The 288358-nt window shown below is 42.0% G+C and overlaps 8 protein-coding genes and 1 pseudogene across 26 annotated transcripts in view; 3 read left to right on the forward strand and 6 right to left on the reverse strand.

The window, feature by feature from the left end:
- Positions 1-3120: 3120 nt before the first annotated feature.
- LGI1 (leucine rich glioma inactivated 1) lies at positions 3121-32017 on the reverse strand. 8 transcript variants are annotated; one of them, XM_083740911.1, is made up of 9 exons: positions 31875-32017; positions 28768-28871; positions 17190-17261; positions 10293-10364; positions 10123-10194; positions 7594-7665; positions 5970-6139; positions 4714-4878; positions 3121-4613 (listed from the first exon to the last, which is right to left on the reverse strand). In XM_083740911.1, exons 2-9 carry the CDS (start codon positions 28773-28775, stop codon positions 3796-3798), a joined length of 1449 nt encoding a protein of 482 aa, XP_083597037.1. In that variant the 5' UTR covers positions 28776-28871; positions 31875-32017; the 3' UTR covers positions 3121-3795. The 8 variants fall into 8 exon arrangements, with proteins under 8 accessions (XP_083597037.1, XP_083597036.1, XP_083597033.1 ...); XM_083740910.1 differs by lacking the exon at positions 31875-32017 and adding an exon at positions 31688-31826; XM_083740907.1 differs by lacking the exon at positions 31875-32017 and adding an exon at positions 31671-31795.
- LOC310845634 (protein FRA10AC1 homolog) lies at positions 31951-56480 on the forward strand. The gene is made up of 14 exons (XM_083740944.1): positions 31951-32100; positions 38033-38109; positions 39664-39753; positions 39842-39887; positions 41747-41823; positions 42561-42644; positions 43300-43384; positions 45270-45315; positions 50974-51087; positions 52070-52112; positions 52882-53003; positions 53724-53762; positions 54778-54862; positions 55605-56480. The coding sequence occupies exons 1-14, from the start codon at positions 32083-32085 to the stop codon at positions 55645-55647; spliced, it is 969 nt and encodes a 322-aa protein (XP_083597070.1). The 5' UTR covers positions 31951-32082; the 3' UTR covers positions 55648-56480.
- A 2872-nt stretch (positions 56481-59352) lies between these two features.
- On the reverse strand, positions 59353-100780 carry PDE6C (phosphodiesterase 6C). Of its 4 annotated transcripts, XM_083740869.1 has the most exons (23): positions 100139-100780; positions 78751-78903; positions 77198-77287; positions 76824-76964; positions 76227-76301; positions 76075-76139; positions 75079-75145; positions 74628-74675; positions 73973-74122; positions 73386-73529; positions 73200-73271; positions 68235-68381; positions 66818-66925; positions 66592-66701; positions 65664-65751; positions 65325-65425; positions 64661-64768; positions 64513-64576; positions 63696-63770; positions 63508-63591; positions 62727-62880; positions 60246-60297; positions 59611-59629 (listed from the first exon to the last, which is right to left on the reverse strand). In XM_083740869.1, exons 1-22 carry the CDS (start codon positions 100616-100618, stop codon positions 60278-60280), a joined length of 2544 nt encoding a protein of 847 aa, XP_083596995.1. In that variant the 5' UTR covers positions 100619-100780; the 3' UTR covers positions 59611-59629; positions 60246-60277. The 4 variants fall into 4 exon arrangements, with proteins under 4 accessions (XP_083596993.1, XP_083596992.1, XP_083596995.1 ...); XM_083740867.1 differs by lacking the exon at positions 60246-60297 and having other exon boundaries at positions 59353-59623; XM_083740866.1 differs by lacking the exon at positions 60246-60297 and having other exon boundaries at positions 59353-59629.
- Positions 100781-108444: 7664 nt separating this feature from the next.
- Positions 108445-114857, forward strand: RBP4 (retinol binding protein 4). Its single transcript, XM_083740956.1, has 6 exons — positions 108445-108582; positions 108854-108992; positions 110866-111002; positions 111133-111239; positions 113496-113708; positions 114689-114857. The coding sequence occupies exons 2-6, from the start codon at positions 108861-108863 to the stop codon at positions 114715-114717; spliced, it is 618 nt and encodes a 205-aa protein (XP_083597082.1). The 5' UTR covers positions 108445-108582; positions 108854-108860; the 3' UTR covers positions 114718-114857.
- A 1748-nt stretch (positions 114858-116605) lies between these two features.
- Positions 116606-126400, reverse strand: FFAR4 (free fatty acid receptor 4). The gene is made up of 3 exons (XM_083740941.1): positions 125705-126400; positions 120509-120637; positions 116606-118136 (listed from the first exon to the last, which is right to left on the reverse strand). The coding sequence occupies exons 1-3, from the start codon at positions 126236-126238 to the stop codon at positions 117729-117731; spliced, it is 1071 nt and encodes a 356-aa protein (XP_083597067.1). The 5' UTR covers positions 126239-126400; the 3' UTR covers positions 116606-117728.
- Positions 126401-136204: 9804 nt separating this feature from the next.
- CEP55 (centrosomal protein 55) lies at positions 136205-149898 on the reverse strand. 4 transcript variants are annotated; one of them, XM_083740919.1, is made up of 10 exons: positions 149643-149898; positions 146984-147175; positions 146386-146670; positions 143500-143559; positions 140551-140692; positions 139082-139383; positions 137934-138005; positions 137316-137441; positions 136949-137178; positions 136205-136562 (listed from the first exon to the last, which is right to left on the reverse strand). In XM_083740919.1, the coding sequence occupies exons 2-9, from the start codon at positions 147140-147142 to the stop codon at positions 136969-136971; spliced, it is 1356 nt and encodes a 451-aa protein (XP_083597045.1). In that variant the 5' UTR covers positions 147143-147175; positions 149643-149898; the 3' UTR covers positions 136205-136562; positions 136949-136968. The 4 variants fall into 4 exon arrangements, with proteins under 4 accessions (XP_083597045.1, XP_083597046.1, XP_083597044.1 ...); XM_083740920.1 differs by having other exon boundaries at positions 136205-137175; XM_083740918.1 differs by having other exon boundaries at positions 136205-137178.
- A 4247-nt stretch (positions 149899-154145) lies between these two features.
- Positions 154146-229081, forward strand: MYOF (myoferlin). Of its 5 annotated transcripts, none has more exons than XM_083740830.1 (55): positions 154273-154459; positions 161252-161307; positions 162869-162960; positions 171107-171215; positions 171642-171732; positions 175567-175727; positions 176386-176514; positions 177002-177064; positions 177154-177204; positions 177401-177431; positions 177991-178117; positions 178248-178326; positions 179567-179693; positions 181210-181313; positions 182281-182349; positions 182444-182487; positions 183668-183750; positions 185443-185481; positions 187681-187805; positions 188731-188847; positions 189397-189574; positions 189905-190029; positions 191373-191479; positions 191756-191948; positions 193110-193262; positions 195623-195754; positions 196309-196472; positions 199639-199753; positions 200467-200572; positions 201215-201354; positions 201529-201702; positions 203243-203354; positions 204108-204185; positions 204937-205118; positions 205212-205370; positions 205488-205586; positions 206920-207081; positions 208502-208667; positions 210038-210114; positions 213983-213994; positions 215393-215491; positions 215963-216088; positions 216257-216412; positions 218265-218356; positions 219046-219216; positions 220213-220361; positions 220737-220876; positions 221776-221864; positions 222586-222681; positions 223266-223407; positions 224779-224878; positions 225020-225213; positions 225839-225948; positions 227509-227656; positions 228421-229081. In XM_083740830.1, the coding sequence occupies exons 1-55, from the start codon at positions 154372-154374 to the stop codon at positions 228463-228465; spliced, it is 6276 nt and encodes a 2091-aa protein (XP_083596956.1). In that variant the 5' UTR covers positions 154273-154371; the 3' UTR covers positions 228466-229081. The 5 variants fall into 5 exon arrangements, with proteins under 5 accessions (XP_083596952.1, XP_083596953.1, XP_083596956.1 ...); XM_083740828.1 differs by having other exon boundaries at positions 154400-154459; positions 177991-178106; XM_083740826.1 differs by lacking the exon at positions 178248-178326 and having other exon boundaries at positions 154146-154459; positions 177991-178106.
- Positions 229082-264316: 35235 nt separating this feature from the next.
- LOC310844470 (large ribosomal subunit protein eL31 pseudogene) lies at positions 264317-264742 on the reverse strand (annotated as a pseudogene). The gene has a single exon. The product of its transcript is annotated as a large ribosomal subunit protein eL31 pseudogene (transcript).
- A 23165-nt stretch (positions 264743-287907) lies between these two features.
- The window catches only part of CYP26A1 (cytochrome P450 family 26 subfamily A member 1), a 12075-nt gene continuing 11624 nt past the window's right edge, over positions 287908-288358 (reverse strand). Inside the window, exon 7 of the mRNA XM_083740914.1 lies at positions 287908-288358. This exon is cut by the window's right edge and continues 310 nt beyond it. Within this exon, the coding sequence (XP_083597040.1) occupies positions 288327-288358 (32 nt within the window). The 3' untranslated portion in view covers positions 287908-288326.

Here is a 288358-nt window from a genome sequence, read left to right on the forward strand (position 1 = left end):
GGTGGCAAAATCATTCTGTTGCATTGTATTTCCCCCAACAGATACACTTAAACAGTGAGAAAGTGTGTGATTCTGTACCCACTTACCAAGAAGTAAGCCCCACTGAACTTAGTGGGACTTGCTTCCTAATAGATGTGCATAGTATTATACTGAATCCATCGGTGGCTGTGTGCAACACAATACCCTTGCTGGTTCTTAACTCCTTTTTTTGAAGCTGCAGCCATTGAGCAAGTGTATACTTGTAAATTGACATCCAAGAGTCTCCATTTTAAAACCAGGATTTGGTGTTGTGTGTCCGGTGTCTGCTTTCTAATTTTCTCATGTCTTAAACACAGCAGAGAGAGAGAGAGAGAGAGAGAGAGAGCTCTAGGAGACCCTGTAATGTCTGCCATGTTATTCCAGGAACTATTCGCTTGAGAATATGTTTGCATCAATACCGTGCCAGGAATTTGGAGGGCTGTCTTTGAAGCACAGTTCTGTGAAAAGAACTGTTGCAGTGACAGCACTGTGGGACAAAACATCTGATAACTGTTTAGTGAGTGGCTTATGCTGCATTCCTGCTAATTAGCAAGGTGACAGGTTTTCTTCTCTAGAACTGTCGCTCTGCTTTAATTCAGGGTGCATCAGACACTCCCAACTGTAGCTGGCATATTGTCAAGTTCAGTCCTTCTCGGTACATGACTGGGGACATTTCATTTCATGTTAGATTCATGATTTTTCTTTCTCTCTGTTGAAAGAAGAGTTGCATCCCCAGCATTTTGATTAAAGACTGTGTTAACTAGCCACATAAACAGGGCAAACAGGAACGGGATCTCAGGATATCCCAAAATAACATCCCAGTATATTCTGAAATAGTATCACTGAGTGCTGCTGTTTGGAAGGAAACAGTTTATATTGGCAGTTTATATTGGGTTGCCAGACCTTCGGGGCTGACCCAAACTCTCCAGGTTTGCCTGGCTCCCTCCAGGTAGCAGAGGGAAGTCTTGAATGTCCAGGTGTGTGAGAATGCCTTTATTTATTTATTTTTAATTAAGACATTTCTGCACGCAGCTTGCACATTTCAGCCTGGCAGGAGCTGGCTGCAAATTATTGCATATACTTTTTTTTTGCTGGTGGTGGGAACTGCCCTTCTCTGCTGTCTCCCAGTTAACCTCCATCTCCAGGGTTCAATAGAGGGAGGGAGCACAGAGGAAGAAAGATCAGGGCCCACTCCTATGACATCACCAGGGGCTGTCCCTAAGTCTCAGGTTTAGGCCCAGAAATTTCAGGGTCTGCGATGCCCCTGACCTGGCAACCCTATGATTATGACAGTGGGACTTGCTTCTGAATAAACACTGCATATTTTTCATTAAAATGAAAAGCCTTAGAAATACTGATTAATGATAAATATTTAACTAGTAATTTACTAAGAAGTTCTGTGCAAAAGTAATATTTGCTTGAGCTTCACCCGCAGTATGTTGAGCTCCTCCCACAGTATGGATATGTAAGGAATTATTGGAAGCAAAAAGAGCAGAATTCAACAGGATTTTCCCCCCTCCTATGTAAGTCATGGAAAGTGGGGGTGCCACACACTCATTTCCTCCATTTCTATGGAGCTGCGTTGTACCCAAAGATATCCATATTTAGAGTTTGGGAGCTATGCACTTAAAGTGGCTAGAAAAGTCCAACAGTGTCATAACATAGGTCCAGGTTCATTTCCAGCTACTTCACGAGTCAATGGCAGTTGTTCTTCGCAGCCCTCCACAAGCTGCAAGGAAATTCAGACAGGGGAAAGAGAGGACTTATGAGGCATAAATCCTCGCAGTGCTCCATAGCAGGGTCTGGGGAGTTCACTGCATCCCACAGTACCATGAAATTCTGTGTCTGCCAACTTGAAAGGCAGAGTGGGAACAACCTGGAAGTGTGTCCCTGCCTTGGATGAACCTCTGTTACCAGTGTGATTTGTGGTTGGCTCCTCCTTAATCTGGACAATTGGCTTTAATCAAGACACGCTCCTGGACTGACATATGCTAATAGGCTGCAATCAATCAGCTGCCAAAAGGACTGGGCTTGGCTCTCTGAATGTATTTGAATGTTTTTCTGAAGCTTGAGAAACCCCTACAACAGCCGGGAAAGGAAGGGGGATGACAAGGTGCTTTGTGCTTTCTTACGGTTTTCAAATGGCCTTTCCTTTTCTTGACCTCCCCTGCATAATGAAAGAGACGTGTGTAGCCACTGCTTTGTTATTCTGTCTGATACTTGGAAAAAGAGGGGGGGGAGGCTTTCGATTTATGCTAAGGAATTTAATAAGGTTTTGGTATGCCCTCCCCCTCAGTCGAGGCTGAATGGACTTTATCTGCAACTATTTCTGGACTGGAGTGTTGCCGGAGGAATGCGGGGGGTGGGGGATGAACTGCAGCCGAACAGATGTGGTAAAGAGACTGAATTTGAGGAAAGATCTTGCTCTTAACTGTGTGCCGAGAAAGAACTCCAGAGCAGAATTTAATGGCAGAGCCTGGATGTACACCCTGTGAGTTATTAATGGCTGCGGCCCATACGCTAGTCTGTAAACAGCGGAAGGAATGGAATGTGACTTTGTACCATCCAGATAAACACTGCAAAGAACTGAACAATGGAAGATAGTAATGTACTCTCCCAGCATACCAGGTCTGGAACAAAAATGTATACGAAGGACTACACACGTGAACTGGATTTTATATTTGTAAGATGTAGCAGAGATGCTGTTTGTAAGGGGGGAAGCAGTCAGCTGGAAGAATGGTTTAACGGCAAGCGAAGGATGACAACTGGACACTAAATAAGAAATGATGCATCTACGGGAAGAAATGATTGCCATATGTTTGAAACAGGGGCGGGAAACCCGATTTTAAGAAATTGTATTAAAATAATGTAATTAGACTTGATTTGCATAATTTTGAAAAATAATAAAAAGAATGATAAAAAAAGAAAACAGCTCTTCAAACTTAATAATAATAATAAAAAACCACATAGGTCCAGGTCTAGTGTTACATTTGCGGCATCCTCACAGTGGACCTCAATGTCCCTAGGAAACTGCTGAATTGGCGCAAAAGTACATAAAAAAATGACATAATTCTGAAACAAAAAACCATTTGGAATATGAAAGAAAATGTAAACGTTTTATTTGGCAGTTTTCAAATAGGTGAAGAATGGAAAATTACATCTTCTTGGATCCCCCGCCCCCCCCAAGATAGATGGAGTTTCACTACATATTTACAGAGCACTGGATCCAGACTACCTGCATACACACAATATATTTTAAGGACCCCCACCCCCGGGCAAAGAATCCTGTGAGCTGTAGTTTGTTAAGGATGCTGGGAATTGTAGCTCTATGAAAGATAAACTGCAGTTCCCAGGATTCTTGGGTGAGGGGAATGTGCTTTAAATGTGCTCTAAATGTATGGTGTGTATGCAACCTTAGTCATGTTTAGACTAGACCCACTGGAATCAGTGGGACTTGAGTTACTCATCACTGTACTATGTGCCATTGATATCAATGGGTCTACTTTAAGCATGACTAAATTTGGATCCAAGCCATTGTGACCGCAAAGAATAATTAATGATTTAATTTGTCTTTTCTTTAAAAAAAAGCAATTCCCAACAGCACTAGACATGACATTTACGGATGAAGATACTTGTAGTATTTGATTCTAGCAATCTGATCCGTTAAAGGCATTCCGCAGACTGGAAGTAAAGAGAATCATCATCATGCATTTAGTTCATTAGGTCCTTGTTATCATTGGAGGAAGCCTCACAACAGATTCCAAAAATCTCTGTGTGTCACGCACTTAGGTCCACTATGATATGTTTATAAATCACTGTATTCCCTTTAAAGCTTGAGGCAAAGAGAAAATCTTGCTTGTCGACAAAAACATGTGTGAAAGATCTTGGAGCTTGTATATTTAATTCCTGAAACTTCACAAATTTGGCCTTTCCTGACTCCCAGAAATAGACTTGAGTAAATGAATAATCACTTCCAAGAATAGCATATTGATAATTCTTTATCTGAAGTGGCTGGAATACCATTGACCCTCTCGACGGCATCCTTTGTAAATCCAGAAATTTCGAACCTCCCCATTTCATTACTTTGGAATCACCAATGAATCTTGTTAGACAAACGTAAATGTCATCTTTCACAGTGAAGTGCTTTACGGCATAAACATCCTCCATATCTGGAATGTCAACAGGGTCAACAAATTTGTTTGTTCCTTTGTTCCACTGATAGATGACAGGGTGCTGAGAACTACTGGACAGGATCAAGTGAGGTTTGCCAGCTATTTCAAGGTACTCCACATCAGTATCTCTATACCACTCATGCAAAGACTGGTCAGAATAAAATCCGATTCCATTCCATTTGTAAACAGTGGTGATTCCAGCTTTTGAACTGTCTGCAATTGCAAAATACCATTCTTTCGCCATCGTGAATATTTCAATGTCATTAGGCTTTCTGATTTTGAGAATCTCAATATCCTGAATTTTAGTGAATTTATTTGCATTAACGTCTCTTTTGTATATATGGGAGCCGCCAAAGAGTTGGGCAACTATGATGTACAGGTTTCTCTCGACAATGACAGGCTTGCATACAACCACTGACGTCCCTGGATAAAAAAGTATAAAAGAGATAAAAGATTGCTTCATCGTCAACTGGCATTTAGATCAGGTAGCAACACAATGCCTATGGAGACGAATCATTCATACCTGTAATGTTGTCAAAATTTCTAAAAGTCCCTTCCACGTGGTCCCATTGAAGGAAGATACACTTTCCAGTAAAAGGCTGGGCAATGACAACAAATTCATCATTCTCAAACGAGAATGTGTCCACCGATAGCGACTGATAAGGCAGCTTCCGAAAAACAACAAATTCTGCAAAAAAGGGACACCAAAAGGAGACATGCTCAATTATTATTATTATTATTATTATTATTATTATTATTATTATTATTATTATTATTAAAAAAGGTTTCCAGACATAGGTGCTGGCTCCCTGGGGCCCTGGGTGCTCAACCACCCCCAAAATTCTCCATAAAGGGGCTGGGCACCAACAAATTTTCACTCCAGGGCCATGCACACTGCTTGGCACCCACAGCCCCAAGCACCCACAGTCACGGGGCCAAGCTGGCACTCCTGTTCCCAGACAGTGGTTACTTTCTAAAGTCCCTTATTTCTGTTAACCTGGGCAAAGTACCTAATGCAGGAAGTTTCAATGCTGTTACTCAGTTCTTTACTGGAATGAATGGTTGATGAGTGGAAGCAAAGCTTCATGGGTGTTTGGTTGTTGTTGTTGTTTTAAAAAAGCTCAAGAACTGAAGAATTACCAGAGCAATCCAAAGTATCACCTGGGAGGAGCTGGGAGGGGGCAGCTAACACAGAGTCTGGTGGACAAGGTGTCACGCTGGCAGGAAACCTGCATACTAGCAGAACCATGTCCACATGCCAGTGGGCAGCTTAGCAGGCATGTGATATGTCCACCAACATATGGCCCAAAATGAGGTGTTCTAAAGGCAAGGAATGGGCATGGGGAGGGAAGGAATCATTCCAATTACAGTGGTACCTTAGTTCCCGAATAGCATAGTTGTCGAATAAATCGGCTCCCAAACACCGCAAACCTGGAAGTAGGTGTTTGCAAACATTTTTCAGAAGCCAAAGGTCTGACATGGCTTCTGCAACTTCTGCAGCCAATTGGAAGTCGCGCCTTGGTTTTCGAATGGTTTCTGGAGTCGAATGGACTCCCAGAGCGGATTAAGTTTGAGAACTGAGGTACTACTGTACATTCAGTCCCCTATTAGGTGCTAGGCATGCCCCAGAATCTAAAGGCGAGGCTTGAAGAGGGTTAGTAGAGCTCGGACGCATCTCCCATGGGGTGTGCCATACATCCCCATTCTATAGCATATGGCAAGAGTTACTTGTAAAATATGCCATCAATGCAGTAAACGGAAGGCAGTTAGAACACTCACCTGTAATAATGCAATCAAATTCATTGGGAGAGAGGCTGTTGATTTTTCGCTTCTTATATTCCGGAGGACTTTCACAATAAATGTCCTCTACTGTTGCATTTGTTCTGCTCACCCACGCAACCAACCACTTTAATTTGCAGTCACATTTGAATGCATTACCTCTAAGGTCCCTGTCAGGAGAAGAAAGGAGGGGCGGGGGTTGTAGATGCAGTACAAGTGCTTTTGAAACATTAGTTTTCCATTTCTTACTTATCAATCAATCAACACTTTATTATGGTTGTAGAGCAGCATAAGGAGGGAGCATTTCTTACTTATTTGCAGATATGGTTGTAAGTGTGTTCAAATATTTCAGCCCCCTTTTCATCCAGTTAAGTCTCACTGCTCTCAGTATGGGCTCTTGATGCTTTACTTTCCCATTTTATTCCACTCATAACTCTTATTTTATTTAATCCATAAAATTTATATACAGCTTGATTGCAAAAAAAATCTTCAAAGTGGAATAAAAGAATTAGTTAAAAGAGTTAAAACATTCTCTGTTCTTGAAACCTGGGCGGGCTTATCTAAACAAAAATGCTTTTAGCAGGTGCCAGAAATAGTATAGTGAAGGCATCTGCTTGATATCAACAGGCAAGGAGTTCCAAAGTGTAGGTGCCACCACATTATAGATCCTAGTAAACGTAGCTTATACTCTGCAAGCACAGGGATGCTCCTGGCTGCCACTGAAAATGTCCTCCCCTCTCCAAGCCTCATCTCTACTGCAGGTATGCTCTCCACTAAAACACGGGTGACTAGCAATAAAACTGCCAGCACATTTGCAAAGCTAAGCAGGGTCTGGTCTGGTTTCAAATTGGATGGGGTACAGTGTAAGCCAACCTCACAATGCCTAGGACAGAAATGTCTCGTACTGGATGTAACTGATGTGCAGAAAGGACTTTATTAACTGAAAACAGATGTTAATATGCATCTTTGTTATACATGAAAATCTTTTAATAAAAATAAACTTTTAAAAAAATGGATGGAGGACTGCATGTTGGGATTCCGGCATTGCAGGGGTTTGGACTAGATGACCCTCAGGGTCCCTTCCAACTCTATATGATTTTATTATTCTCTGACAAGGGAGGTTTGATGGCACACAGTCTACCCCGTTTTTCTTGTATATAATCAGGGTGTTTTCGACTGTGTCTCAAATCTCAACTTTCGGCTGTGGAATTGCACAAACAATGTTAATACCCTTGACAGTGTTCCAATCACTGTCTTCATCAATTGGAAAGGTTTGGTTCAAAACAAAGTAATTTGCTTGCTATGCAGCCAATTGAACAATTAGGCAGCAGCCTCGTCCTTGCTAGTGCTTGCTGCGTTTCTATCTTGTTATACATTTTTGAAGCTTTAAAAAATTGGTAGGTTGGAGAGATGTTTGGTAACAGGCAAAATATATCTCCTAATGGAACCAGTTGGTGCCTGAATGTAAATTGACAATGCAACTGGCAGCAATGGTTTTAATGCATCTGTCACACCACGCCCACCTAATGAGTGGCCAGACCTGTACTTATTCTGTAATAATTACTAGTGAGCATTGATCTCTTGTCTTTCAAATCATAGTGTTAAAATGAAGAAGCTTTCTTACACATTTGTTAAAGAATCCAAGCCTTTGAATATGTCTTTTGGGAGGGTTTGGAGATTATTGTTTGCAAGACTCCTGCAAAAGAAAATGTTTTATTCTTAGCACAAGATCATCCTTTCATTCATTTCTAATCTGTTTCATCAAATACTTCTACAGCAAACAATCAAGGAGTGCTATGCAAATGCCAAGAAGTGTTTTTCTTTAAAGGATTATTTGTCAGAGCAACTTATTTAACAGTTCTTTGTTAAAATATCATGTCTGCACTTCCGATTGCTCTCCAAAACAATTGTTGAATGTGAAGATTTCCCATGCCTTGTCAATATTTTGACAAACTCTGTGACTTTTTGCTTTCTTTTAATTGTTCTGAAGATGCAAAGGTATTTTATTTATCTTATTTAATATATCCCACCCCTCAACTGAGAAACAACAACAACCCAAAACAAGCCAGGGTGACTTGCACAATATTAAGCAAAAACCATCAACAACCAATGTCAAGAAAGAGTTTTCATCACATGCATAAATACAAATTTCTGCCCCCTTTCTGCACGCCAAGTGATATTCAACAAATCAAAGCTGTGACTTTTTAAAAAATCCTTTTCTGTTGAAAACAAATTGTCTGAAGCATATTTAGTATTAAATGACTCTCTGCTGTCAAGAAGCCAATTTATAATTATATTTTTAATAGCTGCTTGAATCATTATACTTCTATGTAAAAGTTCATTTGAATGAAACTAGTGTGTCAGGAACTAAATTAATCAGCTGGTGTAATTTCACAGAACAGTTTAATAGGCATCATTATCACAAATTTATTTGCTGTGCTGTACAGGAATATAATGGCCCAGTTCAGACCTAATGCTAAACTATGGATTAGTGTTACATGCACAAACTGTATTGAGCCTTAGACTCATGTGCTTCTCCCTCCTCTCACAGGGCATGATGGAGAATATGTGGCCTTCCAGATGTTTTTCAACTACAATGTCCATTGTCCCAGCTGATTGGCTATGCTGGCTGGGGCTGATGAGAACTGGAGGCCAAAAACATCTGGAGGACCACAGGATTACTGATTACATCTATATACATTGTACTTGAACATGATATATCTGATAATATATTTATGGGATGAAGCAGTGATTGAACTGACCACAAGTCCTGTTCCATAATCAAATGTCATCCCACTGGAAATGTGATTCCCCCTTCTCAATACTGTCTTTTTTAGATCTTTAAAAAAAAATAAATCACTTGAACGTTTGAAAGAAGATGAGGCATCAGGATATGCCTATTTTTTTAGCTTCTTGGACTGTGCCAATTAGTTTCATTGACCAATATGAGCCTAATTTTATGATGTTTACACACACACAGTATTATTATTGCTGGTTTTAAATCATACACTACCCTGTGATCATTGAATGTATGTACGTGATGTACTTATAAATTTAACAACTACAATAAAAATTTCATTTTATGATGGTATATATTGTTTTACTGTCCCATTTTCTGTGGATTGATTTTATGTACACCACTTAGAAATGTGAATAACTAAGCGGTATATAAATGTCTTAAATAAATAATATTGTTTTCATATCAAAATTTTCCATTATTTTATATTATTTATGCATGATTCAAATAAATTTAAAAAAAAGACTTTGAACTACATATGCCAGGGGTGGGGTTGGGGGTGGTAGTTCTAGTGCATTCCCATATTCTGAAAGTAACCTTATTTGGAGAAAGCATTTTTCACGTATAATTTACAGTATAGATAAATTTGGTTTCTGCTAATGGTGGTAATTTGACTGTGAAATATTGTTTTGTACTAGCACTTCTCCCTTTAGATTCAACCCAAAAGATATGAACCCCATGCACAACACTGACACCCCACGCTTGTTGATTTGCACAATTTTCATTTTAGGGTGAAGTTTTAAAAGTATTTCTGTGGCTAAGTTGCTGGTGGATGGAGAAGAAGAAAATGTGCTATTTTATTGTGTGTTATTCACTTTTCTCCGAATTGCAAACCATGAAGCAAGCCAAGAGATTGATAGTTTCATTCATGTATGCAAAAGACCTTATGCATAAACTTTAATGCCTGGATCACACTGGCTGAGATCCAAAGAGTTACTTTAGGATTACCCAAGGATTTGGGCATACCCAGTGGAACTGTTTAATTTCCCCCACTGCATGGCACACCTCCACAATATCACAAATTGCTTTTGAACCTTCTTTAAATTTAAAATCTTGCCATGAAGGGCAATTCAGGGGGTGAAACAAAAGTCAAGCTCAAAGCTTCCTTGAATATGCAAAGCAGTTTCTTGATTCCTTGGATCCAAGCTGCAGATACTAACACTACTCACAGAACAGGATTTGAATTATTAAATGATACATTAGGCAATTGCCTGTTTAATTGTATAATCAATTGATTAATGGCAAAACAGGTAATCAACCCCCGAAACCTTTAGCTGGTTAACATCTTCAAAAGAAATATGTCATTGACATAGTTCTGTAAAGATGGCAAGGAATAAAACAAACACTTTTACTTACAGGTGAATTAAAGATTTCAGTCCTCGGAAGGAAGTGTTTGAAAGAGACTTGATGTTGTTGTTCTCTATAAACCTGCAATGGGTCATAAAGGCAGCTTGGTCAAAGGAATCTCTCTATCTCAAGCACACAACCACTCTCAAGAAATCTTTCACATTATTTTTTCAACTCACAAATATTCTAGATGAGGAAGGCCCATGAAGGCATCACCGCTAATGACATCAAATGTATTTGCTGTAAATAACCTGTATAAAGAAATATAAAGCAAAAAATAACTAAACAGTGACATGCTGTTGGAACAGATGTTTAAAAGCCACCTTGCTGGTTCTTGGTTAAAGTTAAAAATGAAGAACCACAGATCTCAGGAGGCATATTCTATCTCCTGCATAAGGACAACCCAAGGGAAATATTGTAATACAAAAGCTGACAACGCCCAGATCCTAAGCAGGAAAACTGACATAAGTTCATTAGAACCTTTGGGAAATAGGCTAGTAGTAATCTAGAAATGTGTGGCTATTTGAAATGATGGCGTTTCCCAATGGTTTCTCACTATTGCTCATTGTGCATTTGATATCATTACCTGTGCATTCAAAAATATACTGTGGCCTTGCCTGGATGTTCAAAGTTTTGATTCTGGCACGTGAAGTCTGCATAAGTGGCCCCAATTCCAGAGCTTCATCTGGGCTCTCAGATGCACATGGGAGCTTTTGAATGGACAGACTTTCCGATTTACTTGCCATATTCCTCAAAGAACAACATCTCCCCCGGAAAAATTATCACCCTGCTTGTCATATGTCCACTTTGACAAAAGTCCACAGACTTATGGCAGCCCTAAGTAAGCTGCTATCCTATGCTTACTTTCCATAAAGGATGCCCTATTCAATGCTTTTTTCAATGAGGCCTACTTCTGAGCATTGCACTATAAAATGAATGGAGAAACTCTTTCAGATCCAAATATGTTTCTGAACCCACAAGGAATCAAGAGATCAGTGTGTAATTTAACTGTTTCTCAATGGTAAATATGGCTACTATGGTAAATATTTTTCGTGTTATCTGCAGCAGTGGTCCATGTGGCTGTGCAGGTGAGGCTTAATGAAATATCTCTGTTCATGCAAGCTTCCAGGTGGTTTCCCTCTTGCATGACAGTTCCATGTGGCTGTTCAGGGATGCCCTCCAACTCTCTTGAAAGGGTTTTTAGGGGGCAGGACAGAATGGGAAAAGTTTCTTGTATAAGCTGCCTTCCACATGGGTAACCGTTAGAAGCAACTCAGTGTACGGTTCAGTCTTTAAAACTGCAGCTTAAACATTGTTTTTATGCTTAACATACATTTAGCAATGTATTAAAATGCAAACATTAAATGACAGTATAATGTAATTTATGTAATTTAATGCAATGGAGCTTCAACATGCATAAAAGAATTTCTGAACTTAAAATTGATCTATATGACAAGGGTTTGGAATAATTAATTTATTTTACCTTTAAAAATTTCTTGGACCACAAGTATTTACTAATTGCTCTTATTTGGAGAACACCTTGTCTGATATGATTGACATAGCATCTTCTACAGGACTTGGAGGAAGTGAAACTTGGCCCCATATGCCAGTTGGGTGACCGACAGCACCTGAAAGCTTATACTACTTAGGACTGCCATATTTCAAGTAGTAGAATTCCTGACACCCCCAAAGTCGTTGAGCTTTTTTTAGGAAACCCCTAAAAAAACCAACAAAAAACCACCCTCCACAGCATCTCCAAGAGGAAGATTATTAGATACTGCACCCCCCCCCCAAATGAAAACAGCCAGGCCCTAATGCACCCCTTTCTCCACCATGCCCCCAACCTAACCTTCCTCTAAACCACACCTCCACCAACCTGCCCAGGCTCCCAACAGCCCTCAGAAACATGTAGTGAGGCACTGCCACCTTTCTCCCCTCCGCAACCTCAAACGTACCCCAGCTGGTTTTGTCCCCCTTCCTCACAGTTTGTTGCCATTGCTATCCAGGCCTATCCAGGTCTCGTTTAAACACTTTCCTGTGGTACTGTGCTCCCCCCCCCCGTTACCTGCCTGGCCCCCATCTCTGCCTCTATAGTGCTGCAGCTGGAATGGGATGGTGGCCCAGAGCAGCTCCAGGCTGCCCCGGCAGCACAAGGAGGTGCTGCCACCATGTACCCCTTGGGCAAGGTGGCCGTGCTAGCAGCTCCCAAGTGCCCAGCTACAGACCCTCTCTCACTGCCTCCACCACTGCGACTGAGCCGCCCATGGGACGCCCCTGGTACGGGGTCCCTTTTGCAACAAACTACGAGCAGCTAGGCGGCTGAGTCACCTTCCTCCCTCCCTTCCCCTCCCTCTGTCCCCCCTCTCCAGCCAAGGGAAGTGACCTCTTGTCACTTCCACTGCTGCTGGGGCGCAGCCTCCCCTGGAATATTTTAAAAGGGGGGAGCACAGAAAACTGAAAAAAACCTCAGGTTGCCATACATTCTGGAAATTCCGGAGTTCTCTTAACATTCAAAAAATTCCCTCCGGACGCCATTTTAGACATCTGATTTCTGTACGCGTCCAGAATTTTCCAGATGTATGGCAAGTCTAATACTACCCCCCACCCTCTTCAGCAAAAATTATTCCAGGAAGAGGAAGGTGTCATAGCCAAAGGGTCCTCTGTTCCCAAGACTAGCAATGAATGAGTGTTTACTTTCAAGTAAATTCCCTCCCAGATAGGGATGAGAGAGAAATTTGATTCTGTTTGCATTTAAAGCTGAATCTATCAAAATACTCACTTTCTGAGGCAATATAAGAACTGAAACATAACCATCCATCAAAACCCACACTCACTTGAATTTTGCAACGCAGTTCTCCAACCAATGTTTGCAAAAATGCATATGGTATATTAGGGCACAGTGCACATAAAAAATGACTATATTAGTGGGAAAAAATGCAAAAGCATATTAAATTGTAATAAAATTTTCACAAAAATGTGAACATTAATTAAAAATGTGTTTAGTAAGAGAAATTCATGCCAAAATGCTGAAGAATTTTCATGAGGATTTTTTAATTAAAAAAAATGCAAGCTGTTTCAGCACTGTAGAGAACTGAATTTAAGACTAGAAAAATGAGAAACTAAGCAAACCAAAATGGACAGGTTCTTCTATCCCTACTCTCAGGTAGGATTTTGCCCTGTTAATCATCTATGACTGCAGTAGCAAATCAACTACTAGTAGTCAACCGACAGCTACTAGCAACAATTCTTGCTGTCAAACAACCATGAATATTTTAGAGACATTTACAGAATATTTGGGGGGGCATGTTTTGTTTATTTGCTCTTTTACCTATTTCTTTCCCTTTAAAACACATTCTTTCCCTCAAAGAATTCTGGGCACTGTAGTTAGTTAAGGGATGCTGGGAATTGTAACTTTGATGAGTAAACTACAGTACCCAGAAGTCTTTGAAGAAAAGAATATGCACAGCCTATGATTCTGTAGCCCTATTCAGGCACTGCCACACATGCAATCTGAATTGTGAAGCAGAGGCATGCTCCCTGGCCCCATGCCTTCTGCCTCATTGCTATGGCTAACTTTGTCAGCCACCATGGGTTGGGGTCAGAACTTCTGCAGTGGGGGGCCTTCTCTTCTCAGGTAAGGTCATCACACTGACCTTCCGGGGTTCTCAATCACAAAGTGAGCCCCTACACAAGTTGAAAAGGGACCTCACTGCAGACATTCAGCCCTCTGTGTGTGAGAGGCAAAGAAGCCAGTGACAGGAGGGGCTATGGAGCACAGCCCCCCCCCCCACAACTGGATTTGCATGTGAGGAACACAGAAATAGGGCTCATGATTCAATAGATTAGCTAGTAGGGGACATTCTGTATGGGCATTTGTATATATTCTAGGCTCACAATGGGTCAAACGTGTATGACTAATTTCTATAATTCATTCTGACTGAGGAGTCCCACAGAAATAATTATTATGATGTCTCTACAGATGCTGGAGCAGAAAGAGCAAGTTGAATAGACCTCTTGAGGGCAGTAGAACCAGAGGGGCAAGGAAACAAGTAAAAACAGAGGGAAATGTCCATTTTTCCAGCTGGAATGATTTGTATGCCTATATCCTGAGAGTAATGAATGCCTGACTCAGTGCTTTTTTCCATTTGGAAAGCCTTGCTGGGACTGAAAGACCACTATTCATGTGCCCAAACCCTTCTGTGGGTGCACTGGCTGGGCCTTCCCTTGTTTCCTGTTTGCTTCCAGATTATTGGTATATTGGGGTGGGATTCAATCACATTCCAGCAAGTTCAGCTTGCGCAGTTAAAACTGTTTTGGACCTCTTGTGTGACAAGCCTGCCTCCCCCGCAAAACTGGACTTTGCACAATAAGGAAAGTGATAAGGGAAAGCACCAGAAAGTGTGAGATAACACTAGCTTGATGCAACGTCATCTAGCCTCCCAGCAAACCGACCAGGATCAATCAATAAACAGGTCAACTGGAAGTGACCACAGGTCCTTGCTCTGCATTGGAGACCACACCGAAAGGTCTCCTACATTTCATGAGCAGCTAACTGAGTGATGCAGAGCAGTGCAAGTGGAAGAGGAATGGGCTCAGTGAAGCTCCACTGTGCTCTAAGAAACTCCCTGAATCCTTGTCACCATTTCTGTTCTGAACATGTTGCAGGCGAAGCTGTGTTCTGCCTACCAGTTTAGCTTGATTGTAGTCAGGGCTCACTGTTTGGATCACATTCTGGAGCGACCTGTTCTGTGGGGACCCTTCTGTGTTCACCCGTGGGTTGCGTGGGGTGATCTGTGCAGGGTTGGTATGCAGATGGTCTAACCTTACAATGGGAGGTTACTTCTGACAATCTTTTGGAATCCTTCCAGCTCTATGTGTCCTTTGGGTTCTTTCAAGAGATCACAGAGCAAATGCTTCTAAGCATGCAGATTGGCTGCCTATGTATGTTGCATTACGTACTTCCAGCGCAGCCCTTGGCAGTGTGCTTCCTACCCTCCTGGCTATATCTTCTACCTATTACTCGGGAAATGCATCCCACTTGGCAGACTTCAAGCTACAATCTCTGTAAGGTATCATCACATTTCTCTATACTGTATTTGAAAGCCACAATGTTTATGTTACCTGTAAAGGACCTAAACCTATTCTCTTTTGACCAGTGACCTGGCCTTCCAAAATAACTCCAACAGGTAACGGTCTAACTGAACAGAAATAATTTTAGTCAAGAAGACCTGTATGGCATAAGCTCTAGAAGAAGAAAAAATAGTTAAGATGAGAATTGATGTGTAACTGGGGGTCATATGTTTGGCCTTCTCTGGTACACAGCTGGTTCCCTCCCCAGCTGAAATTAAACGTGAAGTAAACATTCTAAACTAGGTTGCGGGGTGATGCCCTGAACAATTTCTCCAGTATGCAAATATGCTCACTAGCCCAGAAAGGTTGGTGACTCCTAGAATCCTAGAAGTGTAGAGTTGGAAGGGCCCACGAGGGTAATCTCATCCAATCCCCTGCAATGCAGGAATCTTTTGCCCAACACAGGGCTTGAACCCATGGCCCTGAGATTAAGATTGTTACAGTTATCTTGCATTGCTCCAACACCACTGTTATTACAATGCACATACCCCTGGAGCTGAAATCTGTACTTCTAGGTTTGTAAGGGAGCTTCTGGGTTCTCAGTGTTTCAAAAGCACGGAGTAGGTTTGTTTATACTGAAATGTATATGCTGCTTTTCCACCTGCAAAAGGGCCTTCAGAGCAAGTACACTGTGAGCCAAGGAAACGTGCCGCCTCGCTGAAAAGCCTGCTGAGATGGGCGACCTCGCATGTTCTTTGCACCACATAGCCGGATGGCAGTGCAGGTGGTGTCTCACAGCTAAATGGCAAACTCATGATGTGCCTTTCCCTTTATGGGCACACAAACGACCAAATACAAAAACCGTAACCGTCTCTTTTCCCCAGCACAGATGATGTGTGAATTTTGCCCCCCCCCCTCTTTTGTAATATGCTCTTACTCCAAAAAAGCTTGTGTGGGATAATGTGTACAGGGGCAACATAAAGGTTTCCATGGTAACTATATTTACTCATTTGTCCTGGATTCAAAACCTTACTCGCTGTGCGCATGCCTTCTTATCAGCTCCCTTGACAGTAGACAAGAACAGGAAGGGTCATAGCGTCAACTATCAGGGCATCAGCATTTGAACTGAATAGATGTAATGTTCCAACAGAAGGTAATGCTTAGTAGCCAAACAAAATTATGCCCTGGGCTGACTCATCTCGTTTATGCTACCATCATGTACACACACATAATTTTCTTTTTAAAAAAATGAGTGAAAAGATTTCTCGACAGGTTTCTGAACCAAATCAGTCATATGTATGGGCCATCCTTTATAGGTGTCTCTATTTCACACAAAGTATACACTCAAAACAGACATATTTCTGAGCTATCCCTACTGCACAAAACATCAACTGACTTCAGTTTTTCTCCAGATCTCTGTTGTGATGGAGAACAGGGGACAAATCCAGTCCCTACCTAAAGAAATATCTGTGGGAAATGCTAAACCTCTACCGAAGCAAACATTACGGGTTTTGCTTGCAGAATTGTCCCATTGAAATTCAGGTCTCGATTCTGAAAACAGCCAGTCTATTTAGTCAGCAACAACTCTTAGACTTTAACATCCACCAGTACCAAATTTTAAAAGTGTGGGGAATTAATAATTATGACCCATTAGTACAGTCAGGCCTTTGAAGTACTATACATGTGATTTAGGAACGCAATGTGGGAACATAATTATAATCAGGCATCTAAATTTAGCCTAGCCAAATAATATTGCCAAGTAAGCACAATGAAGATAATAATGATAAAGATAACAGCAATTAACAAATATTAAAGAGGAAGATAAAGTTATATATATATATATCCAACTAGGCATGACACACCTTTAATTACCTTTACTGGAATCGCTAGGGTGCATTTTGTTACATAACTGATCTGCACTATTTCTTATAGAACAAGTACTAAAGCCCCGTTACTTTAGATACACATGTTTCATAACAAGTAACAATGATATAAATCTTTCTCACAGAAGTTGCAGAGATGGTGAGAAGACAAAACTCCTTTCTGGGATTTTAGTAAAAGCCGATCTCACAAAGGAACTAGAAGGAAAAGAAAACAGACCTTATGTTAACGTGAGCTCCCTGAATAGTTATTTACCACTTCAAAGGACCATTTCTTGTCATCATCACTAGGATTTACATTATTTCCACAAAAAAGGGGAAATGGATGCTACAAGTTTCAGAAAAAGAAATAAATTAGATGTTCTAGCTGCATTCAGAGAGAACAACATTAAGCACATCCCCCCTCAACGCCCGGCTCCCAGGTTTTGAATGCTGTAGGTATTCACGACTGCAGACACCCCTCAGTCTGCACTGAAAACACCACACATGCTGGCTCAATTTTTAAACAGAAATTAAAAGAACCAAATGCTTACAGCCCTTACAGTGAGGTAACGTCAGGTGGAACGCTGCGCGGAATAGCTCTGGCATTTTCACATAAAGCATTATCTTTGGTACAAATACACCAAGCTGGACATGTTGTCTTCCCTGTCTTGCTCCCTTCAGTCAGCAACAGTACAGAGAAAAAGCATAGGAAAGAAGCAGTTCTTCTAAAGGGTTTGCTGGCATTTCCCATTCTTTTGATCCACTCTGGTTCCAGCCAGTTGAAAGAATGATATCCCAAAACATGAACAGGGTTTTCCCCCCACACCTTTTTATTCAGCCGTTGAATGTCTTTCTTGTTAAGACACAGCAATATATTTCTCTCTCTCTCTTTCTCCAGCTCTTTTCTGTCTCTTTCCCCTGAATGTTTCCTCTCTCTCTCTCTCTCTTTCTCTTTTTGTAGCTGGAAAACCTGCAGCTGAGCTGTATGTTTCTTTCTATTCACTCAAGCAGCGTAGTGCTCTCAGAGAGGGAACCTGCGAGGTGCTGTGAAGGCAGGGAGGAGGAAAATCCAACCAGCTGTAGAAGCAGAAGAGGGCTTGCATCACCGCAAAGAAACACTGAGCACAACACAGCTTTAGGTTGCAAAGTGACGCAACTGAGAAAATACACGGCGCTCTCCCTTTCTCTCTCGTCTGAGGGGAGGCCCTCTTCTTGTTACCAAAAATAGCACAACATTATGCTTTGCTGGTGGGTGGGTGCGTGGGCGTGAGGTGGATTGTGTGTGTGTGTGTGTGTGTGTGTGTTGGGGAGATCGGTCATCATCTTTGACTGGATCCCTCCACCTGTGTAAAAATGTCCTTTGGGAATTGGGGCTCCCTCCCCTTGTTGCTTCTTTGCATATGCCAAGTGACAGCAAAAAGAGGAAATTGAGTGACACGGTCCAAAGCCATCACAGCAAAAGGAACAGTTGTCTTATGGGTTTGCTTTTCTCGCACAAGCTCGGGTCACAGCTAGACAAACAGGCACACATGGAGCCTATTACCAAGAATGCCTACAACTGTCATTCGAGAAAGAAAATGCTCTTTTGCTCTCAGACAAAATCCTTTTTTAAACCTCCCTTGCATCTTTGTCTTGCTAATGTACAGCAGCCAGCCTTTGAAGCAAACCAATTTACATATTATTTTGAAAACTTGTTTATTTGCTGCGGTAGGCTGTGCCATCCTTAGAAAGAGGCAAAGGAGTGCGGCTTAATCTACGTAAAGTCACTGCCTCAGCATCTGTTTCTGAAGCCAAGGCTTCGCCCTAGCCTAGGGCATCTGAATATATGCAAGTGCCCCCTGAGCATGTTGGGTGTGTATTTTGCCTAACCACTGAAGAAGGAGCCTTCAGCTCTGGGGATTGGAGAGGTTTCTCAAGGATGTTTTATCCAAGGCTTGAGCCCTTGTCTTACTTTTACCAGGAATTAAGCACTGTGACGTTGGCTGCTTAAAACTTACATTTGCTACATCACAGTTTAAGAAAAGGCAATGTCCCCCCCCACCCCCCAATTAGGACTAAGTTCTTATCTTTGCCATTATCCTATCATTGCTCTTATAAGTAGAAGATATTTAAAGCACTATTGGACTTTAGAACATTCTATGTGCAAGGAGCTGCAGATCAATAATAAATGTACTTAAACTTAACATCCCTTAATTTAAAATTCAAAACAAAAAAAGCAGAACATCAGTCCTTTGGAGATGGTTCTTTCCCTGGGCATTGCATCATTCATTAGAAGGATTCTGATCTTTTGACACAGGGATCATTTTTACAGATTAGGCAAGTGGAGCATAGCTAACCTGCTGGCCAGGTGACAGAATCTGATGAACTGAGTACTGCATAAAATGAAGCTGTCACTGGGACTGGTAGAGTCTTCTCTGTCAGAGAAAGGGATATGTGTTGGGCAGTTCCATGATTCTTCCTACTGATAGTGGGTTTTTAAAAATAAAAATAAAATTACAAGCAGCCATGAAAGGCTAAAAATCAAAGAGTGGAGCATCAGAGAGAGTAAGGTAGGGTGCTTAACCCTTTCCTTTCCCTGTATCCCCCCCCCCCCCGCAAAGTGAAAAGACCATGATTTTGAGCAGACAATTGCTGCTGCTCCTCTGCTCCTGATTTCAGCCACCTACAGATGCACTTCGTTAAGAAAAACAGGCTGGGAGAAACAATTACGAAATTGCCCACCATTTGCCATTTGGTCCAGTGGAACAGCTGCTGCTGTAACTAAGCCTGTAACCAAGCCAAAGCACATGCAACTCAAATAATTGCACAGTATTTGCCCCAGCTTATCCTTTTGCTCTGTTGTTTCGCCTGTGCCAATTTTTAGACTGTAAGCTCTTTGGGGCAGGGACCTGTCCCCTTACATACTCCAAAGCATTGTGCACACTTATGGGTAATAGTGATGATGATGATGATATTGAAAGCACTTAAATAATCCTCTTGTCAGTTCGAACTTCAGGTGCATAATAACGACAAGAGAAAACGAATGGATCAATTTTGCCTTTAGTATACCGTAACTCCATTATTTCAGGTGCTAAGGGAAAATATTGGTTGATAGAATACCATAGCTGGTAAGCAGGCATCAATATAATTATTTTCCTTTATAAGAATAAAGTATATGGTTATGATTAGAAGTGTTGTAGGGGCACAGAAGAGTTGGGTATTTGTCACCCATGCCCTCATCTGGGCAGGTGGAGCGATGGGAAGCCCTAGGCCATGTTACGCATGCTGCTTAGTGGATGAAGAACATACGCACTTGTGCTTGAGTACGGACGAGCCATGTCCTAGCTATGGTGTCCATCCTGGGTTCAGTGAGGAGAGCTGTCAGGCTGTAAGTCTACACGTTTTTTAATAAGGCACTAGAACTGATTACTCTGGTGTTTTTGGCCTCCTCCTTTGGGATCCCTGCACCCAACTACTCCCATGAGCCCTCTGCTAGGGCTGTGGTTCAGAACACATAGGCATCCCATGTATTACTACGGGGCTGTTAAGCAGTGGTTGCACAGTCCATTGACTTGAGTACAACAACACATGATGGAAGCAAGTCCAACACTATGGCACGTAGGTAGTCGAGCTCTTGCCATCTTTTTTGGAGGTTGGTACTTGTATAGAATTGAGGTGGTGAAAGTGAACCTGTCAGTCATTCATGGCCAAGGGCAGGCAAGTTCCTTTAGGAAGACAGTGAGGTAGCAAGCAACTAGTAGTTGAGCAGAGAGAAATGACCAGGACATAAATAATCTCCCACTGTAGAATGTTGCCCAAACAGAGAAAGCGTGCAACCATTCTGGAAACTCAGTAACAGGAAGTGGCCCAGGAATGGCCTTCTGCTGTCACTGGATCTGCCAAACTACCTGAAGTCCACTAAACTGACCAGCAGTCATTTCTGATGCAAGGAACAAAGTAATAAGTGCAGTGCTCAAATTATTGGTGAGGGGCTTTAATGAAACACCACCCCCTGACAATGGTGAGTTCCCCTTTACTGCAAACACTGATCCATGGGACTCCCTGCTTGATTACTTCAGTGCCTGACATGTAAATACATCAGCCAATGTCTGTTTTCAAACTGAAAATGTGCCTCTAATGAAAATAAGAGCCAGGACAATAGATTTGTTGTGGTACTAATGGCCTATTTTTAAAAATTGCAAACTCTGCTCAGCTCCCAATGGCTCTGGATTCCCTTTAAGCCTGTTCTCTGAGTCTTAGGACAATGAGATGTTGCAACTTTTCCTCATTTAACCCCTGCCCCACATGTGTCCAGCTTCTGCACAAATCTCCCTATACCCATGCATTATGCAGTAGAACGCAATGCCTTTGTTCATATTTTCCAGCCCAGCACCACAAAGCCCAAAAGATTACTTCTCACAATCTGGTTTAACCACAAGTCTAAACATTACAATGGTTTATTTCTATTACAGGGCAATAAAAAATGAACTTATATTCCCATTCCTGCCAAGCCGGGTATCTGCTTTGTATTGTCATCAATCTGTTTATAAGATTATGTGGGTTGTATGGATTTTTTTTTAATGGCTCACTCAAGCTTTAGCTGTGGAAATCTGGTTTCCCAATTGTTAGTTCAATCACTGTGACCTCTCCAAATCTTTGGGGGAAGACAACCTTTCTGTTGAGGCCCGTGTCAAGATGCCTGGTTGATTTCCTCCTAGATTTCCTCTCCTTTCCTCTTTCTGCTGGAGAAACAGGTATGGATTGAATGTGCCTAGGCACAGGTCACACTGGCAGCAGTTTCCACAGGAATCCCTTGTGAGTGCTAAGGATCTACTGCCAGGCTCACTGTCAAAGAAGGTCACCACCTGCTCAGCTGGACAGTTCAGGAATTACAGCTTTGTATCCATTTTGGTCTAACGTACATATTTTTTGCAAAGAACATTTCACCTAATATAACACAGTGGTGTGTGTTATTTTCACCAATATATGCTTTTTTATGCACCCTTTACCTGGTTTATGCGGGGGTTTTTGCACACATTGCTTGCCTGGAGAATCGCATTGCAAAATTTGGACAATTGCGAATTTCAAAGGATGGCTGTTTTGCAGCTCCCACAATGTTTCAGAAACTTGCATTAGGTGCACTTGTCTTTGAATGCGAAGTGAATCAAATTTCCCCTGAACATCTCTACCAGTGGTGAGTCAAGTGTGGTAGAGGAGGGTAGCTTCACCTGGATGGAAGGTGATGGACAAGAGGGGCCAGGTGAACATATGGAGCTCCAGGCAACTGTTGCCAGGGAGACTGGAATCTCGAGGACAGGAGAGTAGCAGATAAACAGTAGTGGAGGTACAAAGCTGAAAAGGGAATGTTGCTTTACTCCTTTAGAGTGGATTTATTTGGGGATGGGCAGAATGTGGTCAGAGGCTCGCAGCAGAGCTTGGCCTAGAGACAGGGATGGGGAATCTGACGCCCTTTAGAGCAGCCCTAGAGCAACATGGCCAATAGTGAAGTTGTTGGCTTCTATGACATCTAAAGGCCACAACACTGGCTAGGCGTGGACTGAGAGGTACAGCTTCACCTACAAAGGACCAGAATGGCTACGAGGAGAAAAGGGAACCAGCAGTTGGGCATGCATCATTGCAGGACCGTTGCATCATTGTGGAACCCAGCCAGAGCCAAGCATCACTCCATTAATACAGAAACCCAAAGTTCCAGCATATGGAAGAGTATAATGCATGCAGGATTCTGAAAATTGTCCTGTGTTTATGATGAATGGAACTTCAGACCTTGGCTGCAAAGGATGGAGGAAGAGGAACAGAAAGGAAAGCAGCACTCAGATCTATCCAGTCCCAGCCCCAGTGGTGTCTGTTTCTCCTCTAGGAGTGGCTGCAGAAATATAACATGAGCCGCTGGATCAGACAAAGGGGCTCTTTGACAGGCCCGCATTTGGCTTGCAACACTAGCTGTCAAGATGACTATGGGAAGCCCACAAGCAGGTAGGCATTCAGCTGCCTTTCCGTGTTTTTTGTCCTCTCCTGAATCTGGTAGCCAGGGGTCAGACTCACCCAGCTTCCCTTTGCTGTTGATTTCCATGTCTGATGACAAGTCAGGAAAAGAAGGATGCTTCCTGCATGGACCATTCCTTGCACACATTTTCAGTAAACCAGTATGATCCCATTCCAAAGCTTGTGTAAGTACCTGTTCCCTTTAATACTTTTTCGTGGGAGGTGTGTGTGTCAGATATAACAGCAACAGCTCAAAAAAGGTGCTTGCACAGAGGTTCCTCATAGCCTGGACTTTATCTTGCTCCATCATCATTTCAAGCTGATAGCAATCCATGGAGCAGGGCCAGGTTCTGGCAAATTCTAGGGTTGATTAGGGATGATCTCTTCAGCACTTTGGAAAGCAGTGTTTTTTTCTTTTGTGGAACGGCATACCGACAGCCAGGATTTTCACCGAACTGAAATAAGCCCTGCTTATTCTCCAGGCCAGTCTGATATTTTCAACCTCCAGTCCATTCTGATATTGTAGGTGGAGTTCAGCCAATGCATTAAATCAAGACCCCTTAAACCCAGGCTAAGAATAATGGTAGTGCACCTGAGCTTCTGGAGTACAATCCCCTTGAAAAAGCCACTCACCACTGTATTTCCTCAATTTGAATTTTACTGTATTCATTTTGCATTCTGCTGCTCTTATTGTAATAGCTAGGTGGCTACTGTAGCCTGGCAACAAGAAGAATGCCGTCATGTACATTCTGCAAAACCTATTAAGACTTAAGCTTCCACCTCTCATCATGAATTTGAGCGTTTGCCATACAGCCTCTTTGATGTACAAATCCTGACGAGGCATACCTTGGTTACTTCTTGCAGCAGGGTGGTCTGAAACAGCCATTAGAAACAAAAGAAGGTGGAGCGATGCCAGGCGACTCCTTGGAGACGTTAGCTCGCTCCTTTCAGTATTCCAATTCACCTCTTTGCCCGGAAGAAAGGAAAGATTTCCTCCCGCCCACCCAAAAGCAATCCTGTAAACTAGTAATTTCCGGGCCCAAGGCAAGTTCCCAAATAGATAAGTTTCCAAATGTATAAAATAGCAATTATCCCAGAACAGTTCCACTTGCGAAATGATTGGTAAAATCTGGGCTAAGCCAAAAACGAATGTATTCCTTTATGGGCAGTAAGTACTGCTGCTGAAATTCTAAACTGACACAGCACAGATAGACTGCTCCTGATATGTGGTGCTCTACAGTGAGTCAGCTCAGAAGCCGTGTTGCTGCTACCTAATCAGCAGTAGCTAGACAGAGTCACATGCCTTCAATTCATTCCTCCTGGCCAGAAGAACTCAAGGGAAGAATATGCTTTTAGGCAGAAAGCAAAGAGCCTGTTGCCTTCACTATGCTTCCCAGCAAGCTGACATACGGCTTTTCATTTACCATCTTGAGTACATACAATTATTCAAAACTGAAAAGACCCTATATGAGACCCATTTCATGCCCCAGTATAGCTTGCTTCAAGTTATGTGCCCTCATCACTATTCCTTCTTTATACTACTGTGTAAGAGATGGACTGTTACATTTACATTATTTTAAATGGTTTTACTTTATTCCTACTTGTCTGGCATGTATTAAATTAAAATAATGATGAATAGTACCTAGAAGACATTAGAAGATTCTGATTGGCCAAACCTGTCACACAGTATTATTGGCTATCCTAGTGCTGTTTGGAATTAGGTGTTACGTGCATCTGAGAGTTAATATAATTACTTTTGGCAACTGCTCTGCCAAGTGAACTATTTACAACACTAATGGAGGAATAAACACATCAAAGCAAGAAACACAGCCAAACCTCCCTCTTTGTATATGTTTCAATTCACTTTGTTAGGGGTATTTTCTAGGGTTTCCAACTTATTTTAAAAGTGCTGTTGCGGATTCATCTGTCTTTTAACCAATTACAGTAACTGATTGGCTAACACTATATATATAAATTTGCATAATATCAAAAATTTGACGGAAAGGCATTGGGTTATTTTTGAGATAGGAAAAAAGTGTGAGATAACTTAGAATTAGAAATAAAAGCTACCACCCATTAGTAGGAGGAAAGGTGATATTTAATATCTTGCTTTTTCCATGTTCCATCACAGTATAATAACAGAACAAAATAGCCTTGGAAAATAAATTGGCATGTCCTTAAATTGCACTTAAATTGTATCCTCAGAGATTAAAATTGCCCACCATTGATTAATCTGCTGATTAAACTGGTACTAATGAAGCCAATGCCTATTTTCTCAGATGAAATGAGTGTCATTCAGCAAAAGTGCCTGTGGCTGTAAATGTGACAGTCCAAGCGTAGGCAACATGGTGCTCTCTAGATATTGTGGACTAGGACTTCCATCAAGGCAGCCATCATGGCTGGTGGTGTGCAATTAAGGGAGTTGTGGTCCAAAACACCTGGAGGGTGCCATATTGGCTACCTCATGATAGTCTTTAAGGTGCCACAGAGTTGCTTTTGCGAAAATCAAGGCACATGCCTATTGTTTCAATCCACCATCCTGAGTGCACAGAGAGCAGAATGGCTCCTAGAGTCCTTCAGTATGATGGCGAGCTCCCAACCTGAAACCTGTATCACAGCCCTTTGGTGGTCTACCTCCACCAACAATGCTCCTCTTTGTCATGGACTGGCCAGATGCCAAGGAGTGGGAGGAGGCACCAGCTGGGAACCCAAGGGAACCCCCAGAGGAAGAAGGCTCAGAGCCTGGCAATAGGTGGTGTGACGACGATGAATGCTCAGAAGGTAGAAGAGGGGGACAATGGGAGGAGGAGGTGTTGGAAGCTGAAGAGGAAACAGGGTTTAGCGAGCAAGAAGAGACTATGGCAGACAGCAGTTCAGAATCAGAGGCAGGAGAGGAGTGGGGCCAGGAGACAGAGGAAGGCGGCTGAAAAATCTAGGGAGTCTCCCCCTGCTGTTGTGACAAGCTCCTCTCCACCCTGGTTTCCCAGAACATGTAGAGAAATGAAGAGGGCAGGGCAACGAGGCTGCCTTAGGCTGCTGGGGAAGGAACCAGGGATGGAGACTTAGAGTGGTGGGAAAATGGGGACCTTCAGTCCTCACAACTGCTTCACTGGGGCAAGACCTACTGGGAAGGGTTGCTGCAACCACTAGGATTGCACTGTTTTGTTTCTTTGAATAAAGAGTTAATGTCACTGACATTGGGTGCTTTAATGTTTTATCGCTGACCTACACCTGGCTCCAGCTCCTGACACCCTCCATCAGCAAGCCCCTATGAGTTTTTCTGGAGGTGGCAGAACTCCAACGTAGGGCCAGGCTGCAGAGTTAGGCTTCCTTTAAATGCCATGCAATGGCCCAGCTGTACTGTTGCCCCAGGGCACTGGGGGAAATTCATAGGATGGCTAGAAGGCCTGGCATTCCAGGTCTGAAAACAACAGCTAAAGAGTGGCCAAAGATAAGCATCAGCAGTGGACTTTGTTGGGGCGCTCACAACTGTCTGAGGGTGCTATGTGCTGGTGCCAACCCTCACCAGTGCAACTTTCTCCCCAGCTTCTGCAAGCCAAAAACCCAGGTAAAACCAGCTGCTGGAACATTTGAAGGAAAAGCATGGAGAGCTTCTGCTGAACCTGAACGTTCTACCTGAGCCTCGGGGTGCACATGGAATAACAATGCTGCACCATGCGTCAAGGCTACTGGTGAGGGAAGGGGTGCGTTAAACTGGGCCCTGTGGGAACTGCTTCACAGTGTTCAGCACTGAAGCCTTAGACGTTTCTACTCAGAAGCTGATTGCCATTGCTATGCTGCAAAAACAGTTACACAGCAAAGATTTTTGAGATCAGAAATTCTCCCTGTGAACCTCTTCTGGGATTCTGAGTTTACATTCCTAGTGATGCTCTTGTGAAGTGTTCTGTTGCAAATGCCAAATTCAGACCAACTGAGGCTCTGTTTTACCTCAGCCACAATAAACAAAATAAACCCTTTTGAAAGGGATTACCCTTCCTACTGGCGCAACCACTAAGATCCACTGCCAGAAGAACATTTCGACTTCTTGCCAGATTAATTGGGGAGGCGAGGGGAACATAGCCTAGAGCTCTCCGGAGGCTTAACATCCATTAGGGTGGTGCAGGTCACATCTAATGTTTAAATTAGACATTTGTACTATGGATGATCCTCACTGGCTCTTTGATGTGGATTGTTCAAATTCCCGGGTACTAGGAATCTATCTTTGCTGTGACACATACTTAATACTGACTGTGGAACAACTAAATCTTCTGTAATTTTTTTGTATCTTTCTCACTTGCAGGAAAACAGGCTGTGGCAAGCTGACTTGACATGATCTTTGGATGGAAGATACGACATATTGGAGCACGGAATATATATCCAAACAGTGGCCTATCCTTTGATATTCCCAAGCAGTGTTTTTTTCCTTAGAGAAAAGGGTGCTGGAATGCAAAAGACCCACCACAGAGCCCAACGAGGATCTCTTTGAGCTGAGGGGGGTAGTTCCCTTGCCAGCCAGAGGCTTTTTGAGGCTGCACGGCAGCTGATCAGCCTAGCAACCTCTCCCCACCCCTCTGCCTTGTGTGAGCCAGAGCATGGGGCATGGAGAGGCTTCTGTGCTCAGCACAGCAGCTTAAGGAGCCCCCACCCCAGGCCTCTCTGGCTCCAGAGCAGCTGGGGGCTTGCTCAGCTGAGGCACAGCTTTCTCATGTGTCAGCTATTAGCCGGGAGGCTGAAAAGCCTCAGCAAAGCCCCACTGTGCCTCTGGCTAACAAAAAGCTCACAGAGGATGTCCCCTTCAGGCTCTGGGGAGGGTCTTCTCATGAGGTGGAAGCACAGCTAGGCTTTACTGAGGCTGGTCAATCTCTCTCCAAACTTCCAAGGTCAGCTCAGAGGTGCTGGAATGCCGTTCTGGAGAGTTCCAGCTGAAAAAAAAGCCCTGGACCCAAGGAAGGATAAAACCCATGAAGACTTATTTTTGGAACAGATTGGTCTAGAGATGGGCAAACACAACACTGTCAATCTGGGGCCACAGACCATCTTTAATACAAAACAAAACAACAGAAAATTCTTTTGCACATTCTTAAGTCACAGGTTCATGAATGACTTTTTTTTTAGGAAACAGAAGACAATATTTCAGCATTTTGTTTACACTGGTTGTTTTCAAATTAACTTATTGAAAAAGCACAAAACTGTAACATAGTCCCTCTGTAACTGACTAACCTAAGAAATCTAGGACCTATTCAACAATTTGTCCCACCTATTATGAGTGCATTGAGTATTTGCAGGACATGTGCATCACCTTACTGATGAAAGTGTAAAAAATGGAGCCACTGAAAACACAATACAAAGCTCAAATATGATTTCCCATATGATTTCCCATGTCAGAACATTCCAGAGGAACAACACAAAAACAATGTCATAAGTAATGTAACATTGCAGTTAGTATAATTAAAGTGTCCAATATGATACTGGGCTTTTTGGGTGGTGGCCCCACGATTGTGGAGTATTGACCCATACAATATTAGGCAGGCTCCATTCCTGGATATTTCCAAACAGAACCTTTAAAAGATCCTTGCTAGTTATCTGAAATCTTTTCTTTCAAAGTGGCATGGGGTCTCTGGTATATCCTTTAGTACTTTTATTTCACCTAGAAATGAGGTAGATCATCAGCTGCCATTTGAAGTGTCTGGGGTGTGTGATGTGATTTTTAAATCCTGGGGAACCAACAGTTGGAACTTACAGGGCCATGATATCTGGCTGTTGATCACCTGTGCCATCACTATCTTATTTCACCAGAATCCAGCAGCTTTGTTTGCAGATTCTTTGCTCAAGGTCGTACCTGTACTGGAAAAAGTTCAAGAAAGAGACAACTTAGGAACAAAAATCAATAGCAGAATATAGTGTTCTCTATTTTGGTTCTATGGAAATATTTTGCTGAAGTCATTCTAAGACACATTTAGATTAGAATAAGAAGAACCATCCAGACCCATGACTTTTGGACACAGGATTTGGATGTAAGATTCATGGCCATTGAGGCTGTCCTACATGCAGATTTAAGACCAATTGATGGGGATGTTAGTTATTAAAGCTCACCTTAGTGAAAGATAGAGTAAAGGAACAACTTTTGAGACAGAGATGAACATTCACTATCTCCACTCAGCTATTTCCAGAAGGGTAGCTATGTTAGTCTCTTGCAGCAGAAAACAGGGAGTCTTGCGGCACCTTAAAGACTAACAAGTTTATTAAATGTGTTATCTTTTAAGTAGCCACAAAACTCTTTGGGGTTTCCAACTACCTGTTTTATCAGCAGTATGTGGGAAATGCACTGCCTTTAAAGGGAATAGATATGAGACAGCACCCTGGGGCATGCTTGCATTTTCCTGAAAAGTGACTCATCAACCTCTTCTTCATGGAAATCTTGGGACCAGTTTTAATTTATAGATATCTGAGATTACAAACAAGAAAATAAAAAGGAAACCCTAAAAGGTTCTCCGTTACCAGTCTGATAGATAGCATACCTTATTATTTATCCAGCACTATTAGCTTTTTAAACCTGGTTTTCACAACCACACACACAAAAATCTTATTTCTCAGCAGCTGAAATTGTCACTGTCTAGAATTTTACTATCTTGGAAGCTGCCTCTTGCCTACATATGTCTTGTATAACAAGTATAATGAAGAATTATAAATCTTCTCTCCTTCTACGTGCACAAAATCACAAAATGTGATTATGTTGGCCCAGTTGCTAGACTTATATCAAGATTCATTCATACAAAAATAGACTTTTAGTTCCTTGGGAGTGGGATGACAAAAGAGGGGAGGGAGGGACTGGCTTTTATCGCCTGGTATGTATAAATTATTTATTTTGAGTTATTTGAATAATTCACGTGATGCCACTTTTGCAAGCACTAAGTTGAGTTCCTTTAAAGGAAAATCACATCTATTATATAGTGGAATATATTTTAGGGGTGTGCATTAGCTGTGCGTAAAACCAAATAACAAGGCACATCAGGGTGATTCAGGATAGTCTTTCATGTTACTGAGTTGGGTTACACCAAAGCAAGAGATCTCAAGGTGGATTAGGGAATTCCCAACCTTCCAAGTAGCTTTTCAACAAACACACAGCCTTTTCCTCCTCTGCTGAGAAATGAAATCAAGATGTCTGGGGAAACACCCTGAGCTTGAGAGGAGAGAGAAGAAGTGGAATTGTGCCCCCTTCCCTGTCCCCATTTTGACAGAGGGGGGAGGAATGTGGATTGTCATTCCCCTTTGAGTTTTGGCTGTGACAGCAGGGCATGAGACAGAGGTAAGAGACTGAGGTAGCCTGCTTCTTTCTCACATAGCTGTTTCCATAAGAACCATAGCTCTCTCCTTTTTTCATGGAGGATGCTTCCAGGAAGGAGGGGGGAGGGCAGTGAGAAAAATCATTCTTCCAGTTGTTGCTTTTTAAGATATAATGAAGGTAACATCACCCAGTCTGGACCTATTTTCTGAAATTTGGCAGGTTTTCTACCTAGGGGTACCTCCCTCATGTCCATAGTTTCCAATGGGGAATTCACACCCCAAAATAGTAAAGCTTTTCATTTCAGAACAACCAATGCACCTTTATTTCTGAAATTCGACTGATTTCATCCCTTTAGTATGGTGGACCATGCCTAGAATGTGCATCCAATTCTGGCAGATAACATTTTTTAAAAAAAATTGTAAAAGTTCCCTGCATGAAAACCATGAATAGGTATGCATGGAATATTGCAAGCTCCATCCAAGTCAGAGGGGCTCGTCTGCATGCAAATTCCACCCACTTATGTTAAAAAGAAAAAAATATGGCCACCATCTTTAGGTTCCCCATTATAGTCAAAGGGAGCAAAACAGAGATTTGGATGAGCAGATATGAACCTGAATTGAACTGGAATGACAGAGCAGATCCAAAACAGATCAGGATGCTTCCAAAAGCTACAGATACAGACACAAGGCAAATATTGTGGTTGCAGCACACCCTTAATATATATAAACATACAGAATTATTTCATTAAGAGACATCTGTGATCCATCCTTGAAAACATTCCATTTACTTGAGAATATACTTCGACAAGACTATGGCTGAATAAAATGTGGGTTCTGTGTGTCTGGCCTTTTTTGGATCGCAAGTTTTTGAAACATTTAAAATTGTTTACTGCTGAATGGGAACAAACATCGATCGGGTTTTTTGCAGGATGATGCCTGTTCCAATTCAGCAGTAAACAGCCGGTTTTCCAGGGTAAGTGGTGGGGCGAGGAGAGAAAAACCTGTTCGCAACAGGAGTGGGAAACCTGCTTGTTTGCTTGTTTACTTGTATTGAATTAAAGTGCTTTGGTTTGATTTGGAATAATTTGGAAAACTAATAAAAATAATTTGAAAGAAAAACCTCTCAGGCCTAGAAATCACGGGACAAACAGAAGTGATGGGCGAGCCATTAAAACTTGCATCAAATTCAGTGAAATTTCCCCTTACTCCTCAAGGTGTTCAGGGGTTCATCACTACCTTAACTGCAAATATGAGGGAATGCATAATGAGCAGAAATTCATTATTATTTTTGCTGCCTAATATTAGAAGGGGCATGCTTATGATGATGAAGTGTCTGCCCTTCGCTACCGACCACCACACCTGGGGGCGCCTCATACCACACATGGCGCCTTCTCGCAAGACCGAAAGGGAGGCGCTCTGCTCGGCGAGAAGGTGGCCGGCCTCCCCACTCAGCTGGGGCGGGCGGAGATTTGCAGGCCTGTCCTTCTGCTCGGAGAGGGAGCGAAGAAAGCCGCCCGCCGACGACTCCCAAGTCAGGGAGGAGAGCGAGCGAGCGAGAGTTACCTCATGCGGACAAGGATCCGGCCCCGGAGAGTCGCCGCCTAGCGCGGCTAAAGCTTTCTCCACCCGGCCCCCCTGGGGCTGCGGACGCGGTTTCCGACGGGGCCTTTCTCTCTGAGGGACTCCTGCGCGGGAGGAGGAGAGGCCTAAGCGCCTCGCTTCTTCCTCCCAGGCAAAGCGAACGGGCTGGAAGTCGGGGCGGCAGCCGGAGATGAAGCTCTCGAATGCGGTGAGTCGGAGCCCCTCGCCCCGGGGGAGGGAGAAGGAAACGGAGGCCCGTCGCCTCAGTGACCGGCTGGGAAGGCGCTCGCTGCGGGTCGGGCAGCAAAAATGAAAATAAGAATAATGGTCCCGAAGACTCTCCTGTGGGTTTGGGGAGAGGATGCAGGAGGGGAATCGCATCTCTTAAGGCAGTTCCGACCCCGAAACTTGCATGCGTTCGTCCACGCATTTAAGGTTTATATGTCGGAGGCTTACCACTTAAAACGTTTTTTGTTTTTGTTTTTAAAAAACGCGGTTTATATATAGGGGTAAATTCTGCACTGGCTAGCAACGGATATGGTGTGGGTTGATGGGCACAGGGTCACATTTGGACCGAAGAGGCCTGAAGTTTAATTCCGTGGAAAAGCAACTTATTTCTCATCAGTCTTATCTCACGAAGTTTAATTGGGAATAAAGTCGTGGGTGCCTCCCAGCCAGCTTCTTGAAAGAAGGGCAAAAAGCAAATGCAAAAAAAAAAAGAATCTGGCTTTATTTTAAAATTGCTCTAATCTTGTTTTCTGTACTGATTTCGGCAACATTTGCAGTGTAATGTTTTGCTGCTGCTCACAGATGAGGTCACGCACAAGGAAATGGTACAGCAGCGAGGAAGAACCGAACGGACCCTCCAGATGTTGTAAACTGTGGCTTCCCCCCATCCCTGGCTTTTGGGCATCCTGGCTCTGGCTGATGGGAGTCCAAGAGCAGCTGGGATGCCACTGGCTTTCCACCCCTAATGTCTAGGATTGCAACCTCAGCCTTGTGTTTATCAGCCTCACTAATTACCATAAGTGTTATGTAAACATGCTTGCTTTTTGGTTGTTTTTTTAAAGATTATTTACATACTGCTTTTTATCTAGTGATCCCAGGCCAGTTAAAAAACACACACGTATGATGAAACGTTTGTACTCCATTTTAATCCTAAATAACTATTTTCCTCTCAGTATTCACAACTGCTACTGCAGATTAGAAGAACTGTTTCATCCATATACATATTTTGAAAGGATGGAAAAACATTCTTTTTTCACCACTTTGAAACACTATGCTAAACACATTGTCACTGAAAAATGTTAAAGGGTGCCTTATCACAGACCTACTCTAGTCTTTTTACAACAAACTCCACAAACTAGAGAAACGCCAGAAGCCCGGCCACCCTCCACAGCAACCCATGAAACAAACAGTACATAACATATCAGACAGGATCCTCACCACAACTGAAACCAAAGTACTCTCCAAAGGTTTCAACTTTGCAGTCGCCCCGAGACGCATCCCCACGGAAAACATCATATGCGGAGTCGAAGCTAGCCTAACCAAATTCAACCCAGATGAAGCCAATAAAATCAGACTTGAAGTCACCAACATCCTCTGCTCCAGCAAACCACCCAGAAGCAATTTACACAAAGAAGAACAGAAAGCACTCACCAACCTGAGGAAAGACAACAACATAATCATTCTCCCAGCAGACAAAGGTAATGCCACAGTGGTGATGAACACATCGGACTACCAAGCAAAACTATCAAAGCTACTCCAAGATCCTGCCTACAAACCTATAAAAACAGATCCCACCACCTATCTGGAAAAAACCACCAAATCCAAAATAAAAGCCTCTCCTATCAGTGAAGAAATCCAGCTAAGAATCATCCCCAGAGAAAAATCATCCAGATGCCCCAAACTCTACGGCCTCCCCAAGATACACAAAGAAGGAACACCACTCAGACCAATAGTCAGCTCCATAGGCTCACCTCTACAAAATCTCGCTAAATTTCTCGCCAAGCAACTTCAGCCCTATGCAGAATCCATCTCTTCACACGTACCAAACTCCTTCCAGTTCATAGAAACAATAAAGAAGCAAAACCTACATCCTAATGACCTACTTGTGAGCTTCGATGTTGTATCTCTCTTCACACAAGTGCCCATTAATGAAGCCTTGACAGCTATTCAAAACAAATACAATCCCCCCGAATACATCTTGGACCTGACCAACCACTGCCTAACCAACACGTACTTCATCCACAATGGACAAAGATACAAACAGATAGAAGGAGCACCTATGGGATCACCCCTCTCACTGGTCATCGCAAACCTGTACATGGAACACTTTGAAACCAATGCTTTAGACAAGTCAGAACACAAACCCAAACTTTGGCTCAGATATGTTGACGACACCTTTGTAATTTGGCCACACGGGAAGGAAAAACTGGATAGCTTCCTCACACATCTCAACAACTTACACCCCAAAATACAATTCACTATGGAAATAGAAGCCAACAACCAACTTCCCTTCCTTGACGTCCTAATCTACAAAAAACCTGATGGCTCCCTAGGACACACTATCTACCAGAAAAAAACACACACCAACCGCTACTTACATGCACAATCACACCACCACCCTGCACAAATAAACTCCGTAGCCAAGACTCTCATCTCCAGAACCAAACGCCTGGCTGACAAAGACCACTTGACAACTGAGTTACAGAATCTCTCAAATGTGTTAATTGCCAATGGATACCAGCAAAACAGGATTACGAAGCTAATCCAAAAGGAAACACCCCCCAAAAACCAAGACACAGAAGAAAACAATGGCATGGCCCTCCTTCCTTATATCAAGGGCACTACAGATAAAATTAGCAAAATCCTCCATAAACACAATATCAAAACAGCCTTTTGCACCAACCAAAAAATAGCCAATATCCTCAGAAACCCCAAGGATAAAATCCAGTTGGAAAACCAAGGGATCTATGAAATACCCTGCAAAGTCTGCCCAGCCACGTACATTGGACAAACAAACAGACGAATAAATGCACGTATCGCAGAACACAAGAATGCCGTCAAAAAAGAAGAAAAAACTTCCTCTCTTTTCCAACACATGAAAGAAACAGGACACGAAATTAATTTTGCAGATTCCAAATTGCTCTTTAACACGGAACATCACCACAAGAGAATAATCATGGAAGCCATCGAGATAGAGAAACACCCTCACAACATGAACAAGCGTGACGACACATCCCGCTTGCCAGACATCTGGAAATTAGCCCTCCCCACAAAAACTGACACCAGATCCAGAGGCACACAGAACGCCAACACCAATCAACCACACCAGACCCAAACCCAGACCCTCTCCACAGATGAATTACTGACACCATCCAGTAGCCAATCCATGGTGGCACCTCCGGATGCTGCACCCCCCTGCAATCCCTACACAGATCTGGCTGACACAAGCCACAAAACCACAGCTCGCCCCTATACACGAAGCCAAGCCAAAGCACAACTAAGTGCAATACAGCCATCTTCTCAGGAAAACTCTTCACAAAGTTCAAGAGGTCAAGACACAAAGACTTTAGCAACTAATCCACACCTAATGACCCACCTAAGTGGTACTCAGGATATCACTCAAGAAATCACTCAAGGTATCTCTCAAGTAATTAAGGAACAAAAGAAGAAAAGGCACACTAGCCTGGGAACTTCCTCTCTGCCCAGAACATTGGAGGCTAGACACCACACCCCCTCTACAGTATTTATAGGAACTCAAACATTGAGATCCCGCTTTGTTCCAGTAACAAGAAGCCGAAAGCACCAGCCTGAAGATGACGAGTGAGACCTCGTCGAAACGTCGCCTAGACACCCCAACTTTTACACGGGAAGACACCCGAGGACACCAAAACCTGCATTCCTGTACCCGTGAAAATCTACGAAAGAAAATAGAATATTTGTATATTGTATATACAGTCATACCTCGGGTTGAATGTGCTTCAGGTTGAGCACTTTCAGGTTGCGCTCTGCGGCAACCCGGAAGTAGTGGAGTGCATTACCTCCGGGTTTCGCCGCTCGCGCAGATGCTCAGAATGACGTCACGCGCATGCACGGAAACGGTAAAGTGCGGCACGCGCAGACACGCCGTCGCGTCTTATGTTCCATTCAGGATGTGAATGGGGCTCCAGAACGGATCCCATTCGCATCCCGAGGTACCCCTGTATACTATAGAAAAACATGCAGTTGTTTTAAAGAATAATCTGCACTAAACTGCAAGAACATGTTAATTCCTAGAGCTGCAGATAAAGAATGACAACAGAAGTAAGCTGTCACTGCCAGAGGTTTTATTTATTTATTTATTACTGCATTTATAACCCACCTTTCCTCCAAGGAGTTCAAGGTGGAGTACAATGCCTCTCTTGCTTTCAGTTTAACATCATAACAACCCTGTGAGGTAGGTGAGGCTGAGGTCACACAGTGGGCTTCATACCAGAGTAGGGATTTGAACTCTGACCTCTCAGAGCAGAAAGGTATTGCCAGGTATTACTGCAGTTATTCTCATAACAATGTATGCTGTCGGGCTACTTCATAGTAATTGTTTGTCCCAGTTACTCTGGTGATGCCACGTACATAAGATGGCACTCTTGAATGCCATCCTTTTTCATGCAGAATAATTATCACACCTTGATTTTGCGTTGTCTCACAATTACAGATTAGAATCCCTCCTTTTTACTCACAAGCCTAAATGAAAGTTGGGGATCATTATATCCTTTTACTGCTCTTTGATCAGTGTATGACATTTTCTAAACCAGACGTGCACTTTAGATATTAGAGAGTGACTTACTGAAAGGGGAAAAGTTCACTTTCTCCTAAATTGAGACCAAATGCTGGTGTGCATTGTGTGTAAGGAAGAAGTACTATGCAACCTTTAAAAGAACATTATGGATCCATCCTAGTTAATAAATTCCATATTTTCATGCTGACATATTTTTTCCCTGTAAATTTATAATCATGGACATATGCTTCACTGGAGAGCCACTATTGCTGATTGTGTGAAGAGAAAAACTGGAAATAGGACTCTGTGAACCAGTCCTAGATGCTTCAGTACCTGGCTTATGGTGTTGCCTTGTTCCATCATCTCTGAATCATTTCCTAGATAAGACAGAAGTAGAATCTAGTTCAGGGGTCTGCAACCTTTAAGACAAAAAGAGCCACTTGGACCCGTTTCCGAAGAAAAAAAACCTGGGAGCCGTAAAACTAACGCACGCACCGCCCCCATGCGACGTCACAGCCAGTACAGCACCCGCCACAGTGCGGGTGCAAAATGTGGCCTCCTCCCCTCGCTAGTATCCGCCCCAGAGCCGCAGCAAAGGTGTAAAAGAGCCACATGCGGCTCCGGAGCCGCGGGTTGCCGACCCCTGATCTAGTTCATCGTAGAGTTTACTTGGAGGACTTGGTTGAAAAGGTGTTAGGACCTGTCAGTCAGGGCATGAGTAGCTAATGTTGTACCTTCCAGATACTTTTAGATTCCACTCTAAAGCTATAGCATAGCCAGTAGTCAGGAATTATGGGAGTTGTAGTCCAGCAGCCTCTGGAAGGCACCATGTTAGCTACTCCTGGTTTTTCCATTGTGCTGGCAGGGTGTTGTGCAAAGACCTGAGAAAGTCAAAGATGGGCTGGCCACTGAAAGATGGGCAATAACATGTAGATGATACTAGGATCTTCTGACACACTGGTGAATATATGTGTGCAGAGAGCCTCTTTACATCTGCTCCTAGGTGAGAGGGAAGTTGGCGCATTCCCACATCACCTCTTATGTGCTCCTGCAGTGAAACTTCATTGGAAGAGACATGCAAGCACGTGTGGCTGCTGCTGTTGGGACAGTCCTCTTCAGTAGTCTCTGGAGTCAGAGACAATTGATGAAGTGATGTTCTTATGGGTGTGGTTTTCTAAGCAGAGGGGACATGTAGAAATCTGTTTATTTCCTCTCATCTTCTCTCTGTTTTTGAAGCCAATATGTTGTTTGGATCTGCTATCAAAACATGCTTCTTGTTCCTTTAAACTTAGTGGGAAATGATGGCAATTCTCTTTTAAATCAGTGTCTTGTGATCCTTAAATTTACTAGATTCTGTGTCTTATAATTCCCTTCCCAGATCCTTGGCCATGGAGGATATGACTCTGATTTTAGTGATGATGAAACAGGAGAGAAATCGGACCAGCAGAAAAATAGGTAATGCCTTTTACTAGTAGTATTATAAGGTCCTTCCTAGGAGTGTAAATGGCAGACTCCTTCGTCTTCTTTCTCTCAAGCTTGACAGAGAGTGCTGTCTCCAATGAGGAGCGGGGTAGGGGAGAACTGCTGTGCTCATCTAGTGTCTCTGTGCCATCTCATTTCTTGCAGTTCTGTGCTTCATCTCTACAAGAACAGCACTGAAGCCTAGTTGGTCCTTTAGTTTGATTTTCCCTCTGCCACATCTCAGCAGGATTAATCACGCTACTGAATGAGAGATCAAAGCAGTCAAAGCCAGGTGGCAGCAGGCTATGAAAGAATAAGACACCTGCTGGAAGGGAATGGAGTGCTCTTGCTGCTTGATTATTATATTCTATTACTCATTTTTGTGGCAACTAAGGGTGCAGTCCTATGCACACTTACCTGGGAGTAAATCCCTAAACATGCCTAAATAATTTATTTATGTGGCTTATTTATTAACCTAATGGTTAGTTGCCTTTCCTGTGCCGAAGACAGCATTCAAGTGCAAAAACAACAACACCAAAACCAGCTGGAGCTGTCTGCTTAACTTCAGGAGAGTAGATCAAAGAATATAACTTCCTTGCCCCAGCCTTGGCTGAATGTCAGTTCTAGTGCAACATTTTCTGCACACTGGGCTGGCCTAACCGTAGATGACACCAGCGCATTGCATAGAGTGCCAGACTTCCTGTCTCAGCTGTATAAATGTCTTGGAGAAAGAACTAGAGCTTCACTGTTTAGAAGACATGCACAAAGGCAGCTAAGCAACTCATTGGGTTGCATTCCAGGGATAGATCTGTCATCTCTACCAGCCGCTCAGAGCATCAGAAGAGTTATAAACATGTAGATGTAAAGAAGTGACAGACATTAAACTTGAAACTAAGAAAGTAGTTTCCTAGTTAACTCTTGTAATGTTGCTCAGATGTCAAGAGAGGGATGCAATTTGATTTGCAGAAAAGAAACCTTAGTGAGCTTTCTTTGCATGGTAGTCCTTTAGGAGTGATTCCTATGGAGAACTAACACATAGTGCTAAATATCTAGAGATTTGCTGGAGTTTAAACGCATATGAAAGCTGCATGTTCCAATCTGTAAGCCCCTGCTCCTGATCCCAGATGTCCAAGTACTACTTATTGTTATTTAGGAATGTGGACTTTGGGGTTTTTCTTTTGGGCCAACACAGCTTCCTTTACCCAATAAGTTAGAGATCAGTGCCTGGAAAATCCAGGGTCAAATCTGACTCCTGAGGATGATCCATTTGCTTTCCAATTGCTAATCCAGAAGCAAGAGAGGGGTGTAGAGGAAGCTCATGCTGTAGCAGTGGGAGTTGCTGGCCCTGCTCTATGCCATGGGAGGCGGGGGGGGGGCGGCGAATGAGTGGTGGTGTAGACCAACCTCCTACCTCCCATCCCTTCTCCAAGTGGTCCAACTAATTATTGACAGGGGGTAAGCTTTTCCTTTAACACTAAGTTGCTGCTCTGTTTATATGTATTTTCTTCTAATAACCAATTCTGTGTGTTTCCCCTCCTGCATGATAAGGAATGAAGATGCATTACTCAAAAAGCCCTTCCAGAAAGAAAAACAGAGCAAGGTGGCCCACAGACAGGTGGCGACAGATGAATGGGACAGGTACTTTGCCATACTTATGGAATGTTTTCAGAACAGCATTAAGCACATGGCATGTAGACAACTAGAATAACGTTGTCGTTTTTACCAGGGAAGAAGCAAGAAATCAAAGATTTCATTTCCTAGCATTGGATGCTGTATCCTTTAAATTTGCATTGATGAAGAAACAGTTCGTCTTAATTTTGAAAAGAGGAAACTTCATGAAAGAGACCTTTGTTTGAGAGGTTACTTCCTTAGGGATATTTCATTTCTCATGATCTAAGAGAGGAATTCGCTGAACAAAGTTAAGTACCGGCCATTAAATTTGCCACATGTATAATCTTGGTTATATGTAAGTTTTTCTAGGAAGCCCTCTTGTGGCACAGATCTCATTGCTACCACCTGCCAATCAGGGCCCTTGCCCATACCACCTGCTAGAACAATTTATTCCTTCTGAACTCCCAACAGAAACACCAACTTGACTTGACACAACACAGTATGATCTGGAGCAGAACTGACAATATGATGACCTGAGAGGGAGTCATTGAGTGAGATTGAGCTCTTTAGTGATACGTGTGCTGCTTTTCTTCTCCAGGAAGGTGACTGAAGGCTGTTGGAGAGAGGCAAATGGATTGCAGCTCCTCCTAGTGAGCCTCAGCGCCCTTTTCTTGTTACAAGGAGAATAAAGCAGGTGTAGCTACTGCAGCAGGTTGCAACCAATTGCAGTCAGTAGGGCAGGTGGGGTGGCATTGCTCACCTGGCATCTAAACAGTGAGCATCTCTGCCAGTTGCCAGGAGGAGAGCTCAGTGTGGGCACAGTGGTGGAGCCACTCTGACGCCATTATGCCCACAGCCACACTTTGCATTGGGGAACCAGGTGAGCAGTGCCACTACACCACCACTCCAAATGCTATTGAGTCTGACTTGGAGCCTTCCTCATTTGATTAGAAGAACTAACTTGGACTCTCCTATTTCTGTTCTTGCTGTCTTTTAAGACAACAAACGTGTGGGTGGAAGAGAGGTATGACTCTAAAGCTGGATTCTATTCAATAATATGCAGGCAGTGACCAATTCGCTCCTGATACCTTTTCAGTGAAATGCGGTGTTAATAGTTGAATAGTTTGTGTCTTTTGCTCGGAAAGATATTCCATTGTTTTGCTTTACCTCATTTTTTGGGGGGGTAGCATTCCTTGTCTGTCATGAATCCAGCTGATGGGTGGATTGCTTTCTCTATTTACATGGAGCGGGGTGTCCTTAGATCAGCTTCATATATATTAGACTTGTGTCAGCAATAGTGTATAAAGTTCAACTGTCTATGCCTTGTCTTGTAATATTTAGTCCTATATCCTAGGGGCAGAGCTCTCTGTCTATATTTGTATATGTGCTGTGTAAGTTAGAAGCTTGATAAATGATTTATAATACCATGATAGCATGGCTGAAAGTCTGTTGCTTTATTGAAAGGAAGCAACACTTCTAGACGGCTTTTATGTAACCAGTTCTGGAACAATTCTAAAATAACTAAATATTCTGCCCCCACCCCTGCAGTTACTTGTCTGTATTTATTGAGTTGTCCTTGGTTAAAAATAACCAGCACAGAAGAAGCCGGTGTAAAAATATATATATATAAGACATTATATCGGGAATTACCATATTACGAGTATTTTCCTTGTTCAGTATTTTCATCAGAAAACTACATCATGTGGTCATAGTGCTAATTTTGCCAATTGCACTGTGGTTGGCACTTGTATGAAATGGCCCAAATTGAAACCTTCCAGTGTAGATTTTATTTTGGAATGGTAAAATTTTGTCACTAGATTTGTCAGTCTCCCCAACTTCTCTCTTGCAGAAATCTTTCTCCTGTTCCTTGAGTGGTCCTTCATATGCTGTGTGAGCCATTTCCAAATTTGCTAGGTGTAGGCAGAGTTCTTTCAGCAAAGGAACAATAGATTTCCAGTTATCTTATTTCTTTTTTGGGAAGCAGGAAAATGCTGTCAGCAAATTCCTTAATTTTTGTCAGTATGCAAGACATAAGAAAATGGTCAATGACTATATTTTGTACTATGGTGGCAAGAAAGAAGATTTCAAACGTTCAGGGTGAGTACAAAATAATTACAGAAGTCTGTCTGCTTTCAGAAGTTACTAAGTCTGTAATCTTATGCATAAATAATAGAGAGCAAGTTAAAAGTGAAATCACTGAGGGCGTGCTTTTGAGTAAATAGGAGTGGGCAGAAGTAAACTCTGGATAATTCTGGAGTGCTTCACATGTTACAATTTACTTGCATCCATCCCATGTTGTTGTTTGTGTTGGGGAAAAGCAATACAGTGCACTGATATAGTGCAGAGTGGGGGGGGGGGGCGAGAATCTCATCCCACAGCCATGTAAGATGAAGGCAGAACATCTCATTTGGTCTTGAAGAGGCCAGTGAGCCCTGCACAGAAGAGTGGCAAGATGGACAGGTGCCATGTTTTCCCCAACTCAGTTGGGAGGCAGACTTCAGGCATTTTACAGCCAGCCAAAACTACCTCCCCATTGGCTCAGGAGCAGGAGCTGTGGCTGGTTGCTTAAGTCTTTCCTGCCTCCATCTCCTCCTTGCTGAATTGCAAAATGTTCCACCCTTTCAAATGCTGCATAAGGGCAGGGACAAACATTGCTCATTTGTGTATTTTGTATGCATTATGTGCCACTTTGGACACAGATTTTTCTGGAAAAGTGAGCTATAAAATGGAACTGAATGTGTTAGAGATTCTGAAAGGAAATGCAACAAATGAAGAGAGGTGATCTTTTTTTTAAAAAAAATCATTTGATAACTGATTGATATTTTTTTTTACAGAGAAAATGACAAGACTGACCTTGACATTATAAGAGAAAACCACAGATTCTTGTGGAGAGAGGAAGATGAAGCTGACATGAACTGGTAACTTGGGCTGGGATTGATCTCATTTATTTCTCTCTTGTATAAATACGTTAATTCATACATATTCTTTTTATGTAAAATGGCTTGATAAACTTAAGGAGTCTAATTGTACACCTTTGTGGCTAATACACTCATGATGCGAGTGAGTGGGAATTATTGTTGTGAATTGCCAATTAAAAGCAATCTAGTGATTTGTTTTTAATGCTACAAAACAAGGCATCTTCAAAGCTGTTTCTCAGCTGCGTGTTAGGCTGCAATTCTATACACCAGATGTGCAGAACTTGTGGCTCTCTAAATGTTGTTGGGCTGTAGCTCCTCTCATTCTTTACCATTGGCTATCCCTTATCATGCTAGCCAGGACTGATGGGAGTTGTCCAACTGGCCCACCAATTCTCTACACCTCTACATTCAATATCCCCATTTAAACACAAGGTTGTTTCTGCATAAATGCATAGGATGTTAAAGTATTTAAAGAAAAGGTCATTGAATTGTGCTTTTTCTTTAATTTTCTGTGACAGCTGTACATTTATAAAACTACCTTGCTAGTATTCCTGCCTTTTTAATATAAGATAAAAAGATAGAAAAAAACTTCTATCTTTTGCCCACATTTGCGTTGTCTAACCAACTAACCCATAATAATGTCTCCGTCTTTCAGGGAGAAGAGGCTCAGCAAGAAATACTACGATAAATTATTCAAGGAGTACTGCATAGCAGATCTGACTAAATACAAAGAGAACAAGGTACATGCTGGACAAATTTTGTAACTCGGGGGGTGTGTGTGTCTATGTTCATCCAAGTGAATGTAATCTCTCTTAAGCCATGTATGCTATTGTAGAGACTATAGGTAGAAACATAGCCAGTATCTTAACACCTGTGGCCAATAATAGGAACTGTAGATAGAATGTCCTGGTTTGCATGTAATCAAGTATAGCCTAGTGTGAACACACAAGAATGCAGGTTCTCATGGAGGTGACTGTGGCTGTTTTATAGTATTAGAACTCATGGACATCCTATGAAGCTGAATGTTGCAAGATTCAGAGCAGACAGAAGAAATTACGTACAGTGATACCTTGGGTTAAGAACTCAATTCGTTCTGGAGGTCCGTTCTTAACCTGAAATTGTTCTTAACCTGAGGTACCACTTTAGCTAATGGGGCCTCCTGCTGCCAGAGCATGATTTCTGTTCTCATCCTCAAGCAAAGTTCTTAACCCAAAGTACTATTTCTGGGTTAGCGGAGTCTGTAACCTGAAGCATCTGTAACCTGAGGTACCACTGTACTTCTTCACACAGTGCAGAGAGACACTATGGAATTCACTCTTACAAGCTGTAGTGATAGCCACCAATTTGGATGGCTTTAAAACAGGAATAGACAAATTCATGTGGAATATTGCTATCAGTGGCTACTACCCACAATGGCTCTTGCTGTAGGTTACACTTTTTACCTGCTTGCACCTTGCTGAAAATGCAGAGGCTGAACAGGACTTTGGCACAGACAAAAGTAGACATAAGACTATTATGCATAACAGTGCTTTGTCTATTCCTTGTCATTTGATGATGAAAAGGGAGTATAGCTAGGTGGCCAGTATGTTGGATCTAGATCAGCAAATTGGAACTACCAACTTTTCTGTACAGTGTTATTTGCAGTCTGTCTTTGTTTTCAAAGCAGGGTTTTTTGGAGAGGGAATGCCCTTGAATGAAAGTACACATTGTGGTCTTATTCATTACACAGCTTTTTAAATGGAGTATGGTGAGAGGGGATGGCAGGGCGAAGACCCCAGGAATGCATATATCCTGTATTACTTCCCCAGAGTGCTCTTTTCACCTCTCTGTCCCCTACCTGCACAGACAATTCATACCATCTATATTTGTTACTGTCTGTTTTGCCAGTTCTGGAGAGGCTTGCAGGTACAGATCTGACCTGGCTAGTCATACAAAGGAGCCTGGGGTTCCTGTAGGAGTTGGAGGCTCTCAGATAGGCCTTGATCCCAGCAGTCACCTTCACAGGTTTCCCCTGCTCCCAGGTAGTGTCATGCGTCTAGCTGGGTATTTCACTGGCACCCCTGAAGCTCATGATCATCTCATTACCTGCTCTGCTCCTGGGACCATGAACAAGTTGTTGACCTCTGTGATAAGACATTTTGAAAAAGTTGGAATGGCCTTGTGTTTGGGTCAAGATTCAGGATGGACCGTGTCTTCTGAACAAATGAAAGGTTATCCTGCAACTTGCTGCAAGAGCTCCCATGTTTTTCATGTATCCTTTGAGGAGAAAATTTAAATGGTACAGAGGAAGTACGAAAAGTTGGATTAAACACTTTGAACTTATAAAGTGGAGGAAGAGCAACTTTTAGAGTGACACCAGAAGCAATTTCAGGCGAGGGTGGATCGTACCAATTCATATTTAAATCATTCCTATTTCTTGCCTACTAGCAGTTATCAGAGTCTATGAAATCCATTCTTACCATTTTCTGTGGAACACGTAGCTCAATATCATAATAATTCAGTGATAGTGAACTAGAAAAATAAAATTGCAATACCTGAGGCATAAGAGAAATATCTCAGTTGCACTGGATGCACTGAATGTGTAAGTGCAAAATACTTACTGCATGTCTTTTATTCTTCTAACAGTTTGGATTTAGATGGAGACATGAGAAAGAGGTTGTGTCAGGAAAAGGCAAGTTGTTATTTTTTTTCCTTATTATGGTTTGAATTGTAACTTCTATGAGCAGAGTTCTGTTCAGAGAATGGAGCTTCCCGCTCCAGCCCCTGCCCCCAATTGTTGTTTGCCAGCTGATAAACCTTCTGTAACATTATGAGACTTAGTGTGGAAGGGTGCAGCTAGGAGGGGATTCTCCCTTGGTCTTTATGCTCACATAGGGAACTTTGAGATCCAAGCCTTTTTGAATGAATGTTTTTTACTTGTTCTCTCTTAATTATTACATTGTCACATAATGACTATTTTTTTCAAGATATACACGATAACATGAAATTAGCTTATATCGTTCTGTCATGGCAGTTACCATCTCTAGAGTGCTTTAATGATCTGGGTGGAGAATAGCTGAGAAACCAGCTTAATTTCATTTACAGTGGTACCTCAGGTTAAGTACTTAATTCATTCTGGAGGTCTGTACTTAACCTGAAACTGTTCTTAACCTGAAGCACCACTTTAGCTAATGGGCCCTCTTGCTGCTGCCGTGCTGCTGGAGCACGATTTCTGTTCTCATCCTTAAGCAAAGTTCTTAACCTGAAGCACTATTTCTGGGTTAGCGGAGTCTGTAACTTGAAGCGTATGTAACCTGAAGCGTATGTAACCTGAGGTACCACTGTAGTATGTATTGTTTCAAGAAGCATTTGCTAATGCAATCATAGGTAGTAAAGTAGACAGGGCAAGAGGACTGTTGATACTAACATGAGTTTTTTTGTATGTCTCACTCCTTGACAGTCCATCCAATCTTTTCTCATGCCTGCTTATTGATGCAGGCTCTGGCTGGTAGAGTTTCCCTTTCCTGCTGCAGCTCCCTGTGCCCCCACAACTAAGTTGGGTCATCCTCTGGAGCTGTGTAGGTGGTGACATTGGGGCTGCAGGGGTGAGGAGAGATTGGTAGAAGCCGTGAATGCAATTTTCACCAGTGAGAGCTTCTACTGGCTTGGAACCATAGATACTTTGTAATTTATAGAAAGTTTGAAGATATAAATATATCTGATCAAGTTCCAGTAAACAATGTATAGGAAGCACAGCTGTGCTGTGGATAGCTTCTTGTGACAGTTTCTTGTTCTAGCAATGCAGTAGACCGCTAATATATATTCTGCATTTATTTATTGTTTCTCAATTATTATTTCTGAAACCATAGGCTGTCTTCACAAAGACAGCTGCAGTTACCAGCAGCTATTAGCATAGATCAATAATATAGTTCACCACTAAGGGGCGCAAGCATTCAGCAATTTAGTAAACATTTCTAGATGCAGTTGTGTAATCTGTTTTGCAGAACTTACTCTTGCAAAACGTTTTGTATATTATTTTATTAGCATTCTCAAATCAAACATTATTCTGATTTTGCATACATCTTAGCAAGGCAATAGAAGCTGTTTAAAGCTTCTCCCAGCCCAGTATGTAAGAAAAACAAGCAGCAGTGACATTAACTTTAAAATGACATTTTCTTTTGAATTCTGGTTTGGCTTCTTAGCTATCATTTAATGAAACACGTTGTGTTTTCCTTCCATAACCAGGAGGTTCATATCAAACATTTTCATTGTAGTTATTTTGATGCCAGATGTTCTTGGAGGAAACTGATTTTGTAGATCTATTTCAGTCAGGGTTGAGGTATGCTTTTGGCACAGAAAGCTTTGGTCACCCTGTATGATGAACTCTCTTGGGAGAAAGACAGTTTTCCTTGACCTCAGTGGCTTTCAATACCATTGACCATGGTGTCCTTCTAGCGTGGCTGTCGAAGTTAGGGTGGGGGGCACTCCTTTATGGTGATTCCCGTCCTACTTGGATGGTCATTTCCAGAGGGTGATGCTTGGGAAGTACCAAGACCCATCTTCAGACCCGGGGAGCCTTCAATGTGGGGTTACTTCAGGGTTCATTTTTATCCTCCATGCTGTTTAATATTTACATAAAGCTGCTGAGTGGGGCTATCTGGAGGTTTGGAGTATGTTGTGAGCAAAGAGCTGATGACACACAGCTCTCCCCCTCCTCCTTTCTATCTGCAGGTGTGGCAGTGGATGTGCTGGACCACTGCCTTACATCAGTAATGGACTGGATGAGAGCCAACAAACTGAAGCTCAATCCAGATAAGACTGAGGCACTGTTAGTGGGAGGTTCCTAGGTGGATGGGAGGATGCCTGCTCTTGATGGGGTTACACTCCCTCTGAAGGAACAGGTACACAGCATGGGGCTACTTCTGGATCCTTTGAGGCTCAGGTGGCCTTGGTGGTGCAGAGTGCCTTCTGTCAGCTACAGCTGGTGGTTCAGCTATGCCCCAGATAACTACTGTTGCCTATGCTCTGGTATCCTCTAGGTTAGATTACTGCAGCACGTTATACGTAGGGCTGCCTCTGAAGATGGTTTGGAAACTCTGGCTGGTGCAGAATTCAGCACCCAGGTTGCTCACCAGGGCAAGGCAGTTTGAGCATATTACATCGATCTTGGCCCAACTGCACTGGCTGCCAATTAGTTTCTGGGCCCAATTCAAAGTGATGTAAACAGCTCAGGACTGCAATGCTTCAAGGACCACCTCTCCCCATATGAACTGACCCAGACCCTGCAATCGTCATCCAAGGCCCTTATTCATGTGCCTCCTCCATGAGAGGTCTGGAGGGCAGCAACACAAGAAAGGGCCTTTTCTGTGGTGGCTGCCTGTTTGTGCAATGCTCACCCTAGGGAGGCTCGCCTGGCGCCTTCATTACTTATCTTTAGGCACCAGGTGAAAACATTTCTCTATAACCAGGCCTTTGGCTGAGTAAACATTATATGGCCTTTTAAATGTGTTTGTGGGAGGGGAGTTATTGTTTCGTTTTTGTTTTATTATGTAATTTGTTTTTGCATTTTGCATTTTTATGTTGTGAAACACCCTATGATCTTCAGATGAAGGGTGGCATACAGATTTAATAAATAAATAGTTATACCAACCACAAACAGGAAATATTGCGCCAAACCACTAGGATGTAGATGGAGCCCAATGACTCCAGCAAATGAGTTAAGAGATACAGTACGGCTGAGGGTGAAGCATCCAGAGATACGTGCCAATCAGCTGTCAGAGAAGATTCCTCCATACCACTAAACAAAGTGAGCAGCCTAACCCTTAAGTGACTTAAATCCCCTCTTCCAAGGTTCCCCGACAGCTGTTTTGTGCCACAGCAGCTCAAGCCTTTGAGGGTCCATAAATATATTTTCATTCCTCCCCTCTTAGATTAAGAACTCTGTTGTGTCTAAAAACCAGCCTATTAATCAGGCACATCCTTTGTCTCCCTTGTGCATATGACTTGAAGCACGGGCTACAATCCCAACCCATCACCATCAGCCAGAGTTTTAATGCTGGCATCAGATTGCTGTAGGTGTAAATTAAAACAAAATACACCGTATTGATTAAACAAACAAACAAACCCTGATGCTTCCCGTTTGTGTGTTTTGTATAAATATTCAAATGTTCTTTTATCCAGGGTTGACTGTGTGTCTCTTAATTCATTTGGAGAAGTAAATGAGCAGCAGCATTCTGTGCTCTTTGGTTCCTGCTTTAGCAATACGGTTGGTTTTGCACAGCAGAAGTGAAGTATCTGAGGACACTGTCAATCCATTGGTTAGCAGCTTAGGCAGAACATTCTGAGGTTAATCTTTCAAAAACAGTTCTGGAGGTGAGCCTATTAATACAGATAGTTAGCACTCGCTAGGCATGGGGATGTCTCATTTTCTGAGAGGCTGTATGTCTCTGGTACTACACACGGGGTTAGAAACGCAACAGAGCCAGTGAAATCAAATGAGATGTTGGGCTTTCATTCGTGGGACATGCTGAAACAAGACTGCCACATGCTGTGCCCGTTTCGTTGCTGAAGTACAGCATCCTAAGAAAGACGTGCACAGTACAGAGTCCAGCTATGCATCCCTATCAGGGGTTTTAAATGGTTTGTTCTGAATTGCAGCACATCCTTTACTCCAACACAACACTCCCCTCCATTGGAGGTTTTTAATCAGAGGTTGTCTTAATGACCAGCTGTCATGGATGCCTTAGCTGAGATTCTGCTAGGTGACCCTTGGCGTGTGCCTTTCAACTCTGCAATTCTATGATTCTGTGGCGACCTGCTTTTGGAAAACTCAGGGAAGTTTCAACAGGTTAAAACGTGGCATAAAGTGGGGTTGGGGAGGGGGGGAGAATTAACAAAAATAATTTAAAATGCACAAAGGAGTCACCCGGATCAGGGACATCAGTGCCAGTACCCAGGGGAGGCCTGGGATGAGTTGGCACACTGCTGTTACTCCTGTGGTGCCGAGAAGAGCATGTGGGTCTGCGAGGGGCTTACCCTCAAGGAAAAGCCCTTGCAAAACCTCCCCACCCTGCGGGGTGAGAGGCAAAGCATTCTGCACAGCTGGGCCACCCACCCTTCTCCACTCCTAGGGGCGGGGGAGACCAGCGGCAAAGCTGGACAGCAGAACGTGGTTCCACCATGGCCCCAACAAAGCCTCCCTTGCCTGGGGTGCTTCTCTGGTGGCAATGGGGTGGGCTGGGTGACTGTGGGAACACCTCTTTTGTTTCCACCCCCTGGGGTGGCTGCTTCAGCCCGCCTCATCAGTGGGCTGGCTCTTCCAGTATCCATCCCAGTAATAAGCGGCAGGGAGAAGCAAGAGTGGAAGCTCTCCCAGAAGGGGGTTTAGGGCAACACAATTGGTTCAGTTGCACTGGGCGTGGAACCTCGGGGCCACTGCAACCATGGTTTAGAATGCAGGGTTAAAAACAGGGGGTGTTGCACAGGGCGCCACTGAAATTTGAGACCCCACGGTCCACCACTGCTCCACCTACCACCACATCTGAAGCCACACTGGCCTGAGCAGAAGGTGGGAGGGCAGGTTCCTTTTATTTTTGTTATTCTTCCCCTGGGGTTAGGCCCCCTGGGGATCCAACTCCCCATGCTCTATAATGTTCCAGTTTGGGATTTGCCACTGGTGGGAACTTGACTCCTTTCTAGGCATGGCAAGGGCTTCTGTCATGGGGCAACCCCCTCCCCCCACATGGCAGAGTTCCTTTCTGACCCCCTCCAGCCATTGAAATAGGCATGCTGGTTTAGGATTGTGCACTAATGGAATGATTTCAATATATTACTCATATTTCTCAATCTTAGATTTTGGACCATAGAAATGTATGGGTATGGCATCCCAGGACCATCAAATGATCATGAAGAACCAAGGAAACAGTGTTATTGCAATTGCTTGATCTTGCAATATATTATTTTTCTTCCCTTGCCTATGCAAAGTGCTGGAGACTGCAGCTGATTTAGACTAACCTTATCTTCATTGTAAATACCGCATGATTTTATAAAAATAATAACATTTCCCCAGCCACTCTGGGCGGCTCACAGCATATATCAAAACATATTGAAACCTTAAACATTAGAAACTTCCCGATACAGGACTGCCTTCAGATGTCTTCTAAAAGTCAGATAGTTGTTTATTTCCTTGACATCTGAAGGGAGAGTGTTCCACAGGGAGGGTGCCACTACTGAGAAGGCCCTCTTGTTAAACAAACCTAGTAGTAGTATCCTTAACAGTTAACTTAATTGTTAGGAACTTACCTGGGGAGAGATAAATTTAGTGCTCTTTTCTGTTTTGCCTGCTTTCTAGGTCAGTTTTCCTGTGGAAGTAAGCACTGTGATGAGAAAGAAGGCTTGAAGAGTTGGGAGGTGAATTTTGGTTACGTTGAGCATGGCGAAAAGAAAAACGCACTTGTTAAATTAAGTGAGTTCTAACAGTGAGCTTTGATTTTTATTTTTATTTAATAATACACTGCTTAATTTTAAGAAAACCTCAAAGTGGTTTAGACGGCTAATTATAAATGGATCTGGCCAGCTGAATTATTACTGTTGATGTTCACTCGGGGTAGAAAATTACATTAGGACTTTTATAAACCCACATTACAGGATTTTTTTAAAGTACAGAGTTCACAAAAGGGGAGTGCAGTCTGGATCCATTCCAAACCAGCTGATTTCTGTAGAATGTGGATTGTTTGGCTTTGCTGAAAACCACCTTCTGCGGCAAAAGAGGAGGTGAGCAGGGAGCAAATGAGCCCATCCCTTTGCTCAGGCTCACCCCTCTAGTGGTTAAATTATATCTTAGTGTTGTGTTCAAAGGCCACCAAAGATTTCTTTGGTTGAACAACAGGGTAGTCCAACACATATCTACTCAAAAGTAAGTCCCATTGAGTTCAGTTATGCTTACCCCCAAGAAACTGGGTATAGGATTGCAGCCCCCCAAGGGCAGAATTCAGCGTAGCACTAAGTGGGGCATGCACACAAGGAACAAGGTCTGCTCTTTCTATGAGACTTTCCCACTCTCTCCTCCCCCTGTGTGACTCCCTTGTGTGCCCTAAACCTGACCAGGGGGTCCCAGCAATGCTCCAGAGGACATTTGGGCAGTGCGGATGGGAGGAGAGTGAGGAAATTCCTTCTGTGTGAGCAGACCTCATTCCACACACACACAACAACTTAGTTGAAAACCACCCCGAGTGTTTTTTAATAATGCTTTTCCGATTTATTTATTAAAAGGCAGAATTAGTGCTGACGGTTTTGATTAGCGTGCAGCACGTGTGACATGATAGACATGGCAATCTTACAAAAAGTGAAAGCAGACTTTATGGGGATAATTGATGTTAGATGTAAAATTTATGGGGATATTTTAATTCCTCTACATTTAATTCTTCCTTTTTTCCCTCTTTTTAAAGGGCTTTGTCCCGAATGCTCTTACAAATTAAATTTTCACCACAGGTAACGAAAGTACAGTCTTTGTATATATGTTTGGGTATATTGAGTTGTATGCACAATGCTATGTCGGCGGGGTTGTGTTTCCTCTCCTCCCCTTGGTGTATTTGAACATTGCAGGGGATCGGACTTGATGACCTTTGGGGTCACGCCCAATTTTACAATTCTATGATTCCATGATCTGCTCCAGTGAGTTCCTCAACATATGTTTGTCACAACCTGAAATTATCTTCCTCTCCCAAGCAATTGTTTCCAGCTTTTCCAAAACTGAAATCCCAGCTGTTGAATTGGGGAGCAGAGCCATGAAACACCTCTTTGCTTGTCCAGTTAGCAATATACACATACGGAAGTCTGCTTGTGTATGCATAAAGTCCCCTCAAGGGATTGGGGAAACGTGTATGCATGTTTATTGACACCACTTCTACTTTCCTGGTTCAAGAACTGATTGATAGCATCACACAGTTCTGGGGTTAAGCTTTGATTCAGGTTATACTCTGCACCTTTATGTTCAACTAAGATGTGGTCCTTTTTTGGAAGCAGCTGAGTTGGCTCAAACCTTTTCTCTTTTATTAGGGCATATAGGAAACATCTTTTCTTAAACAAAAAGCATCCATACTAGGTTCAAATTGATCAGTTTAAAAACATCAAATTTACTGATTTTTTCAGGGCTGGCTGTTCAGGAATTATATCCCCACCCACTATATATTTCTGTAATATTTTTGTTGCTGGATAAACACATTGATAGAACTTTTAACATCCACTCCCTTTTATAAAGGAGGAAGGAAGTCAAACCAACGAAAAAGCGAGCAAGCACAGAACAAAGCTCCAAAGCTTCAAAGAAAACAAGATTATCTTCACCTCACAGACACAAGCCAGAGAAAAGAAAGAGCCATAAAGGTAAAAAAAACCTTTATGCTTAAAGCGAGGTTGTTTTAAAATGTTAACATTCATAGTTGAATGTTTGACTCTACATGTACATTTTGTGTTTTGGGAAACCGCTAGCCGATTCGACTCAGGAGGATTTGTGTGCCTGTGGGATTGCAGATCACATCCGGTTGTGAGAGGGAAGGACAAACGTGGGAGGAAGAGGGGAGATGGGGAAAACGCCTGGTCTATTTCCTACAGGTGGGAAGGTTTCCCAAGTACGTTTAAAAGCAAATCTCTCTTGTCCTGGGGTGCTTCTACTCTGACATTTCAAGCCAAACCTTGGTTTCAGGTGCTAAATTAAGATTATCCGTGTTTCATGCGGTTTGCAAATTATGGTTGAGGGTAGAAGGAGAATTTGTGCACAGGAGGCCTGGTGGAGGAAGCAGCCTGTTGTCCGATGAACTAGCCTTTATGTCGTCCTGGGTCACTATGTTTATGTTGGACATTTAGCAACCTTTCATGGTAAACTCATTTACTGAAAACTGACATTTAGGTATTAACCAAAGTATTTGTTATATATTTGAGGCTTACTAGTTAAAAACCCTAATTATTATTTTTTAGCATTTCTCTCTGGCCTTATCAAATGCCAGGAATTGCTAAGTAGATGTTGAGTTTCTAACATTATATTTGTACATGTATTTGAATAACTAGACATGTAACTAACATAATTCTAAAAATGTCTGTTTTCAGATCAGTCATTCTTAGAAGAATCAGACGATTCTGACAAAGGTAACTAAATTGCAGGTGAAATCTTGATTTTTGGCTTAAAGGAGTGGTGGGCCCATCACCGCAGCCACATTCCTGCTGAGCGTGTCAGTCAAAGTGGAGGAGAGGCAGGCAGGTCCCTGGGCCAGCCTGGAACCCGGCCTCCTAAATGCATGTGACCCAGATAGACACATGTTGCCCTTTCTGTAAAATGCCAGGAAGAAGCTCATGTTACCAGGAGATTTTCTACCCCAAGTAAGCATTAAGTTCTGTGCTCCAACTTTTTTTTTTTTTTAAGAAGTACTTAGGTGCTGCCAGATGCACAAAGATGTGGATTGGGGGCTGCATTTTGAATACACATTCAAATGTCCATTCCACTGAACGCAATGCAGAGTTGATAGGCGGCAAGAAAGTACATTCTGATGCTCATGTGGAAGTGCAGAAAATTACAGTTTGTAAACAGTCGATAGGCAGTTGGGACCCAAACCACATTGGCTATTTAGTTGCATTGCTTCTTTTGCCTTGTTTAAAAAAGATACTTTGTTTGGGATTAGGAAAAGAGGTGATAAACACAAGTCATTTAAACCTGCAACAATATTTGCTTCTCTTATGTCTTCATGCAGTTGGGCTGTAGCCCACAAAATCCCATGCCAAAATTACCTGTTTAGGAAGAAAAGCACACCATGATTACAAAGGGATGGATTTTAAAGAGGAAAGGCTTGGTCAGTCTTATTCACAATGTTGATATTGGAATATAAGCTAGCTAAATATAGTTGCAGCGTATCCATAAGCCTGTTGTTCCCAATTCTTCTCCTGTTTTAATATTTACAAAAAATAGATTGAGAATGTTACCTTCATTGGATTGTGAATGAGACTTGTTAATAAAGAAAATGCTTTCAGATTGTTGTTGTTGCTATATTCACACCCCACCCATCTGGCTGGGTTTCCCCAGCCACTTTGGGCAGCTTACAAACATAGTTTAAAATGTGACATTCCTAAAATCATTTTAAGTACTACTAAATCACTCTTTCATTCACAGATTCTGTCAATAACGATGAGCAAGATGGTCCCTCAGATGCTGATTTTTGGAAGGGTCCGCCACAAGAAACTGAAGAGAAAACCCGGTCAGTTTTTTGACGAGTAGCTGTTTGTTTTAAAACGATGGTCATTTTTCCTCAAATTGGTAACAATTACAGTTAACCTTTATGGGCAGATATCCTCCTTCAGTAAACGAAACAGAGAAGAGAACTCCTCTCTGTAAATTGCAGACTTATTTGGAAACTTAGTAAAATAAAATTCGCTCTGCCCCTAAAAGAGGGAAAGTGGTGGGCATATAGCGTAGTCAAAAATCTGTCAGCCAGGGCCAATCATACAACAGGGTGAAGACAGACAGCACCAGCCTTAGAAGGAAGGTAACAATTGGTGTCTGGGAGGTTCAGGAAGACATTTTAAATGTGGGCGAGGATGCAGTTTGGGCCTCACTGCAGGCAGCACCATCCTTTGGAAGCATTCCCCTTAGATTTCAATCTTCCCGTAGGTTTCTCAGTTTTGTTTCAGCCATTTCACACATTTGAATGATCTAACAACCCTGGCATTACTGTTTGCGCACGTGTTATCTATTTGCAAGATTGGTACAGCACCTCTGCCATGCCACCATAAGTTGTAAGCATTATTGTAAGCATATGTTTCCTTAACAATATGCCCCAATAGTGCAACATTTTTGTCAGCGCAGACCCTGCCAGCACACCTAAAAAGGTGTACCACACCTTGGACTGAAAAATGTCTTTGTGAGTAAATGAAAATGACTGCATGCATGTCCCCCCCCCCCCCCAGTGCTTCTTAATACCATTTGCTATTGTTTTACAGGGAAGAAGAATTTGATGAGTATTTTCAAGACTTATTTCTCTGAAATGTAATGTGGAAATCTGGAACTTCGTGGATCATCAAAATCCGTAAATAAACATCAACTTCCAATTTCATACCTGACTTTTCTTTAAATATGGTTTTAATTGCATAAGAATTATCCAGCACAACTTTTTTTCACAGGCTCACTCAGATACCTGGCATAAGATGTGTGTTTTTTTGCAGTAGTTTAACCTAAGAGATTATTTCCATGTGATATACTACATTCAAAAACTATGATAAGATTCAGCATTCTCTGATGAACAGGTTAGACTCACAGCAGCTGATTAATGTTCACTTCAAAAAAACCAACAACACCAAATGAATTTGCAGAAGCAATTTTGGGGCCTTTTATTGCTTTGTAGTTCTGCATTCCTCAGAACTTACCCAGCGTCACTGATACCTTCCTCTTCTTCCTCAGCGCTTCTGTTTTGACTCCAAACATGTTAGCAGTCAGTTTGCTATTAAAGTTTGCTGTTAGAGGGAATGATTAGGTTTGATGATCAAATGTGAGACTAGCATGAGCACTTGTATGGCTAGCTAGCTCTGAAGGATAGATACGTAAGACTGGGAACTAAGTTAACTGTCACATTTTGTTTTAATGAACGAGGGAGATGGCTTGCCTTGGGCAAAGGTACATGCGGCTTAAGCATTATCCATGATTTCTGATCCCCTTAGCAGTGAGCGAACAGTAATCTTCCTTTAGAATGTAATCCTGAGCATACAGCAAGACGAGAACACATGACCTTTCAGCCTGGTTCTTTCTCCCCTGCTCAAAGTACAACATATCTTAAATCCATTTTACCATATGCTTCTAATAAATAATATGCTCGAAAATAACTATCTTGTTTGGTTCCTGAGCAATGTGAAATAAGGTTTAAAAAGAAATTAGCATATTTTTGCATGACATTTACGTTTAATTTTTTTGGGGGGGCGTGGAACAATTATATTTAAAGTAGTGTGCTTATCATTTTGAAAGTAGACAATTAAATATGCCAGGTAATAAAAGACCAGAAGTTTTTAAAAAAATAACGCTAATTGAACATATTCACAATATATTCATGAACATGTTTTTACCCTGGTGTACAGCTTGAGTGAATATTGGAACATCTCTACACACATTTCATTATATTTTTCAGCATTCATGCACACAGAAGGAAGATAAATCATTAAGGGTGTCCTTGAATAGCAAAGAAAGGTAGCTGTCTGTGTGTGAAGGCTTCTTTAGGTAAGAAGGTGGATTTAAAGGTTAAATCTTTGCCTTCTTGTAAGTTTGGTTGGAAGCCAAATCCAATAAGCAACAATCAGCTTGCATCTGTGTAACATGTTTCTCAGGGCTTTGGAAGAGTCCACTATATCTGCTGCTTCAAACACTATAAAGTGTCCATTGTCGAGGTCTAGTTTTTCTTGTAGGTCTTTCCAGTTCAGTTATAAAAAATGGTCAGTACATATTTAATATGCTGTTTTTTGTTTTAATACAAAGTATATGATCAACAGCAACCTTAGTATCTCTTGCTTGTATCTATATTTAATACAGAAAAATAATATAGTTATATATTTTTATGGCATTGTAAAAGTCTGCATAAAATATTTGGCCCAGTAATCAATAATTGAACAAATGATAATTTTTAATGAAGCACTGTATCATTGGGTTACTCTTGTATTTTGTATAGCTTTGACCCTTTTCGGAAACATTTTTGTAGCATGTTTAGAAGTTTATAGAAAGCAGGTGCTGTACAGCTGTATTTGAGTTTCTGCCCCTAAGGTATTTGCCACTATTTGGACGTATAAAAACAAAATGGCTGGCTTAGTGAAACATCTGATACCAAAATGATTTGAGGATCATAGTCATAGCACATTTGAAAAAATTGTTGCAGTTCGTTTTAATTTCAGTAACCTAGTGCACAGCAGATAAAGATTTATCAATGAAATATGTTTCCTTTGCCCATAGTGATAAAGCGTACTCTAAAAAGATAAATAGATATGGATTGGATGCTCAATGCTATGTAATGGCCAGAGTTTTCCATATACAACATCTGTATATGCAGATGGAGTTAAAACTGTTAGCTTAACTTGCATGGTGGTTGAAGCTTTTTCGGAAACAAATGCCTGTGAGCTGCATTCAGGCTTTTAGATTTTGGCCAACTGGATTGAGAAGGGTTTTACATTGTTTACTGAGTGAGAATTAGTGCTTATTCAAGGACTGAGCTTGGGTTTTGGTGGGGGGTTGCTTTCAAGACAGATGTCCATTTATAAACTACTCTTGCTGATTTGAACAAAAGAGGCTTGGCAAATCAGGCGAAGGCCCATCTAGTCTAACGGCCTGTTCTCACAGTAGCCAACCAAATGCCTATAATAAGCCCACAAGCAGGTCCAGCCACTGGTATACAGAGGCATAATGGCTCCAATAGGGGAGGCAGAACATAGACATCTTGGCTAATAGCCATTGATAGCCTTATCCTCCAGCTAAGTGGATGGTCATCGTATATTGTGGGGAAATGAATTCCATATGCGCTGAGTGAAAAAGTACTTTCTCTTGCCTATCTTGAATCTCCCAACATTCAGCATCATTGGATGACCCCAAGATCTAGTGTTATGACCGATAAAATTGCTGTGTTTGTGTGATTTGTTAACAGATAAGCCTGCCTTCTCACATACTTTTTACTACACGATTCATTTTGTACCACAAAGCTATCATGGGAAGTGCCAGGTTATGTGAGAAGGGTATGGAAATGGGAATACTGGTGTGAAAATGAACGATATACAGCACGGGTTCCACCAACGTGGTCTCAGGTTTCAGATTGTATCTTTCCAGTGTGGGAAAGAGTCACACTACAGTAGCTCCCACACTGCAGAGGCGATTAGCAGAACACAAGAGTTTGTGTGTACATGAACCTTCCATTCATTTCAGTGGATCCAACAGATCCACATATGCAAAATAATGGGCAAAGATTTACTACCTCCATTTAAGAATAGAGCAGCTCTTGTGGATGGGATTTCTCCCTGTCTGCTCTGGAGTGGGCTGAAGGCTGGTTGTGATCTCTGGGAAATTGGCAAGGTTGTCTGATTCTCAGATAACTGATAGCAGTAACTAACAGGCTCCCCCCTCTGCAACACCTAAGTTAAGCTTCTGAAGCAAAGCAAAGAGTGGACAGAGGTGCCTTGTCATTATTTCTGAGTACTCATCCTCCCTATTGAACCATCTGGCTCTGGTTGGTGAACCTCGGTATGCTAGTAAAAAAAGCAAAGTCGATCCTGCGGGCCTTAAGACTGCTCATCCCTGCACTACATCTCCTGCACCCATTGAAACTCTGGATCAAGGTGTGTATATATGCATGTGCAATAGGTCTGTTTATAGGCACAAATCTGATGCTGGAATTACAGCTACTAACATGACATCTGCTGCAACTTTATTTGTAACAGTACAGGGAAAAGAAGATAAATAATTCCAGATGAAAGGGCTAAACATAATATAAAACCTATTGTTCTCCATTACTAATTATGGGATTACAAGGTGTGCAATGTAGAGATGCTTATATGAAATTGACAGAAAATAGTGTAAAAATCCTGACAGTTCGCAGCTTTAATTCGTTTAATAAAAAACATTCTGTATAAATTGAGGGTGACAGCAACCCAAGAAATGAACCCATAATCCACTTGTACAAATTAATCTCTGATTATATTTCATCCATTCGTCGTGATTTTTTTTCAGTTTCCTCCCAATGCTGTCACTGTTGATTCCACTGGAAATGGCAGACAAGTAAGGACTGGACTGTATGCTACTTTATGTTTCAGAGAAATCCCCAGGCTCACTGAAGATCTTCCTAGATTTCTTCCACTGTAGCAGAAATATTGTCCTTGATGTTTTTTTAGTGCCATTGAAGTCAGTTATAAAATTGTACATGTTTTTGATTTGCCCTCTTCTCCTCCACCTCCTCCTCCTCCACCACCACCGCCGCCGCCTCCTGCTGCTGCTGCTGCTGCTTCAGCTAATAAAAAGCAGAAAGCAAAGGGTTATTGAGGTGATGTGTGTGTGTTTTAATAGTATACATTAGGTATTTTACAGGTGTTTACTTTGTGGCATGAAAGCACGTGTGTTTGGCCATTTTAAAGCTCAACACATTATCAGCAATTGTGCCATTTGATGAATAACCATTTAGCAACTTGATGACTAATAACCAAATATTATTCACCTAAGGTATGGCACAAAATATGAAAACTTTTCAAAGGACAAACACACACTGAACCACTCTTCCTGGAAAGTTTCAGCAACTAGGTATACTTAACTGCATTGACAAAACTGTAGCTAATGAAAGGTCTTCGGACAGAAATTAAATCATAGGTTGATATAATCCTCCAAACTCTTTGGGAGGAAAAAATGTGGACTTTTTTATCCTGAATACAGATGACATGGGGGGGACGGGACCCAAGAACGTTTATTGAATCTCAAAATCAAACCCTAAAACTACTTTTTCTATTGCTTCCAACGTCTTTCAAATGATTCCACAGGTTTTAATTTTTCATAGTTTTTCTCTTTGTGGTAAAGCAAATTGTTGCTTTCTGGTTCATGTAAATTAACATAGCAACATTAGAATGAAAACTTACATTTGAAAGCTGTGGATCACCATGCTACTAGGTTATTTTCGACCCTTTCCACCTGCATTGAAACACGTCACATGATCAGTGGCCTAGCCTCTAGAATGTTTACCTATAATTAACAGCATGATATTCAAAATATTGATCTTAATTTTTGTAATATCTCATATCATCCTGTTTATTTTCTGTTCTGAACTTTCCACTGTAGTGGTTCAGCAAATAAAATTTGTTTTTATTTTGAAAGGCAAGCATTCAATGCAGCATCACAACCAGGTGGTCCAAAGATATGAGTGTAATCCAAATCATATATTGAACTACCTACTATATAGCCTACCTAATGTTTCAGGATTGCACTGTTGTATCAGTGAAGTATCTGAATGGTCCTTACATGCCTATATACAAAACTGAAGTGTTTCTACAATTTTTAGACCATTGATCTCTTTCTATAAAGACCCTGATTTTGTGAGCTTACTGTTTCACTGTAACACTGTAATGACTAATAATAATCCTTGAATATTGTACAGACTATTTTAAATACATCCTGCCAAAAATAATATTTTCATAGCTTTTAGAGGAGCAATCTTTCAATGTTATCTTGTCTTCACCTACTTTTAAAAGATGCTTTTTAAAGGCGGCTTTTCTTTTTGAAATTAAAATTAGCAGATCAGAGGACCAAAGACCCAAAGCACTTTCCCAAACACATCCACATTTTTCACAGGAAGAGAAAAGGCAAAAGCATCTCATCATTTAAAAGAAAAAATGAATTGTGTAGGGTGCCAATTTCTATGTTACAAACCAGCTTAGCTGTTGGCCCTGATGTAGCCCTAGCTATGTATCCACAAGGTATTACCACATACCTTGTTGCATGGGAAAATGTACAGGCACAATGGAATGCACTTTGGAATATGCATCTTATTCAAGGCAGTCAAGTACAGATGAATAGACTTTTTCACTTGCACCCGATCCTATACTCTTAGTTCCAAATCTAAGTGGTAAGCCTGTTTATTTATGCAGATCTCCTTAGCAGGATTGGGCTGACTGCATTTTTCTGAGTCTTGCTAATAACTTGGGAAATATCAAGTCCAGAAGGCAAACATGAATGTGAATTTGTCGTTGCAGCTGGAATAACAGATACAACAACATTTTCTATTGTTTTTGGCAAGGATACTATTTGTTTTGGACTCAGGTTTGTGCAAGGAACAGCATGAAAATAAAGTATTGTATCCTCATAGGGAACAATGCATTTTTAAAAAGTTATGAAAGCATCACAAGATGAAGTCGATTCAATTGCTCATGCCATTTTCCTTTTCCTTCTGCCAAGACTCACTTCTTAAATTTAGGCTAGAAATAGATGTCTAGTTCAACATATAACAACACCAGTTGATTTCTCTAGTGTGTTAAAGGGAGATTTTGCTAAGGATTTTCGAACTGGCAAGTAATGCTACTGTGACTCTTCCACTTTCCCCACTAACAGCTCAATCATGTACATATCCACTTGGAGAAGTAAGTTCCACTGAGTTCAATGGGGCTTCCTCTGAGGTAAGTGGATATCAGATTGCAGCCTATACAGCAGCTAATGACATGGTAGGGCAGAGGCACTTAGGCAACCTCTGAGCAGGTAAAATAGATTGAAGACACACACACACACCGTACCTTGGACAATTCTCTTCCTTCTCCTTCTCCACGCAGGTGCTTTTTTCTCTGCTGAAATGCTTGGGGGAACTCATGGTGGGAGGGAGAGTGTACTACCTTTGCCCCTGCACTGCGGGCTTTCTCTGCTGGCTTCCTGCTGCACACTACATTTGGCAGGACTGGTCCGGTATACTCTCTCTACAACGGAATGCTCATCTAGCATTTGCAGTGGCACCACAGTTTCCAGTGACCTTCATTCTCAGGAAATCAAACCTGAGGTTTGCCTGGTACTCCTGAAATCTCTTACCACTCAGAGACTGGGGCACATGTAACACAGGTGTTTGACTTGCGATTGTGCTTCCTGGAAGACAAACTCTGAGCAAAAGGTGTACTGAGCTAAGATGGTGAGAGGAAGCACCAGATGACTTGGTGTTCCAGCAGCAAAACCAGAGGTTTCTTCTATTCACAGAAGGGTTAGGGTCCCACTAATGGCTGCTGCTCATGAAAGCTGCAGAGGGGATGACTTTCAACCAAGTCTACCTTCCTTCTGCCACCTTCCATGGTGTTCCAGAGCCCCTAATGCACTCTGGAACACATTTTATGGGGTGGAAGGAGGGGTAGCAAGCAGAAAGGGGAACCGTTGAAAATCGCCTCTCTCCCCTTCTGTGAGTCAAAGGTTTCATTTGCAGAGCTCAGCTCACGGAATCTCTTAATCCAGCCCATTCCATCCCTACTTACCACTAAGTGCTGATCAACAGACTTTGGCCTTGAATGCCAAATCCAGCCAAAGTTACCCAAATTGCACAAGCATGTGCATGCATGTGCATGCATGTAGGAACACATTTTTATATGCCTAACCTTTCTTGGCAGCTTCTTCCTCCTGCCTTTTCTTTTCTTCCTCAATCTTCTTCATCTTTTCTTCATACACGTCAGCTCGTGACTTCCATTCCACCCGGTTGTTTTGAAGACCATCAAACATAGGCGTAATTTCCTTGTGGAACCTCGAGAATTCCTAAGTAAACAGTGCAGATCAGTAAACTGACCTTTCATGGTGAAATGGTGTATCTACAGTAGTAACAGACATTTCTGACATGTGCAGACTAAAGATGGCCATTAGCTGGCAAGCTGCGGTGACAAACATATTTATCTCAGGGCAGAACTAAGTTGGCTAGCAGGAAGGTTTCTGATGCGCAATGGCAGGATAAGGTAGCATTTGTCAAAAATAAGTGGTTGATGGGCAGAAGGGGTTTAATTCCCCCAGCCTGGCTTAGAAACTTGATTTCCCAGTCAAATGAGGGAAAGTGTTGGGTTCTCCCCTGTAAATGCCCCAAGAGGCAAATTTGTGATTAGAAACCATGTATTTGCTGATGAAAATCTAATTCTGTCCTTAGTGTATGTATAGGATAAGAATGGTGGTATTTACATTGAAAGGAAACTTAAAAGTAGGGAGGATCAGACATCCTGATATGAAAAGCTCTGAGTAATACCAGTAGGAGATGTTTTAGGAGACTCAACAGTTCAAAACATGCACAGTTGTAACCATTTAACATACATATTTGACTCATAATTCTTTATGTCTAAAAATTTAGGTATACATTGTAAAAATGGAATAATATGACACTCAAATTATTTGTCTTACCTTGTATACAAAAGTACACACAAAATCAATGAAACCAACTTGAAGCTTGGGCAGTTCTTCACCTTTGTTCCTGTCCATCATAGGCTAAAAAATGAATGAAGCAGATATAGTCAGTTGAAATACTTGGAAGTCTTTGTTTTGAAAACAAAACAATATAATAGATAATATAATTACAATGAAACACTTACAATTGGCTGTTGCTGTAGGACAGTTCGTTCAAGATCACCTTGCTCCCAGAATTCATTTGCAACCATGATGGCAACCTAAGAATGAATAATGGCTTCTATTGAAAGATTCAAGATTAAACAGCAATTGTAACCTAAAACCGTATTCAACCTGTTCCACAGAAAACGTAGCAGAAGAATGTGTTTTTGCCATCATAGTAATAACTCTTTAAAAATGACCAATAAGATATATTTGCCACACATTCTGATCGTTTTGAAATACCACAAACATGTACTGAATCCAACTCTGAATTGAAATGTATCACAGCGAAGAATGTGGGAATGCATTCTACAAGTATTTAATATGTTACTCCAGTATCTATAGCTGGAAATGAATAGTATGCTGTCTACTCGCTACCCTCTGGAACTCACTAACTGATGGCATTCACTGCTGCAAGAGATGGTTATGGCCAATGGTTTAGATGGCTTTAAAATATTACCAAACCTGAATGATTGGCCTTAGCTTTTAGCTCAGAGCCAGAGCCTACATCTGTCTGAACACCAGTTGCTTGGGATGGCAAAGACCATCTGCTTGAGGGCTTTGCAGAGTGCTTGGGCCAGACAGACCCTTGGTCTGATCAGCAGGATCTGCTCTTCTGAATTTCTTTATTATTGTTATGGTAAGCTCGTTTTGGAAAAAGAATAGGGAACAAATCTGGAAATCAACAAACATCTTCACATGCTTCAGCATCAAACATATATCTAGATATTACTGAAATAAAAGCCTCATGTATTTTCTCTCAATAAAAATTACATCAAACTTGATTCTGAAGATGCTCACCTTACTTTGTACCTCCCAAGGTTTAGTGATAGCAGACAAGTCACAGCCAGTCATCATCATTGCCCTTTAAATAAAGATAATAGATTTATAGCAGGAGGAAAAACAGTACTAGCCTTAGTGGAGGAAGGGTAAAATGAAATTGACCTACATTATTACTTCCTTTTTGGTTGGGTCCATAGATATATATTTAATTGCTTCCTCTTCTTTTTCCATCTTTTCAATTGCATCCACAATCTTTTGAAACATAGTCCTTTTCCTGTGGAAATATGGTGACTTTTACAATGCACGCATGGTCCCTTTTACAGCCTACTTGGGAATTTTACTGTCCTGGAGCCCAACATGGGCCTCTGAAATGGAATTCTGAGGCCCAACAGCAAGAAACCCTGATGGATATTAGGCACTAAAGTTAATTACGTTGCGTTTCTAATTGCAGTAATGACCTAATGGACTAACCCTGTCAGGTAAACCTTTGCTAAGATTAACAATGGAATCACATTATCATCACTTTTCAGGTATCCTTTAGTTTAAATATGCACCAATATGTACACAGTGTACAGGGTATCTGACTAGTTGTTGTTTTTCACATGATGAGACAGACAAAAAATCATTCCATACATAAATGCATTTATTTTTTACATTGTTTATGTTTTTGCTTTGTTAAAGTAATACTTAAAAACATTTTTAATCTAGTAGGCTCAAAACATGAAAAACTGCACAGAAAAAAAGTTTTTAAAAATTGTAAAATGGCCACAGTAGCTGCATTTTATATTTTCATAAGAAAGCATTATAGTAGAAAAGAATTTAGCACTTACTTGAAATATAAAGCCAAGTCAGTTGCTATGATTGCAACTTCAAATAAATGTAGAACAGTTTCATACTGGCGCTTATTTAGGTTCTGGAAGATGTTTAAACTCTGCAAGATGGAGATTTTTGCAAATCAATACAGTTTACAAAATTATTCCATGTGTATATGCTACTGTATAATAATGCATCTACTTAAAGTAAACTGTCTTAGTATTTCCTAGTCATCCAAAATAAAAACAAAAACTAGGGATAGCAGTACTGTTGTGTATAAGTTGTATATAAGTAGCTAATAACAGACATTCTGGACAAAATAAGTACAAATAAATAACCTGAACACAGACACAGACCTCATCTTGTAGCAAGGTTTTACTGTACTCTAGATGGTGTCTTTCTAAAATGGAAGAGCCATGAAGTCTTGCCAGTGGAGATGCTGACCTGATGAAACACAATTATATAGTTTAAAATAATCCACAGGGTGTATTTCTGAACCATGAACTTACATACTGTAGAGCTTATCCACACTAATTTGCTTTTAATTAATAGGAAACTATTCTCCTTCATAGAGTACCAACAACATGTCTTCCTGCTGGTCCATCCTGTTGTAATATAGTTATTGACTTCAACTTTCACGCATGAAAGAGATAAGCTGAGTCCAGAGTTCAGCTGTCCCTCCTTGACTGATCTAGCTGACCACCATGAAGTAGCAGGCAACCGACTATGTAGATCAGGGGTCAGCAAACCTTTTCAGCAGAGGGCCGGTCCACTGTCCCTCAGACCTTATGGGGGGCCAGACTACATTTTGGGGGGGAAATTAAAAATGAACCAATTCCTATGCCCCACAAATAACCCAGAGATGCATTTTAAATAAATGCACACATTCTACTCATGTAAAAACATGCTGATTCCCGGACCATCCGTGGGCTGGATTTTTAAGGTGATTGCCTACCCATGGTGTAGATATAAAGGAGGAATGGAAGTGTGGGTGGTGGGTTCTTGGGGTTGTGTTTTGTTTTTGCAATAAGTGGCTATCTGAACAAGAGGACCAATAAATGATGCATGTTGCTCCCACCACAGCAAATTTATCTACTACGTATGCCTGGTTGGCCACTGCAGAAAAGAGCATTTTAACCTAGATGCATATGTGGTCTGATCCATTAGGCACTAAGTTGAACTGGCTGCTTTAGATAATGACAATTTCTTTTCACCACCATCCAATCATGTTCCCTACTTTTAAGACAGTTGTTCCAGATGTATATGTCAACAGATACCACTTACTTCATTTGATACAAGTTGTTGGTCCCTCTGTGATCAATGTCATGGCAAAAAGCTGCAGATACCATAGCAAAGGCTTCTAGGTCCGTATAATATTTCTTTATTCTACCTGTCTATAGAAAGAGAAGGGTTTTTAAAAACAAACAAACCAATAACAACGTTGCATCTCTGCAGGTGTGTTACAAATGAAAAACAAATTTAGGCATAGATTCAGAGAAACAAAAGATACCATCAAAAGGGTGAACATGGTCTGCCCAACGTTGAATCCATGCCGCCAGTTGTGGTAAGTGATATCACGATAGCCTTTTCTCACAGTATACATCCACCTTGTAAGCACCTGTGGCAAATGAAAAGCACTTGATTCTCTGTACTTTTAAGTCTTGTAAACAAAATATGAAGCTATTTCACCACAGCTATAAAATTGGTTGTACTATAATAAAGTTGAGATTAATCCTGATTTTGTGTCAGCGTAGCGTTAACAGAATATTAGACTACATACCCTCCAACATTTCTCCAATGAAAATAGGGAATTCCCATGCCATAGTGATTTTAAACACCCACACATGGTTGCCCCAGCCATTCTGGGCAGCTTCCAACATATATAATAACATAATAAAACATTTTTAATTTTTTTAAAAAAACTTCCCTATACAGGATTGCCTTCAGATGGCTTGGAGGTCAGATAATTCCATACCCTCCAATATTTCTCCAATGAAAACAGGGACATCCTAAGGAAAAGTGGGACATTCTAGGATCAAATCAGAAACTGGTAGGGCATCTCTAAATCAGGGACATCCCTGGAAAATAGGGGCACTTGGAGGGTCTGGGACTGTGACCTAGGAGACCAGGGGTCAAGTCCCCTCTCAGCTCATCTTGGCCTGCAAGACCATTTTGGGTAATCCGCCTCCACCCACCCTACGTCTGACATGATATAGGTAAAGGTTGGGCCTAAACAACCTCAGCCCAGTATACCTGAAGGAGTGTCTCCACCCCCATCATTCAGCCAGGACACTGAGGTCCTCCTCTGAGGGCCTTCTGATGGTTCCCTCACTGTGAGAAGTAAAGTTACAGGGAACCAGGCAGAGGGCCTTCTTGGTAGTGGCACCCTGCTTGTGGAACGCCCTCCCATCAGATGTCAAGGAAATAAAGAATTACACAACTTTTAGAAGACAGGGCTTTATAGGGAAGCTTTTAATGTTTGGTGTTTTATTGTGCTTTACATTTGCTAATATACAAATCATCATCATCATCAGAAAGAGTAGGGATTTGTCAAAGCCCACTTAAGTAGTTTCCAAAGCACCAGATACCCAGCTGATGCAAAGGGAGGGCAATCCTGTTTGGTGACTGACTGGTGCCAGTTATGAGGAGCAGCTGCATAAGATGGAGGGTGCCTGTGGGCCTGCCTATGACATAGAGTCAGGCCTACACTCCATATTGCCTCTTCTGTGTTGTGTCACCGCCTATTCCCTGGCTTAGTTTGCATGATGAAATGGTGCATCCTGGCGCACCACAGCTGAATATATATACAAGAGCAGATCTGCCTCATATTTAGGACTATTAATGGCACACTAGGTCTGCAAAGGTAATGCTATGTTCTTTGTTTCATATGGCACAGGCTTAGGGAAACAAGGCAAAATATATCTGACCTCTGCTGGTACTTTGAACTTTTCCACAACATTTATCTCAAAGAACATCCGTATCCCACACTTGATCAACTCATGTTCTGTAACGGGGAAGTCACTGAAGCGAAATTCATAAAGTTCTACATCCTTTGGTTCAGGCAATTCCTCTTTCTGTTGGGAAAACCAAACAAAACTCCATCAGTTTGACATGTCACAAGGGATTAGGCGGAGATAATTTTTCTGTCTTCAGCTTCCGTGGGAGGGTTGCCATGCCAACACTTTGGAATCAAAACCACCATGAATATACAGATCTCTCATGTTTCAAGCAACAGTTCTAGAAAAATTAGCATTGCATACTAAGTTGCTTAATATCTCCAAATTATTTTTAAGGTGGGGAGGCATATGTTTATGCATTGGTTAGATCCAGTTAGATGCACTTAGATCATAGGGTATACCGGTATATTGTTTAGATCAGACTGGCCCAAATTGTGACCCATCAGACTGAACACAGCTCACACAAAAAAATGCATTGTGGCTGCCAGGTGCTTGACTTTTACCCACCCCAGCCATCCTGTTTTCTCTTTCTTTTTTTCTGTGCCAGGCAAAGGAGCAAATCTTGAAGGTTGAATGGGCTACTAATGGCCACTGGTGGGCTATGTGCAGCTTGGTGGGTCACAGGTTGGGCAGGCCTGGTTCTAGAGAATATTATTATTTTTTCCCTAAAGAGTTGAAGGTGACATGATTATAGACAGATTGCGGCTTCTGGTGTGTATAATGATCCCACTTCCCCCTCTGGCTCAACAGGTTTTGCAGGTTTTCAAAACAGAATTGTTTCAAAAACCTACAAAACCTTTCTGAGGATGAAAGGCAACAGTAGGCCAAAATACATGTGCATGAGTGTATGTTATAGAATTTTTTAAAAACTTTTGCACCACTTTGAATGTTCTTTCAAACTATTGTATCCCCAACCTGTGGCCCTCCAGATGTTTTGGCCTACAACTCCCATGATCCCTAGCTAACAGGACCAGTGGCCAGGGATGATGGGAATTGTAATCCAAAACATCAGGAGGGCCGAAGGTTGGGGATGCCTGCCTTAGACTGTCAGGCATTATTTGGAGAGCTGTGCATAGCCTAAAAGATATAGAGGACATTGCTTTGTAAAAGCATTGCTACATTAAAATACCGTATTTTTCGCTCTATAACACGCACCAGACCATAACACGCACGTAGTTTTTAGAGGAGGAAAACCAAAAAAATATATATTCTAAATGAAATAGTGGATATATGATTTTTGTGGTTCATGCTGTGGCCACAGACATGTGATCTGACAGTGAGTTTGGAATAGCCCAATGCAAAAATCCTAAGGATCCATGTGGATCCATGCTTTGTAACCACGGAGGAGGGAAGGAAGGGGAACCATGGATCCTCTGCTCACGACTGCAGCAGATCCCCCCGTCACCCGCAGGCATTCGCTCCATAACACGCACAGACATTTCCCCTTACTTTCTAGGAGGAAAAAAGTGAGTGTTATGGTGCAAAAAATACGGTAATCTAAAAGCGGCAACTCTATAAAAACAATATTCAAATAAAGCAATTTAACAAAAAAAATTTAAATTAGAAATCTTCATGTGGTGCCAGAAAACCGTCAGAGCATATTTCTGGGGAGAACATTCTAAGCTGAGTCACCACCTCTGAAAATGCTTTGTCCCCCAAGAGTTACACACCACATGTCGGATGTTGGAAGAACCTAAACAAGGGGCCTCAGATGAGGACAATCTCAAAGTGTGGGCAGGGAATAAACAATATTTCAGGCAGCCTGGGCTCAATCCATTAAGGGTTTTAAAGATCAAGACTCTGCACTTGGAACTGCACCCCAAAACAGACTAGGAGCCAGCACAGTTATCAAAACACCAGCACAACATGATCATGATGTCCAGTCTCACTTAGCAGTCTAACAGCCATATTATCAACTAAAGTCAACCATTGTTTTGCGTGGGGGTTATGTACCTGGCTGCCATGCATGTCAGCGGAGTGGGCATAAGCCCACTCAGTACTGCTATGCCCCCTTTTCTGGACACTTCCTGAGTTGCGGTGATGTGTGCAGTTGCAGCTGCACACATACAGTAATCTAAAGGTTACCAGAGCAACAGCTGGAAAATCAGGCTAAGCTGGTAAAAGGGGATTCATGCCACAGTGGAAACTTGCACCTCTAGTGACAGAGACTGTGGAAGGAGCATCCTCATACTGCAAACCTGTTCCTTCAGAGGGACTACAACCCCATCCAGAATGGGGGGGGGGACATTTGAATACACAAACATGCTACAGAAAGCCCCTCTGTCTTATATGAATGGAGACTTGGTTTGTTGGCCCTCATACAGTCCGTTACTGTACTCAAGCACCAATGTAGCACTTATACTGATGGCATCTCAGCCCAAATCTCTGGGTGACCTAACTCAGTGGTTTCATGGTAGGTAATAAAAAAGCAAGGAACAAGACTTAGTCCCATGGAACACCACAGTATAAATGTTGTTGAGCTGATCAGTGGTCCCCCAGCGTCATCATCTGAAATTGCCTATTCAGGTGGGAACTGTAAAATTATACCTCCAGTTCTCAATCCAGATAGCCTAGCCAGAAGGATATCATGGTCCACTCCATAGCACTGGTGGAGGAAGAGGAGTGCGGGGGGAGCGCACTGCCCCCAGCAGCACAATCCCGGTGGGGTGCCATCATGGCTGCCCCCCCGCCTGCACTGGGCGCCACACCTCCGGGATGCGCGCCAGCCCCGCCCCCGTTTGCTCTTCGCCCCACCCCCACCCCGGTGCCAAAGCATGAAGCTCCGCCACTGCTCCATAGTATGAAAAGTCATTGAGAAGTCCAGGGGAATCCCTCTCCTGGCACTGGTCATGGGTCAGGGTGACCAAAGTTGTTTCTGTACCAAATACAGAATCTACTTATATTCCACAGTGCCCAATGGAACTGCTGTTTAGCACTGGGGATATTGAGTGCAAAACTCAACATGCCTCCCTTTTTATTATCATTCTTTTCAAAGTAAGTAGGTTCCCTCTTCTATTTATTCTGATCCCAGGTCAAGGGCAAGAGCCAGTCACTTCTGGAGCAATGACAGTTTTAAGATGCAACACCTGCTTTATCCCATTAGCAAGCTGGGATTCCAAGCTTTCTAATAGGATAAAGCCGTTGTATTTGGCAGTGCACGGGAGATCAGACCTTACATTTAGGTGCCCTTCTCTATCAGGAATTTGGCTGCATTATTTTCTAGAGTTTTTCAGCCCAATGTTTTCTCACATACAAGCTCAGTGGGGGAAAACATGGGACCTTGATTTTTATTTTCAACACACACACCTCACTATCCAGGCAAACTAGAGGCATTACCACAATTCAAGAGCTCAGGCAAAATAACGCAAGGAGAACACAGATCAATGCCAGGGAGGGGTGTGATCTGGGGAGAATCCTGAAGGCCAGATAAAAAGGTCTGTAATGCAACTGGCCCCTGAGCCTAAGAATTCCCTCCAATGGTTTAATGAATCTCAGGGCACAACTCTTTGTTATAGAAGACTCCTAGTGAAAATGGCATTCTGTGTCAAGTCTATTTCCCATTAATTTTTCTTCTCCCTATGCCATGATAGGATGCTGTACATATTTGGTTGGCAGTGGTGCAGAAGCACATGATGCCATGAAAATCTGACATATATACATAACAAAGACATGATACAAAATGAGAGAACGCTTAACATGTGGATTTCATTTTCAATAACAACCCTGTGTCTCCCTGCAATACAGTCCTACCCAAGCATATACTATATGAAGTCATAGAGAGGCACACAGCTGTAGTAGCAATGAATTCATCAAACTCCCCTACAAATGCTTTCTTGGGCATGGTTCCTTCCCTCTACACCAGAGCTCACAAAACTGCAGCAAAAGCCCAGTGTGAGCAAGAGCTATTCTTTGCTTGTTTATTCGTTAAGACTTCATATCCCATGCTTCACCCTAAGGTCACAGGCTTGTTGCAACATTAAATCACATAAATCTAAACAAATAACATAAACAAAATTAAATCACTAAAACGTCTAGAACCAGTACCCAATGCTCATAATATTTATCATCTCTGAATAACAATATAAATTAACACATACAACTAATGCATAAAGACTCAGTGAAATAATGGTGTTTTCTGCCTGCCTGATCTCAGCAGAAAGCTCATTGGAAAGCTGTAGCCCAGTTCCACTTAATTGGATCTCCCTTGATGATAGTACAGCTAATAGCACTTCCGCAGCCGAGCTGGGATCATGGGCAGGATAGTATTGGGAGAGGCGTGCTTTCATATAATCAGATGTCTGTTCCCCCGCACCAAGCCTTTTAGGGTTTTATATATCAGAGTCAACATCTTGAATGGGACTCGGTGACAGTGTTCCATGCTCCCATTTGTTGGTACCCATGCTGCATCATCTTTGAACCATCTTCAGGATGCACACAGAGTGCAATACAGTAATATAATAATAATAATAATAATAATAATAATAATAATAATAATAATAATAATAATTTATTATTTATACCCCGCCCATCTGGCTGGGTTTCCCCAGCCATTCTGAGCGGCCTCCAGAAGAGTATTAAAATACTGTGATACATCAAACATTAAAAGCTTCCCTAAACAGGGCTGCCTTCAGATGTCTTCTAAAAGTCTGGTAGTTGTTGTTCTCTTTGACATCTGGTGGGAGGGGTTGTAGTCAATACAGTAGTCAATGTAGGTGTGGGTTACTGTGGCCAGGCTTCACCTGTACATGGTGAAGCAGGTGCAACTGGCAACAGGCATTTCATGCCCCTGCAACTACCTCAGCCTTCAGAGGAAAGACAGAATAGGAGTATCCTCAGACTCTGTATCTGATCCTCTGGGGACAGTCTAACACCATCCCAAACAAACAACGAGTGCCCTGTCCCGTATCAAATATAAGTATGCCTTTAGTTACTTACCAAAATTTTGATAAGTTGTTTCTCATCACAGTTCTCATCTATAACATCTAAGTTCAGTTTTTCTTTGTATTTCTAACATGGGGGGGAAAGCAAATAAAACCATTGAGTTCAGTTGATCTCACACAAATGTCCAAACTTCATTTTTGTACAAAAATGTCCAAACTACATTTTTGAACTCACACTCACCAATATGGTCTGAATTTCAGCCGCTGTTGCCTTTGTCTGATACATCAGCATTTCCTGAGCAATGTCTTTTCTGTTTTCAAGCTTATTCATTTTGTCATAGGTGTCGGTATTTAAAACAGACCATCCCAGGAACTGTGTAAGCATCTGAAACGGAGTAAATAAATATAAACATTTAGGTATTTCCATCTGCTCTGCACAGCTGGGAAGGCACACACACTGTGATAATGCAAAACACCTGTCTTTTATAGACACGTCTTCCACTAGCACTTGAGCATCACTAATTAGTGAACAAGTTATTTATCCACTACTTTGGATCAAACCCATAGGGATTATCATTTATAGAAAATTATTACTTTTTATAGGAAATTTCTGTTGATAAAAGCAACAGTGACATCCAAGTCCTCACACTTACTATGACAATATATTAGATGCTCAGGATAGGTTGTATACATACCAACTACTTTCCCAAGATACTGAAGTGTAGTGTAAGATGTTAGTATTTTGTTTTTAAATTTCCAATTATGGTAAAATACCCTCCCTCCAGTGTCTGATTTTAGCCTGACAATGTCAAGCAACTTGGAGCGTACTTCAGTAAGCTGTTCATCATGCTCGTCAAAGGGTTTGCCATCTTTCCTGTTGTAAAATGTAGCTACACCAACAATTTCTTCCTTCTTGTTGACAATAGGTAAAGATAAGACATTTTTAATAATCCACCCTGTCTCATCGAAAGCTTCTTTCTGCAGAAGAGAAAAAGAAAAGAAATTACATTACCACACACGTATTAAAGCACTATAATGCCTGTGTGAACACAATGGATGGATAGATCAGTCGACTTTCATCCCCTGTCAGTTTTGCATGTCGGGTGCCCTGTTTTTTTGCAAATTAAACACACACACAGAGAGAAAATTGACATTGAGATGTTTTTATTACTTGCAGCTCTGGACTCCTTTGGGTGAAAGATATAAATTTAATCAATCAATAAATGTACACGGCACACTTTTTACTGTGCTATTCAATGCATTTTACCTTAAAATACTATTTCTTCTGGGCAATTATAAACACATAAGATACATGTTTTAGATCTGATTGGTTGCTACATTCCAACCCACATGTAATCTAAGACTGGCAAATTAGGTAAATTCACTTTAAAAAGCAGACCAAGAATTGTCTCATCCATCTCTAGTGCTGATGTATTATCTTAGCATTATTTACTTCTTAATGCAATAAACAAAAAGACACTACCTGAAAAGTGAAGTATTCATCTGCTGGTGCATTCATCATATTACAAATCTGGAGAGAGATGGAGAGAAATACAATAAAAAGAAGTTGTGTCATTTAAATGTCAGATGTCAGCTGTTACAGGAGACAGGCCAAGTAGAGCATTTTTGCTTGTATCTTCTTGGGGGCACTTCTAGATGATGCTTCTACAGAGTGGGGGCTCCTGCTGTTATGGCTACAGACCTCTTCACATACACTGAGCCTGGGTAAAGTAAACCTAAAGTAAATACCAGCTATAATCTAAACTTTGGGTGAAATTTGTGCAAGGAAATCAGGATGAATGCCAAATAAGGAGGTCACCTGGAGGAGCCCTTACACATATATTTAGATTATTGTGAAACATACTGATATAAAGATTTAAACAAAATACACCTATACATATGGAACTGCATAAAAAAACCCCCCTGAAACTTACAAATCCATTTTCAGCAACGTAAGTTGGCAATCCGCTAGCAAGACACCAGTGATCTGGAGGAGGTGATCTTTGAAGAAGAGAATGAGATAAAATTGAGCACTTCCAAACCCAGTACCAGATCTACAAACTGAAAGGTGACCAGTGACACCCATTAAGCTCTTCAGACTGGTGTTGGTGTGGGTGGGTGGGCTTTAGAGGTTTTTTTAAAAAAATTGTTGTGGGTAATGAATCCGAGCGTTTGGGAGCAAGATTGGCATTAATAAAAATATATGGAAAGCGCCCCCTCACATATTCTTGTTCTCAGGTTTGTCTCAAATAATTACATCCTCTGTGTATTCTGGTCTGTCTATCCCACCCCTCTACCCTTATCACCAAGAGAGAAGCTGCTCTCGTGGTCAATGTCAAAGAGAGAGAAAAGGCGCCTTGTTTCATTTAAACAGAAACACCAGAAAGGTATTGCATGGTGCCCACAGCTGCCCTCACCTCAATCCCCCTCCCCAGATCTTAGGGCAAAAGCAGGCACTGAAAGGAAGAAACATCTTGGACTCTGGCTGGACCCCTAGTCTCTTCCCACTTCCCTCCCTTCCTTAAGTGGATGTTGCATAACCATCATCACCATCATCAACATCCTTACTATTTTCCCAGACCTGGGGCACAAAGAGCAGCAGCAGCAGTAGATATCTCTCCTTTTGCCTCGTCTCCATCCACCATGCAAAGCCTCACTGACAGTCTTCTTTGCTACAGAGACTACTCTGACTTGCAAATGAAGGACGGAACACCATTGCGGGCCATAGACAGCCACACCACATTGGCAACAGGACAACACAGCATGGCCCACCATAGCAGAACCAAGCTAGGGTGGGATGCTGTTTTGCCACCCCACTAGCCTGCCACCCAGAGCAAGTACCCCCACGTGCTCCCACTCCCACGCAATCTGGGCCTGTTCCAAACACACTCTACTAATTACTATCTAACAAACTGGCAGGAAACACTCACGGAATGACTTTGATTTCTTCTTTTCCATGTAAGATGTAATCAATAATCTTATAAAAGTTGACTTCCTAAATGCAAGGGGAGAAAGAAATGTAAGAATCTGTCAATAGTATCCAGAAGGCTGTGATTTGGAGAGATGAAAGAATTGTACTCACTCGGCCATCAGGTGTTTTTGGTCCTTTGTAAGGCTCTGCTTCTCCCAGTTTAATTGGCCATTCATCATAGAATTCCTGGGAATAGTAATAGATGAATTAGCAAAATGTCCCTGAAAAATGGCACCAAGGATTGGGGCGGGGCACAAGAGTTCATCTCTGATCTTGTGGCCAGTTAGGCTGCTTCAGTCCTGCTGAAGTGGATTCGATTTAAATAGACTCACCATACACAAGATCATATAGCCTTCCTGTAGTGGCAGCAGCAACAATTAGGAAGTGGGGAGGGAAACAAAAGACATTTCGAGGAGGGGCATGCTTGTTTCACATTTATGAAAGAGAAATAATGCTCCCATCCAAAACATATTTTAGCCGAAGTAGTAACTCCTCTTGATTTCTGACAGTTAACTTTCAAGTAAGCATGCTTAAGACCACAGCTATATTTTAATGATGATTCAGTTACAATTTGTCTGTGCCTTTCCTTCAAGTAAAGACAAGTGTGACAAGTGGGGGGCAAGGCAAGCTGCCTCTTCTCTGGCACCACCTCATTAGTCTTTTGTAAAAGTATAGTTAGGTTAATTAGTTATAATAAATAGTAGTGACCTTCTCTTTGGTCATGTCCAGCAGACCAACAGAATATCTTTCACAGTTTAAGTATATTCGAATGGTGTACAGTGCTTTGTGAAACTGTCGCTCAATATCTGTAAGTTCTTCAAATACTTTGTTGGCAGACCACAAAAGCATCTATTTAAGAGAGAGAGAGAGAGAGAGGGAGAAATGAGGAAACATTTAAAACTCTGACTGATGCAGGCCGAAGCATAAACGACAACACTGGCAAATCATGAGGAAATGTGTCACAATCAGTACATACTTTTGCATTTTGGGGCACATTATGAAAGCATAAGCAGCAGCAAGAAAAATAAGTAACGGGACTTTCACTGACTTCACATTTAATTAAGTAAGATGTAATACTTTACCTGACTTTTTCTGGATTCAATATTGTACAAGTATGCCGTGTGATACTGCTTTACAGCAAGTGCAAGGAAATTAATGTATTTGTTAAATAGCTGCAAAGGAAAAAGAGAGAGAATAGCAATTATCATGGGCATGGTCCAAACAAAGTTAAGTGCTTCAAGTTCCACTTATTTCAGTGAGACACTTAAGCAGAAAGATGTCTTACTGCTACTGAAGTCAATGGGCCTTCACAGCGCTTTGGTGGGATTGTGGCTCATAATGGTTGTTGTAGTTACTTGCACCGCACTCTTCCTTGGAAAGGCAAACAGCTTACACAAGACTCTAACTTTCTCCTGTCCAGATCTTTACTCACTAAGGCTGAAATCCTATATCCCCTTACCTGGAAGTAAACCTCACCGAACTCAGTGGGACTTACTTCTGAGTCGACATGCATAAGTTCCAACAATGCTATAATTTCCAGTGAGTTAGTTGTAGCAAAAAATGGAGAGGTTCTTGTGGCACTTTACAAACAATCAAATTTACTGCATAAGCTTTGATGACAATATTATCCGATGCGTTTAATCTGTGTTGACTGTTTATATATATATATATATATATATATATATATATATATATATATATATATATTCATGATTGTAGAGACAAATTACAACCAGTGAGATCAGAGAGAAATTAAACGCAACCAAGTACAAAAAGTTATAATGACATAAAGTCATAATAGTGACTATTCACAGAACAGTATTGCTGGTAATGCAAACACTTGGCATTGGAAAGTTAATTAACACCTGTAGTGGGATAAAAACCCATTATCCCAGTTCTGGCCACAAGGGATAGAACTGAATTTATGGATTTATTTTCTTTTTATTTATTTTATTACATTTCTATGCCACCTTTATCTGCCAAGGTTCTCCTCCTCCCCATTTCATCCTCACAACGAGCCTGTGAGGTAAGTTAGGCTAAGACATGATGACTGGCCCAATGGTCACCCAGTGAGCTTCATGACTGAGTCGTGTTCCAAGACTCTAACGCAGGCATAGGCAAACTCAGGCCTCCAGAGGTTTTGGGACTACAGCTCCCATCATCTCTAGCTAACAGGACCAGTAGTCAGGGATGATGGGAACTGTAGTCTCAAAAACATCTGGAGGGCTGAGTTTGCCTATGCCTGCTTTAACCATTACTTCACACTGGCTCACAAACTGTAATTCAGCTGTTTCCTGCTGTAGAAATTCCTTTGTTAAATAATTGCTACTTTAAAGTCAGCAGCAGAGTGTCCTGGAAGGCTGACATGTTTTGCTACTGATTTCTGGATATTGCCCTTTCTCATGTCAGATTAGCATCCATTTAGAAAATACAGTAGAATGCTACATTTTTCAGGTGACCTCAGGCCCATAGCTGTCAATGTTTCCCTTTTTTAAAAAGGAAATTCCCTTATTCCAAATAGGATTCCTCGCAAGAAAAGGGAAAAGTTGACAGCTATGCTCAGGCCACTCAGTGAACCCAACTTGTTACTTCTTGTTGCTCTACAGACCACAGCATTCTTCATGTCAGTACTTACATCTTCGTCTTCTTTAGAGAATTCAGGGGCATTTTGCTTGTTAAGAACCATGAACACAGCGAGAACCTCTTTCCCAGACACTATTGGAGCTGCAAGCATGTTGACGGTTGTATAGCCGGTTTGTTTATCCACAAAGTCGGAGAAATGATTATTCTGAAACAAATGGGACCAGTTCATTAGCCTTTCAAATATTATCAGCAATTCATTTGTCACTTTTGATTTGCAAAGGACTATACAATCTTTGGGACGTGGGTGGCGCTGTGGGTTAAACACAGAGCCTAGGACTTGCCGTTCAGAAGGTTAGCAGTTCAAATCCCCACGACGGGGTGAGCTCCCATTGCTCGGTCCCTGCTCCTGCCAACCTAGCAGTTCGAAAGCACATCAAAGTGCAAGTAGATAAATAGGTACCGCTCCAGTGGGAAGGTAAACGGCGTTTCTGTGTGCTGCTCTGGTTCGCCAGAAGCAGCTTAGTCATGCTGGCCACATGACCCGGAGGCTGTCTGCAGACAAACGCCGGCTCCCTCGGCCAATAAAGCGAGATGAGCACCGCAACCCCAGAGTCGGTCACTACTGGACCTAATGGTCAGGGGTCCTTTACCTTTACCTTATACAATCTTCATTGTGCTTAGTTTCACATTTATTCTTTCGGAATGGAGAACTCAGCCAGAGTAACTATCATATTGAACAGTGACACCTTTAGAAAAGTTCTAGAACTCAACTGGCTCAAGAGGAAGGTCTTCAATATGTTGTTGGACCACTTTCCCATAATTTCTGATTGTTGGCCATGCTGATAGGAGCTGTAGTCCCAACATTTGGAAATTACCATGTTGGCTATTCCTGCCATAAAATCATACTGACAAAGGACCCTCGGCATGGATGCTGAAATCGCCCAGAACAATGAGTATCTGGGAAATAACAGAAACAGCAACAGACATCAATTACACCAAAACTTGTTGAATTAATGGCTCTGGAATAAACAATCCCAGGAAGAGTCAATTAAATGAACCAGACAATCCATACAAACACAGATAGCTTCTCATTCAACATAATGGAGATATTGCAGAAATGTTCTCTTGCTGCAGAAAAATATGCTTGTTCTCATGAGAAGCAGAATGATGTGAAATGATCTACATTCCATCTCTATAGGTTTTGCAACACACATATTACACTCAAATTCTACACAGAATCATAGAATTGTAGAGCACCCTGAGGGTCATCGGGTCGAAACCCTTGCAATGCACAAATCTCAAAGTATCCATGATATGGCACATTTTAAATAGGATAGGATGCTGAAAATGATAGTATTTATCCAAAAATTCTGTGCATTAGAACACAAATGAATCCATTTCTTTTTCATACAGAGGGCATGTTCTGAGTATGACTTAGTTGGATATCACTAACTAAAATTAATTTTGATCACAATAAAGTTACTAGAAGATTTGCCATGTCAGTAACTGCTACCTGACCTAGAGGAGACTGAGTATTCATTAAAGTGGATAAAGAAACTTATTTAAATAAAATTCAAGATACAATCAATAAGCTCTTAACAGCAGAGGAAAAGGTAATGGCTACAATCTTCTAGATGGGGCTCATGAACAGCAATAGCAGGCAGGCATACAGAGAGCATGAGCCAAAAACAGCCGTGCATTTTTTTCCTGACATCCTTTAAAGCAGAGCTTTCCAAACTTTGTGTTGCAACACAATAGTGTGTCGGCTGCAGTCTGTAGGCCTGTCGTGCGAACTTTCCCTGCGCTCGGTTTGCTAGTAAAACTGAATTACTGTGTTGTGAAATGATGCATGTCTAAAAAGTGTGTCACCAATGTGAAAAGTTGGGAAAGCTCTGCTTCAAAACCTTGCCATGTTGGAACTGTGCCCTGAATTTTCACAATGCCTTCGGTCCATTGACATTATTGCCATACCCTTCCATGTGCTGTTTGTGAAGCAGAAATAGTGGCAGGCTTGAAATACCTCCTTTAAAGCCATCTGTTTAAGCAGACTTTCCCTGGCTCATAAGATTCATCACACTGTTCTGTTATTCATTTATATTTAATTGAAAGTTTTATTGATAGATTTTCTGTTTTTACAGATCTATTGCTATGTAATTTTGGTTATAGTATTGTGTTTATATTTTTTCTTTTCTTTTGAAAATGATCTTATGGTGTTTTATGTAAATCACTTACTTATATAAAGCAGTATAAATGTTAAAATAATAATAGTAATAATACACTTCTCGCTCCACAGGAGAGTGTGTGTCAGCAAAGGATGTTCATTTAGATTTCTGGTACAGTATAGTATCTTTGTGTCAGCAAGCTCCTTAGTACAAACAGTTTGTACTTACACTTCAGAGTGAAAATCTTTTCATCAGTTGTTGATCAGTTTTCTCAACAATTTGGACAGTTTAATGAAATTCTGTGAATGTTGCTTTCTAAAATAGCCAACTAAGAGTTGTTGTTTTTTAATTTCAGTTGCCCCGTTATGGAGATCTAGAGGATCTTGCATTCAAATAGCAATCAATGTTTTGCCCTCTAACAGGCTGTATATTACTGTAATTCCTACCCTGCAATGATTAGCCTGGATAAGATCTCTTCCATGGTATAGTCTGAAGGCACAGGAGGCCACCATCTTACTGAAGCTAAGCAGGTCTGGATCTTGTCCATGTCTGGATGGAAACCACATGAATGCTAACTTGGTTTCCATGATGGAAGAACAGCAGGATATAAATGTAAGAAAATCTGGCTGCCTTCTCCTTCTAAACTGGTGTCTAGGTGGAGGAGAGAGTAGGGGCAGAGGAGAAATTAAATTCCATAAGTGTTTTAAGCCAAATCTGACAAATTTGCACTCTCCAAAACAATATGCAAACTAAAACATAGCTATCCTTCCAAATTTGCATTCATCCAACTATTGTGATGGAATCCCCCAACCAAACGTTTACAGAAATGCATATGTTTTGGAAATGTGTGCATAAAAATGGACATTTATGAAAATAACATACAAAGATGCATTATACTAGGGGGAATTGCCTGCAAAAATGTGCATACTAGTCCAAACTGCCAATAAAAATGTGTTTATCAAGAGAAATTTGCACTGATATGCTGGTGAATTTTCACGAGGACTTAAAAAAATAATAATCACAAATTGCTGCAAAATGTGGAGAACTGAATTTAAGACAGGGAAAATATGAAACAGAGAGTACTGAAATGAACAGATCCTTCCATCCCAAGGAGAGAAACCTTGCAAAGATGACTTGGTAGGAAGGTGGTGAGAGATTAGCCTATTATCTAGGAGAGAACACCAAATGCCTAGGAACTGTATACAGCATTATTACTGCTTTCCCATGCATTTGGGAGCCATCAGAGTTTCTGTGACTTCGGCACCCATTAAACCAATCATCTCTTACCTCACACAGGTCACATGTTGAAACTACCAGACTTAAGCAGCCCTGGAACTTGCAATAAGTCAAGAATGACTGTGGGCGTATAAAGGTAAAGGTAAAGGGACCCCTGATCATTAGGTCCAGTAGTGACCGACTCTGGGGTTGCGGCGCTCATCTCGCATAACTGGCTGAGGGAGCCGGCGTACAGCTTCCGGGTCATGTGGCCAGCATGACTAAGCTGCTTCTGGCGAACCAGAGCAGCACACGGAAATGCCGTTTACCTTCCCGCCTGAGCGATACCTATTTATCTACTTGCACTTCGTGCTTTCGAACTGCTAGGTTGGCAGGAGCAGGGACCGAGCAACAGGAGCTCACCCCGTCACAGGGATTCGAACCGCTGACCTTCTGATCGGCAAGTCCTAGGCTCTGTGGTTTAACCCACAGCGCCACCTGCGTCCCTTAGTAGGAGTTATGTGTACCTTATTTTCAGTTTGCCATTGTTTGTATAATAAATTGCTTCATCGGCAAACAAAGGAAGTTAATAATTAATTCTGTGATATAACACATAAAATAACCATGACACGGAAGAGTGAATCAGTTCTGTTTGAACTCATGAGGCCAGATTCAACTAACAAGTCCCACTAGGTACAATGAGGCTTTCCCTGCTCTCCATCCCCCCGTCACCCAATAGACCAGGCATAGGCAAAATCGGCCATCCAGATGTTTTGGGACTACAACTCCCATCATCCCTGACAACTGGTCCTGTTAGCTAGGGATGATGGGAGTTGCAGTCCCAAAACATCTGGAGGGCTGAGTTTGCTTATGCCTGCAATAGACTCTAGGAGAGTCAGGAGAACCCCGGAACAGCTTACAGGGAGAGGAGAGGGACAAGTCGAAATGCTTGTGCTGGTGGAACAATTGCCATAAGAAAACACTTTATTCTAGAGATCAAATACATTTTAAGCCAACATGTTTGAATAATAATAATAATGATAACAGCCCCCTTAAACTAAGTTGGACTTGCTTCTGAATAGACATGTATAGGATTACACTGTATGCTTGATACACTTAATGCTGGTAGCTTCATCTGCAATTCCAAGTATATCTTATGTGAAACCTGACAGTAAGAGCAAAATGGCTTCTTCTGATGACTTTTGGCAGAAATCTGTAGAGACCTAATTACTGCTTGTGTGACATATGTAACCAGAGGGGATCTGGGAAGTTTTGTACAGCTTCAAAAGTGTAGAAAACCCTTATGAGACTAAAGATCCCTCTAATCTAGCATTCTTCCAGTGAAAAGTTAGCATAAGATATGCATTTGTTTCTGAAGTGGTTGTTTATTTCCTGACACCAAGGACAAGAGGATGAAAAGTAAATAAGGACACAGCATGTGCTGCTTGGTTCAAACCAGCATGAGTTCTCAAGAGTAAAACGGCAAAACCTCGGGAGATTTCCCCAAAACTGTTTCTGTCTTTTAGCTCTAGAAAACCATGCTATTTTCCTGTTCTCTGGCCAAACTCAACCTGAACAAACTATGCTTTTCAGCTCCCATTCTGCAATTAAGTGTTACATTATGCATCATTTATATTGTGTTTTGGATAAAGACAAGTCTACTGGTCCATTAAGAAAACATATTTTTCTTCATCATTAACTTAATCATTAACTAACATCATTAACTAACAGGCTATACAGGAACATAGAAGGAGAGGGATATCTCTTTGCTTCTTACAATACTATAAACAATATATTTGGAAGAGCACCGCCAACACAAGCGGTTTGACAAGGTGTCAGCACTAAATGCCTTGCTAATGCTCTGCATATTTTACATAGTTTATTTCTTGGCTGAAGCATGAACAGTTAGCAGGCTTCCAGAATTGCTGTTCTTGGGTGGGATTCAATCACCTACAGAAAAAATTAGGATCCACAATTAAAATTGATTTGGGGCTTTTGCACAAAACACACACATCCCCTTTTTTGCTATAAGGAAAGCAATGGGGAAAGTGTGGGATAAGATTGATTTGATGCAACGTCGTCTAGCCTCTCAGAGTGAACACTCATTAATTAACCAGTGTCATCTAATATCCCTGAAACAAATCAGGATAAATGCTCAACAAGCAGATTGTCTGGAAAAATTCCTAAAGCAAAACATTCCATGGAATCCTGCAGCTGGACTAGTCTTTGTCACCTGACTTTTGCCCATAGTGGGCACAAGTTCTTTGCATTACCTTTATGCAACATTAATGAAACATGTAAACAATGTCCCTATCACATGACATGCAATTCCAATGTATTTTCTTTAGCAATTCTGACCAACAACTGTAGCCTTCCCTGCTTTAGTAAAGCCACCATCCTATGCTTGGCAAGATGACTTTGAAGGTGGTATGTACTCTGATTCTATGTGCAACGTGATCTAGCTATTCTAGCTGAACCCCCTGCAATGCAGAAATATGCAGCTGTGCTTTACAGGGATCAAACTTGCAACCTTGCTATTATCAGCACCTCACTCTAACCAACTGAGCTATGAGGAAGCAGGTAATTCCCACACAGACTAGCAAAACCAGCATAAGCATCACAACAGCCTTAGTACAAAGTCAGAAATAAAAGCTACCACCCTCAAGATAAAAACAGCCATATCCTTTTTGACGTACTTCAGGTTTCACTTATGGGCTTGGCATTGCACAACTGTTGTTAGGAAACTTGTGTCAGGAAGGCACCCTCATTCCATGTATATAGTGTCAACATTTGGAGTAAAAAGTAAACAGGAAAAAAACCTGTAAAATATTTTAAATAAATTACAACGGTCTGCAACATAACTCCTGAACTGATATTTACCACGGTATATCAATGAACAAGCAACAAGCATTTCAGTGAGGATGCAAAACCCATGCCAACTTCACAATGCTCCAGCTATTGGGTTGTCATTGCAAGCCACCCTAAATAATTCTGTTGCTTTTCACACTGAAGCATATTAAAGCAACTTACAAGATACAAAATCACAAGAAATATTAAAATAAAATAGAAGTAAACCAAAGATTAAAAAGCAATAAAAAAACCCCACCTAAAGCGCTCATCCAAAAATATATTCAAAAGAACATACAATCAAAACAATCCCTACCGGCAGGCAGGCAATTTAAACAAAAACAAAAACACAACACACAAGGGGAAAGGAACAGGGAGGGAAGAGGATAGGAGAGTAAAAATAAAAATAAAATTCAGGCTTTATATGTAAAAAACCAACACTTTGAATTGAGCAAGTAAATTAACTGGTAGCCAGTATAGTCATGCCAAGGTTTGTGTTACATGTTCAAGCCATCTTGCCCCGCTAAGCAATCTGATTTCTAACTTCTGTACCAGTTGCTGTTTCTGAACAGTCTTCAAAGGCAGCTCCATGTATAACATACCCTCCAACATTTCTCCAATGAAAATAGGGACGTTCCATTCCATAATGATAATTTTACTATTTAAACCCCACACGTGTTACTTGGTTGCCCCAGACACTCTGGGCGGCTTCCAAAATACATAAAAAACATAATAAAACATTAAACATTATAAAAAGAACCTTTCCTATACAAGGAACTGCAGTAATCTAATTTAGAAGTTCTGTGATTTGACACTAAGAAGCTGCTGAATAGTGTTGAAGTAAATGCAATACTTGTGATAAAGCAGGGACATGTTTATAATGAAACAATCAAATGACCCAAATAGTGACGATGGAGGTCACATGGCTGACAGCTATGTAATCATGACTGATCTAGAGAGTTCTAGTCTCACTTCTGCCATTTACTCACCAGGTGGCCTTAAACAAACTACTGTACTCATTTATTGCATTCTGAGGCATTTGTTTTTAGGGCAGGAACTGCTCAAACTACGTACTTCCACACCACTTAGAATGTCTCTTTTCATCCTGATACTGAATGCAAAGTTCTTTGAATGCTCTAAATTTTTATAGACATGTTATTTCTTGGTGATGTTGATGGTGATCGCAGCCTAGCCCCCTTTAGATCAGATTCCACCAGGGAATTCTGATTGCCTTCACAACTTCTGTGACCGCTTCATTCAATCAGTCTCACAGCAGACTGAACAAAATTACTGGTACTTGCCCTGAGGCTTTGCTTTGCATTTCTGCATGTTACTGTTCTGTGCTTGTCTCCTTTCAACCAGGAAGCACACCCTGATCAGTGACTGATGCAGAAACATAGGGACAAGGATTGTCAGAGATTGTGGGTATTTTTTACTCTAAAAGTAAATCGTTTTGGCCGAATGCAAGTGGTGTGATTTAGTTTAAACCCAGAGCACATATGCACACAGAAACACTCCTCATCTCAGCTATCAGGAATTTGAGGAATACTGTACAAATAAATCAGTTTTTTTATTATTGGTCCAACATCAGAGATTTGGATCATCTCCTTGATCTCACAGCAGGTTTGCAGATCACGGGATCCTACCACTACATTATTTTCATTCATTCATTCATTCATTCATTCACTCACTTACTCACTCACTCAAGTGTATGTCACTTTGTATGTCACTTTTCCACAAAAACAAATCATGCTCAAAGCAGCTTACAATGAAGAAAACAGGAATACATTTCAAACAAACACTGCAAAAACATTTTCATAATAACATAGCAAAACCAGGGGTGGACCTTGGTCTTCCATATTTTCAGCGGCACCCTGTGCAAGGACCCACCACATCTCTTTCTGCTCAGTTCACTACTTCATAGTTGCAGCACTCTGCAGCACCCCCTAGCCTCGGCCCAGTGTGGCAGAACTGGTTGTGCTGCGCTAAATCAGTCACTGGCAAAACAATAGCAAATATAAAAACATACTCCCTCCCCCCCAAAAAAAATCACATTTCAGTACTATAAATGCAAGAAGATTACAAAACATGCAACATCCAATTGTTGTCTAGTCATTTACTTGTGTCTGACTCTTCGTGACCCCATGGACCAGAGCACGCCAGGCACTCCTGTCTTCCACTGCCTCCCGCAGTTTGGTCAAACTCATGCTGGTAGCTTCAAGAACAGTGTCCAACCATCTAGTCCTCTGTCGTCCCCTTCTCCTTGTGCCCTCCATCTTTCCCAACATCAGGGTCTTTTCCAGGGAGTCTTCTCTTCTCATGAGGTGGCCAAAGTACTGGAGCCTCAGCTTCAGGATCTGTCCTTCCAGTGAGCACTCAGGGCTGATTTCCTTAAGAATGGATCGGTTTGATCTTCTTGCAGTCCATGGGACTCTCAAGAGTCTCCTCCAGCACCATAATTCAAAAGCATCAATTCTTCTGCGATCAGCCTTCTTTATGGTCCAGCTCCCACTTCCATACATCACTACTGGGGAAACCATACCTTTAACTATACGGAGCAACATCCAATAGCAAAGCAACAAGGAAGCTTCACAGTTTCACCTAAGTCCTAGAAACACCCCTCCATTATGTTGATCACAGGCAAGGCCAGCACCAGGTTTAAGCAGGCCTGCAGCATAGTTATGGCTACCGATGGCCTCCCTGGCATAGTACCACTTTTAAGCACTCTACTGAGGCCTCATGACAGCAGCACGACAGCAGACCTTGGCAGTCATGCTGGCACACTTCCAATGGGAGCCAATCAGTTGCTTGGCACTAGTCGTCGTTGAGTGGCTACCATTTAAAATTTCCCAAAATGCAGTGTCCCATAGTGTCTTATGTAGTAAAATCCAGCCAGTGGAGGATTAGTGGTAGCATCATCAGAGGAGACCTGATAGGTGGTGCTCACCATGAGGGAAGGAGGCAGGGTGGGATCCAACAGCTGTCATATGCCAAGGGCTGACACCACATCTGCTCTTTGGTTTTCGAGATGACGCAGTTGCTCTAATATTGGAGCAGGCATAAATCCCTCCTCCTTCACTAAGCTTACCAACCCTGACCTTGTTCATTGGAAACTCCCTTCCCAACACGGTTCTCTTAATCTTAGCCTTCTAGGTGCCGAAGATCAGCTTAAGTTTCACCCTTCTGCATCAGATAGACCTCCACTGTATTACTGTGATAAATAGGGAAGCGACAACCCTTTCTCTCCCCAGCAGCCAAACGCTGGAATGGAAGTGCCGATCTCTAAGCCACATCATTGACTTAAGTATCTAAAAGAATTTATAAACCATTTAATATTTTTTAAAAATCTCCAAGTGGTTTGCAATATTTTAAATATAGATATCATTAAAAGAAAAATACAACCTAAAATCAATTAAACAGCAGTATAAAAAAGCAAATAAAACATAGGGCTTTACAAGATGTCTGAGACAAATATAAGTCTTTACAAGATGTCTGAGGCAATTGATGGTTGCTGCTTCCAAGGTATGACAGGGACATCAGCATAAAATATGTATTTAGGTCATCACCGTGTGATACTCTGAAGGGTATGGTGCCATGAGTAGAATTTCCGCAGATAATCTAAATTATCTTACAGGTTTGTTCTGAGGCAGGTGGTCCTTCAGGTACTACTATACTAATTTCACTGGATTTACCATATTTCACTGCGTAATGGTCGCATTTTTTCTGCCGATTTTACCTTTCCAAAAAGGGGTGTGTGACCATTATGCAGTGAATTACCGGATGGAGGAAGGGACCACAGGCGGTTCAGTGGAGGTGGTTGCTCACCTGCTGCTTCTCCTTCATGGCTGGGGTATCCTGCAGCACGAGCTGCAGCTTACCCCTGCAGCTATTATGCGGGGAATGCTCTGGGGCCTTTTTCGGGGTCTGAAAATGGGGGGAGGGACTACTACACAGTGGCAACCAGTATGTGGTGAAATACGGTGTATATATTGTTACACGCCACCCCCAATCTCTGCCAAGTGGTGACAAAATTCCAGGGAGTTCCCAGGGCTTACAAAGGGCTGTATTTCCTTTTGGACAATTAGGCACAGCAGAGGCTGTGGTGTCTTTATGAAATATGGTTTATAAACACATATTTACAACCTGAGTCTAGACTCTAGATGGAGAGAGTTCCCAGCATTCACCTCACAAGAAAGTCCTTTATTGCTCTCCTAAGTGCAACCAGCTTGAACCTACAAGCAGAGGTATCAGCCATGCTGCCTGGGCCTCATTGTTATGGCTTGTTCTCCTCAGCATGGCGCTCTGCCCACATTTACCCTCCCAGAACCACTTGCAGAAACAACTGCTAGCCTTTCCGCTTACAGCATCACCCACTATAACCCTGGCAACTTCTCAGGGAGACTTATGTTTTGCAGCTGGTTTCCATTATCAAACAAACCAGGCCATTATCAAGCAATAGATTCTAACAAAATTTCAGAATAAATTAATTTCTTGATTAAAAGATTAAAGATGAAAAATACTAACCCACATATTGTTAACCTCATAACAGATTATGCATTAATACAGAGAAACATTCCTGGTATGCATATATACAACTTCCTTACTTCATTTCTCCTTGACTGAAGTATAGGTCAGGATTAGCATCTCCAGAAGGAGAGAGAGAAAGAAAAGGCTCTTTAACACTTATTATATTAATTTGTTTACATATATGCAGATATAATAACTTCTCATGACTTCCTACTGAGGCTGAAACCTGAAAGGAAGACAGGATATATTGGGGCAGATTTAAAAAACAACAACAACAACAACTAGGCATTAGGGATGGGGAAGAAATTTGATTCAGTTTGCAGTTAAAGGCGAATCTGTCAAATTTGCACTTTCTGAAACAATATGAGAACCAAAGCACAGACATCTTTCAAAATTCACACTTATCCAGAATTTGCTGTGCAGTTCTCCAGCCAAAGAATATACACATTTATTAGGGGAAAGTGTGCATAAAAATGAATACATTAGTGAAAATAAGACTCAAACATGCATTATTTTAGGAGGAATTGCTTGCAAAAATGTGTTTATTAGTCAAAACTGAACAGGGAAAATAATTTTATACCCTGCCCATCTGGCTGGGCTTCCCCAGCCACTCTGGGCGGCTTCCAAAAAATATTAAAATACTGTGATACATCAAACATTAAAAGCCTCCCTAAATAGGGCTGCCTTCAGATGTCTTCTAAAAGTCTGGTAGTTGTTGTTCTCTTTGACATCTGGTGGGAGGGCATTCCACACGGAGGGCGCCACTACCGAGAAGGCCCTCTGTCTGGTTCCCTGTAACTTGGCTTCTCGCAGTGAGGGAACTGCCAGAAGGCCCTCGGTGCTGGCCCTCAGTGTCCGGGTAGAACAATGGGGGTGGAGACGCTCCTTCAGGTATACTGGACCGAGGCCGTTTAGGGCTTTAAAGGTCAGCACCAACACTTTGAATTGTGCTCAGAAACGTACTGGGAGCCAATGTAGGTCTTTCAAGACCGGTGTTATATGGTCTCGGCGGCCGCTCCCAGTCACCAGTCTGGCTGCTGCGTTCTGGATTAGTTGTAGTTTCCGGGTCCCCTTCAAAGGTAGCCCCACGTAGAGCGCATTGCAGTAGTCCAAGCGGGAGATAACCAGAGCATGCACCACTCTGGCGAGGCAGTCTGCAGGCAGATAGGGTCTCAGCCTGCGTGCCAGATGGAGCTGGTACACAGCTGCCCTGGACACGGATTTAACCTGTGCCTCCATGGACAGCTGTGAGTCCAAAATGACTCCCAGGCTGCGCACCTGGTCCTTCAGGGGCACAGTTACCCCATTCAGGACCAGGGAATCCTCCACACCTGCCCGCCTCCTGTCCCCCAGAAACAGTACTTCTGTCTTGTCAGGATTCAATCTCAATCGAAAAGTGTTTACGAGGAGAAATTTGCACTAAAATGTTGATGAATTTTCAAGAGGACTGCTGCAGAAATGTGCAGACCTGAATTTAAAATCAGAAAAATGAAAAACAGGGAAAACTGAAATCGACAGATCCTTCCATCCCTGCTAGGCATTGAAGGTATCCACATTCATGGACAAATTCATGCTTCTTTTCCTTTCTTCTTTTCTTTATTTCTAACTAGAAATTACAAAAACTGTACATATTTTGAGAAACCATACCACAATCTCTACTGAGGTCCCATTACTTGAGTGGCTGCTTGCAGGTTAATATAATGTCTGGATATTTGCATGCTATCACCAGCTAGAAGATACTTGTATTTAAATGGTACTCAACAACCTATATTCTTTCAATAGTCCTGGTGTGAAGGTACTAGGATAACATTATCTGCAGCCAAGGACTATTCCAATAGAAATGAAAAACAACTAATTGAACAACTCATTTGTCCCATTTGACTAACCATTTGTTAGGTCAGTGGGCATGGTTGCTTTATTCTTGCCTGATACTATTAAATCCAGGATTAAACACTATTAGCTCCTGTGATCAACAGCGCTCTCTCTCTCTTACTAATCCCTGTTGGGGGAAGGGAACAGATGCTGTTTCTAAGCTACCGTATTTTTTGCTCTATAAGACTCACTTTTTCCCTCCTAAAAAGTAAGGGGAAATGTGTGTGCGTCTTATGGAGCAAAAGCAGGCTGTGCAGCTATCCCAGAAGCCAGAACAGCAAAAGGGATTGCTGCTTTCGCTGCACAGCGATCCCTCTTGCTGTTCTGGCTTCTGAAATTCAGAATATTTTTTTCTTGTTTTCCTCCTCCAAAAACTAGGTGCATCTTATGGTCTGGTGCGTCTTATAGAGCGAAAAATACGGTAACTGATGAAGGTCTAGATCTTCCCCTCTCCTTTAACCCTCTGAACCATTAGTCAGGCCAAGGTGCTTCCTCACATTTACTGGTAACTGTCCAATATTTAGGGAGATAATCTCAGGATAAAGGAGTATCCCCAGTTTTTAAAAATGGATATTTCAACCCACTTGGCAAATTCTATTGATATTTTGTTTTCCGTTAGAGTTCCTGCCTTTATCTTGACATGGGTCTATCAAGCTTTCATTCTAGATGTTTGGTATAGAATCTCCACACCTTGTTCACTTGCATTTTCCTGGAGGTCCACACTCTGCTATCAGCTGTTTGTAAACCTATTTTTCCCCAGCGTTTCTTCCATATTTTTTTCTTACCAGAGGAAGTCCAATGTTTTTGATTAGATTAGCACAATCTTCACAGATACACATGCCTTTAGTGCTACCCTTCTGTCTATTTGAAGAGGTCATTAGTCATTAGTTTAAGGTAGAAAGTGGTCTTGACATATCGGGCAAGTAAACCTATTCACCTTAATCTTTGCAGTGGTCACAATTCTATAGCCCTGCTCTTTTTTATTTTAAATCCATCTTTTAATTAGTGCTAAAATGCTTTTCTTCCTATTTTTTAAAATATTTTATTTAAATATTATTTACTAATATTAAAATATTAGCAAAATACTGCTTAAATGAAAGCTATTGTTGCATAGCAATCTCCAAGCAGTGCGAGATTTCCTTCAGAATGAGCTACAACAGAGACTGTGGTGTCTTTATGATATATGGTTTATTTACAGTGCTTTTTTCTAAAAAAAATGTTTAGGGGTAATCTCATTTTGACTCAAGAAAATCACCATTTTATAGTTCAAATCGGGGAAAATAAATACAGTGGTACCTCGGGTTAAGTACTTAATTCGTTCTGGAGGTCTGTACTTAACCTGAAACTGTTCTTAACCTGAAGCACCACTTTAGCTAATGGGGCCGCCGCGCCGCCGGAGCACGATTTCTGTTTGCAACCTGAAGCAAAGTTCTTAACCTGAAGCACTATTTCTGGGTTAGCAGAGTCTGTAACCTGAAGCGTATGTAACCTGAAGCTTATGTAACCTGAAGCGTATGTAACCCGAAGTACCACTGTACAGTAAATGGCCAAAAGTACAAAGATTCACAAAATGTTTAGGGGTATGCATACCCCTGGATCCCCCCAGAAAAAGCACTGCACATGTATACAACCTGTGTCTACAATAGAGGGTGTCACAGCATTAACACCCCACGAGGGTCTCGCTTCCCCCATAACTGCAGCCTTGTATTCGAACAGAAATGGCTCTCTCTGCCTGCTTCCCAACCCAGTTTATTTTACATCTTCTAGCTCACCTCAATCCAAATTTTCAACTCTCTATCTTTCTAACTACCCACCCGTTTGCCGTATCACACAGAACCCCTTCCTTTGTTTCCTTAATGGCCCATTACCCAAGCTATCACCTCACCAGGAAACCAGTGTGGCTATTCCAAGAATTAGAAGGAGGCCCAGGCATTCAGCCCCATTGTTGTTGTTGTTTAGTCGTTTAGTCGTGTCCGACTCTTCGTGACCCCATGGACCAGAGAACGCCAGGCACCTCTGTCCTCCACTGCCTCCCGCAGTTTGGTCAAACTCATGCTGGTAACCTCGAAAACACTATCCAACCATCTCGTCCTCTGCCGCCCCCTTCTCCTTGTGCCCTCCATCTTTCCCAACATCAGGGTCTTCTCCAGGAAGTCTTCTCTTCTCATGAGGTGGCCAAAGTATTGGAGTCTCAGCTTCAGGATCTGTCCTTCCAGTGAGCACTCAGGGTTGATTTCCTTCAGTATGGAGAGGTTTGATCTTCTTGCAGTCCATGGGACTCTCAAGAGTCTCCTCCAGCACCATAATTCAAAAGCATCAATTCTTCGGCGATCAGCCTTCTATTCAGCCCCATAAAACTCACTAAAAAAACCTTTCCAGTCACCAGCATTTCAGCAGTGCCCCACGTCGAACATTTCCAATCAACCTTTATGATCCACCAGAAACATTAAACTGTTTGAAGAAGAAACCTAGGAGTAGTAATGGGAGACCAGTCTTAAATGAATAACCACTTAGAGCTAATGAAAGAATTGTGTGTGTGTTTTAAGGATCACTCAGAATGTTCCAAGTGGTCTCTCAGGTAAATAGGACCTTTGCCTAACCTACCAGAGTTAGCTATTCAAGCTAACTTGTGTGGATGGAACATAGCAGGGGGAGCATGCAGGGGAAAGTGCAATATCCCCCTATAATATAATCACTTGCAGCTTACAAAGTAAGGGCAATGATTTATTAGCCCAAGGAGCCGCCCGTCTGGAAGCAGCCCATGCCTCTTAAAAGCTGCATGATAGGTGCAAACACAGGATGTGCAGTTTTCGGTGCCAGGAAACACTGCCTAATAGTCATTAGTTTCAGGTAGAAAGTAGAAAAGGTTAGAAATCCTGTGCTTATTAAGCAAAGCCAGAATGGTTTGAGACTCATATCAAAAGTATATTACAGTATTGGATTTACATGAAATGAAAGGATAAAACTGGCAACAGCAAATCTTAAAAACAAATTCATTCTCTTGATTGTTTATCCCCAGGAAGTCAAAATAGCACTATCCATCCACAATATAGAGGAACAAGGAGGCTCTGCAGAATCCCAACGTTTTCAGAAATAGGAAAATAATTATATAACCACCTAAAAGCGGGGGGCAGGGCAGATCCCCCAAAGCAGCCTAATGGAGACTAGGCATGCTCAGTGGCCACAGACTATTTTGAAAATGGGAGAATGGGAATGGAATATGGCTAACTGATTGGCTATGACACTGAACAAGAGCTCTCCACACCTGTAAATACCATAAAACACCGCTAAACAATGTTTTACGTAACCGTTTTTCTATTTTATGGGTCTCCTTGCATTTTAATGACACTGTAAGCCGCTCTAAGCACAACAGGATGAATATGTTTCTTTTTAAAAAAACAACAACTAAATAGATGAATAATTATTTAACCCTAAAGGTGTCATTTCAAGTAGATATTTCCTTTTTATACATTCCTTTTAAAACCATCTAAGCAGTGCTATTTTTCTAGAAAAAGAGGTGCTGGAACTCACCATGAATACCTCTCTTGTTCTCTTATAATGCCAAGGCAACCACCTGAGAAGTGACAGAAGTTCTGGCTGGAAAAAAGCCCTGTATCTAAGTAATGCTGTGTATCACTTGAAATTCCTGTGGTTCAATCCTGACATAATGTCAGCTTCTTCCAGTGCCCTGTCTTCTAAGGTAACATGGGTGGCCATTGGGCAAAGGACCTTTTCAATCATGCTGCTGTCCCTTCATATTTACCTCAGGGAGGTTTGCCTGCTTTTGTGTCTTTATCTACCTTTATATTTTCTCGGGTCCTTTAAAATATTCTCAGAATGGATTTTATCTTGCTGCAGCTTGAATCAGGTTCCTTAATATATTAGTTTTAATGTTTGAAATGTTTATTAGTATTCTATAGCTGCCCTGCAGAAATAGGGAAGTGGGGCATGTGAAATTATTTAAATAGCTGAGCTTTTCATTTGCTTGTTTTCAAGGCCAGAAAAATGGCATGGAGGAAGGGAACCATACTGAAAAGAACTGTGGCCTTTAAAATGTTTACGCTATAATAAATGATGTATCTTTGCTGTTTCACATTTCATGTAACAGTCGCAATAGGAATGCATGCACTCTGTGTGTCTTTCTCTGTGTGTATAGTGAGAAATGGCAATACATTGTTTGTTTCCTTGCTTATTTTTTTTTCTGAGCAGCGCATATTCCAGAAGGTTCCATTAGGCTATCTTCCATACACAAACACCCTAAAACTCTTGCCCCAAATATTAACTTAAAATTCCTTAAAGTAATTTCTTAAAACGGGGAAATTACAAAGTGGTAGCCATGCTAGTCTGTTGCTACAAAAGCAGCAAAAAAATGCTGTGGTATCTGCCATATAATGCTGTGGTATCATGCCTCTGACGAGATTATCTTTCCCTCACAAAAGTTTAGGCCTCAATATCTATGTTAGTCTTTATCAGTCTTCCTCAACCCCATGCTCTCATTATGTTTTGGACTACAACTCCCAGCCCACTCCTGGTTGGGGATGATGGGAAATGTAGTCCAAAGCATGGCATGCACCAAATTAGAGAAGGCTAATCTTAAAGGGGGACGCAGGTGGTGCTGTGGGTTAAAGCCTCAGCGCCTAGGACTTGCCGATCGAAAGGTCGGCGGTTCGAATCCCTGCGGCGGGGTGCGCTCCCGCTGCTCGGTCCCAGCGCCTGCCAACCTAGCAGTTCGAAAGCACCTCCGGGTGCAAGTAGATAAATAGGGACCGCTTACCAGCGGGAAGGTAAACGGCGTTTCCGTGTGCGGCTCTGGCTCGCCAGATGCAGCTTTGTCACGCTGGCCACGTGACCCGGAAGTGTCTCCGGACAGCGCTGGCCCCTGGCCTCTTGAGTGAGATGGGCTCACAACCCCAGAGTCTGTCAAGACTGGCCCGTACGGGCAGGGGTACCTTTACCTTTTAATCTTAAAGGAGCCACAAGTCTCTTTGTAAACGACAACCGAATTCAAACTGATAAAATAGTTGCAAGTTCTAAAATGACTATCTTGAAAAGGACAGAACATTTCAGGAATATTTTCCCACTGTGTTTTTTTCTTCTTTTCAACAGGAGAAATCATTCTAGAAAAAATTAGCATAGTCTCTTGTTAACTCTGACAGAGAAGAAAATGATCACAAGTGTGGCAACCAATATTTAGAAACATAGGCCTAGGAATGCCTCATAAATGAACTTTTACTCTTATCCTGGTACCAGTTCACACCTCTGGTTTGCTGTTAGTTTTGTTAGATAAATGAGAAGAGGAATAGGTTGTGGGCAACAGATCCAGACCTTTCAGCTGGCCTTCTGACAAGGTCAGTTGCCCTGGCAACCTCTCACCTCTGTGGGAGCTGATGAGTAGCAAACAAAAGTGGCCCCTCAGGGAATTGCTCCTGCTTCAGAGACCACTAGTTGCAAGCTTCTCATTTGAAAGAAGAAAGAAATAAGTTGGGCAAAAGTACTGAAAGTGATTGGTGACATATAGAATTTACTGCAGTGGCAATACTGTTCTCTCCAAGGATTTCATCAATGGCATTAATTAGGGTTGCCATATTCCCAAATATAGGTTTCCCCCGACATTTTGCCAATTCAGCAAAAATCCGCCCAGACACCATTTTGCAGCCGGATATGCCCAGGAAAACCCAGACGTATGTTACTGCATGTAATCAAGACCATTTGCAGTACAATCTTCAACATATCTGCTCAGAAGTATGATTCAGTTCCTTGTAACTTGGCAGCTAGCATGGAGCTAACTCCTAGGGGCTGTGGGGGCCTTGGCCCCAACAATAAAATATTTGAGGGGGCTGGGCTCCCCCACAGTTGATGGGTATTCCCATTCAAATGGTGTATCATGTGATCAATTATTCAGGGCAGGGCTTACCTGGGCCCCCGCAATATTTTTGCACCCTTGGCAGCTAGTCAGGAAACTTTTAAAGACAGCCATTTTGGAATTTGCATCCATTTTATCTGTTTGAAATTGGTTGCAGTTCATAATCCCCTACCTGGAACCTCAAAGATTTCCAAAGACGGTAATGCTATAGGGTTTTAATAATGTTTAAAGGATTTCAAGTAGAAGCACTGAGGACTCCTAATATAATTAACCACAGCAATTGATATGTTACTGATTAAAGCCCCATATTTGAAGACTTCCCTTAGGTAACTTTCCAGGGACATCAATGGGATTTCTGAGTGAGGTGTTTGAGAAGAATCTCCCCGCCCCACTCCAGAGCAGGTTCACCATATAGGTTTCCATTTGAGTATTTGGCGCCACGTCCCATCAAGGCTGCCCTTTGACTCTTTCATTTAACCAGTCCCCTGAATCTCGGGGCTTTTTTCAGCCAGAACTCACCGGAACTCAGTTCCAGCACCTCTGAGGTGGGTGCCATTGCTATTCTAAGAGAAGGAGGGAAGTGTTCGTGTTGAGTTCCGGCACCTCTTTTTCTAGAAAAATAGCACTGAGGGGAAAAAAGCTAGCAAAATTGTAAGGATAAAGTACTAGTGAATGCAAGACTACACGCAGAGTTCCCAGACATGGAAGTCAAATGAAAACCTCAAGTAATGGATAGTGGCGTTAATATTTGGCTTTACATGTTTGAGAACCACTGTGAATGAATACGAATAATTAATACATGAAAATCTCTATTTTCATGTTTTAATTATGTATCATAAATGATACATCATAAAATGATACAGCTATCATTTTATTTTAAAATGTCAGTGACAAGCAAAACTTTCTTTTTTGCTCTTTTACGAACTTCCAGTTACTGTAAGAATATTCTAAAGAAAAAGGAAAAACTGAATGTTGCGTTAGCAAATGTAAATGACACAGAAAACACACCTAATCCCTCTCCTGCTTTATAAAGAAACTTGAGCACAATCTAGTCAAAGATAAAAATACAAAAAAACTGTTTAGCTCCATTAATTTCAATAGGAGATATCTAACTGGACCATGCCCCTAGGTTGGTTTGTTTCTTAATTATATCCAAATATCATTGGTACCAAAATGTAGAGCATACCATATTTCAAGCGGCAACAGTCACTCATTAATATTAGAATAACAGTGCTTAGTCTAATGAGATGCACATATTCTCTGGTCCTGTCGATCTTTTCTCCTGTAATCTGCTTTATGAATTTAAAAAGATTATCCACCCAGGCCTCTGTTGATGGCAACAGGCAGTAAGTACAATATTGCTTGTCATACAAAATGGTCCCAGTAATCAGAACCAAAATACCGAGACAGGTGCTATATGGCATGATTTCAAATTTCACAAGTATATTAGCTTTCCTACCTCAAATCTGGGTATATTTTGGATGGTGGAAAATAATTTCAAAACAGGTCATAATGAGCCTGTAGCCAAAGCAGTCTGATTCTATAATCGAACACAGGCCTATCTGGTATGTCCTCTCCCTACTGTTATTTAATCCAGGTTACAAGGCATCAAGAAGGACGCAGGTGGCGCTGTGGGTTAAAGCCTCAGCGCCTAGGACTTGCCGATCGAAAGGTCGGCGGTTCGAATCCCTGCGGCGGGGTGCGCTCCCGCTGCTCGGTCCCAGCGCCTGCCAACCTAGCAGTTCGAAAGCACCTCCGGGTGCAAGTAGATAAATAGGGACCGCTTACCAGCGGGAAGGTAAACGGCGTTTCCGTGTGCGGCTCTGGCTCGCCAGATGCAGCTTTGTCACGCTGGCCACGTGACCCGGAAGTGTCTCCGGACAGCGCTGGCCCCTGGCCTCTTAAGTGAGATGGGCGCACAACCCCAGAGTCTGTCAAGACTGGCCCGTACGGGCAGGGGTACCTTTACCTTTTACCTTTTTACAAGGCATCAAGACAGTTCTCTTGTGCAAGGTCCATTGAAACAAATGGCAGCTGCGTAAGGGCACAGCAGTGAATGGTTCCTTGGAGTTGCAATCAGCCTGTTTCCAACTGCATACCCACCAACATTTCTCCAGTGAAAATAGGGACATCCTATTCTTCTGTGGGATGGCTTCTGTAATTCCAGACTGTCCCTGGAAAATTGGGACACTTGAGGGGCATGGAACAGTACTGCTCTCAATGGCGCCCAATACCTGAAACTGGATGCAGAGCCTCGTGCTAGCCCCGCCTCTGGCAGGTCTGCATCCCATTTATTTCAGTCTCTACTGAAGTCTTTGGGACTGCTCCAGATTAAAGCAGTTGAGTGGAGGTGGCTACTGTAAGCTTACACAACTTGTGACCCACTAAACAGACCAATCCAAAACAGAGTTAGGCACACCTAAGTCTAACTCTGCAGAGGATCAGGCAGACAGCCCTGCATTTCTCCCTTTTAAGGTATTTTAAGGTGGTTATTCCTGAGAGATTGAAAACTCTCTATACTTTTCACACATGTGGCTCAAATCAGCTCTGAATCTCTCCCTCGCTATCTATGTGAATGCCACTGTTTGGATGTTCAGCTCCCAAGTTTGCATTTACTTTCTTAACACACAGGGTAAATACAGGACCTGGAAACTTGTTAATTGACTGAAAGCTTCCCCCCTCCGCATTTCCAACAATATGTCTAGATATGGGTTTGGCTCTTGAAGGAACGGTCCTGTAATTCCTTCATTCCATTTGCCCCGTAAACTATAAACTGGGGTGGCCAATGTGGTATCATCCATACGTTTTGGACCACAACCTCAGCCAGAGTGTCAGGGAAGATAGGAGTTGTAGTCTGACAGTGTCTGGAGGGCACAATGTTGACTAGCCTTTCACTTAAAGGGGAGCGGGGAGAGGTTACCCTACACCAAACCCAGAAAAGCTTTCTCACTTACCTTTTTTACATCTGGTATGTTAAATACCTTCTTGGTATGAGCAACCCACCCAACTATCCCAATGTCCAGAGGAAAAACGACTTCTTTCTCAGGAGGCACCAGATTGCTCTCAAATTTGGAAGTAGGAGTGACATCCATGAGCCTGCTAGCCACTTCTGGAATACCATTGCGGGAACGTTGAATAAACATACTACACCGGTCAGCTGCCAGCAACTGTGCCATCCTTTGCAGGATTTTGTGCACTATCTTTTCCACAGAGCTGGCTTCTTCCTGGATTTCCATCATCAGCTCAAAAAGCACCTGACATTCCTCCAGCTTTGTCATTTCCTTGAAGGAGATTCCATCCTTTACATCCCCAGGGTTGACTTTGAAGACGCTTCCCACTACTTCCGCACGCAGTTTTTTGTCGTAATACTCCTTGGCAAACTGTGGGTTGTTCTCCAGATATTTCTCGACATCATCTTTACTTATCTCGCCCATTTTTGCTCGGTAGCTTTTTCGCCGCTTCACACCTCCATCACCATCAAAGCAGCAGCAATCACAGCGAAAAGTCGAACTTTGCTTCTAAGGGGAAAATGGTAGATTGCACATTCTGTATAGAATATAGGCATAGGCTATAGACTTGTAGGCTTGCTCTGTAGCTTTCCAACCTTCTGAAATCCTTAAGATTTGACAGCAGTCCGCTGGCTTAGTGTCTTCTTAGCGAAGGATCCAGGAGACTGCTAATTAAAGAGATGTCAGGACACTAAACCCTTGAGCACTCTTAGCTCATAAATCCAAAGGGAGACATTTTAGAGTGATAAACTAAACCAACTGTTCCTAGATTGTGCAACGGTGTAAAAAAAAAGAGTGCATGTAAGTGGGTGCCGATATATTCTCGCTTGTATTTTATGCTCTTTATTTCTTTAATGGATTAGAAATTTCCTTTGGTGCACAATGTGGGAAATACTTAAGCCTCTTTCCCTCCCCACAGGTATGCAAATAAGTACTTCACATGCCCACACGTGCACTCCTGTGCACATGCACAGACACTCTTCAATATAAATTATACTTGTGCCTTGGATACATGAAACACACCAGGAAGCCACTCATTTCATAGGAAAGCTTTCTCTTGCTAGGAAACTGGGTAGTTCTGGAAACAATAACTGCAGTAGCACAAATGTATAGAATGGAACAAACGTTAAAGTATTTACACAAAGGTGGGATGATTTAACTCAGTGAACTTGAATGTCCAAGACAGCTAGGTAAAATGCTTTAGGCTGCAATACAAAAATTAATGGCCATGACTAATTTAGACCAGTTGATTTCAGTGGCTGTACTCTGAGTGTAACTTAGGAATGCAAGCCATTGAACTTAATAAATTTCCCTTCAGACAAGGCATGCAAAGGAGTGGGCTGCATAGTTTGTTTTAGTATAGGAAGAAGCGAGCCAAAAGAGTTTTGAATCACAATAAAGATTTTAATTGATAATTCTGTAAAAGAAATAACAAACTCTAATTCTCTTCTCTTTTTTAACGGCCAACATCTTTTAAGGAAAAAACTTCCCATTGGTTCAAACAATCATGAGACAATTTCCGACCTTAATCCTTGCCTAAGTATTATTAGTAAATCTTTATGATGCTTTAAAAAGAGTCTTCTTTTTATTAAAATGCATTGTATTATTAGGCAAGAACTGACTAAAGAAATCATAAAATGAACTCTTAATAAACTGCTTCAGATACAATATAGTCGTAACCATAACAATAACTTTTGTGTGCTAACCCTGATGATAATTTTATCACATAATTATGTATAGTGGGTGGAATTCATTGCTGCACTATGTTGAACATTCAAACTGCTCAAGCACATCAACTTGCCAGACAGAACAATCCCCCTTTCCCCTCACCCCATGTGCTGTTCTGGGGCTTCCCCTACCCACCCCCCAACCAATTTCAGGAGATTGGGGAGCCCTGTTGTGCAAGCAGACACCTTGAACAGAGCATCAGTTGAGAGGGTTTGTCAGGTGAATCCCATCCCATGAAAGTAATATAGAAATCTAAATTTATTTCAGTACATTTTTTTTAGTCTGGCAGTTTATGATATTTTTTTTTTAAATCCCCCCAAATTATTTTCCACAGAGGTAAGCAATGGTCTTAGTACATTTGATCCTTTCCCACATTAATAAAAGCTTATTAGATAAACTCTATTTATTTATCAAACTTAAGCAGGTGGGAGAGGCAAATTCCTAAGCCCTGGTGGCTTCCTCTGGCATCAAGGGTACATAGTACCAGCACCTTTAAAAAAAAAGGTCTGGTTTTGGCCCAGTTCTGTTAAGGTCATCTTGAATCCCAATTCTGTCTTTTGGAGCATTGGCTACCCCTCCCAGTTTGGTATTATCTGCAAATTTGATGAGCATCCCCCCATGCCTTAATCCAAGTCATTTATAAAGATGTTGAACATCAATGGGCCCAGGACAGAACCCTGCGGCATCCCACTTGTCATTTTTTTACAAGGTGAAGAGGAGCCATTAGTGAGCACTCTGTATTTGATCGATCAACAAGCTACAAATCCACCCAACAGTTACATTGCTCAAACTTGTTATATAAATAAAATAAGCATGAGTGGTGATCAAATATTTCAATAACACATGTTTTTAAGTGTACAAATTAATCTCACTTTGAGTATACAGGTATTTGTTTTCAGGTCAGCACAAAAGAAGAAGCTAGTTTTAAATGCTTGATTCTGTTTTCCAAATAAATGCTTTTGGGGTTTATGATTGTGGTCAACTAAGAGTATTTTTCTTTATTGTGTTGCTATTTCAAAATAATCTTGATATACACATGTCTTGTTATTTTAACATGCATGACATATTGTTGACGCTTGCAGTTACAACAGCAAACACAACTATTTATGGAATGCTTCTTAGCCATACGCCATCTTTGAGCTCCTACAGTACATGGAAACTCCTAAGAAGGATAACTGACAGACATGTGGCTATTCAAAATAGATTCAAGTAGCATGTAAATGCCAAAGGTATTTATAAGGTCCCACTTGTTCAGCCTAGTGTTTACATCTGAGTGTAGTCATGGCAACAGGAGTTCATTCCTCAAGATGTGGTTCATCTTTTGAGATTTTCAAAAGAAATTGAGAGTTTGTGGACTGTACCAAAAAGGGATGAAGCGGTCTATCATCATCATCTTCTTCTTCTTCTTCTTCTTCTTCTTCTTCTTCTTCTTCTTCTTCTTCTTCTTCTTCTTCTTCCTCTTCTTCGTTTGTTTCAGTTTCTCATTTTACCAATATTAAATTTAGTTCTCCACAATTCTGCAGCAATTTTTTTAATCCTTCAAAGAAATTCCATATGGAAAATCTGTGTTTCGCTTTCAGTTGTGTTTTGGCTGTGTTTCAGTTTGAAAAATGTGAATTATTATTATTACTAATGGATTTATTTATTAAATTTATATATTATAGGTCTATTAGGTGAGTTTGTCTTAAATGGGAATTGAATCAAATTTCTCCTCCATCCCTCGTTCTAGCCTACCACCAAATCATAAAAGCATAAACAGAAATGTCATGGGCTCCAATCCTTCATACAGGTAGGGTGTTTCAATTCCAATTCACTTCTCTCTAATGGGCATGATCTCTCTCTGTCACACACAGAACATTATTAACATCCTGCAAGTTATGACAAAGAAATCAGAAATTCATAGCTGTTAACATTCATTTCAAAAGAGCTAACCCAAGGAAGGGAGGAAGCATCCTTTCTCTCAGCTGATATATGATTACATGAAAAACATCGTTCTTGGCTCTTGAACAAATGGTTGGGTTAAACCTGAGGTAACCCTGTAACCAAAGGAGGGTGGGTCAGTCAGCTTGTGCCCTCCTTTTTGGCCCAGCTGAGGCTAGAGCACATGTACAAAGCCTTTTATATCTGGAGGATTTCCCAGTACATGGCTTAAACTACTGAAGCAGGGAGTCTAGCAATTATTTTATCCCGTCATTCCTCAGAGGAGCTCAGGGCAGCATATATCTACAGCCTCTTTTTTAATCGCATATCACGCCTGTGAAGTGGCTTAGGCTGAGAAATAGTGGCTGAGTTCAGGGGTCAGCAAACTTTTCCAGCAGGGGGCCGGTCCACTGTCCCTCAGACCTTGTGGGGGGCTGGACTATATTTATTTGGTGGGGGGTGAACGAATTCCTATGCCCCACAAATAATCCAGAGATGCATTTTAAATAAAAGGACACATTCTACTCATGTAAAAACACACTGATTCCTGGACCGTCCATGGGCCGGATTTAGAAGGCGATTGGGCCGGATTCGGCCCCCGGGCCTTAGTTTTCCTACCCATGGTTTACACACACAACAGGAGAAGCATCCAATGAAAAAGACAAAAGACGAAAACAAAACCAATCTTGAAATGCTGGAGAAAAGGTATGTTTCACGCAGTGCTTTTCTGCTTGCACTTCACAGCTATCTCTCAGCCCATCCCAACCTCGTTTCACATCAACACAGCTTAATTTGTTTGTCTTTGTGCACACTCAAAGGAGCATTATCAGAGCAGGGTATTTTTACTCTGTGCAAAGGTGTTCACACCTTGACTACAGCATACCCTCCAACATGCTGAGTTCCCCAAACCAGGAAGTGTGTCTTCCCAGCCATGCTCCCACATATGTCACGTGACCCACATGAGATTGCTACCCCCCCCCAAAAGGGCGAGATCTCGGTACGAAATCGGGTAAGATTGCAGTGCCCAAAATGGCTGCAGTGCTTTTGCAGGGGGAAATTGGATGTCCTGGTTTTTCCAGGACACATGGGGGTTATGAATTGGAATAGAAGAATTAGGAATAGCTTAAGGCAGAGGTTTTCAACCCTTTTTGGGTCCATGGCTCCCTTGTCCAATTACATTCTTTCTGTGGTACCTCTGTGGGGCTCAGGAACTCAGTTATGCCACCCTTTGCTTGCAGAGCCAGCAGCCCCTCACCCTTTGGGGAGTGTTCCCTCATCCACATCTCTTCTCCCCTCTCCTTAAGAGTCCTTTGCACAGCTGCAGCTGCTGGTCCTGGTCTCTGAGCTGCCCCAAAGAAAGGTGCCTCCTCACACTGCCCCACAGGGGCCTGGGAAGCACCCCCTGGCCAGCCCCAGAGGCACCATTCACCTGAGCAGCTTGAAGCCAGGCCTGCTGCACCAAAGTGCTGTGCAAGCCTTTGGGAGGCAGAGACAAAAGAGGGCATCAGAGGAAGGTAGGGAAGGAAAGAGGAACAGAGGCCAGTGTTGCCCACGGCACCCCTGACTATCATTCAAGGCACCCCAGGGTGCCACAGCACACTAGTCAAAAACCAGTAGCGTCAGGACTCCAATCGGTGCAAAGCTGGTTTGAGAAACAATGCACCAGACAGGAGTATTTTATAGAAAGTACAGGATCCATATGCATTTTGGATAATGTTACGTGAACGCAGATTAAAAACCCAGCATTGGAAACACAATGAGTGCACAGTAAGCAGGAGTGTGAACACTAGCCAAGTCGTATCGAACTTGTTTCAACCAATCGCCGTTAAAGCAGTTCATCCAGGTCCAGTCAAGATGGCATGCTGCCGTTATTTTTTAAAAATAAGCAAAACCTTCTGGACTCTTCTGTGTGGCTGCCCTGGAGGAGGAGACTGGGCCAAGGTCACAGTGCGTTTTGTAACCAAATGGAGTTTGAACTCATTCAAACTCCACCATCCACCATTCCACACTTGCTGCACTTCCCTCTTTTTGGATTTGGATGCTATTTGAAACTGAGTCCTTATGAAAACAGGATAAACAGGCCAAACTGGATGTGACACTTCCATGTCTATTTCCTCACTTTAACCAAGATCTCGGCAGCATATGAGTTAAGTGAAGTATTGGGGACGCAACAGCTTCGCCTTTTTTACCTCTTGGCCATTTGCTCTCCTAACAGAGATTCAGCAAACGCCTTCTGTTTTAACCTTTAAACAGCTGCTGAACACTTTTCTTTGCCACTTGGCTTATGCAGGCCATTAGGAAAATATTTTCCTGTAATAACAGATGATCTCTGCTTGTAAATTTTTGCAGGGTTCTCATTGTGTATAGATATGGTTCTTGCAAACCATCTTGATTTTTTTTTATTACCGTATATGGTGATATATAAATATTTTTATAATAAAATAAAATCACCCCTGGTTGCTTTTTTTACCTGTACAGTAGTACCTCAGGTTAAGTACTTAATTTGTTCCGGAGGTCCATTCTTAACCTGAAACTGTTCTTAACCTGAAGCACCACTTTAGCTAATGGGGCCTCCTGCTGCCACCGCGCCTCCGGAGCACGATTTCTGTTCTCATCCTGAAGCAAAGTTCTTAACCTGAAGCACTATTTCTGGGTTAGCGGAGTCTGTAACCTGAAGTGTATGTAACCTGAAGTGTATGTATCCTGAGGTACCACCGTATGTGTTAGGTATGAGGACTCATCTGGTTTGGGCCTGATTGGTTCTGTCATCCTGTCCTACTCCAGATTACATAGCTGGAAAATGTTTAACAGGATTCCTCTAATGCTTCTTGAGATGTTGAAACTACAGAACAAATATTGACCAGCGACGCAACACCATGTGCTCAAAGAGGAGGAAAATAAACATTTTATATAACAATAAAAGAAGTTCAACAACAAGGGGGGGACATGAATTCTAAGGATTCTGATACTTACATTGCAGGGAGTTGGACTAGGTGACCCTCATGGTCCCTTCCAAATTTACAATTCTATGTTTCTATGAAATGTGATTCACACAGAAAACAAGCGCAACATCGTACCCCATGGCCATAATCACTGGGTATATTTGTACCACACTTCGTTTTTGTTCTTCATGTGTCTGGAAATCAAAAGCAAAGCCAACTTGTTAAGCTCTGTATTAATGGTGCTACACATTAAAGCCTGACAACATTACTTTCTTCACACATCTAACAAATCAATTCGAAAATAAAACCCTCCTCTTCTACGGTGCCCTCACCCTGTATGAGATGTCGTCGTCATTTTACCACATCAGGGCCCTCCTATCACATTGCCACCTCATTCTTCTTCATGGGAATTCTGACCACAGTACTGGGGTTGAATGCGAAAGACTCCATTGAAAAACATTTTCAGGGTTGTCATACATTAATACTCCACAGTTCATCTCAGCCTCAGTGAAGGAGGGGAAACATTCATTGTGGACAAAGATTATAGAGCTGTTCACACAAAGGACCTCATCAACATGTTGGTGGCAGTGAGGCTGTACCTCCTAGCCATGCCCCCTGAATGTTGAAGCACCTGCTAGCCTGCAAAAATATACAGATATCCCCTTGTAGCAACTTCTCTGCCTGAATAGGAACCTACCTAATCACTTAAGTGGAGGAGCCTTCCTTCGTTCCAGACTCAGAGACAAACTTTACAAAAGATTGTCAATATCACTCTTGGCTAATGGGGAGACCAATGTGGACTAGCAAGCTAGTGGGGTCTAATGGTGAAGCTAATGAATTACAAACCATGAAACCCTGTTGTTCTAAACCATTGTTTAAGGTGATGCTCTCCAACATTACAGATGAAAATAGGGGCATTCTAAATGCTTTAGAATGAAATGTCCCTGTTTTCATGAGGTATAGCGGCAAGTACGGTAATTTTCTTAACAATATGGGCGCTATGTATGGGCGCAGTGGTACCTCAGGTTACATACGCTTCAGGTTACATATGCTTCAGGTTACAGACTCCGCTAACCCAGAAATAGTGCTTCAGGTTAAGAACTTTGCTTCAGGATGAGAACAGAAATCGTGCTCCGGCGGTGCGGCGGCAGCAGGAGGCCCCATTAGCTAAAGTGGTGCTTCAGGTTAAGAACAGTTTCAGGTTAAGAATGGACCTCCGGAAAGAATTAAGTACTTAACCTGAGGTACCACTGTATAATGGAAAGAAAAACAGACTTCTTTCCTCTCATATAGTCTTCCTTGTTAGCATTTCTTGTCTTGTTGGCATCTCCTCCTCTAGGAGCCTCAAGTTGATCTTGCTGTGTCCCTCCTGCCTCCTTGGTCCCCCCCCCCCTTTCTGGCTTCTGTTTCTACAAACTAGAGAAGCATTGTCTGGTCTGAAACCCAGGGTGGATCATGCGTTTGCAACATCCCCTGCGCAGCCAGTGACTGGGATCAAAGATCACTGCAGCTCCATCGGCCTCCCGTTGCAAAGTTAAGCAAGAGTGTTGTGAAAACAGCTTGACCAGCAGCGGGAATCGATCAAGCTCTCGTGTGGCTCATCACCTCCCCCTAACAATATTGATCTTTTGCCTGCTGGGTTTACTAAAGAACTGCTCCCCGCTCCTCCTCCCTACCCAGAGCTATAAAACATGCATCCAGCCTTGCCTCTCGTACATTGTAGGTTTGGCTCTTTGGATCTGCACTGCTCCTTGACAGACGGACATATCCTCTTCAGTGGCTTTTCAACCCCACTGTCTGGTGATTATGGCTCTGTTATTACTGAAAGAAGGAAGGCCCTGTCCTTCCCTGCACACAGAGGACTTTTTAAAAAGGGTGGGGACTTCTTAGGATCTTGGAGGTGGTATTTATGAAGCTGTCTCCAGCTTCCCCCAAAGCATCTGGCATCCATTCTACTGATGTAGAACAGAATGTCCCTATTTCCTGAGGAATGTTGGGGCTGTGTGTGTGTTGGGTGCTTTCCTTTCTTCTCTGTGATGAATTGCATGTTCTGTTTGTTGCTGGTGCGTAGGAGCAAGATGGTTCACCTGAGAGGAGTCCTTGCCTGGTTGGTGCTTGTGGCCTTGGCGCTGTTGGACACCAGATGCCAAGCACAGCGCGACTGTCGGGTGAGCAGCTTCAAAGTCCAGGAAAACTTCGACAAGTTCCGAGTAGGTCTTTTCAGCCTGTTTTTCTTCTTTTATGCTACTTGACATGTAAGATGCTGCCTGTGTTGGCTTGTAATTATTTGCACTTGAGTTCCAGTCCCTTAAATATAATCAAAACAGAGTTGCTTCACTTAGAATTATCATTTTAATTTTTTGTAATGATTAGCGCAACGCCAACATTTAGTCTGAAAACTCTCTCTCTCTCTCTCTCTCTCTCTCTCTCTCTCTCTCTCTTTCTCTGTATCATATATATGATACAGAGAAAGGAATGCCAGCTCTTCAGCAAGGGAGCAAGTTGCATATACAGACAACATACATTTAAAGCATATTTCTAACACATTCTACGCCCTGCCCCTGAGAATCCAGGGCAGTGTTTTACCTCACAGAGCAACAGTTCATAGCACCCTTAACAAACTATAGTTCCCAGGATTCTTTGGGGCATATGCTTTAAATGTATGGGGTGTACACAGCCAAGGGACAGGGTGAAATGCACCAGAGTAGGATTCTTGTATAAGCAAAGACTTGGGATTATGCTTAGATTCTTTAGTATTGGATTCCTCTCCCCAACCCCAAAAAAGAAAAGAAAAAGAAAAAGGATAATTGAGCAGATCAGTGTAGTGGATTTTCTAAAAACAGCAAAGTTCATTCTATAAAGCTAGGTGACTACATTTATTATCTCATATATTAGAGAAAGCAGAAATACTATTTTGATTCCTGTTTTCCACATTTCCTGATGGGCTGCCTGACTTGTGTTTATTTTTAAACCACAGTTGCACTATAAAGCTGGATGTTGCTGGTGTTAATTTTTAGTCTGAAATATAACTAAGCCTAAGCACATATAACAACCAGAGATACTGTTTGCCTGTTTACTTTTAGTGAATTTCAAAAAGGATAGTTTTGTGAATCTCTTGCAGAAGTCTCTTTGCTAATTTGACTGTAGCATGTTTTAATTTCTAGCACCCAATAACCTCATTTTAGCTCATTTCAATGGTGGTAGTAATAGTAGTAGTGCTTTAAAATACATTATAAAATAGGGGTGGGGAATCTTAGGTATGGGGCCCAAATGACCCGCAGGAAGAAAGACTTTTCCTATGGGAAAGTACAGAATTCAGCTCTTGGAGGGCTCTAAATGTGTGGGTCAAGTTACCCTATGGATTTCTACATAGAGATTGCATCATAGTAAATAAAAGAATTGGTTTTGGATATTTATTTTATGTGTTATGGTACAAATTACTTCCACTCCCTTTGAATTTTCCTTAAGTTTTTTATCAAAACTGTTGGCTTTCCTCAGAATTCCTTGAATGTTTCTTCCATCAAGTTGAAGCTGAGAAAAATTTGCTGAGAATTCAGACAATTTTTCTAGCTAGCCTTACTGAAATTCTTCAGGTGTTTCAGCTGAAATGTCTCAAGCTGCTCCCCTTTGCTGCTAATTTTATTTTGGCAAAAATTTTGGGCGGCAACCTTCATCTGGGAGAAGTCAGCAGCTGTGGCTACAATCGGTCAGAACCGCAGAAGCCATTTTGGCTTCCTAAGGTGGACAAAATGGTGGCCCACCATTTTATATACAGAAGCTGTGGGCTGGCAGTTGCGTTTTGCTTCCTTTAAACCTGATGGCAGCCGGCTAGCTTTGTGAGTGCATGGGAGGCTATGTGGTGCACCCAGTTCCAGTCTCCATCAGAGGAGAATGTCTAGGGGACTCGGGAGGAATGGTTAATGGTGCTGCCAGAATATCTGTGGCTTAGGCAATTTCCTCCCTCTGTCTAATGATATGGCCAGTCCTGAAGCCCGTTCAAGATGCATCTCCTTTCCTTGTACTGCATCCCCTAAGCTTATCCTCTAAGCACCTCTGACAAGACCTTTTCTGCTCCTACTGCAGTATGCTGGTTTCTGGTATGCCGTGGCCAAGAAAGACCCCGAGGGACTGTTCCTTCAGGACAATATTGTAGCCCAGTTCTTTGTTGATGAGGCTGGGCATATGACTGCTAAAGCCCAGGGCAGAGTTGTGCTCTTCAAGTAAGTCTGTTTCTTTTTCCACTGCTTCCCCACAGGCTCCAAATCCCTTTCTCCATTTTGTAAGCCCAAGCACACCCCTAAGCTCAGATTCCCAAAGCTTAACTCTATATCCATCACTCCCTCTTTTCAGTCAGTTGGAAATATGCCCTGTCATGACGGGTATCTTCACGGAGACTGAGGATCCTGCCAAGTTCAGGATGAAATATTTTGGGATGGCAAGCTATCTCCAGAAGGGAAGTGAGTATCAATTCTTTTTAGCATGTTGTATATTATTTGCATTGCTTGTTTTCTGCTGATTGGTGTGACAAGTCCAAAGCTGACTAGTAAGGCTACCAATTGCAGAATTGTGTCAATCTACAGTATATATGATGCTGAAGGAAAAAAATTGGAAAGGAAACAGAACACACAATGTTTGATGTTGTGGGACAGTGGATACATAGAGTGGCCATGTCTCCTACTTTACAGATGACAGTCCTCTGTGTTGAAGGGCTATCAGAGGATGCTGCTCTGTTTGAATGTGTCTCCCATGGGAGGACTACCAAGCCCAAGTCTAGCCTAAAGATAAGGAACTATAAAAAGTGACAGCAGGTGCCTTGAAGTTGCCCATCAACAGTTAGAAACATGGGGTGAGCAACCACACAAGTTATCTGCTTTCTTCCCCACTACAGTAGATATATTGCATTCCTGTTTAAATTCTAATAGTTAAAATTCCATCTGTACAAACAAGTTACCATATGCAAAATTGGCGTCCTTTTTTGTAGTTATGCAAATCCTCTCTTTTTTCTCTTTTTTTGGCAGTGCATAACTTGCTACCCTAAGCATGCACCAGTAACAAAAAGTACATATAACTAAGCATTATTTGCTGATAGTACATGCAGATGTAGAGCCATCTGAAGACATATTGCAGATTTTTCTGGTCTGTTGAGAAGGAGTGAAATCGACCTGTTCTTGACAGCAGTGGCAATTGTGGCCTGGCACAGCCATGGGAGAGCCAGTCGGGGGGGGGGGGATTCTTGCCTGCGCAGCCAGCTGACGTCACCATTGGTCTCAGCCAGTTGCTGAGGGGGCCGACAGGATTCCCCCCTTCTTTACTTCAACCTTCAACAAGCATTCTACCTTTGCCCTGCCACGAAATCAAAGCATGCAGCTTCCTGAGGACTCAGAGTCCAAAAGGCCATTGTCCTTATCTATGTCCTTATGTGAAATACCAACTCTCAGCATTCCCTTTATTGAATGTTTTCAAATGTTGGCTCTGCAAGATGACCCTGTGAGGGCTTCTCCAGTTGGCCTGTTTGTTAAGCATTCGCCATGACTTGCTTACACAATGGTTATTGACTGGATATAAATTATTCTGATTTGTGGGAGATTTATACAGCAGTGAGCATTCGTCCTGTTTGCTTGTGTGGGGTTTATAGGTCTTCTCATTAAATCATTCCACACTTTTTGATGCATTTTCCTGTCACTTTCCAAACTGCAAAAAGCCACTTTCAATTTTTAAAGTGGATTGGCTGTGCTAGGGCAACAGAACGCTTTGATCTGCTTAAATTACACAAACATAATTTTCCCAGCGTGCATTTGAAACCTTTTCACAAAATTCTGATAGTCTGGAGGCACCTTGACAGAAGAATCTGCTAAAATGTAGCTACCTTTTCTGACATTTTGACAGCTTTGAAGATCAAGTAAAATACATTTGTTTTCAAACCCAGATTTATCCCCATTCATTTTTCCCTTTTACTTTTCCAATCTGTTTATTATTCTATCCTGTCCTACTTCCCAAATTTGCTGAACCCAAGGGTCTGATCCGACCCCCTGCAATGCAGGAATCTCAGCAAGATCCTACACGACAGATGACCATCCAACCTCTGCTTAAGAACCTCCATGGAAGGAGAGTCCACCACCTCTCGTGGGAGTCTATTCCACCGACAAGCAGCAATACATACTTTACATATGTGCTTTATATTTGCATGTGCATTTTACATTTCTACCTTCCTTCTTGATTTTTCCTGAAAAGATTAATCTTCATATTGAAAAATGGTCACACATGTACTATACACTTAAAACACTCTTGTTCTACCTCAACAGTCATGGCTTTCCCTCAAAGAATGGCACCTGTATTTTGTTGACTACAGACTACAGTTCCCAGGATTCTTGAGAGGAAGCTATGACTCTTAACATAGTACAAGAGTGCTTTAAATGTAGGGAGCAGATGTGACTACGTGTATTAGACTTGATTCATATATTTTTATTTAGGCATGCACTTTAGATGTTTAAGTGCTATTTTGAAAACATAAAGTATATTTTTATTTATTTGTGTATTGTTCATATTTGTTGTCTAAGCGGAAGTCAGACATCTTTTCCGCCACACATGGAATTCACATTGACTGATCCGCATTCCATGTAAAACAAATCCTGGTTTAATGCAAAATGTTTGAAGTGCACAGTGGTGGCACAATGGTACTGAGCTTTCTTAATTATTTTTATGGCTTCTTCCAGATGACGATCACTGGGTAGTGGCCACCGATTATGACACGTATGCTCTACACTACTCTTGCCGTCAGCTGAATGAGGATGGCACTTGCGCCGACAGCTACTCCTTTGTGTTTTCCCGCGACGCCAATGGACTACGTCCAGAAGCACAAAGAATTGTCAGGCAAAAGCAGACAGAGCTCTGCTTAGACAGACAATACAGGGTTATTGTTCATAACGGTAAGAAACATTTCAGTAGAATTTTACCAAAGGGCGGGTGGGCAAAAGTACTGTTGGTAATTCCTGTGCTGCTAGGAAACTGTTTGAATGCCTAGGCACAGGAAGCCTGAGGTCACCGGGAAGCTGGAGGGGTGTGAGAAACAGAAATGAAGACATGGCAATTTAGGGGGATCAAAATGGCCACTACCCTTATTGTCTGCGTAGGCATTGGGTACCCATCTTGAACCAACCCGCCTGTTTGCTGATTGATTATTCCATCGGGGTCCTCCGATTTGTTTTTGAGGGGGCCAGACACCTTCAATGTTCAGAGGGCTGCACATGTGATCCCAGGAGGTCATGTTGGGCCCCCACAATTTAATGGAGAAGCTGGTGATAAGGATCTCTCTCTCTCTCTCTCTCTCTCTCTCTCTCTCTCACACACACACACACACACACACACACACACCCATGACATGGATTTATTCTAGGCAATCCCTCCAGTATGCTATTTTGGAAGTACTATGGCCTGTCACATCAATTTCCAGTTTGTACAAAAGCCTGTACACCAGAAAAAGGCTATTTATTCATTATTGCATTTACATTCCAACTTTTCATCAGCAACAGTTCCCATCACCCCTGACCTTTGGCTATGCTTGGCTCGAGCCAATCTTGACACATCAGGGGGTCCAATTTGTCCTGTGAGCTCATTTCCCCCCAAACCATGCCAAGGCATGACATGGGCTGACAAGGGGGAGGACAAGGTTTAATCTTCCATTGGCTTTAGAATACTGTCAAACTGAGACTTGCTAATTCTGATTTGAGACAAAGGAATAAGGGTCATAGGTAATATACTTCATTGTGGCAAGAGTTGAACTGATACACATGCCAGTCTAATTTCACAAATTAGCTCTAGTTGCATATTATTATGTTAACATCTTGCCTCTATTTTGTAATGTCGGCTTAGACATTTTAACAGCTTTTCTTTTTCTTTTACGTTTTAGGATACTGCTCTGAGGAAAACGCTCAGTAGTTGCACAGTTTGAAAAACTAATTGTTTTGTAGGAAAGTCCTTCAAGCAGATTCTTTTCGATTTTGAGTCTATTTATCTGAACTGTACCATTTACCCTGCCAGTATGTGGAATTTAATAAACCTGAGATTAGTGAATTACATTTTATTTGTGTTGCAAACACATGTTCATGAATTTAACATCTGTAATTAGCATGTTGCGCCAGCTAAACATTCTTTTATGCAAGTGCTTATAATTATAAATCCATATTGTAGTAACTAATTTCATATAATTTTGATGATGATTTTTGGTCACCACAGGCTTTTCCCCCCAAGTTGGCAATCCTAGTACAGTATTTCAATTTTTAAAAAAATACAAAGTATCTATTTTGTTTACTTTCTGAACAAGAATACTTTATTCGTTATTTAAAACTTTTATTCCCAGAAACAATGGCTTGACATTTTGCACCTGATCCACAAATGCTGTGTGTTGATACATTCCGAACCATCACCATTCCAGAGACAGCATACCTGGGAAGTTTGTGTAACACTCCCATGCCAATGGCTGAAGGACAATGTTCTGTGCTGACACAGCACCAAACTAGCACTGACCAAGGTTGCAAGTTGCGACATCCATGACTGCTGCAACTGCCAATAGGCTTGGAGCGCTTGTGATAGCACCAGGTCAGGAGCTATTTCTTCATTCCATTTCTTCCATGACCAGGTTGGTGACCATGGCAACCAAAGGGCCAGGATGCAAAGGCCTCATTAAATATGGTGGAACTTTCAATTAACTGTGTTGGGGTCATCACAGATTATCGCAGTCGTGCTTTCAGTAGGAAAGCACGAGTTTAAGCAGTCTGAATTTGCCCCAAAGTAAGGTGTAGCTAAGCTGAGAAACACCTCTACTCTGTAAGAGGTTTATGTCACACAAACTGACATCCTCACTACGGATTCCACGCTGAGGTTGGCGCCATCTAAAATGAAATACTTTACTATTTCAGTAATTGCATTGACATCCCTCTTTTCTTCTGAAGTTCAAGGCAGCATACAAGATGAATCCCTCCCGAATTTTATCCTCACAACAGCCCTGTGAGGAAGGTTAAGGTGAAAGAATGACCACTCAATATCACCCAGTGAGTTTCATAGCTGAGTGGGGGATTTGAACTTTGTCTGCTTTGTTCTAGTCCAACACTCTAGCCCTGACCTCCCCAACCTGGGGGATCTTCTGATCTTCTGGACTACATATCCCATCAACCCCAGCCTGCACAGCCAATGAATGAATGAAACCACATACTAGCTTTTTAAACTGCAACTTGATTAAAACTCCATAGGTTTGCCAAAAGCTGTGTAAAATAATGTTTGGCGCAGGTTGCCACCTTCAGCCATCAACTGTCCCTCCTGCCTCATGAGCTCATAGAATTGTAGAGTTGGAAGAGACTCTAAGGGTCAACTAGTCCAACCCCCTACAATGCAGGAATAGGCACTTGTCCTCTACAGGGATCAAACCTCTGACCTTGGCATTATCAGCACCACACTCCAACCAACTGAGCTAGAGAAGGGTTGGAGAGGATAAACTCACATTACCATGATTTTTTTTTTTTACTGTATTTCTTAATGGACTAACGATCTAGTTGTTTGTTTTTCCAAAGAGCATGCTGTAATGCTCAAAATTCTATCTAAAGCCTTTCATTCTACTTGCCCAACAAATGTTTGTTTAGATATTCTCCAACACATTTGTGTCTGCCTTTTCTTTCATGAAGCGTAGGGTGAAGGGGTTCTGAGGTGATCTCCCATCTAGGCACTGATTTCGCTCTAGGAAAGCTCCAACAAGATTGCTGTATCATTGTCAAGTACAGGAGTTCCCCTCTCCCTTCTGGTAGCTCACCGATAAAAATTAATGAGCATTTGGTAGATTTATAGTCCTTTAATAACAGCATTATGTTACAAGCACACCAGGCAACCCTCTGCAAGGATATCAGTTGCCTACTCTGATTCCTCCCCACTTCTGCAGCAAGAAGCACACCAATGGGAAGTGCCTCACACACACCCCTTGCGTCTCCTTTGTTCTATGACACGCTCGGACTTCTGAGTTTGGGGGGAGGGAGGGGTTCCAGCTGCTCCCTCCCTTCTGGTTGCTCAGCTACTATCTCATAGCTGGGTAGCTTCTCTCTCAACTGACCAGCTTCTGTGTCTGCCTGTCTCTCTGCTTCTGGAAACGCTGGAAGCGGGGGGGGGGGGGGGCGGACGGCAAATATTTCCCCTCCTCTTCTGTTAGGAGCTGATCTCCCTGTGATTGCATTCCCCAATCTTCCGATCCAGACTAGCCCCTGACAATCATGTGCTTTCATCTGTTCAGTGGATGGAAGGTAAGCTGTGTGCTAAGTCCCACCTGCACTTATCCCTCACTTTCTTGACTGAACAGGTGATGCCAGAGGTGACCATGTGCTAAGCACCTACATGCACCATCCTGTGCATTTCTCATACCCCAGCAACCTTTTTACACCAGCTAGGCACAAATCCAGTACAAGAAGAAAACCCATGTTCAAAACACACAGTATTGTTTGAATGGCTGAGTCTCCCTGTGATTGGCAGCTACTTGTACATTTATAAACCTAGCAGTCACATGCAAACGTTTGGTTGTGTCCCTGTCACTTACACATTTTTAAACTTGTTATTTGTTAACTCCGATCCTTTGGCTCTCACGCAAGGAAGTGTCATCGTCCCTGCCCCATGCCAAAGATCCCACAAAATACAATCACTTTCTGGAAGATAGTAAACTGCAGAGTTCAGTTGTGCTCTGCAGTCAACATTTTAACTTCTGTTTTAATGCCATCAGCACCTGTATCCCTTGCATCTTGCTATGGGGAGAGTTATAAGGTCATTTTCTGCAGCACCAAGATTTCCCAAGACCAGAATATGCTGTGCAAATCTTGATATTTTAATTCCACCCGCCTCCCTCTTTCCCAGACACTTTCTTTAGCACTCGGTTCTGAATAGCTGGTGAGATTACCGCTGTCAGAAACATCACATGGTTATGTGGAAATAGCAGACACAGTAAAATGTCTGTTGTTATTCTGTCTTAGCGTAGTGTCTGTTGCAAGTGCTTTTCTTCCAAGAGGACCTGGGCAGCAGAAAAAGATTTTCCTCCATTCATGCCTGAAGTGGGAAACATTATATAAAACTGGGTTGACAATTGAATTGGAAAATGTGAAAGCCACTATCCAAAAGAATAAAGAAGGCATCAGGTTCACGTTTGGATTGAATTTCTGCACTAAAATGAGGAGAATGGTGATGATTATCGGACTCCACATAAGAAAGAAAGAGATCATCAATACAAACAAAGTCCGCAACAGTCTGAAGTCTTTCTGGGAAATTCGAATGTGATGACCCTCTGAGTAGGCCATGCCAGCATGAAGACGTCTCCTTGATTCTTTTGCAATCTGCATTAGAACATAAAAAAACACCTTTCAGTGAATATATTTTAATTCTTTAAAAATTGTTAGGCAAACTCTGTGGTTAGATATCAATAAATTAAAAAAATAGTTTTTTAAAAAATTAAGAACAGCTCAACAATGAAAAAATGACACGGGGTGTTGTGGAATCTCCTTTGGAAGTTTGAAAGGGTAGAGTGAATGGCATGAAAATACACAGTTTTAAACATGTTTTGGTACCCCCCCTTTTTCAGTGAGCCAGATAGCTGTGCTAAATGTACTCACACCTCCACCCAACTTCCTCAGGGAATAGGAATATACAGGTAATCAAAATGTACTTTTTTAAAATGAGAGGCTGTTTTCATATCTGGGATTTTTTTAAAAAAAATTTTTTTAAGAGTACAGTATCAGCTCCAGGAAAGGCTCTCGCCGCAACCAGCAGTTTGCAGATGATGTGGACATCACTTTGTCATGCCTGCCTTCCAAATGCTGCTGCATCCAAGGAAAATATGCCGATTGTTTAGAAATGTGCAAGGTATCAAAATAATATGGGACGCTCCAGTCAGACTTACAATCAAGGAATATCAAAATTCGGAAGTTGCTCCCAGTGAGCATTGAAAGAGGGTGAATCATTATGATGAAGGGGAAATGCTCTCCTTTTCCACCATAACAAAATTAGTAGTTTTGTTTCCTCTTAGGAAAGCAGCATTTAATCCTTACACAAATACGATTTGTATAGTGTTTGAATATTATGGAAAAAATATTTCTCTTACTGCTTCTCATTTTGCTTTCCCTAATCCAATTACTGTGTTTTTTGCAATGCCAGGAAACTACTTTTGCATACACACTCATCCAATGTTCTTCCACCTGCACACTGCTTTTTCTCAGATGGGGAAACAATATCAGTTTACAGCAGCTTTTCCCCAACCTGGTGCTCTCCAAATGTGTCAGCTCCTCTCACCTGCAGCTAATGTGGAATGGACCAATATCATACTACATCTGTATACTGTTTGCTATAAAATATACTAAATCTACAGAAAGTTAATGGATTGCAAATGTTATCTAGTGCAAAGAACAATGGAGAGGTTCTTCGAAATAGTTTTATTGTCTTTTAACTTCCAAACGTATTCCTTGATGGCAAAATGGAATTCTACAAGGAAGACATAATCTTCTGACAAAGGGAGGATTAAGTCATATGTAACGCTCTAGCACCACCTTCCTGGGAAATGTGTAATATTAACAGCATCTTTCAACAGTGCTGTTTGGCCACCCACAAACAGGAGCAGGGAGAGGAAGTTTCCTGGTGAAAATTCCAGAGTGCTACTTATTTAAAACATATCTTACTCATTTTCATTGCACAGCAATTGCAGTGCAGGCTGCAACTGAAACAGTATCAAATTCGCAATGCAATGAATAGAAACAAGAAGGTAGGTCAGTCGCAGCCAGCCAACGGAAAATGTCAGTAGCAGCATCAGATTCTGCTAAATCCCTGGGTGAATAACCAAGCCCTTTGCTGACATCTAAAATGTAAAAAAGCAGGCAGCACATGTATCACAGAGGGGAGGGGTGCCACTGTCAAGAAGGCTCTCTTGCGTACTGCCATATAGCAGGCTCAGCTAAAGATAGTAAGGCCTCCTTGATAGATCTTAACAAACTGGGTAAGTCTATACGGGACAATCCATTTTTTCAGGGCAGGTAGCAACTTTGGGGTGATTTTCTGGCAGGAAAATGGCATAGAGGAAAAGAGCTGTCAACCCCCCCCCCCACACACACACATACCATGGTGCCAGTCTAGATCAGGGTGCTGAGATTGCTTTCAGTTAAGAGTGAGAAGTGGCTGTCCAAATCACATTGTTTAAATAGCATACAGTGGTACCTCAGGTTAAGAACTTAATTATTTCTGGAGATCCATTTTTAACCTGAAACTGTTCTTAACCTGAAGCACCACTTTAGATAATGGGGCCTCCCGCTGCTGCTGCGTTGCCATCAGGAGTTTTCTGTTCTCATCCTGAAGCAAAGTTCTTATCCCGAGGTAATATTTCTGGGTTAGAGGAGTCTGTAACCTGAAGCATCTGTAACCTGAAGCGTCTATAACCCGAGGTACCACTGTACCTAATATAACATGTAGTTTAGCCCTAGATTAATTAAATGTTGAGGATATGAAGTGATAAACAGCTCAGGATTTGCAACTATTGCAAGTGAACTAGAATAAAACTGTTAAGAACTAGGAAGTGTGCTACTTTTTTGGCTACTTGTGGTCTGTTATTACCATCTCTAAAACTAAAACTCCATTACTATGAGAACTCTGATTCAATTTTAATTGTGGATAACTCTATTAGTATCTTTTTAAGAATAATGATGATGATGATGATGAAAAATACCTGTAAAATCTTTGAATAACTAATTACGATGACTAATCCTGGTATTAAGAAGATCACAGTTGCAAAGGACACATCCCAAGCAATCTCTCCTGAAACGCTGGGCCAGTCCAAGGTGCAAATTAACACTTCCTGCAAGAAAAAGAACAAAATCCATATAAGTTTTTAATGTTTTCTTTCACCATAATGTTTGAGAAACACGCAGAGGCTCACCTAGAGTCCCCTGTGCCCTTGGCAAGGAGCTGTATCAGTGCCTCCCCACAGGGGAAGAAAACACTTTAGTGCAATAGACACATTAGAAATTACTACATTTTACATTTACAGATAGGTAGCCGTGTTGGTCTGCCATAGTCAAAACAAAAAAAATTCTTTCCAGTAGCACCTTAAAGACCAACTAAGTTAGTTCTTGGTATGAGCTTTCGTGTGCATGCACACTTCTTCAGATACACTGAAACAGAAGTTTTACATGACCCCAGCACTTGAAGCATCCAGAGTAAAGGTGAGGCAAGGAATAAGTGCAGAAAAAATGCATGCCTTTGTGCTACGGTGCAAGAAGGACAGGAAGGTTCTCCTGTTTTTGCTCTTGCTGCAACAACAGTGGCACATCTCCACACACATATACGTCATACACTTCGGCGTTTGATAGGTGATTTTTGAGCTTCCCCCCCTAGGTACTCCTCTGTCAACATGCACTGGCTTGGTGCCTGTTTTTAGAAGAGATAACCACTAACCAAACAGGATCTACGGAAATAGTTAATGATCAAAATACCTTTATGATTTTAACCTGGAACATATTCAGATAAAAGTGTATTCACAAGATTTGGCAACCAAACCAACCAACCAACCAAACAAACAAACAAGCAAACAAAAAAATCCTCCACCACCTACAATTTGAACCATTATGGCAACGTGATGAAATAGTTTAACAAATACTAGAAGCTCATATCTGACCTCATCTTACTAGCATTAAATGTGATTTCCTTGCAAAGACAGCTGCAAGGCAGACAAAAAATGGGAACATAATCTAATTATTTACTGATGATGACTCTCTCCTGTTATCTCCTGTGGTCTATGCAGTCATCTTACAGGTCCACATAAACGTCTGCTTTTCAAGCAATGCATAGGTACAACAGAGCTTGTGTGTTCTTGTGTGAAAGGTACAGTATGTACTGTAGAACACGGGACAAATGAAGAGTTTTGCAAAGGCTAGTCACCAATTCAATTCTAAACTTAACTTTGCACATGTTGTGCTCCTCCCATAGTCACTGAAAGTTTAAAGGTTAACAGGCAAACTGAGGAGAAACTTTCGTTGCTTTTTTGGCAAATACCATAGATTCCGGCGTATTAGGCGACTGGGCATATTGGACGACCCCCCCAAATTGGCAGCTGCAATTTGGGGATTTGTCTTATAAGCCCAGTCGCCTAATACACTGGGCAGCAACAGAGGGCGGGCTCAGTGTATAAGGCAACCCCCGGCTTTGGAGAATATTTTCTGGGTTCAAAAGCTGCCTTATACACCGGAATCTACGGTAAATCCGATACTTAAATAGCACCAAGTCAGTTGATAAAAAATAGTATTTATTATGAATTCTTAAAAATTCCTAAATTTTAATTTTTTTTTTTATCTGACAATCAAGGTGCATCAAGCCTGTGATTAATTAAAGAAAAGTCAGACATAGGTGCATGCTACCCTTTTTTCTCTGGGTCATACTTTTAGAATTTGCTCACGCCACAACATATTTCTTTATTGATAAGAAATACATTGTAAAACAAAAAGAAATAACTCCTAGCAGTGTTGATTTGTAACACAGAACACAACTACTTTATAATATGATCATGTGACATCCAGAAAGTATAAAACAATGCAGCTTCGTAAGAACACGAATCATTCCCAAAATATAACACGGATTGTCCTTGAATCTTCCTGCCACACTGGCCATCCTCTGCTGCCACACCCTTTGAGAACCACTGGCGTAATGTATAGTCTGGAACTTAAGGGAGCTGCTTATGCCAGGTCAGAGTGTTCATCTAGCTCTGCACTGTCTACACTAAGGGGTCGCAAGTGGCACTAAACCTCTTGGGTTTGCTGATCAGAAGATCGGCCATTCAAATCTGCGCGACGGGGTGAGCTCCTATTGCTCTGTCCCAGGTCCTGCTGACCTAGCAGTTCGAAAGCACGCCAGTGCAAGTAGATAGGTACTGCTGTGGCAGGAAGGTAAACGGTGTTTCCATGCGCTCTGGCACTCATCACAGTGTCCTGTTGCACCAGAAGCGGTTTAGTCATGGTGGCCACATGACCCAGAAAGCTGTCTGTGAACAAGCGCTGGCTCCCTCAGACTGAAAGCGAGATGAGCGCCACAGCCTCATAGTCGCCTTTGACTGGACTTAACCATCTGGCGTCCTTTACTTTCATCTGTCTACACTGACTGGCATTGACTCTCCAGGCTTTCAAACAGGGATCTTTCACAGTCCTACCTGGAGGTGTCAGGGATTTAATATGGGACCTTTTGCATGAGCTTCACAACTGAGGGCTTCCCCACACTTCCACTTGTGTAGAAAACACGGGTTTGTGTGGTTTCCCCCTTGCTCCACTCCTTTTCCAGGTAAAACCTGCTCTTTAGCTCTAAATCAGAGCAAAGTCTATCCTGAGAAAACCTGAATTGCTGTTTGCTCCAATTAAGCGCTAAAGAGCAGCAGGACAAGAGGAAGTGCAGATAAGTTCTCAGGCAACATGGTGCACCCCAGATGCTGATGGACTCCAACTGCCATCCTCCTCTACCATTAGCTGGTGCTGAAGGGAGCTGGGGTCTAGCAACATCTGGAAGACCCCCCCTGCTTTAATATAATGATGCCAAACCAGTGGCCTCTCAGATGGTGTAGGACTCCAACTCCCAACAGCCTCAGTAAGCATGGCTAATGGTCAGGGGCTCAGGGATGATGAGAGCTGTAGTTCAACACCATCTGGAAGACCACAGGTGTCTTACCCCTGCTTGAATAGTTGTTCAGAAGAGGGAATTTCATCAGGATTACTTTGACATCACAAACCCCCTGCTGCTGAAAGTCTCTCTTCTACACAGCTACTGAAGGTGCAAGAACCTGCCTTCTTTTCTATTGGCCAGCCTGCATCCATGGGTCAACTCGAGCTGCTGGCCTTGAAGCACCTAGAAGCGCCCTTTTGTGCCAGGCCCTTCTCGGGTTGTCATAAACTGATCTGGGAATGCGATCCAACTACCTTGATCCTGCTTTGCATCAGGAGACTTGATGACAGCACGTTTTGGGTCTCTTCCAGTTCTAACCCCAGGAATCTTGCTTCAGATTGCCATGCATCAATTACTAATCCCGAAAGGCACTCTTTAATTTCTCCGCATTTAATTACCCATTGATGTGGCGTCCCTCGAAGTGTCAGCTTGCATGATTCAAAATCACGAAAACCCATTTATTTGAGCCTACGCCAACTCCTCTGATACGCCTACTCACTATGTACTCTCAGTGAAGGACTCATAGGATTTGATAATAACCAGCCTTGCCTTAGGAGAACACCAGTGAAATCTCAGCAATACCTGTGCTTTTCCTGAAGCCCTCTATGCCAGAGACAGTTATCGGGCCATTTACCATTGGTCTCTAGAATATAGGGTTTTCTCCCACTTTCTGTTTTCATGTCTTAAATGTTTTTTGGGCTTGACAAAGCCAACCAAGCAGTGGACGCATGTTGCCATGTTCTCCAGCACGGCCCTTAAAGTTTATGGAGAAGAGATACCATGGTGGAGAATAACAGCCTCTTGATAAAAGCAAACAACAGCAGTCAGCCAGCCAGCCAGCCCTACAAATCCATCATCTTCAAATGAGTACACTCCTCTTTGTTCAGATTGGCATAGCCCCAAAAGAATACAAGAGGTGTTGCTTGTTTGAAGGGAAAAAAATAGCTTCATAGACTACAGAAGATTTTTCTGAGATTTCTGCTGTGTCTCTCATCCTTTCACATAGTTCACAACACTAGGGGTAGCCAACAGTGTACCCTCCAGATGTTATTGGACTCCAATTCCCAGTAACATGGTCAATGGCGGTGGATGATGGAAGCTGGAGTCCAACACCATCTGAAGGAACCACATTGGCTATCCCTGCAAAATCAGTCTCTAACATCTCCTGTGTTATATCTCCTTATTCTGACCAATAGAGATGTGAAATATCTAATCTGAAACTATGTAAAAGCACAGGAAGCATGAATTATCTTCAAAACCATTCTAAAGTCGAAGGCTACAATCCTATGCACACTTACCTGAGGCACTTCTTGGATGCATTTTCGAAGTGTGCATAGCTGACTCTATAACCATTTATATGCGGAGGGGCTGCACTGGATTGTTAGCAAACCCAAACAGCAGACTATATTGTGGGTTTACAGCTCAAACGATAAGCAAAGGGAGATTTTTTTTTTGGCTCCCCCTTACAATAGGAGCAATCTGAAATTATATCTCCTCTCCATCTGTTCTGAAGATTCACCATTGTCCAAGCTTGCAGAACTTTCAGAATTTCTACATGGTTTGGCTTTACAGGGACAGTTAACCTATCTGCAACGGTATTCTAACTTAACTGAATTGTATTTTTAAGCTTTTCAATTGTTATTCACTCCAAACCTTTGGGCGGGGGTGGAATAGATCATTACTTTGAAACCAATAAATCTCTTTCTTTGTGGAACTAACTTCACATGGACCAATTATCCCTTAACACCTATTTCAATACTTCATTGTGCAATCAAGTTAGATTCCCCACTTGCACTTCCAGTACATAATTGGGGGGTGAATTTGGAAGACCACCAATGAGCATTCCTTGAAGGCAGGACACCTGGGTTGTTAGTCCCTCCCCCCCAAATCAACATGTAGCATGGAATTTTGCAGGTGTGCAAATATATAATAGGAGGCTGCTTCTGTAAATGTTTCGGGTGACATAAGCCCCACTGAGTTCAATGGTGCTGTCCCCGAGTGCATAAGCCTATAGCCAGACTTTCTGAGTCAACTTCTTACTGGTGTGGGTGGGAGGAACTGTGCCTAACGGGAAAGGCTAATATCATACGCAGACTTAATCAAAAGCAAGTTGTACAAAAATCAGTGGCATGCCAGTAAATGTGTGTTGGGAACTGGGCAGTAAAAGGGTTGCCTTTTGTAAAAAAAAGACCGCCTTGTCTGTTTTATAGGGTCAGCTCACCTGGTGCTTTCCGGGCAGCGGCTGGACTGTGAAGAAAAGGCAGAGAGGCAGGGTGGCCAGCGCCGAGACGACCCAGATGAGCAGCAGGAGTCCGGCCACCAGCCTGCCTCTGTAGGCCCTCGAGGGCCGGAGCCGAACGATGCTGACCACGCGCTCCAGGCTGACGGCGGCCAGCGAGAGGATGGTGACGCTGCCGCTGAGGCCCATCATGTAGAAGAGCAGGTGGCAGACGGCGTGGCCCATGGTCCAGCTCTCGGTCCAGCGCACCACGGCGATGATGGGGATGGCGCTGATGAAGAACAGGTCGGCGCAGAAGAGGTTGAGCACCAGGCAGCTGGCCACGCTCAGCCTCCGCTTGCGGCGCGCCAGGAGCCGGATGGCGCACGCGTTGGCCGCCAGGGCCAGCGCGAAGATGCACGCCAGCACGGCCGTCTCCAGGGCGCTGAGCGCCACGCGGCTGGCGCCCCTGAACTCCGAGAAGAAGGGGAAGAAGTCCGTGCGGTTCCCTGCGGGGGTCGTCCCAGCCCCGGGCATCGGGGGGAGGGTGCCCAGGGCATGAGGCAGCCTCGCCGAGCTGAGGAGGAGCCCTATCTCTCTTGCGCGCCCCGACGGGGCGCCACAGGGCAGCTGGCCAAACACGCGGCGACGCTGCTGCTGCTGCTGCCGCCGCCTCCTCCTTCCCTCCGGGCAAGTTGGGATAGGACCTTGCTGACTCCTCTGCAACGAGGAAGTGATAGGAGGAGGCTAGGAGGTAAATAGTGGTGCTGGCCGGCGACAAAAGGAGGGATTTATGAGCAAGTAACTATATATGACAGGAAGGCACCAAGGCCTCCTTGGCTGTGAGCCACAAGTTGCTGCGTAAGCCGCTGCCCCTTCCCCAGTTGGCAATAATGGGCATGCGGGGAATGAGTGGCCATTGGAATCTAATGACAACAAACTGAACCGGGTACATTGGATGAACCATAAAAGACCGGGGGAAGGAGAGGAATGATTGGGGTTGAGGGACCATTGTGGGCATCCTGATATGGGCCTAGGAAGATGGGAACTAGGGCATCAGAGCAAAGGGTGTTAAGCAGAATAAGTTTGGTGTAAAGTTGAGTGCCAGATCAGTGGAACAATGGTGGCTTGAGGGAGACAAATAAGATCAGTAGAATGAGGGATCCTGGGTGAAAATACTGCAGTGCAGTCGGAGAGATTTACAGCCCATTCCCTAGCCATGTCTACTCAGAAGTAAACTCCATTAGTTCAATGGAGACTACTTCCAGAAATGTGTGTATCGGATTGCAGCCTTAAAATGCCACTGGGCTCTGTTTTTATGCTTCAGATGTTTCACCTGTTACTTTTCTGGAAGTGGAATGAAGTGGGGTGGAATATTCAGTTAGAAGTTATTCTTGCTAGTATTCATATTAATTTTATTGCCTACCTTTCCACTTGTCTTCCCTCCCTTCGTCAGCAGGTCCCAGCGCAGATTTCATACAATTTAAAATCCAGAGGTAAAAATGGTGCCGTTGCAGGAATAGGGATTCCTATATCAGTGGGGGGGGGGGCTGTCATTCCTCTCAGGATTCCCTATTTGGAGTCATATAACAGTTTTCTAGTCAAAACCCCATTTAGTCTGCAGATTTCCTATATCTTCCCAATCATGCTTATATTATCATTCGTGCTCACCCTGTTTGCTTACAACGGCCATTGATTTTATCAGGTCTCCTGTAGTCTGTAAGGAAGATGCTTATTAATTTGAAATTTTCAGCAAGCTAGATTTTATTTATCTGCTTAATAAAATGTAGTAGTAGAAGAAGAAATCATAAAATCATAGCATTGCAGATTTGGAAGGGTTCCTGATGGTCATCTAGTCCAATCCCCCAATGCAGGCCATCTGACCTCTGCTCAGCAACCTCCAAGGAAGGAGAGTCCACCATGTCTTCTGGAAGTCCACGGCTGAACAGTTATTACTCCTAACAGAAAGTTCTTCCTGATATTTAGTCAGGATCTCTTTTCTTGTAACTTGGTTTAGGCCTTAGAACATTCTAAGACATTTGAGAACATTTGAGAACATCCCCACCCCACCCCCCCAAAAATGTTAGTGACTTTCTCTATTCAGGCTGAAGTGCAAGTATATCTTAAGAGCATGAGGAGTGCAAATGGACTCATGTTCCGCTTGTGGCCTTCCTATAGTCATCTAGCAGGCCACTGTGGGAACAAATGCCCAACTAGATGCGCCTTTAGTCTGATTCAACAGGGCCCTTCTTATATTTACCTGGCAAATTGTTATGAATATTGCATTAAAGGTAAAGGTAAAGGTACCCCTGCCCGTACGGGCCAGTCTTGACAGACTCTGGGGTTGTGCGCCCATCTCACTTAAGAGGCCAGGGGCCAGCGCTGTCCGGAGACACTTCCGGGTCACGTGGCCAGCGTGACAAAGCTTCATCTGGCGAGCCAGAGCTGCACACGGAAACGCCGTTTACCTTCCCGCTGGTAAGCGGTCCCTATTTATCTACTTGCACCCGGAGGTGCTTTCGAACTGCTAGGTTGGCAGGCGCTGGGACCGAGCAGCGGGAGCGCACCCCGCCGCAGGGATTCGAACCGCCGACCTTTCGATCAGCAAGTCCTAGGCGCTGAGGCTTTAACCCACAGCGCCACCTGCGTCCCATTGAATATTGCATTACTATCCCCAATAGCAGTTCACTGTGCCTCTACACAGTTTATTTTACATTGCTTGTGGTAATGGACTGAATGGAAGTTCATGCTTTGTTGCAGAGTGCTCATGTGATTACTTGGCAGGACACTTCAATCCAGGCTCACACACGAGTGACCTGATGCACACTTTGAAGTTGCATATCTTGCCCTCAGTTGATCTCAGATTTCCCTCCACTAAAATTTCCACACCATCATTTAACTGTCAAGGTGGTGCAATTCAGCAATGCAGTTATCCAGTCCACACCAGTCAGGCTAAATTGATCCCCACTTCACCCATACCCTGTTCCTTAACTACATTGAACCTTGCGGTTCTCTTTTATTGATGATCTCACAAGCTCAAGAATACAGTGGGTTCCACCACCCCATATTGACACAGGCTTTGTGCTCAGGCTGCAAACTGTTCTTTGCTGGGTGCATGATTTACGTGAAACCCAATCAATACAAAAAACCAGCGACAGTTATCAGACTGTTTACCATCATCGGTCTCTACAGCCACAGCAGGCGCTGTGACTCTCCGTCGATTTGACTTCACTCCTGAAAGTACACCGTTCCATTGGATGCCAGCTAAGAGAAGCTACAACAACCCATTTCTTCATTCTCAACAGTTGCTCTGTTTAGCCATTTGGGGCCTGGAAGTGCATTTTTATGGAACCCAACCCTGGGTGATCAAGCTCACATTCTGTGTATCTGTCTTATAATGAGTTGACATAGCACTGCCACCTTAACAGGTGTATTATGCTGTTCGATGTTTACAAAGTGCTTTTACATCATTGTATTTGTGGTGTTGATTTTTAGTCATAGCAAGAGTTCATTCAAAAGGCAGTTGAGATTAGCAGTTGAGTTTCAAGAAACACAGAGGAAGTAAGGCAGTATCCTTACAGCACTAACATCGGAACGTCTGAAACTGTCTTGTAGAGTCCATCCATTGGGCCATCTAGACCACCCTCCCCCAAACTGGCATTCTCCAGCTGTGTTGGCTGGGGCTGATGGGAATCGTAGTCCAAAATATCTGGATCGCATCAGGTTGCAGAAGGTTTATTGGGGGTCGGTTGTAGCTCAGTAGTAGAGCATCTGCTTTGAATGCAGAAGGTCCAATCCTTTGCCTCTCCAGGTAGGGCTGAGAATATGCCTAGTCTAGAGTCCTGGAGAGCTGTTGCCAGCAAGTGTTGACAGTTCTGAGCTACATGGACCAATGGTTTGATTCAGCATATAGGAGCTTCCTAGACCAGTAGTGTCTATCTGATTGACAGCAGCTTGCCAAGGTATCTGCTGAGAATCTTTAACTGGATTCAGTTTGGGCCCTCATTCATTGAAAGCATGTGCCCTACCACTAAGGCACAAATCCTTCAATAACAGAAAGCTTAGGAGTTACACAGAACGCTTTTGGCAACCTGCTTTACAGACCTTTCAGAATGAACATCACATTTTATTTTATCTGTTGCTGCTCAATCAAATCAGGGCATCTTGTTAGGGTTTAAAAAAACCCCCAAAACCTTTTGATCAATGATTAATAATGTCCCACCCATGTGAATATAGTTTCTCTTGTTCCCCATGTCTGAATTACCGTATAATATACCATAACAATGCTGAAGTGCTTAGATTGTAAAGCTGTTCCGATCTATTCCATTCTACAGCTTGTCTTAAAAACCTGGGCTTATGGTTAGCAGTATTTCTTTTTCCTTTTACACAAGCATATGAGGCAAACTATTTTAAAAAGTGTGTGGAAATGAGTGAAAGGCTTGCATATGGCAGTGTTATTCACAAATACAGGGAAGTACATCTTGTTGGGCTCAATGAGAATTATTCCCAGGTAAGCGTGTATAGATTGCAGCCTCGGTCTTTGGGAAATGTATGTTTGCCTAGAGGCATAAGTCTGTGTAGGCTTTGAAGACGTTGTGTTCTTGGTGCTTTCATACTCCTTTACATGTGAGGGTTGACACATAGCATCTTTAAATATTTGTGGTGTTTGGCGTGACATATTAAACTCTACCCATAAAGAAGGCAGAGTCCTTTTCAGCTGGCCTTCAAGGGCTGTGAAAAAGAAATTGTTTATTGCATTCCATGCATGAAGGCATTCGGTCCTTTATTTGCATGTAGCAAATAAGAGCAGGCCAACTCAGTTCTTTTTCACCGTCTTAAGGCAAACAGATGGCAGAGATATACTGAATATGAAGAAGCAGATGGCGAGCAGTTGACATGGTGACGAGGGTAGGCTGGCTGAGTTTGAAAATAGTTGTGCAGGAATAGGTAGGTCACTGGCCTAGGAGAGGGGGGCGGAATAATTCTTTCCCCTCCTAAAGTTTCTCAGTAGAATCTTTCTTCAACCCACTGGTTAAAGTGCTGCATTTCTCATTAAAGTTCTAGAGAGGGCCTGGTGTGGAGGATTGCATCATACTATTAACTATATGAAACAGAGGGACATGCCTATGTTATTCTGGGCCTGGAGCAACATTATCTGCATTTCCATTTATAAACAAAGCATGTTTCAAATGAGCAGGGAAGGCTTTATGGAAGATGGATGATGTGCATCAGTGGACTTCTGTTGTGCAGGCAAGATGGACATGGATGTTGCCCACAGTTTGCATCTTAGAGGCCTAAAAATAACATTTGATGACGGCGGGTTAACACACCTGGGCAAAGACTATGAGCAATCCTAGTGCTGTTTGGCTGGTTGAAGGGAAAAGAACAACAAACACGTTCAACCTGACTTAAGCTGAGGTCAGTGATGGGTAGCACCAAACCAGCTGATGGGTGTGAGCCTTTACACATCAAATTCTTACCACTTCCCTGTTCCATGAGTTGCCTTTAAAACTACACTAAGTTCTTCAGGCAAGTTGTATCAATAATTACTAGCTGTGTGACTTTAGCTTGAAGACAAATGCATTTTGTTTTAGGGAATGTTGCCTCTTGCGTGATTCTCTCAGCTCAGTCAATGGGGACTTAGGTCTTTTTTGTTTGCTTTAGTTTTATAGATTTATATGCCACGTTTCAGTGGAAGTATTTCCAGGGCAACGACACAGTCTGCAGATAAAATAAAACAGGCAAGAATAAGAAAGCAGGTGGAACCAGCATTAAAATAATCAAAAGCAGATAAAAGGCTGAGAAAAGAAAGAGACCCTCACCCTGCACTGGAAATACATCAAAACAGGTGACAGGCAAGCTTGCGGGCAGTGGTGCGGAGCAGTGGTGTTGTGGCATCTGATGCAGTCTCTCAAATTACCAACCAGCTCTTCTCTGATAGCAGAGAAACCTGGAGGGATTCCAAAGATGGCCCAAGTTCATAGGCAGGTTGATATGGCAATAGATGCCCCTTCCGCTTTTCAAGTCTGAAGCAGCATAAGAGCTCTTGAAAGTAAGCACCAGCACATGGGACTGATCTTGGAAATGGACCAAGAAGCTAGCCGAGCTGTTTAAGCACAAGAAAAATGTTCCCAACAGCCCCTGTCAGCTGTGGCAGCTGTATTCTGAACTGCCATTTCTGAACAGTCTTTGCCACCTTCAAGGGCAGCCCTGTATTCAATGTGTTGTTGTGGTTTAATCTGGAGATTGCCAAACCACAGACACCTAATGGCCAGGCTCTCCTTATCTATGTATAGCTTCAGCTGGCAAAAGGTGCTCCATATCACTTGAGCCTGCAGGGACAACACTAGATCCGTGTGTCTCTCCAGAAGACAAATCCTTTGGGGAGGGGAGGGTTGTACATGTTGGAATAATAATAATGATAAATTTTATTTATATCCCGCCCTCCCCAGCCAAAGCCGGGCTCAGGACGGCTAACAACAATAAAATAGTACAACATTCTAAAATCATTTCATTCTAAAATTAATTCAACTCAAATTGATGGCAACAATTGGGCTAGAGTTCTGTGAAGATTGCCGAAGGAGGGAGTCAGGCTGTGCCCTGGCCAAAGGTTTGGCGGAACAACTCTGTCTTGCAGGCCCTGCGGAAAGATGTCAAGTCCCGCAGGGCCCTAGTCTCTTGTGACAGAGCATTCCACCAGATTGGAGCCACAGCCGAAAAAGCCCTGGCTCTAGTTGAGGCCAGCCTAACCACCTCCCTGAACAGTCCTGTCTGCCTGCTCAGCAATGGTACCTCCATCTTGTCAGCTTTGAACATCAGTTTATTGACTCTTATTCAGTTCATTATTGATTTGACACTTTTAGTACTTCTACCTTTAAATATTGATTCTCAGCTCTGAATTCTCAAGACAGCCTCACTATAAACAGTTTCATGCAGAGGTGGTAAGTGTTACGCGGCTGAGCAACAATGCCCCAGCATCACCTTCTAGAATTGACAATCCAGTGGTATATAAAGCCACTGAGAGGTGCAAGAGAAACAACATGTTCTCAGTCCCCATCATCCTAACATCAGTTTGATGGTTATCAGAATACAAGGAATTTTGTCAGCTCTTGACAACACATGTTTTGACAAGTCTTCCCCTGATATACTGGCTTGAACTTCCGGCTTGATTGCTGTTTTAACTGTTATGTTGTTGGGCGTGTATATTATACATTTGAACTATGGATGTTTGAGAGTTTTGGTGAAATTGTTTTACTACGGATTTTAATTATGGGTCGCATTATTTCTATTGAGTTTTACACCTGTTATTTTGTGGTTGGTTGTTTCATGTTTTGTGAACCACCTTGGTATTTCTTCTTGAAATGAAAGGCAGTAGATAAATTCATTTAATGCTACTAATAGTTTGCATAAGGCAGCAGGCAGCTTCTGTGCTGAAAACAGGTCTGAAGCTAGATTTAAATGGACCTAGGTAATAAGTCTCTTCTGGGCAATGAGTGAGCATAAGGCCTGGCAATGAAAAGATATCCAATGGCAACAGGTATAACGTATTCCTGCCCTGCCTCCAAATCCTTGTTATAAAGGTTTAAGATGTATACATACATGCTTACTAATGGGACTCCCTGATCAACACAAGCCTACACACTTATTGCTACATTTGTTAGCATTGGAAATGCTACAAATCCGTTTTGGCCACAGCGTTGTTGTTGTTGTTTAGTTGTTTAGTCGTGTCCGACTCTTCGTGACCCCATGGACCAGAGAACGCCAGGCACCTCTGTCCTCCACTGCCTCCCGCAGTTTGGTCAAACTCATGCTGGTAACCTCGAAAACACTATCCAACCATCTCGTCCCTTCATGGATCACTGCCTTGCCGTGGCGAAGGGGCTTGAAGAACTCAGAGAAGCTATGAACTATGCCGAGCAGGGCACCCAAGATGAACAGGTCATAGTGGAGAGTTTTGACCAAACGTGATCCACCTGGAGGAGGAACCGGCAAGCCACTCCAGTATCCCTGCCAAGAAAACTCCATGGACAAAGACAACAGGCCACAGTGTTACACCTCTGCAAAGCTAAACTAATGAAATGTTCTATAAAGTGACTTGAGAATTTGGACCTGGGATGGTACCTTGCATCTCGTTATGCTTGCTTAATACTTCAATACAGTAGTAGAACTAGTGTCAGTCTAGTTTCTTTGAGTAGGGTGTGTGGGCAATTCAAGGATATTAAGTTATATTAGTATTACTTATCGTTTACCTTTGGGAATCATAAATCTATATTTGAACAGATTGAGTTTATCATGAGAATTTGAAACCAAAACTTAGTTGAATAATCCATTGCATTCTGCGTAACGAAAGGTAGACAGAGGTTAACGTGCACCAACTGGGTCAGTTTGTTCCAGTCATGTAAAAATTAGCTTTTGCTCAAGCTTGGTAGATTTTTACCATGGAAAGCTACCTGGGTAAATACTATGCCAATCTTGGGCCTGCCCTCTTTTCAGAACAGTACAAAGCACATTTGTCACTGACAACCCCTAATACCTCAACGTTCCGGAAAGCAACATGGAGGGGAGAAATGTCAAAGTCAGCTGGTTTACAGAATAAATTTCCTAATCATGTGGCAATAGAAAGACACAAAACTGTACCACTGCCTTAACCAACCCTTCAGCTGTTTTGGACTATTATTTCCATCAACTCCATGTTAGCTGAAGCTAATGGGAATAATCCAAAACCTCGGGAAGGTTAAAAGCTGTCCTACATTAAGAAAGTGAATTTCTGTTGTGGGAGAATCAATACCACACACTTTTCTTTCTTTTTTGCAGAATCCAGCTCCACTCAGAAGTCTTGAGTGTACTATCTTTCTCCAGAGAAGCAGCACATTTTGGAACTAACCCAGAACAGTCCTTAAAAAATACTACATTACAATGTCTTCCAACTGGCTGATAAATAAGCCTACTAACAATGTTTTTTCCAATGAATATGGTGTTCCAAGTAGACCAACACCACATATAACACAGAAACACGGAATATACCTATTAGTTTTTTTTGTGAGAGTACCATTTACTGTTAATGGAGTAGCATACAGTACTTTCTGTTCCTCTGTATCCTATGGGCTTAGTTTCGCTAAAATTAGTCCTTCTGTCCCAATAGGGGCTCATAATCTAAGAGAAAATGGGCAATCTACAGGCTGCATGCAGCCCTCCCACCTCCTTTGTTCTCCTACACCAAAGAAGCCACTGTATTTTGCTGCTGCCCTAAAGCAGCAACAAAAAATGTCCATCTAGGAGACAGGCATTTCTGGGCACATTCTGCCCATCACAAAGCCCTGTCAGAGTGGCCCTTCCAGACATTGTTGGTTTTTCAAGATAGGTTTTTATCTGCAGCAGTTCTTCTTGTGGTTCAACTTGACAGTTTTGTGTAGGAATCACTGCTTGGTTCTGGTGAAGGCAGGCAGGTTTGCAATGTTTTGGATGGTTGGGGTGTGTGTGTGTGTGTGTGTGTGAGAGAGAGAGAGAGAGAGAGAGAGAGAGAGAGAGAGAGAAAGAAAGAAATATGGAGTGTCTTGATTGGTCTTGTCTGCCACTTGTGATATGTGGTCCTCCCCCCCAAACACAACCCCTCACCCAAGAACGTGGCACTTGATCCTGAAAACTTTATCCACTCCTGATTTAAGGCAATCATATGTTTCAGGGATATAAGAGGCTAAATGAAATAAGAACATTGTAAAGAAAACCTTATTTTAAAAATAATAACAATTTTTTTAAAAAGCTAAAACCCGTACAACACAACCAGTCTGAAAAACCTTTGCTATTTGAAGACAGCATTCTGTTCAATGCTTTGTTGTTAAAAGGGTTCTGCTGAGTGGGCTGGGCAGGAGTCGAGTGCAGTGCTAAGTGTGGTGGCCCTGGTGGCTGGAGCTCATGCTTGCTCTACCACAAACCAGTCAAGATCAAAGCACGTCTGAACATGAGCCTGGCCAAATCCAAACTTAAGGAAAGAAACTTCAGAATTGTACTAGCCAGTTTTGTCTGGCGAGATTGCAAGATAGGACGTTTTCTTGTAGCGTGGTCTCTTAGTTTGGCATCTTTTCACCTAGTGGCATACAACCAACAATATCTGTTTCCAGATTGGTGTGCGATTCCTGCAAGGTGGTTCGTTGCAAACAGTTTGCATGCCAAATTGGGTAGCGATTTTACAAACACAAGGCACGGGAATTTCCAAAATATAAGGCATTACACCCCAATGGGATTTCTGAGAACGAGCAGTGACTGTTTACAGTCAAGTTAACTTAGGCTGGGGAGGTGGCATAATGAGAAGAGTTAAGGAAGTGGCAAAACAGGGATGAGGAACTGAAGGCAAATGAAGGTGATCTCATGTATTTTAAGGGATAGGAGAGGATGATTTCATGAACTTTGAGAAACACACCACTGCATACATAGATACAATTTGCCTAGCTATTTGATTTGCCTTAACGTTCACCAGCTATTAAAAAAAGACACAGAGAGCGTTGGTGGCATAGCCAATTCTGTTTTATTCATTTAAAAACCATTTCCTCATACAGGTTCCCTGATAAATTATATCCCCAGCTTTTAGCTGTGGGATAGCAGAGTGCAAACAGGAGTGTATTTCAAGCAAACAAAATGGCTGCAACAGTCTTAAGAGGCACCCTGATGCTCTGAATTTTGGGTTCACTCTTTTTTTTCTGCAACACACACACAAAATGTTTGATGGAAGGTAGAAGAGGTACTATATAAATTTTCTGCTACACGCAATTGTCGCCACACATTCCCTCAGGTGGGCTACGTCCTCACAGAGACTCATATATTAGAAACATTTTCCTTTCTGCCCCAAGATTCTGAAAATGCTTTTCTGGAAACAGACAATATATAAAGTAGAAAATATTAATCCAGTAAAACAAACTACATATATCTTTAAGATCGAAACAGGAATGTTTGGCAGTAATTTTGTTGACTATTTGCATGGGGGTATTTGGTCATGGAAAATAAAATCAAACCATTTCTACTGGCTCCGGCTGTGCAAATACGGCACAATCAGTAGTTTAGAATTTACATTACCACCCTAAAACAAAACTGTTTCCTGTTTTTGTAGATACTAACCCTTTGTAAAACAATAATAATGAGAATAGAAGTGCATATCACGGGAATAGGAACTGTGGTCCTTTAGAATCTTGCTGCTTTTTTTTTTTAACAAGCCATTATTTTCTGTTAAAAATACATGGGAGCGACAAGACATACCTACAAGTTTGTCCTTGTATTTAATCTGCACAGAAGTCAATATGGGCTAACAGCTCCCTATGCTGGCTTGTAGGATATTGTGCTTTACATTTGGGGCACTCCAGGAAACTTTCATCAAGAAGATTTGAACGTCTGGGTGAAGGACATTTGTTCTGTATTGTCAGCTTGTCTTCAAAGGCAGCCTGGAAGTTGTGCAAGACTTCTGTACATCCTCCACACTCTGGAAGCTTCTGGAAAAAAAATAATGAATTGGTGCATCTAAATATTTCCCATTACAAATTAGTAATATTCCTTTAAAGGTCCAGCCAATCTTCTTAGCACCACACTGAATTCCACGCAATGACTCTAGAAACACAGTACTACTCACTGAGGGCTCAAGGCGAGTTATTTGGTCCCTTGCCTTGCGCAGCTCCTTAAGGACTTTGCTCAACTGATGCTGCAAGTTCTGACGGTCGAGCTTCTCATTCTCAAAATCGGATGTGCATGCCTGGATCTGGCAAGAAACATTGGGTGAAAAATCAGAGAGTCTATTACACATAGCGGATTTCATGCTAATAATTACATGAGCTCCTTAGGAAAACAAAAGGTTGGATCTAAAGCAAATAAATAAATTAAAGCCTATTTTGAAGGGTTCGTGCAATGTATTTTTAATGTTCTGCTACTGCATGTACACACACAGTTGTTAAGTCCTTTAATATTTCTAAAAACCTCACTACCATAACCGTAGAATTAAAAGAGTAGAGATTTGACAGAGGGATGCCAATTAAATGATTAGTGGATTTTTAATTCTCACTTTCCTATCAGCAGTAAATACCAAGACAAATCGCGATCATGAAAAATGCACAATATATCACAGTATCATGAAGAACAGCTTACTTGCTTGTATTGTAATAAAACTGCCTAAAATATTAACATGAATATTATGCCTATGGGTTTTAGTTCTGACTGAAAAGTGTCGATAAAATAATAATGTGTAACCTGGTACCTGCTGTTCCAAAGCTGTTATCCTTGTGTGTTCTTCCTGCTGTTTTAGCAAAGATCTCTGAAGCATCTCAACCTATACCATGTGTAAAAGACTATATTAACAAGACAATTCTATAAGGTGGTTTCAAATAATCAACCTATGTAAATCCATGAGTTTTCGTTGGTTTTATACATCCTTACTGGTAAGATGGTAGAGCTGCTGCTCCAGGTTCCTTGCTTTTTAAAGTTTTCAAGCATGCTGAACAAGTACTTTAGGAACAACCCTATTACTGGAATTGTGTTTTATATTGTTTTATTATTGTACTTTAAAGTGTTGTAACCCACCCTGGGACTGAAGTGAAAGGCGGGTAATAAATTAACAATATTATGCATCTCACCTAAGAAAAAGGTACAGGGTATAGAACAGTGATTTCCTCCTTTTCCTGCCCCCCCCATGTTTCTTTACTCAACTCACACCCAAGGAGAACCATGCATGGAAGCATGTATTGCTTGCCAATATAGGACAGGTATCTAAGCAAAGATGCCGCCTGTCCACACTTGGTTGATTTCAGTGGTAAGGGCCCTTGAAATGTACACTCCTTTGAAAGCAATGCAGTGTGGCTAATCAGCATTGGCACTTACCACATTTATATGTGCATCTGATATAATTCACAGCCCCTTGAATTATGGAGGGGGAAAGGGGTAGGGATCATGCTGGGCTTGGAGGTCATCTTCCACCCCAACTCCATAAATGTGTACCGTATTTTTCGCTCCATTGGACGCAGTTTTTCCCATCCAAAAATTGAGGGGAAATGTGTGTGCGTCCTATGGAGCGAATGCAGGCTTGTCCTCTGGCAGGGACAGGCTGCACGGGGCTATGGTTTCTTTAGCTCTACGCAGCTTCTCCCGGCAGGGAGAGATTGCGCGGGGCTAAAGAGGAAGCCAAAGCAGCCAGCGGGATCCATCCCGCTGGCTGCCTTGGCTTGTGCCATAGCCGTGTGCAACCCCTAGCCCGCGCAATCTCATCCCTGCCTGGGAGAAGCTGCCGTTGAGCTAAGAACCATAGCCCTGTGCAAGCCCCTGCTCCGGCCAGGAGATGAAAAACTGTCCATGGAGCGAAAAATACGGTAAATTGTGAAAGTGAAGTCAGCAATTCCCCTATATACCAACCTGAGATGAGAGTGCTTGCGTTCGTTTCCTTTCTTCCTCAAGCTGGTCTCTGGTCACTTCATTTTCTTGAGTAAGCCTCTGCAGCATCTGCCCTTTGAGGTTGTTTTCGTCCTGAAGAGTCTGAATGTCAGCCTGCTTGTGCGACTTTAGTAGACTATTTAAATTCATCACCTCCTGCTTGGCTTCGTCATACTTCCTTTTGAATTCAATGAGGTCAGAATGCAGCTGGGCTACGGAACGCCTTTCTGTCTCTAGATCATTTCTGGCGGCTAGCAACAACTGCTCGTAATATCGTTGCTTATCTTCCGGCAGGAACCCACAACAGAACATGGAAGAGAAGGGGGGGGGGGTGCTTCAACAAAGATCCTTAGCAAACTTGCACCCGCAGAACATATTTGTAAACAAAACTGAACAGCCTTATTCTAGACTCTGCCTTGCCCCTCGCAGTAAGCTGTATTTCCTTATTCAAACTTACTCAGAAGGAAATTTAAGACACTAATAGGTTGTTAAAGAACATATTCTATAGCAGGATAGGAGGCAGATCCAATCCATGCCACTATGTGGCAATCTTGCAATTCCTCGGGAGGGGAAAGAAGAGCCCCTTTTACGTTCAGCAGACTCTACACAGCCAAGCTGCCCAGGGCTAAGCAGCAATGGCACCATGAAGGGCCCCCAACTCTAGTCCTCAAGCAACTTGGCAAAAGTTTTGAATAGGACCAAGGAACATGCCTTTTATCAGAGGACAAGGCTAGCCCCATCACTTCCTGATGATTCCATGAAGTCCATCCCTTTGATGACTGAGGACTCACAGAACCACCACAGAGCTAATTGTGGGACAGACTTCCTCACAGCGCTACAGCCAGGTTATAGATCATCAACAGCTAAATCGGCTAAAAACTGCCAGATGCTTAATGAGCATGTTTTATAGTAACAAGAGAAAACCGATCGGTTTCCAGGAAGAAACCAGACACTATGTATTTGATGGATATGAAATCAGCACAGGCAAGCAAACTGTAAGGCAACAATGACCTGTTATCAAGAAGTTTCTCCACAAGTTTTCTGCTCTATGGAGGTAGCTAGTTCTTAAGAGATGCACACACTCCATAAGAGTCGTAATTTTTTCTAATGATCCATGCTTAAAAATCCACACCTACAAAACAACTTCATATGTCTGCTACAAAAATGAATGTCACATGCTGGTGACTTGAGCAATGCCAAGACAACTCAATATTTATTTATCCCAACACCCATGATTCGCAGCTAAGCAACGATCAGTATATATTTGTACTCCATTTTTTATTTTATTTTTACAGCAGGTGTATAAGTATCCAAAAAGAGTGATAATTTAATTTAGTTTTATGCTTGTAAGTGTTCATAGCTAAAACCAGAAAACTGATCTGGGATATCTTTCTCCACATAAACTAATTTGTCGTGCAATCTGTTGAGCCTGAAGAAAAGCCAGCTAATACCTTCTGCCCTGGTTTCATTTGGTTGGTGCTGGTTAACAGTTTCCAGCTGCTGCTCCAGTTCAAAGAGCCTTGCCACAAGGCTCTGAACGTAGGCCTCTCGCTGTTGGTCATATATTAGCCACTGCTGGTTTTTCTCCAAAGCCTTGAGAGGGAAGATAATAAGTAAGTTGGTTAAGAGTTGCTTCAAGGAAAGTATTGATAACTTACCTTTCTCTAAGTCATATGTATTATCAGTACACGAAAAGCATCCTACTTGGCACAGGCGCCTCAGCCTAAAGAAGACTGTGTTTTTCAACTTTATGCTTTCTACCAGTTTTGAAATATTTAACTGTTAAAGATCATGTGAACACAAGTTTTAATAAATAAAATTCAACTTTACTTTGACTGCAAAGTGTACCTTGGAATTTCCGTCAATCACTCACAAATGCCTGTTTTTGCTGTTATTTATGCAAGAGGTGTTTAGCTGTTTTACCAACCTGATAAAACATGCCTAGTATCACCAAGAGCACTCCCCTAAATCTGAGAAACACCCTTTGGGTATTAAGAGGTGCTGCCATCGCATGTTTTCCTCAAAGTGATTCGCAATGTCAGAAACTAAATACACATAAATGAACTTACTTTTTAATAAAACAACCAGATCAGCTTTTATTTAAGATCAGGAAAACCTTGTAAAGATAGGGCAAGTATAGGCATACCATCTGCTGATGTCATTGGTTATCTCTTGCAAACAATACAGATTGTGAAACACTCCAGGAAACAGAAGCTACCTGAGAGATTTTCCAAAGCGCTTTTAAGCAAGTATTATTAAGATTCACTTCTAACGATGACAATGCTACTGAAACCACACTTATTCACATTATGAAGCCTCAAGATATTTGCTTCAACATACGATTCCAAGAGTTAATTATACTGTTTTAATAAGATCAGCAAATTATTTTGTAATATAATTGCATATTTTGAATGTTAAAGAAAAATAGGCACCCCAAACAAGCTGTGAAGTTGGCTATGTATAGGCAAAGCAGTTACAAAAGCGTGGTAGGAGGTTGCGTTTCCTATTCCAAGACCTATAAAAATGTATGGCTCTGTGCAGCCCAAACAGTCTGTACCTGTGCTACCTGGTAAATCTCCTTTCTACGTTAACTTTGGCCAGGATCCAAAGAACTACTTGGGCCCGCAAAACAGGCTTGTGTTTGCGCAGTGAAATTTGACATTTTCTTGAACCACCACCTCCAAAGTCATATTGAACAGTCTTCAAAATGGTTTTTAATTTCTGGAGTAGTTTGTATGCATCCCAGTGGCTACAGTTAGGGGGCATTATATACTTTCTTCCAAGGCTCACAGTACTATTTCCGTGTGTGTGTGTGTGTGTGTATGTATCTGACATATGGAAAAGTTAGCTACACCAACATAAAGGGCAGCATCCAACAAAGTAGTCTGTTAGCACAAGGACTTCCACCTAAACAATGTGACTTTCCCTACCTCTCTTCTGCGCACTTCCTAGACTGCTCTGGGTGTTCCCCCTATCCTCCAGAGCAAATTTAGTTAGGGTGTGTAGGGAGGGAAAGTTCTGTTGTGCAGCCATAAATCCTTGTGATAACAAAACTACTTCATTGGACACTGCCCAAAATCATAGGCATTCAGTCCTGAGGCTCGCCTACAACTCTATACAACAGTTCAAGCTTCAAGATATGCATTTCTATACAATTAGCCACTCTAATTGCTAGTTTACTGAGAGTGTAGTAGCAGAGGCTTATACACAGTCAAAAGGTGAATGTCAGTCTTGAAACATTATTTTGTGTTATTTTACACCCATGGAGGGAAATGCAGGGCTTGTTCGCCTGTCACTGTCCCTTTTGCTTTAAAAAATAATAATTCTAAAAGATGCACAGTATTAAGCATACTTAGATGCAGGTATGTAGCAAGGAATGAAACCATGACACAGGTAGGGCAGTGGCTCCATCTGAGCAAGTGAACAATGGTAGATGTCAAAGAGACCAGAAAAAATTGGTCTGCATGTACACACCCTGGTGACTAAATACAAGGATTCATCTGTAGATCTCAGGGAAGTTACAATATTAAAAACACAAAATGCATAATAAGAACAAAAATAAACCAACAATTCTCCTTTCCACAACACATTTTTTGAAGAAATGCTGGGCTGTATAATTCTCATTTATGGTCAAGTAAAGGAGACTCATGGAAGCAGGTATAGCTCACTGAATCCTGACCCCACCCCAAGTGAGGAGACCGAGTAGAGATCTGAACATGGCCCAAACACAGCACTCTAAACATTGCCAATTCACATTTCTGCGGCACAAGTATAATTAGAACTGTCACTTACAATGCCAGCTAGAACACTGCTAACGTCTTAAAGGTTACTTGCATTTTAATGTGAAGCAGCCCGTAAAGTACCATTTCATATCTGCCTGGGAACTAATTCTTATGTGAAGTTGCGGGTGAATAATGGGCTGGAGCTGTTGCCTTCAAGTTCTGAGCAGTCTCCCAAACGCAGCCAGATGCTTGTGAATGTAAATCTGAACTAGACAACAAACCTTGGTCTAATCTAGCACGGTGGTTCCACTTCTTGCACTCTTCAGTTTACATAGCAACATAGGAAGCTGCCTTATTCACAGGGATAACATGGGTCCATCTAGCACATTACTGTCTACAATGACTAGCAGAGCTTCAAACATGGGTCTCTCCCAGCCCCGCCTTAAGATGCCAGGGATTGAATCTGCAACATTCTGCCTGCAAAGCAGATGTTCTGCCACTGAGCTCTACCATACACATCTACTTGGGAGCAAGCCATGCTTTGAGTCCCTAGAACTTGCTTCCAAGTAAACATGCAAGGGATTGGCCTGAACTATTAGGTATTTCTCATTAGTAGTACACACACACACACACACACACACACACACACACACACTGTCATTTTAAAAAGAATCTTACATCTTTCAGTTGGATTTCAACTTCATTTGTTGGTGTTCCAGTGCAGTTTACAGCAGTTTCCTGCAAAACACAAACCAGTTCAACAGTTTGATTTTGCTAAGCTGGGTGTACATGTCTCTTATTTTTAGACAGGAATAAATACAACCACATCACGGCATTTTTCTAAGACTAACTTGTTCTATGTAATAGGAAAAGCATCATTTTAAAAAGCCAATTGACTTCTTATGTGCACTACATCAAATATCTTCTGAAGAATTATTTTCTTCTGTATTGTGGGTCGATAAGGAACTACCTGCAATAGAAAAACTTCATTAAATTCACTATGGGATATGCCCCCAAACGCTCAGATTCCTTTGATTAAGCTCCAGTGCTATTGCTTTGATTGCTCTGACCAAATACATCCCCAAAGAACATAAAATATTACACATCAACATTACATAAAAACCAATTAAAATGCAATATGATTCAGCCAATACACTTGAAGCAAGCACCATGGCAGCAGTACAGGATAGGTTAATATATTCTTCATAGAAAACTAGTTCTACAAATGCTTTTGCAGCATGGCGCACCTTCAGCAACCAGAACAAGGGTATTAATGCAGTGCTAGATGCACCTCTGGGATAGATTGTTCCAGAGGTGGGGGAAGATGACGACATAAAAACCCTACACCCAGTCCCTCTACTTCACCTGGGATGGGACAACCATGAGGGAAGAGGCATTCTGTCATATATTTTGGCTCCAAACAGTTTAAGAATGTATATGTTACTAGCACCTTGAGTTGGACTCAGAAGCATACCAACTCCTTCAAAGTTGGTGTGGCCTGGGTTCATACTGGGGTGCATTTTGCACTAGTTGCAACTTTTACGTAACAGGGGCTCCTGCTAAAATGGACTTCAAAAGATTTCGTATTCTAGGTATTGGGAACTATTTTCAGCAGACACTATTAACTTACACACAGGTTATTTGCCAATCTGTGGTTTTCAAACCCAAATGGGGATTCAGAGGGCTTTTGCAATACCATGGGAATATGAATATATATATATATATGTATGTATGTGTATATATATATATATATAAAATAAAATACACATCCACACCCACCCCTTTGGAAGCCTTTTCGGTTTATTAAACTCAGTCCTACAGGAGTAAGTATATTGCCCATTAGCAGAAATTAATTCCCTTCTAGCACAAGGCTGATCCGACTTGAATGTAACCTGCATTCAAGATACATTTTCACCAATTGCACATCCTAGCCACAATCCCAAATAAACATAAGTATGCTTAAGCTATTGAAATCAATGGGCTTAAGTGCATTCAATTCTGTACTGGACTGCGGCCAAGGTGTTTTAAATACTAGGATTCCTGAATGGCATACTAAAAATTAAACAAAGTGTAAACTTGTCGCTGGCCCTAAAAGATCAGGACTAACTTATTTTCCTGTAAATGTTTGATCACCAGTTGAGAACACACAGCGCCAGCCTGTAACTTATACAGTGGTACTTCGGTTTACGAACAGTCCTGTTTACGAACTATTCAGTTTACGAACTCCACAAAACCGGAATTAGTGTTCCAGTTTGCAAACTTTACCTTAGTCTACGAACGGAATCTGAATGGTGGAAGGCATCATTAGGGAAAGTGTGATTTAATAATGGACTTCAGGAACAGATTAAGTTTGTAAACCGAGGTACCACTGTATATGTTTCACACAATGTAGCTGATGTTCTATTGCCACCTACCTTCTCTTCATGGTATTGCCACAATTGTTTTCCACAATATTCTACGTTGAATCAAAAGCCTTTGGCAAGGAATCAGACTCACCAACATTCCATTTACCAAGCTGAAGATTACTAAAGTTATCTGCTGATGTTAGCAATGCTATAAATCTGTCGGTGTTAGCAATGGGATAATTAACGGGCTAGCAAAGCTGTCAAATTGTGGAACTTGCTCCAGCAGGAGATAGCAATGGCTTTACAAGAAGATTGGACAATCTGAAGAAGAGTTTGGATTTGATATCCCACTTTATTACTACACGAAGGAGTCTCAAAGTGGCTAACATTCTCCTTTCCCTTCCTCCCCCACAACAAACACTCTGTGAGGTGAGTGGGGCTGAGAGACTTCAAAGAAGTGTGACTGGCCCAAGGTCACCCAGCAGCTGCAGGTGGAGGAGCGGGGACGCGAACCCGGTTCCCCAGATTACGAGTCTACCGCTCTTAACCACTACACCACACTGGCGGAGGATAAGCCTATCAAAGACCGTTTGCCACAATGGCTGTGTTCTACCTTCACTGTCGGAGGCAGTATGTCTCCGAATGCAAGTTTCTGGGAATAGCAGGTAGGTGCTTGCGTGTTTCCCACAGGCCACTGCGAGAACAGGATGCAGGACTAGATTGGCCTGATCCAGCAGGCTCTTTTTACACTTCTTATGTTAAAAGAATTTGGTCTAAGGTGATGCTATGCATCAATTAGAACAGGGATGTCCATACGGTTGACCACAACTATGGCCCCGTAAGCCTCCTAACCCAACCCCCTGCTCAGTGCAGGAATTCCAGAGTTAGAGCATCCCTAATAGATAGATGCCCAGCCTCTATTTGAAGGCCTGATGCAACAACAACAACAACAACAACTCACCACCACTGTAGTCAGTTGGTTCCATTGTCAAACTGCTCTTACCATCAAGAACATTAAGCTAATGCTGTTTTAATTATAAATGGTATGGCTTTCATATATTTTATGTGTGCATATAGCTTTAATTCTATCAATGTTTTATTATTTTTAAATTGTTTTCTATGCTTTATGCACTTCTCATTTTTATCTGTAAGCTGTCATTTGTCCTGTCATGGAAAATGGTGGGGTAATAAATACATAGCAACAGCCATAATAACTTACCTGGGAAATCTGCACATTATTGGCTCTATTTTCAAGGTCTGAACAATTTGTAGTAACTGCAGATAACTGGTTTTTCAACCGATCCACCTCTTCTGAGAGGGAATGAAGTAGCTGTTCTCTCTTTGCCACTTCCTGTGTTTTCTCTTCTAGTTGACTAAGCAGAGAAGTAACATCACCATTTTTACTTTTGATCTTCAGCTTGTCTTTCAGGAGCTGAATTTCTTGATTTTTTTCTCCAAGGATATTATTACATTTTGCATTTTCTGTTTCAAGGGCAAGTATTCTCTACATGAAATGTAAGCAAGCATATTATCACAGTTAACAAGCCAATTTTGAAATAAAATATTCTTGTACAGGGCAAGCAATCATACCGGTACTGTTAGCAACTATGATGGTAAAATTGGTGTTTTGTGGCAAAGTAACTATTATCTCCCAAGTTCTGACTTTGAGAGAGAAGACACTTTAAAGGTTCAAAATTAACATTCAGATTTTAAGTAATATGCAATACAAAATCACTTCATTTGTTAAATCTTCAGTGATTCCTTTATAGTTAACAGCACAAGACAGGAAGTTTTGCATGCAGAAATGTTTATATTACCTCCAGGAATCTGTTCTTTTCTTCTGGTGTCATTTTTCTTTTGCCCTTAGTGAGGTCTTCCAAAGATTTTTTAAGGGCTGCATTCTCTTTCTTATATACCTGCAACTCAGATTCAGATTTGGAATCACCAGACTTCAATCCCCACTTGCCGATATTCATCTCTTTGATGTCCTTTGATGTCCTTCAGATTTTCTGAAAATAAATAAATAACCAGGTACCATTGAAGGAACAGCCTCTTCTGTCCTTGCATTATGTATGTTTCCTTGCAGTGTCCCAAGTGGCTTGTAATAAAGCCTCAATTCAAGTCTCATTAAATAAGCTGAATAACTCGTCTTTCAGCCTGATCTTAAGCAAGCTTACTCAGAAGTCTAACCAAATTCACTGGGACTTCCTCTATAGAAATTATTTTTAAAATTTGGAGCCATAGAGCTGTAGTCAGTGTAGCACTATGGAGAACTTTCCTTCAATGCTAGGATTTCGCACTGGGCAAAGGAACATTCTCTCCTTCTCCCCTCCCTAAATCTGTTCTGGAGTTCCCCTAATCCTCTAAAGCAGATTTGGAGGCAATGAAGGGTGCACAAGGGAGGAAAGGTGGGGGGGGGGAGGAAGTACCACTGTGTGACAACTAATCCTTTTGCACAAATGTTTAACTGAATACCACACTTGGTCCCAAACATGCATAAAACACGATTATAGTAGTAAGTTTGACTCACAAACATTTTGAATAGAACAAAAATCCCTATTTAAAGAACATAATATTTCCACTGAAATAGGCAGTGCTCCTTCCAAAGTTAAGAGCAGCAAAATTAAAAATGCATAGAATTTGTGGCCTGATAGTTAGAATCAACAACATAACTGCAAAAAAAAATAATTCTGAAATATTTGTGATCCCTGTTACAATTATAATACTTAGCTAGTCTGAAACAAAACATCATAATGGAATATATAAAAAATGCAGCTGTGTCTGCCACATCATGTGATGCTTGGAAAATGTGGCACAAAGGAAATAGGAAGTACTGAAAGGTCATAGAGACTAATACATTTTATTATATACTGTAAAATTATTATTATACGAAACTACTAGTAGGCTTCTGAGAGAATGGCTGGCACAATACATTTTGCCACCAGCAAAATCCCCCTATCAAGCTGTATAGTATGCAAGGTAAGTCAAGTTATTCTGATACCTGGGGCACAAAATCCCACAAGTACTTCCTCTTCATCCCTGGCAATAACAACACAGTAGTAATTCAATTAAATAACAATTTGCTGCCTTCTGTAACACTTCAAAGCATTTGCCTTATTATTATGATTTATTATCATTAGAATGTCTTGCCTACCAGAAGCTCCAGGGTGCATTACAACGTTACAAAGTACGATAGGTACTAAAATCAGGCATCATATATTATATGCAGCTTGCTACTTCCAGCATCAGATCACCCTCCCATCTGAAGCTCAAGCACAGTATAGTCTATTTCCACCTTCCCCCTCCCTTCACTACTTGCAGGCATATTTTCTTAATGCTTCGCTTTGTTATTTTTTAAAAAAACAACAACCGGAAATGTAGTGCAGGTGCAAGAGGCTGCAAATTTCTTCAGAGCCATCATGTTAAACCCCCATGGTGTTGCCACTTCTCCAATGAAAACTGGTCCCTGACTATTGTTTGTCCCATAGAGGAAAGATTACAGTCATTTCATCTCCAAGAAAGAAATCACACCCACCCACCCCGGATTTAGCAGATCTCCCACGCAGCACAGCAGGGTCGTTTATTGTACTTGGTAGGAAACTTGGGGTGGCTAGAAAATGCCTAGTGGACAAGTAAAAAAAGAGATGGATAGGTAGGAGGTGTCGCTATGTGGGCAGGCAAAAGCTGGATAAGGCAGATCGCACACATCCTGGACCATCACTGAGAATATGAGTGCTGAAGAGGTGTTTGGTCCGTGGATGTATACTGGGCCGGATTTAGGTTTGATGAGGCCCTAATCTACTGAAGTTAATGGGGCCCTTTATATGTCCAGCTGTCCTTTGTCAACAACAAATTGTTGCTGTTTTTTGGGTTGAATATATGCTACATGGTAATTTATGGACCTAATAGGTATCTAAAGCCATCTGCACATAACAAAATAGAGTATGTATTTTAACAAAGTAATTGTTGAACTGAAATATAAGTATTAATAGTATGTTAATAGAAATATATTAATAGTATATTAATAGTGAAATACAACTGAGAACAAGTATATTAATAGCGACATAATGATTAAGCTCTAACTTAAAATGATTTTTTTATTCATAACAAAACTTGATAATGCAAACACATTTGGCATTTGGCAATAACAGAAGTTTCTTTAGAAACACATTTTTTTCCCTTTACTTTTTTTGGGGGGCCCCCAAGGGAGTGGACCCTAAGCTCTAGCTTGTTTAGTTTATACGTAAATCCGGCACTGCATGCATGCATGTACAGTATTTCTGTTTTGTCCCTGCTGCAATAACAAAAGCATAACGCCCTCTCCCCTGGAGCGCCTTAGGGAAAAGCAGAGCAGGTGCGAGGCAGCCAAGCCAACCCAATATTCTGGGGACCCGCGTTTCTCTCCCTGACCCCAACCCACCCCTTCCTTCGCCCATCCCGAGCCGAGCTCTCTTTCCCCCACTCCGCTCCGTTTACCCGCTTTCTTTCAGCCTCGGATGGTCGCGAAACTGTGGAGAGACCCGGCGAGCGAGCGACGGGAGGACAGGGCAGCGTCAAGGCTGCTGCTGCTGCTGCTGCTGCAACAACGGCGCCGCTGCCGCCCCTCCCTTCCTTCCACTCTCCGGGAGGGACGCGGAGCGGAGCCGCTTTACCGCTCCTCTTCGAACCCGGCCCCGCCCGAGCGCTTGCTTCCGGGAGTTTGAATGCCGCGGCTCCGCTCGACGCCATTTCCGTTTCAGTTGGAAAGCGACGGGGCGCGAGAAGGGTCAGAACAAGACTAAACGCCGGCGGAGCTGGAGCTAGCGCGGAGAAGGCGGCGCGAACGGTGGTGATTCCGAGAGGGGTGGGGTTGAAGGAAGTAGGCGGAGAAAGAGGAGGGGAGAGGAGGACGTTGGAAGCTTGCATTTTTTTTTGCGCGCCCGCCTCCTTTTTGGTGTATTTTAACGGAATGCGTTGCCCTGCTGTGGATTTTGCAGTTTCAGCATCCTTCGCCGCTGCAGAAGCGTTTTTAAAATTTCCATCAGCAATTCTGGAATGGGTGGTTTTCAATGTAGGAACGTCTGAGCGGATCCACCCTGATTAGCTCGTGTGTAACCTCGTGCGGAGCGAAAGAACACAGCAAAGCAAATAATAATAATAATCGGTGCTTTTTTCTAAAACAAACAAAAACGAATGTTTAGAGGTGCTTTCATTCTGACTCAAGAAAATCACTATTTTGTAGTTCAAGCTGGGGAAATAAATACAGTAAATGGACAAAAGTACAAAGATTCACAAAATGTTTAGGGGTATGCGTCCCCCCAGAAAAAAGGCACTGAATAATAATAATAATAATAATAATAATAATAATAATAATAGACGGAGCTTCTTTCGAGCAATCTTAACTAGAGACTAGGTTTGCCATATGGTGCAGATTTTGCTCACTTGGTTACACCGGCATGCGCGGGAGTAAGGGCTGCACAACGTGTGGGAAGGGATGTGCATCAATGGCAGAGCCTCCGTTTGACATGGAGCAGATTCTGACCCCGGGCATCTCCACTTAGAGCTGGTGGAGAGCCCTGTGTGAAATCCCAGACAGCTGCTGCCGGCCTGTGTAGACATTACTGAGATGACTAGACATGTTTCCTATGTGATTTGGTACCTGAGATTGGAAAATACGAATAAGCACCACATGGCACTAACAAGGTGACACATGTCTCCTCCCAAGGAAGTAACATGGAGTCCAGACTTTTTATGATGGTACAGGATTATAACCTAAATCCTGTACCGTCATAAAAAGTCTGGACTCCATGTTACTTCCTTGGGAGGAACTCGTGACTGTCAGTGAGTAACTAATCTGCTGAGAACTACATGGGCGAAAGCTTTCCCCAAGTACCCAGCAGGGGGATTCCACAGTTGTTACAATCATGGTGGTCACCTTTGGGTCACATTGATGGGGTTGCACATGTCTTATGGCACAGATCCTTTCCCCCAACACTGCAGGAGAAGGCTGTAGAGGTGCATCATGAGGGAGGACTTAAGGCTTTCAGCACTTCTGTTGGGATTCCATCCTGTCCTGGGTCTTTGCCACATGCCTGAGAGTTGATGACAAGCTTCAGCTTGTCAAGGGAGGGAGGGAAATCCAGCTCTTCCAAGACAGGCAGAATCTGGATGCTATCAGTTGCTGTGTTGGGACTCAGATAGATTGGTAAAGAAAAGGTGTTTTATATGCATTGTATATGAATAACACTGTGACACCAGATGGTGCTGTGGAGTCCCATCTTTCTCTATATGTACAGTATAAGGTTAGGTAAAGGTAAAGGACCCTTGACAGTTAAGTCCAATCATGAACAACTCTGGGGTTGCGGCACTCATCTTGCTTTACAGGCCAAGGAAGCCGGTGTTTGTTCACTCTGCAGACAAGTTTTTCCAGGTCATGTGGCCAGCATGACTAAGCCACTTCTGGAGAACCAGAGCAGCACACGGAAACACCGTTTACCTTCCTGCCTATTTATCTACTTGCACTTTTTGGGGTGCTTTCAAACTGCTAGGCTGGCAGGAGCTGGGACTGAGCAATGGGAGCTCACCCCGTCGTGGGGATTCAAACCGCCGACCTCCTGATCAGCAAGCCCAAGAGGCTCAGTGGTTTAGACCACAGGGCTACCCGCATTCCCGTCTATATAAGTTTACAATGTGTTTAACTGAATCGCTTCTTTGACGTGTCTAGATCCAGCCTTGGAGACCATTTTTTTCCAACGAGTACAGTTTTTGATAGTGCTCTGCCCATCTATTAACAGTAGAATCATAGAATTGTAGAGCTGGAAGGAACCCTGAAGGTCGTCTGGTCTAACCCCTTGGGATGCAGGAATCTCAGTTAAATCCAACCTCTGCTTAAAAACCTCCAAAGAAAGAGTTCACCACCTTCCGAGGGAGTCTGTTCCACTGTCAAACAGCTTTTACTGTCAGAAAGTTTTTCTTGATGTTTAGCCAGAGTCTCCTTTCTTATAACTTGGATGCATTGCTTCAGGTCCTAGCCTTTGGAGCAGGAGAAAACAAACTTGTTGTGTCTTCTATGTATCAGCATCAAAAAAGGCTATTTGTTGCCTTGCAAAAAAAAACAACAACAGTCATTGGGGATTGCATAGACATCCTGGCACTGGTAAGTTAAGTAAGACCCGTAAGAAAAGCCTTTATCCTGATTATTATTATATCACTATAATTTAATCTTTGTCTCTGTTGTTAGTGTGCGTGGAATTGTGACATCATGGCATTCAAGAACATGGAGGGATAAATTGGCTGTACTTACCTTGTACAGGTCAATGGACTTTAAAATGCCATTTATTCCAGTGGCCTGACCTGCCATGGCTCTTTTGATTCTCAAGTGATGACTAATGAAATTGAAGGTTACATCCCTCAACTAGAGAGAGACCTGCTAGGTTGTAATGTTAAAGTGATGTCTAGAATGTGTAAGACAAAAGATGAACAAGTGAAATCTTCAATGATACATTGGGCAATAGATATGGGTCATAACAAAGAAATGCAGGCATGGGAACAATTATGGAAAATGGATATAAACTTTACAGCATGTTATGGTTTAAGAAAAAATTACCGTATTTTTCGCTCTATAAGACGCACCAGACCACAAGATGCACCTAGTATTTTGTGGAGGAAAACAAGAAAAAAAAATATTCTGAATCTCAGAAGCTAGAACAGCAAGAGGGATCGCTGAGCAGTGAAAACAGTAATCCCTCTTGCTGTTCTGGCTTCTGGGATAGCTGCACAGCCTGCATTCGCTCCATAAGACGCACAAACATTTCCCCTTACTTTTTAGGAGGGGAAAAGTGAGTCTTATAGAGCAAAAAATACGGTATATGAACATGTTATATAGATGGTACCTAACACCTAGTAGACTGGCAAAAATGTGGTGGTCTTGTATTAAGGTTAAAGCTTATTGGGAAATGATTTATAATGAATTGAAAAAGATGTTTAAGATAACATTTGTTAAAAAATCAGAAGCTTTTTTCTTAGGGATTTTGAGATCAGAATTACCTAAACAATAAAGAAATTTATTTATGTATACAACTACCACTGCAAGAATGATACTTGCCCAAAAATGAAGAAGTAAGAAGTCCCAACGAGAGAAGAATGGTTACAGAAACTAATGGAATATGCAGAAATGGCGAAACTTACCAGAAGAATAAGAAATCAAGATAACAAACTTTGAATAAGGAATGGAAATCGTTTGTTGAATTACAAATTGCAAACAAACTAAAACATTAGCAAGATTATTGTAAAAACTTGCAGTTTCTAAAACATATAGGAAATGGATGAGAAAAAGAATAGAGTTAATTTGGATATGCAGGAAAAAAGAAAGAGAATACATTTATGGAACCGCAGAAAGAGGGGGGTGGAAGTTGAAGATTTATATATAAGAATTGTTTCCTTTTTTGCTGAAATGTTTATTTGTTATAAATTAAAATCAGATTTATTTATTTAAAAAAGAATGTTCTTTTTTGTTTTCTTTCCTAATATACAGATTAGTGAAAATACATGTACTGTACATACGGTAACTATCTTACAAATTTATTTCACAGGTTATTTTTGATCCCTCCAGAAGGGGGCAATCTAAGGCTGTTTTGATTGATTGAAGTCCTGGATGAAAAAGAAACAAAAAATTGACAGGAGTATACCGGCTGATGGCATGTGGAAAGAAGTTCGTTTCAAAAGGGAGAACATTGCTATGTTTTATTGCAAAAGTTATATTAACTTCTTTTCACATCAATAGCAAAATGGGGGGGGGGAGTTCTGTGCATTACATTCATATTTCTTTCCCTGCTTTAATTCATATGCCAAAAGATTCCTGCCTCTTTATCAACCACCATACTTAGCAAATTCCTCACTTTGCACTGCCAGAATTCACAAGTTGGTACCAGTTTTTTCTAATGCCACAGGAATGGTGGGTGTCAGCTTACACAAACCCTCCCTCTACTTAGCCTTTAGTAACTAACTCTCTCTAATACCACAGGGAGTCACTTTACACAAATCTCTCCCCCCCCCCCCCCTTAGCCTTTAGAAACTAAACTCGTCATAGATCCACCCATCAGCTGCACTTTACTGTAGCAGAGCCATTTCCAGCCTCCTCCTGCTGGCACTTCAGACTGGAGGCTGCAGAGAGTCTGAAGTACACATTTCTTCAAAAACTGCTGCAGTTTAAAAAACACTGAAAACCATGCTTCGGGTAATTGTGGAATCTGCTTCCAATATCCCTAGACATAAATTTGGAAAACCAGATCCTATCGTGTCCGTTATTTTTAAAGGTAAGGAAAGCTAACTTGTGAAAGATTATTTTAAGCAAGGATGTTTTTCAGTGTGCCAAGATGCCATGATAAAAAGTGTAATAGTTCTGGTAATTTGCAAATGACATACGGTACTTCTGAAGAAAGCTGTAACTTTTGTACAACACAGGGGTTTTTTTAAGAACTGGAAAGTGGTTGGGTGGCATTTTGTGGAGCGGTTCTTTCTAAACTTCTGTATAGGCTTGTTGCATCTATGACCACACATAGATAGAGCCCCTTTTTAGTTTGGATTAATGTGTAAGTGAATTTCACCTTAAGAAATTACTTATTTGCAATAGCAAATAGTGATTTTGAGTGTTTAGTTCACTTTTTTTTTTAAATGGAAACACGGATTCCTTTTCCTGTTTGCCTTAAAATAGTTTTTAAAACATTTCGAACATTAATCATCTATGTTGTTAGACTCCTTCCCCCTCCTTGAAGGCTTTTTGCTTTTTAGACTTTGTGCTTAGCAAAGCAATAAAAGATGAGGGGGAGAAAAAAGGAAGCTCATTTGCAAGTGTGAAACTGACAGATTTATTCCACTTTTCTTTGGTGTAAACTTTGTGGCAAATTTCAGTTTGTGCTACTTCCTATCCTCATAAGTAGATGGTTGTAATGCTGTTATGTTAAGCTGCATATAGAGTCGTTTGCCTTATAGCTCATCACATACATTAAACTAGGGTTGCCATGTTTCAAAAAGTAAAAACCAGGACACCTTGAAAGAAGTTGTTGAGCTTTTTCCAATTGACTTGCCTAAGATCCAGGACAAAGCACTGCCTTTCGGAAATTCCCCTTGATGTCTGCCTTTGGAATCCCGGTAATGTCCGGGAAACTCCAGACGTATGGCTGCCCTAATTGAACAGACAGTGGCCTGAAGTTTAGATATATTATTCTTGGATGCCTGTGCTGAACTGAAAAATAGGTTTTTCTGGATGCAGATAACTGCAGGATACTGAGTTTACAATAGGCTGAGATTATTTAAATAAGGAAATACAGTGCAATAAGGAAGTTGGTTTGTACCGTAATATTTGAAAACCTTATTACTGGAATATTTGAATGGCATTGTGGAAAGGTGTGAACCATAGTTTCCTCTACTCCTAGTTGGGTTGGTTGTTGGTTTTTTAAAAAAAGGTTTCTGTCCACTTCAGGCTTCCTCAAACTCGGCCCTCCAGCTGTTTTTGGCCTACAACTCCCATGATCCCTAGCTAGCAGGACCAGTGGTCAGGGATGATGGAAATTGTTGTCTCAAAACATCTGGAGGGCCGAGATTGAGGAAGCCTGGTCTACTTGCCATATTTTAGGATATTCAGCGCAGTCCTTCTGTTCTGCCTTTGCATAAAATTCAAACGGTGGCTTGTGAAACAGGAATTTATGGGTGAATAAATGCAGTAGTTACAAACCGACAGAGCAAGCCTTCTATTCACATTACCATGGGACTTAAGGTATACTACTGCTGTTCAGTTATTTCTAAAAGCTCTTTGAAAGCAATGGAAGGGAACTTATTGGTGTTAGGTCTGGGGCTAGTGCAAAGTTGCGCCATCTATGCGGGTGTGGCTATGGACTGATGTAGTATAGGATGTGGAATGTGCTCCTCCCCTGTTCTTCCCACATCTCTCCCCCCCCCCCAGCTATTCCACCAGCATATCAAGGGTGTTCCGCCAGTGTGTCTGTCCTGGTGCATTGCATTTGGTATTCCCCTGGATGATCAAGGCTTCCGCTGAACCCCACAAGTTCTCAACCAGTAGATCTGCAGCATAGGATTACACCGCTAAACTACATATATGATATTCATGATTTTTTTGTGATTCATTCATGGTTTACACAGTCCATATTTGAGCTTGCTCAAGGTGTATTTACCTTTTTTTTAAAAAAAACTTAGCTAGCTGGATTTTTGCACGAGGCAGTGTATGGCTAGCTTAATCGTAGGATAGGGGTCAAATGATATATTGCATGTTATCTGTATTTACTATTTCCCCCTCAGCAGTATAAAAAGCAGCTTACCTTGATGGCAGGGCTGGGAGGGGTGTAGGGTGTGTTAGGTGATAAAAACCACATGGGGATTAATAAGGATTAAAGACACCCTCTCTGTCCCAATCTAATTCTCTCTTCTGTCTGTCTGTTGGCCTACCTAAAAACAGGTGAAAATAAATACACAGTAACATAAAGAGCTATACTGAGTCAGACCATTGGTCTATCTGGATTAGTAATGGATGCAGGTGGCACTGTGGTCTAAAGCACTGAGCCTCTTGGGCTTGCCGATCAGAAGGTTGGTGGTTTGAATCCCCGTGATGGAGTGAGCTCCCATTTCTCTGTCTCAGCTCCTGCCAACCTAGCAGTTTGAAAGCACGCCAGTGCAAGTAGATAAATAGGTACAGCTGCAGCAGGAAGGTAAACGGTGTTTCCATGTGCTCTGCGTTCCGTTGCACCAGAAGCGGTTTAGCCATGCTGGCCGCATGACCCAGAAAGCTGTCTGTGGACAAATGCCACTTCCCTTGGCCTGAAAGCAGAGATGAGCACCACAACCCCATAGTCGTCTTTGACTGGGCATAACTGTCCAGGGGTCCTTTACCTTTTTTCACCTTTACCTAGTAATGACCACACTGACTGGTGTCAGCTCTCCAGCGTTTCAGGCGGGGGACCTTCCCAGCCCTACTTGCAGATACCTGAGATTGATCCTTAGACCTTCTACATACAATGCAAATGTCCTATAGCTGAATCTGCAACAAAAGATAGAATTTGACCTTTAAAAGGGTGCCTGTCCAGTACGTAATATAGGTTTCATTTTTAAATTACCTTCCTAGCAGTTGTGTAGCAGAGCTTCCACTTCTTCCATCAAGGTCATCTCTTGAGGCGCCATGTGCAAATCCTCTACATGCCAAATAAGTTCTCTCTCTCACATACAAATCTACCAAACAAACTAAGCAGGGAAAGACGTACGTTATATTATCATGCATGGCTAAGGGTTAAGCCGCCACCTTTTGGTTTATTTTAAAATCCAAAATCCCTTAATTACGGCCAGGCAAAAGGTCACAGAATAGCGAGCAAGCGTTGGAGCCCACCAGAACTCCTCATAAGGCTGAATGTTGAAGTTGGTGTGTGAGCGAGTAAGAGAGACATGGCAGCTTGATATTGAATTGTCTGTATTAGTCACAACTTCATTTTTGCTCTTTAAACTTAGAAAGAATGTAGCTGTGGGGGGCACGGCTGTGAGGACTGGTTCCTACAACCCCTGGGGTTCTTTGGAAGATTCACAGAAGTTCCACAATGCAAAACTCAATAATTGCTGACACCCTTCTTTGAGAGACCGCTTGTTCCTCAGTTTTACTAATGCGTAGCCCCGGGGAATGGTCTGTGGAGAGTGATGGTAGGACCACGGCCCAGCCTGTGTCAAATGAACATGCCACAGAATGCCCCGATTTCCTCAGTAGATAAATAAATGTAGGAAGGCCTGATTTCCTGAGGGCAGGATTTTTTTTTTAAAAAAGTTCATTTTAAAGCCCTTGAATCACGTCTTCCTCTCTTCTACTTGAACTTTCACTTGCATGCTCTAATATAGTTTATATAAAAAACATTTTGAGGCAGTGAATTGGTTGTTATGTTTAATTGTGTCTTTTTCACCCTGGTTGAATGCAATGAAAGATAGATATGCAGGTTTTATATTATTTGTCTTCTTCTACAATTCTGTAGCTGAAGTTAGGATACTTAAAATACAGTCACCAAAAATGTGTTGGCATGTTTATGGGTTTTTCAGCGTTCTTCAAGCCCACAGCCTTAATGAAGTTGAACCATATGCATAAAGTCACAGAATGAGAGACTTTAAGGCCTTCTGGGCTCATGGACCAGGCAGATTACTGACTTTCCACATGGAAATTTGAATCAGATTGTTGGAGAAGTTTAGATAAAAGGGCAAAGGTATATCCTTATGTTTCTTCACCAAATGTCGTTTTCTTCTTGAAAATGTTAAGTGAATAGCTTCAATAGAGAGGGAAAGCAGCAAATTAGTCCAAAGATGCAGTGATTCTAGAGCCTCTAAGGGCCTGGGATGTGGGTGGTATTTACAGAATCAGAGCCAAACGTAAGTGTGAGTAGAAGCAAGTCAAGAACAAGCAAAGGAGAGATATTTGGGAATCAGGAGAATATCCCACCAGCAGCAAGCAGGGGGATAGGTTGATCAGCAGAATATTTAGAAACAGTATCATCACAATTCCATCTATTTCTGTTTTTTCTATGTCTTTAGAAATTCTTGTTTTTATCTGTAGGCTGCCTTGAATCCCATCAGGGAAGAAGGTGGGGTATAAATAAATATGTAATAATAATTCTGATATTAAGACATGAGTGTTGGTGCAGCACAAGACGGGCATTTCATCTGGGTAGGGGAAGATTGAAACTCCAAAACTGCCCAATAACCACTGAGCAATAGCCTTGGAATGCTGACTGACTGACAGGGGCAAAACCAGAAAAACTGGTAGGGGGAATGGACGAGAGAATCCTGCAGGGGGTCATGATGGACTGAGTGCAATACTGAAAAGACACACTTCACATTGGTTAAGGTTCTGTTGAAGGTCCTGCTTGCCCTTCTGACTGCCAGTTGATAATGGCAAAAAGGAATATAGGAAGCATATAGGAACATATACTGAGTTAGACCAAATATGTTTATGCAGGTGCAGGTCAATTCTGTGTCCAGGGCAACTGTCTACCAGCTCCATCTGGTACGCAGGCTGAGACCTTACCTGCCTGCAGACTGTCTTACCATAGTGGTTATCTCCCGCTTGGACTACTGCAATGCACTCTACGTGGGGCTACCTTTGAAGATGACTCGGAAACTACAACTAATCCAGAATGTGGCAGCTAGACTGTTAACTGGGAGTGGCCACCAAGACCTAATGGATCTTCACTGGCTTTCAGTATGTTTCCGAGCACAATTCAAAGTGTTGGTGCTGACCTTTAAAGCCCTTGGCCCAGTATACCTGAAGGAGTGTCTCCACCCCTATTGTTCAGCCTGGACATTGAGGTCCTCCTCTGAGGGTCTTCTGCTGGTTCCATCACTGCGAGAAGTGAAGTTACAGGAAACCAGGCAGAGGGCCTTCTTAGCAGTGGCACCTTCCCTGTGGAACACCCTCCCCTCCGATGTCAAGGAAATAAAGAATTATACAACTTTTAGAAGACATCTAAAGGCAGCCTTGAATTGGGAGGTTTTTTAATGTTCGATGCTTTTATTATGTTTTTAGATATGCTGTAAGTCACCCAGAGTGGCTGGGGAAACCCAGACGGATGTGCGGGGTATAAATAATAATAATAATAATAATCCCTATTCAAAGCCACATGCCCCACCCCATTTTTCTTCTGCCAGCAAAGTGTTGTAGCTCCCCCCCCCCCCCCCCCCCCGCCCCACAAGTGTTTTTAAAGCAATGGCCATTTATCATGCTGACCAGAGCTGGAATCTACCAATATATGGAGGGCAACAGCACCCCCAACCCTGAATTAGAAAGACGATAACAAAGAATTCTGTATCGCCATGTCCCTTAGCTGCCCTACATAATAAGCCCCTGTCCTTGCCAAAGGAAAACTGCATCCTTGGCTACTGCCGCTTTTTCCATTCATTTCTTCTACAGGAAACAATTAGTTTGGACCAGTGCCTGATATTACTAAATATATGTTAAAGCACAATGAGCTACAATATAATTCAGTTTAGCCTTATAGCATTGTGGTAGATATTTTCCTGTAGGAGTTGCAAATTTACAGTTTTTGTGGTCTGGTCTGAGTCATTGTCCTGCATAGTCTTTCTAAAATGATTCCTGTTACTGGAATGTGAGTCAGTTCCCCCACTCCCTGCACAAGGGCTAATTGTCATCACCTCCCTCATATATCCAGCAGAGAACTATCGGGAGTACATTAGAGCTGACTGACTCAGTGTTAGACAGAGAAGGGAAGGGGGAAGATTTGTGTTCCTCCTCAACACACAGTGCAATCTTGTTCATGCCGACTTGGAAGTCAGCCCCACTATGTTCAGTGGGTCTTACTCTCTGAGACCCGTGTTAGCCTTAATTCAACATGATCCATTAAGGGTTCAGAGATTATGAACACTGTAATGAAGGGATGGGGAACCTGTACCCCTCCAGTTGTTGCTGGACTCAGATTCCCAGCTGCCTCAGCCAGTGTGGCTGGTGCTCAGCAAGGTGGGAGTTATAGTTCAACAATTCCTGAAAGTAAAGCAGTTACTGGATCACTTGGTCACAGTCATTAAAAAACAGCCTTATATCAACTCAGACCATTGGTCAATCTATCTCAGTGTTGTCTCTACGCTGATAGACAGCAGCTCTCCAGGGTTTGGGGCCAGGAGTCTCTCCCAGCCTATCTGAGATGTCAGAAGCTGAAGCCAAGGCCTTTTGCCTGCAAGGCAGATGCTCTGTTGCTGAGCTATTGTCATCCTACAACACCCTGCTGCACCATTGTTTGTGGTGAATGAGGTTAAATCAAGGTGTGTCTTAAACAGCAGCTTCACCACAGACACAGCAGAATCTACACTAACAGAAAATATCTGTTTTGAAAGGTGTGGGGGGAGCTGGCAATATAGTTAGGCCAAAACAACTTTATTGGGAGGCAGGTTTATTATGTACACAAGCACAAAATATTCTGTATAGATTAGCTACCATGGCCAGCAACCAAATAAATCAAGTCAGCCCTCTTGCATTAAAAAAATATATTATTTTAATATATTGTGATTGCTGTTTTATATATCTTCCAATCAGTAAGCACGCTTTTGTTTATTTCCAGATGAAAAAAAGAAAACAAAGAAAATTGATAGTGAACTCAACCCTGTTTGGAATGAGGTGACTTTTTTTATTGGTTCTGTTGTATGTGATAAGGCATAGCATGTGTGACAAAGTTCAGCCCTATTCTCTGTTGCATGACATTATGGAACAAGAAATCACATGTCACAACCGACTGGTCCTGTGATTCTCTGTATCCAGAAACAAAACTTCCACAGTTCCTGCTAAGGGGAGATGTCCAATATCAGGTACACAGTTTCCATATTTCACTTTAGTGGGAGAAGTCCTTGTGCATTCTATCTATGTCTTGTTTCATGGGATTCCAAGTGAGCTTCCATCATGGATCAAGATCGCAACTGCTTAGCTTCATTAATGTTGGAGCATTTGGTGTTCCCAGATCATCCACTGCATTGTCTGCATCTCTAAAGACCTACACAAAGACCTCCCAGTATGTTTCTGAGCACAATTCAAAGTGTTGGTGCTGACCTTTAAAACCCTAAATGGCCTCAGCCCAGTATACCTGAAGGAGTGTCTCTACCCCCATCGTTCAGCCAAGACACTGAGGTCCAGTTCTGAGGACCTTCTGGTGGTTCCCTCCCTGCGAGAAGTGAGGTTATAGGGAACCAGGCAGAGGGCCTTCTCAGTAGTGGCGCCCGCCCTGTGGAATGCCCTCCCATCAGATGTCAAGGAAATAAACAACTATCTGACTTTTAGAAGACATCTGAAGGCAGCCCTGTTTAGGGAAGATTGTAATGTTTGACGGTTTATTGTGCTGTAAATTTTCTGTTCGGAGCCAGCCAGAGTGGCTGGGGAAACCCAGCCAGATGGGTGGGGTATAAATAAATCATTATTATTATTATTATTATTATTATTATTATTATTATTTAAAACCTAGTCTAATATCTTGATTTCTGCTTGCTGAACCCCAAACTACACATATTGTAATGCCATATATGAACCTTAAGACCTTGCTCAACATTAGATGTCAAGGAGCCAGCAGAGGATTATTTTAAGTCTTTTCCAGTCTTTTTGGTTGCTTAAAAAAAAAAAGAGTAGTAACAACATACTTTGGATGCATGGTAGGGCAGGGCAACACAAGCTTGTGTGTATTCCTCTGCAGCTGGTTCTTGTCACCTTTCTGTCACCTTCCACTTTGTAAATATTAGATAGATTGCAAAACTCCCGCATACTGGGACAGTTTAGCAAAGGTCAGTTAGACTCAGAGCTAATAACAGATAAATCAGTGGGGCTTTCTTAGTCATGCCGTAGTGTAGCCCAATCTTGTGCACATCTACTTGGAAGCTGGTTCCATTGCATTCACTGTGCATCCCTTTCAATGGGACATAGTCATGACTAACCTTTGGTAGATTATCCCATTGCGCACATGGATGTACATTTGTACACCCCCCTGAACATATAGCAGTTACACATTTGATATTGTCTGAACTGGCCTGGAGTTCTACAGGCATTTTCAACCTAGATAACTACATGCAAATATAGTCTGCACTTATCTCTTTAATTGTGTTACTGATGAAAAATGTTGATTCCTTAAATCTTTTTTTATTGCCTGGTTGTGTTGTTGTTTCAACTTCTAAGGGTTATTCTAATTTTTTTTGCACAGATTCTTGAGTTTGATTTGAAAGGCATCGCTCTGGATATTTCATCAGTCCTGCAGATTATTGTGAAAGATTTCGAAACTATAGGGCAAAACAAGTATGTTGACTTTTTGAAATTTTGAAGGGGAGGGGTATATTTCTTTTTCAGTTCAATTTGCTTCGTGCAAAAGGTGTCTTTTAAAAACTAATTGCTCTAATTTTGCAGCACATGTGTATGGTTGGATTTGCTAAATTTAAAGGGCTTCAGACATCTTACTGGGTCATTTACTGTTGGCTCTTCTGCCTTGTACTTCAGCTAACCTTTCAGCCGTATTTCTGAACTATGGGAAGACAAGATCTCTGTAAACATAACGTTTTCTTATTCAGCATCCCGACAATACGTTGGGTGCTGCACCCAATGTAACAGTGATGGAGCCCATACTAGAGGCATTACAATATAATGTCGCAAGGCAACAGTGATGCTGAAAGGTGGCCTCAAGAAAGTATAGGAAGGATGGGTGCGTTCAGGAGAGAGTTAATCTGTAACTGAGAAGTGCCCAGGAAATGAGGCTTGTTCAGGAAAGATTTTGAAGAAGTGAGTTTTGAAGTTGTGGGTGGAGTAGCTGTTCTAATTATAATGCAAAAGGCATGAAGCTTGTCAATGTGTGGCAAGAGGGGTTGGTTAGCCTGTATAATGCCCATTGAAAAGATCTGGAAGAGGGATGAGAAACTGCAATGAGTAGCTTTCTTCTGTACGTTTTGGGTCACGACTGCAGCTGTGTCCAAGGTATCCAATCAGAGTAGCCCAGGGCATACATCTTATGAATATACTTCAGTGGGATGTTAAACAGCCAAATTGTGTGGAGGACTACAGCCACAGACAGCTAGCTTTGCAAAGTGTGTTTCCCTGTATTTTCCCATTGTTGTGGAGATATGCATGGAGATGATGCTGGAGGCGTCACAGATGTGTTTATGCTTGTGATTTTTATCTCTGAATGCCAGCGTAGGTGTGTGAGACAGTTGGATCTAGTCCTTATGGACACACCCTTTCATTTCAGGATGTCAGAAAGGGAAAGCAAAGTTCTTTTAGAACTTTAACATATTGTACAGTTTGCTTTCTGATTCATGGGTAAAAATATTGTTCCTAGGAAATGATTAAAACTTCACCAAGCAATGTTTATTTAAAAAAACCACTTTCTGCAAACAATTCTTTCATTCACTCACTTTGCAACACAGTTTGAGCAAACTGCATTTGCTTTTGCTGCTAGGGAACCAAATCACAAAATTTCTACTTTCTGAAAGAAAAAGGCAATTTCCAGTTACTTAGAGCTTTTAATATCTGGTAACAGACACACAGAAATAATAATGATATGTTTACAGTGTAATTCCTCACATGTCTATTTACAAGTAAGAGCCATTACTCTCAAGTAAGTATGAGATTTTAACCTTAGGCTCCAATCATAAACACACTTATTAGGGAGTAGGCCTCATGGACCACAGAAGGATTTATTGCCGAGTACATGTGCATAGAATTGCGCTGTTAACTTGAAAAGAAGAATGAGATAAAATTAATCCTGCATTCAGTTCTGAATACTCTGAATATACAATATTCATGGGACACTGAAGAACCAACCAGGGCAATAAAGCTCTAGAGCTTCTCATTTCTCTGGATAGCTAGGGCCAGTCCAAGACGTTCTGCTGTCTGCGGTGAAGGACATGGTGATATCCCCAATACTATTCAGTCGAATCTTACTTCAACCGAGCTGGCCTCCACTATCCACAGGATAGCTGCCTCAGTTTGCTTAATGAGAGGGCCAATTCCAATTACATGTACTAGGAAAGTAAACTGTAGTTCAAATCTCATAGAATTTTTGGGGTATGTGTTTTCTGGTGAGAGAAACTCAGGCGCAGGTCTCCTGACTATAATAGAATGCTCATGAGATCACAAAAATGGGATAGATCCTTATTTGTACTCTAAAACAGGTTCAGTCAAGCATCCGTCCTCGGATTCCAGGTGATTCTTCCCCCCTAGACCAGATATATCCATTTCTAGGCATGCTTGCAGCTACCCACTTGTTCTGTTTGTGTTTCACATGATGATCCAGTGCTGATCATTACAAATATTGGTTCTCTTATTTATGAGTAGGGAGTTGGCTTCCAGCTTGTCATGCTAAGTAAAAATAATGAGCAAACAAAGAAAACTTCTTGGGAATAAGTAGCTTCTCCCTGCCCTATCAGGCCTCTCACACAACACTTTTCTCTCTCTCTTCTTGCAGCAGTAAACCTCTTTTAAAAAAGAAGAACGTGTTGTGCCCTGCATTAAATTGACTTGCTAGAAGTGCTACACTGAGGTGGAGAACTTCAGGCCCAGACTTCTCTACCTGGCCCTCATAAATCTCCTCAGGCAACTCCTCTCACTAGCCCTGCTTCGTGCCCTGAATTTTTTCAACTCACCTGCTTTTGCCTCAGGGCCCTGCATACTATTAGCGTTTGGCCCTTTTTAGGCCATTCAGAAGGGAATGTGGCCCTCGGGCTCTTAAAAAATTCCCCACGCCTGTGCTACATGAATGTTGAGATTGGGGGAACATCTTTTCCTCGTGGTCTGTCGTAGTTCTTGTATTACTTGCTCTCTCTGAGCAAAATCGACCAAGATGTTCTCTTTCTGGTGGGGCTGGTGCAGAAAAACCTCCTGGTGAAGTTCAAACTGCATTTGTGCCAAAGCAACAAAAGTCGAGGAAATTCCTTGCAGAGAAACCCAGGGTGGAAGGAGTGTTCGTGGGGTTTTTTTTGAAGTCTTTACTGAGTTTGCTCTTTGGAGAATAAGCCTGGTAAATGTTTCCTTGCAGTTGTGTACTGCCAGCAAACTACTCATCGCTGTGGCATGTTTGTCCCAGTATTTAAAGCCAACACAGCCACTTCATATTCCCGCCCCCTGCCCCCTTTTCCTGGAAGCTGAAACATGCTTTGACTTGCAGAAACTTTTATCGTACCTTCAGATCAGAGCAGGCTTAAAGTGCAGGTGCTGTAACAGAAGCTTTACCTCACTGGAAAAGTAATTTTAAAAGCCCTGACTGAAAAATGTTAACATGCATGATACAAAAGTTGCTGAAGGCCCAGCTCACGTGACGATTTGCACAGCTAAGTTTTCCCTTTTAAGGAAAATGGGAGAGAGGATGGAGGGGGGACACACATCTGCTTTCTATTATGTTAGCTTCCACTTTGAAGTCTGTCATTTAGCTAAAGCAGCTTCTTATTCTTTTATTTTATATGTAAAAAAGAAATACAAAAGAAGTGTAACACAGGGGGAATCTTTTCTGCTACCGCATAGTATAGAATAGAAGTTCATGTTACAGAAAGCAAGTTGCACCCAAAATTTGTGTCACGTGGTTTTATTTCCATAAGTGGGAGGAGAAATTAACAGTTGTACATATTTTTCCAGACACTGAATGGTTGGTAGCCTAGCAACAGAAGAGAAAAGTGGTAGGTCAGACTTTTACTCAAGCAAACAGTCATTTCTTCACAGTGAGAAATGTAAATTTACAGCTAACTTCTCCAGCTCTGGTCCTCTGCATGTTTAGTCCAAAGTAAGTCCAACATTTAATGGGTTTGATTCCCAGGAAACTGCCCATAAGCTTGTAGTCTTAGATTTGTAAATGAAACTATTCAAATAATTTTCAGTTCCTCATCCCATCCCTTACTACATACCATATTTTAAAGCACATTGCTTCCCTCAAGCAGCTAGGTCAGGTTATGTCTGTCTCTCTGGAAATTTGAGTAGCTGCTTGGTAAGAGTGTTAAAAATCTGCTCAGCCTTTATATTTCTAAATAAATACAATACACCAACAAGCCTCCAGAGAGCAACACCCAAAGAAAACCAAACCTGGGTAAGCACATAACTTTTCACTAGCCTGAGAAATGGTGTGTGAAACACCACTTGACTTTTCACCTGTGTTGAAAGTAGTAGAGATTCTGTGCTGTCTGCAATCCTATGAGAAATTTTGTTAGGATATATCCTGACCCATTTAATGCTGCAGGAGGTAGAGGAAAAAGTTGCCACTCAACAACCTTAGGCAATAGGATCTTGGTATAGGGATGCCCCCAGTTTAGATTTTATCTGCTTTAAATGAAGGAAATCCTGTGTGAATGGGGGAGGGGGGTCTCATAAAACGAACATTGCAAATGCCACTTACAGGCAGCACTTTGTGCTGAGGTTCACCCCCACTTCTTCAATTTGCTTTGACATAATTGTTCTATTGTTATCCCTCACAATTTTTCAATAATGCAACTATTTTGGTAGACCAAACCAACCAACCAACCAACCAACAAACTAAACAATAACCCAGTCTGGAGATAAATCAGTCCTGGCCATGCATCTTGTGGGATCATCCACATAACCTCGCCTAGTGAATGAAGTCACAGGGCAAAAGGAAAACAAACTGATTGGCAGGAAGGAAAATTGGTTAGGAGTTACTTGGCACGAAGGTTGCTTAAGTCCCATTAGTGTCCAACAAAATAAGTGGCAGCAAAGGGACAGATTGCAATGCATGTAATGTAAAATTCAGAATATGATCTGTAGGGACAATAGTACTCAATAAGGGAAGAGTTTGTTATTATCTGTGATGCCTAGAGAGAAGGATTATGCATGTTAGATAAGAGCATTAAAGTAATCAATCCTTCAGTCATGAAAGCAATTTCTCTAAAGACAGCTGTTGAGACTTGGGCTGTGTACATACCATACATTTAAAGCACATGACTTGCCAAAAGAATGCTGGGAAGTCCAATTTGTTAAGTGCACTGGAAATTATAGCTCTTAGAGGGGTGAACTACAGTTTCAGAAATTCTGGGAGGCGGGGAGAATCACATGCTTTAAATGTGTGGTGTGCATACAGCCTAATGGACAAAGATGCAACTTTGGAATGGAAAATGTTATTGAAATGAATATTCTAAACACAGCTGCTCTTGAAGCCCTAAAGTATGTGGTGTAAAAATGGGGATGCTATAGTTATCTAAGGGACGCAGGTGGCGCTGTGGGTTAAAGCCTCAGCGCCTAGGACTTGCCGATCGAAAGGTCGGCGGTTCGAATCCCTGCGGCGGGGTGCGCTCCCGCTGCTCGGTCCCAGCGCCTGCCAACCTAGCAGTTCGAAAGCACCTCCGGGTGCAAGTAGATAAATAGGGACCGCTTACCAGCGGGAAGGTAAACGGCGTTTCCGTGTGCGGCTCTGGCTCGCCAGAGCAGCGATGTCACGCTGGCCACGTGACCCGGAAGTGTCTTTGGACAGCGCTGGCCCCTGGCCTCTTAAGTGAGATGGGCGCACAACCCCAGAGTCTGTCAAGACTGGCCCGTACGGGCAGGGGTACCTTTACCTTTACCTTTATAGTTATCTAGGAAGGCTCCTTTGTATAAGCTTTCTTTCTTTCTTTCTTTCTTTCTTTCTTTCTTTCTTTCTTTCTTTCTTTCTTTCTTTTAAAATACAGCCTTTAAGAAACACAATGTCCTTAGCTCTAAATTAACACTATAAAATAGAATGCGCAAGTGAGCTTCTGTTCTGCAATTAGAGGCAATTTATAGATAAGCCCACACAAATGTATAATGCAAAATGAGTCAGCTGAATCCAGGGAGAACCCAAAACTCTTGCAAACTATTTTCACAGCCTTGGGTACAGTAGTGTGATAAGAGCTGGCAGGAATGTGCATGTCCAAGGAGCTGCAAACAAACTTGTCCAAAAATGGAAACTGTGGCTCCTACCCTGAAAAAGAGGAAGTGAGATGCACAACAGGCTTCCGAAGCATACAGAAATAGATGGAAACCCAGAACAGAATTTTTCTCCTCAAGGCAACCATCCTGGTGAAGCCCTCACCCCCACTCAGGACCAGCTGAGATGCCCACTTTACTACACAAAGGAGGAGAAGCTGGAAGGGTAAAACTGGTCACCATGCAACCTGGAACCTGCCTTTTCCACACACGCCTCTCTGATGGTCCTTGTGCATTCATTGTTGGAGAAATTGGCCAGTCTGAAATCTCTGCTTCGTCACTTCTTCCCTCATGTGCCTCAACAAGAGGATGATGTGGAGATCGACAGCTGTGGGCCTTTAATTCTTCTTGTAGAAGTGGTACAAATGCAGCTTGAAGTGATCCCCCCCGCCCAAATTAAAAGTATTTATGTCACTTCTATGTCTGAGAATACAAGCAGGCTTCTGTAAGGAAATGTCTTTAAACAAAGATAATGGAAATGAAGCTGTCTCATCTTGTTGACAGTGTGAGCAGCCACACCCTTGTACCTTATGACAGCTGTGTAAGAACAGATTTACAGTCAGGATGGTTTTGAAATTTTCCAACTTTCGATACCATTTCCTCATAGCGTGAGGGACTGTCTAACCAAATTACACTTATGAAATGAATTGAATGCTGCCTCCATTTTCAGCGACGCTTAACATTATGGGGACAACAGTTTCAGCAATATATGAAGTGCTGCCTTAATTTGCAACTGTTCATGCATTAGGGTTACATCTCCACATGAATCCTGGTTTATTATTTATTTGTTTATTGCTATAGCACCATCATTGGGTGTGGAGCTTTGCACAGTACAGTGGTACCTCGGGTTACATACACTTCAGGTTACAGACTCCGCTAACCCAGAAATATTACCTCAGGTTAAGAACTGTGCTTCAGGATGAGAACAGAAATCATGCAGCGGTGGCGCAACGGCAGCGCGGCAGCAGCAAGAGGCCCCATTAGCTAAGGTGGTGCTTCAGGTTAAGAACAGTTTCAGGTTAAGAGCGGACCTCTGGAACGAATTAAGTACTTAACCCGATGTACCACTGTACAAGAGGACGGGCCCCTGTCTCCAAGGAGCTTACAATATTATAATTCACCACAGGGAGAAAAGAGGGTAAGGGGAGGAGTAGACTAGGAAAGAATAGGTATTGCCAGATTTACTCAAATCTAATGCACACCTTAATTTTCACAACATAATTTGGCCAAAAAAGTGAGCATTAAGTTTGAGTAAATACAGTACTTCAATTGCATGTACATAAGTCACGCTTGCTGTAACAAACATTAAGTGGAAATTGTTGGGCAACATCCAGCTGTGACAGTCCAGTTGGGCAAATGAGACTTAGCCTTCCTCCCCTCTTCCATGAAACCCCCTGTGCTGCTCCAAAATCTGGAGCATTGGGGGACCCTTTAGAACAGATTAGGACGGTACAGGGGCTACAAGAGGTGGAGGATGAGGAGGATGAGGAGGAGAGAGGAACTAGGTCTCATCTGCTGGCATGATGTTGGAGCACGGTTACTGTATTTCCCCCCCTAGCTAAAATAATGTAGTATTTGCACATGGGGCATGTAGGATTTTCATGTGGGGACTTACTCTTGCATAGTGAAAATACCATCAAACAGAAAATATATTATGTCAGCTTTGACAGAGCTGATAACTGTTGTGGAGGTTGGGGACCCAGACCAAGATAGGAATGCCATTCCCCTCCCTTTCCAACACCTGGACAGGTGTTGTTTAAAGGTGATCAGTGCTGATGACCTTGGAAGCAAAATAATAATTCTTTTGTACAGATAAAAGCTGCTAAACTCGGCCCAGTATCTCCCAGCACCTTGTTAATATCTCATATGCATTTGAATGCAGAAATCAGAAACTTAACAAATTTTGATTATTATTTTTTAAAAATAATATTTTTATTAGTTTTCAATTACAACAACCTAATAAAAGCCTCATTAAAACAATGCCAAATCATAAGACAATTAATAATACCAATCATTGAGATGCCAAATTATACAATTTAAGTGACCCCCTGCGTGCTAAAATTGATGGTTTTATTATTTACTTTATTTCTGCAATCTTATAAATTTATAAATCTTATAAATTCCAATTACGCTCCTGTCAAAATAATGATCCCTTATATCGCAGCTGCAGTTTTAACGACTTCCATTCGTATCAACACATTAAATGATTTATACACCTACAGGTGAAGCATTCAAACTCTCTCCTTGTTCTTCCTGTATGTGGCAATTATTCTGTCCATCAGGTTTCTTCCTGTCCTTGTGATATATTATGTCTATCTTAAATTGTCATTATTTGTTAATGCAATAAATTGTACCATATTCATTTACAACACCTAAACTTTTAGGACTGACTTGATCCCTCCTGCCAAAAATGCCAGTTAAGAAATGGCAACTGATCAAAGAAAGGTTTTCTGTCCTTTATATAAGACTCTAAGCGTATCCCTGAGCAACGTCCTTCCCTCTTGTCTTCCAGGTTAATTGGCACAGCAACTGTATCCCTCAAAGAACTAGTAGGCACACAAAGCAGATCGCTTCCATTCAAGCTCGTTCCACTGCTGAATGAAAAGGGACTGGAAACCGGCGTGAGTGACCTCCTTACTTTTCGTAGTTGCATGTTTTACAGTATAATCTATTTCAACAGCACAGGAAACATTTTGGCAACATATCTTTCATGGAAGCTGCATTGATCAATTTAAAAATTGCTATAGAGAGGGAAAGTGTGTGTGGAGGCAGGTGTTAAGGTGGGTAAAGGAGAGTGCCATTTTGTACAGTTTTGGGGGCATTGGGTGCAATTTTATTTCCTAACCATTATGCACATTTGTTTACTGCAATCAAACAAGAGTTTGGGTTATGTTTCTTTTGAAGCACAATAAAATCTGAAAAGTGTTATCGTGACATGAAATCAGTGGCTGGCAGCCTCATAGGCATTTGCCTATTCCTCTGCATAAACCTAAGTAGCTCTTTCGATCCTATATAATGTTTGTGATTTTTCTTTTCTTTTAATTTAGGCAACAATTGATTTGGTGGTGGGGTATGAGCCACCAGCTGGACCTCCGAATCCAAATGACCCAGGGGGAACTGATGCACAAGGCATTGAAGGTATGTCAGTCCCGCCCCCCCCCCCGAATCCTTCCTCCTCTTCCGTTCCCCACAGGAATGTGTTTATTTTTAAGGTCACTAGATTTTTAGAGAGAGTTTCTAGCCAGACTGTTTCCTTTTTTAAAAAATTTTTATTGAGGTTGAAAGGGACTTTACAATAAAGCTGGGAAGGGGGGAAATTAAGATAAAAACAACTGGTAGCAAAAGCCATTTCTCACCTTTATATATTATGGATTATTATTTTTTAAAAAAGAGCAGAGGTAAGGATCCCATAAGATTAAGAAATAACTCCTACATATTCAAAATACCAACAGAGTTCAATATTCAGCTAAGAACATTAGGTAAATAATCTCCTTCTTACAAGTACACAGCAAGACAACAAGCCTCCAGAAGGAAAACCAAGCAGCCAGGGGATGAGGTTCTTATGGAGAATTGATAAACCTTGGGCTCACAGATTGCCTGTCCTCTTCCTTCTCCTTCTCTGGGGCAGATCTTTCTGCTTTCAAACTGACCAGGGATTCCCATCTCATCTGAACTCTGCAGGACATGCTACGGCCATAAACCACAGTTCAGACCCTTTCTGACAACCCTGTTTATGGAGCATTCAGGATGATTTGCTTGCACAAAGCTTACACAGAAGTTAGGGCTCTTCCAGACTTATCTTTGCTCTGCATTTCTAGGCCCAGGCCCAGGTAAACTAACCATAATTTGGAGTAACCAGGCTATGTTTTTACATTATTGTTTACTCTGGATCCACTGTGTTCCCACCACTGGCTCTCAAATCGGTGTACACAGGCGTTACCCATGATGCAGAGTCATCCTGCAGTTTCTTGAGAAATACTGCTGTCTGAAGCATTTGCCCTCAAGCCAGAGCCTCAACTTGATGTGCATCAGGTGGAGACATCTGCCCGCCCTCTCTGGTGTGTTCGGCAACATGCAAATGTGGCTTGAAGCACAGCAGGGAGGGAAAGACCTTGTTGCACTTTAAGCCAGTTATGTGTACGTAGCCTAAATATAACAGGAAGTCTGGTTAGTGGAAGTATAACCTACCACCTTGTGGCTGTGCCATAAGATGAGCTGGTAAAGGTGTAGGAGGCCATAAAGTTACCATTGCATCCAAATGGGGCCGATAGGAAACAAATAAAACAGCCTATCTATTCTATGATAGTCCTTCAGAGCCAAACGAGACAGGATATGATAGGTGCAGGCACATTTTTTTTTTTAGTTGGGCTCCACCCAGCCACCGGCACATTTTCTTAGCTCAACCCAGCTCAGCTGGCTGAGGAGAAAATTGCTTGTGGGGATGGACTGTGGGAGGTGAGCTACCTGGGACACTTGCAAACCAATTTTTATCCTTTCCAATCACTTTCTCTGGTATTTTAGAGGAGTTCAGTTTCCCCCCATTTCCTTTCTTCCCTCGAAGTCATGCTTTTTTTCTGGAAGCAAATGTTTTCCCCCCGAAAAGTTGCCCGTAATTGTACCTCAAGTAAAGTTTTAAAGGTCCGTATTGTAAATCCCCAACATCAGGGCTGGCCCATGAGGCAAAGTGACAAATCCAGCTTCCAAGGAACACCTTGCCTGGTGTTCTGATGCTAGCTGCAACTGCCACATGCTCCTTGGAACTCCTTGACAGCCTCCCCATGCTGCCTCCACAGCGGCCTCTTGGCAAATAGGAGGCACTGCTGGTCTGTTCCCACCCCTAGGGAGGAAATGGCAGGGTCTGCCCTCTGGGGTCTCCTAGGCTCTGCATCCAACCAGCATGATTCAGAGTGGGCCTCTTTCTCCCTATGATGACCTTTGATTCGCAGTTCAACCATTGGGTAAGGTTGATTATATTCCCTCCCTTGTTCCCTATGTAGAACTTTGCTCACCTCCCTTGTACCCTGGCAGGAGGGGAGCGCTTCTTAAATAGCTCAGTCAGTAGAGCATGAGACTCTTAATCTCAGGTTTGTGGGTTCAAGTCCCATATTGGGCAAAAGATTTCTGCATTGAAGGGCTTGGACTAGATGACTCTCAGGGTCCTTTCCAACTCCACCATTCTGTTTCTAACCATTTTGTGGCTTGCCTCAGGTGCCAAAATGCCTTGAGCCGGCCCCATCTCAAAGTCTATGTTAACTCTTATAATTATGTTATGACACACTCCACTTCACTAAACATTCAAGGTGTCGCTTTGCTTGCCTCTATAAATCAAATTCTTGCCTGGAGCTCTCTGTTTCAGTAGTTACTGCCGAAGACAGTCACTGTTATGATTTAAAGCCTCTCCCAAATGTTAGCTTTTTATGTCTTGAAAACCAATTTGTTAGTTTACAGAAAGCCTCTTGTATTGTCAGAGGTTGTATGGCCTTGACTCCCAGGTGAGAAAGGAGGATCTTGCTAGTTCAAAATATATACTTAGAGGCCAGGGTGTAACCTTTCCCCAAGCTACAGAAACTTGTTCTTCCAGTTTTCATCAAGTAGCGTCACCTTTAAACTTTAAATTGTATTGTGGAAAGTGAATCTGCTAGGCTCGTGTTTTCCCCAGGAACGGAACATGCTGGAAGGTAGGAACTGGCCTAAACAAGAGAAATGTTTCATTAACTTCTCTTAAATCAGAAAAGCACTCATGCAAAATGTGCTTTGTGACACAGAAGGAGGTATTGCTTTCAGATGTCTGCTTGAAAATAAGAGTTTACTTTTGCAAGGTATTTTTGCAACACACCATGCAACCCCTCATCTGTACTTTGAAGTGGTACAGCCTACAGATAGTTTAATCACACAATTGACTATTATTATTATTAGGAAGTATGCCTACTGATAATGATTTTTAATGAACTTAATAATTTTATTCATATGCCACTTTTACACACACCCCCCAAAAAAACCTTCTCAGCCTCAGAGTGGCTTTTACAACAAAGAAAACAGGAAAGCATTTCAAAATCGAAGTGCAAAAGCAATTTCATAATAACATAGCAAAACAACACAATAGCAAATGTAATAACATGAAAAGCAACATTTCAATACAGTGGTACCTCGGGATGCGAACGGGATCTGTTCCGGAGCCTTGTTCACATCCAGAAGCAAACGTAACTAACAAGGGCATGTCTGCCCACGCGCACGTCGCTTTTCACTGCTTTTGCACATGCGCATGACGTCATTTTGAGCATCAGCACATGCGTGAGCAGCGAAACCCAGAAGTAATGCGTTCCGTTACTTCCGGGTTGCTTCGGAGCGCAACTCGAACACGCTCAACATGAAGCATATTCAACCTGAGGTATGACTATACTATAAATGTAGCAAGTTTACATTAGCAATTCTCAGCAGCAAAAAAAGCAAGGGAGCTGGACAGTTCCACCTTGGTCCTAGAAATAACCCTCCAAGATGTTGCTCAGAGTCTCTCTCCTGCAGCAACTTCTTATAAGGCTTCCAAAGGCAAAGGGGCAGGGGCGGAATAGCTGGAAACAAGTCTCCCATTATGTTGCTCCTTGTTTTAGTTTGAACTGTTGTGAAATGTGTATTTTATCCTAATGTTTGGTATTATTCCCCCCCTCCCCAGTAGCCCGTATAACATTTAATATTATGCAATTTTTTTGTTATGGTTTTGGTTTTCGGATTGATGCTTTTTTTATTTAGCTGTGAACAGCCTTGAATATCCTGGTCTAGAAAAGTTGGTTATAATAGATAAATGAGGTCACTGCCTAATTGCACCTTCAAGCAGCATACGCTCAATTGTATTTAGGTAAAGCCGTGGTCACGCTGTGTAGTTTCAGGCGTAGGAATGAGCACACCAGTCCTTGCTGTTTTTGCTTATGTTCATTTTGTTTCTACAGTGACCGCACTGATTTATATCTTTGGCAGATGGCGAAGAAGACGGAGGTGATGAGGAGTCGCCTGACGGTGGAGCTGGTGCCATCCCCCAGGGTGGTCCACGTGGCACCCGTGAAACTCAGCTTGCTCGTCGAATTGCCAAAGGAAAGCAAAACCGGAGGCTGCTTTCTAACAAGCCTCAAGACTTCCAGGTTGTAGAGCTGATAAGTCATATGCATTGCAAGACCTAATATGCCAGATTTCAGGATGACCGCAGGCTGCAGTCCTGTGCACAGGTGCCAAGGAGTAAACCTCACTGAACACAGAGGTGTAATGCATAGGACTGCATGATAAATATCAGTGAAAAGGAAAATTCGTGCATAGTAAGCATGTGTAATTTTTCTGTTCCGGAATCTCCAGATGTTTCAGAAGCTCTCATTTAAATCTTGGAAGATTCTTTCCCCCGGTGTAATGTCTCTTGGCTCCAGTCTAGAATAGCAAAAAAGCGGTATGATTAAATCTCAGGATTTAAAAGTGAAGTCTGGAGTATTCCTGCCCCCCTCATCAATATTTGATAAGCAGCAGAGCTAAAAGTGAGGATGCAGCACTCCATAAATCGAGTGGTTTTCTTTCTTGTTTGGGCCCAGGAATGTTCCATGTAGCCAGTGGAAACTCTAGTTTCTGCCCATTAGAATGAAATGTTCTTCTGGATTGTCTGACTTTGGTTGATAGATTCCAGTACTGCTGGTTAGTTTATTTTAACCATAAAAGAGAAGAAACACTTTGTCAATGTGATATGATGAAAAACCAGCCGAAAAAAGGAACACATCAGTGATCTAATATTTACATTTGTTTTTCTCCCTGCGTTAGATTCGTGTTAGGGTCATTGAAGGACGTCAGTTCTCTGGGAATAACATAAAGCCAGTTGTGAAAGTACACATTTGTGGCCAGACACACAGAACAAGAATCAAAAGAGGCAACAATCCTTATTTTGATGAGGTATTGTAATACACATCTTTGATAATCTCCTAGCTGAAAGGCATAGGTTTTTTACCTGGAAAAAAATAAAAACTTATGTTATCAATTTCTATCTTTAACTCTCACCCCACTCCTTGTGGCTAACTGTTCTCAGTAAAAAATAGTAAAGGAAAGCTACTTTCTTATCTGTGCACAATCTAAGTCTAGTTGCCATATTTTAAGAGAGAGATAGATAAGATGGCTGAATCCTAAACAAACATATTTGGAAGTAAACACTGTTGAAATCATTGGGATTTCCTATACTGAGAAGTCCCATTTTGTGCTGTAAAATTATTAAAAAACTTGGACTGAAAGTCATATGAAGAAATGGAACATGCATTTGTGCTGGATTCAAACGGAGAGTTTCCTCTATCATGAATAAAATTCGTCATCTGAATCCTTGGTGTCCTTTAACTCCCATGAATATTCAGATTTAATAACCAAGATATTTCCTCCCATGACTTAACAGATGTTTTACTACAATGTCCACATGACCCCTTCAGAGCTCTTTGATGAAACAATAAGCATTCGGGTAAGTAAAACTAACAATGTTCTTTATAATTGCCTCATTATTGCTGAATAAAAGTAATACATTATTCCAATCCTATCATTCAATTATAGGTATATGACTCTTATTCTTTACGTGCCGACAGTCTAATGGGGGAATTTAAAGTAAGTATTCTTGATGTCTCACCACATGCTTTCTGTTTACCCTCTTACCAGATCTGTAATGAAAATGTTGGGAAAGGGGAACCCATTTCTCACAAAAGATGAAGTTTTATTTGTGAAAATTGTTATACTTCCTGCTATGGTACTTTCCTTGTTGTTGTTTTTTCTGGAGTGTTAATATGCTAAACCTTTGTTTCAGATTGACATTGGCTATGTCTACGATGAACCTGGTGCGTATGTGCCTTTAAGGCACTATCTTCTGTATTTCCCTCCTAGGAAAAACGGGGAATAGCTGGCAAGGGACAGACCATGATTATGAAGGTGGTTTTCCCAGGGTGTGGGTCATCCATTGCACTTCAGGTGTGCCGACTCCTGCAATAGCAGCAATCTTTGGAGTTGGTCTGGTCTGCCCCACTCCACCTACCAATCACACCCAGCTCATACCAAGTCTGATCGTTGTTCCATCCAGCTCAGGAATGTCTATAGTGACTTTCAGCAGCTCTCTGGAGTGGGTTTCAGATAGGAACATCTATCAGCCCCTACTGGAGATGCTGGGGCTTGAACCTGGGACATTCTGCATGCAAAGCAGATGCTCTACCAGTGAGCTATGGCCTCCTCCCCTTTCCCCTCCGCGTTTGATACTCCTGCTTCTCACTGCCACTAGTTATCATCTCAGTTTAAATGTAATTCCTTAAAGAAGAAAAAAGCACCTCCTGCATATGGCTTATTTGAGAGAATTAGAATATTATTTCCCTGAAGGAATGCTATCTTCTCCTTTTTTATTTTCAGGACACGCAGCCATGAGAAAATGGCTGCTTCTAAATGACCCTGAAGATTCAAATTCAGGTGCCAAAGGGTACTTGAAAGTCAGCATGTTTGTTCTCGGAACAGGAGATGAGCCACCTGTAAGTTTCATTCATAAATAGATATTTTCCTTCTACTAATATGCTTCACACGGGTTAATCTATGCTTATGTTGGTGCCAGAAATTACATGTGAAGGTACTTTAATGACCGAACCTGCTTACTGTATGTTTCTTTTCCCCAGTTCTGCTTGCTCCGCTACTTTCCACCCTATCGCCACAGCGCTTCTCTCCCATGGCCTTCTGCATCGCTGCCTTTCAAAGGTACATCTCCCCTTAACTTCTCCCAATTTCTCATCTTTGGGGTACAGCCTCTTCTTGCTTCTCCCCTCTGCTATTCCCAGATGCTTCATTCAGTCACAGAAAAGACTGTGAATCTTGGGTTTTTTCTCCAGATGCTCTTGGGAGTGTTCTTAAAATGGGGAAATGTTCAAATCTGCAAGGATACATGCCACCCCCCCCCCCATTTTATCTTCACAATAGCTTTGTAAGGTGCATAAAGCTGAAGAATTCTGATTAGCCCAAGGCCAGCCAATGTGGTAAATGCAATATTTCATGGTCAATAATATATATCATTTCAAAAATCTTCTGAAATGTTGTTATTGTCACTTTTTATGACAATATTCTCACATTAAATTTGACTTCTAAAATGTCAAAATATTGTAATTCGGAAAGAATCCAGTGTAGAGTGAGCCCATTTTTCCCCATTTAAGATTATATACATTGCAAACAAAATGCCAATCATGTTTTAGCTAAACTTGTGCTACATAATCTTATGCGCAAGTCTTGGCCTGCAAAATTCAAATTGTTGGACATATTAGTCACCCTAAAGGTTTGTGCTGATAATCCTCAAATTCTTTTGTACTGAAGATTAGTGAAACTGGCCTTATGGAAGGTTTCCTCAAAACTTTGACCCTCCAATTCTTAGACCCTTGTCTAAGACTCTAAAAAGGTGCCTTGCAGCCTCTTACACACTTCGCACCATGTATTTAGCTAATACTGAATAGAAGACAGAATGACACTGTATGATGTACATCGTTGCTATCATAGGTTCTGCATAGGATTTGTGATTGTGATACAGAGGAAAAACAGCTAGCAGGGGAAAGCAGGGGAACCACTGCTTAGCTTTGCTGCCCTGCCGATTACTCCTTCCCAATGCCACTTTGCAGGAGAATAGCATTTGTGACATGTGGTGGCTAAATCATCTATGTGAAAACACCCTGGGTGTGGTCCTCTAAGATTTATATGCATGTATAATTCCAGTACAAGCTCACAGCCCAGCATTCTATGATCTGTGAAAGGCACAGATCTCTTGCAAGCTGCGGTTGTTTAGGGGCAAAGAGGAATCACTTCAAAGTGAAGTTGCCAGAGTTATGCCCTGTATGCACACAACTCTGCACTTCACTCTGAAATGTTTGTAGGTACAGTAGTGGCTATTTAACAAGGGCTTGCTTGCTGTCTGCTAGGGGAAGAAGAATAATGCATTTGAATGTGTCTCCAACAGGTGGAAAATAGAGAGCGGGAGAATGAAAACGATGATGTAGAAAGTAATCTTTTGCTACCGGCTGGGATAGTACTCCGATGGGTCACTTTCGTTCTTAAGATCTACAGAGCTGAAGATATTCCTCAGAGTATAAACTTTTTGTTTTATTTTCTGAGTTACACATTCTTAAAGTTGGAATTGTGTGCAACTGAATTTTTTTATACCAATATTAGTTTCTTGAGAGCTAAAGAGATGCTTAAGACTCAGTTCTTACCTAGGTGGTAAGCCTGGGTCTGGGCTGTACTGCTTCAGATTTCGTTTAGGGGCTCATATAACTGTATAACCTTTTTAATTTTTTAAAAAATCCTCTACATATATCATGGGTATACCCCTATCTGCATAACCTAGCAATTCTAAAATATAGACGCGCTTTTACTCTTGCAAGAATGAATGTTTTGCCCTTGGCTGTACTTGAGATTCCAACAGATTCCACACACAAAAACGCTTATATCCCTGTGTAGATGTCAGTACCGAATCTGTGGCGCATGTCCTACTGGCTTACACTCTTTATAAAGACTTGAGGAATGAGGTTATCACCCCTCTTTCATTGTCCATTTTGGGTCGCCCAGCCACTGCCACAGTGTCCTTTCTCTTGGTAGATCAAGATGAGCAGGTGACGGCAAAGGTTGCAAGGTTTTTAGCTGGGGCAATTAGAATAAGATCCACTATTTGACTATAGATTCAAAACCCTAAAATGTATTTTATATAATTGACTTTTTATTTCTACTCTTTGTGTATCATATTGTTGTTTTATTGCTGTGGCTGATGCAAATACAGATTTATTCTTCTTCTGCTACCATGGGTGTAAAATTCAAGGCTTGTCAAACTGCCCAATTTGGCCTACAAGGTCATTTGGGCCTAGCTACACCCACCTGCCATACCACATCAACGACAGGATAGGTAAAGTTGTGGCATCAAAGGAAAAATCAAGAGCCTTAGAGTGTCCTCCAGATTGCATTGCAGCTCGGACTTGTGTTCAGCATTGTTTTAATCTGGTGCCAAACACAAGCCCCACTAATTTGGAGCTCCCTACTGGAACCCCCTGAGCACTGCTGCTTTTAACAGGGCTCAGATCCACCCAGGAATGACCAGTCCCAGCCACCATTTTATTTCATTCCAAAACATTGTGGGACAAAGCATTGTAGGGGAATGGCTAGCTAGTCTCTGCAAAGAAAAATGGCAGCCACCAGTGGGGATTTCCATCTTTTTGGTGACAAAATAAAGCTTTTTTATTTAAAAAACCAGCAAAAAAGTTGCCACCACTCGTAAAAGTAAGTCCCACTGCTATTGTAGTGAATATTGCCCCTGAATTTGGGGTAATTTTAGCTGCTGCCATCCCTGCCCATTTCTCTGTCACCTCTAACTTGGTGTTTCCAGGGCGAGACATCACTCCAGAAGGGGCCAAATCTGAGCCCCATGTCTCTGGCCGCTGATCCCTTGTTTGCTGGACTCAGTTTTCACTATCATGCTATTTAAGTTCCACAATACCATACCCAGCTGCCACATTGCTGCATGTTCATGAAATATGCCAACTTTGTGGCTCTGAGATCTTGGTTGTGAAAAATGATTGCCATTTTTCCCTCTTCTGTATGTTTTCTGTGCAGTGGATGATGCTTTTGCACAGACTGTAAAGGAAATATTTGGTGGAGAAGCAGATAAGAAAAACCTTGTGGATCCATTTGTGGAAGTTTGCTTTGCTGGGAAAAAGGTATTCAGTGCTAATAACAGAACTATATAAATAAATATATTGAAACCAGCTTGAAACCAGTCAGGATCATTAATCATTGTTTGAAGTTGAATAAGCCATAAGAATACTGTGGTACCTCAGGTTACATACGCTTCAGCTTACAGACTCCGCTAAGCCAGAAATAGTAGCTCAGGTTAAGAACTTTTCTTCAGGATGAGAATAGGATGAGAACAGGATGAGCTCCCGTTGCTCGGTCCCAGCTCCTGCCAACCTAGCAGTTCGAAAGCACATCAAAGTGCAAGTAGATAAATAGGTACCACTCAGGCGGGAAGGTAAACGGCGTTTCTGTGCGCTGCTCTGGTTCTCCAGAAGCGGCTTAGTCATGCTGGCCCCATGACCCAGAAGCTGTACGCCAGCTCCCTTGGCCAATAAAGCGAGATGAGTGCCACAACCCCAGAGTCGGCCACGACTGGACCTAATGGTCAGGGGTCCCTTTACCTTTACCTTTAAGGGACCTCAGCCCCTAGGAGTTGGCTCCTATGTTCTGGGGCTGTATAGGTGACTCCTGGTCTAGCATTCAGGCAAATGCCTGCCAAAAACTGAACACAGTCATACCTTGGTTTCAGAAAAGAATGTGTTCTGGAAGTTTGTTCGACTTACAAAATGTTCAGAAACCAAGGCGTGGCTTCCGATTGGCTGCAGGAGCATCCTGCAGCCAATCAGAAGCCATGGGAGCTGCGCTGGACATTCAGCTTCCAAAGCAAAGTTTGCAAACTGGAACATCTACTTCCGGGTTTGTGGCATTCGAGTTCCAAGTTGTTCATGAACTATGCTGCTCAAAAACCAAGGTACGACTGTATACTGACAGTTACTATGCAGAGCACCCATTCTATTTTGTGAGCATTTGTTAATCTTCCTTATGTCTCAATAAAAGCTATTCCTAGACATAGAACTGTTCATAACTTTCATATGGGGATTTTTTTTCCAGGTTTGCACGAATATAATTGAAAAAAATGCTAACCCAGTGTGGAATCAACTTGTTAATCTTCAGATCAAGGTTGGTTTGTTGCTGTACAAAAACTATTACAATGTTGTTGTTTTATTTAGAAATAAGACTTTGGTTAATTAGTACAGTCTTCTTTTTTTCCTAGTTCCCTTCAATGTGTGAAAAAATAAGACTGGTGGTGTACGATTGGTGAGTTCTCCTTTGTGGTTTATAGAGTTGCATGTGAAGCAACAATGACAATGCTTCAAAACAAAAAGGTTTTAACATACGTTGGTGACTTGTGCCGCACAAGCTATCGCAGAGTTAATTAAGTGCTCTTTGCAGAGTGGTGCTCAGATTATTTGTAATGAAGTTGGTTATAGCTTGGTGTTCTTAATAATTGCTGCTGTTATGGAGCATGACAGGCCTGCCTGTTTAAAATTCCCACGAGTTCTCATTCATTAGCTACTCAGCTTGAACCATTATAAAGATTATAGAGATCATTAGAATTGTTTCATGGATAATTATGTCCATTAGGCTTACTGCTGTCCGGGTTGTCAGCTGCCAAGGCAGGGGGTAATACAGGCACATAGTCTTTCTATAAGGTGCTAAAAGATATGTGTACATCCTTTAACAATTGAGAAGTGCGCGTTGTGCCATCCGATGGCTACTGGTGGAACTGAAATCCTGTCACGGACGTATACGTGAGTGTAGCAGCCATAGGATAACCTTGTGTGTTGTCTTCTCCTAACCTTGCTGACCTGGGCTAAGGGATGGGGAGAAATTTGGTTCAGCTTGTATTTTAGTGCAAGTCTGCCTAATTCATACTTCTTGAAACGAAATGTGAATTGAGACATAGCGATTTCTCCTAATTCTGTGATGCAGTTCTCCAACTAAAAAAAAAAGTGTACTAAAATGCATATATTAGGGAAACGTGCATAAAAATGTTTTTTTTTAATTAAAATAACATACAAAATGCATCATATCTGGGGAAATTGCTTGCAAAAGTATATAAAAATGTATATATTAGGAGGAATTTGTACTAAAGTGCCAAAAGGTTTTGTGAGAAGGTTTTTTTGGGGGGGGGGTATTTTTGCAGAAATGTGGTAAACTTACCTTAACATTGAAAAATGAGAAACTGAGAGAACTTGAAACTGACTGATTTGCCCATGGCAATATATATATATATATATATATATATATATATATATATATATGTTTCTTTACAAATGCAGTAAATAATAATGGTAGTATTAGTGATAAATATACAATTTTCAATACAAAACATGTTAAAACAGGATCTATATAGTACTACAATTTTATATGCTTAAGACCACACCCACATCTGAATATTTAAAATGAATACTGACGATTACATCATTTCATGAAGGGATCGCCTCACCAGAAATGATGTCGTAGGCACCACATACTTGAGCCTCTCCAAAATTGCTGCTTCGGGGGGAGAAGTTGAAGGTAAGGTAGTTTCTCTTCCAATGTTGTTTCTTCAAAGGAGCACCTGTAAGTTCAAAACAGAAGAAAGAAGAAGGAAGGACAATGTAAGAAATAGTATTTCTTCACTCAGGTTCAATGTACGGAGCCATTGGAGAGGAGCGGTGGCGTCACATACCATGCCTCCTGGCATAATAATAATAATAATAATAATAATAATAATAATAATAATAATAATTTATTACCTATGCCCCACCCATCTGGCTGGGCCTCCCCAGCCACTCTGGGTAGCTCCCAACATATTAAAAACATGATAAAACATCAAATATTAAAAACTTCCCTAAACAGAGCTGCCTTCAGATGTTTTCTAAAAGTCAGGTAGTTGTTTATTTCCTTAACATCTAATGGGAGGGCATTCCACAGGGCGGGTGCCACAACCGAGAAGGCCCTCTGCCTGGTTCCCTGTAACCTCACTTCTTGCAGGGAGGGAACCGCCAAAAGACCCTCTGCACTGGACCTCAGTGTCCAGGCAGAACGATGGGGGTGGAGACGCTCCTTCAGGTATACTGAAGGACCACTTGCCGGGAGGGGGGAGAGACCAGGCGCTAGGAAGGTTGGGTGCTGTGCAGACACATCAGCAGAGCCAATCTGATGCTCCTGCTGATATGCCTGCACAGCACTGACCTCCCTGCTCCTTTGTCCCACCTCCTCCTGGTAAGCAGCAACTCAGTTCCTTCTGCCATTCCTATTCATACGTCCTGCTACCTGATTGGTACAAAGTGCCATATGAGTCTGCATGTAACGCTTGCCTAGAGTAGTCCAGGGGTAGGCAACCTTAGGCCCCGGGGGCTGGATGCGGCCCATTCGCCTTCTGACTCAGGCCTGCGGACAGTCCGGGAATCAGCATGAGTAGAATGTGTGCTTTTATTTAAAATGCATCTCTGGGTTATTTGTGGGGCATAGGAATTCATTCATTCCCCCCCCCCAAAAAAAAAAAATAGTCCAGCCCACCACATCGTCTGAGGGACAGTGGACCGGCTCATGGCTGAAAAAGGTTGCTGACCCCTGGAGTAGTCATTTTCTCTCCACAGGGACTATTTCAGGAATAGTGTGGTCTTGGTGGTTAGCTTCCCACCATAGATGTTGTTGCCCTGATGAAAGTTGGTTGGCCTTCCTCCTCCCCCAGTGAAATTTCCCACATTTTGGAAGAACAGTTACTATTCTTTGGACGTGTCTCTCTTAGGCCAATCCATTATATCCTTCATAATGAGTGTGTAGTACACTATTGTTGAAAAATGAAAACTGGTTGCTATAGGTCTATGCATACCATGTGCTATCTTGAGTTTCCTTACCACTATGGGCTGCTATATTTTCTTCTGAAGCTGGTTTAGCTTTGAGGACTAGTTCCTTTGAGGACTGCATGAGAGTGGCACCTGTGATCTTAAATGTTTGCACTTGTCTGTAATCCTGTGATGCCCGCATAATAGCCGTAAAATGCTGCTATAATTTCTTATTTTGTGAGGTTGATACCGGCAAAGCTGTCGGCACAACCCATCCTAAGTACTTATGTGATTTAGAAGCAAGACTTAGGATCAGGACATACCTTATTTTTTAGAGCAAAACTCCAGATTCACTTTGATTTAAATGTTTTATATGTTGTACATTATCTGTACAGTACTACATACCAAATAATGTGTTGTCTTTTATAATCTATAGAGTTTTCATCTTCGGGAGCTGGGGCTTCATCATATGAAGGTTCATAATCATATATTGGAGTTCAATGCAAATTCTTGCCCTTTCCGCAAACTAATATTTCCTTTTAAACCCAAATGTGTAACCCATACACTTACATTAATGTTAGCAGCTGTGATGATACTTATGATGATAATTTTTAACAGTTTGGGCATTGGATCACGATTGCATGAGATTTTCTTTGACTTTTGCATGGCTTTACTGTATATTTTTGCATGTAATTGTTTAATTTATTCTATACCCCAACTTGTAGTACTAAAGATGTATGCAGGAGCTTTGGAGACAGTGCTTGGTGGTTTGGGCCGTTAATGGCTTGCTGTGTTTAATGAGAGCACATACCGTAAATAGATTTTATCTATGAAAACTATCACAGGCAGTATACATTTGCCTCAAATTCTGTGCCTGATTTCTCAAAGACAAAAGCTTTTCATAAAAACAGATGCAATATTAAAGATCTGCCTCTGAAAGGTACCCATAAAATCACTTTGTTTTCTCATCCAGTATTTAAAAATATGTAGTGCAAATTTATTAGCAGCACAGTTAAAAAGAAAATGATTTCACATTTCTGTGCTGAATTGCCCTGAAAATTTAATTATGCAACAGTAATTATACTGTGAATTTTTCTAAGAAACCTTTGCCTGACCAGTGAATACTTTAAAAAAGGAATTATGTTTTTTTTATATATAAAAAAAGCGTGTAACTTTATATTTGCCTGACATCAGCACATTTACTTGGAGAGAAGATTATATTTTTTTCACATTACAAAGAATTGTGGGATGAGAGTGATTCACACTTCTAATTCTACACTACTACAGAAATAATGTGAATAAGATGGTTGGGTGAAATACAGGAGGGTACACCTGCACTTTTATTAGTGATGTACAATAAGGATTTTATCATGGCAAACATAGGAGATTATATTGTGGCAAATGACACCTGCTGAACTTCCTGTTTCTACACAACTAGTGACTACGGGAGCCCCAACCTCCTTTGCATCTGCCCACCCTAAATGCAAAAAAAGGAAGAGTTCTGAATCTCACTTCTTCGTAGACTGCTCTCACTCTGCAGTTTGGAGAGCAGCTGTGGTTGTGTTTCTAGGGGGCTATGAGTTGGTTTGGATATTTGTGCCCAGCATTTAACAGCAACTGATTCTACTAGTCTTCTGCTGCAACATCTGATGCAATTAAATAATTCAATTATTACAACAGTGTACTGATCTACGCTAACCTTTCACCTGTGACTGTAACAGTAGTTTAGACAGAATGTGTGACTAATATCTCCTTTCAGTTTTATTAATGTGCGAAAAGCAGTCATGCATTAACATTTATGATCAGGAGCTAAAGAAGAGAGAAAAGCACAGTGATGAGAGAACTATGAGTATAGCTGGAGTATTTTCTGGATGTTTCTTTCTGCAGAGGAATCTACGCTGATAATAACAGCTGTCAGAGCTCTGGTTGTGCCTGTAGTTCTCTCCTGTGCTTACACCGCCTTCTTTTGGCTCCTAAAAAAAGATGTTAATACAGGACACATATTTCTCAGTGCTATGATTCTTTTGAATAAATGAAGGTCTCTTAGCATGAAGGTAGCACAGCCAGTTTATTCTATGGGGTTCTTTTCCCATAAAGTTTTGACTAAATTCAAATTTATGCATCGCCGCTCTGACCCAGAGCTCTCCAGACACTGTCATGTGCAGTGGGTTCCTTTCATTGAAGTGTATGGAGAGATCCTTGTGTATCCACAAACATGTCTTGCCATATATCCTACTCACTCACTGCTCTTTTGCAGGAAGCCAAATTTTTGCACTGTTCCTGTCTGGGAGGCTAGATTTTCCTGGGGACAGGCAGTTCCTTACCCCAGTGCACCCCAGAGGAGGGGGTGGGGAAGCTGTGGCCTCAGGATGTTGCTGGACTACAATTCCCAGCGTAGCTGGGACTGAGGGTATTTGGAGTCCAACAACATGTAGAGAACCACAGGTTAGTCACCGTGGATTAGAGATGGCCCAGTTACAAAGAGTTTATGGGTCATGGTTAATCTATTGAGAGATATTCCCGGCACTTGGACTTTCTTTATACCCATAGAATAAAATGTTCTTATTTGACTAACAACTAACATTTAACATTTTAGTTTGCTGCATCCAGAGTTAATGTTCACACCCTCTTAAGGTGTTTTAATCATGTTTTAATCATGATGTTTGCTTATCAGTAAATACCGGAGAGACAGAAGTGGGCTTCTTACCAACATTTGGGCCTTGTTATCTAAACCTTTATGGAAGTCCAAGAGAATATACTGGATTCCCAGATCCGTATGATGATCTAAATTCTGGAAAGGTTTGTTTATCTTTTGGAATATCTCTTAGTCAAGATATCTGCCTTTTGCTGTTCTCTTGCTTCCACACAATGGCAGGAGAAAGAATGTTGGCAGGGAGTTCACCATTGAGAATATAGTGTTATGACTCCTTCACCAGTTGTCCTTTTAAATGCTCCATCACATGTATAAAATAATGTGTACCTTTAAAAAAATTTGATTTGGTGATGTCATTTTCAAGCAACAATAGTACCCACTCTCAAAACACAGTTTGTAGTCTTCAAACATAATGTGCAAATTGTATTGGTGCTAAAAATAAAATATTGTTATTTCTCTGGTACTAAAAACCACTGTGGCCCTTTGTAACATGCACATTTTGCAAAGTCTAGTCCATCTATGGCCCTAGGCATTCAGAAACAGGATTGGGAGATTCTCACACAAATTGCTGCTTGCCTCTCTCCCCAGCAGCTAAGATTGTGCGTGCTTAGGTCTGTAAAGGAAGCTGGAATTACATCAATCAACTGTTTGGAGGGCATGAAAACAGCCTGGATTCAATCTTCCCACCCCTTCCTGCCAAGCAGTTAAATGGCCCAATTCCAGCTGCCTGAGAAGAAGTGGTTCTGTTTTACTTACTTTAATGACCTTATTGCTTTTAACTGAACTTATTTGTAACCCACCCAGGGATCTTCAAATGATGTAATCAAACAAATAAACAAATACGCTCAGGATCAGTATTATAAAATTGTATCCAATGACCCATGTTTATTAGTTTCAGTAGAAAAACTGGGATTTCTGACTTAAATTATGTCGGGGGGGGGGAGCCTATTTTATTGTGAGATGTGATAAAGCATGCAAATTGGAGGGTGGAGATGATACTCACAGTTTAAAAGAATATACTAGCTTTGCAGCTTATGTACTATAGATTGAAGTATCGCGTTTGTGTTTCAGGGAGAGGGGGTATCTTACAGAGGCCGGATCCTGGTTGAACTAACCACACTGCTTGACAGCAAACCCCTTTCTAAAAAGATTGAAATGATACCCAGTGATGATGTACTAGTGGTTGAGGTAAGTGCTGTTTTGTTCCCCAATATGTGAAATATGAAATATTTCAATCTTGCTCCTTTTGGGCAAGGCCCACCGCACGATCTCATAAGGTGGTTAGGCGAATCACACCCCTAGACATATCTTTGGAGTGGGCAGAAAAGAATACTATGCCTCCTTTTGCATTTATTTTCCACATAAATGGTACCTAGGGTTACAGACGCTGCAGGTTATGTGTTTTCGGGTTGCGCACCGCGTCGAACCTGGAAGTGCCGGAACGTGTTACTTCCAGGTTTCGATGCTCGCACATGCGCAGAATCGCGACCCGTGCATGTGCAGATGTGGCACTGCGGGTTGCGAACGTGCCTCCCACATGGATCACATTCGCAACCCGAGGTTCCACTGTATTGGTAGCCAGCAAATCATTTAAAATGTGTGGTTTCGTTTGACATTTAATGTTTCTCCACACTGGTAAATGTGTGTGTGTGTGCCCCTATATGTATTTTAGGTGGGGTTTTGCTTCAAAAATTAAACCACTGTTGGTTAAACCACTGTTCTTGTTTGAACCTACAGAAATATCAACGGAGAAGAAAGTACAGCCTCAGCGCCGTGTTCCATTCTGCCACCATGTTGCAAGATATTGGCGAAGCCATCCAATTTGAAGTCAGCATAGGGAACTATGGCAATAAATTTGATGCCACCTGCAAACCGCTGGCATCAACAACTCAGTACAGTCGGGCTGTATTTGATGGTGAGTATTATTTCTGCACAAAACTAGCAATAAAGACGTATTTGGGTGGGTGGGGGCTGTAACTTTGAAATCTGTACTTACAATTAGGCAGAGTGAGGCAGATTTTGGGTGCCATTGTAGGGCATCAGGTTATTAGTTATTTATTTTTAGATATATATATATCTAATAACCTGAGATATTCATTTGCATTTTCCACCTTAGGCAGAAAAATAGCTTGCCCAGTCTTGGTTGCAATAATGTGAATAAAGATTGTTGAAATCCAACAGCTATACTGTATATATTTTTGTAAGAGGACATATTCCCCCAAATAATGTGCTTATTTCACTCCAGGAAACTTCTATTACTACCTGCCATGGGCAAACACGAAGCCAGTGGTGACACTTACTTCATATTGGGAGGATATAAGTCATAGGCTGGACCCTTTGAACCTTCTTCTTGCCATAGTGGAAAAACTGGTAGGTTAATCACAACTGTTTCTCTTTCCCATAATTCATAGATACAATATTGTTGTGGCTGTATATAAAATAAGTAAGCTATAAAGATTCTTCTTGGATTTGTATTCTTGCATTCAGCAATGTAATAAAAACTGTGGTAGAAAGTGGGCTTCTGGTTTCACAGCAGGCAGAATTTCAGTCTCGTCCAGTGGAAAATGCAAGAAACGTTGTTGTTTTTTGTGATGTAAGCTGCATAAAATACAGCTGCAAGGCTGTTAACTGGGCCTGGACATTATGAACATATTATGCTGATGCTTCATATGTTGCACTGGTTCCTGGTCCATTTCCAGGCCCAATTCAGAGAGCTGGTTCATGACTTTTAAGTCCATTATAGCATGGAATGAGGGCACTCAATGGATCACCTTTCTCCACATATGGCACTGTATTAACAGGCATATGCTGGGACTGTTGATCTGATAAGTACATCATCACAAGCCATTTTCCAGGTGTCCCCATTATCTGAGGTGCAGTGAGCAGATACCTGGGTAAGGTCCTTCTGGAAAGTGGCTCCCCATTTGTGGAATTCTCTCTCTTGGGAGGCTTGCCTGGCACATGCCATGAGGTCAGGCTTGATGTCAGCTGAATAACCCCCCCCCATACCTTTAATACAAGTTTTTAACCTTCCTGAAAGTTTTAAAGAAATTATCGGTGTGGACTTCTCCACAATTTTCATACAGCAAAGACAATTATAACAACAGTCACAGCAGTATAAATTCTTATACCAGCATGAAAACAGAGCAAAACCATTCCAAAGGTATTTGGTATAGTTTTAATGTGCATTTTGTGAACCACTCTGGTATTATGAATACGGCACAGTGGTACCTCGGGATGCGAACGGGATCCATTCCGGAGCCCCGTTCGCATCCTGAAGCGAACGTAACAATGTCTGTGCATGCACGGGTCACGTTTTGCCGCTTCTGCGCATGCGCGTGACATCATTTTGAGCGTCTGCGCATGCGCAAGCGGCGAAACCCGGAAGTATCACGCTCCGTTACTTCCAGGTTGCCGCAGAGTGCAACTCGAACGCGCTCAACCCGAAGCACATTCAACCCGAGTTATGACTGTATATAAGTATTTGAAAATGAAAACAAGCAACAAATGAGACTTAAGTTAGTCACAATGGCTAGCTTAAGCCCCATTGATTTCAGTGGGTCAGCTCTGAATATGTCTAAATCTGGATCCGACTATGTGTCTGGTGTGCTTTACAAATAGTTTTCTGTAACACCGATAAGAGAATCTCACTGGGGAAGAAGGCTGCAAATGAGTAGCACATATGGACTTACCCAACTCCTTAAAATCCACAGCAAACAAACCTGACAGCCTTAAAATCAGGAATACAAGCAAAGGTTTCAGAAAACCAGTTGACTGAAACGTGGCTGAAGCTAATAGATGAGCTTATGGAGGACTTGAGGTGAGTTGCCCTGTATCTTCCCTCTTCGCAACTGCCCAGAAATTCAGTAGTGCTGCTTACAGAGATTGATTCCTTCTGCTTAAGAAGGGCCCCAGTTCCTCAGGGAGAGAGCAAAACTCCTGAGACAGAGTCTCTTTGGGACCATGGTGCCTTACACACCAATGTTTGTGATGTTATTTGAAAACTGAAGTCAGGTTTCACAGCCGTTCCCACAAACTGTTGGTTGGTTGGTTGGTATGTTTGTTACTAAGAAAGCCTACCCATTTCTTCTTTCAGCAAGGAATTCCCAAGCCAGCAAGGCAAACACAATGTCACAGTCCTCGATACACAGATCTACAAACTGCGGGAGAAATCGATCAGACAGATTCAGGAGGCAGCTCTGAAAATGAGGAGCGAAGCCACAGATATCAAGGCCACACTGACAGAAATTGAGGATTGGCTGGAAAAATTAATACTACTATCTGAAGAGGTTGTTCTCTCTGCATTGATAATGGGCTAACTTTTTTTTCTTCAGAGGGTTTCATGCCAGTGGTGGGCATTGCTAGTACACAAACAGGCAGACAGGTACATAGAGGCCACATGCTTATCACTCATACAGGCAGGAGGCGGACAGGCTCCAGCAGGCAAGCCAAAGCAAACTCACACATTCAGGCAGGCAGGCAAACCAGCAGTGCCCAGTGTTTCTGCTCCCCACTACAGTGCTAGCTTCAATATTGTATTGTGGAGAAAAACCAAAGCAATTTTGCCTCCCACATCAGCGCTCTTGTCCTACCCCAGCACCATAATAGGGAGGAAGCACAAAGCTTTTCAAAGGTCTTCTTACCTTGCAAATGTGCCTCTTCACCCTCTGATCAGGAGTTACTGCAAGAAGTGATTCAAGAAAAAAGGAAGGAGTCATAGGCAATGCCAAACCATAGTTAAAACAAACCAAGGTTTGTAAGTAAACAACAAGCCATGGTGTCTTGTTAGTAAGCAAACCACAGTCAAAGTGCTGGTCAGGGTTTAGACGGCCCAACAAACCGTGAATTGACAAACCGTAATTTATTAAACCATGGTTTAGCATTACATGAAAACTAGGCCATACTGAGGTCACCTTTAGAGGATCTGCGTGAGACACCTGGTATTTGAGATGTGACTGGTAGTGACAGGAAAGAGACTTTTTGGAGGTGGTAGCTGCTTGTGGAATTGTATTCCCAGGGCAACTTACCAGAAGAATAACAGTGTAGGTACAAGGTATTCTGTGACTCAGGTGTCATGGTCTTGAAATAAAAATATTACATTCTTCATATTCTATTCCCATATAGCATATGGTTGTGCTGAAGACAGAAACACTTGTGTATTAGAATGCTTTTGCCTGTTGTTTTACATGTTTAATACAGCCACCCACGTCAGAGACCTGGGATTGGCTGTAACTCCCTTTTGAGTGCATACTCAATAACAAACTTGGGCAATATATGAAGCATACCAGAATGCCTGCTGGCCTGCCGTATCTTTTTGTTACTGTATAATGTGATATAATTCTTTAGAGGAAATTATCTGTAGTGCCTTCCCCTTCCCCCTTAAATGTGAGTCTACAAATGCCTTTAATAGGAAACTTTGTCTCATTTCTCCTCTCATTGCAAAACAACAGCCACAGAACAGCATGCCTGACGTGATCGTGTGGATGATCCGGGGGGAGAAGAGGCTTGCCTATGCTCGCATTCCTGCCCATGAGGTTTTATATTCCACAATTCCTGGGGCATCTGGGAAATTTTGTGGGAAGTCCCGGACCGTCTTCTTAAAGGTAACCTAAGCCAAACACTTGTCTGCCAAACATGGTTAGGTCTCCAGTGCTTGTTCAAATCTGTTGCCTGGAGTTCAGTCCTTTTCAGAGTCAGCCTGGTACAGAATGCTGCTACTGGAAATACAGTAGTCCTGGCAGAGATGCTTGAAAGCATAACACTGAAATAAATTTAAATTTAAATTTTGAAATAAATTTTTCCATGAACATGCACACAAACTGTGTACAGATCTATTTCCTCTTAATTTGCAATAACCACATGGATCGTGATAAATAAAATAAATAAACAGAGGCTTCAGAGTCCAAAGGCTCTCATCTATCAAGGAAGGGGCCTGCTTGTGTCTCCTCTGTGTGCTTTCATCAGTGGTGGGCAGGAGGCAGAGGCAGTTGCATTCCGCCGGTGGCAGAAATGCTGTGCTCATTGGGACAGGGTGCCGAAGAATTGATGCTTTTGAATTATGGTGCTGGAGGAGACTCTTGAGAGTCCCATGGACTGCAAGAAGATCAAACCGATCCATTCTGAAGGAAATCAGCCCTGAGTGCTCACTGGAAGGACAGGTCCTGAAGCTGAGGCTCCAATACTTTGGCCACCTCATGAGAAGAGAAGACTCCCTGGAAAATACCCTGATGTCGGGAAAGATTGGGGGCACAAGGAGAAGGGGACGACAGAGGACTAGATGGTTGGACACTGTTCTTGAAGCTACCAGCATGAGTTTGACCAAACTGCGGGAGGCAGTGGAAGACAGGAGTGCCTGGCGTGCTCTGGTCCATGGGGTCACGAAGAGTCGGACATGACTAAATGACTAAACAACAAACAGAGGTCGGAGGACTTCAGGGCTGCCACCGACCTGGAGCTTTCCCAAGTTCTGTTACCCCTGGTTTTGACTCCAGGCAGCGACCATTTTAGGTGCATCCAATTGATGCGTAATCGCCAGTGTGCAGGTCCTTTCGAACCCAGAGGAGGGGAGGCAGGACAGGGCGGGGTGGTTTATGCACACTGCACACCCCATCTGCATACGGGGTCAAGAATGGAACCCCTATGCAAAATGGTCTCTGCCTGTATTCAGGAGGACTGGTTTTTTCCACCCGGCTTTGCTGAGGTGGGTAAACACATAGTGTCTTTGCCTCAGGTGGGACTTGATGATTCAGTCAGTGCTGGCCGTTGAAGTGGTTTGCCAGGTGAAACCTGTGCAGCATGGCAAAACAGAGGAAAGAGGGCTTCCTGCCTTTGGCTTCCATCACTGGGAAAGACAGTGGTAGAAGTGCATGTGTATAAGACAGCCACTGCCAGTGCTGTGAAAGCAACAGTTGCTAAGTCCTGTTTAGGGGAGTTTTTGATGTTTGATGTTTTATCATATTTTTAATATTCTGTTGGGAGCTGCCCAGAGTGGCTGGGGAGGCCCAGCCAGATGGGCAGGGTAAAAGTAATAAATTGTTGTTGTTTTTAGTCATCCTGGCATGGGCACAGGCTGCCAATGTCATTAGGGTCAGTGGTCATATGCTTGCATGGTCGTGTCTGCATCACTCACCACCTCCCCATGCTGAACAATAAGGTTAGAAAAGCTCCTATCCTTCTGGCACCATGTTGTGCCTCATTAACTGGCACTGCCTTCATTCATTCCTATCTCCTCTCATGAAGACTGCCTGCTGTAGCTCTGAGCAGAGTCACAGAATAGGCTTATCTGTTCCAACCTCCTGCCCGGTGCAGGAAATCCAGAGCTGGGGCATCCCCACATATGGCTGCCCACATTTGTGTGAGTCATTTCTTTGGGGGTTGACCTCTTGTAGTCAGGGCTCTCTCTCAGAAAAGCAACCCACTTGGATACATGAGGTGTGGCTCCTCTGAAAGGGCCTTTTTACACTCCACATTCTAAAAGTCCAGGGTAAGGCGTGAATACAATTGTAATTTGGAGAGTGAGAAATGCTTCTCTGCTATCTGTAGTGGTGGATACACTCATGCAAGCATCACATCACACAACTGCTTTTCAGACCACTTATGGCGAGGAAATACTAACGACTGGTACTGCCAAGTTCTCAGAAATAGGCAGGAGTAAACACATTGTTAGATAAGAGCCAAGAACGGAATAACAGGAAAAGAATTAACAATCTGGCTGTGATTGTCTCCTAAATGTAGGGAAACAGCTCTATTTAAAAGTTGGTTTGGGGACACTGCTGAATTTTCAACACCTTAACTTTTCCTACCATTATGAAGTAACCTCTGGCACAGGAAAATGTTGGCCAGGAACATACATGCCAATAAGCTGTCACTGGGGCACAGACTACAAATATTTCTATTGTATATCTTTTGTTAGTCCTTCTGACACATCGGAAAGTAACCGCTTTTGTGTGTGTGTTTTGTTTAGTATCCACAGGACAAAAACAACGGCAGCAAAATACCCGCGCAGTTGCGAATTAGTTTTTGGCTTGGCTTGAGTGCAGTAGAAAAAAAGTTTAATAGCTTCGCAGAAGGAACATTTAGCGTCTTTGCTGAAATGGTATGTGCAGTAAAGATTACTATTTAAGATAAGGTCCCAGGGATTTGAATTTATTTATTTATTTTTATTGCATCTTCCCCAAAGAATTGTAATGGTACAGTCCACCAGGAAGTTCTCCTGCACAAGCACCATTGAAATGAATGGGAGTCATGCAAAAAGCGCACCCATTTCAATTGTGTTGGTGCAGCTCCCACTCATTTCACAGGTGTGTGCAGAGGAGAGCGTCCCAAGGGTTTGTGTCCTCAGATGCCAGATCAGATGTACATGAGCAGTCCCGTCAAAGAGAAGAGACTTTCGTATCACTTTTAACACCTGTGGTTCCTTTGGTGCCGTAATTAACATTTTCAGACTATTTTAAAGGCACTCTCTCAAAATTTCAAATGTGCCAAAAAAATGTTAGCCTGGTGTAGGCAGTGCTGACCCAGAGGAATCAGTTGTCTAACTGATCAGAAGGCTTCATATACTGTCAGGGAGATAGATATTTAATTTATAAAACATTTTTCTGCACTCCGTGCAGTTGCTTTATTTTTTATTTTATTTTACTTTCTTGACAGTATGAAAACCAGGCACTTATGTTTGGGAAGTGGGGAACTTCTGGACTCGTTGGCCGCCACAAGTTTTCCGATGTCACAGGAAAAATAAAACTGAAAAGAGAGTACTTTCTGCCTCCCAAAGGATGGGACTGGAAAGACGACTGGTTCATTGATCCTGAAAGAAGGTCAGTTTTTTGTTTGGATTCCTCTAAAATAAGACAAAGGGAGGGGGTTATGTAATTTCCCACTAAGGAAATTTCAAAACTCTTGCAAAAAGAGAGGGAGGCAATAAAATGCCAAGTTTCAGTACAAAACAGCTCCATTAGGAACTCCCAAGTGAAGATGTTTATAGTTGTCATGAGTAACAGTGGAGTCAGTCCTGTCTTTGGATATGTCCACTCTGGTAATTTCGTTAATATAACCTTACTGAGATCTTTTGGGAGGCAAGGCAGTCTGTGCTACATTACAGGATGTGTCACTATTTTATAGACCATTTAAAAAAGAGGAACAGCATTTTAACAAGCTTTTACACAGTTAGTCTGGACAGATGTTTCATACTTCCTGGTTGTGTCCCACCCTTCCTCTTTAAACAAAGTGTAAAGCACACTCAAACTATGCTCCATACCAGGCATAGGCAAACACGGCCCTCCAAATGTTTTGGGACTACAACTCCTAGCTAACAGGACCAGTGGTCAGGGATGATGGGAATTGTAGTTCCCAAACATATGGAGGTCCAAGTTTGCCTATGCCTGCTCCATACAGAATACACGCTTTTCTGACACAGTGGTTCCTCATCAGGTTGGAAGTAGCTTTGATATGCGAGGCTTTCTCAATGACCTTGTGGTAATCAAGCTCTAATTAGTGCTTGGAGCAAAATATTTATTAATAATATCCCACCCCCTGAATTTCAAGTAGCTCATCGTTCCTCTCTTTTATGCTCACAACTACCCTTCAAATTAGGAATGGCGACTAGGCTAAGATGACACAGTGATTCTCTGTGGCTGAGCAGGGATTTGAACCTCTGAGGCGTAAAGAATAAATCTTCTGTAATAAACCATTGTGAGGATGGTGGCGATTGGAGTGCAAGATTACAGCCTTAAGATGCTTTCCCCATCTGAGGTGGAATTTGCTCCAATCCAATTCGTGGCACAATTTGGGAAATCTATGCTGTCCAGAATGTTCATTTGCATTGAAGTGCCTCTCAAATGCTATTTCAAAGGAAAGGGAAGCCTCACGGAAAGACAGGTTGAGGTAATAAGAAGCAGCCTTTCAATGGGCAGAAAATACGGTAATCTACAAACTGTATTTTGGCCAACAGATGGCAGTATAGAACAGTTGTAGCCTCTTTTTGATCCCCACTATAAATAGCTGAGTATCTTTTGTACGAGGTGTTTTCCTCTGTTGTAGTAGTATTTTTTATAACATTGCATATATGTGTTTATTTTGTGTGTGTTTTTCAAAGGCATATATTAATAAGAGTGTGCTACATCAGTGATAATGTGCTTTATGGAATAATGTGATCCATTGTACCATGGAAGAAACAGTTTACAGTACTGGCTGCAGATCATTTATAGCTCATTGTAAATTCAGTGCCACAAATGATTCCTGGCAGCCTGCTTAATTGCCTTCTTCCTCCATTTCTTTATCTAGACGATGCCTAGGAGACAGGAAAGGAATAATAGTTTCCAGATTGCAACTATGCATTTCAGCACTTTGGAATAGCTTCGTGATTTCAAAATATTTAAAAATGTTGCCACTGATTCCTACCTAGTGAGACTATTTACAAACTGCCAACGTGGTTTGGACCAAGTCCAGCCATGCAGAGAAACATCCTTACCCCCCAAATAAAGTCTTTACCGGAGTGGTTAGCATTGTCCCGGGTCACATTGGCAACCCCAATTAGCTAACACCCTTAGGTAGACTCCAACACAGTCCACTTTCTCCATGACTGCCACCCTGGTAAACTGTGGACCTGACTATATGTTGTGTTAATTGTTGTGCTTAGCAATTAGCTGTGCTGCAATTAACAATAGAAAATCCTAATACAGATTCCACAGACACCCTATTCTAATTGCAGCATGAGGGCTTGTTTCTAGTGGGATCACAGCTGAGAAGGTAAGGATTAAACCTCACCTCCTCACCACATGTTGTGGTCCCAATAAAAATTAGGATTATTATTATTATTATTTAAAATACCCAGATGTGGCCTACAAGGGTGTTAGATCTGTCAGCCTCTTCTCCTAAAGCTCTCCTCTAACACAGCCCAATGGATCAAGACTGTAAAATGAAAAAACTATGTTAGGGTTTTCATTGGCTACAAAAAAGGGAGAAATTTGATTCAATATGCAATTAAAACTGAATCTGTCAAACCCCCACTTTCTGAAACACACATATGCACACACATCCAACTTCTGCACTACAGTTCTCCAACTAACCAGTGTTTACAAAAATGCAGATATTGGAGGAAAATGTGCATAAAAATAAAGATATTTGTGAAGATGCCAAACGTAATGCATTATATAAGGGGAAAGTGCTTGCAAAAGAGCATATGTTAGACAAAGTGCATTTTAAAAGGTGTTTCTCAGGAGAAATTCACACTAAAATGTTGAACAAGAAAATTGCAAATTGCTGCCAAATGTAGGGAACTGAATTTAGGACTAGAAAAAATACGAGAAAATGGGAGAACCAAAATTATTATTTATTACTATTCATTAAGTTTGGATACAGCCCTTCATACACAGATCTCAGGGTGGTTCACAACATAAAAAATAAAAACACAAAATACACAATAAAAACAAGAACACATAAACCAGTAAGTCCCCCACACACCTTTAATTGGCAGATCCTTCCATTCCTAGCTGCAAATATGCTCTTAACTATGATAAGCCACCATGAATAAGTCACAAGAGCACATGCTGCCTTTTGCTCCCTTCCTGGAAACAATTTTTGCCTCTCCCTGCATTAACCTGTAAGCATTTCATTGGCAGCAATGTTGACTGCAGTCAGAGCTATGTAAAAGTTCTCACTTAATCAGGGTGTCAAACTGGCTTCAAATCCTGGCAGCTGGAAGAAAAATTAAAAGGTTTGATCACATGGCACTTACCCACATGGGACCACGTGGCTTGTTTGAACGTTCTTCTAGCTCTGTGGCAGCTGCTGGTGGATAAGTGGTTCCTAAGTGGTTGTGGGACTCTGGGAAATGGATCTGACAGATAGGTCAGATCCTGAATTCCCGAACCCCAGTGAGTCACTTTGACAGGTGGGCACAGCATGATTCTGTCAGTGCAATGTGTCCAGTGAACGTCTTTTGGCACCTAACAATAGTTGGAAGGTCTGCTTCTGGTTTCACAGCTTGCTGACGGAAGCAGATGCTGGTCACACTGAGTTTGCTGATGAAGTGTATCAAAATGAAAGCCGCTATCCTGGAGGAGAATGGAAAGCAGCTGAAGACGCTTTTACAGATGTGGTGAGGATCATGCTTTTGATGAGCCAATGTGTTTAATTTCAATAACCTCTCTTTAGGTTACAGCTGCAATGCATGTAAGTTAAGGCAGATTGTTAGTTTTCACAGCAAAATATACTTAAAATCCAAATTGCAGTATAAAAACAGAATGCATGCCGCTAAATTTAAAGCAGGCAATGGAGTGAACTGATCATACAAAGTGGAAGTGGAAATACAATTTTATAGCATCTTCCCACTTCCTACAGAGGACAGCATCATTTCAGTAAAACAGGTACAACCTTTTGATCCACCAAGCCAAAGCCAGCCTACTAAGCACCCATCAGGGGCTCTATATAGTTTCTGTGTTAGATTCATGCCTGGGATTGGAATAACAGACATTGCCAGCACCAGACAGACTAAAATTCATGGCTTGGTGGGCCCCAAGTTGTGCAGGCCTAGAGTAAAAACAACAAGGCTACTTTTGAGGGTCAACTTTGGTTGATCTCATGCCTCCAAAACAACAAAAAGTCTTGTACCATTTACATTTATCTCCACACCAGTTTTTGTGGACTAGATTTAAGTCTTAAAGGTTGTCCAAAAATTTTGTTTTGATTTTTGTGTGTGTGTGAAATCCTATTAAGTTTAGATGTGTGTTATGTGTAGTCATTACTACTTTTTAAGTATTGGTATCACTGTCTTGGAGTGTGTAAGCGTGTGTTGCCTTTTCTGTTTCAAAGAATGGAGAAAAAGCACCACCACCAGGTGAAATAACCTGTCCTCCAGGCTGGATGTGGGAGGATGATGCTTGGATATACGATATAAACCGAGCAGTGGATGAAAAAGGTAAGGGTTAGAATGGACAGAATGCCTCTCATGTCGGATTCTTAATCTGTGGGCTAGCACCAGGCAACTGTTGCTGCATTCCAAATTTTTCTTTGAGCTTCTGTTCCTCGAAATGCAGACCTCTACATGCTGCATGGCAAAATCTGTTTAAATTGGAGGAGAGTTGGCATGATGGCATGGGGTGAAGTGCCAGCTATTAGGGACAAATCAGAAGTCCTACAGTGTGACCCATAGGCATTCACAAATATCAATACATCAATACACATTTGGGCATCAATACACATTTGGTTTTGCTTATTCAGTATGTACACCACTGTACCCCAAAGAAATAAGTTACATTAGTTTTTGTGTGATTTTTAGTCTAATCAAAATATTTAGAAAAACAGTATAACCTCTAGGAAATGTACAAGACACAGATGAACTGATGGGGGTAAATGGTGATTTTTTTTCATAGAATTACCCCAAGGAACTACACCAAGGTTAAGAAGCATGATACAATAGGTTATTTGAATAATTAGGGGTAGTGAATTAGTGTGGTTTGGCTTGTCAGAGCTACGAATTTGATAAATCAGCTACCATATTGGTCACTGAGTCAAAATCCTGTTATGGTAACCAGTGTATATTTTATCTGTGTTGTTTTAGCTTGGGAATATGGAATTACCATTCCCCCTGACGATAAGCCCAAGTCGTGGGTTGCAGCAGAGAAAATGTATCATACTCATAGAAGAAGAAGGCTGGTTCGAAGACGCAGAAAAGATCCAAACCAAACAGTTTCATCAAGGGTAAAATGGCTAAATATAAATTGCAACCAAACATTGGCATTTACTAGAATGTTGTGCATGTTTATTTAGAAAAATAATGGTGTATCAGAAAATAAGGCATGCATTGATTACAGAGTTCGTCATTAACCCTACATTCTGGCCATTGTGGATTGAGTTTTTGCAATTGTCTTCTAGGCAACCACACCCTATGAAGATCAAGAAGGATGGGAATTTGCATCACTGATTGGATGGAAATTTCACTGGAAGCAGCGCAGTTCCGACACTTTCCGCCGCAGGCGGTGGAGGAGAGAAATGATTCCTTCTGACACATGTGGTTCATCAGCCATCTTTAAGCTTGAAGGAGCTCTTGTAAGAAAGAGGAACTTAACTTGCTGGCTTGTTCATGCTGCTTAACTTCAGCATTAATTATTATCTCAAAGTTAAATGAGAATCATCAGGTGGAATGGGCTGTAGCTCAGTGGTAGAACACCTGCTTTTCAAACAGAAGGGTTCTGGGTTCAATCCTTGGCTGGTAGTGCTGGAAGAGACCCCTTTGGGAATCATGGAGAGTCAGTGTCAGTTAGGGCTCACCCAGAATTGCTTTTGCCCTGCCACTTTCCCCAGGGAAAACCCCATCTTTACCACTGATTTAAAGCAAATGTCAATTGTGTTTTCTCTGGATTGATGTTTGCTCCAATTTGTTGTTAAAGAGTGAGTTTTCCAGGGGAAGTGATGGAGTAAGGGCAAAACTGTTCATAAGCAGAAAACTGCTCAGACTCGTACTTTCTAGGCACAGGACAAGTGCAAATCTGGATGAGCTCTCAGCGTAAATAACCCTGAGGGCTTATCCACACTTTCCTTTCCTCTGCTCTTTCCAGGCACGGTCCGTGATTTAGAGCCCCATGTCCGAGTGCGCCACAAAAACCTGCTCTTTAAAGCTCAACCAGAGCAAACAGCAGTCCGTGGAAAACCCAGAATGACTTTGTTCTGAATCAAAGAGCGGGTTTTCCCTGGGGGTGGGGGGAACCTGCAAAAGGCTTGGATATTGAGCATTACAGCACAGGTCTGTGCTTGGAAAGAGCAGGGTGAAAGGTTAGATAAATCAATGGTCTGACTTCATGAGGCACATTTCTATATTCCTGCATTCTAAGTAGTACTTGAAGGTGACCAAGACTGTGTGGGAGAGTTTTCAGCAGAATGCCAAAATGCTGTAGATGAGTCTGTCTGCTGTAGAGAGAAAAAGGAATGCGACAGAGCTTGAAGTGTATTTATATTTTACCATAGCTGATGGAATAATTGAAAGCAATGTATAAGGAGAGGCTGTAAAATGCTGGATTATGTGAAGGCAATTAAATCAACTAATGCTTTCATCCGGCAGCTTGTAATAGCAATATAGAAAGTTCAGCATAAAGCAGAGCCTCCAGAATCCTGTTTTTTGACGTTTTAAAGTACGAATACTTACGATCATCCCAAGCTGTCTTCTCTCAGTCTTCTTCCTCCCAAACTACATGTGGAGTTAAACATGAGGCTTAACTTTTCATCTTTTCATGCAGGCTTTTGATGAACTTTTATCTAACAGCATTGACCTTGTAAGAATGTATTAATAATGGATAATTATGTCTAGGAGTGGTGGAAGGGATCAAGGAATAGAAATTGCTTATTTTTACTATCTATGATCATCAATTGCCTGTAGAAGTGAATTTCAGTCTCTCCCTTTCTTTGAAGTGTTCTGGGTGTGACTGGTTTAGGGTCCTGACATTACTCTTTTGAACCCACATGAGTGAATAAATATTAGTGTACTTTTTAAAACAGCAACTACAACTCCTTCCAGGAATATCTGAATCAATAACTGGGCTTTCCGTTCAAGTTTTATAAATGAGAAACAATAATAATATGCATATAATCTTAGGGAGCAGATACAAGCATTGATGAGGGAGAAAAATCTTCTGAGAAGACCAAAGAGGCAGCAGCAACACGTATATTCGGTGCAAGCACTCCTATAATCTCTTGCAACTTTGACAGTAAGTTCATGTGAAATTCCTTATTTGAGACTGTATATTTCTTTAAGGTGCTGCAAGACTTTTTGTTCTGGCTGCATGACTAGTTTTCTAAAGGCCTTACCCTTTTCATCATCTGATACAGCTTTCTCTGTGTGATCAAAATATTAATAACTATTTTTGCCTCTCCATGGATCTCTCGTCCTTAACCACAACCTGTAACAAACCGGGACAAACCTTGGCTACAAAATGTGGTTAAGAAGCAGATATCTTAACCATGATTTTGGTTGCACAATAGGCTAAGCCAGTGATTCTCAGACACCTTCTCCCTAAGGACCACTTGAAAATTGCTGAGGGTCTTGGTGAACCACTTTCTCTGTGTTGTAGCAATTGCAATGTGCTCTCCTAGGTGCTGGATGATTTTTAATTCTACTGCTTCTTTAATTTCTTACATGTTGTATTTCATTGCATTACTGTTTGAATTCCACCGAACAAATGAAAAACAATGCAGTATATAAGAAATTAAAGAAATAATAAAAAATATAATTAAAAATCAATGTGAATATTTAATGCATTGGATATGTCACCTCTCATCTTCAACCACTTGAACGAAGCTTGTGGACCACTAAAATCAGGCGGGGTGGGGTGGGGGAATGGCCATGGAAAGCACACCAAGAGTCAAGTGATGGGAGGAAGCAATGATGCTGAAGTTTAGAGCTGAAAAGGTGAAGTTGCTACAGCCTTCTGATTTAGCTGATTTTCCTTTTTCTTTTTAAGGAGTCTACAGTTACCACCTTCGATGTTATATCTATCAAGCAAGAAATCTAATAGCTTTGGATAAAGACAGCTTTTCAGGTACTTAGGATGGAGGTGGGGATCTATTAAATCCAAAGGACACATTTGTCTGCCAAAGCAAGTCCATTTTTTTTTCTGCAGCAGTTAGATTGAAATGTTCAAGGCTTTGGGAGTTTCTCTGGATTTTTTTTCATGTCCACTCCCCAATCCCATTTTTTCTCCCGTAACCCTCTGAAAACCTGTCTCTTCAAAGAATGTATTTAACACCTTTTCTTGTTAACGACCAAAAAAAGTTAAATGAAATTAGATCCCTTGTTAAGAGGTCAGTGAGGATGGCCTCCATCTAACATTTTACATTGCTCTGAGCACTGGGTAATGACAATTTGTACAGGAAATGCTAAAACCCATAATCAGGTACCTTCTTCAGAGACACTGATGGTTTAAAAGTCTTTCTAATAGGAGGCCTAGAGCTCTATAATCATTCACCTCTGCTTCATAATAAGGCCATAAATAACTACGTTTTAGACTCATGTCAGATCTGTGTGTTCAGTTTGTGGGATGTACTGTTTAAGTTACAGGTGGAATGACTCTCTTGTTCATGTGTCCTTGGGTGTTGTACCTTAGATACAAATGTATTAAAGAATGGTTACCATGCACAAGAATAATTTAAAATTGGATTGTCTATCATATCTACAGCTTGTCAGATCAACTTTTGTTTGCCAATTATAGCAGAAAGAGAGAATGGGAATGTAAAAGTCAGTCTTTTAAAATGGATCACTATACACATATCTGTTCTCCTGTGATTTTTTAGATCCATATGCTCATGTTTCATTCCTTCACCGAAGCAAAACAACCGAAACCATCAAGTCAACATTGAACCCAACATGGGATCAAACTATCATATTTGATGAAATTGAAATCTATGGAGATCCCTACACGGTAGAACAAAACCCTCCTCATGTGGTTGTTGAACTCTTCGATAGTGACCAAGTGGTAGGTATCAGCTTTTTTCCAGATTTCCTCTTGATTATATAATGACAGCAGGTGATTACAAATTCACGATTTTGGATTCGTCCATTTTTGCAGGGCAAAGATGAGTTCCTTGGAAGAACCTCTTGCTGTCCTATGGTCAAGCTCAACCCAGATATTGACATCAGTCCGAAACTTCTCTGGTATCCAGTTATGAATGGGGGCAAGGCTTGTGGAGATGTGCTTTTAGCAGCTGAGCTTTTGCTGAGTGAAAAGGTAGCAGAAAACAAATATATTCATTTCAGACTTAAAGCCACCGTGACGAGATGATTGCTCTGTATGACTTAGGCTTTATATACATGAAGAAACCCTTTTCTTTGTATCTTTGAGCAGGGTGGAACCAACCTTCCAATTCTTCCTTCAAAAAAAGCATCAAACCTTTATATGGTGCCACAAGGAATCAGACCCGTGGTTCAACGGACTGTTATTGAGGTATTGTTGTTGTTACTTGAAAATGGACAATGATGCACAGGGCCATGTGCTTAATAAGATTCATAGTAATTCATAGATACCTGCATGTATAAGGCCAGGTGCTAGTAGTAGTAGTAGTAGTAGTAATAATAATAATAATAATAATAATAATTTATTATTTGTACCCCGCCCATCTGGCTGGGTTTCCCCAGCCACTCTGGGCGGCTGCCATAGAAACCAAAAATACACTAAAATATCACACATTAAAAACTTCCCTGAACAGGGCTGCCTTAAGATGTCTTCTGAATGTCAGGTAGTTGTTTATCGCTTTGACATCTGATGGGAGGGCGTTCCACAGGGTGGGCGCCACTACCGAGAAGGCCCTCCGCCTGGTTCCCTGTAGCTTTGCTTCTCACAATGAGGGAACCACCAGAAGGCCCTCGGCGCTGGACCTCAGCATCCGGGCAGAACGATGGGGGTGGAGACACTAAGACATGCCAAAACATGAGATATTCATAAGGCTGTGTGGAAACAACAGGTGCTGTTTTGGATCAAGAAGCATTAAAGTGTTCAGAATGTTTTTGGGGATAAGGCTTTATTTGTGCAAGCTTCTACCCCAGGTTGCCAGGTTGGCAGCAGATAAAAAGTCTGTTCATGGTAAACTGTCACCAGATGTGTAACCAATGGAATACTTGAGAAGTGAGTTGGGAAGTTCCTTGTCCAAATGTAATCATAGTCATGAACTTAGCTTTCGGTTAGCAAATGTCTCTCAGCCCTGCATATGTGATGTGTGTATGACAGTACCAGCTTATCTTACAGGGCTGCAATGAGATCCCATGAGTGATGGACACTGAGGGCTTACAAAAAGTGTTGCATAAATGCTGACATTTATACAATGTATTTGAATTAATAAACAATGTAGTCTTACCATTGTGGGTCCTCTACTTCCTTGAACCCAGCCCCAGCACACTGTTCATTATACAGATGGGAGGGGATGAGTTCTGTCCCCCATTTCCTTACATTGGCCAGGTGTGTATTCTGTATGGTGGTCACAAGCAGACATGACAATATGCCATAAAGTATGGCTTGTTTAAGCACTGTATGCACCAAGCTCTGTGTAAGTACATGCAGCTGAGAACATTCCCAGTGATATACAACTGTAACTTAACTCGTGGTTTAAATGAGTGACAAAAATGGAGATTTAATCATTGAACTGTTTTGAGGTGGTTCTCATGAGCGTTTCTCGGGTTTCTAAGTGTGCTCCCAGGTCTGATAAGGTTGGAGACCCAGGCAACAGAGCATGTTTTCCTTTAGCAACGTTGACGGTGTTTGCTTTGTTTTTTGTTTGAAACAGATCCTTGCCTGGGGACTGCGCAACATGAAAAGCTACCAAATGGCTTCTGTTACTTCCCCTAGTCTCATTATAGAGTGTGGAGGTGAAATGATAGAATCTGTTGTGATTAAAAACCTGAAGAAGACACCAAATTTTCCTGGATCTGTTCTCTGCATGACAGTGGTATGGTGCTGAATTCTCTTTTATTGAAGATCTGTAGCACACTTGTGGTGCTGGTAAAGGGGGAAATTTGAATTAGTATGTTCATATTAGAGCAATAGCAGTGGATATTGGGTAGCCTGAGGTGTTTTGGCACCTGAGGCTAAACAGCCTGCTGTCATCCCCGTGATGGGAGTGCAAGTAACAACAACAACAACAACAACAAAGAAATAATTTATTTCTATCCCACCCATCTGGCTGGGCCTCCCTAGCCACTCTGGGCGGCCTCCAACAAAATATTAAAATACAGGAATGCTTCAAACATTAAAAGCTTCCCTAAACAGGGCTGCCTTCAGATGTCTTCTAAAAATCTGGTATTTGTTGTTCTCTTTGACATAATTCGATAAGGAGTCTTCCCTGATGGACGGATAGGGGGGAGAGTCTTTCTGGATCCCCCCTCCTGCCTGCCAGTGAGCCTTTGAATCTGTTCCTTCAGGATAAGCTAGTGCAAAACCCCACCACAGCACCAAGTGGGGAAGCTCTTTCCCCCCACACCTGGCAGCAAAGCTGGATGGCGGAACACATCCCCTCTTGCTGACTCAGGCTTTGCCGCCAGTCCCTCTCTGTCCCTAGAGGCCAGGAAAACCAGTGGCAAAGCTGGGTGGCAGAACGAGGTGACACATTTTCAGGAGTGCCGCCTGAGGCAAACGCATCACCCAGCCTCATGAAGGGAGGCAGCTCTGATTGAGTAAATGAACCCATCCTGGAAATTACCTTTGAGGTGATTCAAATATTTCTAGAGAGTCCTGTGTGCAGCAAAGCACTATGTAAAGCCGTTGCTGCACATGGATGGCCATGCTCAGTGGCACTGACATTAGATGTGGATGTATATTTGCATGCCCATCCAGGGAAGGGCTGTTTAAGAGGGTGGGAAACTCACGTAGCACAGATAGCACTTGCATGCCCGTGCATGTGCATTCATGCCTACTGCAAGAATGCTTCACTTTTTGCCCAATGGATTTCCCATCTGTTCTTGATTACATACAGCAGCGTAAACTCGCAAACTGGCTGTTAGTTGCTTCCAAGCTAGATTCAAGGTTATACTACGGGTATATAAAGCTCTCTTTTGTGGGTGCCTGTGCCTTCAAGTTAAAAAAAAAAGAAACTATTCCATTATCCAGTCCTGGAGCCCAACTGAAAGGGAAGCACTCAGAGGTAGACTTTGCATGGAAATCAGTTTTGGGTGTGAGGAAGCTTAGCATCCCCATCCTTTTGTTCTTAAAGTTGGACCACCCACATTCCGCTTTGGTACAGACCTACATACATTTAAGAGTTGCCAGAATCAGGGCAGGTTGTACAGCTCATTCGAAAGCAAAGGAATCCTGTGAGGTGTGTATTTGTTTTAAGTTAAGGAACTGTGTTCTGTTTTTTTGTTTTAAACTAGTCACTGCCCAAAGAGGAATTGTACACGCCATCACTAGTTATTAAAGTGATAGACCACAGGCAATTTGGCCGTAAACCTATCGTGGGACAATGTACCATTGGGGCACTGGAGCGTTTTCGCTGTGATCCTTACGCGACGAAAGCCGACATTGCACCACAGATGAAAGGTAGAGCTCCCAGAATAATGACATTTTTCTTATCGGATGTAGGTTTTGCAACAATCAACACAATTTGCAGGAAACATAGCAAACATGCAATCTCTTGAAGTAAATGTACACCGACTTTTCTGTAGCTCCCATTCGTTTGTGAAGGTTGTAGAGGCAACTTTTCCCATGGATGTTAGACTGACTCAGCACGCCTGGTAGTACCACTTTTAAAGAACCAGTATTCACTAGGGATGCTTGATGAAATCATTATTTGTGAATTTTGATACAAATTGACTGTACCTATATCTTCTGGACCGGGGTGGGGACCTGAATGCAGTTTTCCTTTGGTTTTTATACTTCTTCTGATTTTGTGGTGCAGTTCTCTGCATGTTGGGGGATTCATTTAGAAATGGGTACTTTGAGGGAATACATGTTTTGAGAGAAAATATGTATCTAAATTTATTGTGTAGATTTTTTTAAAAAATGTAGATTAATGTGGAAACAGGACAGGATATACTTATGAATGAACACGTGCAAAACTGTCACAGTCTTGATAGGTCCATCCTTAGTATTCACACATAATGATAGAAAGTTGAGAAAGTATCAAGAATATTAGCAAATGATTTTGCAATGTCACCCTTGGTACTGCTGTGACCCAGTCCCACCTTTTTAATTGTTCTGCACACTGAGTTATGGAGTTAAAAGTTTTCAGCTCCCTGGTGGAAAGCAAATCGGTTGTCTCGAACCTAAGCCAGTTACATTCCCATTGAAATCAACAGGGCTGAAGTTAGTCATTACTGTTTTTTTACATTAATTTCAGGGAGACCTACGTATGACTAACAATTAGATCCAACCCATCTATCTTTATTGTGGCTTGTATCCAATAAAGTTGTCACAGTAAGGCAGTAGAACTTCTTCTCCCCCTCCCAGAACAGATTCTGGGGGGGAATTCCATTGTACAAATGGAATAACCTTGTTGGCTACATGGGCATAGCAATTGCCCCCCTAATCAAGGAAATAAATAAAAATACTTAACTAACTGACCAATTGCGCTACAGATATCTTAGTTCTGCCCCCCCCACCCCATCCAACATAAAGCCTGACTTACTACCTGCTTTTTAGGCAAGATTTTCTCCCAAATTGGTGTACAATAAAATCCACACAAAAGTACAATATATTCAAGAATATTTTTGTGTGTACATGTTTTGTGTGCACATGAGCTCTAGGCAGCTGACAATTTGGTGCAGGCTCTAGACTTTTCTAGACAAAGAGAGATAGCAGGAGGAACTGGAAAAAATAAAGGCTAAAATTATGACTAAAGAAAAGTTTACAGGTGTGATTCACCCCCCCCCCCATGAGTTGCTTATCATCATGGAATGTTTGATTTGCAGTTACTCTTCTGTCAGCTGCACCTCGGCGAGATGTGGTCATTGAAGTGGAAGACACGCAACCTTTACTAGCAGCGCAGGTAATCGCCTTAATTTGCAGGTTCAATTCTTTCCATTGTTGTGGTCAGTTCATTGGCTTTTTAGCCTACAACTTCAACAGACACAAACCTAACCAGGCAAAGTGTCTGTAAAAGTTGGAGGGAGCTCTGGGAATACAATGTAGAAGTATATGTTATGGCATATACTTTGTTATTTCTCCAGTCTTACTATTTTATTGCTCTGTGGAAATGAAAATCTCTTACTTGTATATGTTCATGCTGGTTGTGAATTGTTTGCCAGCAGCTTTAGAACATATTTGCTGTTCAAAATTATTCAGTGAATAAATTGATGAATAATGTTTGAACTCTTATCCTGTTCACTGGCAATCCTTGAGGTTCAAAATCCGAAATATTAATTAGATTTGGTTGAATTTAGGGAGCCCAAATAGCATTTTCATGCAGGTGCTGTTAAACAAAACACCTGTCAGTTGCATTGCCTACCTGTTATTTCCTCAATTACATGGCAAGATGAATGGCTCAGCTTAGATGCATGTAGTGCACATTTAGCAAGTTCAAAGTAATTTTGAACATCAATATGTATTCCTATATTATTTACTGTAAACTGAGTATTGCCAGTTAACTAATATGCAAGATTGTTCATCAATAGCAAATATGAGTCCAAATGCTAATACTTGATGCATTTTTTAGCTTGCGTGCTAACACACGATGAACATATTTGAAGTTCATCATTTAATACAAAAGCTTTAAAATTGTGATTTATCTGTTTCTGTGTAATTGCAGGTTGTTTAAAACCGTGTTTGTCTTGCTTTGAGAAGCCCCTTCTCCCTCGTTGACTGCCGTTTCATTTAGTCTTTGATGTAGTGTAGCTGCCCTTTAATTGTACCATATGGAGAGAGCCAATTAGATGAGCAAACATTGTGTTATTGTAAACACACTGAGTGATGATAAAGTAAACCACAGAGGTCCATGTCCTTGCAGATAATAACATATGTCCGTTGTATCAGTCAGTCTTCCTGTTCGACTGTAATAATTAGAGGTCACCATTCACTAACCACTATCAAGAAACAGATAGGTAGCCGTGTTGGTCTGCCATAGTCAAAACAAAAAAAAATTCCTTCCAGTAGCACCTTAAAGACCAACTAAGTTAGTTCTTGGTATGAACTTTCGTGTGCATGCACACTTCTTCAGATATACTGAAACAGAAGTTTCCAGACCCTTCTATATAGTGAGAAGGTGGGGAGGGGTATTACTCAGAAGGGTGGTGGGAATGGGTGATTGGCAGATAGCTGTGATTGGCAGATATATAGAAGGGTCTGGAATATAGAAGGGTCACTATATAGAAGGGTCTGGAAACTTCTGTTTCAGTATATCTGAAGAAGTGTGCATGCACCCGAAAGCTCATACCAAGAACGAACTTAGTTGGTCTTTAAGGTGCTACTGGAAGGGTTGTTTTTTTTGTTGTTTTCACTATCAAGAAAGATTGGGGAAAGGAAGGACTGTAGGGTTGTATACTGCCTGTGGCTTGAAATGTTTTACTTGATAACTTCACATTTTACCTAGAGGTTGTAGGATTACACTTATGAATGAAAAGGAAGAAGTGGTATGCTCAGGTCCTGAAGAGATCAATGTAGCAAACTTTTAAAAGAACTTTAAAAAATCAATATATCAATAAAATATGGACTTCAATTATTTGAGATATTTTAAAGGTAAGACAAAATAAAGGCTTCTTGGGGAAGCAAACAATAAAAAAGAGTATGCCGTTAACAGACTAGAATAACAGATGTAGAACTTTCCTAAACTACATTCCAATTTCTAGTGTTTAAGCGGTATGTCAACAGCACTTGGCAAAATGGCTTCTCCAACAACAGTGCATGTATGTATGAAGAAAACGCATGCGCACTATTCACCTGGGGCCTTAGGTGCTTTGGTTCACTTGAACTTTTATTCCTCCTTTGAATCTTCTGCAGGGAGGTTTTGGAGAAAACCAACTTTCAGGTTTTAAAGCAGAATGATTACTTAGAAAATAAATTTCCATTCACATTTGGACATTTGCAGAGCAGTATTTCCATTTGGAACTGGAAAGCTTGCATTCACATTAGCAATTCACATAGGGTGCGGATTTGGATGTTGACGATAAGATGGAATAATATACAAATAAAATATAAAAATATTTTTAAAAAAGTTAAGTTGGATATTGAAGGAAAATTCTTATCTTCACATGCAGTAGATCAGGGGTCAGCAACCTAAGGCCCATGGGCCAGTAGCAGCCCACGGGGCTCCTCTATCCGGCCCATGGTGACCCCTGCCGCCCCCACCACCCGCTCTTACCGGCATGGTGCAGTGCAGCATGGTGCAGCGTAGCACGGCGACCAACTTCTGGGTTGATGATGCCTGTGCGCATGCGCATGGACGCTCCTCCAACCTGGATGTGCACCGGAAATAGTGTGTGTGCATGCGCATGGGCGCTCCTCCGACCCGGAAGAGCTCGTGTGCACACACACTCCGACCCATCCTCCAACGGACGGAGCATGAACCGGCCCATCGTCCGGTAAGTTTGCCGACCCCTGCAGTAGATGACTCTGATATTTATATGGATGTTTTCTCCAAAATCTCAAACGTAATTGGTTTTGGGGACACAATGAGTGTTCATGGGCTGTACTATAATCAGTGGCATTCACAGATAGAGGTTATAATTGTAGTTTGTTGTGGAAATTTGTTTTACAGACTTAAACAGAATCATCAAGTTTATATTTTCAAAATATCAGGGCAGAAGTGGTGGTGGTAGCTGTACAAAGTGCAGCAAGAAAATAATGGTTCGTTTTGCGTGTGTTTTCTCTCTCTTTCATTAGAATGCCAATTGAAATAATAAGTTTCACAGTACTTTCTCTCTGTTTCAAGCTCTAAAGGAGGGCTGGTGGATCTGGGACCCTCCAGATGTTGCTGAACCTAAACTCCCATTGTCCCTCATCATTGGCCATGCTGGCTTGGGCTGATGGAAGTTGGAATCCAACAACATTTGGAGATGACAAGTTTCCTACTCCAGAAAAAAACAGTTTCTCTCTCCCCCTGCCAATATAGAATAATTCATAGAACTACAACTTTCAATAGCCAAATGGTCAGAGCTTTACCAGGTGCTGAAAGTGGAAAGTATTTATTGCACAAAGACTGGCTTTCACATCATGGTAAACCAATAAAATAAAACAGATATTAAGGTTGCAACCCCAAAATAAGTCCTATCAAACTCACTGGAACTTACTTTTCAACAGACATGCATAAGGTGGTTCTGTAAGGGCTTAGATATTTATTTATTAACTTTCTCTCTTGACTATCCTCCCAAAGGAGCCCTGTGATAAAACAATGCAATTCAAAATAATGTAAGCCTATCTAAAGCGTGGATTTGGAATCACATGGCGTATGACTGCAATCTTCATAAAACTGGAAATAAAATGGAATTCTTATATAACACATCCTAGTCACCTTTTAACAGTAACAGATCACCAGTGCAGTTTTAATTACTTGGGAGATTCTGAACAAATGAAGGAGTCCTTGAACTGTCAGGCTGATAATCAGGTTAAGCCCTTGTGGTAGTTCCATTAGATGCTTTATTTTCCAACTGTATCAAATTGCTGTATTTATTTTCTGGAGTATCAAATTGTTGGATTAACAGGTCTGTTGGTTATGAAATGGACATACTACCCTAATAAATTCTTGGTCAATATGCAGAGACACAAATAAAAAAAATATATTGCCTGCACATTTAATATATTCATTAAACACCCACAATTTATTTTATTCAGTTTATAGAACCGGGGGGAAATATTGGTTGAATTTTAACTATTCTGCTTTGGTTTTTCCTTCCCCACCCCTTTGGATGTGTCCTCCTGAACAGCTCACAGAAAAGGTAATGAAATCTATCCTGATTTTGGTTATGTAAACTATTCCCTTTGTACTTATTAAGAAGTCTCACCATGTTCTAAAATATGTGGTAATACAGCACACAACAACTTTACATTGTTAAAGTTAACTAGCCTCAACCTGGTCAGTTGCGGCTGCATGAGTTTAAGTTTCTGGAAGGAAGAATACGGTCATACCTTGGTTTTCGAGCAGCCTAGTTCTTGAATGTTTTTGCTCCCAAATGATCAAAACCCAGAAGTGTCTGTACTGGTTTTCAAACGTTCTTTTGGAAGCCGAACGTCCAACAGGGCTTCTGCAACTTCCGATTTGCTGCAGGAGCTTCCTGCAGCCAATCAGAAGTGGCGCTTTGGTTTTCGAACACTTTGGCCAGTCGAACAAACTTTTTTAATGGATTCTGTTTGACTTCCAAGGTACAACTGTATTAATAAAGGGGTGGAGCTACATGCAGTTTGGCCCACCCATTTCCTCTCAAAAAGCAGCTCTGAAAGGAGGACCCATTGGTAGAAAAATTCCACGTTCCACGTTGTATTTATTTTAATGAGATATCCACAAGAGAACCAATGAAGCTCTGTTGAAATGAAGAGATATAACAAAGCAATAGCAATTGGCCAGATGCACCTTTGTCACTTCAGTTTTCTGCTCTGTATTTCGGACTAAATCTTTAGCTTCTTACATATTCTGCCTTTTATTCGCAGTGCACTCCCTGTACAAGTTGCATGGAAAGCAGGTTGAGTGTCACCAGCACCCAAATTTAGGGTCAGGGAACTGCAAACGTGCAGAGCTCCCGACACCTTGCCATAGATGTGCCAATGTGAATCTTAACCACTGGAGGCCTCTCTGTGCCCCTCAGGTCACCCAGAGCCAAGTCTGCCAGTTTAGTGCGCCTACTCTGAAGAGATCTGCTGGGAAGAGCTCTTGCTGGGATTGTGGGGAAAGAGGTCCTATGCCAGGAAAAGGCATCTCATGCAAAGAGGGTTTTCTGGCATATCCAATGTAATCGTAGGATCTGTGAATCTCTCTTGGCCCCATCATAGACTTTTGGGCCATTTAATCAGAATGTCTTCTGGTGAAGTCTACAGCACACATATCCAGCTTAAGGTCCCCTTCCTCTGCTTGCTGTGATTGGTTAAGGCTTGGCCCCTGCTATACATGTGTGCTGCCTAGCTTCCACAGCTATGGACTAGATCTGAGGTGGGGAGCCTGTGGGGAACTTCCAGGTATTGCTGGACTTCTAAATCCCTTCAGGCCAAGTTAACATGGCCAGCAGATAGAGCTGATGAAAGTTGCATTTCAGCAACATTTGGAGGGCCACAGGGCTAGAATAGATCACCCTGGAATTTCAGTTTGTTTTTACATACACCTATAATCTCTCATTTTTATATAGGAGGAAGAAATTGTCGACTGGTGGAGCAAGTTTTATGCTTCAATAGGAGATACTGAGAAATGTGGACAATATATTGCAAAGGGATACGATATGCTAAAGGTATTTGTTTTGAGTGCATTCTTGTTGTTGTTTAAAGATGTCGCCAACTTTAAAAATAAGCAGACTTTAGTTCAATGTACTGTTTTTGGTTGAACTTGCCACCCTCAATTTTAAAAAACTTGAGGCATATTGCTTTTTTATTTTTGTACAAGGGGTTGTGAAATAGGTCCCAGGGGGGAAACTCCAAAGTTACCTTGAAAGAGGCATATTCTCTTGCATGATCACTGCACATTTTGCATGAGTGCTATGGGAAAATGACAAGATCACGCCACCAAATAACAGATTGCTGCTTACTGTATTATTATCCCAGGCAATCTAAAGTTCTTTCACATGCACCATGAATTATATATACACACATAGTCACTTTCTTTAAAACTTAGGGATGTTTTGCAAAGTTGTGCATTTATTGAAGCTTGCGACTTGTTTGTTTCTAATGCTTTTTTTGTAATTTTACCTAACTTTTGTTTCAAGGTGTACAAGAGTGAACTGGAGAATGTACCCGATTTTAGGGGTTTAACAGATTTTTGTGATACTTTCAAGCTGCATCGGGGCAGGTCTGAAGAAAATGATGACCCTAGTGTTGTGGGAGAATTTAAGGTAAAACACGCACACCTTAAATTACATTATTAGGTAGAAAACCAAGCTTAAGTACGGTACTGTTCTGCGTAGTACTCCATTCCTAAGACAGAACAGATATGTAATAACCAAGTAAAAAAGGCTTGTTTTGGTTTGGGCTTACCTTTTCATTTTTTTTTAACTTCATAGGGCTCTTTTAGGATCTACGCATTACCAGATGACCCTAATGTACCACCTCCTCCTCGGCAGTTCCGTGAACTTCCAGACAGTGGGCCTCAAGAGTGTATCATTCGGATTTATATAGTCCGAGGCTTAGAACTCCAGCCTAAGGATAACAATGGAATGGTGAGTTAACATTTCCAGATGAGCGTTAAGATTAGACCACTATTGTCTACAACAGGGACATCCAACTCCCAAGAGACTGCAATTATTCTACTCACAGAATAAAAAACTAGCAGTGATCTACCCCTGAGGTGTTGAGTTGTTGAGCTTTTTTTAGGGAGGAAAGTCCCATTTTGGAGAGAAAAATGTCGCTCACCAAGGGAACAATCTGCCTCGCAGCGAAAACTCTGTCTTCTGTTCTAATGATCATGCATGAATGGAGGAGGGGGAGGGGCTGGATGCTCTTATGCCACCACAAGGGAGCCCATAATCAACACCAGAACCTCATGATTGACCAGTTAGACATCCCTGGTCTGATTGAATGTTAAGAAGGATGCTTGATCATAAATAATTGGCCACCACTAAACTAGATTGAAACTAGACGATAAGCGAGATAAAGGAAAAGACAAACCCTTTGGGAGAACTATCAGATTATATTTAAATGAGTGGATATAAGATTGTAAACAAGATGATAATTTGCTTGAAAAAAAAATTTTAACAATGTAAGTGGGAGCGGGAGATGTGAGGAAGTCCAAACGAGTTATGAAATTTTGTGTATGACATAAGCAATGTTGTTTGTTATTTATGCTTTTTTCTTATAAAAATTCTTAATAAATATTTATTTAAAAAAAAGACATCCCTGGTCTGCAAGTTGTAGTACAGCTTTGGACCAGCATTCTGGTTTAGACCAGGATTCGGGTAATATTATTATTAATAGTAATAATAATTTAGCAATAATTTAGCAGGAAGAAATAGGCTGATATATACTTCCAAAAGTGTTCACAATAATAACAATAATAACAATAATAATTTATTATTTGTACTCCAGCCATCTGGCTGGGTTTCCCCAGCCACTCTGGGTGGCTTCCAACAAAGATTAAAAATACATTAAAATGTCACACATTAAAAACTTCCCTAAACAGGGCTGCCTTCAGATGTTTTCTAAATGTCAGGTAGTTGTTTATCTCTTTGACATCTGATGGGAGGACGTTCCACAGGGCGGGCGCCACTACCGAGAAGGCCCTCTGCCTGGTTCCCTGTAGCTTTGCTTCTTGCAGCGAGGGAACCGCCAGAAGGCCCTCGGTGCTGGACCTCAGTGTCCGGGCAGAACGATGGGGGTGGAGACACTCCTTCAGGTATACTGGGCTGAAAACCAAGGTACAGCTTCTGATTGGCTGCAGAAAGCTTCTGTAGCCAATTAGAAGCCGCAGAAGCCATGTCAGACATTCAGGTTCTGAAGAACCTTTGCAAACCAGAACACTCACTTCTGGGTTTGCGGCATTCGGGAGCCAAAACGTTCGACTCACAAGGCATTTGGGATCCAAGGTAGGACTGTACAGAGCTATGAATACTGAAATGTTTTATAAAATAATACCATGACTGAGAATGCCAGGAATTGAGAATCTGGCTGAAATTTTCAGGTGGACGTGGACTCCCCCAGGTGCTCCTAAGCAAGTCACTTCCCCCATCTATATCTCTTAAAAGGCAGCATCTGTTACCTGCCTCACAGTGGTGTCACAGCAATAGATGAGATAAGGATTGCAATGACTAACATAGCCATTACTTGCAGGGACCAGTGCACCAAGGCATAAATGGCGCTCCTTGCTGGGAAGAGCTGGAGTGGTTCTCCAGCCTCTTAGGTGAAAGGGCCAGCTCTATCTGCACAAAAGGCTGCATGCCCAGAGCTGTTCCATCGGCCAAATTTCCTTGTGTAGGAGCTCCATATATAGACATGGACCTTCATAGAAAATGTGGCATGTATTAATTATCAATCCTACAGTGCACATGAATTAACAATACCCTTGTTTCCAAACAGTGTGATCCTTATATTAAAATCACCTTGGGCAAAAAAGTGGTGGAAGACAGAGATCATTATATTCCCAACACTATCAATCCAATTTTTGGCAGGTAACTTTTAAGACTTCCTCCTTCTGTGTGATTAGAATGGCTCTAATCCTCTCATAGATTAAAGAACAATTATGCCTTGTCATAGCCTTAATTTTGTTTCAAGAAATCATTATTTCACCTTACTCTTACTTATGAAAAAAAAAAAGTCGGGGGAATGGGGGGAAAGTGTGGCACGCTCTTCTTCTGGTCTTTTGTTATGGGAGGATCCTGAATTGGATTAGAACACAATGAGGGATGGACTAGAACATTCACCTCAATTTACAGAGGAAGAAAATTCTCCCATTTAAAAATGCTTATATATTCTGCTGATAGTACTAATATTCCAGTTAATAAACTGGAATTGTATACAATTTTTTAAAAGGGGTGGGGGATTTTGGAAGAAGGTAGAGAGTTTAATCCTTATGCTAATGATATGCTAATGTCCTCAGAATGTGACGAATTAAGATGTATTTATAAGTTAGTAATAAGGATTTTTATAGTACTCATTTGCTGTTTTTTCTATCAGCCAATTATCTTGTATCAGCCCACAGGTCCATAGTGACCCTTGCAGGGTGTTTAACTAGTAATTCCAATTGCAGTGGCTTACTGGTTTATGAAAAATGCTGATCGTATTTGTTGTGAGTGTCACTAATGTTTTCAGGGTGGTTAGTTTTCTGAATTTCAACCATGCCAAATATTCCTGTGTTTAGAATGTACGAACTGAGTTGCTTCTTGCCTCAAGAGAAGGATCTGAAAATTTCTGTTTATGACTATGATATGCTGACTCGAGATGAAAAAGTTGGTGAAACCATCATTGATTTGGAAAACAGATTTCTCTCCCGCTTTGGATCTCAGTGTGGAATACCACAGCAGTACTGTGTGTAAGTTGCTCACTGCTATAGCTATTAAAAACATGGAAAACCTAAGCCCATGATTAAATGTCTCCCTGCGAAAACGACGTTCCTTAGAAGCAGTTATCTTGGCTGGACTTAACGCCTCATATTTACTGCATTTTCACAGACTGTGATAGGATATGCTATGGCTTTCCTGATTAAAGCATTGTCTCCACTAAACCTACCTCAGTTCAGAATCCTATATATATATATGCCAATGTGCCCCTGAAGCTCCTGCACATGTGTGCTTTTCAATAAGGCAGCTTCATAAGTAAAAAGGATTCATATCTAAGACTGCTGCTTTCATTACAGGAATTGGGAAGCCCTTGTGAGCAGTGCCAAATAATATTTTACAGCTTCAGTGTGTGTGTAAGAAATCAAGGGGGAAGCATCCTTCATGTGGGCACTTCATTTTCATTGCAACAAAAAATATAGCCTAGAAGTGTGTGTATGTTTGGCTTCATTCAGACATAACACTAAACCATGGTTTCAGGAATGAGCATAGCATCCACCCAGACTCATATACGGTACTTCATTCTTTTCCTCCAGCTTGGCTAGAAAAAAATTAGAAGCTCCGCTTCCATTTTAGATTAGCCACAGTTTAGTGTATCCTCCGAACCATAAAATGTGGTTAATCTTAACTATGCTTACTGAAAACAGCCAGCTTTATCAACTATGATTTGAAGCTGAGTGAGCACAGTTTGTCCAGGCTTGAAATAGGTGATTGGCAATGGATGGGAAATTACTTGGGCTCAGAAGAAGGCTAAACTAGTTCTCATAGGCTCCAAAATAGCCTAGCATATTTTAGTTTCGCAAAACACCCTATTGTGGAGTCGAATTTCCGTCTTTTAAATTCAACATAATTCCATCCACTCATTCATCATATTGAGGAATATGGCAAAGTGTTACTAAGAAATGATGTGCCTGTATCCAAGAGACATGCTGTCTATCTATCCTGAATTTTTCTCTTAATTCCTAAAAAAGCTCAGGTATCAATACATGGAGAGACCAACTGAAGCCAACACAACTCTTGCAAAATTTAGCCAGGGTCAAAGGCTATTCTCCCCCAGTCCTTTCTGAAAACGGGAGGAGGATTAGTTATGGAGGAAGAGAATACACTTTGGAAGAATTTGGTGAGTTTTCTCCTTGTTATTGAGTTTCGCTGATTTGTGTTTGTGCTGTCCCCACTGTGTTTTCCTTGAGCATTTATATTTATAAGAATATAGAATTGAAACTTCATTGTCAACTGTAGCCAGTAATTTTGACGTGGAAAACCAGATCAGCATGTGGAATTGTTCGCTATAGGAAAGTGAAAGAGATGCAATGCATGACTGAGTGGAATTTTGCCTTTCCATAGCTAGCAGTGAAAACCCCATGTGCTCATGGATCTAGCAGGCTGTTCTTGGTCCACAATAAATCTATTGAATGATTGTATATATTTATACTTGCTAATTTCAGTATTTGGCTGTGAATGCCTACTGATTTACATTTTTCTTTCTTTACTTCAGAGGCCAACAAAAAACTGCATGAACACCTTGGGCCTGGTGAAGAACGGCTTGCCCTTTACATTCTCAGAACTCAGGGCTTGGTGCCTGAGCATGTAGAGACAAGAACTTTGTACAGTACCTTCCAGCCAAACATCTCACAAGTACTATACATTTATATTTTATTTATTACTGCATTTATATCCCACTTTTCTTTCAAGGAGCTCATCTCTACATCAGTTACATCCACCAAGTCCCCTGGTGACTGGCTTGGCATCACATACCTGATGTAGATACAGTGGTTTTTTTCTGGGAGGACGCAGGGCGACGCCTACCCCTAAACACTTTATGAATCTAAGTTTAGCCTCATTGAGGGGCAGTATTTCAATAGGAGTAGGAAAATGACAGTACCCCTAAACATTTTTTTAGAAGAAAAAAAGTGCACTGTGTATCCACTGGGACCTCTAGCTGTATCAAACCCCCCCCCCTCTCAAAAAAATACCACACACAATTAGAGCTGGATGAGGATTTTTCATCTTTATCATATTTTGTCATTTTGGGGCAGGGTGAGCTTCTGGTTTCCCCCCTGCATGTTAAGCATTGTTTGTTTGTTTGTTTGTTTGTTTGTTTGTTTTGTTATTATATGAAGTGGTCTGAGAAGCTGTTTCATGGGTCCCTGCAGTATTCCGTTCTTGATGTTTTGGTAAAGACCTTGTAATTTTTCACAGCACTTCAAGCGCTGTATTGACTGTGGCAAGGGCTTGGGCCTTCCAAGTGAAATTTCTGACATCTTCACCTTGAAACAACAGGAAACCCAGCAATGCCACGTCATAAATTACTTTTGAAAGGTCTCATGTGTTTCAACCATGTGTTGCCATGTGACATGGTAGGCAGGTGTAAGAGTAGAGAATCAAGCCCAAGGTCTAACTGTGCATATGCAATAAGCTGCATGGTTCTTTGGATTCAGGCCATGATATCAAATTGGAATATTGATAATGTCATATAACAGGGTTTTGTTTTGTTTTTTAAAAAAGACCTGACACGATTGCCTTACTTGATACAGGGGAAGCTTCAGATGTGGGTGGATGTTTTCCCCAAAAGCATGGGTCCACCCGGCCCTCCTTTCAACATCACTCCTCGCAAGGCTAAGAAGTAAGTAAATAAGGATTACGGTAGGTGGCATGCTTTTTTGGAACTTCCATGTTGACTCTTTAACTGCAGTGATGATTATGAGCACAGTGTTTGCATTTACTTCATATTCTGTTCCAGTCCTTTCCACTGCTAGAATACAAACGTGTTCTTTATACTCCACAACAGGGATATCCAACCAAGTGCCTTCCAAATGTTGTGGACTACAAGTTTAACTATTCCTTTTTTAAAAATATTTTTTATTAGTAATTTCAACATAACATATAATCAAAAATCATATCATCCTTAAATCCCCCCTATTTTTTCCCTCCCCCCTCACCAAAACATAACACATCCTCCCCTTCTCCCCCCCCCCCCGGACTTCCCTCAGCTCCTCTCTCTGGTTTACCAACATATGTTATTTTCTGCATGTTACAAAACTGTACAGATCCTTAATTTATCTATCTAAATATTATCAGTAAAAAGTTTGTGAATGTTTATTCAAAACCTGCCAAGGAGTCCAGTTCATTTTGTTGTTTCTTTAAATACTGACACAAAAATTACATGACGGGGATAACTGTGACTTTAAAGATGAATGGGAACCCTTTATAAGTTTAACCATTCCTGACCATTGGCCATGCTGGCTTGTGATGATGGGAACTGTAGTCCAAAACATCAGGAACGAACCATATTGGCTCCCTCTGATCTGCTGGATATAAACCTAAGAGCAAATCCTATATTCCAGGTATGAACTGCGGGTAATTGTGTGGAACACAAAGGATGTCATCCTGGATGAAAAAAGCATCACAGGGGAAGAGATGAGTGATATCTATGTGAAAGGGTAAGAGACCCATATCCCAGATCTTGTTAATGATGAACACAACTGTAAGATCAATTTAAAGGTCTGGTTCTCATTAAGAGTACCACTGCATTGAGCTTTGACTGCAGAAGTTTCCAGGTTCAATCCCCAGCAGCTCAAGGAGGGAAAAACCCGTGTCTGGAAGCATGAAGAGCCACTTCCTGTCAGAAAAGACAGAGCTGGGCTAGATGGACTTGGTACAAGGCAGCTGCCTGTGATGTCATTACTGGAAGAAGGAATTAATGAAAGGCTGGAACGTTGTCCTCAGGCACGAAAATGTCTTGAGCTGGCCCTGTCAAATCTTGGGTGTAGGAAGTTTAATGGGGACATTGGGACCGATTACTGGCAATATATCTAAATGGCAGAACTGGCCACATTACACTGAGATTAGTGGAGCTATTTGGGATGAAATCAGACAAGAGAGTGCCAGGGTCTCTGTTTCAGTTCTGGTGTTTTGCAACGTAAACATTACAGCTCCGAAGCTGCAGTAAAGTGTTGCTGCATTGTGCAAAGCCATCAGTCCTATTCACTATACACAGCTAAATGTCATTGTTTCTGACTTTCAGATGGATGCCTGGCCATGAAGAAAATAAGCAGAAAACAGATGTGCATTACAGGTCCCTAGACGGGGAAGGGAACTTCAACTGGAGATTTATTTTTCCTTTTGAGTATTTCCCAGCTGAGCAGCTCTGTACAGTTTCAAAAAAGGTGATTCTTCTCTGATTATGTTAATAATAAAAATTAAGCTTGGCCATTCACAGCCATTCACAGCCAAAGGCCTTGCACCAGGACACTGAGTTGTGTGTAGATTTTTCCTGAATCTTTAAAAAAAATAAAAAACGGCACAGCAAACTGCAACCTCCACAGCCACATGTTTTGGTAGATCTGTTTGGAATGGAAGGAAAGTTCTGTCCCCTCCTTTGTTTTTTTCTGCTCAGATGCTTTTCCATCCATAGAGGAAAAGAGACAAGTAGAAAAGTAGCAGAGTATAAGAACATGATTTTGGGAAGGAAATGACCAGAGTAGAAAAGGTTAAAAAGCCCTTCCCACTTACTGTTCTTCCACTGAAACTTCCAGCCTCCCACATCTGCTTTTCATATAAAGAAAAATCAGCCTTAATATTACAGGTGTCTGTAATGTCATATCTAGAGTAGCCCATAGGTAGGTCAGATTGTGGCCTTTACCAAATTCACACATTCAAGCAAGTATTCGTCACTCCTTGCCACCTGAATATTTTAAAATGCAAATATTTTGTTATGAACCTTGCTTTGCATATCCCTGAGATACAGTTTTCTTTCCACTATGTCTGATAATGAGTTCTAAGATACAAAAAATAAACTCCACACTTTTTTGGCTCCAGAACTACAAACCTGCATAATATTAAAGTGTTTCACAGTGTGAAAATTTCAGGTAAGATTCTTTTTTTTAAAAAAAGCAATATATTGACAGTTCAGATGCAAGGAAACCAACTACTTGTCTGCTGTGAGTGCAGCAGCAAAAGTTTTCACCAGCTTAGGCAAGCAGAGGACCTTCTAATGAATTGCTTTTCAATGTGATCCTTTTTGGCCAGCAGACCAAATCTCTATCTCATTCCACCTCTACTGGCCAACTTTGACAGGTGGGTGGAGCCATGCACTGTCAGTCATGATGATGTCAGGTGTCTGACTCATCAAAATTGGCCTGCAGAGGTGGGGGGGGGGGAGAGATATTAAGCAGCAAATTAGCACTGAGTAGGATTTAACTCTTTGCTCATTAGCTGAAGTTGAGCGTGCTGTTGTGGCTGCATAGTGCTGTTCCATGTAGGAAACAGTGAGTCTGGCCAATGCAGAATTTAACTCTGTCCATCATCTGAGATCACCTGCCCAAACATGAGCTGATTGAAAGGTAGATGTGGTTTGGGGAATTGGGTCCCCCGGTGAGCCAAAAGGTTGCCCAACCCAGCTTTAGGCACACACTTTTTTCCTGTTTGTGGAAATGCTGCTGACAGAGAGATGGAATTAGGGGCAGTGGGAGGGAGGTTGGGTCACTGCAGCAGGCATGAAAATTACTATTTCTTTTTACTGGTTTTGTTCTCCCTAGGAACACTTTTGGAGCCTTGACAATACAGAATTCAGAATTCCACCCAAGCTGCTTATTCAAATATGGGACAATGATAAGTTTTCCTTGGATGACTATCTTGGTATGCCCTTTGAAGTACAATATGGGTTGGTTGGGTGGGGAGTTTTGCAAAGGGAGAGATTTTTGTCAAGTTTTCATTTGGAGAGAAACGAAGTGTGTGACCAGATTTCCCACCCACCCACCCTTCTGTCATTTCCTATAGGTTTTGTTGAACTTGATTTACACAATGCAATTGTGCCAGCAAAGTCTCCAGAAAAGTGCTCTTTGGACATGATTCCAGAATACAAGCCAACTAACACTCTCAAGACCCCTAAGATTGCTTCACTCTTTGAACAGAAATCCATGAGAGGATGGTGGCCATGCTATGCAGAAAAAGATGGCTCCCGTGTTTTGGCTGTACGTCCCCGTTAATATGCATAAATAGTTACATCATTAGTTGCTAGGGTTTCATTTTGCCTCTAAATCTCTTATAACTCCCTCCCCCTCCAACGCTTCTCCACCTTCCTTAAATATCATGAGCAAAACATCATAATAGCATAACTCAGCCTTCCTCAAACTGGTGACCTGCAGATGTTGTGTCCATCATCAGAGCTGGGGCTAATGGGAACGATTGTCAAAAACATATGGAGGGCACCAAGGTGGAAGAGGCTGGAATAACTTATCACTAACCTGCCCCAGATGTGCACAACAAGATCCAGTGATTACAGCCAGGACCAATTGACATGAATAGCTTATCTCTCATTGATTTTAATGCATTCATAATATTTTCTGCTTCAAGAGCTGTGATCTATATCTCCATGCATGCCCCCCCCTATTTTATATGGCTTGAAAATATATTATAATTAATGTTTTGTGGCATATAAACCCAAGGATTCTATGCACACAAATTTCCAGTTTTGTTTCTTAAAACTTAATGGGAAGCATTAAGAACCTAGCCCACCCTGTGTAATTCCTCTTCTTCATCTGTAATGCCTGACACTGGAGGTCTGTTTTACATGATGGTATTTTCATTTATTTGAAGGGTAAAGTTGAGATGACTCTGGAAGTCCTAGGTGAAAAAGATATTGATGAACGGCCAGCTGGTAAAGGCAGAGATGAACCTAATATGAACCCCAAATTAGAGCAACCAAAGTAAGATACTTTGCTATATTTGAATTCAATATTCTTTAACTTTGAGTATCCAGATGTTGTTGGACTACGATGCCCAGCATCCCTGATTGGCTATGCTGGCTGTGGATGATGAAAGTTGTGGGAATGGGAGGTGAATGAATGCTATGCCAAATCTAGACTTCTGTGCCATACATCAGAAGCACCCTTATACCACTTTAAAAGTCATGGCTTCCCCCAAGAATCCTGGGAGCTACAGTTTGTTAATGGTGTTGAAAGTTAGGAGACCTCTCACAGAACTACAATTTCCAGCACCCTTAACAAACTACAATTCATGGGGGAAGCCACGACTGTTAAAAGTGATATAAGAGTGCTTTAAATGTATTGTGTGGGTGTGACCTTAGTCAGGCTTAATGTAAACCCATTGAAATAAATGATTTTATTCTAAGCATGACCAAGTCAGGATCCAACACAGTGTTCTCAAGAAATAACAGACTGTAACATGAATTAAACAAATTAACTATTTTAAAACATTTAGCATCAACTATATACTGGATGTTTTATAGAACCTATCCATGATATATAGGCCCTCTCTGCAGCACATAATCAAAATTCTGAACTATCTGGTCTTTAGTTTTATAAATGCGAGACATTATATGCTAGGCTTTATTAAGTTACCAGATAATTTAACTTTTATACCTAAGCAGCAAATATCATGTGCCTGTTTTCATTTAAACCCCACTTGACTGATTTGCCAGTAAGGAGTCATGTAAAATCCCAAGGCAACATGTAGGTAATAGTAATGTGATTTCATTAATAAAAAATTGTCAATGAAACTTGGCATTCAGATTTCATATTGGGATTCAGCTCCCTAGTTCTTGAATTGTTTGAACCTTCTCAGAGCAGAGTAGGCAATGGAAGTCATGGAGGAACCATTACAACTGTGTGACATCAGAGCACAGCTGGTAGTGGCATCAAGAGAGGCAAAGGCCAGGCAAACACTGCAAGAAAATGAAAAGGATGAGGGACAGAAAACTACTGTGTAAGATTTAGAAACAAGGTTGGCCCAACTACAGGGCTGGCAAAATTCCAAAGGCACCATGCAGCTAGGAAAATTCTGGATCGGAGAAACCCAGTTTCCTTTCCCGAACTCAATATTTGGAATAGCAGGCTCAGCTCCATAGAAGTGAATAGATTGAAGACTCTCACCTGAAGACTCCTATCCTGCATACAAGAAGATAAAGGCAGTAGAAATGTGAATTTACAGCAAATTGGCTCAAACTGGTCTTATTTTAAAACATCTGCCTTTTGTCTTTGTATGAGATGCTCTAAGCATGTATAATGGGGTATAATGGGGTAGCCAAGGTGATACTCTCCAGATCACAATTCCCATGATCCCTGACTATTGCTGGCAGGGGTTGATGGGAACTGTAGTCCTAGTTGTTCAGAGGCTACCAGGTTGGCAATCGTTGTCTTACACATAATCGAGAACACAGCTCATTAGCAATAAATATGCTAGTTACTTGGTATCCTAGTTCCTTGCTAAGGTAACCAACTTTTTTTTGTTGTTGTTCCAAAATATAGCCGACCAGATACATCTTTCCTTTGGTTCACAAATCCATGCAAGACAATGAAGTTCATTGTGTGGCGCAGATTTAAGTGGGTCTTCATTGGCATCATCCTCCTCCTGATTGTGCTCTTGTTTGTAGCAATTCTTCTGTACTCACTGCCGGTAAGCATTTAAAAAATGTGTAATAGTGTTTTTTGCTTGTGACATTGCGTCTGTTATAGGTTTAAATTCAGGATACAAGCCTGATGCTCCTGTCCAGGGAGCAGTGCATGAATTACTATCATTGGAAAGGGGAGGAAATAAATTGCCTGTCATTTCCCTTAAGGGTATTTTATATCTTTGGAGGGTTTATCTCTGAAGATAACTTGGAGCAAGATGTAATGCAGATGTAGCAGCTAGCTCCTTTGTTGACCGAGGCCACTAGCCGAGTTACTCCAGTTCTCAAAGCTCTGCCAATACATTTCCCAGCCAAATCCAAATTTTACAGATGATGCATTTGGGGAGAATGATCCTTAGCATCCCAGCATTAGAATGGTACATTTTCCTGGGAAACAAGGGCAGATATGAATGGTGGCGCCCTAGTTTTGGAATTCCCTCCCCCTTGAAATCTACTTGGTGCCTAAACTGCTGATCTTTAGATGCCAGGCTGTCCTGTCCAGGTCTTTGACAATAGCTTCACTGCCATTTGAAATGGGTTCAATTGCTATTTTGATTGTATTGTTGTGATTTTTTTAATTGATAGTGTGGTTTTATGGATTTTATTGTTACCTGCCCAGAGATCTGTGGGTGTGGGACAGGATATAAAGAGCCAAAATTAAATTAAAAGTATGTTGAACTGAGTTTTAGTGAATCACTCTTCAACTAAAATAAGTGTGTGTTTAAATTCAGAATGCACTTTGATCACTTTTCCTTCTCTTTTTTTGTAGAACTACCTGTCAATGAAGATTGTGAATCCATTTTCATCTGGTTAAGGAATACCCTTTTCTATAAAATGTTACATTCCAGTAAGGTTTTGAAACCTCCGCCTTTGGACCCAACATAACCACCTGATAATCCTATACATATCTACTCAAAAACAAGCCCCCCTGAATTCAGTGGGACTTACTCCCTGGATAGAATCACTGCATAAATCAAGCTGCTTGTGTTTTTAACCAGGAAGAGGGTCATTTCTAAGAATTGAACTGTTATGTATGATGTATTGGGTGGTGCCAACTGTAAAATACTATGCTACAGTTCAGCGTTTTGACTACAACAGTTCATTTTCTCGTTATCATCTGTTTTAAAAATTACTTTCCAAAAACATTATTCCAGAAAGCTTTCTCTTTCTCTCTCCTTTTTAAAGATGTACTCTATTTAAAGTATTTTTTTTATCATGAGCACTTTGAAATCCTGCCTCTTGATTTATGGAAAAAGCAGGCACTACTTACATTTTTAGAAATGAAAAAAACAAAACAGTGCAATAATAATTGTTCACCAGCTGTGTGAACCTCATGTTTTTAAAAGGTCATATTTACAGCAACAAGCTTCCATTCGCTGTGGTTCAACTTTTTGAGCAAAACGATGAAATAAAGCAATATAAACTCATGATTTATCATTGTGATTATTATAGTTACTTCTAATTTCAATTATGTGTTCACAACAGCAAAAATCAGATGTCAAGACAGTGGTAGTATCATAATTACAATACTGTGCAGTTGGATACCCATAATCCCACTGAAATCAATGAATGGGGTGAGTGAGGATTAACTATATAGGACATGGGTCGGCAAACAAAGACCCGGGGGCTGGATCCGGCCCAATTGCCTTCTGGATCCAGCCCGTGGTCAGTCCGGGAATCACCGTGTGGATCGGTGTGGGGATTCTGATTGTTCAGGCTGCGCCATCCCCCCCCCAAACACATCTTGGTGGCGCCTCCTCCCTTTCTCTTCCTGGCTTCTCCCCACCCTGCCTAGAGGAGGAAGGTAGCTGGGCTTTGTTGAGCCACGGTTGGCTAAGCGCCATTTTAAGCAGCCCCTCTCCAGAGCCAGCCCTTTCGCGCTGCTCATCATCCCTCCACTGCCACCGCCAGCCCTTGCCACTCACAAGGCACAGGTAAGCAGCCACCGGGGCTCATCCAGTGCTGTGGAGAAGGGAGGGGAGATATCCCCCCCCCCCCGAAAAAATATAGTCTGGTCCCCCACAAGGTCTGAGGGACAGTGGACCGGCCCCCTGCGAAAAACGTTTGCTGACCCCTGATATAGGATTGACTGCTACAGCAAGCCAGGGGGTTGAGGGTACACTATCCAATCACCTTGGCTTCCCATTATATTTGTACCTGGGAATGTGGTTTGTTGCTCCCTAAGGAACCACAACCGCTAGCCAGTTACCGTATTTTTCTGTGTATAACACACACACACACCCCGTGTATAAGATGCTCCTTTTGGGGGGACTCCAAATTAAGAAAATGGAGGGATACACTATCCATGCATAAGACAACCTCCAAATTTTAACATAACTTTTTAAGATTTTTAATTTTTAATTTGATTTTAATTAATTTTATAATGAATGTTTTTAGAATGTTGGATTATTTTGATTGTTGTTAGCCGCCCTGAGCCCAGCTTCGGCTGGGGAGGGCGGGATATAAATAAAATTTATTTATTATTTATTTAAGATAAAATCCTAGGCTTATGCGCGGGAAAGTACAGTAAGTGTATATAGCATTGCTGCCTTAAACATCCTGCAAGTCCATCCTGCCCTCTCTGTAACTTACATGTGTGAATGAGCCATCACAGACAGAACTTTCATGCCCACCAATATCTAGCACAATCTTTTAAAACAGAGCAAGTCCACACACGCAGCTGAGAGGAATCAAATCTTGTATAACCAAGATGGTGTATATGTGCACATGTGAACCAGCCCCTCTCTTTTGACATTGCCCAATTCATCCTCGGATGTCACTAACAAAATAAAGAAAAGGCTTTAGTTACAATACAATAGGCACCCCTATTGTAGGGCACCCTAAACTGTAGTTTTAACATATGTTTATACTTATATGTAAAGTGTGGTTATGAGCAAACATTTAGGATTCTGCAATTTGGCTTTATTTCCTGTTGGAGCCCAGCTTGCCCTGTCACTACCAATAAGAATATGGCAGCTATAGATGTTATGAGGTTCTCTCTGCCATTGGTATGAGTCATGACAGGGCAGACCTTGCATCTGTGTAAAAAGATGTGTAGATTTCAGTCGGTTTGCACCTTTTTGTGGGTAAATGATAATCAGCTAAATTTTTCTGAGGTAAGCTGGTGGGTATAATTTCAGGAAATCATTTCCATAATGCGGAGTGTTATGTGCCAGCGTGGAACGGTTGTGCTGTCAAGATATAATAGCCTTTTATTTGGGACTGGAAAGAACCGACTTGAGAGGCATGACCTAAACGTGACAGCTCAGAGCTGGAACTAATCACAATCCACATGGATTGTCACTTCAGTATTGAAATTGTAATTCTCTGGCAGCAACCAGCAACTTGTGTCAATGCAAGTTTGATCACTCCTGATTTAAGGCCTTTCAGTCAGTGACACAAATTTAACAGGGGATGGAAAACACAGAAGAGTTGCTTTTCATCCAAAGGCTAAAATACTATTAAAGAGAGATTTGGTCAGTGCCATTCTGGGGGAAACAATAATGAAAACGGAACCTGAGCAATCCTTCACACTTGGAGTGTGAAGGTGACAAGAAGTTATTTTTTTTGAACTGGCAATGCATCAGCCGCTCACAACCCTAAACCCATTGAGCAGATCTTTTCAATATGTAACAACTGCTCATCAAAGCCTACAGCAAAAATGCCTACCACTTGCTCAAACACTTTTAAAAGCACCGTGCTTTGTAAGAGTACCTTGCCTTAAGGGAGCTATCCCTACGTAGCTTTTCCTGTTGCCTCAGTCATGAAAATGTGTTGCAGGAGAAAGGCTATTTGGCTAAAACAGCTATAGCGTCATAAACTTATGATAACCAAAAGCTGGAACTTAAGGTGTTAGAGTTACCCCATAGTCTGTGTTTTATGGTTAGCGTGATGTCTGCAGTTGGCAAGCAGTGGAACGCTGGGTGACTGAAGGAACCTGAGGCCTAGGAATATCAACTGGTAAGTGAAAAAGAGGAAAAAGACAGTTGCTGGCCACTGACAGGGAACTGAAGAAAAGGAAGAACGAGAGAAGGCAGAGAGATCCATACCATACATTTGAAGATTATGGCTTCCCCCAAATAGTTTGTTAAGGGGACTTAGAACTGTGGCTTCGTGATGATTCTTTGGGGGAAGCCATGACTGTTATGTTGATATAAAGGTAAAGGGACCCCTGACCATTAGGTCCAGTCGTGACCAACTCTGGGGTTGTGGCGCTCATCTCGCTTTATTAGCCGAGGGAGGCGGTGTACAGCTTTCGGGTCATGTGGCCAGCATGACTAAGCCGCTTCTGGCGAACCAGAGCAGCGCACGGAAACGGCGTTTACCTTCCCGCCTGAGCGGTACCTATTTATCTACTTGCACTTTGACGTGCTTTCGAACTGCTAGGTGGGCAGGAGCTGGGACCGAGCAACGGGAGCTCACCCTGTCATGGGGATTTGAACCGCCGACCTTCTGATCGGCAAGTCCTAGGCTCTGTGGTTTAACCCACAGCGCCACCCACGTCCCATGATATACATGTGCTTTAAATGTACAGTGCAGATGAAGAAAGGGAGGAGGGGAAGGGGAAGAACAGTAAGCAAAGAAGAAGCTAGTGGAGTGAAAATAAAATTTATTCTCTGCTGAGATTGGCATTTTAATGTATTTAACAGATGTTGCGGGTACTGAAAGAGCATTTCATAAAATTTTGTGAACCCACTCCTGTAAGCAGTTGCCAAGGATAGAATTCCTTTAGGACAGGAGAGAGGAATCTTTCTTCAGTACTAGGGCTGCATTCCCTCTTGGGAATCTTTTGCGGGAACCACGTGGTGGAAATGGGGTCAGAGGCAAAAATGGATGGGGGAGCAATTGGTGTGATTCTTACTTTGTCAGATTCAGAGATTTCTATACCTGCACCCACTTCCATTCAGGCAAGCAAGAAGCACATTTCAGCCATGCAAAAGGCCTTGAGGAGGGTGCAGTGCAGGGCTAAGGAGGGATGCAACATAGGGAGAGTGGCCGGCGGCCTGGGGAGGGAATGTAGTCTAAGGAGAGTCCCAAGGAAAAAATAGACCTGGAGGACTGCAGTCAATCCCTGGATTCAAGGTTCTCTGGCAGTGCTGGCAAGCATATGACTTCTTAGCTTATAAACAACCTCATTTTCTTAGAAATAATTTTGAAATGCTTCAAAATCACCAATTCCCAGAGAACCATTGTTATAGACCACCCCACCCCATACCCAACAGTTAACTAAATCAAGCTAAAGCGCTTTACTGTTGGAGCCAAAGCAGACCTCCCATGTTTGGGATTTTGTGCACCTTTGTTTGTTTAAGTTAAAAAACAAACACTGCAATTAAAAATAACTGATAGGGATATATGCTTTTTCTCTGTACAATTCCCCCACACACACACACACCAATTTAACTGATCCCTCCCTGCACCCTGGCAACTGGTATTCCAATGTTTTCTTCTGTGGTGCAAATAGCTTGATGGCCTTAAATTAGGAAAAGTGGTTGGGTGAAAGCTTCTCCCCCAACACTATGGCTTCAATCCATACTGAGACACACCACAACTGCTGTTCATTTCAAAAAAAACAGGGACTTTCTGCATTGCAAGGTATTATGACTAGCGACACCTCTCAGGTACACCACTTGCTTCCTGCTTCTTCAGACTGGAGGTGCCGGCAACTGAACCTTTGACCTAATGTAACAAAACATGCATGACCCATCCTCAATTCTTTTGTTCTGCTGTTTTTGTTGTGCTCTGCTCTTCCTTCCACCACTTCTCTTTCAACTATACCAGCCTTTGGTGGGAAGAGTTCATTTATGTTGAATAGAAGTCTAGACAAACAATGTGCTGTGATTATTTCCTCTCTCTTTACCAGCTCAATGTATACAGCACAATTTTTAAAAATCTAATACCCATCCACCTGCCTCTGCCCTTCCTAAATGCATTACACACAAAGCTCTGCAGGGGTGGTAAAACTTGTTTTCCAGATGTTGTTGGACTACAACTTGCATCATCCTTGTCCAGACATGCTGGCTTGGTCTAATGGGAGCTGCTGGTGTCCCACAACATCTGGAAGGCCGCAGGTTTCACCATCCTGACTCTACTGACATCTGCTTGTATTTCTTCTGCCAGTCACAAGATGTCAGTATACACACCAAAATTCCAGTCAAATGACTTTGATATACTGTATGCATAAACAGACTCCAGTGCCCATGCAGAGGGATGTGTAATTTATGTAATGTTGTAACTGTCTAATGTAACATTCAGAGAACTAGTACAGTTCAAGGTGCAATTTTCCTGCATGCACATTGCAATAATGAAAGCTGAAAAGTGCTTTGAAATATTCCTTGTTTTAAATGTACCAATATTTGGCAGCTTGGGGGGTATCTAATTATAGTCCTACTTGGAGCAGACTCATTGAAATTAATGGGCATGACTAACCTAGGCCCATTAAATTCAGTGGGCTGCTCTGAATAGAAATTAATGGTGATAAAATACAATGGTTCTATCCAGAGCAATTGGGCTCATTTTTCTTCAACTGAAAATAGATATCCTTCTTAGGATACAACCAAAGCTAACTGAATGCTTTGGTTGTGGCAATCAAAGAATCATTTGAACGATGAAAAGCAAAAGCAAGATTCTTTGAATCACTGAAGTTAAAAGGACAGCCCTGCCAATACATAAATAACAAGGCAACTCCCATTGCCTCTAGGTCAGGGGTCGGCAACCTAAGGCCCATGGGCCACAAGCGGTCCACAGGGGTTGTTTAACCGGCCCACGAGCTGCCCCTGAACTGAGCCACTAGCTCGGCGAGTCCCCGTGTGCTGTGCTAAACCGGCAAAGTGCAGCATGGGGACTCGCTTCCGCAGCGCCAGAAATCACATCTGTGCAGACGCTGACAATTGCATCTGTGCAGACGCAGATGCCAGAAATCGTGGGTGTGCGTGCTGATGCGCACACGCGATCCGGCCCCTCAACGGATCTCCGCTGGAGTGAACCAGCCCAGGCGAGGTAAACCTTGCTGCCCCCTGCTCTAAGTGGTAGTATTCAGCTGCTCCAAAACTGCAGACTAATTCCTAGAAGGATCACCTGGAAAGAGGTGGCCTATTCTGTGACTCACAGCATCCTTTGGAATGTTTTTAGTACTCTTTAGGCATTTGGAACCTGAGGGGGTCCAAACTGGCACTTCTGACAGTACTCTCTCTCTCTCTCTCTCTCTCTCTCTGTGTGTGTGTGTGTGTGTGCGCGCGCCTCAAAGAAACAAATACAAAATCAACCACTTCCTTCTGAGTCACTCAGAATCAGAAACCTGGGACACAATCCCAAGGGCTGAAGAATGAGGTTCCCGCAAGAGGGTAGTGCTAGGCCAATGCAGCGTTTTAACTCCTTGCACCCTAATTGCTGACATCCTCTGCAATCATGCAAATTGCTTTTGAAACACTTCTCAGTGTTAAAAACAAAGTTTGCCCCACAGTGTGGGGTAGCCACTGTTCAAGTAAACAAGGTCTAAACTTCCTTGAACTCCTGGAAGTAGAAGCAGTATTACCGTAGTTGTTGTAGTAGTAGTAGCAGTAGCAAACTTTGTATACCGCCCTTCGTCTGAAGATCACAAGACCTTCTCTGATAGCATTTAGCTTTGACAACAAACCTTTTTAGCGACATGCACATGTGCAGATGTGTGAAATTAGAAATCTGATGGACTGTAATCCATGAAAGCTTGTATCTTAATGAATGCATCAATACTTTACAAAGCCACAAGGCTCTTTCTTTGTTTTGCTGCAACCAGCAAACACAGTTATTGCTATGGAAATGGTTAAAAATAATAACCTTCCACTTGGTAAACATTCTTCCCGCTAAACCCCATGGTAAATAACTAAATACTTTTCAATGCATTTGAAAGGCAGACAATCTGACTTCCCAACACGGTATCATTCAAATTAAGGTCCATAACAATAGGAATAAAATAGACTTGAAAACATCTCATTTCCAAGTGTAAAAGCCTGAACTGCAGGCAATGTTTTTATGTAAATTTGATCTCACCTTCTAGTCCTCTTCAACATGAAATCCTACCTTTCCCTCTACTGCACAAGTTAAAAATGAACCAACATTAAAAAGGTGAGGGAATTCTTCAAGCAGTAAAAAACGAGAAGGAAGGGCAACAGAACCAATTTTTCCCCCTTCTGTTTTGTGACTTTGCTATCTTTATATTGAGGATTTGTTGCATTTTATTGTATCTTTTGTTGTATCAATATGCTATCATTATTTGAAAGCCTTTGTACTGAACAGTGACGTATAACTAAACAACAGCAATCAGCTGTTGGGCCCAGAAGGCTGGTTTGGACATTTGCTTGAATACATGAATGCTCAAATGGTGCATGGTCTGTGATGAGATTCCATTCACATTTTATTGAATATGAGCATAACACTTCATGCAATCAGGTATGGGCAGTAGCTGTGGGTGGGTGGGGGGCACGACCCACGGAGGATCTCTGCCTCAGCCACTCAACACAGGAATTGTCCCCTAGTGTGGCTCTCTCTCTTATCACATACACAGGCCAACAAGTCAATGACCAACACACACAACATATAAATCAATATGGCTAACTTAACCTAGCAATGCTTCCCCCCCCCCCACGCACAATCAAAACACACTGCAACTAATCAGCTGCAACTAACCTTTGCTTTGGGTCCACCAACAAAGACACCTAGCCACGTGACACTGACAAAAAGCTCAACTCATATACCCCACTCAGAATAAAAGTTTACTGCCTCCCTTACCTCCCCTCCTTCCCTTTCTCTCTCTCTTTTTCTATTTTCTCTCTCCCCACATCTCTTCCCGCCCCCAACCCCATATTACCTACAACAAAAAACATCTCAAACTAGCTGCAGTTGACCTGTATGAAGCATTCTACAATTTGAAAACAAGAGACATTGAATGTACTTGTGGAAAATCTTTTAATAAAAACATATTCACACACACATAGGGATTGTCAGGGACTGAGGCTATGAGTTAATAGGTGGGGCTTTCATGCACACTCCCTGCCCACACCTCTGCAAATACAAAGCTTGTATGCTCAGTCAAACACCTGGCCACAAATGTCCATTAAGAAAGGAGTTGGCTCTAATGGTTAAGCACATTTACATTGTGAACCCTAGGGGGAGGAAAAAAGAATATGTGTGGCCATATTTGCATAGTCATCTAGACTTAGATTCATGTGCCTTAGGCTCATCCATTAAGTCTATTGGTATTATTCCATGGTAAGTGCCCAAACATTGAATTGCATTCTACAAGCTTTTGCTCAGAGTAGACCCCTAAGTAGGCCTAAGTTAGTCAAGGCCATTGATTTCAATGAACCTATTCGGAGTGAAATTTAGTTGAATACAACTCATTGTTTCGGCAAAGTGGTTGGGGCTCCATATTGCAATTATAATGTAAGTACCAACCATACAACTGGTGGAGATTTAGCACTGCTGTAGAATCAAATCACATGACCTGGCTGAATTGTACACTTGACTCTCACCTGTTACTGCTGCAGATATAGAGTAGTATTTGCCACACCACAAAGAGCATCAGAGCTTAAGTGCACTAAACCCTGCTGGATTGGGGCCATACCGCCTTGCAACTTTCTTTTAAAACTGTGCATGCTGCTAAGTGAGACTGATACTGAATAACACAGAATGAAGCAAGAGAGTATCAGCAAGTTCACAGGCAGCAGAGAGATTTAAAGTCCTAGCAATGACTTGCTGCCTTGCGGCAGATTTTAACACCTATTTGCACCTCCCAAGGATTACAAAATATTTCAGGACCTACTGATTTATGATTCGGATGGTCCTGGAAAAGCACCAATATGCAATAATCTGGGACTAGCAACACCATGTTTCCTGGGTGTAACACTTTATTTACAGCTTTGAGGCCATGTTGTTTTTTTAACATACTTTCGTTGCCAAAATGTGTCTGTATTGCAAAGGTATGCCAAAAGTTGCAAAGCACAGCCCAGCCAATTCCAACCTGCTATAATTACCATGAGTCACAGATCAAGCAGAACTATTTGTTTTTTACTTTCTGAGGGAGGACATTCCCACCTTTCTGACCCATTTAAGTTCATATGTCTGACTATAGTAAATTGGGGGGGGGGGGGGTTTGTAGTCATTACTGTTGCCACCAGAGCTTGTGGAGAAGCTAGACAAAGGTAAAGAATTTACAGAACCAACAATATAAAATGTGTTTGACAGTGTTTAGTGCAAGGAAGAGGGAAACAATGCAAGATATTTCTGTGCGTATTCTGGAACTTTGTTAAAAGATTTGCATGGTTGCTTGTTACAAAGCAGAATTATTATTACCTTCACAGTTTTAAATCTGAACCAAGTTACACCAACATACATTCACGGTCCTCTTGTTGACTCCAGCTGACTTGCTTGGGAAACAGAATCACGTGACACAAGCAAAAAGAAATAGGGGTTATCACAGATGCTGCATTAGTGGTAGGCGATGTAGTTTTATGGAACAAAACGAGAGAAAATTCAAATGCAAGCATAGTTGAAGAGCTATATAAGTGATCAGCTGTAACGCAAATGTAGAAAAATCACCTGATGTTTAAGAAAGCCCCCCCCCCCCATCCTGTGTGTGGAATATTTCCCTCTATGCGTCACAGAATAATTATTGTATATAACAAGGATGGGGATTCTACAACCATCCAAAAGTTTGGACTCCGGGAAGCAGACGCTTTTGGTTTAACTTGTTTTAATGCAGTTCTCGGCCACATGAAATCCTGAGCTGCATTCTCTAATTAAAATTACCAATGCATTGGTAAACGGCATGTTTCAGAATCAGCATTTTCACACAGCAATTTAGTTAGACCTTATTAAATTCACCACCCATGCTTTCAGACAGAATACTTGACAGTTTGGATTACCTGTAGACATGTGTGTGTGCCAATTCGATTGAGAAAGATTAAGACCAAACCTGACAATGCATAAATATTTTCAAATTGCAGCTTGTCTTGTTGGCAGAACTTTGCCTATGTCTTTCTTTCTTTCTTTTAACATGATCATATTTTTAGCCTCCTGGGCAAAAAGCAAAGTCAAGAGTAAAGAAATTGGCAGTTTACATTATAGGTCTTAATTAATAATATGATTCGATTTTCAAGTCAGATTATGTGGTCTAGTTTAGGATGAAATCTCACTTTTCTGCAACTTATATGCACAAGATGGAATGGGAAGGATTTCTGGGATCTGTTGCCAGGAAATTATGATGCACAGATGTAGCATCAGGTAAAAAAAGGGCGGGTAAAGGTAATGGATCCCTGGATGTTTAATTCCAGTCAAAGACGACTATGGGGTTGCAGCGTTCATCTTGCTTTCAGGCCGAGGGACCTGGCGGTTGTCCACAAACAGCTTTCCGGGTCATGTGGCCAGCATGACTAAACCACTTCTGGCGCAACAGGACACAGTGACAGATACCACCGTAGCGGTACCTATTTATCTACTTGCACTGGCATGCTTTCAAACTGCTAGGTTGGCAGGAGCTGGGACAGAGAAACGGGAACTCAACCAGTCACGGGGATTTGAACCACCGACCTTCTGATCGCCAAGCCCAAGAGGCTCAGTGGTTTAGACCACAGCGCCACCCACTCCCCCCTAGCATCAGGACATGCAGTTAGTCCAAAATAGTGGAATCTCTCCCTTTAGCCCACTTCAAATATTTGACATTTGTATTAATAACATGTGAGCTGGACCCTGCAATGAAGAGCATGTGAGCTCTACGTCCCAGCTGCCATGCTGGTCACCATCCATGAATTGGTCACCCTTCAGAAATGGGACATCTCCTGTACTGAGGGAGGCTCCCCCTTGTGCACTAGGACTTTTGCTTTTTGTGCATTTTTTCAATGCAACAAAATAAATAAATAGCTTCATTGCATTAGCTTAGTGGAGAGGACCTTGGTTAGAGGCCTTGGTATTTTTTAAAAAAAGTTTATTGTCTTTGTAAGAAAGGTGAACAGATTTAAAATTTATCCACTATTGTTTTTCTCCCTATTGCATTGAATTCAACACTCTTGGCCCTCAAGCCATGCATTGGGTCCCCCTGGTCTAGTTCTAATCCATTACCACTTGGTTCTCTGGGCCACCGTTTCGGGTGTACAATCTGGTTAAACCTGGCCCCTGTGGAAGTTTATTTCCTGAGGTAAAATCCTAAAAAAACCTCAACAACTTTACTTCTACCCTAAAAAAAGCTCAACTTTGGTTGGCCCTTTGGCCAGCCCTCACGGCCCTTCACTTCACCAAATCTGGCCCTCTCTGAAAAAAGTTTGGACACCACTGTTCTACATGGAGAGGTAATTCTGTTCTTCTTCTGTCTTTTCACATATATTTCTCAGTGTCTTCTGAACATACTGTACTTGCATGCACCATTTTATGCTATTCCTCAGTAGCCTTCTTGAACACACAGAGCCCCTTTGGTACATCTCTTGTTCAGCTGCATCTCTGTATCTGTGCACATGTTTTCAGCAGGGTTCAGTAGAGCTAATCTCCTCCCCCCCCCCCCAATGCTTGTATTAGCTGGAGAAAGGAGTAAATCTGTTACCTTTACAATAACAGGTCACACGGATATACTTACCCAGGCGCAGATCCATACTTCTGAACTTAAGCAACCGATGCTAGGGCTTGATATATCTCTGGAAACCCCCCACGCTTGTGCAAACAATACACCTGGGGATTTCCATGTACTCGAAAAAGCTCAGCGTTCAGTTTCAGCAAATTTTGTGGATAAAAAAAATAAACTGCCATCACCCTACAAAATGACATCTTTGTTTGCATTCTGATTGGGAATAGGAATGGTGTCATAATAGTCAGCTTGCTCATTCTTCCAACACAGTACCTCAGGTTAAGTACTTAATTCGTTCCAGAGGTCCGTTCTTAACCTGAAACTGTTCTTAACCTGAAGCACCACTTTAGCTAATGGGGCTTCCCACTGCTGCCGTGCCGCCAGAACACGATTTCTGTTCTCATCCTGAAGCAAAGTTCTTAACCTGAAGCACTATTTCTGGGTTAGCGGAGTCTGTAACCTGAAGCGTATGTAACCTGAGGTATCACTGTAGCAGGAAATAAGAGGTGTGGGTCTTGCAATCCGTCGCCCATTTCCAAAGAGACAGTTCTCTAAAAGGATAGACAAAGAAATCTGGAATGTGGAATGCTTTCTTGTACCTGGACTGGTTGTTTTTCTCCCTCTAGCCCAGTATTCCCTACTATAACAGTACAGTACTGGCTCTGCAGGATTGAATCTTTCCTATTTCCTCTGTGCATTTGAGGAATCCGGAGTCTTCCAGACGTTGTTGGACAGTCAATGGTCAGGGATGTTGGGAGTTGTAGTTCAAGAGCATCTGATAGGCCACACGTTTCCCATTCCCGATATACTGATTGGCTTTTTCACCTGGAGATGTCAGATGCTCTAAGTCTTTCATGACACTCTGTTGTTTTTTTCTGCAGCAGACTAACACAGCTACCTCTCTGGAAACCATATAGAGAAGAATCCTTTTGAAAAATGCAGAAGTCTTAAGGAAGGCACACTCTTTTTGGGGGGGAAAGGCTAATCTCACCAACAGAGGCATAATCTTTCAGGGAAGCACCTACAATTCCTTTCTCTTTAGTTGCACCAGCGCCTTTCAGGTTACCTGGGTTTGAAGTCATAGCACAGTAAACAAACCACTAAACACACCATTATTAACGCAATTACCAGATGAAATTGAAATATCCTTGACTTGATGACATGCTGTTGTAATTCTCCTTTTGAAGTCGGTAGGAAGCAATTCATTCCTTAATGGCGGTGGGTGGGGTGGGGGCTGCACTGCAACCAGGGAAGAAACACGAGGAAGATAAATAGAAAGCACTCTAAAGCAGTTTTCTTTGATCATTTGTGCAGGTGTCCTACCAAGCCAAATGGTCTGCAAATCACACCTTTATACCTCATTTTGCAAATATATATATATGGGGAAGTCAACTGATTCACACTTTAGTTCTCAGATCTGGCAGAAACCAAGTCTGCAGACAAGTAATATAGCACAGATCACCCACAAATTTGTGTAGAATCTCAATTCACAAACAACCTGCTGGAATACTGCTATAGAAAGAGATGCAAACATCAAACTCTAATCCGCCAAGTACTAAATCCAAGGCCCACTTTCCCACTATCTGCATCTAGCATACAGGAAGTGACTTTCCGGCTGTAGCCAGTTGGCTGAACTAAAACTGCACACCTTGGGAACTCTGCAAAAGTGTTTTAAATTGAGCTTTTTTAATTCAGAAGGTATGTCTGCATAGAAAACCTCTGTATTTCCCTTTCCTCCTTTGCACCACCACTACCCCACTTTCAGGTGGATCATAAGCTCTCAGTAAACTTCCATTATAGGTTGCCAAATTATAATATAAGTCATTTCATTTCTGTCACATTTCTCCTGCACCTTCTACACTGGGGCTAGCAATAGCTCCACTGCTTCTTCTGCTTCCTGTAAACTAGAGGCACCTTCTGCAGATGGGCTATTTAAAGTGATGGGGAGATCAAAGAAGAGTTTCAATGGCTAGAGGATGGCACTTCATTGTGGACAATTATTAGCCTCTTCCGAGTCCCTGCTGCTATAATCGGTTGCCTCAGCCTAGCTTTCATTACTTCTTCTCTCTACATCTCTTCCAGTTCCTGAACTCTGAAAAAAGAGAACGAGAGAGAAACTGAAATCTATGCAGAAGAAAAAGAAGAGTAACTGAAATCAAGGTGGAACCTGCAAATTAAACAGATGCTAATTTGCAGACTGTTCTACAGTCTCAGAAACAGGATTTTTTGTTAAAACTGACTTCCATTAACACTGAATAGCAGGCTGCTGCAGACAGGTGGCAGTTGTTGTTTTTCAGAGAGTTGAAAACAGTTTGGGAGGAGGATTGCTGCTCAGAGTGTGTGCAGCCACCCCACTTTGACCTCCGCTCAACAGATTTGGCCTGTGTCCTTCTGAAAATTTGAAAGGCCTGCTTGATCAGATGTGACAATGTGTCTGCATTGTGGAAAACAATCCCTCCCTCAAACCACAATCCCCTTTTAATGAACAGATAAGTAAATAACTAGTGTTCTGTTCCAAACAGGCCCAAATATTCATTGCTTTATTCAGTACATGGCAGGAAAAATAATTACAGGGTGCTTATAAGAACATTAGCATCCTCTGATCAATTCCTTTGGTGACTCAATGGCTTTATAACATGTGGGAGGTCAGCATAAAATTGTCAGAGCTTCCACCTGCAACAGATCCCAGTGGAGTAGTTTTAGAGGGACTTGCAAGGGACTATGGAGGGAAGGTGCAAACAAAGTACAGGGTAAATAGAACTCCTCTCATAAATCTCTGAAAGCAAGGTATATTTCAAACCGTGTATAGAGTGTTCAGGGAGTGGTTGTACTTCTGATGAGGGACACATTCTGCTCCTTCTGTCCACCTTTGGTCCCCACCCTGCATCCAGCTTACACCTGTGGGTCCTAGAAGCTGTCAGGATGCGACAGTGGCCACAGCTTGGGAATTGCTTCAACTGGCTGACTAAACCAGGTGAGGGTGGCTGATAGGACAACTCCTTGGAGAGTTAGGCTCTGACGGATTGAGTGAATGAGACCAGGGCTTTTTTCTTTTGCCAGAACTTGCCAGGACTCAGTTCTGGCACCTCTCAGGTGGGTGCCATTGCCATTCTATAAGAACGAGGAAGATGTTATTGGTGAGTTCCAGGCCAGCACCTCTTTTTCTAGAAAAATAGCACTGGATGAGACCAGTAGTGGGTCAAACAGTCAAGAAGGTGATTGCTGCTGTAGAGGAAAGTGAGGGGCAGATGGGGCTCATCAACCTGGGAAGGTAGCCCATCTCTGAGAAGCAAAACTCTGGTAGTAAACGTCTGTAGCTAAACTAACTTGTGGGAAAGGTTTCAGGAGTAAACCCCCGAGGAAAAATCTGTACCCACTGCCTTGAAGGACATCTTCGGGAGAAGAAAAGGCTAAGACGTCTGGCAACTCCTACAGCCAAAGTCATGCAAAACTGTATCGCCAAGGGCAACTGCTCCACAATTATGAGTATAAACAAAGAAACAAACAAATTACAGAAGTAGTCTTTTTCTTTATCATTTGTTTGATAGAAGCAACATCAACTTGTGAGTCAACACCCAGACACTGTTTCAGTACAATCAATGTTTTTCTCCACAAAGGGGCTTAATCATTGAACTGTACAATGAAGTCTAAGCAGTATATAATCAATAGTTTAGAAAAATGGGCAAATGTGTCCCTATATTCCTATATCCCAAGGGAAGAACAGAAAGAGGCTCAATTTGTTAGTCTTCCTTGTTAGAGAAGAAACACTGTACCCAAACAACGTCTGGGTGTTGACTCACAAGGTCATGCCTAAACAGTATAGAAATCTTTTTATGTATGTGAGTACAGCGGCAAGAATGCTACTTGCCCAAGAATGGAAAGAAGAAGAAGAAGTCCCGATGAAAGAAGAATGGATACAAACCTTATGGAATATGCAGAAATGGTGAAATTTACCAGAAAAATAAGAAATCAAGATAACAAACTTTTTATAAAAGAATGGAAATGGTTTATTGAATATTTACAAACAAACTGTAAACAGGATTATTGGCAGAATTATTGTAATAACCTGCAGTTTCATAACAGCATATATTTAAAGTAGATGGATAAAAAAAGTCAAGTTAATAAGTTAATTTAGAATATGCAGGAAATGTCCAAAATAAATTTAAGGGACCGCAGAAAGAGGAGAAAGGAAGTCGAGTTTGGCAGTGTTAGAATGATTGTAAAACTACTGAAATGTATATAAATGAAAATCATAAATAATTTTTAAAAAGAACTATATGCCATTAAAAATTGTACTTTTTGCAAAAGAATCATATGGTTCAGAGTTAAAGTATGGGTGGGGAAACCTGTAGCCCCCCTGTTGTTTTTGTACTAAACTTCCCATTATTCCTAACCATTTTCTATGTTAAAAACATGTTTATGGAAGACAATCTTACTCGGCTACAAATGATCGCCAAAGAAGAAAGGAGGAGGAGGAGGAGGAGGAGAATTGTCAAGCTATTTATTATTTCCACTTTACTTTAGCATTAAGTAAGGGTTCTGGTCAAGATCATATTGAATTGTTTTAAACTGTTTTTAATATTGTGTTTTAATTGTTGTAACCCACCCTGGGACCTTCGGTTGTAGTAGCAGTAATAATAATTATAATTATAATAAATAGCGGGAAGTTGATCTTATAGAAACTCCTTTGCTCACCCATCATAATGGAAGTAGGCTGCACATTGTATGAGAACATGACCCCCCCCTCTCTCTCTCTGCAAAGAAAATGTAAATATTGCAAACATTGCAGTTATCAGTGAGCTGCTTTCACAGCAATTCCAAGATGGTTAACTGTAAAGCGGCTTCCCGCCCCCTTGTTTTGACACATTTGTTTTGACCAAGCAGGAGTTCCAGCTCTTGTTTCTTTGCTCGGTTTAGCTCCTGCTCAAATTTCCCCACCGCACAGTCTCTTTTCTCATACAGCAAACACATGACCAAAACAGAAGTGACAGCAGTGCAGAAGCAACAGCAGAAAATCCCATTCAAATACATTGATTCCTGCCAGTTCCCAGATCTTGAAGTCAGGGGTGACATTTGTCTTTGCCAGGACAACAGTTCGATTCACTTTGTGGTTCGCTCCAAGTTAGAATTTATATGCTTGCAAATCCCATAAGTGGGATGTTGGATTTTAAAAACATTGTATTTAATTGTGTGTTTTTTCAAAATAGCTCTTCTTTTTTAAACTTGTACAGTGAAATCCTATACATGTCTGAAGACAACTAAGGCCCCATTTAATTCAACAGGACTTACAACCAGGTAAGTATATTTTAGGGTTGTGAAAATCCATTCACAGAAGTTGTTGAGCTTTCTTTTTTCTTTTGCCAAAGTTGTTGAGCTTTTTAGAGTTTTTGAGCTATTTTTAAGGAAATTCGGAAAGATCTAGACTTCCGACATGGGTTGCCGTGCATCTAGATTTCCCCGGAAATTTCAGCAATTTCTGCCCGGACACGGCTTCCGACTGCCATATTACACCTTTGTCCAGGTAATTCCAGGTGTGTAGTAACCTAGTTAGCATTGCAGGCTCAGTAACAAAAATATATAGTAACAAGTGGGACCTGCAATGTGGAGGACTTCTGTCCAGAATTCCAACTGTGCCTGTTTTTAGGGCACACCGCTCCATTCTCCCACCTGACTTTTTATGATTTTCCTCCAACTGTCCATCAGCATTCCATTATCACTGAACACAGTCATCATTTGACTGTTTTTAAAGGATGTCACCCCACCTTATTGGCCCCATTAAAGGAGGGGGAAAACACCACTGTTGAAATCTTCCCTATTGTGAATTGGATGGTTTCACTTTAGCTATATAAGGATCTACATTCAACTCTGAATTTTAGAAATAAAAGAAATGATTATATTAAATATTAAATATACATTTTTGTTACACCCCCAGGCTTATGGCTCAATAGAAGGACACTTGCTTTGCATGCAGAAGGTCCCAATGATCAGAAGTAACATGGCTGGGGCATTGGCAAAGCCATGATGTTATGACAGCCACCTGTCCTGTCCCAGAACCAAGCTACCTGCGACACGATTGGTCAGTTCACTGAAGCCATGCCTATTGCTCTGTCAGATTGCCAGTTGCATTGATAGAATGCTCCACAACATCATCCAAGTGACCTCAGCGGGCATTTCAATTTCAAATATTCTGATTATTTCTATTTTTAGTTAAGTATTTTTTATTTCTTTACTTGATTTAGGGGAAGACTGCTGCTCCCCCTCTGCGCCCCTGGCTACACCCATGGGCTGGGGGGTTGAGAGAACCCTATCCAAAACTTTGGAGAACCACCAATCACAGGACACAGTACGAGCTTGACAGACCAATGGTTCAATTTAATGTAAGGCAGTCTCATATATTATCGCTGCCACCATCATCACCAACATCAATTCCCTTCTACACAGTGATATCAAGGCAGTGTGAAAAAACAGCAAAAACAACAGCAACCATAAACCAAAACCCCCAGTTAAAATTTAAAAATACAAATTTAAAACAAAACAAATACAAAATCAACGCTCATGGCAAAGACCCATTCCTCCAGCTGGGCAAGCCAGTCCCTAATTCCCCCCTCCCACAAAACTCAGAGTGACATGCCTGGGGCTATCTATTGGCATGGTCCTCGTGAGACAGGATAGGCTAAAAGGTTCAAGGTCAAGGATTTAAACTGAGCTCTACCCGATTCCAAGTCTTCCATTTCACCTAATTAACTGCTTTCATAGAAACTGATTTATGCCTACCTGATCTTCAGACATACCATGTTGTGTTGTGTGTGTGTGTTTTATTTTTTTACAAGCATGTTCGACTTAAAAATGAAGACATATGTTGGTCGATTCATAGGATGTATATATTTCCTCCATGTCCAACGTGCATGCATCCCTCAGTTCTTTTGTGAATTCATGGGAGACCTTATACGGCGCTGTGTGTGGCTTGGAGTCTACATAGCAAAGATGTTAAAAACAGAGACTGCATAATACAGGCAAGAAGCTGCTATCGCCAGTTCGCCAATGATGGGCATTTCAGAATGTCTGCAAGCCCATCACTTGTGCTGTGAATTGCTAACTAATAAGAAAGCAATAGGTTTACCTGGAATGAATGTGAAGCTCTGTAATCTAGCCCACACGATGACTTGTCTCAGATCTCATGATGACGGACACTGCCAAGAACACGCAGATGAGGTCTGCTGGCTCACCCTCCGGTGAACTACGCACTGCCAAAAGCAAACACATCGATTAAATAGCTACAATGGGTTTTGGCAAAAAGAGTGACCCAGAATGCACAGGGATAACAAATATTCAAAGCTGTTACATTCACCTTTTAAACCCGCTTGACTTAACTGTGTATGGTAACAAGTTTGAGCTGGAAACCAACAGCATATGACAGTGAGTGGGGGGGGTGTGTTCCTACTCCTCCTCCATTCCTAAAGGTGGCATTTTAGAAGAACACACTTGTACTTGTGCTTTATCTGCAAAGTACAAAGCATGAAGAAGAGACTTGTCAAACTACTGTATTTAGCAGTATTTAATTTATTGTTAAATTTTATAACTAAAGTTTACTACCAAATGTTTAGCTTCAGAGCTAAATTCGGTTTATTACTCCATTTAGCAAAGTCACAGGTGCAAGGTAGGTGGCTCGAAGTTTGTGGATCTTACTTGCTGAGGTTGATCCAAATGCTTTTGATCCATCTTTCAAAGCATTGTCTTCTTGTCTGGTGTTTTTATGACATCTGGCTACAATTTTAAAACGGTAGTATTTGTTTAAAGAAAATAAGAGGGATGAATGGGAAAATAATGTCTGTAATATGTGAATCTGCATATGCAAAACAAAACAAAACAGAACCCAGAAGCAGTTTCTGAACCATTTTTTTTTAAAAAAAACAGTAAACTAAAAAAAATTATTCTGCAACTTAAAAAAAGAACAATTTCAAAATCATAAATGCCACCTTTGCGGAGGGAAAACCCTTTTATCTGGCATTTGAAAGGCATAGCTGTACAGTGTTTCAAGAGCAAATATGTGTCCTACTTTATAGAGTACAATATTCTGTTCAAAGGGTTCTGGGAAGACATTCCTCTGTTTGAAAAGCCCAGTATTTGAAGGTCTAAAGCTGACTACACATGACTTAGCCACAATCCACACCAATCCTATAACCTATTGAGAAATACTGTGTTTTTGATGCATTTCTCCCGAAACCAGCTTCAATATGATTTGAAAACGCAAGCCATATGAAGACATTCACATCACCTCTCTTGGAAGAAAGTAGGCAGGTCACCTGCTTACAGTCAGCCCACTATGTTGCAGTGTATTTTGTATTGAAATTATAGCAATTATTCCTAGATTTGCATCTATGCATATGAAAATTGTATGCAGATCTGTGTCCTCTTTTGCCCTCTGTTTTAGTAAAATGGTCAAGGGACGCGGGTGGCGGTGTGGGTAAAACCTCAGTGCCTAGGACTTGCTGATCGAAAGGTCGGTGGTTCGAATCCCCGCGGCGGGGTGAGCTCCCGTCATTCGGTCCCAGCTCCTCCCACCTAGCAGTTCGAAAGCACGCCTAAGTGCAAGTAGATAAATAGGGACCGCTTTATAGCAGGAAGGTAAACGGTGTTTCCGTGTGCGGCGCTGGTGCTGGCTCGCCAGTGCAGCTTCGTCACGCTGGCCACGTGACCCAGAAGTGTCTTCGGACAGCGCCGGCTCACGGCCTCTTGAGCGAGATGAGCGCACAACCCCAGAGTCGGTCACAACTGGCCCGTATGGGCAGGGGTACCTTTACCTTTACCTTAGTAAAATGGAAGTGGTCGTCATCCTATTACTCCCTTCCCTCAGCAATCCACACCATTAAAAATGGATTTAGCTTCAGGATGGAATCTGCTAAAGGCACTCAAGTGTGTGTGTGTGTGTGTGTGTGTGTGTGTGTGTGTGTACGTACACACACACACACACACACACACACACACACACACACAGAGGCACTTCCTTGTTAAATTATTACTGTGTTACCCTGAACTGTAAGTGAACCCGTTTTGCTTGTAAAAGAAGCAGCTGTTCTTGCAATTGAAACCATGGTTCATTACAAACTGACCTCGAATCCAGGAGTAAAACTTCCTCCCCTTTTACTACAACTATTCAGACGTGGTCTAGTTATAAACAATAATCAAAATCAGGATGAAACCTGACTGGATGGAACTCTGTATACTTTTTTGGCAGAGTTACAACAGCTCTTGTATCACCGAGGGCGATACAATGTTAAGTGACCCTCAAACATTCCCTTCTCAAATGTAGTAAGTCTGTGCTGCCAACTCTGGGACAAACAAAGGCCAATTGTAATGAATCCTTAAGCATATAAGTATAGAAACACTAATTAACACATTTTTCACATTAAACATTTGCAGAGGTTCAAGATAAAATGGGGTCCTCCAATTGTTTCCGTTGTATAACATTCTGCCTGCGATTTGAAACTTTGGAGGGTGCACAGGTCTTCCATTTGTTATCGTGGCTCTCTTATTTTATGTCCAGTCATTATTAAATATATCAAAATATTATGAGTACAGTGGGACTTTCTGCCAGGAAAATGCATCTAAGATTGCAGCCTTTATCTAGTTACGCAATTCCTAAAATGAGCACTGCCTTTTAGAGGGACATCAAGTTTGTTGTCACTTTATAGAAACTCTTTGAAAGTTGAGTCAGTCCATTCCTTTGTTGTGCCTGAGCCTGCTAGTGATATAGCCTCTTCCAATCTGCCCAGGCTCCATGCTATCTTGACTGCATAGATATAAAAGCAGAGATCTGCTAGCATTTGCTGGTTTATCAGGGGGGCAAAATCAACTGCCCTAGAGAGTTTGATGTCCAGAAATGATGAGATCACGACACTTGCTTGAGATACTTGTGGGCGCATTTGGTCTTCGGAAAGAATGCCCTGAGCATATTCCTCTCTGGTTGCTTCTCGCCCCTTCCTCTGGCTCACACTCCCCACTCTGCCACCAGGAAGAGTATGCACAAACACTTTGTTTTTCCATGGGATCTGGGTGGGAGTCAGATCCAGTAGAATTCAAATGGATCTCTTTGAATTTGCATGGCTTTACAGCGAATCGGTTGGGTTGAACATCTTCCACAAATAGCACCTCCAAAATACCCATTCATTTATATTGTTTGAACTACCCACTGTACTAACACATTCATAGGCTTTATATTTACATTTAAAAAAAAAATAAACTGATGGTGCTTGTATCATCAAAACACTATCAAACCGTTTGTCACATAAATGCAAAACTGAACAACATACACAACGTGACAGGCTGTATGTAATTATATGAATTCTTTCTTAATTCTTTTTTAAATACAATTTAAATTTAAATACAATTTAAATACCAGCAAATACAATCTGTTCAGTTTTTATGTTGGTCTTGTAATGTTCCATGGGAAGATGCTTTTAAGAATTCTAGCATTCTTTGTATGCAGGTTTCAGACAAAAGAATTAGAAGAGTGCCAAATAAGAATTTTAAAAAAGAATTCATATAGTTACAAACAGCTTGTCATGTTGTGTATGTTGCTCAGTGCTTGTATCATCTGCAAAGTACTGGTATATAAACAAGCCTTACAAAGAAAGGGCTAATGGGAGGAGGGGCTGGATGATGGGGGTGAGAAGCAGAGGTGTGGCAGTGGTAGTAGTGCCACTGGTATTGCATTGAGAAGTGGGAAACTGAATCAGAACTTCAATGATACTGTGGAAGTTGATACTCCTGAGAAAGACTTTAAGGAACCTTAAGGAAAGGCTGTAGCTCAAAGGTAGAGCATCTGCTTTCCGCGCAGAAGTTTCCAGGTTCACACCCTGCCATCTCCATGGAGGGCTGGGAGAGACACTTGTATGAAATCATGGAGAGTCACTGCTAGTCAATGCAGACAACAATAAGCTAGACAGACCAGGGGTCTAACTCATTGTTCCTAAGAGCTGCATGAAACCTTCAAAATACTGTGTGCACATATAATATTATAATGGGTGTGTCTAATACCTGAAGCTGATAGGAGCTTCTGGAGACATCTTGCAAGAACCTGGAAGCTACACCTGCAGCCATGCACCCCCAGTAAGTGAGGTGTCAGCTGGGAGAGGGAAGCAGCACCTTTCTGTGGGGCCTCAGGCAGCAAAATGGCATGTACTGCCCCTGCTTGCACACACTCTTTTTGGAATCCTTTTGTGCTTCCCAAAGCCCAAAATGGTACATCTTACCATTGCCCATGGGATAATGAATAAGGTCCCTTGATGAAATCATCTGAAGTAGGCGAGGAAGAGGAAATAAAGGGGGGAAAGTAGAGCACAGACCTGCTCCTAGGTTACGATTGGAAGGTCTAATTCATAGGATTTCCTTACAAAACATTGCAGAACAGGAAGTGAGGAAACCACTGCCTTTAAAACACAGCAATGCTTTCCATTGGCATCACTTATTTCTGAGACACAAGAAATCACAGGGACCAGACATGGTTATTCCCACAACTATCTTTCCACCCATCAATCCTCCAAGTGATGGGCAGGATAGAATGGAAAGTTGCCATTTCACTGACCAGCATCACACGATTCATTGTATTCTGGAGTGCCATGGGAAAGCAATAGGGCTATGCACGGGCTTTAGACAAATCCCAGACCCAAAACCAAATTGGTCAATCTGGGAAGTACCTGGAGCTGGTCAAGGTAGCCTTGGACCACCCAGAGTGATCTGGGGCTGCCGAAACAGGAGTGATTGACTGACCATGTCTTTAATGGGTGTTTAAAACCCTAATTAAACATGTGGTTAGTAGCACAGAGAAGGGTAACAAGGAGACACAGGCAGGGACTTTGTCCTGTCCTCCCCCCGCCACTTCCACTCTGCCAACTGCATGTTTAGTCTGGTTATGTGGCTGAGAGTGATTGGGAAAAGAAGACACAGGTGAACCACGTTGGGGAGAGAGACATGCACACACACACACACACACACACACACACACACCCCAAGCAACAAACATATGATTATTCAGGAAGGCCAGTAGATTGGAGAGTTTGTGCCTTTGACTGCATCACACCCATATAGCCAATCCCCAACCTAATTTTTCTCCATTTTTAGGTTATTGTGAACCCTAGGGCTGACTAATCTGCATTTATTCATGGTGCTCTAGAACATACCAACTAGGATTTTGGAACAGGTCCATCACAAACATTATGGAGATGATACAGGCCGTACATTCATTATGCATGCTTCAAATATGCACTTATTCATAGCAAAGCTCTCCTTCATTCAAAGCCTCTCTGTTATAACAAGGACATGATGAATCAGCCATCTTGTGGTACAGACATTGAACCTTCAAACAACTCCCCCTTTCAGATTCACTGAAGGGCCACTGAAAGACCAACCAGTGGACCTGTCAGCAATGGTGGAAGGGACCTGCCAGAAGTTCCTCACTTGCTTTATGAGAAACTAGCCTTCTCCCACCTTCCAGTGATTTTAAGCCAATGCATGAAGTCTTGACAATGGCTGATATTTAGGAAAGCAGATCTAGCCAATTAGACAAAGGACAGGTCAGGGTGACAGATACATAATCTAGAGAAAGAACTTCTTGGAGGAGGAGGAAGATTTGGGTCTCCCCTAGTGGAAAAGCAATCACTGCCCCATAGTGGGGAAAACAGATATCCAGGATTTTAGTGTATCTGCGATTGTTCAGTAGTGTGCCTAATTTTTTATAGATATAAAAAAAACTACTGAAAGCCAGAGAGGCGTGATCTTCCTAACACAGGTCTTATTTCATACCCCAAATATGTGCATTTTTCAGAGCTTGAAAACATTTTTAAAACATTAGTAGAAACAACCAACCAATGGCAGTTAAAACCATCAGTGCGAAAAACAAAAAGACAGAGCATAAGATGTGAAGTAACCAATCAGAGAGTAGTAAAAACAACAGCAAAGTCCATTCATAGGACAGTCGTACCTCGGAAGTTGAACAGAATCCATTCCAGAAGTCCATTCGACTTCCAAAACGTTCGGAAACCAAAGTGTGGCTACTGATTGACTGCAAGAAGTTCCTGCAGCCAATCAGAAGCTATGGAAGCCCCATCAGACATTTGGCTTCCAAAAATAGTTCACAAACCGGAACAGTCACTTCCAGGTTTGCGGCATTTGGGAGCCAAAACATTCTATAACTAAGCTGTTTGAAAACCAAGGTATGATTGTATTGTTAAAATACAAACGGCTCAAGCAAATAGGACCAACTTTTCCTGGTCCCAAAGGAAAAAAGAAGGTCTTGCCAGGATGTCTGTGTCAGCCACAAAGAGGTTTGCACATAATGTTAGGCCAAACCATGGTTTACTGAGACTGTACAAATGTGAAGGCTCCAGGGGAGAAGTTCACAGATGCTTTGCTCTTCTTTGGTTCATTTTACCGCTGTGCCTCACTGGGCTATGCCAAGGTTTGGCTCAGTGTGTTGTCATGGTTAAGCTCTCTCTTGGCCACAGCTTGTGGTTAGGTCTTAGCCATAAGTCCAGGTTCAGCACCGGATGGAACCAAAAAGGACTATGGTGAGTAAGCCATCGTTTGGCTTCCTATGGCATGTTAGCCAAACCAAGAACTGCTTCCCATTAGAGGAGTAGAGCAGAAAAGAATTCTGGAAATTTCTAACATGACGTCACTCAACATAAGCCTCTTTTTATGGAGGAAGGTTAGGTAAGGAAGATACAAAGGCTGTGTACACATACCTGTTGACCCTGGTTTGGGAACAATCTACTGTACATCTCTCATGTAGGCACCCTGTCATTTCTTACTTGCTTTTCTGCAAACCAGCTTCCATCCAAATTGAGAAGAAGAACTGCCTTGATGTATTTTAAGCCTGTAATGTGTCCGCAGCCGAAGTATATGAACAGGACAGATATGAGGGACACTTTCCTCAGTGGACTCTTGCTGCTTGCCTTGGTTTCTGTGAACGAAAGCTGGAGTGCTGTCCATAAGTTGAGTGGTTCTTTAATATTCTGGAAATATTCAATGCTTTGTGTCTATAGTTCCATAAAATTTAATCTGCTTTATGAAAAGGGTGTGTAAAAAAACCCAAATTATTGAATATCAGAATGTTCCCTGAAATTTTGCCTGAAGCAAAATTCTAATTAAATTTGGAGTCACCCTATCTGATCCCTAAAATGTCATCCAATTTTGCACAAGTGAAATTTGAATTTAGAGATTCTTCTTCAGGAAAAACATCTGAATAATTTCAAGTGAAAAGATCAAGGGTGGTTTTTTATTTTTGTTTTGTTTAGAACCACCAATGATTTAAGATTATATTTTGTTCTTAGAACAACCCAGGAATGTCCCAAGAACTTATTCAGTTCTTCGCCAGTATTTCAGTCAAATATCCCAGGAAAACATTACGGATTTGCCATTCAACTTCAATGCTGGTTCCAGTTTTGAAACTGCAAAATGGTCTTGACTTTTCTCTCATTTTAATGCAATTCACAGAGATCCTCCGATACAGACGCTGTCCCTCGGAAGCTTTCCCCTTCGTCCTTCCTTACAACAACAAAAAAGTGACGAGAGATGTATTTGCTACAGACATCTGTTAGGCCAGTAGAGATGCTAGGATGTGTTTTCCCCCTGCAATATTTACTGGGTCGAAAAGTGCTTGTCTCTCTGTCTCTCTTTGACCCCAAACCTTGGCAAATTCAGCAGACCATTTTACTTACAGTAAAAGCCTTCGTTTCATCTTCTCCTCCAGCCAAACAGAGGGCTTCTCTATGAAGAATGAAAGACTGGTTCTCTGAGGCTCACTTGACATAGGAATGAACCCATCAAATATGGAAGGTAAAGACAAAGAGTGTTAAAACAGGGGTGAAATGTTGCAAGGAGCGTTTCCCCTTAATGAATTACTGGGAGATTTGTAGCAGGCCAGCCGGGGGAACTCTTTCAGCATGTGTATCCCAAAGTGTCATGGGCTTGCTGCACTATATCCTTGCTGCCCTTTCCATGAACTGGGCAGTTTCCTTTCACCAGTTGATTTCCACTTGTATTCTAGCAGCTGTCTACAATAGCAGATATTTATCTTAAATAATTTGATGTCTTTTTGAGAATTTGTGCCAGCAATTTTTTTTAAAGCTTTAGAAGGAAATAGCCAATCTGGGTGCACGCGGGTCATAACAAATTGAAAAGGGAAATTCATGAGAGTTGCATCGCTCTCCACGGACAAAGAGAACAGTGCAAGCAAAGTAGTAACTTTTTGCAATCACCTAGCGTTCAGAAGGCTGGAAACAAGCTTCCATGTTCCACAAAACTCCTCTTCAGCTGTAAGCATTCACAGCAGAAAACTATGCAGAGAGAGTGTGAGTATGTGTGTTACATATATACATCTGTACATCTGCATATACATTACATGGACCATTGCTCCATGCAGTTCAGTGTTATCATTTCAGACAGGGATCTCTCCCGGCCTTAACTGGAGATGCTGAGGATTGAACCCAGGACATTCTGCATGCAAAAGAGATGCTCTACCACCAAGTGACAACCTTTCCCCATGTATACATACATAACCAGTGAGAGAGGGAAGTCAACATTACAGTCGTACCTTGATTTTCAAACAGCTTAGTTCTCGAACATTTTGGCTCCCGAATGCTGCAAATCCGGAAGTGACTGTTCCGGTTTGCAAATTATTTTTGGAAGCCGCACATCTGACATGGCTTCCGCAGCTTCTGATAGGCTACAGAAGCTTCCTGCAGCCAATCAGAAGCCGTTTGACTTCCAAGGTACGGCTATATAATATTGGGCAGGTGTTAAGTCAAGTGGTCTAAAAAACCAAAATATAAATAGTTTTAATGGAAAGATGGAGGGGAAGAAAGACAGAAAGTGAAAGAGAGCTTCTACAGGATTCATTACCACTCTACCTGGCTGCCAAGCCAATGAACTGTCATGGTGGACTGAATGGTATGAAATGTGAAATATATTGAGTTGGGTCCGGACTAAGCTGCACTTAGATCCCATTGAAATCAACATGAAAAGTTAGGGTGGTATGCAGCTAATTTGTTCTGCCAGTGCAAGGATTATCCCCACCTCCTCACCCATGCACCTCCTCAATCCATTCTGGGAGTTCCCCAACCCTCCACAGCACCTTTGGGAAGAGTGTGTGAGGGGTGAGAGGAGAAAGGCAAAGTTCCATTGTGGATAGAATGGGCTAGTTGAATAAGGGGGACTTCATCATTACTTAATGTTAACCCAACTGAGATCAGTAGGAACTAAGTGCAGTGGACTCAACTGGATTGGTAAAGAAAAAGCATTTCATAATTGGACACTATGTGTACTTTTCTTTGTTTGTTTGTTACACAAGAAAAGCTTTAATAAAAACGATTTTTACAAAACTTGTAACAATAACTATAAAGAGATGGGGAACCTGTGATAGGACTTTGATCTACACAAAATCAGACTCAGGACCGGCCCACCCATGAAGTGAGATCTACCACTTGGTCACCTCAAGCGGTAGATCTGTCCTCCTCTGTCCCCGTTCATTGCCACCTCCTCCACACCCAGTCGTTCCCTTTGCCACAACTTGTCACCACCACAAAAATTACCTCTTCAGGACAGTGACATGTAGAGGCAGAGGGAGAGGCCAGGGACAGAAGACGAGGCAGAGGCTTTTTCTGTTTTGCCTGAAGCTACGAAACATCCTGGGCCAGCCCTGATCAGCCCTGATCTCATAGTAGAATCATTCCAAAGTCATGTGACTGGGATGTGGCTGCACACATAGCATTCATTACTGCTACTTTGCAAGTCTCCTGTGGCACAATGGATCTTTGTGTCTGGCTGTGAACCAGAAGGTTGGTGGTTCAATCCCACCTAGGGATGGCCAAGGGCAGGGTTCCTTACATTGCAGGATAGATGATCCTCGGGGTCCCTTCCAACTCTATGATTCTAAATGCTGCTCCATTGTCACATACGGATCACGTGGAAATAGGCTAAAATGTCAAAGGAAAGGGGGGGGACCCATAAATGGCTTTGATCACACGTACATGCAACTGTTAAGGACATTCCCCACACAAGGAGCACAGAAATGAAACCTGCTATCAGATGAGTAATATTTAAACAGTAAAGGTGAAGGAGAGAAAAAGTCATGATGCATTGCTTCCCAAACATCAGCAGATTGGGAAGGTCAAGTTCACCTTAACCACAGTATGGGTGAGGTCTGGCTGCCTGATGTAAAATCAAAGGATCAGAAGGTGGTTCTTTGCTTTCTATATAGTCTGGCAGACGCAAAGCTGTGGACTGCCCTCTCCATAGAGGTGTGTCTCGCAAATTTTGCCATGTACTGAAAATGCACCTCTTTACCCTGCCGTTTGGCTGTCTGTCTGTCTGTCTGTCTGAATGAATGAATGAATGAATGAATGAATGAATGAAACCACCCTGTTTTAATCTTGTGTTTGTATGCTTTATCATTTTAAAATATGTTTTATATATTTATATATTCAGGCTTTTATAATCTGCAGTGGGACCTGATAAGGAAAAGCAGGTTTTAAAAAAATGCAACAAAATAATAAACAAACCAAAACCTCAAAGAGGTATTGCCAAGGCTCAATCCAGTAGAGGGCAGACTGCCAGTCTCTGGAGTCTTCAGTCTCAGCTGATCACCCTTGATGTTGCTTCTGGTTTATCTGCCCTTCCTGAACAAGCAAGGAGTGAAGAGGAGCGAGAGGAGTAAGAAGCAAGGCCAGCCATTTGCACACTTTGTCCTAGGAAGTGTTGTTGATTGGGCACAGACGAATAGACAAGCAAATGTGCCATAGAAGAAGAGGTAGCCACACAGAGAGAGGGAGAATTTCTTCTGCAGATGCACCCCCCACCACTCCCCCAAAAAACCACCACTGGAATCAGCTCCGTACGTTCTTAATACAGCATTGCACTATATTTTTTCAAAAGCATTTTCCTGTAGACAGTCAGGTTGTGCATCCATAGCAGTGACCAGAGGAGGAATGACGTCTGAGAGGAGAGCAGAGAGGAGAAATGCCATGGTGCATCTGCAGCAGCACAACTGGACACCTTCATCTGCCCCAGCTGCAGCAAAAGATGTCTTATCGGTCTCTACAACCATGGCTAGTACTGTAAACTTCCAACAGTTTGACTTCACCCCAAAAGGCACACTCCTCCATTGTCTCCCAAGACAGACAACAAAACTGCTGTAGGAATTGCATTGACCTGCACTGAAAGCACCTATGTTATGTATGTCCTTATTCTGAGTCAGACCACTGGCAGCATAAACTGGGAGTGGGACTCCAAGGTTTCAGACAAGCCCCTTTCCCAGGTCTACATGGGGAGCTAAGTCTGGGACCTTTTGCATGCAGAGCATAAGCTCTGCCCTTGAGCTATGGTCTCTCCCCTGACCCAGAAGAATGCATTTTCATTGTGACCTGGAAAAGGAGGAGATGGCCAAAGGCAAGGCTGACGGTTCTTGAAGAGGAACAAAGTACACAATGTTCTGGTGGGCAATAACACTAACAGTCCTCCCCACCCATTTCCTGCCTCTACACTTGTACCCAAGATATGGGCCTCAGCAGAAGGAAGGAGAGTGAAAGGGGAGGGGAGCCATATAAACCCCCTCCCAAGTACTCCAGCTTCCTCCCTCTTTCCGTCAAAGGAAATATCTTCCTTCCTTATAAGAAAGAAGCTCTTGAAGGAGGACAGAAACCAATGAACAATGGGTGAATAGGAAGCAGGAATCTCTGAATGATGTGAGGCCTTGCGAGTCTCAAAGAGAGCCTCTCCTAAGACTACCTGCATGGTTAGTAAGTGAAAGTAGGTAAAATACTGGTATTATTGAATATTTCTGCTGGAGCCAAAACTAAATTGAGAAACATGGCACTGGAAGAAGAAAGCTGAGCACCCTGGAGAAATGATTCATAGAATCATAGACTTGGAAGGGGCCATGAGGGTCTTCTAGTCCAGCAGGGGGCTTGAACCCACAAGCCTGGAATTAAGAGTCTGGTGCTCTATCAACTGAGCTAATGAGGAGAAGTCATGTGTTGAAGTACTCCAGGAGATGAGTAGCAGAGTGGATTCAAACTCTGCTACTCATCTGCAAAGGAGGACTACTTTTCCATTGCATAGTTTGACATAGCAGCTTTGTTAGATTTGAAAATGGGGAAAAATGGATCAGAGTGTTTTTAATCAAGGCCATACTGAGGAGGGGGACAGGGAAGAATGTAGTTTACCTAAGGCTATATCTAGTATGTTTGTGGCAGAGGTGAGATTAAAGCAGGAACATGCTCCCAGGTCTGCTAGCACAATACTCAGTTCGACATAATCTAGCGTAGGCATAGGCAAACTCGGCCCTCCAGATGTTTTTGGACTACAACTCCCATCATCCCTGACCACTGGTCCTGTTAGCTAGGGATGATGGGAGTTGTAGTCCCAAAACACCTGGAGGGCTGAGTTTGCCTATGCCTGATCTAGCGCTTCGCTGTTGTCTCTTTCATTTGTTTATATCCTACTTTTAGGAACAAAGTTCTTCCAAAGTGGCTCACAGGTTTTAAGAAATGAATTCAATTAAGCATATGGCAATTAAAGTGCAGTGCGTAATAATGAAAACCAGTCCAAGAAAGAAAGTCTTATGAGATAATTCTGAGAGATAGATAGAGTATGGCAGAGCTCTCTAGATGTTCATAGCATCATAGAATATTAGAATTGGAAGGGACCCAATGGGCATCTAGTCCATGGGAGTCTGTTCCACTGCCGAACAGCTCTTACTGTCAGAAAGTTTTTCGAATGTTTAGTCGGAATCTCCTTTCTTGTAACTTAAAGCTATTGGTTCGAGTGCTACCCTCCAGAGGAGAAAACAAGCATGTTCCCTCTTCAGTGTGGCAGCCCTTAAGATATTTGAAGAAGGCTTAGTTTCCAGAACCCTTGATCATCTTGGTTGCCCTCCTCTGCTCACGTTCCACCTTGTCAACATCCTTCCTAAATTGTGGTGTCCAGAATTGGAGCGTTGTTTGACTCCAGCTCCTATTAACCCCAGCCAGCATAGCCAATGGCCAGAAATGATGGAATCTGTATTCCAGCTACACCTGGAGGGCCACAGATTCTCCATCACATATTCTAGCTGATTACATGGCTCTTCTGCACAGTCATGGAGAAGAAGACCTTAGACAGGTGTGTCTTGAGATGCAGCAGGGATGAAGAAAACTAACCCTGCTGTCATCTCCTCTTCTATGAATGTATCTGGTCGTCCTGGAACTGAATTAAGTTTCCAGTCAAAATCTTGGCACAAGTCCTGAGAGATTTGGTTTCATTTCTTTTTCTTTCTTTCTTTCTTTCTTTCTTTCTTTCTTTCTTTCTTTCTTTCTTTCAAACTCACAAATTGCTTTTTTCAATTGATTTTTGTCTCCTCCACATTTTTAAAAAATGATGATGGTGAAAGAAAAAGGGTGTCCCGTGACTGAGTTTCCTGACTGAAGCTCCATATACCATTGTGTAACTGTTCGGTTCAAGAGACTGTATCACTACAAAACATGGATTCAAACGTTTTAAACAAATACACAGTGTCATGACCCGTTTGTTTGGATACTCTGTGCTGTCCCAGACAGGAGGGAAGCCATCGCTGAGCCCGTGAGGCATACAAGACTTCACAATTTATTAAGAAGATTAGCTGGGTTTAGCTTGTGCATTAAGAACTAGCCACTGAATGTGTGTTGTTTTAAACCATTGTGAGGTTATTGGGTTCTTTAGAAAGACCTGTTCTTTCTTCCATAGTTTGACCTGGCAAAACCATCTTTAAGTTAAATAAACAATTAAAGGCGCAGAGTAAACAAAGGCACCCTAAATATTGCAGGAGATCTCATCTCACCTTCTTTCTCCCCCCCCCCCTTCTTCCCCCTGCCCCCGTCCTGCTTTTGGGGCTATATTTGTAGAACAGCCTGCTGTGAAATGACAAAGTTCATGGTTCATCTGAACTTTTGAACTCAAATGAGTATTTGACACAGCAAAACAATCTAATGTGAACCTAACACAAAGTTTTCATAGTTTTAAAACCTGGCTTTCAGTTCTTTGTCCGGGGCAATTGGGTAGGAAAGTTCTTTATTGATGTTGTAAAAACTACCCATTTAATATCAGGCAGCGAGCGAGAGGGAGAGAGAGGAGAGAGGGGAGATCAGTAGAAAGAGCACCTTAGCATTTCTGAAATAGTGCTGGGCTGGTAGATCATTGAACTCTACCTGACCCCATTATGAAGGCTTCCTCAGGACAAGTTGCAGCAGCATTTGTGACAAGACCAAAGCTTCCTATCCTATTTCAAATGCTCCAGGCCTGGGAGTTAATGGTAAATGATATATTCCCTTTAAAAAAATAAAAAAATGTACACACTAATCACAATTGCCTAGTGCTGAAATTCCATGTATTTACTGTCCTAAAGTTTCTCTTTGGGGGACAGAATAAAAGGGGAACGGGTGGACAAAATGCACTGTCATGTGCTTTGCTGACATCTCATAGTAAATGATTCCCCTCGCCTTTCTCCAACCCTTATGTTGGAACAGGGGCGCCGACTTATAAAAAATATTGGGGGGGCGGGGGCCCATACCGACTTATAAAAAATATTGGGGGGGGCCCAAGACCTCCAAACCGCTGCTGCTGGGGGAACGAAAGGGGCGAGCCCCGGGCTGCCCCGACCTTAAGTGAACCTGTGAGGGCCCGCCCTTTGCGGCAGCCGATTGGCTGCCGCCGTGGGCGGTGAATATTAATGAGCTAGGGGGAATCCCCGCTTCTCACGGGGCTGACGCCAGCCCCGCCAGATTGTTGATGGGTCGAGAGCCCGCAACCCCACCCCCTCTCTAGATCGGGAGTGGCTTTGTTTTAACTCATTACTGAATGTATTTTAAAAGGTAACTATCGTCAAACAAGGAAAATAAAAAATACCAACAGAATTTTGTGATTTTACAAAGCATAATATAACTAATAATTTTCTTAAATTATTGGGGGGGCAGAGCCCCCCCAAACGAATTTTTGAGGGGGCTCGGGCCCCCTCAGGCCCCATGGAGTCGGCGCCTATGTGTTGGAACTTAGCATTGAGCGAGGCATTCTGAAGGCAGTGAAGATGGGCATGAAAGTATGTCCAAACAAGGCTTGTTGCAGTCTTCTCTCCATGCAATCTCCCTAGCCCCCTCCCCACAACTAACGGAGAACCAAAATAAGAAAAAGAAATACATGCCAATTTGATTAATTTCCACAATCCATACAGGAGCATATAATCGACTGCATTCCATTTACACTGATTGCTCATTTGTTGACTGTGTACAAACCAGGCACTGAAAGCACATGACATTAAAGCCTATAACTTTCCCAAAGAGATCCTTGAAACCATAGTTTGTTCAGGGTGCTGGGTAAACTACACTTCCCAGCAGGGATGCCAACTTGAATAAAATAGAGGGGCAGGTAAGCCCCGCCCCACATAATCGATCACATGACACAGTGCACATACATCATTTGAATGGCAATGCCCATCAACTTGGAGGGGGGCCTCAAATATTTTATTGGAGGGGCTGAAGACCCCTTGGCCCCTAGGAGTTGGCTTCTATGCTTCCAAGGATTTGACAGGGGAAAGCTGTGTGCTTTAAATTTATGGTATATATGCAGCCACAACAATTTAACGTGATGCTGACTTTTCAGAACTCAATGGTGACTTAGGACCAGGTTATCTCAGAAAGACTGCGGTGCCACCCACATCCCTACCACTGAGCCTCTTGGGCTTCCCAATTAGAATGTCAGTGGTTTGAATTCCCGCGACAGTGATGAGCTCCCATTGCTGCGCCCCAACTTCTGCCAACCTAGCAGTTCAAAAGCATATCAGCACAACTAGATAAATAGGTACGGCTGTGGCGGGAAGCTAAACAGTGTTTCCATGCACTCTGGCACTCATCACGATGTCCTGTTGAGCCAGAAGCGATTTAGTCATGCTGGCCACATGACCCGGAAAGCTGTCTGTGGACAAATGCCGGCTCCTTCAGCCTGAAGCGAGATGAGCACTGGACCCCATAGTTGCCTTTGACTAGACTTGATCATTCAGGGGTTCTTTACCTTTACTTTTACCTATCTCAGAAACTGCCTGCTCCCATATGAACCCATGCAACCTTTAACATGGGCCTCAGATCCCTAAATAAATCTGTATGGTTTACATTTTCTACCATGCTAATGTGTGTTTGAGTCTGTACAATTGAATTAAATGAATACATAATCTAGGATCCTCTGTTGCTACTGCTACTGTAAGAGTACAGGGGAAATATCACTATGAGAAGTAATCTAATTCTCTGCAGTCATCCAAGTTCATGACCTGTCTCTGAACTGACATGTACGGGCAAAAATTTGGAAGTATTAGTCAAATAACACATAGTTACTCACACATTCTGTAAGAAAAAAATCTAACTATTCCTGGCAAGCATTTAAACAATCTATGAACTTGTCCTTTTCAAAGGTAAACTTATAGCACAAGTAAGACACTTCAGAGGAAACTCCTCATCATGAAAAAGTTTGGAAAATAAATCAAAATCAATAGCTGTTGTTGTTTTCAAATTGCTGATATGTTACATTGCTCAGCCAGCTACTATATATGGGATTCTTAGAAGTCCTATTTTAAAGAACTCAAGGGCAAAAGCTATTGGAGCAAATCAGCTCCGATTTTTATCGAAAGGAGGCTTATAGATAGTTTTTGCACGCACACACACACACACACACACACACACCAATGTCCTTTTTATTGTGCATTCATGAGGATTTTGGCTCATGATGGTTATATGCAATCATACTGTATCTAACAAGCATGTACTTACTTTTCCCTCCATCAAATGCCGGCAGGTACACCCCAGAACAAAGGGCAGGGATACAATGGTGTGGAGCTTCCATTCATGGAAGAAGATTTACACTCCTGGAAAGACCTCTTCCAGGAGTGTAACTCTCCTTCTGTGAATGGATACTCCTTCCATTCACAAAGTGGCTCCATTGACTCCCACTCAAAGATCTAAAATAAAGATCATGATGAGGACCAAGCCCCTTTGCTTTTAGCACATTAGTTGCAACTTAGCTGAGCTTTTTTTTTTATGTCATAACATTTTTATTGTAATGAAAGATTAGTTTTCATCCACATTAACAGTCTGTAGGCTTTTGAAAGTGGTAACTGGCACATATGTGACCAGTGTATACAGTTTATTAGGCGAATTCTCATTTTCATTGCGTTTTCTGGATAAACGCACACGGATACGATAAGGAACATTCCTTACTGCTTTTGCTCAGAGAGCCTTGTTCAAGCGGGTGTCAATGCGTACATCAGGAGTCCCCATCGCCTTCATTGCAAATTTATGGATCTCCTTGAGAGCACAAGGAGCCCACTTCTTGAAGCCCAAGCCATGGATCCATTTGTGAATGTTTATAATATATTCCCAAGTAACCACCTCATTGATGGCTGATCGTCCTTCTTTTCACCACCTTTCTTTCCAGGAGCCATCCTGCTCAGGACCAGACCAGAAAGCCTTAGCTGAGCTTTTGATGTTGACGGATTTTAGGCCTGACTAACTGTCTGGAGCAGGGCCAGATTTAGTTTGATGAGGCCCTAAGCTACTGAGGGTAATGGGGCCCTTTATATGTCCAGCTGTCCTTTGTCAACAACAAATTGCCACTGTTGTTGTTTTTTTTTTTTTTTTTGTATTGAATATATGCTATATGGAAATTGATGGACCTAATAAGTCTTTAAAGACATTTGCACATAACAAATAGGAGCCTACACATCACAAAACACTGTTGCTGTATGCAGGTTTTATTTTGTTTTTTATCTTATATTTTGGAAATGTACATCCATTTAAAAAATTTTGGGGGGCCCAAAAGAGTGTGGCCCTAAGCTATAGCTTGTTTAGCTTATACGTTGATCCAGCACTGGTCTGGAGGAAAAGTTTTTGATGGAAACTTGTTCAAATATCCTGAGAAGGAGCTCCTTGTCCTTTGTTTCTCTTTTTCTTTTACAAAAATGTCATATTGACATGAATACTAAGGCAGACAACTTGACAATGACTAATGCTGGGTAGAGGGCACCCTTCCATCCCCCCTCGTAATGCTCTGTGGAGACTGAGAGCGGCGTGTCAAGGCCACTTTCAGTCTGAAACTGCTGCGTTCTCCATCCTACTCAGGAAGCCAACCTCCGACCTTGCCTCCTGCCCTCTCCTGCTCCACCCTTTCAATTCTCCTGGGACAAGCATTAGCAGCTTATTACAGTAGCCTCAATCAGATACAGCCCTAAAATGAGTGGCTACCTCTGTTCCAGCATGCTTTTTCCAAATAAAAGCCATAACATGGAGGAAACAAACGGGGCAGACAGTGGGCTGGCAGCTAATGAAAATCTTTATCGAATAAGCAAATAAATATCCAGCTGCCAAATCCTGGTGGTTTTTTTTTTTTTAAAAAAAAGAAATCCATTCTACCATTTAATCATTTAGAGAAACATTACAGGTACTTATGATTTCATCATGCAATCATCAGATGGTGAACTTTAAAATTTGTTCCTGCTACAGCTGTTCATGGGCAAGCTGTTCTAGGAGCTACTGGCGGGTGGGGTGGGGGGTTTGCAGGAAAGTTCGGCTCTGGGACTTTTTTCAGAGCAGGAATGATGACATCATCTGGCAAGTGAATGCAGTGATAAGGAGGCTTTCAAGTTCAAGAAGCCGATTCGCACAGAGGAAGTAAAAGAATGAGGTAAATAATTGTCCAGAGGTTTCTTCTCTTCAATGGGATTCTCATTTCACCCTAGCAGTTTAAATGGTAACACTTCTTTGCAAGATGATTTGCATTACTAATTAAAAGCTCACTGGAGAACTCCTTGTTAAAATTCAATGTGTTTTACAAATTGGACCTTTGCTGTCGAAAGTAAGGACCACTGAGTTTAATGGAGCTTACCACAAATCAACTGTGCACAGAATTGCAGTTGCGTTGATCCTACGAAATTGGAGGTACTGCTGCCTGCATTTTTGGACCATCCTTGAGACTGTGGCTGTGGCAGGTCTCATAAGGTGCCTCTGCACTTTGAAACTGATCACTGGGAAATCCTCTAACTCTTCAAATGGGATGAGCGTCTCCAATGATATGGAACTCCTAGACAGCCTACAGCAGGGGTAGGCAACCCAAGGCCTATGGACCACAAGCAGCCCACGGGGGTCTTTTAACCAGCCCATGAGCTGCCTCCGAACCAAGCCGCCCGTTCAGCGAGTCCCTGCATGCTGCACTAAACCGGTGCAACGCAGCATGCGGACTTGCTTCTGCGGCCCCAGAAACTGCATCTACACATGTGCAGACACTGGAAATCGCATCTGCGCAGATGCAGACACAGACGCAGATGCTGGAAATCATGTCTGTGCAGACATAGACACAGGCGCATGCACAATCCGGCCCACAGAGGGATCTCTGCTGGAGTGAACCAGCCCAGGCGAGGTAAACCTTGCCAACCCCTGGCCTACAGTATGTAGAGAATTGTTGATATTGTATTATGTCAGTGAGCCATCTAGCTCACTTGGACCACTCTCTAGGAAATGGGAGTTTCACACAAAAAAGGGGCAATAGATCACACTGATTTGCATGACATCTGCATTTATGTGTTGTATATTTTTGCCTTATATGCAAATTTAGAAATAGCTACCATAATCTGCATTGGAATACAGCTGTGACATGGTGACCTATGTGCCCATTTAGTCTGCTCTTTGGGTGCTGTAATGGATGACTGTGGGACACGTGGACATGCTCATTGGAAGAGTTGGATTCAAATCTCATCAGCATGACCGCACAAGGTTGCTTAACGGAAAATGCCAGGGATCAAATCATGTCACTCATACATGCAATGATGCAAAAGCTTGCGCTGAGAAACTGCCACTCCTTCTGTCCTATAGTTCGAACTACTAGTACACAACCAAAGGTTTTGAGGAACCTACACTGTGAGCACAGTGCTAAAAGCATTTCTACCCATTTCTCACACATACCACCCCACTCCCAGGCTGCAATTCTATACATGCCTACCTGGGAGCAAGCCCCATTGAACTCACTGGGACTTTTGAGCAGGCATGCATTAGATTGCAGTTACTGGAACACAGCCCAGGTGAGAGCTGCCAGAGGATTATAGCTGGTTTTATTTTAATAACAACAATAATAATTTTATTATTTGTACTCCGCCCATCTGAATGGGTTGCCCCAGCAACTCTAGGTGCTTTCCAACATAAATAAAAACATATATTTTTTTAAAAAAAATTGTTCACTTTTACTGTACTTCTCTAAATCCACATGACCCACCCTTAAGTCGCAGAGACAGTGTCCTCGCTTGTGGTGTAAGGCTGCAATCCACTTATTGGGAGTAATTCAGTTGAACTCAGCAGACTTACTTCTGAGTAGGCATGTATAGGATTCCACGGCAAGTTTCTCGGGGTATCTAGTTCCCCACCTGCATTTATTCTCTCTGAACACCTTGGGAACCAAACACTTCCTTGCTATCTTATTGGTTAAGGGCACCGTCAAGTTAAAAACAAAACACCTTCGAGCTATTGGGATCCTTTTTGTTAATCTTTCGCCCTAATTCTCCTCTGAAAAGTATTACTCCTCATTTTATTTAAGACATACACTGCTGAACCAGCTGTGTCTTTTTAGTCGGTTCTATATAAAAGGGTTATGTTTCAGGCCTCTTCAAAGCGCCCAGGAGGCTGGCGTTCCCAGGCGGCTGGGTCTCCCTGCCTTCTCCCTCCTGTGTTCCGGTTTGCTTGCAGAACATATAATTCTTTCAGGCTCGCAGCGCATTGTTTGCTGTCAAAACAGCTCTCCCAGCCCCAACCGTTCTCAGGCCCGAACATCCGGCAAAGATTCTTTCCCATGGGGTGATATTACAAAAGGGTAGTATCAATATTTATTGCCCCTTTGCTACATCTTTAATCCGCATGTACCTGGGGTTCAGATTCCCACTGCAGGCTTGCTGTATCACCTGCTCCTTTAACACCTTGGCTTACAGTCTTTCTCCATTTGATCACAATCCCTGCCAGTCCGGGGTCTGACCTGCTCCCACTAGGATGTGGTTAAAAAGCCATTGGTTCTATTTAACTTTTGACAACCGCTTCCTCTTGCTTGCCCTCTGTGTGTGACTCAGTTGCCCCAATAAAACATGGCACCTGGGCCCTCAGTTCCCTCCATCACAGGTGTCTCCTTAACCACATTCATAGCTGTGTTTATCACTCGCTTCCAGAGTTTATGTTTTGGGTCTTATGTCTTTAGAATATGCCTTAACTGCATAGAGAAGGGTCACCGTTCAGCGGCAGAAATTATGCTTCTCAGGTGAAATGCCCCTGGTTCAATTGCCAGCATCTTGGCCTGGATTTGACCCCTGTCTGAAACCCTGGAAAGCCATTTTCAGTCAGAGGCAGACTGTGGGTGGCAAACATTTTCAGACCAAAGGCCCATCTTCCCTTCTGGGCAACCTTCAGGCAGGGACAGAAGAACATGCCAGTGGTAAACAGGGCAAGAGGCAGAAGTGGCCAGAGCCATAAAGATGAATTTTACTGTTTTTAAAATATATTTTTAATAAATATTTTCTTGATTTACAAAGGTATGTGCAATGTCTCTCTGAATTTTACTTTTTATGCAGTAGCAGGTTGGTTTCTTCACATTTGCACATTCCTCTTTATTATCTACCCAAGCAAAGAAGAAACTATTATTATCAGTATTACATTCACACCCCATATGTATTTTATTATTTTATTTATTGCATTTATATTCCACCTTTTTCTTCTAAGTTGCTCATGGTGGTGTACATGGCTCTTGTATCACCCTGTTTCATCCTCACAGCAACCCTGTGAGGTAGGTTAGGCTGAGAGGCAGTGACTGGCCCTTGGTCACCCTGTGAGCTTCATGGCTGAGTGGGGGATTTGAACCCTGGTCTCCCAGGTCCTAGTCCAATACTCCAACCATTACACCACACTGGCTCACAATATCACTACTTGGTGGCAGCGGGGGGAAAGGGAAAGATGCATCAGAACTTTCAGTTCACCCTGGTTCCCACATTGCTGGCAGGGCCAGTGTGAAGCCTGCACAGCTAGCACTCCAGGATAAAGGTAAAGGTAAAGGGACCCCAACCATTAGGTCCAGTTGTGACCGACTCTGGGGTTGCTGCTCTCATCTCGCTTTACAGGCCGAGGGAGCCGGCGTTTGTCTGCAGACAGTTTTTCCGGGTCATGTGGCCAGCATGACTAAGCCCCTTCTGGCAAACCAGAGCAGCGCACGGAAATGCCGTTTACCTTCCTGCCGGAGCGGTACCTATTTATCTACTTGCACTTTGACGTGCTTTCGAACTGCTAGGTTGGCAGGAGCAGGGACCGAGCATAGATAGATAGATAGATAGATAGATAGATAGATATAGATAGATATAGATAGATAGATAGATAGATAGATAGATAGATAGATAGATGATAGATAGATAGATAGATAGATAGATAGATAGATAGATAGATATAGATAGATAGATAGATAGATAGATAGATAGATAGATAGATAGATATAGATAGATGATTGATAGATAGATAGATAGATAGATGATAGATAGATGATAGATAGATAGATAGATAGATAGATAGATAGATAGATAGATAGATAGATGATAGATAGATGATAGATAGTTGCAGCACAATAAAAAAAGAAACAAGAAACAGTTACATCTCTCTTGTGTCATTGTTACAGTATTGGAAGGAATTGGTAAGCATTTCAGATTATCAGACGGTTGTTTTACTTATTGTTCATCTGATTTTAATGCAGAATGTTTTCCAAAATAAGTATTGAGATTTTGGGGGTGGTGAAGGGCTTTCATTTTCAGAGGACATTTTCTCATTTTCCTATTCCCGCCACTGCCCAGCTAGGAGAACAGCAAAGACTTTTCTTATACCTCTACATTCTGGGTGCAAAAGTGGGAGGCATTCAATGCCCTTTTCCTCCACTGCAAGTATCAGCATTGTCCTGCTACTTCGCTTCTTGAAAGCAGTCACATTAAATGCAAAACACCTTAACAGACATGCAATTTGGCTCCAAGGTAAAAGTCCCGGAAGTGCTTACTAGAGAGTAAGCTCCATTGAACTCAGTGTGTTTTACTTCTGAGTAAGCATGTCTACACACTGCATATCTGCCTCGTTGGCACACATCTGTCTAAACACACATTGTCTCTGTCAATCTGCGCCAAATGATAGCAAGATGAAGCGGCAGAACAACTCTTCTAGTGTAACCTCCTGCATCATCAACTCATGATAGTTGCGTAGCAGTTCACCATGTTCCAATGGCCTGGTGACAAAAGACACCTCCTTCAAATCAGTTTCATTTGCACAAACAAATACCACAGCAGTGGGGAACCTTTTTGTATCCTGGGCCACTGATGATGTGTACCCTGGAAAATAAGGTAAATTCAAAAGACAGCCTTGATATCAAGATGGACAGCCCTCTAAATTGCTACCATCTACTCAGAGATAAACTCTGTTCGGGCTCAGAGGGACTTACTCCCAGGTATGTGCATATAGGATTGTGACCTGAATTTCCTGCACAGGCTACATATTAATATTGAGGTTTAAAGTGTGAAGTAAAACTTACGCAAATGGCTAGATCATATTATTTAATCTTACAATTCTATGTACAAAGGAACATGCTTAAACATTTCTTGTGTGTTTGCGAGAATTTGTCCTCTCATTTTGGTACCCAAAAGGTAAAATGTTGACATCTTCATGATGGCAATTAACATGTGTAAAGTACTCCAGAAAATAGATTAAACATCCTTTTCTCATCATCCCTTAAACATTTCCACCTTTCATGGGGATGCCAGAATGGCCCATCTCCATAACTGAATTGAAATGTGCTGGAAGTACACACACCAAATGTGTTCACTTAGCAATGTTTTAGCACCTCCTTTAAGACTGGAAAATACATTTCCACCCCTGAAGGCAGCATCTTTCTTAACAATTCTTTTCCAGACAAATCCTGTTATTGTCCCTGACTTGGGCCACAGGTGCTGAAATGCAATTCAAATTAACAAATGGAAAATACAAATTATATCCTCTAATTATGCTGGGATTGGGGCCAGGCTGGCAGAACTGCTATCAGTATCCTACACACAGCTAGTAAAGGTAAAGGGACCCCTGACAATTAAGTCCAGTCGCAAATGATTCTGGGGTTGCTGCGCTCATCTCACTTTACAGGCCAAGGGAGCCGGCGTTTGATTGCTTCCACAGACAGTTTTTCCAGGTCATGTGGCCAGCATGACTAAGCCGCTTCTGGCAAAACCAGAGCATGGCATGGAAATGTTGTTTACCTTCCCGCTGGAGTGGTACCTATTTATCTACTTGCACTTTGACGTGCTTTCAAACTGCTAGGTTGGCAGGAGCAGGGACCGAGCAACGGGAGCTCAGGCAAGCCCAAGCGACACAGTGGCTTAACCCACAGCGCCCCAGCTAAAAATTACAAAAAAGGAATAACAATGGCAGGGACATCTTTGGAAACACCTCAAGTGGCAACCAATCAGGGATTGTGCTAACAATGCCACGTATACACAAGGGGAGCCAATGAACTCATAATGATGGAGAGACACCCATCTGCCTTTCTTAACCTTTGCTCCTTAGATGTTGTTGGACTACAGCTCCCATCATCCCTAGCCAGCAAGGCCAGTGGTCAGGGATGATGGGAGCTGCAGTTCAACAACATCTAAGGACCAAAGGCTGCCTGCATCATAGCATATAGCAGAGCGCCATAGCACCCCACTCCATCAGCCCCCAGTGACTGGCCCAGCAGTGGCCACATGACTGCAAGACCCCGGGGATCCCTACATTCACCTCTCTGGTCCACCTATGCTTTCTCTATCCTCTTCCAGGATTTTCTAGCAATGGTGATTTTTGACTTGTACTCTTACCATTCTAGTTCTTAGTTTATATTTAGAAGACAGCCATTTCCACTTAGTTGCATGAGGTTTCTACAGGAGTTTCAATCGATAGAGCTTATAAAACAATTAAATCATTTTCTTCCTTTTTCTTTTTTTTCTACCCTGGCATAGCAACAGCCTTAAAGTAAAGCTGTTGTTCTGGGAGGAGATTCCAGAGGCATAGCTATTTCTTCCTCCTCGATGCAATGTGTGTGTGTGTGTGTGTGTGTGTGTGTGTGTGTGTGTGTGTGTAATTTCAAGGCATACCCAAGCCATTAGGCACACCTAAAGTAGCTCCTTGGATCCCAGCCAAGGGAGGGAGCCTTTGCAGAAAGCTTATAGAGACAGAGTGCTTCTTGTGTCAAGTATTTCCATCAGGCAATAGAGATAATGGTGAGCATTGGACTGGTTACTGTACATGTGCAGGGGGCTGGACTGAGGAGGAATGGTGGGGGCTGCCCCCCCTTCTCCTGAACCTTCCTGAGGAGGACAGTATTTAGAACAGTGGTTTGCAGAAGGACATAGTTCAGAGACTTCAGAGGGTAAAAGCTGGGAAATACTGGGAGAGAAGTAGCAGGAAGGAGAAACACCGGGGAAGAGACAGCTGACAGACTCTGTGTCTTTGTAGAGCATTCCTGAACCCCCCCCCCCCCCGGACTAGGCATACAGTGAGAGCAGCCAAACAGAAAGCTCTGAGACAGAAAGCCCAGATCAGCCAGCGCAGGGATGACGTCGAATAAAAGAGACGGAGGGGGTTGGGCTTTACCCAGAACAACACCATTATTGAATAGGGACTACATTTCTTTGTCTCTCTCTGTGAATACTGAATAAATTACATGGTAAGGACTCTTCTTGTTTACCTGCTTTTTTGGGCTGCCACCAGGGGAGGGATAGGATTCTCTGAACCTTGACAGCAACAGGGCTTCCATCTTTTTTATTGTTTCCTATTCTTTTAGGCGCACAATGTATTTAATGGTTCTTCTTACTTGGCTTCTGTTCATAACCATTCTGTATAGAGTTGGATATAGCAGCACCTCTCTAGTTCCTGTTCTCACCCGGCTTACCAATTGCCCATGGAAAGCCCATGAGCAGGACACTTGCTTAACGGCCATCATCACCCAACTGTTGTCCCCCAGCAGCTGTTCGTCAGCAACATACAGCTTCAGATGCTGGAGCTAATGGTCACAATGACTCGTACCCACTGTTAGCCTTATCTGCCATTAATGTTCTTATGTATATATACCATAATCTAAAGCAGAGTTCCTCAACCTTAGACACTGTTGAACTACAGCTCCCATCATCCCTGATCATTGGCTAAGCTGGCTCAGGCTGATGGGAGTTGTAGCCCAAGAATGTATGGAGACCCAAAGTTGAAGAAGGCCGATCTAAAGTACATTGAAAGCACACTTCCCCCTCTTAGAATCCTGGGAACCGTAGTTTGCCTTTCACAAAACCTCAGTTCCAGGCACCCTTAACAAATTACAGTTCCCAGGATTCTGTGGAGGGTGGGAAATGTGTTTCAAATGTGCTTTAATCTATGGTGCGTGCACCACCATTGCCTATTCCCTGAAGAAGAAGAAGAAGAAGAAGAAGAAGAAGAAGAAGAAGAAGGGGAGTAGTAGTAGTAGTTTGGATTTGATATCCCGCTTTATCACTACCCGAAGGAGTCTCAAAGCGGCAAACATTCTCCTTTCCCTTCCTCCCGCACAACAAACACTCTGTGAGGTGAGTGGGGCTGAGAGACTTCAGAGAAGTGTGACTGGCCCAAGGTCACCCAGCAGCTGCATGTGGAGGAGCAGAGAGGGGAACCCGGTTCCCCAGATTACGAGACTACCGCTCTTAACCACTACACCACACTGGCTCTCTATTCCCTGGTGGCAGCCATTACTGTATCTTGCAGTAGCAAGGTAGCTTGCTTCTTATGAGTGTAGGATTCTATGAGTTCCATGGGGATTTCAACATGGGGCCTACCCCACCCAAACCCATCACTTCACCCCAGGCCAAGAAAGTTCTCAGCACTTCCAGCTTGACTTTGTGACCAACACTTTGCCCTTCACCTCCAGGAGCCCTTTGCAGTCTGGAACAACTGCAAAGCCTCCCTACAGAATTTAGCTAATGAGGTTGTTTGTTTTTGGTAAAACCTTCAAAACCCATTAATTTGATCATGAACTCATTAAAAAGCCCATTAATGGGAATATGCATTTATTGATAGTGTAATATAAAATGCATCACGGTTTAAAATTTAATGGTGAAACAGCAGAGATCATTAAAAATGCCATTTGTAAGAGAAAAGTGGATAGTTCCTTGTCACCTACAAGCACGCACTAAGTACCTCATCTGCTTTCAGACATTGACTTTGCTGGCTTTTGGCTATCATATAAAAGACAGATTAAACTCCCATCCATCAAGGTGAAAGCTAACGATTGCCAGTGTCAGACAACACCTGTTTTTGCAGCATTCCTCAACATAAAACTCCAGACATGCTGAAAGTTTCCAGTGAATTTTTCAATTGCCTTAGGCAATTGTGTCTGTGAAATACCTTTTTTGAATACACTCCAACATTTGATGGATGAAAATAGGGACATCCCATCCCATAATGATAATTTTACTATTTATACACCACACATCTTACTGGGTTGCCCCAGCCACTCTAGGCAGCTTACAACATATATAAAAACATAATAAAACATTAAATATATTTTTTTTAAACTTCCCTATTCAGGGTTGGCCTCAGACGGCCTGGTGGTCAGATAACTCCATAGCCTCCAACTTTTCTCCAATGAAAATAGGGACATGCTAAGGAAAAGTGGGACATTCTGGGGTCAAATCAGAAACCAGGACGGCTTCTCTAAATCAGGGATGTCCTTGGAAAATAGGCACTTGGAGAGTCTGTTTCTGTTCACATTTTCCTGCTCTTGTTCTAAGATTCTTACAAAACCAAGCACAACTTGTTTAACAGTACAGTATAGTGGCAGAATGTCTATAGAACGATGAGGCTCCAAACCATGATCCTCTGCCAGCATGGCAGGATTTATAATGGTGCGAATGGTGCCACTGTACCAGGGCCCATGACTCTCAGCTTTTTTTGTTTTTAAACTATAGACATGCTAGAAGAAAAGTTAGAAAGCAAAATGGGCAGGCACCTTCTGAGCAATTTCTATGAGATAAGCCAGCCTGGCTGCTACTGCTTTTCAATGTTTTTAGCCAATGAGTGAAGTTGGAACTATGACTGATGAATGAGTTATTTGGATACCAGACTACAGAAATCCCTGAGGCCCTAAAGGCCTAGTGTTGTCACCTCTTCTTTAGTGCATGTTTCCTTCCTGCCTCTTTTCATTTTCTAGTCTTTGGAATCTCTGGAGTTCTAAGTCCTTTCTTCCTAACAACCAAGATACATCTTTCCTCTGGTGCTTTCATCTAAGATCAAGAACTCCCTGCAAGTTGTTATAATCTGAGGGCAACGCAGGCACTAAATTGCTGAGGATAAGTCCATTTTTTGTCTGGTTACTGCTTGGATGAGAGACACCTAGGCACCTCATGTATGTTGCTTTGGGTTCCATGATGGGAGAAAGGTGGACTAGAAATGCAAGAAAACATATAAATAGTACTAGATGGCAACAATCATGACACATAACACAGTGGTTTAAAACAGTTAAATCATAGTGTGGGGGGTATTTTAAGAAGCCTGGAATAAATTTATTTTTTAAGTATTCACCTGGTATCAAAAGGACCATAAAAAATAAGTCCTTCCACTTTCTTGCAAAAGTTAATTTAGCAGTTGTTCTATTTAGTAATATCTATTCTTTCATATTTTTCAGAACTGTTGTTTCCAATTCTATAAGAGTGGAATAACCATGCAATCTTAGTCCTGTTATCTTTGCTTGACCTTTATTTTATTGGCAAGAAGAATCAAGATGCTTTCCATTCACTCTAATAGCCATAAAGTATAACTCTTGCTGTGAGCAACTGCTTTTTAATGCATTTCTCTGCAAAACATACCACTCTTGGGAACTCCGATGTCTGCTTCAGAATGGGTCATTTACGCATTTCCTCTTGTCCAACGTCACCTAAGGGTTTCCCCTTTTCCCACTGTACTTCCGTCCTGTTCAAAGAAAGAACAGGTGGTTTTGTTTTTGAAAACCAGGTGTCTAAAGTTAGATGAAACGGCTGAAATTTTCAAATTATTGTTTTGTCTGGAGCTCAAATTCAGGTCATATCTACACCATATATTTAAAGCACATGGCTTCCCCCAAAGAATCCTGGAATCTGTAGTTAAGGGAATTGTATCTCTGCGAGGGGTAAACTACAATTCCCATGATTCTCTGGGGGACACCATGTGCTTTAAATGTATGGTGCGCATGCATCCATGGAGACAAAAACCTTGGAGAGCTGCTCCATAACTGTCATGGCTTATATACCTGGACTCCTAGTATCATTATGCTCTAAAATAATAACAGCCACTTAAAAGATGAATTTGACAGTGTAAGCCGCAGTTAAGCTGAGGGGTGTGTGCATTTGAGACAGCTGTTGTGAATGTGCAGGTGACAGCTGCATTGAATAGGAGTTCGGGGAAACAAATCAAGGAATGTGCATGGGGAGAAGACGTCCCTGCTCCATCTCTGGTCTGCAAAGCAACTCAAAAATATGGCTTGAGATGCAGTGGATGACCTTGCTGGATTTTAAGCTGCTAATACACTGGTACCTCGGGTTAAGAACTTAATTTATTCTGGAGGTCCGTTCTTCACCTGAAGCATCACTTTAGCTAATGGGGCCTCCCGCTGCCACTGCGCCGCCGCCACGCGTTTTCTGTTCTCAACCTGAAGCAAAGTTCTTAACCCGAGGTACTATTTCTGGGTTAGCAGAGTCTGTAACCTGAAGTGTCTGTAACCCGAGGTACCACTGTATGTACATAGATAAAGTTGTAGGCCCCACCTGTTGATTCTAACCTCTTGAGTATTGACTGTATTCTCCTTGAAGATTTGATTTTTGTAATAGACCACCATCTAAGGTTGGGGAACCATTTTGGCTCTGCAGGCCAAATCCTTATCGGATCCTAGCCCCGTGGGCCAAATTTGACAGGTGGTGCCTTAAAGTGCCTAGGGCTTCAGCTTTACCTCCTTGTCAGCTGATGGGTGGTTTCGACTGCGAGTTGTGAGCGAGTTGTGTAACCTGAATCTGCTGGTATGCAGTTGAGTCCTGCCCGCAAAATGGCAACAGTCTGGAAGCAGACTGCAACCTCTGTCTGCTCAACTATCTGTCGGGTGGGGAAGGCAGGGGAAAGATTTGATTATGAAAAGATTTATCTACAATGTACGATTGACCCATAGAAATGGAAGGTGAAGATATTTCAGTACAAAGCAGTTCTTAACTTAATGGTCCTTAGGCAATCCTCGGGATAATTCGGCAGGCGCCAACACTAGGCGCCAGGTTAAAACTACGCTTTTCTCCTCCCAGACATTTAGTGGTATTTGTATTTGAGTTATTCACTTTGTGGTCATGATACCAACCCTTGCTTTAAAGGTTTCTCTGTAACTGTGTATTCTTTATTTGCGAAGTTACTATGATTGTTTCTAACATTTTATATGTAGGTATGTTGCCTTGGAGTCCTTGCGGTCAAGAGGTGGGAACCAAAAAAATTTTAACCAGCAAACTTTAAAACTAATGTTTTTGAGGACTTGTTAGCTAGCAAAGTGTGTCACTTTTTTCTTTTTCTTTTTCTAAAGGAAATTTAAAGGGTTTTGTTACCAAAAGTTTTATGGCATTGGTTTTCTCTATGGATAGTTTTGCTACAGTACTGTGTTCAGCTGGATGATATAATCAAAAGCACATAGGTTGGCAAAATAAGCTTGAACAGCCAGTCCTGGGAGAAACATTAACTTCTATCCATTTAAATATAAATGCTCCATTAACACAACATAAAAAATTAGTGAACGAATTGCCGAGAGGTGAAAAGGGTCTAATTTCAATAATATGTTGTCTTTTATTAAATGTAGCCCTTAATTCTACAGGCATGCTTTTAAAAGCCTGGGAATCAGACACTGGTGCAGAAATTCAAGCTAAGGCAGGGAACGAAACATGGGAAACCCACCCACTGAAATAAGTATCTAGCTTTATATGAAGGAACTCATTAAAATGACTTCATAGGCAGTATTGGGCTACAGTTCAATTGTCAAGAAGAGTGGTTCCCAACTGGTGGTCTGCGGACCCCAGGGGGTTAGTATAACTTACCCAGGGGGGTCTGTGGCACCATTCAGATAACAAAAACTAACAAAGAGATATCAAAATTTTCAAAAGCAGGGGGACCATGGCTTGGCTTTTGAAAAACTGGGGGGTCTGCAGTATTTAGCTAATTAGGAACCACTGGACTAAAATGTTTTCTTCAATATCACTGATTTGTAGGAGAGGATGTGGAAAACCTGTGTCTTATCATCATTTATGGTGGGACTGTATGTCTATTATTGCCTCAGTGACATGTTGCAGAATAAACTCACAAAACAGAAAGGAAGAAATCTTGGTGTGCAGGGCCCTCAGAGCACCTCAAACAAAAGGAATTTGAAAATTTTGAAAGTGGTCAGAATCCATTTAAGAACCAGCAGAGTAAATACAACAAGTATTGGGCCATCAAGCAATACAACTCTCTACTGCTTGCAAATCTAACAGCTCTTGATAACAGGCCCAAAAGTAGTCCAGTGTACGATGCTTTTCTGGCATGGAGAGAAAGTGATAGACAGTGGTGCCATTGAGAAATTTAAGATTTTGAACTAAATGGCATCGTGGAGGGATCTCTTTAGATGGTATTACTGCAAAATGGGTTGGGCTATGCCTGCAACATTCAAGGCCATCTGCTGAGTGGGGCCTGGACCCCAAATCATACTCTAATGGCACCGCTGGTGAAGGGGAATAGACACGACCTGCTAAATTTCTACATAGCATTCTACTTCTAAAGGAGCCAGTGTGGTGTAGTGGTTAGAGTGTCAGAATAGGACCCGGGAGATCAGGGCTCAAATTCCCACTCAGCCAACAAAGCTCCCTGGGTGACTTTGGGCCAGTTAACATCTCTCAGCTCAACCTACCTCACCAGGCTCTTGTGAGAATAAAACTGGGAGGGCTCCTTGGAGGAAATGTGGAATATAAATGTAACAAATAAATAATACAGTGGTACTTCGGTTTAAGAACAGTCCGGTTTAAGAACAATTTGGTTTACAAACTCCGCAAAACCAGAAATAGTGTCTTGGTTTGAGAACTTTACCTCGGTCTAAGAACGGAAGCCAAACAGTGGAAGGGCACCGGCAGCTGGAGGCCTCATTAGGGAAAGCACACCTCGGTTTAAGAACAGTTTTGGTTTAAGAACGGACTTCTGGAACAGATTAGGTTTGTAAACTGAGTTACCACTAGAAAGGCAAAAGAGCAGGGCCAGTGAAGAAAGTTGGTGGCCATAGTTCAAGTCTTCCCTCAGTCTTTTTTCTCCTACTCATGTTTACCAAAATCCCCATTTCTTGTCTTTATTCAGCAGTGGGGCTGAATGCTGACGAGCAGTCCAACTAATGCTGATAATTTGGGATTAAATAAGCATTTTCAGGAGAGAGTTAGACTGTGTCATGTAGCTACTTGGAGCTGTAGAGTATAAGCTAGTAACAGCCAATACTGGTCATTAAACTAATAGTATTTCTTGTCTGAGGAATGGATATCGTCTGCTTTTAAAAACAGGAATATTCCCATTGCCTCTTCCAATTTCTTTTGCTTAACGAAGCTTATTGTGGGCCTTTGTATACTTCCATACAGTGTACAGAAGGCAGACAAAGTGAAAACAAGCTCTGCTCTTTTGAGGTTTTCAATTAAGTCTTCTAAATAACATGACAACACGTCGTATAAAGCAGTCCCGTGACAATGTAAGGCGGTCGGCCATTACGTTGATTTACTTTGGACCATTTTAAGTTCAAGGAGTGGGATAAAGAGGGAAGGAGCTTAAAACTTCTTTCACTCCGATGTAATAAATTCCGAGCATTGCTTTAAAAGATAGGGCAAAATGGCTAGGAAGCGAAAGTCAAGGGTGGAAGGAAAAAACTTGTTTTGTATTCCACTGTGATGGAAAACAATAGATTATGGGAAAGTTCTCCAGAAGGTGATCAGAGGAAAAGTTCACCAGCATCTATCATGAGCTGTGTCTGTGAGTCCTGCTGGGATGGGAGGGAGGGACATAAAGGTGTCAGCAGCGGAGCTGATACTGTAAATCACAAACATGCTAGTTAAGTTAAATGGCTGGCGAGGAAAGCGGCCTTCAGAATTCAACTTCTTTGCTGATGCCCAGAATGTATTCCTTCCCTGAAAAACCACCACCACCACTGGACTAGCCTTGCGTCATGTGTTAGTCTCTCTCTTAGTTAAATTTCACATCAATACCTATTTTCATGTTCTAAAAGAGGTAAAAAGATGAACGGCCCAAAGACCCCCAAAGTGTTCTGATAACATCCTTAGGATATGCAACATTACTTCTCACAGTCTTTCATGATTCTTTCTGCTCTGGTTTTTCTCTTCAAGCACACCTATATCTATAGGTGCATGTACACACACACAAGTACAGAACAGGATGGCCAATTCAAACTTTTATTTTTTTTAATCCCTTCTGTACTTCTGAAACTGCAACCCCATGCAATCTTAGCTGAAAATAAGCCACACAGTACTCAGTGGAACCTACTTCCAATTAAACATTCAGAGGATTACACTGTTAGTTGTTTTCAGTGAATACCTTCAGGTGCCATGTGTAAAAGTGACAAACACATATGAGCAAATATGTGCATCATGCAGGTACACTGAACTGAGAAGGAGTCATAGTTGGCCATTGGCACACTAACCAAACCACTCTGGACGCCATTGCCTGACCATCTTCACTTCCAGTGCCTGGTAAGGGCATTAAGATCAACAATTGGAACCTGGATAGATTAGTCACAGCATGGTGATTATCAGTTTGCGGTAACACTGAGGCAGGTTTTTTCACTGGTGCACTAGGGTGGTATGCTCTCTCTGCTGAAATGCAGGATGGCAATCCATCAGTATGGGCATTCCACCGGTTCTCGAAGACACATCTCTTTAGACAAGCACTTCCCTAATCTCTTGACTTGCCTCTCCTGCTTTGAGTGCTGTTTAAACTGTTATGCTGTTTTACTGGACTCGTATATTATATATTTTAATTATGGATGTTTTAATGTAGTTGCTTTACTATGTATTATGGGTAGCTGCATTTTTATAATTTCTTGTTATTTTGCTTGTTATAATCCTTGCTATTTTGCTATTGGCTTTTGTTTGTTTGTGAACCACTTTGGTATTGCTTTTTGAAACTAAAGACAGTATATGGAGCCTATGGCAAATGCAGGTTTGTCCCTGCATAATGCGTGAAACGGCCTTTAACTCTCCAAACATCAAGGAAAATCATCTTGATACATTAATCGGCCTAGCCCTCGATATATCTTCTTATTAGGCTAATGAACTTCTCCATTATGCTAGATGTATAATGCATGCACTATCTTGTCTGTGACTCTGAAGGCAGAACTGTTAGCATCAATAATGCATAGTTGTTGTGATGCTAGGTGGTTATAAAAAGGGGAAATCAGAAGAATAAAAGTTAATTTACATCAGAGGGTCCATTTTAATAAGGACTCAGAATCAGAACAGTAGTTCCATGCCCTTATCCAATAGCCTAGCATAGAGCCATATGAAAAGAACATAAGATTAACCCTGCTGGGTCAGGTCAAAGGCTTATCTAGTACATAGCATACTGCATCCACAACTAAATGCCTCTGAGTAGCCCACAAACAGGACATGGGCACAATATTCCTGAATAGAAGAAATCAATAAAGATATGGAAGAAATCTATACTAATGTACTCTATAATGCATGCACAGAGAGGTACAAACAGGCTTCATCTTCTAAGAGTCATTGTATACAGCGACTGGGCCCACATCCAGAGTCAGAATTATTGTGTGAGGTCCACGCCCCTCTTGAGGTCCATCTCTCATGTCTGGCCCAGTCTCCCAGCCCTACTGTCTCTGAACACACAGACAGTGAAGAGAATGAGAAGAGTGAGGAGGTGGAGAAGCATCCTCCACTCGTACTCTCCCACTTGGGTTGGAGAAAGGACCATCAAATGAGTAGTGGAGACTGTGGAGAGGAGGTCAACAACTCTGAGAAGGGATTCCACCTGTGACCTCATTGGCCATGCCCCTGTGACCTCCTAGCAGTCACAGTGGGCACCAGCTGCCACTACCACAAAGGGATCTTGCCCAACGGTCCCCAAAACGTTGCAGCTCACACTATGAACCAGCTACTACAGCTGCCAGGGGCGCCAACTTGAATAAAATATTTGAAGGGGCAGGTAAGCCCCGACTCGCATAATCAATCACAAGAGGCAGTGAACACACACCATTTGAAAGGCTATGCCCATAAACTTGGGGGGCCCTCAAGTATTTAAGGGGGGGCAAAGGGACCTCAGCCCCTAGGAGTTGGCTTCTATGATATGTAAAGCAGTTGACTTGCATTGCAAGGGGTTGGACTGGATGAAGTCTTGGAGTCCCTTCCGACACTATGATTCTATGGACCTATGGACAGTGTAATTGTATACACATCTACTCAGAAATAAATCTGATTAGGTTCAATCAGGCTTACTCACAGGGAAGTATAGGGTTGCAACCTAATCAATAAGACCTTGTCTCAGCTGAAATATATGAAAAGAAATACTCTAGAATTACTTTTACCGTTTAAGTTCTAAGTATCACAATAAATCATTCACTAAATCAATAGTTCATTATCATACCTCAGGACATTCACCTTTGAGAGGCAACAGCTTTGATCTTTGACCTTCACATCCTGATATAAGCTCGTGTCTTTAGACGACTTCTCCAAATTCTCTCTGTTCTTTTTGACCGTCACGGGAAAGGGCCTTTGATTTCATCTCTGCTTCACCAAAGTTCCGGCTTGATTACTATAAGGGAATCAGCTGGCTGTATCTCAAAAGTAATTGTACTTCTAATCATGTCAGATAACAAGTTCAGATGCCACCCATTCTGACCAATACGTGTGTATGAAGAAAATATTGTGGGGAGGGGAGGCAGAGGGATGGTGCTGTGGAAACCATGATGCAGTTGATACAAAACAGGCACAACCACAACTGCAACCTAGGGCTGAAAGCTTTAATCTGTGTGATCCGTCAGCAAAAACTTCAATTGCACATTAAAATCTAGTAGCTGAAGAAGTGGTGCAGCTGACAAATCCAGTCTCTGCATTCCAAAAAACCTTAAGGTTCCACAGTCTGCCTGAGCTGCTACTATTTCCCTGAAGGGAAATTGTTGTTTCTTCAAGATCCTCAACAGGGCAGTTATTGAGACAATTGCCAATGGAGAGATGTAGAAAGTAGAGACCTCTAAGGTTCCATATTAAGACCTGCCACTCTCAAGTCCTGCTTGTGGGCTGCACAAAGGCATCTAATCAGTGGCCACTGTGAGGACAAGATGTTGGACTATGATGGTCTAGCAAGGTTCTTCTTACATTCTTAATTCAAAGTCTGCCTATATAGTGAAGCTGTGCTATGTATATATATTTTAATGTCTAGCGCACCCCAACCCTTGCTGGCACGTGACAAACTTCCTTTTTTGGGTGGAGCTTTGAGCTGCCCTGCAAAAGGATCTTTATTCTCCTGCCAGCCCCCCACCCTCTGAAACAGAATCATTTGGAAGTAATTAAACACTGGTCGTGATGTTCCTGTGCCTTCTCACACCCAAACAGATTTGCTAAATATTTTATCTCACACCCATCCGAGAAAGCTGCATTTATTTCCATTCCACAATGAAGGCTGCATAATTCATACAGCTCTTCAAGTCGTCATTTTTCATGCCGATTTGTTAAACAATTTGGGCTCTCCTGTCCTGAAACGAGCCTTTTCTAAGCTTGCTGCCATCTACTACCTTCCCTGAATTCTTATCCGTCATGTTAATAGATTCTTGCCCGTAAACATACCCTTTTAGGAATGATCTGTATATTTCTTGCACTGCATGTGAGAGTGGGGAGAGGGAGATGTTTAGATCTAGAACAGGAACCGCCAGCCAAGGCACGCACCCCCCCAGCTCCCACTTACTTTCCCAGCCTTTGGTGTTCGATGGAAAATATAGCCTCTTTTCTTAAAGTAGTGCCTTTGATCCCTAAGAGTTTTACAATCAGGAATTATTCTATCCACTGAAGTGTAACCACTTCTGGGTGGTGGGGAGGGTTGACAGTTGTTAAAAGTACACAATATTGCAAGCATATTTGTGATGAACTTAAAATGCTTAAACTTCCTTAAATGGGTCAGCTTGGGCTAATCAGCTTTTGTGATGCATTTAGTAGATAAATTCTAGACAGATAACTGCATTAGGCTATTGGAGCAAAAACTACAAAGACTCTTGTACCATCTAAAAGATAAACACATTTATTGTTGCAGCTTGTTGACTGGCGCCCAGCTCATCAGTTGCGTGAAGTGGATCCATTCAGTCTAGAGCACCAAACTGCATTGGTGATCAAATTTAAATACCTAAAATGTAAACACCTAAATGTTTGTGATGGTGAGTTTAGTAGATTCCAGAAGTCTGGAATGCTATTGTTAATTAGCAGTGCAATCCTATGTGCGTCTCCTCAGAACAAGTAAGGGAGCGTGGGACTGCAGTCTAGATGGTTTTAAGGAAAAGGTTACACTGCCTTTTTTAGATGTGATGACTACCTGGATCCATAGACAATAGCAGAAATGGGACAAACTGTTCAAAGCAAGGTTTGCAAATGAAAACACATATTTGCCAGAGCTTCGCAAAGGAATTCCATGAAAATAATACCATGTTGGATTCTATTTCAATTATTTCAGAACTTCTAAGCCGTCTGGTAAGGAGCATGAAGGGAAAATTGTAATGGTGAGCTTTGGAAAAGAGTTGTAGCCCTCTATAGGAAAGGAAAACCAGGAAGTATTTGAAAGAGATGCTACCGATTGGCTTTTAAGTTGCAGAACTGGGCAGCAACTGTTAAAGTGTTGAAAGAGGACCTGGGAGACCAGGGTTCAAGCATGAAGCCCTCTGGGTGACCTTGGAACAGTCATTGTTTCACAGCCTAGCTTGTCTGGATTGAACCTGAGATGTTCTGCATACAAAGGGGATGTTCTATCACTGAGCTATGATCTTTCTCCTTTGATGCTATCAGACAAGGAACAGAAGCACATGATGTGGCTCTGATTTGGCTGTTGCTTCTCAGAATATTCAGCCTCCCTCCCTTTTCGCTTGTTCCCAGTGGTACAAGACAGCAACTGCTTACACGGAATTCAAAGGGAGTCAGTGCTAAAGGAGCATAACCAAAAGCACCCTCAAAAGGGACCTCCATTGCAAGATTTGTTCTGATCAAATGTATTTGAAATGAGAGAAAAATAAGCACCATGCATGCCACCCAACACCCCCATCTCTTTAAATTTGGGGTATGAGATAAATACTTATTGCAACATGCACGGATCATTAATTAGGATTTCCTGGGGTTATATTGTGTTCTAAATAGCTTACCAGCGGGACAGGAAAAACACACTTTGCAAGAATCCCCCATCACTCTGTGAAATCCAGGTCCCCATTGAAATCAGGATCAGAAACGCACACAGGGGGAATGGCGTCTGCAGTTTCTATGGTCAAACGGGAATTTCCAGTTCCCTCTGAAAAGGAAATAAAAGGAAAGTCACATCCATCGAGTTATCCAGAAGGACCCAGAGGTTCAACAGTGGGTGCTTTATTTGTGTGGTGGAAGTGATGTATGGTGAGAAAGCTTGTGGGGTGTTTTGTGTATGAGTGGGGTTTTTTTGTTTTTTGTTTTACTATTGACACAACTGAATTACCTTGGTTAATGTTTTGGTGCTCAGCGAAAGCCATGACCATAGCCAGGACAGAAATGTGACCAAATGTGTAAGTCTTTAAGGTTAGCCAAGGTTCAGAGGGTCATTCCTGGGCCATTTTATCCATCATGGTCATGCTTGTGCAGGATATTAGAAGTGTGTCTGCAGAAGGGTTTTCAATTACATCAGCAAACTGGGCGGGAGGGGCAGAGATAATAGTATCTATGTGAAGGGTACTCTAGAGCCAGGAAGATGAAGGTTGCAATCCTATACACACTAAACTCCAATAAAGCATAGAGACATACTTCTGAGTAGACATGTACAGGATTGCACTGTTAAATAGCTCACTTCTCTGCCTATTAGTTATTTGTATAACAATTTGCACTGAACAGCACCCTTTGAGCACAAGCTGACCTCAAAACCATTTCTTTTGATTTTCATTTTAGGCTTTAATAGTTTTTCAGCAGGAGGGAGGGGAAACAGAATCACTTCAACCTTAGGAGTCAAACCAGAAGTTCAACATCCTATCCAATTATCCAGCCTTTCTTCCAAGAGCTCAAAGTGCCATACACGGTCCTCTTCCCAGCTCATTTTCTCCTCACAAGAACCCTGTGTGGTACGTTAGTTTCATAGTCACGCGAGGCTTTGAACCGGGTCTCGCTGTCCCATTTCCCTGATGCCTCCAGAAGGCAAGACACAAAGAGTACATAGCTCTTTCCTGGTGCTCTGCCCCAAGCAATGGCTATTCAAGGGTATACCATCTCTGACCATGGATGTTCCATATAAACTAGAGTGATCATGACTGATAGGCTCGTATTAATTGGTCGTACACTACAGCTGAACCCATCCATGGAACAAGAGTGGGAGAGAGTGATGGTGTGAGCTAGCCTTGGTGTCATACTGTTATAGGAAAAAGCAATGTCCTACTTTGCTCTTAGTTTGCCTCCAGCTGCAAAAGGAAGTTGCTGTGTGCTAGATGCACAGTGATTTTTTATAAACAAATCCTGTCTTGTCTCTCTTTCAATCCAGTTTTGGATCTTATGCAATCATCTGCTTGTCTCCTTTAGTAAAGTGCAATGAAGTGCATCTGAGTTTTAGTTACAGCAGCCACACTGCTCAGCCGAGATGGGAGTTTTTCAGGGGAGGGAAGAGTTCATTTCAAAGGTGACCTGTGGCAAACTATTCAACCCAACCTTCCAAGCCTATATTTGCCAAATATGTTGATCTACTTGCCTGTCAGAGAGTCAAGGCTACGGATGACTTGCAAGCCAGACCTGGCCCTAAGGCAGTTATGTATCTCACCTGGCCCTCAACCAAGTTTTCAGCATGTAAATATTGCTCAGCTTCCTTTTGTAGGAAAGTGATGACGAGCGTCTGGAGTCTTCAGATAAAATTTATATTGTTGCTTTCTTGCACATGGCAAAAAAAATAAAAATAGTCAAGTAGCTCTTGGAGGGATTTTTCAGAAAGCCCACTAGTTCCTCAGTCCCCCTGCGTCAATGACCTCATACCATGTGAGCACATGAGCTCTTATAACCTTCCTTCAAGGTGGTGTCAATTTTATTTATTAGACGCTGACCATTTATGGAGTGGGTCAGATAATTAACTGCCCCCCCCAGGTGCAGTCTGGAGAGTAAAGAGGGATGAAGGGACAAATCTATTTCCAGGCCCATCTCTGATTTTGGCCATACTTTAAAACACCAGCACATTCCACCAAATTCTACTGTTTTCAGTGGAACTGCCAAGTCAAGTCTGCTTAGGATCAAGGTGTTAACTTGGCTGAACACACTCTCATAGCAGGTCAAAATTCCCCATATAAATGTAAACAAACACCAACATTCTAGCTGCAGAATTTTTTTTTATTTATGACATAATTTGGTTCACAGTATACATATAATTCCATTTAACTTTTGACCATGTGTCTGGATACACATAAAGGTACTTAAATGGTTTCAACATAATTAGTAAACAAGCTTTGAGTACGATTCTTAAATAGAAGGAAACTTTATTTCTATAGAAATAAAATTATCCATTTATGAATCCCAAGGACTCATAATTACAGTGCTTGCCTTAAAAAAAAAAAGGTTTAATACATGAAATAGCTTTAAAAATATTCTTAGAAAACACACTTATAAATAACTATTACACATTATAAATTTAAATATATAATATTGAATTTAGGACACTATGAAAAGCCATTGTGCATGTTTTAAATTCACCAAAACTTAAGTTAAGATCACAGTGATACTGTCCCGGAATTTATTAAACCCGACCATTGAAACTTGTGAATTTTG

Source organism: Podarcis gaigeae (assembly GCF_964106915.1).
Source record: "Podarcis gaigeae genome assembly, chromosome: 5".
In the NCBI taxonomy this organism is placed as follows: Eukaryota; Metazoa; Chordata; class Lepidosauria; order Squamata; family Lacertidae; genus Podarcis; species Podarcis gaigeae.

What these genes read in the sequence shown, in the direction of transcription:
- LGI1 (XM_083740906.1), bottom strand. Translation starts at nt 17,796, where the DNA reads ATGGGAAATGCCAGCAAACCCTTTAGAAGAACTGCTTCTTTCCTATGC. An exon ending in TCACCATCTCTGCAACTTCT is followed by an intron (nt 10,365 to 17,189) that starts GTGAGAAAGATT and finishes TTCTTTATACAG; the next exon opens with GTTATTTACAGCAAATACAT. An exon ending in ATTTGATTGCATTATTACAG is followed by an intron (nt 4,879 to 5,969) that starts GTGAGTGTTCTA and finishes CCTTTTTTGCAG; the next exon opens with AATTTGTTGTTTTTCGGAAG.
- LOC310845634 (XM_083740944.1), top strand. An exon ending in GAAAAGAAAGAGCCATAAAG is followed by an intron (nt 53,004 to 53,723) that starts GTAAAAAAAACC and finishes GTCTGTTTTCAG; the next exon opens with ATCAGTCATTCTTAGAAGAA. An exon ending in ATCAGACGATTCTGACAAAG is followed by an intron (nt 53,763 to 54,777) that starts GTAACTAAATTG and finishes TTTCATTCACAG; the next exon opens with ATTCTGTCAATAACGATGAG.
- PDE6C (XM_083740866.1), bottom strand. Translation starts at nt 100,618, where the DNA reads ATGGGCGAGATAAGTAAAGATGATGTCGAGAAATATCTGGAGAACAAC. An exon ending in ACATACCAGATGTAAAAAAG is followed by an intron (nt 78,904 to 100,138) that starts GTAAGTGAGAAA and finishes CATTTGTTTCAG; the next exon opens with AATAATCATTTCTCCGACTT. An exon ending in TCTCTAAAGAAGACGAAGAT is followed by an intron (nt 77,288 to 78,750) that starts GTAAGTACTGAC and finishes TTTCCTTTGCAG; the next exon opens with CTATTTAACAAATACATTAA.
- RBP4 (XM_083740956.1), top strand. Translation starts at nt 108,861, where the DNA reads ATGGTTCACCTGAGAGGAGTCCTTGCCTGGTTGGTGCTTGTGGCCTTG. An exon ending in AAAACTTCGACAAGTTCCGA is followed by an intron (nt 108,993 to 110,865) that starts GTAGGTCTTTTC and finishes CTCCTACTGCAG; the next exon opens with TATGCTGGTTTCTGGTATGC. An exon ending in AAGCTATCTCCAGAAGGGAA is followed by an intron (nt 111,240 to 113,495) that starts GTGAGTATCAAT and finishes GGCTTCTTCCAG; the next exon opens with ATGACGATCACTGGGTAGTG.
- FFAR4 (XM_083740941.1), bottom strand. Translation starts at nt 126,238, where the DNA reads ATGCCCGGGGCTGGGACGACCCCCGCAGGGAACCGCACGGACTTCTTC. An exon ending in CGCTGCCCGGAAAGCACCAG is followed by an intron (nt 120,638 to 125,704) that starts GTGAGCTGACCC and finishes TTTTTCTTGCAG; the next exon opens with GAAGTGTTAATTTGCACCTT. An exon ending in GTTATTCAAAGATTTTACAG is followed by an intron (nt 118,137 to 120,508) that starts GTATTTTTCATC and finishes GTTCTAATGCAG; the next exon opens with ATTGCAAAAGAATCAAGGAG.
- CEP55 (XM_083740919.1), bottom strand. Translation starts at nt 147,142, where the DNA reads ATGAATATCGGCAAGTGGGGATTGAAGTCTGGTGATTCCAAATCTGAA. An exon ending in CGCAAGCACTCTCATCTCAG is followed by an intron (nt 138,006 to 139,081) that starts GTTGGTATATAG and finishes CACATGGTATAG; the next exon opens with GTTGAGATGCTTCAGAGATC. An exon ending in TAACTCGCCTTGAGCCCTCA is followed by an intron (nt 137,179 to 137,315) that starts GTGAGTAGTACT and finishes TTTTTTTTCCAG; the next exon opens with AAGCTTCCAGAGTGTGGAGG.
- MYOF (XM_083740830.1), top strand. Translation starts at nt 154,372, where the DNA reads ATGCTTCGGGTAATTGTGGAATCTGCTTCCAATATCCCTAGACATAAA. An exon ending in AGCTGAAGATATTCCTCAGA is followed by an intron (nt 179,694 to 181,209) that starts GTATAAACTTTT and finishes TTTTCTGTGCAG; the next exon opens with TGGATGATGCTTTTGCACAG. An exon ending in ATCAATCCAATTTTTGGCAG is followed by an intron (nt 218,357 to 219,045) that starts GTAACTTTTAAG and finishes TCCTGTGTTTAG; the next exon opens with AATGTACGAACTGAGTTGCT.